Source organism: Temnothorax nylanderi, unplaced genomic scaffold (assembly GCF_030848795.1).
Source record: "Temnothorax nylanderi isolate EJ_2023f unplaced genomic scaffold, tnyl_v1.0 TNYL_tig0271_pilon, whole genome shotgun sequence".
Taxonomy (NCBI): Eukaryota; Metazoa; Arthropoda; class Insecta; order Hymenoptera; family Formicidae; genus Temnothorax; species Temnothorax nylanderi.
This window is the reverse complement of record NW_027249333.1, coordinates 1-258,171: the sequence shown is the minus strand read 5'-3', so window position 1 is coordinate 258,171 and position 258,171 is coordinate 1. Positions and strand designations below refer to the sequence as shown.

At 35.2% G+C, this 258,171-nt stretch overlaps 25 protein-coding genes, 3 long non-coding RNA genes and 2 pseudogenes across 52 annotated transcripts; 17 read left to right on the top strand and 13 right to left on the bottom strand.

Moving 5' to 3' along the window:
* The first annotated feature begins 2,453 nt into the window (after nt 1-2,453).
* On the top strand, nt 2,454-5,995 carry LOC139780333 (uncharacterized). The gene is made up of 2 exons (XM_071718957.1): nt 2,454-2,781; nt 2,946-5,995. Exons 1-2 carry the CDS (start codon nt 2,454-2,456, stop codon nt 5,993-5,995), a joined length of 3,378 nt encoding a protein of 1,125 aa, XP_071575058.1.
* A 331-nt stretch (nt 5,996-6,326) lies between these two features.
* On the top strand, nt 6,327-7,223 carry LOC139780332 (uncharacterized). Its single transcript, XM_071718956.1, has one exon. It carries the CDS (start codon nt 6,327-6,329, stop codon nt 7,221-7,223), a length of 897 nt encoding a protein of 298 aa, XP_071575057.1.
* A 12,771-nt stretch (nt 7,224-19,994) lies between these two features.
* Nucleotides 19,995-23,024, bottom strand: LOC139780314 (uncharacterized). The gene is made up of 4 exons (XM_071718930.1): nt 22,467-23,024; nt 21,174-21,562; nt 20,841-21,081; nt 19,995-20,693 (listed from the first exon to the last, which is right to left on the bottom strand). Exons 1-4 carry the CDS (start codon nt 22,774-22,776, stop codon nt 20,518-20,520), a joined length of 1,116 nt encoding a protein of 371 aa, XP_071575031.1. The 5' UTR covers nt 22,777-23,024; the 3' UTR covers nt 19,995-20,517.
* A 79-nt stretch (nt 23,025-23,103) lies between these two features.
* LOC139780315 (uncharacterized) lies at nt 23,104-23,711 on the top strand. The gene is made up of 3 exons (XR_011720205.1): nt 23,104-23,257; nt 23,354-23,526; nt 23,610-23,711. It is a non-coding gene; the product is annotated as an uncharacterized lncRNA (long non-coding RNA).
* A 15,621-nt stretch (nt 23,712-39,332) lies between these two features.
* On the bottom strand, nt 39,333-41,789 carry LOC139780318 (putative nuclease HARBI1; annotated as a pseudogene).
* A 14,184-nt stretch (nt 41,790-55,973) lies between these two features.
* On the bottom strand, nt 55,974-64,369 carry LOC139780311 (uncharacterized). The gene is made up of 2 exons (XM_071718922.1): nt 57,746-64,369; nt 55,974-57,401 (listed from the first exon to the last, which is right to left on the bottom strand). The coding sequence occupies exon 1, from the start codon at nt 59,469-59,471 to the stop codon at nt 57,759-57,761; it is 1,713 nt and encodes a 570-aa protein (XP_071575023.1). The 5' UTR covers nt 59,472-64,369; the 3' UTR covers nt 55,974-57,401; nt 57,746-57,758.
* Nucleotides 64,370-72,283: 7,914 nt separating this feature from the next.
* Nucleotides 72,284-79,064, top strand: LOC139780331 (uncharacterized). The gene is made up of 4 exons (XM_071718955.1): nt 72,284-72,338; nt 72,430-72,632; nt 78,217-78,409; nt 78,515-79,064. The coding sequence occupies exons 1-4, from the start codon at nt 72,284-72,286 to the stop codon at nt 78,967-78,969; spliced, it is 906 nt and encodes a 301-aa protein (XP_071575056.1). The 3' UTR covers nt 78,970-79,064.
* A 2,397-nt stretch (nt 79,065-81,461) lies between these two features.
* On the top strand, nt 81,462-85,185 carry LOC139780330 (uncharacterized). The gene is made up of 3 exons (XM_071718953.1): nt 81,462-81,729; nt 83,948-84,102; nt 84,220-85,185. Exons 1-3 carry the CDS (start codon nt 81,462-81,464, stop codon nt 84,553-84,555), a joined length of 759 nt encoding a protein of 252 aa, XP_071575054.1. The 3' UTR covers nt 84,556-85,185.
* Nucleotides 85,186-86,782: 1,597 nt separating this feature from the next.
* LOC139780313 (uncharacterized) lies at nt 86,783-120,954 on the bottom strand. 3 transcript variants are annotated; one of them, XM_071718929.1, is made up of 8 exons: nt 120,878-120,954; nt 120,390-120,624; nt 119,324-119,435; nt 118,775-118,945; nt 118,292-118,332; nt 88,395-88,477; nt 87,581-87,741; nt 86,783-87,323 (listed from the first exon to the last, which is right to left on the bottom strand). In XM_071718929.1, the coding sequence occupies exons 4-7, from the start codon at nt 118,848-118,850 to the stop codon at nt 87,633-87,635; spliced, it is 309 nt and encodes a 102-aa protein (XP_071575030.1). In that variant the 5' UTR covers nt 118,851-118,945; nt 119,324-119,435; nt 120,390-120,624; nt 120,878-120,954; the 3' UTR covers nt 86,783-87,323; nt 87,581-87,632. The 3 variants fall into 3 exon arrangements, 1 of the variants encoding a protein (XP_071575030.1); XR_011720203.1 differs by having other exon boundaries at nt 86,787-87,323; nt 88,395-91,263; XR_011720204.1 differs by lacking the exons at nt 118,292-118,332; nt 118,775-118,945; nt 119,324-119,435; nt 120,390-120,624; nt 120,878-120,954 and adding an exon at nt 91,192-92,881 and having other exon boundaries at nt 86,789-87,323; nt 88,395-91,131.
* On the top strand, nt 120,011-134,019 carry LOC139780312 (probable oligoribonuclease). 5 transcript variants are annotated; one of them, XM_071718924.1, is made up of 5 exons: nt 120,011-120,081; nt 132,414-132,489; nt 132,593-132,754; nt 132,862-133,082; nt 133,239-134,019. In XM_071718924.1, the coding sequence occupies exons 1-5, from the start codon at nt 120,026-120,028 to the stop codon at nt 133,363-133,365; spliced, it is 642 nt and encodes a 213-aa protein (XP_071575025.1). In that variant the 5' UTR covers nt 120,011-120,025; the 3' UTR covers nt 133,366-134,019. The 5 variants fall into 5 exon arrangements, with proteins under 5 accessions (XP_071575025.1, XP_071575024.1, XP_071575026.1 ...); XM_071718923.1 differs by lacking the exon at nt 120,011-120,081 and adding an exon at nt 131,436-132,017; XM_071718925.1 differs by lacking the exon at nt 120,011-120,081 and adding an exon at nt 131,878-132,012.
* LOC139780309 (uncharacterized) lies at nt 125,163-127,346 on the top strand. 5 transcript variants are annotated; one of them, XM_071718921.1, is made up of 6 exons: nt 125,163-125,373; nt 125,477-125,568; nt 125,826-126,008; nt 126,177-126,243; nt 126,361-126,464; nt 126,551-127,346. In XM_071718921.1, exons 3-6 carry the CDS (start codon nt 125,844-125,846, stop codon nt 127,241-127,243), a joined length of 1,029 nt encoding a protein of 342 aa, XP_071575022.1. In that variant the 5' UTR covers nt 125,163-125,373; nt 125,477-125,568; nt 125,826-125,843; the 3' UTR covers nt 127,244-127,346. The 5 variants fall into 5 exon arrangements, with proteins under 5 accessions (XP_071575022.1, XP_071575021.1, XP_071575020.1 ...); XM_071718920.1 differs by having other exon boundaries at nt 126,177-126,464; XM_071718919.1 differs by having other exon boundaries at nt 125,826-126,243.
* On the bottom strand, nt 127,250-129,730 carry LOC139780308 (uncharacterized). Of its 2 annotated transcripts, XM_071718914.1 has the most exons (6): nt 129,447-129,721; nt 129,183-129,333; nt 128,776-129,102; nt 128,465-128,660; nt 127,829-128,352; nt 127,250-127,759 (listed from the first exon to the last, which is right to left on the bottom strand). In XM_071718914.1, exons 1-6 carry the CDS (start codon nt 129,453-129,455, stop codon nt 127,560-127,562), a joined length of 1,407 nt encoding a protein of 468 aa, XP_071575015.1. In that variant the 5' UTR covers nt 129,456-129,721; the 3' UTR covers nt 127,250-127,559. The 2 variants fall into 2 exon arrangements, with proteins under 2 accessions (XP_071575015.1, XP_071575016.1); XM_071718915.1 differs by lacking the exon at nt 127,250-127,759 and having other exon boundaries at nt 128,148-128,176; nt 129,447-129,730.
* A 1,461-nt stretch (nt 134,020-135,480) lies between the features above and the next one.
* On the bottom strand, nt 135,481-138,379 carry LOC139780316 (uncharacterized). 2 transcript variants are annotated; one of them, XM_071718931.1, is made up of 4 exons: nt 137,968-138,377; nt 137,522-137,575; nt 136,255-136,558; nt 135,481-135,870 (listed from the first exon to the last, which is right to left on the bottom strand). In XM_071718931.1, the coding sequence occupies exons 1-4, from the start codon at nt 138,009-138,011 to the stop codon at nt 135,700-135,702; spliced, it is 573 nt and encodes a 190-aa protein (XP_071575032.1). In that variant the 5' UTR covers nt 138,012-138,377; the 3' UTR covers nt 135,481-135,699. The 2 variants fall into 2 exon arrangements, with proteins under 2 accessions (XP_071575032.1, XP_071575033.1); XM_071718932.1 differs by lacking the exon at nt 137,522-137,575 and having other exon boundaries at nt 137,968-138,379.
* A 2,242-nt stretch (nt 138,380-140,621) lies between these two features.
* On the top strand, nt 140,622-146,398 carry LOC139780320 (kinesin-like protein Klp61F). 2 transcript variants are annotated; one of them, XM_071718937.1, is made up of 16 exons: nt 140,622-141,203; nt 141,587-141,734; nt 141,829-141,978; nt 142,332-142,492; nt 142,559-142,708; nt 142,804-143,040; nt 143,182-143,557; nt 143,631-143,902; nt 144,002-144,141; nt 144,200-144,318; nt 144,389-144,742; nt 144,844-145,071; nt 145,234-145,413; nt 145,497-145,716; nt 145,948-146,075; nt 146,182-146,398. In XM_071718937.1, exons 1-16 carry the CDS (start codon nt 141,139-141,141, stop codon nt 146,236-146,238), a joined length of 2,985 nt encoding a protein of 994 aa, XP_071575038.1. In that variant the 5' UTR covers nt 140,622-141,138; the 3' UTR covers nt 146,239-146,398. The 2 variants fall into 2 exon arrangements, with proteins under 2 accessions (XP_071575038.1, XP_071575039.1); XM_071718938.1 differs by lacking the exon at nt 140,622-141,203 and adding an exon at nt 141,372-141,434.
* A 369-nt stretch (nt 146,399-146,767) lies between these two features.
* Cdc23 (cell division cycle protein 23) lies at nt 146,768-149,330 on the bottom strand. Its single transcript, XM_071718939.1, has 7 exons — nt 149,068-149,330; nt 148,323-148,984; nt 147,959-148,138; nt 147,696-147,860; nt 147,376-147,622; nt 147,042-147,306; nt 146,768-146,979 (listed from the first exon to the last, which is right to left on the bottom strand). The coding sequence occupies exons 1-7, from the start codon at nt 149,166-149,168 to the stop codon at nt 146,869-146,871; spliced, it is 1,731 nt and encodes a 576-aa protein (XP_071575040.1). The 5' UTR covers nt 149,169-149,330; the 3' UTR covers nt 146,768-146,868.
* Nucleotides 149,331-149,438: 108 nt separating this feature from the next.
* Sergef (secretion regulating guanine nucleotide exchange factor) lies at nt 149,439-152,563 on the top strand. Of its 2 annotated transcripts, none has more exons than XM_071718943.1 (5): nt 149,439-149,798; nt 150,592-151,162; nt 151,504-151,755; nt 151,844-152,008; nt 152,306-152,563. In XM_071718943.1, the coding sequence occupies exons 1-5, from the start codon at nt 149,730-149,732 to the stop codon at nt 152,473-152,475; spliced, it is 1,227 nt and encodes a 408-aa protein (XP_071575044.1). In that variant the 5' UTR covers nt 149,439-149,729; the 3' UTR covers nt 152,476-152,563. The 2 variants fall into 2 exon arrangements, with proteins under 2 accessions (XP_071575044.1, XP_071575043.1); XM_071718942.1 differs by having other exon boundaries at nt 151,829-152,008.
* A 112-nt stretch (nt 152,564-152,675) lies between these two features.
* Nucleotides 152,676-156,159, top strand: Fam92 (CBY1 interacting BAR domain containing protein Fam92). Its single transcript, XM_071718950.1, has 9 exons — nt 152,676-153,254; nt 153,370-153,471; nt 153,600-153,728; nt 154,110-154,290; nt 154,532-154,756; nt 154,874-154,906; nt 155,039-155,200; nt 155,270-155,374; nt 155,443-156,159. Exons 1-9 carry the CDS (start codon nt 153,223-153,225, stop codon nt 155,581-155,583), a joined length of 1,110 nt encoding a protein of 369 aa, XP_071575051.1. The 5' UTR covers nt 152,676-153,222; the 3' UTR covers nt 155,584-156,159.
* On the bottom strand, nt 154,918-157,421 carry LOC139780326 (uncharacterized). Of its 3 annotated transcripts, XM_071718948.1 has the most exons (4): nt 156,952-157,306; nt 156,792-156,858; nt 155,992-156,066; nt 154,918-155,785 (listed from the first exon to the last, which is right to left on the bottom strand). In XM_071718948.1, the coding sequence occupies exons 1-4, from the start codon at nt 157,048-157,050 to the stop codon at nt 155,736-155,738; spliced, it is 291 nt and encodes a 96-aa protein (XP_071575049.1). In that variant the 5' UTR covers nt 157,051-157,306; the 3' UTR covers nt 154,918-155,735. The 3 variants fall into 3 exon arrangements, with proteins under 3 accessions (XP_071575049.1, XP_071575050.1, XP_071575048.1); XM_071718949.1 differs by lacking the exon at nt 154,918-155,785 and having other exon boundaries at nt 155,825-156,066; nt 156,952-157,304; XM_071718947.1 differs by lacking the exon at nt 154,918-155,785 and having other exon boundaries at nt 155,825-156,066; nt 156,792-157,421.
* A 1,581-nt stretch (nt 157,422-159,002) lies between these two features.
* LOC139780324 (lysosomal phospholipase A and acyltransferase) lies at nt 159,003-162,151 on the top strand. 2 transcript variants are annotated; one of them, XM_071718944.1, is made up of 7 exons: nt 159,003-159,339; nt 159,564-159,706; nt 159,787-160,021; nt 160,143-160,370; nt 160,561-160,732; nt 160,814-160,936; nt 161,040-162,151. In XM_071718944.1, exons 1-7 carry the CDS (start codon nt 159,234-159,236, stop codon nt 161,257-161,259), a joined length of 1,227 nt encoding a protein of 408 aa, XP_071575045.1. In that variant the 5' UTR covers nt 159,003-159,233; the 3' UTR covers nt 161,260-162,151. The 2 variants fall into 2 exon arrangements, with proteins under 2 accessions (XP_071575045.1, XP_071575046.1); XM_071718945.1 differs by having other exon boundaries at nt 159,435-159,706.
* LOC139780322 (TBC1 domain family member 20) lies at nt 161,475-165,313 on the bottom strand. The gene is made up of 5 exons (XM_071718940.1): nt 164,542-165,313; nt 164,080-164,323; nt 163,770-163,973; nt 163,328-163,547; nt 161,475-163,258 (listed from the first exon to the last, which is right to left on the bottom strand). Exons 1-5 carry the CDS (start codon nt 164,960-164,962, stop codon nt 162,953-162,955), a joined length of 1,395 nt encoding a protein of 464 aa, XP_071575041.1. The 5' UTR covers nt 164,963-165,313; the 3' UTR covers nt 161,475-162,952.
* Nucleotides 165,314-165,794: 481 nt separating this feature from the next.
* On the top strand, nt 165,795-167,928 carry LOC139780325 (translocon-associated protein subunit gamma). Its single transcript, XM_071718946.1, has 4 exons — nt 165,795-166,016; nt 166,630-166,757; nt 167,348-167,439; nt 167,614-167,928. Exons 1-4 carry the CDS (start codon nt 165,887-165,889, stop codon nt 167,810-167,812), a joined length of 549 nt encoding a protein of 182 aa, XP_071575047.1. The 5' UTR covers nt 165,795-165,886; the 3' UTR covers nt 167,813-167,928.
* Nucleotides 167,929-170,888: 2,960 nt separating this feature from the next.
* Bgm (acyl-CoA synthetase bubblegum family member 1) lies at nt 170,889-199,121 on the top strand. Its single transcript, XM_071718951.1, has 13 exons — nt 170,889-171,045; nt 187,339-187,406; nt 191,242-191,293; nt 194,116-194,323; nt 194,570-194,704; nt 194,870-195,065; nt 195,148-195,249; nt 195,347-195,493; nt 196,057-196,532; nt 196,645-196,859; nt 197,433-197,584; nt 197,668-197,793; nt 197,924-199,121. The coding sequence occupies exons 2-13, from the start codon at nt 187,344-187,346 to the stop codon at nt 198,116-198,118; spliced, it is 2,067 nt and encodes a 688-aa protein (XP_071575052.1). The 5' UTR covers nt 170,889-171,045; nt 187,339-187,343; the 3' UTR covers nt 198,119-199,121.
* Nucleotides 199,122-199,621: 500 nt separating this feature from the next.
* Endos (endosulfine alpha) lies at nt 199,622-201,683 on the bottom strand. The gene is made up of 3 exons (XM_071718952.1): nt 201,308-201,683; nt 200,677-200,796; nt 199,622-200,567 (listed from the first exon to the last, which is right to left on the bottom strand). Exons 1-3 carry the CDS (start codon nt 201,347-201,349, stop codon nt 200,394-200,396), a joined length of 336 nt encoding a protein of 111 aa, XP_071575053.1. The 5' UTR covers nt 201,350-201,683; the 3' UTR covers nt 199,622-200,393.
* A 1,357-nt stretch (nt 201,684-203,040) lies between these two features.
* On the bottom strand, nt 203,041-217,467 carry LOC139780303 (uncharacterized). 3 transcript variants are annotated; one of them, XM_071718911.1, is made up of 4 exons: nt 217,331-217,396; nt 205,900-205,954; nt 204,481-204,639; nt 203,041-204,399 (listed from the first exon to the last, which is right to left on the bottom strand). In XM_071718911.1, the coding sequence occupies exon 4, from the start codon at nt 204,286-204,288 to the stop codon at nt 203,395-203,397; it is 894 nt and encodes a 297-aa protein (XP_071575012.1). In that variant the 5' UTR covers nt 204,289-204,399; nt 204,481-204,639; nt 205,900-205,954; nt 217,331-217,396; the 3' UTR covers nt 203,041-203,394. The 3 variants fall into 3 exon arrangements, with proteins under 3 accessions (XP_071575012.1, XP_071575011.1, XP_071575010.1); XM_071718910.1 differs by lacking the exon at nt 205,900-205,954 and having other exon boundaries at nt 217,331-217,467; XM_071718909.1 differs by lacking the exons at nt 203,041-204,399; nt 217,331-217,396 and having other exon boundaries at nt 204,588-204,639; nt 205,900-207,749.
* Nucleotides 213,665-217,829, bottom strand: LOC139780302 (uncharacterized). 3 transcript variants are annotated; one of them, XM_071718907.1, is made up of 4 exons: nt 216,543-217,829; nt 215,812-216,341; nt 214,073-215,626; nt 213,665-213,866 (listed from the first exon to the last, which is right to left on the bottom strand). In XM_071718907.1, the coding sequence occupies exons 1-4, from the start codon at nt 217,616-217,618 to the stop codon at nt 213,811-213,813; spliced, it is 3,216 nt and encodes a 1,071-aa protein (XP_071575008.1). In that variant the 5' UTR covers nt 217,619-217,829; the 3' UTR covers nt 213,665-213,810. The 3 variants fall into 3 exon arrangements, with proteins under 3 accessions (XP_071575008.1, XP_071575006.1, XP_071575009.1); XM_071718905.1 differs by having other exon boundaries at nt 215,812-217,829; XM_071718908.1 differs by lacking the exon at nt 213,665-213,866 and having other exon boundaries at nt 214,302-214,467; nt 214,589-215,626; nt 215,812-217,829.
* Nucleotides 217,830-227,041: 9,212 nt separating this feature from the next.
* LOC139780317 (leukotriene A-4 hydrolase-like) lies at nt 227,042-231,151 on the top strand. 3 transcript variants are annotated; one of them, XM_071718934.1, is made up of 11 exons: nt 227,042-227,200; nt 227,665-227,777; nt 227,849-227,997; nt 228,084-228,195; nt 228,263-228,331; nt 228,616-228,901; nt 229,052-229,395; nt 229,535-229,801; nt 229,891-230,201; nt 230,425-230,696; nt 230,856-231,151. In XM_071718934.1, exons 1-10 carry the CDS (start codon nt 227,152-227,154, stop codon nt 230,651-230,653), a joined length of 1,929 nt encoding a protein of 642 aa, XP_071575035.1. In that variant the 5' UTR covers nt 227,042-227,151; the 3' UTR covers nt 230,654-230,696; nt 230,856-231,151. The 3 variants fall into 3 exon arrangements, with proteins under 3 accessions (XP_071575035.1, XP_071575037.1, XP_071575034.1); XM_071718936.1 differs by having other exon boundaries at nt 230,853-231,151; XM_071718933.1 differs by having other exon boundaries at nt 230,847-231,151.
* Nucleotides 231,152-236,535: 5,384 nt separating this feature from the next.
* Nucleotides 236,536-238,060, top strand: LOC139780305 (uncharacterized). The gene is made up of 3 exons (XR_011720201.1): nt 236,536-236,696; nt 236,918-237,020; nt 237,102-238,060. It is a non-coding gene; the product is annotated as an uncharacterized lncRNA (long non-coding RNA).
* A 129-nt stretch (nt 238,061-238,189) lies between these two features.
* Nucleotides 238,190-240,415, top strand: LOC139780306 (uncharacterized). The gene is made up of 2 exons (XR_011720202.1): nt 238,190-238,813; nt 239,039-240,415. It is a non-coding gene; the product is annotated as an uncharacterized lncRNA (long non-coding RNA).
* Nucleotides 240,416-240,423: 8 nt separating this feature from the next.
* On the bottom strand, nt 240,424-245,043 carry LOC139780304 (uncharacterized). Of its 2 annotated transcripts, XM_071718912.1 has the most exons (7): nt 244,817-245,043; nt 244,185-244,430; nt 243,998-244,093; nt 243,779-243,913; nt 243,404-243,601; nt 243,099-243,215; nt 240,424-242,822 (listed from the first exon to the last, which is right to left on the bottom strand). In XM_071718912.1, exons 2-7 carry the CDS (start codon nt 244,426-244,428, stop codon nt 241,534-241,536), a joined length of 2,079 nt encoding a protein of 692 aa, XP_071575013.1. In that variant the 5' UTR covers nt 244,429-244,430; nt 244,817-245,043; the 3' UTR covers nt 240,424-241,533. The 2 variants fall into 2 exon arrangements, with proteins under 2 accessions (XP_071575013.1, XP_071575014.1); XM_071718913.1 differs by lacking the exon at nt 240,424-242,822 and having other exon boundaries at nt 242,861-243,215.
* A 2,544-nt stretch (nt 245,044-247,587) lies between these two features.
* On the top strand, nt 247,588-251,890 carry LOC139780319 (uncharacterized; annotated as a pseudogene).
* The last annotated feature ends 6,281 nt before the right edge of the window (nt 251,891-258,171 follow it).

Here is a 258,171-nt window from a genome sequence, read left to right as displayed (position 1 = left end):
GAAGAAAGATATGTATCTTAAATATTAAATCAATAAAGGGAAAGAGGCAATATGAGCCGGCGCGGTAAATAGGGCGCAATGTATTGACGATTAAGAAATATATATACAACTTGCGCCCTATTTACCGCGCCGGCTCATATTGCCTCTTTCCCTTTAATTGATTTAATCACGAGAGCCTTATAAGTTTAACTTAAATATTAATTTCTTTTTTATTTTATTATGATATTATATTATTGATTATTGTTTTTTATGAAAAAGAAGGATATTCACACATTATAAGAAAGAGAAAAGAGAGAGAGAGAGAGTTTTCGATTTTTGTTTAAAACAACACATATATTGCGCAATATATATATTGAAAAAAAATGTACGTTACCTGTCTTTCTATTTCTTAAAAAAAAGAAGGATATTCACACATTATAAGAAAGAGAAAAGAGAGAGAGAGAGAGTTTTTTCGATTTTGGTTTAAAAAAATGAAAATGTACGTAATTGCCCTAATTTTCGCAAATTTTGTTTCATTTCTCATGAAAAAGAAAGATATTCGCACATTATAAGAAAGAAATAAAGAGAATAGAATTAGAAATATTGCTATTATAAATTTTATTGCAACACGTATATTACGCAATATATACATTGAAAAAAATGTACGTGACCTGTCTTTCCATTTCTTAAGAAAAAGAAGGATATTCACATATTAATTTTCTTTTTATTTCATTTACGTGACCTGTCTCTTTGTTTTATTTTCTTTTTATTTCAATAATTGACTTTCTGTCTTTCCGTTTCTTAAGAAAAAGAAGGATATTTGCACATCATAAGAAAGAGAGAGAGAGAGAGAAAGAGAGAGAGAAGAGAAGGGAAGAGAGAGAGAGAAGGGAGAGAGAGAGAGGAGAGAAGAGAGAGAGAGAGGAGAGAGAGAGAGAGAGAGAGAGAGAGAGAGAGAGAGAGAGAGAGAAGACAAAGAAGAAAGGTATGTATCTTAAATATTAATTTTCTTTTTATTTCATTATGATATTATACTATTGATTATCGTTTTTTATGAAAAAGAAGGATATTCACACATTATAAGAAAGAGAAAAAAGAGAGAGAGAGAGTTTTCGATTTTTGTTTAAAACAATACATATATTGCGTAATATATACATTGAAAAAAAATGTACGTTACCTGTTTTTTCATTTCTTAAGAAAAAGAAAGATATTCACACATTATAAGAAAAAGAAAAGAGAGAGAGAGAGAGAGAGAGAGAGAGAGTTTTCGATTTTGGTTTAAAAAAATGAAAATGTACGTAATTGCTCTAATTTTCGCAAATTTTGTTTCATTTCTCATGAAAAAGAAGGATATTCGCATATTATAAAAAAGAAATAAAGAGAATAGAATTAGAAATATTGCTATTATAAATTTTATTGCAATACGTATATTACGCAATATATACATTGAAAAAAAATGTACGTTACCTGTCTTTCCATTTCTTAAGAAAAAGAAAGAGAGAGTTGCTCTAATTTTCGCATATTTTGTTTCGTTTCTCATGAAAAAGAAGGATATTCGTACATTATAAGAAAGAAATAAAGAGAATAGAATTAGAAATATTGCTATTATAAATTTTATTGCAACACATATCTTAAGGAAAAGAAGGATATTCACACATTATAAGAAAGAGAAGAGAGAGAGAAAGAGAGAGAGAGAGTTTTTGATTTTTGTTTAAAAAAATGTATGTAATTGCCTTAATTTTCGCAAATTTTGAGATATCAGGTTGAATTTAGAGACAAAAAAAAGGTATATTTATTTCATTATACCTTATTGACTTTCTGTCTTTCTGTTTCTTAAGAAAAAGAAAGATATTTGCACATTATAAGAAAGAATAAAACATTATTTTATTCTGTTCTGAATATATTTCTCGAGATTTATTTTAAATAAATCATAAATTATTATCTGCATTATTTTAAACAGTGAAATTTGATATATATATCTACATATATATATAAATTAATTTGTTAATTTCTATTCTTTTAATTATTATGTTTCAATATACTATATTTAATTCATTAACTTACTTGAATTGTTGTTATAGCTTAACATAATATTTACATTTCTTAAATTATTATGTTTTAATAATTGTTATTTGTTTAATTTAGATAGAGACAGAAAGAGAGAGAGAGAGAGAGAGAGAGAGAGAGAGAGAGAGAGAGAGAGAGAGAGAGAGAGAGAGAGAAAGAAAGAGAGAGGGAGAAAGAGAAAGAGAGAGAAGGAGAAAACTGTAAAGTATCTTTTACGTTAATTTCGTATTTGCAGTTAATCAGGTAATTAGTTAGTTTCTAATTAGGTTTAGATTTATTGACCCTTTTTCTGCCGTTAAATATAGTTTATAACTAAATTTAAGGAAAAATAATTTAATTTTTGAGAGCGCTTTGTCACTTTTTATTAAGTCGGGATGGCAATTGATTTTTTAAATGTTAATGGGGAGATGGTACCTCACACTATTGTCCCCATTATAGGGGATGGAGCCTGCCTTTTCCGGGCCCTCTCCTATCTTATGTATAACACACAGTTAATGGCGAGGGATGTGCGTGAAATAATCGTGAGTCATGTGGTGGATAACTGGGAGGAATTTTCAATTATGTCTCACGACAGCTTGGGGAACAATTACAATAGCTCCAGCGAGTATCTCGATGAAATGTCGAAACTTTTTACTTATGGTGGTTTATGCGAGTTGGTGGCGGCTGGGCAACTTTTCGGGTTTGTTTTTGAGGTTTACCGTAATGGTGAGCTCTATGAGAGTTTCGGTGAGGAAGGTAACCCTGTTAGGAGAATACGTTTCACACAAGATATTTCTAAGGGACATTTTGATGCGTACGAGCAAAGTGAAACTGAAGAAGAAAACAATAAATCGTCCTTCTCTCAGCCTGACTCCAACTCAGATTTCGCAAAGCCTACATTTATACCAGTTCCTAATAAGGCTCATGGAAAACGTCGTACGAGATATACCAATGCGAAAAGGAGAAAGCAACTAAAAAATGCGTCAAGAAATATGTACAGAATAATCCTGAGGTGAATAGGGCAGCGGTGGCGAGGTACCAACAAAAAAATCCTGAGGTGATCAGAAGAGCGGTGGCGAGGTATCAACAAAAAAATCCTGAGGTGAACAGAAGAGCGGTGGCTAAGTACCAACAAAAAAATCCTGAGGTGCACAGAGGGGCAGAGTCTCGATATGAACAAAGTAATCCTGGAAGAAGAGTAGAAAGGCGAGTACTTCCGTGGATGGTTAAAGCTCACTCAGGTATGGCATATGATCCAGATGTGGCTTATGAGACAGAGAGCATTATAGCATTGGGAACTATGAGTCACAAGTGTAAATATTGCAATGCTCTTAAATGGAAGGAAGAGTCCCCTGGCATGTGTTGCAACAATGGAAAGGTGCAGCTTGCATCCTTAGAACCTCTGCCCGAGCCTCTATATAGTTTGGTAATGGGCAGACACCCAGAGCACGTTCACTTTATGAACAATATTAGAAAGTACAATGGCTGCTTTAGTATGACATCATTTGGCGGTAAGCAGGTTCTACAAGATGGCTTTATACCGACCTTTAAAGTTCAGGGGCAGGTATATCACTTGGTAGGAAGTCTGCTGCCATTACCTGAACAGGAAGCTCAATTTCTTCAAATTTATTTTGTGGGAGAGGATGATAGAGAAGTGCGTTTAAGATGCAGCAATTTTTCAGATGTCAAACAGGTATTAGTCAAAGAATTACAGAGAATGCTACATGACGTCAACAGCTACATAAAGGACCTGAAAACCACTTTAGATAAGGTATCTCCAAATTGCAAAAAGTTTGAAGTTGTTATTCATGCAGACAGAAAACCAGATGACGCTCATAGAGGTCGCTTTAACGCACCAATAGTAAATGAGGTAGCTCTGGTGATTGTGGGTCAGCAATTCGACAAACGAGACATCGTGCTGCAGAGCCACGATAACAAACTGCGACGCATCAGCGAGGTCCACCGGTCGTATGACGCCTTGCAGTACCCGCTCATGTTTTGCCGTGGCGAGGATGGATACTCGATTGCCATTCCTCAGCGAGACCCTCAGACCAAGTTGCAACTTAAAAATTTAGTTTCCGCAGCGAGTTTCTACTCATATCGAATTATGATTAGGGAAGGGGAAGTCAACCACTTGGTGTATTTCCGTTCGCTTTTTAGTCAGTTTCTGGTTGACATGTATGCCAAAATAGAGACAGAAAGGTTGAATTATATTAGAAATAACCAGGCGCAGCTTAGGGCAGAAAGCTACATTCACCTGAGGGATGCCGTGGGAAGGCAGGATGCTGACGTTTCTCAGCTGGGTAAAATGGTGGTGCTTCCGTCATCTTTTACTGGAGGACCTCGCTATATGTATGAGCGGACACAAGACGCAATGACATACGTCCGCTACCACGGTCGTCCTGATCTGTTTATCACTTTTACCTGTAATCCAAAGTGGAAGGATATAACAGATGCATTATTGCCTGGGCAAAAAACTCACGATCGACACGACATTATAGCTAGAGTATTTCAGCTTAAGGTTAAAAAAATGATGGCTCTATTGAATAAGAGTAGTCTGTTTGGAAAAGTGTGTTGCTACATGTACTCTGTGGAGTGGCAAAAGCGAGGTCTGCCTCACATACATATATTGCTGTGGTTAGAGCAGCGTATCTTCTCGGATATGATCGACAAAGTCATCTGTGCGGAAATACCTGATCCTTTAAAAGATTCTCTTCTACACAATATTGTTAAAGCCAATATGATTCATGGTCCATGCGGGGGCTTAAACTACAATTCGCCTTGCATGAAAGAAGGCAGGTGCAGCAAGAGGTATCCGCGAATATTTAAAAATGATACTCAGACAGGAGGTGATGGATATCCACAGTATCGGAGAAGGTCTCCAGCTGATGGTGGCTACACCGTAGAAATCAATGGAATAGAACTGGACAATCGTTGGGTGGTGCCGTACAACCCTGTATTGTTACGTATTTTCAATGCTCATATCAATGTGGAATTATGCAATTCTGTAAAGTCTATTAAGTACATTTGCAAGTACGTGAACAAGGGAAGTGACCAGGCGGTTTTTGCCTTGGAGAGTGAGAAGAATGAGGTGAAGATGTACGAGAATGGGCGGTACATAAGTAGTTCAGAGGCGGTTTGGAGAATTTTGGCGTTCCCAATACATGAGAGGTACCCCTCTGTCTTCCATCTCAATGTTCACCTTGAAAATGGTCAGCGTGTGTACTTCAATTCTATAAACTTAATTGAGAGGATAAATAATCCACCTCAGACAACACTATTGGCTTTTTTTGAACTTTGCAAAACTGACGAATTTGCAAAAACTCTCTTGTATTATGAGGTTCCTTCATACTATGTGTGGAAAAATAATGAGTTCGAGAGAAGAAAGAGGGGGAAGGATGTGGATGGCTGGTTAGGAATAAAGAAGGACCACGTATTGGGAAGAGTGTATACCATTCATCCAAACAATACTGAGTGTTATTATCTGCGTTTATTGCTACATGAGATTCGAGGTCCAATGTCTTTTTTAGATCTGAGGACTGTGAATGGTGTCCTCTGTCCCACATTCCAGTCTACATGCAAAGCATTAGGTTTATTGGAAGATGACAAGCAATGGGACAATACCTTAGAGGAAGCTGTATTATGTGATTCATCTTTAAAGCTGAGGGAGCTTTTTACAGTGATGTTGGCATTCTGCCAACTTTCTGAACCTCTGAGTCTTTGGGAAAAGTATAAAGACAGCTTCTCAGAGGATATTATGCGACAGGTAGAGAGAGAGTTGAAAGGTAGTGCGCAGAACATGATAGATGAGGTGTATAATAGATGCTTGGTAATGATTGAGGACGCAGTGATGGCTTTGGGAGGACAGGAGTTGGAACAGTATGGTCTGCCTCAGCCAAAAAGATTTGGAGGGGTATTGGGGAACAGAGACTATTTGAGGGAGACAAACTATGATGTAACGAGGGTATAACGAGGGAATAACGAGGGTATAACGAGGGAATAACGAGGGTTTATTGACAGATGAGCAATTTGTTGTCTATCGGCATGTTCTTAGTAGCGTAGAGTCAGGAGATGGTCAGGTATTTTTCTTAGATGCTCCAGGTGGTACTGGGAAAACCTTTCTTATCAATTTACTTCTGGCGAGGGTAAGGAGAGAACGTGGAATTGCCTTGGCTGTTGCATCGTCAGGTATCGCTGCTACGTTGTTGGAGGGAGGGAGGACCGCTCATGCTGCTTTTAAGCTTCCTCTGAATTTAATTCAAACAGAAACACCATTGTGTAATATTTCAAAACAAAGTAACATGGCTAAAGTACTACGCGATTGTAAGCTCATTGTTTGGGATGAAAGCACTATGGCACATAAGGGGGGTTTTGAGGCATTGAGTACAACCCTCAAAGATATTAGGGGTAACGATGGAGTAATGGGGGGAGTGACCGTGCTGCTTGCTGGAGATTTTAGACAGACTTTGCCGGTAGTACCAAGAGGAACTCGAGCAGACGAAGTCAAGGCGTGTGTAAAGAAATCACATTTGTGGTCCCTTATTAAGAAAATCTCTATCAGGAAGAACATGAGGGTACACTTAAAAGGTGATGTTTTTGCAGGGCAATTTTCAAAAATATTATTAAAAATTGGAGATGGAGAGTATTCTGAGATTGAAGGAAAGGTGATTATTCCTGCAAGTTTAGGTTTAGTAGTAAAAACCCTAGAGAGCCTTATTAATAAGATATACCCTGATATTGCGAATATCAAAGAGAAATCTATGGATTGGCTGAGCGAGCGTGCCATTCTGACCCCTAGGAATGATAAAGCTGGTGTCATTAATGACATTCTTCTTAAATCATTTGAAGAAGGAGAAATGAATTACAGATCTGTGGACTCGGTGGTAGATACAGATGACGCGGTTAACTACCCAGTAGAGTTTCTTAACACAATGAATCCTCCTGGCTTACCAGCCCATAAACTTTTCCTTAAAGTGGGAGCACCAGTGATGTTGTTGAGAAATTTGAATCCGCCAAAACTTTGCAATGGCACAAGGCTTCAAGTGAAGGCTCTATACAGAAATGTTATCGAGGCCACAGTATTTACCGGCTGTGCACGGGGAGAGACGGTATTTATACCACGCATACCATTAATATCATCAGAGTATCTTTTTGAGTTCAAGAGGTTGCAGTTCCCATCAAAGTTTGTTTTGCGATGACTATCAACAAGTCTCAGGGGCAGTCGTTAAAAGTAGCAGGAATTGATTTAAGTGAGGACTGTTTCTCACATGGGCAGTTCTATGTGGCATGTTCGAGAGTGAGCTCACCAAACAGTCTTGTGATACTAGCGCCTGAGGGGAGAACCACTAATGTGGTATACAAAGAAGTTTTAAAATAGAAAAAAAAGTCGTAGATATTTTTGGAGAATTTTAAAAAGAAAGTCATAATGTATTTAAAGTAATTAAATACGGGAACAAAGCACGGATTTCTTTACAGTGGAATAGGCCTACTGGGGAAACCACTAAAAAAAAACGCATTTACAATAGTACCTCAAGGGTGATGCGGAAATCTATTGGCGTTAAATGTAAATATACGCTATTACCTATTTGTGTGTCTTATTACATATGTCCTCCGGGGCGAAGCCCGGGTAACCAGCTAGTTAAAATATAAATAAGTGAATTTGTACGATTTCATATGCTGAAGAAAATGTATTTTTTATATATATAAAAGAATTGACTTAGACACTTGTCGAAATAACTGTATTATAGTTTACGTAAATTATAGTTTGACGCGAAATAATTTCATGAATAATAATAAAATAAAAAAATAAGAAAATAAGGTATATAAATAGTATATTGCACTATCACATTGTATTATGTATTGCATTATCGTGGGTGTACACACCCGTCTGCAATCGAGCACAGAAATCGAGAAAAATGAGGTCGGCGGCATAATTGCGTATTATTATCAAAATTATAAACAGGCATTTCAATTAAACACGTTTTTGTGCGAGTACAACGCCCATCCGTTGGAACAAAAAAAACCAAGTAATAGTATCATTAATTTCAAATTCAACAATAAATAAAATCCAAGTGGTACGTAAAAAATAAAAAAACCTAAGTAATAGTATCTTTAATGTAAGGATCAACTCGATGGGATGTCAGGATAATAGAATTAAAAGTGCTTATTTTTAAACAGTTTATTTTAGTTTCGTTACACACGATTCGATACGGTAGGCACCGCAGCGCGCAACCGGAGACGGTCTACCTCACTCTTTCGCGGTTCACGATCGTCTGTCCGCGCATTACAATCGGAGCAACGAGCTCCGTGTTCGGCTCTGATCACACCTGTCCGGCGTGATGTCTCCTCCCGACATTTCCGTAGGTCTGCCAGCTACGGTGCCAACGTGACTAATCTTAACGGGTTTCTTACAGTTCGGCCCTTCTGACACGTCATTCGTCCCGAATGAGGCGTGTTAACAAAAATTAGTACTCTTTGGCTGAAACGTCAAAAATAAAAATTATTTCGATTAAGCGATATTATTTCTTAACTCACTACACGTCCTTACAAACTAATAAATCGATTTATTTAGATCCTATATTATTCGTCGCTCTCGGGTGTAAACGTCACAGGTTTCACCCACGGTTTGAGGCAATCGGGCGACAGTATATTGTCGTACGGTCTCGACGATAAATTGAAACCTGGTACGTCTTGTACCACGTATCTATTTTTATTTAACGCTCTCGCAATCATGTATGGTCCCTTATAATTAAGTTTACAATTCTCGGTTGGTTTCACTTGTGTATCCAACGAAGCTGTCGCTTCTTCCGCAATTTCGTAATTCTCGTCCCTTTTGTCGGGATCAAAATGTATTTTTGCAATCGAATTTATTAATTCAACTATCGCTGCATCAACCTGGTTCCGTTGATCGTAGCCTAATAACAATTTTAACGGTGACATTTTAATAGCTACGTGTATTGTATTGTTTATAACATATTGAGCTGTACCTAGATGAGATTTCCAATCGTGTGGTTCTTTTGCCGTTTTTTTTTTTTTTTTTTCAACGACGTTTTCATCTTATCATGGTATGCTCTTATATAACGTTATTAATCATATCGCCCGGTACGGCGAATCGAGGGCGATTATCGTCTTTTTTATAAACTAAATCGTCTATCAGCTCAAATTTATCATTATCTTCGAACTCGAGGTTTTCCGCTATTTCCTTCAATCTATGATCGCGCAGCTGTTTGAATTCTAATTCGCGCTCTAGCGGTAAAGCCTCTACCAGGCCAACGTGCCTGCTGAGTGCATCTACATGTATCATTTGTTTGCCCGCGCGATGAGCGACCTTAAACTTATACCCCTGCAATCTCAAGGTCCATCTAGCTATCTTCGGGTTTAAGTTCGCTTTATTAAGGGGGTCGTCTACTTTGTCGGGTAAAAAAATCGAAATCAAGTCTCCGTGATTTCCAGGAGAAAGAGGAAGGTGTATTATATGGTCCAGGCATTGCCGAATAATCGTAAGTAAAGTTATTTTCGTATAATACGTTCTCAAACTTTTAAACGCGTTTTTCTCAAAACAGTATTTTTCAAAACGGTACCCATGATATCCCAAAAAGTTTTCAACCGATTTCGCTGAAATTTTGCACACATCTCCTGTATACGCCTAGTTTTCGTCAGAACTAGAATAATTAACATATGTTATATAGTTTTTTTTATTTTTAAATTTAAGTGTCAAAAAATATACCGAAAAATGAAACTTTTTTTCAAAACGTTGGCAAAAATTGAAATTTCAATATTTTTATTTGGTTCTAGTTCACACAATAGCCACACATCCACAGATTAAGAGGGTTTTTTTTTTTTAGGATGAACTGGAGATCCGGAATCGTGGGTACTGTTCAACAACTTTTTTTACGCAGCTGTCGTCGGGGCGCTCTACAGCGGATTCTTGGCCATATATCAACTTGGAAAAATTTCTAAATACTCTTCAAATATCAATAAATATGATGTACAAGTTTCAACAAAGTGTATTCTTATGATTCCTTACAAAAAATTCTCAAAAAAAGACCAAAAAAACAGCCTCTTGACTAGACGACCCCCTTAACCGCGTGCACTAAGGCGTTACAATCGGTCACGAACCGACGGCAAATTCCAACCCGTATAGATATATATGGAACCTTTCCATGGCTTTGACAATCGCTAACATTTCCAACTAGTAACTATGATACCGCATCTCCGCTTAATTGGTCGCTTGACTATAATAGGCGATTGGCGCGCAAGCACCCGTTCGCTGCTTTTGTAAAAGCATAGCTGCTAGCCCCAGCGTGCTCGCGTCGGTATGCAGTTGTGTTTCCGTGGACGGATTATACAAAGCTAACACAGGATATGGGGAGGTACTGCGTTTTATAATCCCTCTCTTTAACAGATCGTCTGTTATGTTTCTTATTTGTTTTCGCTCGGCCCACGCGAAACGCCTCGGAGCATAGGCGTAGGTTGAGTGGTCTTTCAGTGCCACTTTTACTCTATAGCCGTCGTCTGATACTGGAACAACTTTACTTTCTATATTCTTTAACGATTTTAATTCAAGTTTTACCTCATTATCGAAATTTATGTCTAGGTTATCGATTATTTCATCTATTTTACTAGAAGTGCTGCAAACCGCGTCTCATGGCCCGAATAGTTTAAGCACTTCTTGTCGTTCTCCTGTTGAAGGGGAATACCATACGGATAATTTGTGTTTTCCTAAAAGATCGCGTCCTATCGCCAAGTCAACATGCCGAGAACTTTCTCTGATCACGTGAAGTTCGACGTCTAAGTCAATATCCGGGTATTGTTCCAATATCAGGTTCGACCTTGCTATACCCAAAATCTGTATCGGCGTATTATTGAGAGCCTTATACTCGATTGTTGTCTTAACTAACGGCCCTGAAGAGCCTTCGAGAAATTTCTTATATACATTCTCGCGGACAAAGGAAATTGAGCTACCCGTATCTATTATTGCGGATAGTTTACATCTATTCGAATTGAGCGAAATAACCGAAAACGGTTGTTCGAAATAATTAATTCGTCTACCTGAATCGCTATCGACTAACGCTACCGTGGTTGAGTCCTCCTCTTCGAGTTCCTCCTGCACGGCTGATACTGCTACGGCCGCCGGCGTCCCTCTCGAGTGTGGCCTGTCGTCTCTCTTGAATTTCGGGCACTCGTAACTCTTATGCCCCTTGGCTTGGCACCTGAAGCACGTGATTCCTTCTCTGCCCGGCTCCGTATCCTTATCCTTGGCTTTGTCCTTGTCGTTGTCCCTTCGGGGCATTTTACTTCCCTCTCTCGTCTGCTTCTGGACTTCCGTCTCACCTGAGGCACTAATAATATTCTGCATTAGTTGCAGGAATAAATCGACGTCTTCCGTGCCCAGCGCGGCCGCCGTTCTCGCAGAGAGCGGCTCCCTATGCCGCTAATAATTAAATGTACTTGTTCCTTCTCCGTTAAATCGAGCCCGTACATTTGGGCGAGCTTGTCTGCTGCATACTCTAGAAAGGTTTCCTTCCAATGGTTCCACCTACGTGCTTCAATTTTCTGTATGGCCACGTGGAATAAAACTCTGCGACGAAATCTCTTCAATATGGCTTCTCTGAAGCCCGTCCACGACTCCAGCATCTCTCCTGAGCCTATCTCGAACCACTTCCTTGCTCCTTTTGTCAGCTTACTGGTGGCCGCCAAGTATTTTACGCCTTCTGGTGCCAAGTGTATTTCAGCTACCTTCTCTATTCGTCGAAGCCATACTTCGACGTTGTCTGTCTCCGCTCCCGAAAACTCTGGAATCTGCGTCGCTAACAGATTCACCGCATGTGCTGACGAAACCGAGGCCAACGGTAACAACTGACTTCCCTCTCTGAAGGCACTGGTGTTCCGCTCGTCCGCTAGTTCGTCCGGTCGATTCACTCCGTTTCTCTGGCCATCGACAACCGCAGCCGTCAATTGCTCCAGTAGTTGTTGCTGCTATTGCAACTGTGCCACGAGGTGCGCACACCATGGCGGCATCTCTTCGTTGTCTCTTCGCCCAACCGGCGCAATTTCTTTCCGAATTGCTCCGGGCCCCATAGGTGTACCCTTGCTCTTCACCGGGGGTGTGTTCTTACCTAGCTGCTCGCTTGTGTATGTTTTTTCTCCATGTACTCCATAATGAGTTCGATGTAGCGAGCGTGCGTGATTTCTTCGGCAGTGGTTATGCCGAGCCGCCTCGCTTCTTCTTTGATTTGCACTAACGTTAAACCTTCCAGCCGCTGTCGATCCATGCTTCTCTGGGCTCTCGTTCGCACCATGCACTCACGATCAAACATACGCCACGTAAGTGGCCCTCTTTGAGAGTAACGCGAGCTGAATCCCACTTCTGAGTTGTAAGGATCAACTCGATGGGATGTCAGGATAATAGAATTAAATGTGCTTATTTTTATACAGTTTATTTTAGTTTCGTTACACACGATTCGATACGGTAGGCACCGCAGCGCGCAACCGGAGACGGTCTACCTCACTCTTTCGCGGTTCACGATCGTCTGTCCGCGCATTACAATCGGAGCAACGAGCTCCGTGTTCGGCTCTGATCACACCTGTCCGGCGTGATGTCTCCTCCCGACATTTCCGCAAGTCTGCCAGCTACGGTGCCAACGTGACTAATCTTAACGGGTTTCTTACACAACGTTCTACGTAATCGTTATAAAACGTAGTGGCGACCGTAATTTACGTACGAGTGAGTACATTTTTATAAATTTATCATGGCACAGACCCGATGTCCGGTCACAACGTAACGCACAAACAATTTTGTCTGTAGTCCAAACACGAAATCCGTGATGTGAGCAGCGTTGTCTGCACTCTCGGTCCTCCGGTAAACTTTTGAACGGTGGAAAAATTTCTTCCAGATTATATATGTTTCTGGAAAGTAGTTGACTCAAGTAACAAGTCTTTTCTACGCCTCTGCAGTAGATGTAGCGTACTTGTCGCGTAATTTCCCACAGATGTAACGTGAAACATTTAAGATTGGTTTCACCATCGAACCACTCGATATCATGATAATTTCGCGAAAGCCAGTTATTCTCACGTCTAGTCGTTTCGGGTAGATCGTCATATGGATAGGGTGGCGACATAATCCAGTGTCCGGCGATCGCTGCATTAATCGCGACAACTGCGACTTCTTTCGGAATACACTTTCCGTTGACATCACGGAAACCTTGTATATCGATGACCAAATCCATAGTTCAAAATGCACTCTTAATTTTTTTCAAGCGAAGCGTCGACGTTCGTGTCTCGAATGAAACTGATAGCGTTTTCTACTGGAAAAACTAGTGCAACACTGGTGCACACTGAGTGCAATTTTATTGTTCCACTGTGAAAATCAGTTCACATATTTTCAGCGTTTAATGTTCTGCTGGCAAAATTGGTGCAAAAAAATTGCACTGAGTGCAACTTTTGCTCCACCATCTTTCGAGACGGTGGAAAGAGCCAGTGCAAATTGAAATAGAGGTTATGTTCGTGCTTTATGTGTATTTATATGGTATGATATACAATATTATATTACATTATTTTAATAAACTCTATAACAATAAAATTGTTTTTAGTTTTAAACCTAATATATATAATAGCTGTGCAGTGCATGATATTAACATTTAAACGTTTAAAAATCTTGAAATGTTTAAAAACATAAATAAATAAAATGTTATTATAAAATAAGCAATTTAAGTTCGTATAATTATTATGTGTGTTTTTACTCTCAGGTAAAATTATAAAATAAATAATGCCAGTAAAATAGGTGTCTTATTAGAATTATTGTCTACAAGTAGTAGCAGCGAGGAGGATGAGAATAAAATTTTGCTGTCGCATATACGCAATTCTATTCCAAAAATAAGAAATTATATTAAAAATGTAATTAATGAAATGTCTGACAAACAGGTAAGTTGAAACTCCGCATATTTTTCATAAAAAAAATTGAATTCTATTATTTTTCAAGTTTAAGGAAAGATTTCGTTTAAATCGAACTACAGTTTACGAAATTATTAATGATTATGAGCAATCTCAGCCATACCTAACTGATAATACACACGGAGGTAGTACTCCTATATCAGCTGAAACTCAAATGGGATTTTTGTTGAAATCTATTGAAGAAATAAAGAGCTGCAATCCGACTATAAACAATTAAAAATAAACTACAATGAGCTTTTTGAAAAATACACGAAAGCGATTAGTCATACTAACCCAGCACAAAAAATAAAGTACGTGGTAAAGTTAAAGAATAAAGTAATAAAACTACAAGAGAAGTTAAACGTCATCCGCAAAATGTTGCAAAAACAAAAAAAATTGCAATAATCAACGCGTTAGTACCCTGCTAAAAATGTCCGATTGAAACCGATTGAAAAAAGTTCAATCCGAAAAAATTTATTGAAGTTATCTTTATATAATATTTATACATCATCAAATAGTCATGATACGTGTATAAGTAGCAGACAGGATAATTCGGGCATGCTAGATGGTATTACCTTTCGTCCCGAAGGTAAGCTTATTCATGTGCAGTTTTACACTGTAAAAAGCAAGAATGTTACTTTTTCTTGGTTAGATTCAACTTTTACTTAGCTTTTAAATAATTTTATCCAACTAAAAAATGATTATGTTAATTATGATATAAGAAGTTTCGTTGTCTATACTAATAAGGAATATCTCACAAAGGACAATAAATTAAACAAAAATAGAAATGCTAAACCTTCTGCCTTTGGAGATTTATCTTATCTTGAATTTGATAACTTTGATAAGTTTGATAAAACAGATCCTAAAGTGCTAGACTTCCCTTATGTTGTCGCAGGTAATTGTTTTAAATTTTTACAAAAAACGATAGATAGCCTTTCTAAACAAAAAGTTTTTGAAAATTATGATGAGCTTAATATAAAATCCTTTTTAGCTACACTAACTTTTGCAATTGGACAAAATAAAGAAAAACTAGCTGAAATTCTTCGAAGTCAAGAAGACAATAGTGAATTGAATCCTGATATATTACACGAGATAGCATTATCTAGAAAGTCCTCTAGGAGAATGTATTACACTAGGAAGGATGAAAATGCTTCTTAAAGATACAAAGAACGGCAAATTTAGTTATCAGGAAATTCGAGAGGAAAAGAGCACTGAAAAAGACCAATTCGTTCAAGCAGTTTCTTATAGTAAAGTCACGTGTGGTTTTAAAAAATTAAGAAGATTTTTAGCTACAAAGGAAGAAGATCATATGTTTGATGTTTTGTATAAAGGTGGAGTTATACGTAATGTGTCCAGTATTTTGAGTAAAGCAGGAGCTAATGCTAAAACAACTTTTGAAGGCTTATATAACCTTTGGTTTGATGATGAAGGAAAGAAAACAAAGTATTTAGAAGCTCTAGAAAAAAAGGAGTAGATCTAGTGCGTATGTCCAGTATTTTGAACGGAGCAGGAGCTAATGCTAAAACAGCTTTTGAAGGCTTATATAACCTTTGGTTTGATGATAAAGGAAAGAAAACAAAGTATTTAGAAGCTCTAGAAAAAAAAGGAGTAGATCAAGTTCGTATGTCCAGTATTTTGAACGGAGCAGGAGCTAATGCTAAAACAACTTTTGGAGGCTTATATAACCTTTGGTTTGATGATGAAGGAAAGAAAACAAAGTATTTAGAAGCTCTAGAAAAAAAGGAGTAGATCTAGTTCGTATGTCCAGTATTTTGAGTGGAGCAGGAGCTAAGGCTAAAACAGCTTTTGAAGGCTGTTCCGTAATTTCATCCGTCGCGATCGCGGATCAATATCGCACACGCAGCGCTATCTCTTAGCCGCCCTCGGAGCGAGATGACTTCGCGCCGCACCCCTGTCACCCTCAAACCGTGAGGGCTCTCTCGCGACACAGTATCGATCTCGTCACGCCTGAATCGCGTGATCCCGAAGAAAACCGATTGGCTGACGCGAGTGTCGTATGCCCGAGGATTCCCGAAACGGGACCGCGAGAGTTCCGGTCTCTTCAGTAGTAGTAGTAGATCAAACGACGACGTTACACGCGGTAGCATATTCTCCGCTGTGCACACGTTACATATCGCGCGGTTGTGCACCCAGATACTCGTCTTCTCGTTTCACGCGGCCTTACAACCCGTCGTGCATACGCTACTCAAGTCGCGCCTCCGTGCGCCCGCAAGATCATCGACACGCTTGGTCGGTGGATAATTTGAGGCTCAGTGCGCGTATCTCATCGCGTTACTCTGCGCTCGCTCAAACATCGCCTCTCTGCGAACATTGTAAACCTCAGTGCGCGTTACTGGTGCATCTTATGCACACGCGTATACGCTGCTCCAGCAGTTGGAGTACGCTCATAGATCACCGTAGCAGTTCGCTACCAGCAGACATTCAAAGTTATCACGTGATTCGTTGCTCGCGCGCCTACCGGCATCACGTGTACACCGCGCGTAATTTTCACCATACAGGTGACTACACAATACATTGACTAACGCGCCCGTTGTAAAGGCGCTTTCAAATAAAACTTGTATTGTACTGACTGACTATTAAAGATTTGTGTCTGTCTCCACGAAACTCAAGTGTCTTATTCTAACTGCACGTCGGATCCCTGTCGGGGTCGAACTCGGCATCTTTCGCTAATTGGCGAACCGGAGCAGGGATCGGCAAAAATTCTGTTTTTAGTAATGATATCGGCGGTTATTTTTAATTAATTAAAAATAAAAAATTTGAATGTTTTTAATTTTAATTAACACAAAATTGGTAATTAATAAAAAACTAAACTCTAAATTTAAAATAATTATTAATTGATTGAAAATATAATACTCTGTCTGAAAAATTAATAAATAATCAGAAATATATTGCTCATAATTTAAAAATTGGCAATTATATAAAATAAATTGTCAATTTTTTTAAAAATTACTCATTTAGAAAAAAATATTTTTAATTTTTTGAAAAATTAGTAGTTTTTAAAAAGTAAATTATTTGAACAATTAGTATTTATTAATTTTGTAAAGTATCCGTTTTTAGGAGTATGTTAATTGCAGTAGAAAAGAAACGATGACGTTAACTATACTAAATTATCTTTTTCATACTGAAAATTCGTGTTTTTGGGGAAAATTTGCAATTACTAGATAAACTATAAACGTGCTTTGCACGCTCCACTCAACCCCTTCCCCCCAATATAACAATTATAATTTAATCATAATAATAATTATAAACAAATAATTGTGAATTTTGATTCTATGTGTCCATATACGTATTTTTCTTATTTATTCAGATATTTCTTGATATAAGTAATTTTTAACGTTTCTAATTTGACGTTGGTTACCTAGAAAAACTTAATAACTGAATCAAATAATCTCACTCTAGATAAAGCAACATATATAATTTTGGTTGATTAAACACATCTTTTCTTCAATCACACTAACTTTATCAAACATTTAAGCTCGAGAATTATTGTTTTTTTTTTTTCACAAAATTATATTTTTTAATATAAATAAAGTTTAATTGTTTATTATCGACTTTCTTTGAATGTTTTTTCTGTTTTTGTATTGCTTCTTTTAAAAATTTCATATATACAAAAAAGGTTAAAATATAAATTTTTAAAAATTCGCAAAATTTGAGTCCGCCATATTGGATTTATTTTTTGGAATTTTTAAAATTTGTTACAATATGCAAAATCTACACCAACAATACCACGTATATACAAAAAGGTCTAAAAAAATATTGATAATAAAGTACTTTTGAATCGGGGGATCACTTTTCGGGGGATTACATTGGATTTTTTTATAAGGGATTACATTAATAAAAGATTTTCAATTTTCCACCGAGATGACTGGAAAGTACAAGTAGCGCTAGTAAAGGCCCGGGCACATAAAAAAAACTTAAGCAGTAAGCAAATCAGCCAATTATAGTCAAGAACTTAAGACATAACGTAAGCGGTGGCGAATCAGTATCGTTGATTTCCTTACTGCTTATGTCTTACTGCTTAAGTTTTTCTATGTGCCCGCCCTTATGGAAATGTGCCCTTCATTGCCATTAAAAAATGCCATTGAATTCCCATTGTTCCAGACGCAATGGAAATAAAGGCATTTTTGCCAAAGATAAAAAGTTCCACACAAAATCCCATTGGTATTGCCGTTGGTATTGCCATTGGCATTGCCATTGGTATTGCCATTGGTATTGCCATTAGTATTACCATTGGTATTGCCATTGGTATTGCCACTGGTTTTGCCGTTGGTATTGCCATTGGTATTGCCATTGGTATTAACACTGGCAATACCAATGGGATTTTGTGTGGAAATTTTTATCTTTGGCAAAAATGCCTTCATTTCCATTGCGTCTGGAACAATGGGAATTCAATGGCATTTTAATAAATGGTAATATTTTGTCTTTAATATTACCATTACCGAACTGACTCGTCACCATAACCTCATCCTACCACGTTCTCTAAACACTTCTATACTACTTTTCTCTACTTGCATTTTACTATCTCCCTTCATTCTCATCGCATCCCCTACTTACACCCTATCTTTCCATTATCCCTACTTGCCACATACTAATCTTTAAACCCAGAAACAAAGCTAAAATCGCACAACGCACTTTCACCGCTACCATTCACACACGCGCCATCTAGCATATACCAAGTCCTATTTTGTCTTTAATATAAATGCCTTCATTTCCCATTGCCTTTGGTTCAACAGACAGTCTATTATAATAGCTTAATAAAGCATATGATCTTTCATTGAAATATTTAAGCGTATTTAGAAAGTGGACTTACAAGGGAACGGTCGGGGGTGTCCGAGACCGATTTGGATGCGCTTTGGATATGTTGTTGAGCATCAAAAAATATTAGACTCGTATTTTTTTTTTGCGGCTTATCTCGACGTTTATTAGTCGAAAAAACCCGATTTAGAACCTACCCGATTTGGATGCGCTTTGAATATGTTGTTGAGCATCAAAAAACATTAGACACGTGTTTTTTTTTGCGGCGTATCTCGACGTTTAGGGGTTGAAACAACCCCTCGAAAATAACGGATTTTATAGTTTTTAGCGAATATCTTCGAAAATATAAGGCGTATGAAAAAAAGTTTGGTACAAAAGGTTTATGGCTTTTTGTGCTCTTTACAATGGCGTAATCAGATTTTTCAAATTTGTCACATTTTTTAATTTAACCCCACCCCCACCTATTATTTTTGCCAAATATAACAATTTTTCCAACGCAAATTTAAGAGCGTCAAATGCCAAATACATCCATGTGTATTTTTATTATGATACCATTATTCGATTTTTGGCAAGACGAGATGATATGTGGTATAGACGTCGCGCTGTAGGTAGGTGTTGCGTTATTTCTGTTCAAGTTGCGCCGTACGCTTAAAAATTTGCGTACCAAATTTGTTTAATGTTCCTTCATTTATATAGAAAGTTTAAGCTCGATTCCTCGAGTTGGAGCATTTACAAAATTTTAAAACTTATAAAATAAAATAAAAAGTCTAAGACACTCTATAAATATTATAAGCTTAAATGTTTTGTTTTCTGACATCAGATTTAAAAAATTTTTTTCTTATTTTTTAATTCGGGTCAAAATTTTGAATTTCAAAAATTTATAACAAAATTTTGGCTGGTATAGAAATCTAAAAAATTCTGAGTTTAGTTGAGCAAATACAATAACAAAAAATCATGGGACAATTAAATTGGAACTGGTCAGGGTCAAAACGTTTGCCGAGTTGGCAATATATAATGCCTCATATATGTAAGGAACTGAATGTTTATTGCGATCTGGATCCAATATTGTAATACTGTCATGGTATCCACATTATATGTAAGCTCGTCGTTTAAAAAAAAATATATATATATGTATTATTGATCTTTTTGATAACAGAATTATAAGAATTCTATAGTATATTGTTAGTTACATATAAGACTATTTTTTATACGCACGCGAAACTTGTCATAAATAGTTCGTATATATATATATATATATATATATATATACGATATATATATATATGTTCGTCATGTGCGAAATTATGTAATAAAATCGTATAACAAGAAGTAACGAACTGTTTATGACAAGTTTCGCGTGCGTATAAAAAATAGTCTTATATGTAACTAACAATACTATAGAATTTTTATAATTCTGTTATCAAAAATCAATAAAATCACAGGAAAATAAAATAAAATCAAAACAACTGATTATAAACAAAATAAACACTAAATAAAAACATATATATATATATATATATATATATATACGAACTATTTATGGCAAGTTTCGCGTGCGTATAAAAAATAGTCTTGTATGTAACTAACAATACTATAGAATTTTTATAATTCTGTTATCAAAGATCAATAAAATCACAGGAAAATAAAATAAAATCAAAATAACTGATTATAAACAAGATAAACACTTAAAAAAACAAAATAATAAAATCAAAATCAAAATGTAAAGAAAAACTCAAGTTCCGATGATGCTGCGGATCGATTCAGAATAACATGTCCCGCTGATCATTACTGTGCTTGATCCTGATCTAGTATGTGCTTCATGATGGACTTTCCAGTATTTGGTTCTCCGGATTTCTTGAATCCGAAGCCGTTCAGTTTTTTAGCTTCATATTTCAATTTGCCTTTCATCGCATTTTTTATCTCCGTCTCTGTTGACCCTTGAATCTGCTGCTGTACGTAATCTGTAAAAATATTGGCATTTTGTAATACAAACCTGACAATTAATTATGTCATCAGAATCAGTTATTTTTTATTTGATTTCTATATACATACAAAATAAATGTCTAATATATAAAAACAGAATATATGTATATAGAATCATGGATTACCAATGATGGCTCGGGTTTTCAACGGATCGAGTTGCTTCTTCTCTCGAACCTCGCCGCATTTGTTCCGACTTTTGAGCATATTTGCAATTTTGCCTGTAAGAGACGATTCAGCCATCTCCGATGGTGAGAATATTACAGTCATCAAGTCTGTTGTTAACTTTGAAACTTTTGACGGGTGGCAGTTTTGCAACGCCTTTTTCGAGACGAGTACCCCGCCAAAGCTGATGCATTCCACTTGTTCCTAATATAATAGAATACAATTAAAAACTGCTAATGTAAAAGTGGAGGATGATATCCAAATAAAATATTTTATAACATAAGTATAAAGGTTACGTTTAGCTGAAGTGATTGCTGCAGGATTGGATTAGTCACATTCTCAATTGCGACTTCGGTTTTGATTACCATATCTGAAAGAGCTATGGCATTTTCCGTCTCTGTTGCATCAATGGTACTATCACTGACGATCTCCATAGGGTCAAGAAGCTGTTCAGCAATAATTTTTATGTTTTCTTTATTGTCAGCTTCTGTTCCATCGACTTCCATACTCGAATTATCTATATGAAGCGAGGATTTTGATCCTTTCTCAATCAATGAATTGTTATTTTTTAGTCCAGCACTCGAAGGTTTAGAGGTTACAGTGTCAAGATGCTCTGCGAGTTCTTTCTTGGCAGTTCGTATCATAATTAATATATTACGTGTCTCCTTCGACATTCCAATAATATCTGAAACAAATCCAGTTATGTGGTTAATATAATGCAACTACATCTGCATGTTTGTGATATTTACAAATGTAGTATATCGACTGATCTCTTTCGCAAGGTCGTATCTCGATTTTACGCAATTTAATTTTTTGAAGATTATCTGCTTATTACTGTTAAGATACGAGGAAATTTTGACAACTATAATTCATTTTTAGTTAATGTTTACACCATTGAACGTACAATGCATGCTGCTGGTAACATAAATTTATTTAATGATAAAAGTACACGTTGAGCGCGATATGCACACCGGTCGCGCGTACCACAACGACGGGCAATTGTCAATTATAACAATCGTTTGTGTCGTTTATGCGTTTCGGACGTCAACCTTTCTCAGAGGCACTCCACGTTTCCTTATAATGTACATGTAATAAAATAAAATAAATAGATAAGAGTTGATGACGGGGCGAACTCAGAGCGGATCGATCTACTAGTTTGGCGGATTGTTAGAGCGACTTCGGACAACGAAAGCGTCAACAAGGCAAGGGACGACATGCGCCAGAAGGACAAAGCGAGTAAGCAGCGATCGTTAGATTCAAAATCACAGGGCAAGACGACACTGTCAACAACCACACAGGAGCGACAGTGTTACCTGTGCGAAGGACAACATCTCATTTATTCGTGTAAACAATTTCTGGGCTTATCCGTTGAGGATAGAATCCGGGAAGTCAAGCGATTGAAACTTTGTCTCAGTAAACTATTTCAAGATACGATGTAGACACTTGGCTTCCAGGTTGCCAGAATAAGCGTTTAAGCAGAAAAACGGAAATTGCATAAAATCGAGATACGCAACCTCGCGAAAGAGATCAGTCGATATAATACAAGCAATGAATCAATGAATAAATAAGATATATATATGTATACTTACGGGGCGAAGTAGCATTCATCTCGAGCAGCTGCCTATTTTGCTTCTGCAGAAATTTATTGTGCTTCTGCAACTTCGCAATCTCTTGTTTGAAGTCAACATCACTTTTATTAGTCGTCGAATCCAATGGAAACGATGAAGAATGCGATGAGTGTGATGTCGACGCTTGCACGTGGCACAACAGCTCTTGTTGAGCCTTCTCCAAGGATTCGAGTTTTTTCCTTTTCAGATCAATTTGTTTCTCTCCTTTTTTCACTGGTTTTTCTTCTTTTTTAAGATTCCTCTTACTGTTCAACGTTCGTCGTGGTGCCATAATTTCAATCACGATTTTATATATATTGTTAGTAACACTCGTATTCTAGGATGATCGTCGTTCTCGCTATTACTCTGCAGCACTCGCGTTCACGTTTGTTCACGTTCTATAGGGAACACACTTGACGCTTATTATTCCGAACGCAGCTCGTGTGTATATACATACATATATAAACGCGTGGTACAAAGTTCGGCGCTCGAGAGCCGCGTCGCGTACGCGCACACCATCAGACTTCGCGTGTTTATTTAAATTCGCTACATAACGAATTTTGCAGTGCAGATAAAAATTATGAATTCGGGAAAACGGTATCGAAAATATTTATTCGAAGATGGTGCTCCTGTTCCAAAGAGAACAATCGGAAGACGTCGAAATGATGAGATGGCGAGAACTGATAATAATGAACGATCGAACGAGAGCAATGTTGATGATATAAGAATCGACGAGAATACAACTGCGAATTCACCAGCTGCATCGCTATCAGGTTATTAATTATTTCCAGCGAAAAATACTTATAATCTCGAACTTTATATATTTGTATCTAGAACGAATTATTTCATTACGAACATATGTCATCTAGATGTACGAATTTCTAAGAATGAGCAAAGTGATGTTTCAACCGATGAATTATTCACCCTTCACTCAAGCTCTGCATCTTCGACAGAAGATGTAGACGTAACAGTTGAAGAAGTATTCTTACATCAAATAGATAATGATACCAATCAAGCTAACGATATTAATCCTGAAAATCTGGTACGTCATGCGACATATGAGAGTCTTTATTAAATGCAAATGTAACAAACAAATGCGAATAATATCAAATATTTTTTTTCTAGAGAGATGAAACACCAATATATGAGGGAGCACGTATTAACCGAGCTGAAAGTGAAGCTCTCATTATGGCATTTATCCTAAATCAATCTCTTTCAGAAAAGGGACTTGAGCAACTTTTGCAGCTATTAAATTGTCACATGCCCATTACGATATATAACTCGAAATTTAAGTTTCTGCAAAACTTTCCCGTGATCCCTGCAAGAAAACACTTCTTCTGTAAAGACTGCGAAGTTAATGTTGACTTTGGGAACAGTAATGAAGTACTATGTACATGTAAGACCAATAATGTTAAGAAAGAATTAATTGCTGATAACAAATATTTCTTAACGCTACCGATAAAAGAAAAATTAAAAGATCTCCTGAATAATCCAGAACTAAATGCTCAGTTGAAAGTGACAAAAAACAACACGAGCGATGTAACGTCAGGACGATTGTATCGTAAACTAGAGGAAAATGGTATCATTAACGGACACGATATTACCCTCCAGTTTAATACGGATGGTGTCAAGGTATTTAAATCCACAAACTCATCGATGTGGCCTTTGTTTGTGTCGATAAACGAGCTTCCCCTTCAAACTCGGCGTGATAACACTATTTTGGCAGGACTTTTTATTGGCAATGGCTCACCAAGGATGGATGTATTTTTAAAACCATTTATAGCCGAGTTAAAGGAATTACACAGTTCGGGTCTCGTTATAAAATCACCGAATGGAAACGACGTAATAGTCCGTGTTCACGCTATAGTTTCTCCTGTCGACTCCGTTGCAAGGTGTAAATTAACATATTCTTCGCAATTCAACGGCGAATATGGGTGTCTGTGGTGTCTAAATACAGGTTATCGCATTCCCAAAGGCAAGGGACACTGTCGAGTTTACATGCCTTTCTTGGGAGTTCCAAGAACGGAAGAGCAAGTAATGAAAGATGCTGAAACTGCGATTGTGACGAAAAAATCAGTTCATGGTATTAAAGGTTTCTCGCCGTTAATAGAAATACCGATTTTCGATATTGTCAAATCTTTTACGCCCGATTATATGCACGCTGGTCTCCTGGGTGTTGTCCCGATGTTTTTCGAATTGCTCTTTAATCCTGCTTATTCTAAAGAACCTTGGTCTTTAAGTAGATCTTTACAGGTACTTTCAAAGAAGCTAGAAAAAATAAAACCTGTTTCAGAAGTAACGAGACTTCCTTCTTCGCTACATACACGCGGTTTGTTCAAAGCCTCCGAATGGGGGTACATCCTATTATACTATTCCATCTTTAGCAAAGTGATGGAAAAGAAATATCTGGAACACTGGTTTTTACTTGTATATGGTTTCCGAAAACTCTTACAAAATAAGATAACGGAATCGGATATATGTAAAGCACAGGATTGCTTGAACAAATTCGTAAAAGGTATAGGACCATTGTACAGCGTTGAGCATTTGTCATTTAATACTCACTTGCTATTGCATATGGCAGACAGCGTACGCGATTGGGGAGCTCTATGGGCTACTTCCACATTTCCGTTCGAACATTGCAACGGAATTTTAACAAGGTATTTTAATGGCACTCGATCGGTTCTTCTCCAAATTTACTTTTCATATGAGCGTACAAACATTTTAACCAAATTGAGTAAACATGTTTTTACAGAAAACTCATGTCAACCAGCTTATCAGTTATTTTATAATCTTCTGGAAAACCGAAAAACTGTTAAAAACGTTCTCCAAAAGGGCGCTTTAACCCTCCTCGGTAGAGGAAATCAAGAGAATGTAAACAATTATGACAGAAATGCAATATAATTAACACTACCCGAATTAGATCATAATAATTTTAATTTATTTAGTTACAACCGCTTCATCTTTCAAGGGACTTTTTATTGCGGCCAGGCCTGCAAAAAAATAATAAGACGAGACAATTCAGTAGTTCAACTGATAGATGATCGATACATGGAGATTAATAGAGTCTTGAACGTAAAAACAAATAACAACGGCAGCTATTTTTTAATGTATGGAAATGAGTTAGTGGTAAGTAATGAGTTCGAAATCGCGGATGAAGCATTAGGCATATCTTCGTCCGATTTTATACAGACGATCAAAAGAGGAGGTATAATGTATTATTTAATCGATAGTATTAAGCAAAAATGTTTGCGAATGACGGTAGATGATATAATGTATGTTACACCATTTGTAAATAGCTTTGAGCAAGACTAATAAATATTTTAGTACATATATGTGTTTTGCTGAATATATATATTGAAAACCTTCCGATATTGTATACATGCATACATATATGTACATATATATTCACCGATATACATATTATTCATGTTTTCAATCAAGCAGAATATATGGAATTTCTTGTGGAAATGCGGAATATTGTATATCTCATATATAGAGTGGCAGCGGCGTGTAAGTGAAATATATATACTATATGTGTGTATTGGATGACAATTTATATGGCCATCAGGTTTAAAATGTGAAAGACAATAAATGCCACATAATATATTGTCTTACGCATGTTTACCATTGACGAATTTCCATTACAATTCACACTGAACAACATTGGCTGAAGGCAGAAAAATGCCATACAAATTTTATCCTTTATGAGTCATTGGCAGTTTCCATTACGCCTGTATGGAAAAGGTTGTCATTCGAATCTTGCCATTGCGTTTCCATTCATCTTATTGCCACTCAAGATTTTCCATTAACTTTTCCATATAATTCGCATTGCAAGTTCCATACACAAGTTTTAACCTTCATAAGCCATTAGCAGTTTCCATTACGCCTGTATGGAAAAAGTTGTCATTCGAATCTTGCCACTGCGTTTCCATTCATTTTATTACCACTCAAGATTTTCCATTAACTTTTCCATATAATTCGCATTGCAACTGTAGGGCAACCATACATTCCCACTGACCGCCATTGAGCACTCAACCCAGTGAGAAACGATACATCGGATCGACGTCGATTCGATATCGATTCTATCAGATCTCATCGATGCGGTTCTGCAGTTTGTTGAACATCGATAGTTTCAAATATTTCGAGGTTATTTCGATGTTATGATAACTTTGCAAACAATCTGTTTTGGTAGCATGTAGCAATATAATATAATACTTTCTTTCAAGATTTTCAATGTTTTTCATGTTTGTCCATTATCAACGATTCGATATCGGTTCGATATCGATTCGACTTATGAGATGAAAAGAACTAAATTGTTTCCTGAATCGAAGAAAACTGAAAATTATTGTGTTTTAAATTATACATTAACCAAGTATGCGGTCTAATATTTATATTTATATATATATTTATATATAATTCATATAAATTTATATAAATTATATATACATATAGGGGAGACCGGGGCCTAACCGTCGCCGGGGTTGAACCGTCAAATCAAATATCTCGGAACCTGTATATTGTGCGAACTCGCTATTAACATTGTAAACGCTGCTTATGGTACCCATGTGACCAACGGAGTTTCGGCAGGTTATCTACCGTGTTATGATTTTTACGAGGGCAAACGTGTTTTCGGAAGGTGAAAGTGAAATTTTCTGCGCGTGGAAATTTTGTAATATCTGCAATAATATTTGCTCTCCAAATCTCAAAGTACGTGATTATAAAGAGTAATGCATGCTGAACACGAATCCAGTGTAGTTTTTTCATTATCGTTGATTTCTAATATTTCGTGGGCGATCAAACCTGAAACTTGTGCTTGGGGCTTATCCGTCAGTAAGCACCCGGGGTTTATCCGTCAGTCTCGTCACTGTGGCGCGCCGGGCGCACGACTTCGGCTCACGGCGATTTCAGGTTAAGTTTCCCTCGAGCGTGATTCTGTCTTCCCTTGCACGTGCGTCAGTTTGTATAGGAGGGAAATGGTACGCACGTATCGTCGCAAAACGGGTGTTTTGGCCGACCGAAAAGATGGCGGACCGTTGTTTTCGAGATCGCTCGCGCTCACGGCACGTCGGCAAGGTACGGCGAGGCACGGCACGGCTCTGAGATCCCGCGATTTCCGCGCGAGAGTTGACATGCTGCGCGCGCGGTAGATCGTCCCGACTCCCGGCCGCGGTAAATCGTCGTTGTTGGTCGTTGTGTTAGTGACAGTCGCGCGTGCGACCGCATCGTCTAGCGTTCGCCGCATCGTCTCGGCGTCATTGTCGCCGCCGTTGTAGTGGTGGTGGTGTCGGTGGTGGTCGTCGTCGTCGTCGTCGTCGTCGTCGTCGTGGTAGTGGTGGTGGTGGTGGTGGTGGTGGTGGTGGTCGTGGCCGTCGTCGTCGTCGTCGTCCTTGCTCCGTACAAAGCGACGTAAATCACAGAATCCCTGGGTCCTGACGGAGCGATTCCGACGACGTGTCGTCGTCGGCGCGTCGAGGAATCGGCGCGAGGACGCCGTCGATTCCCGTCGACAAGGAGCAACTCAAGAAGGCAGTTCTTGCGGTGAAAAAAGATAAAATAAAAAATGCCACACAAACAGAACCGCAGCCTTCGACGAGCAGTGGGCGTAAATCGAAATCAAGGAAGCAGCAGCGGTTGGATTCTGACGAAGATTTGGATAATACGTGCTGCGTGTGCTCAAAGAAGTTGACAATAAACAGAGCATATGGGAAACAGTGCATTGCGTGCGAGCGTAGGGCACACAACACATGCGTGCGCTTGTCAGGATCTGTATTCACGTGCCTAAAATGTTTTATGGAATAGGTAAAACAATTATTTTTTAATAAATTTTTATATTTTTCTCTTAAAAAACAATTATTAAAATGTATCCTATCATTTTTCAGGATTAGATGTATATATTGAAAATGCAGTGTGACGGATAAACCCCGGGGGGGTGATGGTTAAACTCCGGCATTTTTGAGATTTCAATTTTTCCACCGTTGTCGTTTTTGCTCTATACCGGTTAAACAAAGCGACGTAGATAAAAATTTCCTATATAAATTTTGTAGCTAAAGGTTCACTCTTTACAGTGGTATACCACATTTAACTAAAATTATTTATTTTCTTGTTAAAAATCGGCACCAAAAAAAAACTGACGGTTAGGCCCCGGTCTCCCCTATATATATATATATATATATATATATATATATATATATATAATGTCCATTTTAGAAAAGAATTATATACATTTATATATATATGTTGTTATATATATATATATATATATATATATATATATATATATATATATATATATATAACATATATACAGGGTGTCACTGAATGTTTGGTACTTTTCTCATATTTAGATAGAGCGAGCCAAACTGAGTCGAAAAGTCATGTACCATTTTGCAATTTTCGCAATAGTTGATGAGTTATTAATGATTAAAAATCGCCGTATTAGCCCGGCCCACCGCCAAATCCAAGCGCGCGGCGAGATGCGGCCGCCCCGCGGTCGGCGCGCGGGCAGTTGTTTTCTACAAGCGGCGATGATTACGCACGAGCGGCGAGTAACGCCGGGCCCCCGTCCTGAGCGATGATAGTTTCTCGCCTTTTTTAAATAGAAATAAAATTTTCTAACAACATAGAAAAATTTTTTGTGCGTACGTATGTACATACGTGTGTACATGCATACACACAGGAACATATCAATTGTACTGTTTAAAAAAGCGATTACTCAATTTACTTTTTTTCTTTTAGTAAGTAACGGTTGTCTTTAAGAAAGAATATTTTCTTGATGATAGTCTTAAAATGTACAAATTTTAGAAAGAGTCTTTATCATGTACTCGAAAGAAGAATTTATACTCCTTCAAAGAACATAATAAAATTTTATCAAAGAAAAGTCAAAATAATAAATAAAGTAATATGAGGACCCTCGAGATTAAAATAGGAGAAGTCAAGGCTATGAGGGTCAGACGCAGATCACAGTGCGTAATATCAGAAATAACTGATTTATTCGTCGTTTTGATACATTACATCGATCCGTACGTTTCGGCTCAGTTTTGAGCCATCTTCAGCGGCAGTTACAGAAATTAAGTTACACGTTCTCCGTACCGTATTGTGAGTTTACCGATTCAAAGTATCAGAAACATAGACCAATTGATCCATATCTGTAAATTTGTTCAATTAATGTTGAGATATTAAAAAGATCCCTTAGGAAACTCACCATTCGGTCTGAAAAACGTTAATCTCGAGGGTCCTCATATTACTTTATTTATTATTTTGACTTTTCTTTGATAAAATTTGTTATTATGTTCTTTGAAGGAGTATAAATTCTTCTTTCGAGTACATGATAAAGACTCTTTCTAAAATTTGTACATTTTAAGACTGTCATCAAGAAAATATTCTTTCTTAAAGACAACCGTTACTTACTAAAAGAAAAAAAGTAAAATTGAGTAATCGCTTTTTTAAGCAGTACAATCGATATGTTCCTGTGTGTATGCATGTACACACGTATGTACATACGTACGCACAAAAAATTTTTCTATGTTGTTAGAAAATTTTATTTCTGTTTAAAAAAGGCGAGAAACTATCATCGCTCAGGACGGGGGCCCGGCGTTATGCGCCGCTCGTGCGTCGCGTCGTGTCATCATCGCAGCTTGTAGTAAACAACTGCCCGCGCGCCGACCGCGGGGCGGCCGCATCTCACCGCGCGCTTGGATTTGGCGGTGGGCGGGCCAATACGGCGATTTTTAATCATTAATAACTCATCAACTATCGCGAAAATTGCAAAATGGTACATGACTTTTCGACTCAGTTTGGCTCGCTCTATCTAAATATGAGAAAAGTACCAAACATTCAGTGACACCCTGTATATATATATATATAGGTATACCACATATATATATATATATGTGGTATACCCCTATATATATATATACAGGGTGTCCCATTTTAACTTGGACAGCAAAATATCTCAAAAACTAAGCTCCACATACAAAAATGTTTCAGACAAAAGTTGCATGGTTTCAAGGGGGACATAAGATGGTACCATTGGTTTGACCTTGGATGGTCGTTTAAAGCTCACATAAACGACACCTTGAATTTCTTAAATGGAAACCCCTATTTTTCAATGCATATTCTTGTAGCTAATCTCGAGAGCTTTTCAAAACACTATAATAAAGTATTTTTTCGTTAAGAACTTTTGGAATTATGAGGCTTGAAAGTTCTAGTATTTTGACATAAAATACAAAATATCTTGTAAAACATTAAGTTTTCGGTAATATTACCTTAATACTTTTATGCACAGAATAATGAGACGAATCAATTGGTATGAAAAAAAGACATAGTTGCTTTTAAGAAAAAGTATGCAGATGCGTGTTGCAAATTACATATTTTTTCTTAAAGGAACTGTGCCTTTTTTTCATACCAATTGATTCGTCTCATTATTCTGTGCATAAAAGTATTAAGGTAACATTACCGAAAACTTAATGTTTTACAAGATATTTTGTATTTTATGTCAAAATACTAGAACTTTCAAGCCTCATAATTCCAAAAGTTTTTAATGAAAAAATACTTTATTATAGTGTTTTGAAAAGCTCTCGAGATTAGCTACAAGAATATGCATTGAAAAATAGGGGTTTCCATTTAAGAAATTAAAGGTGTCGTTTACGTGAGCTTTAAACGACCATCCAAGGTCAAACCAATGGTACCATCTTATGTCCCCCTTGAGACCATACAACTTTTGTCTGAAACATTTTTGTATGTGGAGCTTAGTTTTTGAGATATTTTGCTGTCCAAGTTAAAATGGGACACCCTGTATATATAGGGGTATATATATATATATAGGAGTATACCACATTTAACTAAAATTATTTATTTTCTTGTTAAAAATCGGCACCAAAAAAAAACTGACGGTTAGGCCCCGGTCTCCCCTATATACAGGGTGTAACAAAAAGGTCGGGACCCTGGATTATCTCGGAAAGTTGATGTTTTCGGAAGAAATGTTTTATACAAAAGTTGTAGGATACCAAGTTACCCATCATGAGGTGATATTGGTTTGACCTTGAAAGATCTTTGGAAAGTCACATAAACGACACCTTTAATTTCTTAAATGGAAACCCCTATTTTTCAATGCATATTCTTGTAGCTAATCTCGAGAGCTTTTCAAAACACTATAATAAAGTATTTTTTCGTTAAGAACTTTTGGAATTATGAGGCTTGAAAGTTCTAGTATTTTGACATAAATTACAAAATATCTTGTAAAACATTAAGTTTTCGGTAATGTTACCTTAATACTTTTATGCACAGAATAATGAGACGAATCAATTGGTATGAAAAAAGGCACAGTTCCTTTAAGAAAAAATATGTAATTTGCAACACGCATCTGCATACTTTTTCTTAAAAGCAACTATGTCTTTTTTTCATACCAATTGATTCGTCTCATTATTCTGTGCATAAAAGTATTAAGGTAACATTACCGAAAACTTAATGTTTTACAAGATATTTTGTAATTTATGTCAAAATACTAGAACTTTCAAGCCTCATAATTCCAAAAGTTCTTAACGAAAAAATACTTTATTATAGTGTTTTGTAAAGTTCTCGACGTCGGCTACAAGAATTTACAATAAAAAATAGGGGTACCCATTTAAAAAACTCAATGTAACTTTGATGTGACTTTCCAAAGATCTTTCAAGGTCAAACCAATATCACCTCATGATGGGTAACTTGGTATCCTACAACTTTTGTATAAAACATTTCTTCCGAAAACATCAACTTTCCGAGATAATCCAGGGTCCCGACCTTTTTGTTACACCCTGTATATATATATATATATATATATATAACAATAATTTTAGTTAAATGTGGTATACCCCTATATATATATATATATATAACAACATATATATATAAATGTATATAAAATGGACATAATATGATATATATATATCATATAATGTCCATTTTAGAAAAGGATTATATACATTTATATATACGTTGTTATATGAAAAATTTGTTGCCGGGGATTACGTTTTTCAATGAGAAAAACGAGTTATGGTAACGATAAGTTACTTTTTTTAGTGAGAAGAATGAGTTGTTATTATATTATTAATTAATTATAAATTTATTTAAAAAATATTATAAACATTTAAAATATATTATTATAACATATTCTTAAAATATATTGGGACAACTTCGCCGAATAATTAAGAATCATGCATGATGTACGCAATCAAATCGATGTTGAAACGATGTCGAATCGATGTCGATTTGAACTCTTTGACATCAATTTGACATAGTTTCGACATCGATTCGATTACTATTTCCCACTAGTTAGAGACGGAGCACGCGCTCTGAATATGTTTCGAGTGCAATTTCATGTGAGAAGGCATTTTCATGTCGTGAGTATGGTTAATACACACATCAAGACTGTCATTATTCTATTATTCTGTCAATAGGCCTATTTGTAATGAGCCGGCACTGGTTTCTGACATTCACCCGACATTAAGAAAAAATTATATTTGTATATCCGATTTGAAATTTTATTACTTTTTTTAAACTGAATTTGTTTCTTAAGAATTTTTGAAAAATTATATATTTGTGCTGGTTATGACACATGTAGACTATATATAACACTTACATCAAATTAAGAAGTAGTCTACCACGTAAGACGGTTGGTTCACGATCCAGAGGTCCCGAGTTCGAATCCCATTAAGGTAGGTGTGTTTTTCAAGTACGAGAAAATATTTATAATCATAGGTTGCATCTTAAGAAACAAAGGCCGTAGCCGGATAAGAAGGGTCAATGTGCCCCCACACGGATCATGCTCATTTTTTTTTGCTTTGATTGCTGTCAGTGTCACTTACAATTTAGTCAAATATTAGCCCTTAATATTGAACCGTTTTGCTGTAAAAAATAAAAATAAAAATTTCGAAAATAATTCATATCTTTTGATCGGCTTAACCGATTTTGATGAAATTTTAATATGTTGTAGATATCATTGAGACACATTTGTGGAAAATTCGGGAAAGGTTTCTGATGACAGAAACATTGATAAAAAAAATAAATAAATGTTCTTGATTTTTTTTAGTCTCGATATCTTTCTTGTACAATTACGAAAAAATTTTTCTAGAATCTTGGAGTAGTTTCCTATCGGACATAATTTTTTGGAAGCGATAAAATGGGTAGGCGGTACTTTTAAAAAATAAAATTTTTTTATTTATTTTTTTTAAATATGATATGCTTTTGGTACGATCGCCATATATTTTATGTAGAATTTTGGGATAGTATTCTACAACAAGTAATTTTTTCGAACCAATAAAATAGGTAGGCGGAAGTTAAAAAAAAAAATATTGTTTTTTATTTTTCTAAATTATGATATGCTCTTCGTACCATTGCCATATTTTTTTTGTTAACTTTTGAGACGGTATTCTATAACAAGTAATTTTTTCGAACCAATAAAATAGGTAGAAGGTACTTTAAAAAACAAAATATTTTTTTTCAAAATTATTATAGTTTTTTGGTACCATCGCCATATTTTTGTTTAGAATTTGGAATGGAATCCTACAACAAGTAATTTTCCGGAATCAATTAAATAAATAGATGCAGGTACTAAAAAAATAATAAAATAAAGTAAAATGAAATAATTATGAAAGGATAAACTATAATCGTATTAAATCAAATGTTTATTAATGAAGTACACATACACATTCGTTCACATAATCACTCTCATACTATTATTTACACTATTTATAGTTATATTTATATGGATGGACTAATCTTCAGCATTATCTTCATTGATAATAGGCGTGATGCCGTCTGTTTTAAATATATTTAAATATAAAAAAATATTTAAATATATTTAAAACAGACGGCATCACGCTTACTATCAATGAAGATAGTGATGAAGATTAGTCCATCCATATGACTATAAATAGTGTAAATAATAGTATGAGAGTGATTATGTGAACGAATGTGTATGTGTACGTCATTATTTTTAGTGTATGTGTACGTGTATGTGTATGTGTACTTCATTAAAATAAACATTTGATTTAATACGATTATAGTTTATCCTTTCATAATTATTTCAATTTACTTTATTTTATTATTTTTTTAGTACCTGCATCTATTTATTTAATCGATTCCGGAAAATTACTTGTTGTAGGATTCCATTCCAAGATTCTAAACAAAAATATGGCTATGGTACGAAAAAACTATGATAATTTTGAAAAAAAATATTTTGTTTTTTAAAGTACCTTCTACCCATTTTATTAGTTCGAAAAAATTACTTGTTATAAAATACCGTCTCAAAAGTTTACAAAAAAATATGGCAATGGTACGAAGAGCATATCATAATTTAGAAAATAAAAAACAATATTTTATTTTTTTTAACTTCCGCCTATTTTATTGGTTCGAAAAAATTACTTGTTGTAGAATACTATTCCAAAATTCTACATAAAATATATGGCGATCGTACCAAAAGCATATCATATTTAAAAAAAATAAATAAGAATATTTTATTTTTTAAAAGTACCGCCTACCCATTTTATCGCTTCCAAAAAATTATGTCCGATAGGAAACTACTCCAAGATTCTAGAAAAATTTTTTCGTAATTGTACAAGAAAGATATCGGACTAAAAAAAATCAAGAACATTTATTTATTTTTTTTTATCATTGTTTCTGTCATCAAAAACCTTTCCCGAATTTTCCACAAATGTGTCTCAATGATATCTACAACATATTAAAATTTTATCAAAATCGGTTAAGCCGATCAAAAGATATGAATTATTTTCGAAATTTTTACTTTTATTTTTTACAGCAAAACGGTTCAATATTAAGGGCTAATATTTGACTAAATTGTAAGTGACACTGATAGCAATCAAAGCAAAAAAAATGAGCATGATCCGTGTGGGGGCACATTGACCCTTCTTATCCGGCTACGGCCTTTAGTTAAAAAGTAGTAATAAAATTTCAAAATAAATATAATTTTTTTTTATGTCGGGTAAATTTCCTCATTAGAGTTCAAATTGACATCAATTCGACATTGTTTCGACATTGATTCGATTGCTATATTTTTCATAAATATCAAATAATTCTTCAAACAAAGAGGTTGGAATCCCTCCGTTTGCAGACTCTATTATGACAACAAAAAACGTTATAAAAGCGCTCTAGTCGCTCTAGTTATCATACGAAATATATCGATTTTTCAAAGATTTCGATGTCGATGAATGCTCGAAACTGTGACCACCTGAATATCGAAATTGATGTGAAGATCGATTTTATGTTGATATCGAGATTTCGATATCTAATCGACGTCGATCCGATGTATCGTTTCTCACTGGGAAGGGCACATTTTGATAAGGGCGGGCCTTTATGCTACGCTTATGCTAAGCTATGCATTTCGTATGCCATGGCTCTAATGCTAGCCACACACACTTTTCATAAAACGTTAACACGTTAACAGGTTTTGACCAATCGCGTATATCCGTCCCCTTCGTCTTGCCCAGTATCTCTGATTGTAATATTGTCAGTTACCTCATGTTCATACTTGTTTTTTCCAAGACAACTTGTTTCAGAGTCAAGGATAAAAAACTATTTTTATTTAATTGTTAATTTTCTGAAAAATTAAAAAATATTTTTTTTAATTACTAATTTTTTGGAAAATTAAAAAATATTTGTTTTTTATTATTGTTTTTTAGAAAATTAGAAATTATTTTTATTCAATTATTTATTTTTGAAAAATTAGTTATAATTCTCGATTTATTATTAAATTTCCTAAGAATTAAAAAATAATGTTAAACATTAATAATTTTTGTAGAAATAATCTTTTTTTGAAATTATTTACAAATTGTTAGGTAAATAAAAATAAGTTTAAAAAAATTTTTATTTTTTTTGGCACTTAATATTGTATTTTGGCTTATTAATAATTGCTTTGACATTTAAAAAATAAATAAAAAAATATTTTTTTTGCCGATCACTGAACCGGAGTTACGCCCGGAAACCATAATTCGCCAACAAAGGCTTATATAACCTTTGGTTTAAGAATGAAGAAGGAATAAACTATTTACAAGTTCTAAAAGACAATAAAGTAGACATAGCTAATATGTCCAGTATTTTGAACGGAGCAGGAGCTAATGCTAAAACAGCTTTTGAAGGCTTATATAACCTTTGGTTTAAGAATGAAGAAGGAATAAACTATTTACAAGTTCTAAAAGACAATAAAGTAGACATAGCTAATATGTCCAGTATTTTGAACGGAACAGGAGCTAAGACTAAAGATACTTTTCTAGAATTCTATAATCTTGGCTTAGTAAGAGAAAACTTGTAGATCATTTCTATAGAGCAGAATTTAGATCACATAATTTATCTGGTATAAGTGAGGCAGGAGTTAATTTTAGGCAGGCTTTTCTGGAATTGCATAATATCCTTTTTGATGAGAAAAAAGAAAAAAACAGCTTTTAATTGACTTTCTTCAGGAATGTTTTGAACCAAAGAACTTATCCAATGCGTTATGCTGTTCTGGAACTCGTGCTGCTTCTCTTTTAAAAAAATTCCACGAATCTTGTTTTAAAGGAAACGAAAAAACGGACTGCTTAAATGACTTCCTTGAAAAAGGTTTTAAACCGGCTAATTTATGTAATATATTGAGTGGAAGAGCACATTGCTTAGATCAACTTCATGATTTTTGTTTTGGTGATAAGACAAAAAAGCAATTGGATCATTTATTAGATGAAAAAAAAGTGGTTTTTCTATTAGTCGGTTATGTAGCATATTACATGGAGCAGGAGCTAAAATTTATTCTGCTTTAAAAGATTTTCATGATCTCTGTTTCGATAACACAGGAACCCAACAAAAATATTTAAGTGATTTCTATAAAAAAAAGGTTTTTCTCAGAATCATTTAACCATGGTGGAAGTATACAAGGTGAAGCAATCCAGTGGATGCGCAGTCGTTCAAAAGTAGAGGGAAGCAGTTAACCAATCAGAAGTGCCCCAATCACACAGAATTCAATATGGCAGATACAGATTGTGATTATAAGCAGTGAATGATAGTGATAGATGAATAGTACATTGCGCAAATTCAAAATGCCAAGCTACTTTGTCAAAAATTGCAAAAAATCAGACGAATGTCCTTTTTATGAAAAAAGTAAAATTTTACTTATTTCCTAAGGATCCTGAGTTAAGAATAAAGTGATTGGAGCCTTGCCAGAAAGATAAAGATTGTAAGATGAAATGTGGTATGTAATGAAATTACAGTTTTAATCTGTACTATATCTCGTTACGTAAATGTTGTAATGCTATATTTTTGATATAAATTACTTTTAGAAAGAGTATGTGAAGTACATTTTTCATCGGATTGTTTTAAGGAACAAATGACGAAAGGAATTGTGCGAAAACTAAAACGTAAACTGAAGGCAGGATCTGTACCAACAGAATTGCTTCAGTTGCCGAAAGAAAGGCAGAAAAGAATGTATACAAATGAAACCAATAACACTGACAATACAGGACCTCCAGAGAAATCAGTTCGGTAAGAATGAAAAATCTCTCAGGGCGGAGTCCGATCTGATAAGCTCCCATCCATAATGTATCCAAAAAATAAGTGAACATTATAGATATAATACATTTATAGATATAGATATATAATATTCTTTTATTTTATAGATGCATTACAGATTCTAGGTTTAAATGGAATATCCTTATACATCTTGGTATGACTTTAAAGAAAATTAAGTTATTTCTACTTTTTGTGACGTGACATTGTCGCGTCCACCGCCCAGACGGTAGCTCGGCCGAGGGAAAGGTCGGGGATGGCGCCTCGACACGAGTAGGGGAGGGTCAATCGCGCTAATTATATTTTAAGTTAGATTTCATAGGAACAATAGGTGGTGCCGTAGCGTGGGATCGACGATGAAGGAGAGATGTAACGACTAATGTCGCAGCGAGGGACGGATGAGCACATGGGGAACGCTAGACGGAGTGGTTGGCCGACGGGCGAGCCACCAGGGCCCACCACCGAGGAAGCGCATTGGAATGTCTCGCACGGCACGATCCTGACCCCGCCGCAGCACAACCGAGGGTCCACCACCGCGACTGCAGCGCGGGTGGACGACCCAGACATTTCCTCCGACGGTACCGAGAGGCCGAGCGGCACAGCCATGGCCTGTATGCCTATTCTCTAACTTTCTAACGACGATGTCGCTATCGTTATGTAGCGACGATTGTCGCTTGCGCAGACGACACTGTAACGATAAAGCTATTCTGTAACTTAGGCTAACGATACCGTATCGATACAAAATGCGGTACCGACGTCGTTACCGAAACGAGTATACTCGGATTCATATAACTCTATCGCTGTAGTATCCAGCCAATAAAATCTCGTCTTTGAAACATCCTTTCTAATGAGTTTAAGAACGTTAAAATAAGTTGAGGTTAAATAACAAAGGTGCTCGATTTGACTTTCGCGTTTCTACGAATTTCTCTAAGGTGCTATGCTCAACAGTAATTTCTTACCTCAAAATTTAAAATTAAAGTTTATTTCATAGTTAAACTTTACTACATATTCCAAATATTAATACTTTCTTTATATTCGTAGAAAATACAATACAGAACGGGACAAGCAGAAAACGTAAAATATGTTACATCACTATAATTAAAGAAAAAATAATAATAATTTATGTGTATGTTTCCTATTTAAGTTTAAATTGTTATATATATATATATATATATATATATATATATATTTATTTACAGGTAGGAATGAAAGAGAATATAATATAGATTATAATGTTACCGAACAAAATGTAGTAGATAATCCATGTATGTCACAAGGTATTATATTAGCTTAAAATTAAATTCAAAAATAATCTTTCGCCAGTGATGAAATAATATAAACTTTTTATTAGTCGGCCTGACTGGCAATAATTTAATAATTATAACGACGTTTCGACCTCTATTTTGGGTCCTTATCAAGTTAATGCTGAAACAACGTAAATTGCCGGTAATATAAAATAGAAACAAAGCGGATTACAAATTCAACTTACATGGATCAATGTGCGTCAAAATTAAAGTTAAAGTAAATAAAAGTTAAAGTAAATAAAATTAAAATTAAAGTTTGTCATAGTTAAACTTGACTACATATTCCAAACATTAATACTTTCTTTATGTTTTCAAAAAATGCAACACAGAACAGGCCAAGTGAGCGTAAAAAACGTAAATATGTTACAACACTATAATTAAAGAAAAAGAAATAATAAATTATGTGTGTTTTCTATTTAAATCATATCTGGATCGACTATCTGAAAAAATATTTGAATTATCTAATAATATAATATTACAGAGATAGTAATACATACATACGTGTGTGCGTGTGCGTGTGCGTGTGCGTGTGCGTGTGCGTGTGCGTGTGCGTGTGCGTGTGCGTGTGCGTGTGCGTGTGCGTGTGCGTGTGCGTGTGCGTGTGCGTGTGCGTGTGCGTGTGCGTGTGCGTGTGCGTGTGCGTGTGCGTGTGCGTGTGCGTGTGCGTGTGCGTGTGTGTGTGTGTGTGTGTGTGTGTTTAATATTATGTATATTGTTTATATAGTTTGCATAACTCTAAATTAATAAATGAGACAAGTATAAAACTTTTGATGATTATTATATTTACTGCTTGAACATTCAAGGAATGATTGCCATGATGATTGACATATGATTCCTCATGAATATGCGGCGCAAGAATATTTATGTATGTACAATCGATGGTTCCAATAGCTCCAGGAAATGGCTGTGCAGCTTGTGCAAATTTATTCTGTACTGCAGCTTTTTCCTGTGCCGTCATAGGAAATTTTATCCATTGGCGTAATAAACGTATATTTATCAATCGTGCGTATCACTTTGCGTATACAACGGCTAGCAGTTGGCTGACTTACTAACTTATTCACATTGGTCTTCAGCTGGTCTTTGATAACTGCCGTGAGCAAAGAAACCAATAGCTACTAACACTTGGAGTTCTGGAGACAAGCCAGTTATACGTTGTTTTTATAAATCTTGTCTCAAAGCATTAACAATTTGCATGACTAAATCTTGAGGAAGTCTAAATTGTGCAATAAATTCATGTCGAGGAAGTTGAAATGGATTTTGAACATCGCGCATCAATCTTCTTTCTACTTTTCTTTCAAGTCTCCTAACTCTTTCTTGTAAGAGTAATACATTCCATGCTAAATATACTTCAGCCATTGTACCTTCAAAATATAGACACAAAAAGATTAATTTATCAAAATTTAAAATTAACAAAATTTTTATTAAAAACATATATGATTTATACTGCATGTAAAGATTATAAGTAAAATATAACCTAAAATTATTTTTTATTTGATTAATTTTAGATATTAAGACATTTGTAATACATATTATTTTCATACTTAATTTTGCTGTAATATTATTTCTTGCGAGCTTTCTTTAATGATATATTTTTATTATATAAAAAATACACTGTATTTACTCGTACACTTTCTATACACTTTACTCGGAGCCACTCAAAGTTATTGGTCGCTATGTCTAGTTATGTTGTCGCTATTGCTTATCGAGGGGTACGAGACCCCTCGATAATCTAACGACAAAGTTCAATATTTTATCGACAACTTTAACGACATTTATCGTTACACTGTATTACGGAATACCACTTTTCGTTATAGTGTCGTTAAGTCTGCATATCGATATCCCTAGCTAGTAAAATTGTCGTTAAGAAGTTACAGAATAGGCATACTGGCCAGCCGGGCTGGAAACGGCGATGGGCTCGCAGATATGACACCCCATTTGAATGGGCCGCGGAAAATGACGGACATCGTGAGCGGCGCCGCAAGTCAGGGCGGCACGCACGACCAATCGGTGGGGCGGAAAACTGCGAGCTTGGGGCCCGTGCGCGGGGGCCCAGCGTGGTCCCGCCGGACCGGCCACTCTTCACTGTCGAACCAGCCGCAGCCGAGGTGACATCCCCTGTAAAGTGCCCCGACGCCGCCGAGCAGCAGCGAGCAGCAAATTGTAAGATCTCCACTCCGGTACTGCCGCGATATTAAGGGCTCGATCTCAGCCACGGCCCCGTACGGTTGAATGCAAGTATCGATTAGATTACCGTGTAGATCGATCCGATTAACCTCTACGCGTGGCGACCGGCTCCCGTTTCCGCGGATGCCGATTAGACTTGTGTCCGAATACACGGTGTCCAAACAAACCGTGTCCAAATGAACCGTGTCCAAATGAACCGTGTCCAAATGAACCGTGTCCAAATGAACCGTGTCCAAATGAACCGTGTCCAAATGAACCGTGTCCAAATGAACCGTGTCCAAATGAACCGTGTCCAAATGAACCGTGTTCAAATGAACCGTGTCCAAATAAACCGTGTCCAAATGAACCGTGTCCAAATGAACCGTGTCCAAATGAACCGTGTCCAAATGAACCGTGTCCAAATGAACCGTGTCCAAATGAACCGTGTCCAAATGAACCGTGTCCAAATAAACGGTGTCCAATTGATCGTGTCCAAATGACCGTGATTAAATGAACGGTGTCCAAATAAACCGTGTCCAAATGAACGGTGTCCAAATGAACCGTGGCCAAATAAACGGTGTCCGATTGATCGTGTTCAAATGACCGTGTCCAAATGTACCGTGTCCAAGTGCATCTCTCCCAAAAGATTATATAGTCACTGGCAAAACTGGCAAAGAATTGAGTAAGAGCTGAATAAAAAATTATATTAAATATTCAATATCAAAGGAAAAAGTAACAAGCGTAAGAAACCAATAAAAGTTAACAATAAAAATACACTTACATGTTCACAAAACAACAGCGTACAACACACAGTTCTTTACACTTCAAACTTACGATCTGAAATGCTTGCTTTCCGGAATTATGACACGAGCAAATAATATTCAAATGCGTGAATTTGGTTGTTGATTTTGTTGTGCCGTAACCGGGATAGTATATTATTGTAGCGGTTAATGTGACGCACGTGTTCGTTCAAATTATGATTTGCGACTGCCCGCCCGATCTTACAATTTGTCGGAGTCGACATTCCGTGTTGCTAGTCTAGGACTCTCGAAATAGCGTTAACCTCTCGCTGTCAGTGCCTTGCGCTGGCCTTTGCATCAGCGCTTTCGGTCATCCCGGAGTTGAAATGGAAATGTTTAAGCGTACGGCGCAACTGAACAGAAATAACGCAACACCTACCTACAGCGCGACGCCTATACCACATATCATCTCGTCTTGCCAAAAATCGAATAATGGTATCATAATAAAAATACACATGGATGTATTTGGCATTTGACGCTCTTAAATTTGCGTTGGAAAAATTGTTATATTTGGCAAAAATAATAGGTGGGGGTGGGGTTAAATTAAAAAATGTGACAAATTTGAAAAATCTGATTACGCCATTGTAAAGAGCACAAAAAGCCATAAACATTTCGTACAAATTTTTTGTCGTTACGCCTTATATTTTCGAAGATATTCGCAAAAAACTATAAAATCCGTTATTTTTGAGGGGTTGTTTCAACCCCTAAACGTCGAGATACGCAGCAAAAAAAAATACGTGTCTAATATTTTTTGATGCTCAACAACATATCCAAAGCGCATCCAAATCGGGTAGGTTCCAAATCGGGTTTTTTCAACCAATAAACGTCGATACGTCGCAAAAAAAAATACGTGTCTAATGTTTTTTGATGCTCAACAACATATCCAAAGCGCATCCAAATCGGGTAGGGACACTTCCGACCGTTCCCTTGTTAGTCGGTAAAAATCCCGTTGCCTATAGAAGATTGACATTTCGCAGAAAATGGCTGGGCGATATAATTTGAGACCCTGTTTAAAGATAAAGAAGAATAAGAACAGAAATTGTGTATTCGTCGACATTAGATTCAGATATAGATCGAAAAGCAAGCGAGTATAGATGGCGACCATGCTAGCGAGCGCTACCAATTCAAATCTGATGCTTCACTGCGCGCGCGGCGCAGACCGCGTGGCAGCCCGGGCAACGCGGCCGGTAGAAAATGTATCAATGCGCATGCGGGAGCGGGCGTGTCCGTTCGTGCAGCGCAGCGAGCGATCATTCTCGTTTCGTACGTCCTCCGCGACGGATCGTGTGTTGAGTTAGCTATTGCGTCATAAAGAGTTACCGTTTCACTTGGTAAATTGCGTATAATTACGACTTATAGATTGAAGTATCAATATCTATACGACGAGGACGGTACGCCTTTAAAAGGCTGTATTACATTCAATATCGAGAATTCACCATTCTACCGAACGAGGAACAGAAAGAGAGAGAAAGAGACGGTAAACGACGACGCAGATTCCACTGGAAATTTCTGGAAAGCTCTGGCGAGATTGGTAACACGACCAATATTTCCATTCGAGAGAAGGCCCTTTCTCACTTGATCGAGGCCGTAAATCATGAGACTGTATTCACTGTCGTCGACAGTACTCAGGTAACGAGTCAATTTATTTTCTTTAACCAATGATCGTTCATGAGAGTGCGTTAGATTTCGATCTAGTGCTGAATCGACCGCATGGTCATATCACGTTTCCGATCATTGGTTCCAGATAATACGAGAGCACGACGAGAGAATCATTCATTTCTTGCAAAGACGACGAGATAAATCTTCTGGATCCATTAGACTTTGTTGAAAATACTGAGCTCAGTAATTATAATTCTAAACTATTTCTTTGGTAAAATGGCGATCGTCGATAAAGTTCCTTTAATATTCTATTTGATTTATTAAATGTAATAATAATACTTTCATTAACAACGTTATATTAATCCTTACATACTTGAGTGTAATCAAATCAATCTTTCTTTGTGTAAACAAGCGTTTCATTAATTGTTTAACACGAGTCGAGTACAAATCTGTCTTTTGCGTTTCTTTAATATTCTTACGAGCGTTTTCTTTATAACGCCGATAAGAGATAAGTTCATATAAATTCGTGCTAGCGTTTCATTAGCGATTACTTTAAGGTAAAATTAAGATATAATGATTTTGAGCGATATTTACTTATTTAAAGAACGGACTTAACGTGTCAGTGTTAATGAATAATGCTATACATTGCATATATTCTATTGTTCATTAAGATTGAGAAATAATAGTTATCATATTATTGTCTCTTGGTTATTGATCGATCAACGAGTTTTGGAAACTGAGTAGTGTTGTTTTCTAAAAGATTATATATCAGAGACCAATTGAGTTGGCACATTAAGTCTATTCGTCTTATTTCTTATATTATTTCTGTGTTCTTAATATATATTGTGTTTATTATCCATGTTTGACAATTAAGATCCTTTTCTGGATAAAAGTAAAACTATTAGCTTCCTGGAAATCAGCAGGATATCAGATTCAGATAATTCGAGATACGTATCATCTTCAATTCAGTTTTATACAACACGAAAATCATTCTCTTGAAACAAATGTTACAAATAGACAGATACGTAACAAAATATCACGGAAGGGATCTTTACAATTAATTACTTTTTCTTTGCATTATATAACAAAAAGCTTATGTTATTGTATTCTATTTATTTGAACGATATATGTTCTTTCATTGGTATATATTTCTTTGCGAATACACAGTCTCTGAACAGTCCACTATTTAGTTTCGAGTTAGTTCCCTCATCAAATCATTAGACCTGGCTTTTGCGCGAGCTGGTGCGTAAACAAACCCATATCATATTTTTTACTATTTTGTATCAAATAAAAATAAAATAATACTTAAAATACAATTTTTTATGGTTTTTTTCATCGACTTTTTTCATATTTCAACTTTGCGACTTTCTTCATTTTTATAGTCCCAAATAAATATACTTTTTGAACAGAACATAGCGATGACAATTTTTTTCCAATAGTCTAATGTGTCCTCTTTAAAACCCCGTTTGTATTTTGAAATTCGGTTGATTACAAAAAAAGATACAAATTTTTGTTTAAAAAGAGGTTTTTGCTGATTTTCTGCATTTTTCGGTCTTTAAATCGATTTTTCACTAACTAAACTTGAGTAAAATTAAATTTATCGCATACCATTCTCTTCTTTATTAAAAAACAAAGAAATTCATGTACTATTAAGGCCCTTTATCTTTGTAGGACCGGTTTTACAATAAAAAAAAAAGCGTCGATATTGACCCCAGTAATGAGTTAAAAGGTAAAAAAAAATGGCGTGTGAGTTCTAGGGTTAATGTCTCTCTCTAATGTCTGTTTGTTTATATAATTAGACACGTAACGACATTATAACTTAGCGGAACAAAAGGTTTTCCGACCTTTTTGGTTTAGCAACAAATGAGCAACATATTATTTAAATAAAATATTATTTAGAATTGATTCTGCTCACTTTGTTCCGCTAACTTATAAGACGTATCGTAATAAAATAGTTATAGCGTAAAGATAAAATTTTATAAATATACAGAAATATATCTAAAAATTAAATCTCTTGCAGCACAGACATTATGTCCAATATGCATGCAACAGTGGACCAGCTCGGGTCCACACCGGTTGTGTTCTCTACAATGTGGACAGTTATATGGGCTAAGTTGCATTCTGACATAGCTATACGACCTTAGGACTTGCCCACATTGCAGAATAAGAACGACAGTATCCAACATAAGAGAATTACACGCAAAAAAACTGCCAGCATATGATCATACTGAATACGAGGATCTGAAGAGTCGTTTCTATACTCTGACAGCTCAAAAAAATCATTTATTAACGGTAATAAAGCAATCAAATAATCGTATAAAATTATACGAACAACAAACGACTTGTATGAAGATCCAGACTGCAGAGTTTGTTAGAGATACGGAAAGGTATCGGTAACATTGAGAGATGGCTACAGCCATCTATTGCATTAATAAGTTACTCGTGCGGTTCCATAAATAAATGCTAGATGGCAGTGCGTTACCGCCTAGTAACTGTTTGCAAGCGTATGCGCTAGTAACGTTGCCAGTGTTGCCAAGTCAGTAGAATTTCCACTAGATCTAGTAGAATTGGATATGCATCTAGTAGGTAAAAATTGCATCTGATGGTTAGTAGATTTTTTAGTAATAATAATTTATTTTTAGTAGATTTTCTAGTAGAATCGTACAGCCTCCAAGGTCGGCAAATGCGGTTGCGCCGCCGTCCATTTACCGACCTGCCCCCGTCAAAACGAGATAATGCCCATATCACACTAGCGATTGGGCGATTGCGTTTACGTCTTTTGACCAATCAGAACGGAAATCGTGAATTGCAATCGCCAGCAGCTACTTTCTGATTGGTCTACTTATTGATTTACATAAGATGCTCATTGGTCCAGCGGTCAGCGGTCTTATGCTACGCTTATGCTAAGCTATGCATTTTGTGTGCGATGGCCTATAGAGGGAATATTCAAAACAAAAGAGGAGCTGAGTGGCTTCTTTTTTGTGTGAGTATCCCCTCACCTCTCTATCTCCGTTTTAAGGCCGCGCCTCGCTCTCCCGCTTCGCCCGCTCGGCGTTTAAAAGGTGTAGTATTTGTGATTTACGTTGGCGGTATTAGGTTTTGCAACGGTTTTGCTGTTTTAGGCCCGATTTATGACAGAAATGTCAGACTCGAAGCACAGAATACAATTTAGTTTTGCTAACAATAAGATAAAAGAGGGAAGCAAATGTAAGATTCCAGTGCGTACTAAACTCTGTATTAATTGTATCGTCGTCAATCTGACTGTCCTTCATCTTAGAAAAAAACGAAGATTCGAGTAAGTAAGTTAAAGTTATACGATGTTGATGCAATCGGGCGCTTATAAGTTAGGCATAAGAAATAAGTTGTATTAGCTGACGTTCTAACAGTAAATTCTTTGACAGGTTAAAGGATAAAATGCCTCCTAAACAATACGAACAAAAGTTTCGTCGTGCGTGGCTTAAAGATCCGCTTCTTAAAGATTGGCTCATTGCTGTGAAAAGTACTACAGGAACGGTTGGAAAATGCACAATGTGCAATCACATTGTATCAAATTGATATGCAAATTTGAAAAATCACCGAAGTTCAAAAAAACACAAGAAAAATAAATTGTTAATAATAGGTCCAAACCCTCAGCCAAAAATACCGTTCCAAAAGGATGCAGATTTGTTTTTGTCAAAACAGACGGAAGCTACATTTAGTCTGTTCATAGCGCAGCATACTTCCATCAACATCTGTGACCATTTAATTAATGCCTGCAAAAAATGTTTTCAAGGTAAAGCTGCAGAAAATCTACATATGCGTAGAACTAAATGTTTGGGGATCATAAAAAATATTATTGCACCGTTCTTTTTTGAAGACTTAAAAGATGACGTGGGTGATTCTAAATTCAGTCTCATAATTGATGAATCTACTGATTTAACAGTTAATAAATATTTGGGAATTATAGTCATTTACTTTAGTACTAAACATAACAAGTTTGTAATTACATATCTTGATATAGTTCCTGTTGAAAACTGCAATGCAGAAGGTTTAATTAATGCCATAAAAGAAGCTTTGACAAAATATAATTTTAATATTAAGAATTTAATAGGAATTGACACGGACAATGCATCCGTCATGGTAGGAACAAACAACGGTCTTTATGCAAAATTAAAACAAGAGGTTCCCAATTTAATTTTGATTCGCTGTGTTTGTCACTCCTTACAATTAGCAGTGTCGCATTCAGCAAAAGAATGTCTACCAAGGAATATTGAATTTCTAATTCATGAAACATACAATTTGTTTAATAAATCATCCTTAAGGCAGGATAATTACAGAAAAATTTATAACTTACTGAACGAAGGTCATGATCCGTTAAAAATTGTGCAATCTTGTCAGACTCGTTGGTTATCTATTGAATCAGCTGTTAATAGGATATATGAACAATGGCTAGAATTAAAAACACACTTTGAGATAGTTAGATTAAACGACAAATGTTACACTGCCCAATTATTATATGAAATGTATAATGATGACATAAATTTTGCATATTTGTCATTTTTAAAGCCAATTTTAAGTGAAGTTCAAAGAGTTAATAAATTGTTTGAAACTAACGATGTAAACCCTACCAAACTTTTAAAAGATTTGTTGTTTTTAATAGAATCATTAGTAAGAAAAGTCACAATACCAGGTACACGAATTGATATTTTCAAAACGAGTTTAACAGATTTTATTGATAGAAAGTGTTACTTGGGTTATATGTTCGAAAAAACTTTAAGAGAAATTAAAGAAAAAAAAGCAACAAGCACAGTAACAACTGTGCCGCAATCAACACGTAGAACTACGTCTATTAGAATAGAACATATATGGAAGAGGCATTCAACATCAAGTCTATGTCCGACATCGTGCAAGAAAGAAACGTTAATTGTGCGAGATTCATCCATTCATTTATTCATTTATTTATTTATTAAATTGCAAAAACATTTAACTTACATCGAGAGCTTTCAAAAACTATATAATAAAGTATATTTTTCTTTAATACTTTTTAAGAAGGTTTAAAAAATCGGTATCGAAAAATTAACCCCAAAAACATTTAGCTTTCATCAAAAGCTTTTCAAAACTATATAATAAAGTATATTTTTCTTTAATACTTTTCGAGAATTAATTCAAAGCTTTCCAATATTAGATTCACCCATTAATTCATTCATTTATTTATTTATTAAATCCATTCATCCATTCATCCATTCACCCATTCATCCATTTACCCATTCATCCATTTACCCATTCATCCATTCATCCATTCATCCATTTATTTATTCATTTATTTATTTATTAAATCCATTCACCCATTCATCCATTCATTCATTTATTTATTAAATCCATTCATCCATTCACCCATTCATCCATTCATCCATTCATCCATTCATTTATTCATTCATTCATTCATCCATTCATCCATTCATCCATTCATCCATTTATCCATTTATCCATTCATCCATTCATCCATTCATTCATTTATTTATTAAATCCATTCATCCATTCACCCATTCATCCATTCACCCATTCATTTATTTATTAAATCAATTCATCCATTCACCCATTCATCCATTAATCCATTCATTCATTTATTTATTAAATCCATTCATCCATTCACCCATTCATCCATTCATCCATTCATTCATTTATTTATTAAATCCATTCATCCATTCACCCATTCATCCATTCACCCATTCATCCATTCATCCATTCATTCATCCATTCATTCATTCATCCATTCATCCATTAATCCATTTATCCATTCATCCATTCATCCATTTATCCATTCATCCATTCATCCATTCATCCATTCATCCATTCATCCATTCATCCATTCATCCATTCATCCATTCATCCATTCATCCATTCATTTATTCATTCATTCATTCATCCATTCATCCATTCATCCATTTATCCATTCATCCATTTATCCATTCATCCATTCATTCATTTATTTATTAAATCCATTCATCTATTCACCCATTCATCCATTCACCCATTCATCCATTCATTCATTCATCCATTCATTTATTCATTCATTCATTCATTTATTTATTTATTTATTTATTAAATCCATTCACCCATTCATCCATTCATCCATTCACCCATTTATTAATTCATTTATTTATTTATTTATTAAATCCATTCATCCATTAATCCATTCATTCATTTATTTATTAAATCCATTCATCCATTCACCCATTCATCCATTCATCCATTCATTCATTTATTTATTAAATCCATTCATCCATTCACCCATTCATCCATTCACCCATTCATCCATTCATCCATTCATTCATCCATTCATTCATTCATCCATTCATCCATTAATCCATTCATCCATTCATCCATTTATCCATTCATCCATTCATCCATTCATCCATTCATCCATTCATCCATTCATCCATTCATCCATTCATCCATTCATCCATTCATCCATTCATCCATTCATCCATTCATCCATTCATTTATTCATTCATTCATTCATCCATTCATCCATTCATCCATTTATCCATTCATCCATTTATCCATTCATCCATTCATTCATTTATTTATTAAATCCATTCATCTATTCACCCATTCATCCATTCACCCATTCATCCATTCATTCATTCATCCATTCACCCATTCATCCATTCATTCATTTATTTATTAAATCCATTCATCCATTCACCCATTCATCCATTCATCCATTCATCCATTCATTTATTCATTCATTCATTCATCCATTCATCCATTCATCCATTCATCCATTTATCCATTCATCCATTTATCCATTCATCCATTCATTCATTTATTTATTAAATCCATTCATCTATTCACCCATTCATCCATTCACCCATTCATCCATTCATTCATTCATCCATTCATTTATTCATTCATTCATTCATTTATTTATTTATTTATTTATTAAATCCATTCATCCATTCACCCATTCATCCATTCATCCATTCATTCATTTATTTATTAAATCCATTCATCCATTCACCCATTCATCCATTCACCCATTCATCCATTCATCCATTCATTCATCCATTCATTCATTCATCCATTCATCCATTAATCCATTTATCCATTCATCCATTCATCCATTTATCCATTCATCCATTCATCCATTTATCCATTCATCCATTTATCCATTCATCCATTCATTCATTTATTTATTAAATCCATTCATCTATTCACCCATTCATCCATTCACCCATTCATCCATTCATTCATTCATCCATTCATTTATTCATTCATTCATTCATTTATTTATTTATTTATTTATTAAATCCATTCACCCATTCATCCATTCATCCATTCACCCATTTATTAATTCATTTATTTATTTATTTATTAAATCCATTCATCCATTTATTCATTCATTTATTTATTTATTAAATTGCGAAAACATTTAGCTTACATTGAGAGCTTTCAAAAACTATATAATAAAGTATATTTTCCTTTAATATTTTTCGAGAAAAAACGTTGCAAAAAAAACGTTGCAAGAAAACGTTGCAAGAAAACGTTGCATCTGTGCCTGAATTTACCCCCCCTTACTGTCGACAAAGACGTAGTTCTACGTCAAAATAATAACTTTACAACAAATAACGAGGCTATGTTAAGAGAAAGATGTATTAAATTTATAGTTATCCTAATTGAACAGTTAAGAACACGTTTGCCTGACAATATTGGCATTTTAGAGAAGATGTTGTTAAGTGTGGATCAGACTTTGCAAAGAAATAAAGAAAGATTGACAGAGTTATTAGAATATTTTGGAAAATCAAATGATTTAATTAGCAAGATTGAAACACAATATGAAAATATTAACTTCTTAAAGTGGGATAATTGTACAAACACTAAAGAGTTTTGGTGTGAAGTTAAAAATTTTAAAGATAGTGCAAATAAAAATCCATTCCTTGAGTTGGCAGACTTTGCTATAGAGCTATTAACTTTACCTCATTCAAATGCGGAAGTAGAGCGTTTATTTAGCAGTATGAATATCGTAAAAAATAAATTAAGAAATAGAATGCAACTTCCTATGCTATCGGCAATACTAACTGTAAGGGCCGGATTAAAGCGATACAACAAATGCTGTGACAGTTTTGATTTACCCATTTCAGTGGTAAAAAAAATTAAAACTATGGCTACTTATATTTCCAATGATAATACGGCTGATGAGTTAGACTTTCTTATATAAGTTTATATATATTTTTATATAGAATATTTATTATTTGTTTTGTTTCTGATAACAGTTTTTATTTTTATTTGTCTAAAAGACAAAATATAAAAAAAGTTTGTAATAACAAAGTTTATATTTTTGTTTATCTGAATAAATAAAATATAGAAAAAAGAGATAGATAGAATTTATTTACTTCAGCTTTACAAATTAGCTAGGAAGGGACTTGGTTTACAATTAAGGGGCAATTTCACCAACCACGGTTAGCTTAACCGACGGTTAAAGTTAGCAGGATTGACCAATAGAAAGCAGGGTGGATTCATTTCTATTGGTCAATCCTGCTAACTTTAACCGTCGGTTAAACTAACCGTGGTTGGTAAAATTGGCCCTAAGGCTCCTAGTCCCTGAGCCGAGAACTCCGCGTTGACGGTGGCGACGTACCGTCGCGGTAGAAATAAGAACTCTCTCCAATGGAGAATAAGCGAGAAATGTTGAGAATTGACACGTTGAGAATTCTTGCGTAGTATTTCCAAATAAAAAGATATTTGCTTAAAATAACACTACAGATCACTTCAGCACACTTCGAAAATACTTTGAGTTGAAGTTAAATCTACCCCTTTCCCTTGACAGTTAATAAACAGCCGTAAAATGAATGTGATACGAAATCTAGTCATGCGTCTGCGCACAAGCCTGCATCGTATCACATTCGTTTTACGGCTGTTTATTAACTGTCAAGGGAAAGGGGTAGATTTAACTTCAACTCGAAGTATTTTCGAAGTGTGCTGAAGTGATCTGTAGTGTTATTTTAAGCAAATATCTTTTTATTTGGAGATACGACACAAGAATTTTCAACGTGTCATTTCTCGCTTCTTTCTCACATTCCAACATGGCCGCGACGAGTACCCAGGAGCCTTAAAAGATCTTATCCACACTCATCCATCCATACCATGCGTAAACTAACTACTCTCTCTTAAGCTAACCTAACTACTTAAACCTAAAATCTATCACAGCCTTATCTTTGGTTTCTTGTACCCATTCTACAAAATTCCTTCCCCCGTTACTGATTGTCTTATCTTTACTTCTCCTTTCCAACTCCATCTCCTCTATGTCCAAACCTCCTAAATGCTGATTTATAGAGGCCGTAACCATTGATTTAAGCCGTAATCTTTAAGAAATTGACCAATCACAGTCGAATGTGAGAAGAATAATCGACTGTGATTGGTCAATTTCTTAAAGATTACGGCTTAAATCAATGGTTACGGCCTCTATAAATCAGCCTTAACTCTCCTATCCTTATATTAATATCACCACCTATTATAATACTTCCCCCCTCCTCGTCCTCCAATAACCTATTCATTTTTTCCTCCAACTCTCTCCATCCCCCCGAGTTGTACACCGAAAAAATCCTACAACTTTCTTTCTCTCCTCCTATTTCTGATACCACTACATCCCCCTCTTCCTCCTTAATTAACCTACTACCTGCTTTCCCCCAATCCCTTTTTTTGCCTATTACAAAACCTCCCTTTGCTCTCCCTCTTCTTTTTACTTTCCTAGCATAGCTACCATCCGTCCGTCCCCTATTGAATTTGAGGAGAATAATTGACTGTGATTGGTCAATTTATTAGGGCTTAGGGCTTAAAACACCTATTGTAGATGGGCTGGGACTTAGTGCCCATCTACAATAGGTGTTTTAAGCCCTAAGCCCTAAGAAATTGACCAATCACAGTCAATTATTCTTCTCAAATTCAATTGTGATTGAACAATTTCTTAAGGCTTAGGGCTTAAAACACCTATTGTAGATGGGCACTTACACATTTCTCCAAATCCTCTATTTTCTCTTTAATCTCCCTTAGGGTGCCGTCCCATGCAGGACGGAATTTCGGAAAACGGAATCTCGGAATCATTCTGATTGGTCAGCCCCATGGGGCTTGTACTGTGCCCCATGGGGCTAACCAATCAGAATGATTCCGAGATTCCGTTTTCCGAAATTCCGTCCTGCATGGGACGGCACCCTTAAGCCGTGATCAGACTACGGATTGGGATTGAGATTGGATTGAAATTTAATCAATCAGAATAAAGAAAACTAACTTCAAGTTTAGCAAACTTTGCTCTAATTGGTCAAATTTCAATCCAATCTCAATCCCAATCTGTAGTCTGATCACGGCTTTATGCCCGTATCAGACTGCGGATTGGGATTGAGATTGGATTGAAATTTGACCAATGAGACCAAAGTTTACTAAACTTGATATCAGTTTTCTCTGTTCTAATTGATTAAATTTCAATCCAATCTCAATCCCAATCCGTAGTCTGATATGGGCTTTATGCGGGGTCTACAATGCGAGTCGCAAAGTCGTGAGTCGCAAGAATTAACCAATCACAATCGAATTTGAGGAGAATAATCGACTGTGATTGGTCAATTCTTGCGACTCACGACTTTGCGACTCCCATTGTAGACCCCGCATTATACTTTCTTCCCACACCCTCTCTTTTATTTTTATATTCTCCAATATAGAAAAAAAAAGTTTATTTATTTAAAATAACCAAAATTAAATAAAAAACGATTTAATTTTCTAAAATTTAAAGTTACTTATAGCGAATTAATGTAAACTAATTGTATGTTCTTAATATCTGTTCAATCTGGTAGAATCTAGTAGAATGAGACTGGCCATCTAGCGGAGCACATAGAGTGATAGTTGGCAACGCTGAACGTTGCGCATCGAGTTCAGATCACGCTAGCGTCACGTGACAAGAAAGTGAGTGGAAGGGATGAGCAAGCTCAGACGTGCAGCGAGACGCAGCGTTGCCAGATTAGGCGGTTTACCGCCATTTAGGCTATTTAAAAAGTGCTGCGGCTATTCACATTCTAGAGTTATAGCCTAAAGCCCAAATGGGCTATTTTTAATTCTTTGTACGCGATTTTAGGCTTGTTAATCATTTCCTTCATTTTTTCATTTTGCACAAGTTTAAACAGCATAAAACGATGAGTTAAAAATTTCCGCATTAGATTACCAATGTAAATAATACCGACCGCATTTCTGGTATGAGCTTCTTCTATTTGCGACCATCAGAATGCGCTTTTGGTGGATTTTTCGGGAACTTTTATTTATATGATTGTCTACATTGTTTCCTATAGTAATGGCTCCGGCACAACAGCGCCGTTAACGATGCGCGACGCGCGATGCGCGATATCCAATGAGAGTCGAGCTTTAAGGCCGGAGAGAGAAATGAAAGACTCGGATAGGTTAATTTCCTTATGCGTAAAAGTCTGTGCTACGGCCTTTAAATAGAAAATTCAATCCTTATTGGATATTGTGCTTCGCGCGCAACGTTAATCGCGCTAGAGCCATAGCGGCCACTTTTACCTAGCTTTCAAAAATGGGTAAACACGGAAAATATCAGAAACATTATAAACCATCTTGGGAATCTTTGCCGGAATTTTCAGGTATAATATAATAACAGTTGCTATATCCATTATAATAAAACTATCATAACCTCTATCCAATTTTGTATCCATCTAATATATCCAATATTTCCATATATCCAATATCCATTTTTTCTTATTTATAATTTTCAGCCTGGTTAACGAAAAATCCAGATTTGAATGCAATTTCTCAAGAAGCATATTGTACACTTTGTAAAACGGGATTACGAGCCCATAAAACGGATCTAAAAAACCATAGGGAGACAACAAAACATCGCCGGTTTGCTGCATCTTTTGTGAATCAAAACAAGATTTCTTCATTCGGAATAGATGTAGTTGATGATACAATTAAAGCAACAGAACTCAAGTTAGCTGCTTTCATAGCTACTCATTGTGCAGTAAGGAGCATTGATCATTTAAGCGAAATAATGGTGAAACATGGAGAGAAGAGTGAAATAGGAAAAATACGTTTACATCGCACAAAATGTTCACGGCTAATTACTAATGTAATCTCTCCTGTTTTATTGACTGAACTCAAGGAAGATATCGGTGACAGACCATATTCTCTCATTATAGATGAATCCACAGACGTTTCTATTTCAAAATATATGGCGATATGCATTAGATACTTCAGTCCAAAACACAAGAATATTATTACTGATTTCTTGGGTATTATTACGATTACAGATGCATCGGCTCTAAGTTTATATGAAGAACTTACTTTTTACTTAAAAAGCATCAACCTCTCTATAAAAAATTTGATAAGCATTGGAACCGACGGAGCAAGTAATATGGTTGGAAAAAATCACTCAATATTTACTTTGTTAAGAGACAACGTTCCTTTGCCACATTTAATTTTGATTCGATGCATATGCCATTCTTTGCATCTGTGTAGCTCTAAAGCATCTGATTTTCTACCTTCAAGTTTGGAATTTTTAATACGAGAGTCACGTAATTGGTTTTCAAATAGTTCTAAAAGAATTGAGGAGTATAAAAACCTGTTTAATTTGATCAACAATAACGACAAGAAAATGTTAGCTTTAATACAACTTTCTGATACTCGATAGTTAGCTTGGGAAGGTGCAGTCATTCGTATTCTGGATCAATGGCTTGAGCTAAAGTCACACTTTAAAATGGTTGCAGCTCGAAAAGATAATAGATGTTATACAGCAAGACAATTGGCTATGATCTATGAAAAGACCCGACCAGTCAGCTATATTTAACTTTTTTAAAGTCAATTCTACATGATATCAATGAAGTAAATATTTTTTTTCAAAGCTCAAATCAGGATATCTACAAACTATATGAGGCATTGTGGACACTCATATTATCAGTGTGTAGTCGTTTTATAAAACCATTATTTATGGAAAAATTAAAAGCAACTAAAAGTGTGACATGCATTACAGAAGTATTAAATAATCAGTTGGCTTTCAAGTCATCGAAAGAGATTGATTATGGTATAGAATTTCAACGTTTAACATGCAAATGCAAATCAGAAGACTTGAATGAGGTTCAGAAGAGATGCAATGATTATCTGATCATTCTGTGCAAACAACTTGTTGATCGTATGCCAAATAATTTTTCAATACTTAAAATGTCAGCAAGATTTACACCCAGAAAAATATTGTGTACATTAACAAAGCCATCAATTAATGATCTGCCCTTAGAATTACTCGACGATGAAGCTAATTTAAGGGGGGAGTCTACTTTAGCCGAGTAAAAAATGGTGATTTTTTTTCAAGGAAACTATAAGTGATATTGGATTAATTTTTTTTGTAATATGGAAAGGCATTCTTAAAGAAGAAAAAAAAATTTTTTTTTTTTTTTCAGTTACATTAATTTTTATTATATTGACGGAAAATTTTGTAGCGCAATGTTGGTAGCGCAACGGTTAGCTGCGTACAATGTAGCAACGAGCTGAGTTATCTGAAAGCAAAAAATCACAATTTTCTTTAAAGCTTAATCAATCACGCAGAGATTGAACCTATTTGCAAATAAAAATATGAAAAATTGAAGAAGTTACAGCAATCGTAAGAAAAGTGACATTTTTTTTATCAAAAAATCGATCTTCTGTTGTTGATAAAAATGTTATAAATAAACAATAAAATGTAAACGTAGGTTCAATCCCTGGAGAAAATTGTAAGGAATCGAATCATGCTTGGCGAAAGTTATTTGAGTGATTACTTTTTGAGTTATCTTGTACGCAAAGTTGGAAAAAGTGGTTTTGAGAAAAACGCGTTTAAAGTTCTTGATGTTTTCACGATACTTACAATGAAATAATGTTCAATCCGCTATTCCGGGCCCATACAATATGCCTTCCTCTTCCTCGTATAACTCCTGTTGGGCAGTTTTCTGCATTCTGTTGGCTGTTCGAGCTTCTTTCGTGTTCTCCCAAGTACGAATTTCTGCTCTCTGCAGTCGTTTGTCATTCTGTGAATCGACGAATCCCTTGTTCTGTTGTCCGATCACAATGCCCATTGTTTCCATTATTTTTAAAATAGGGTAGTACCCTTCATTGAAGATCGCAGTAGCAAGATATGCAGAAATTTCAATTGTTTTGGCGCCGCAGTGAAGATGTTTTGGCGCCAGACGCCACAGACTTGCATTGAAACTTTCGTTTGAATTCTGCGTATATCCGCCTAAGCATCTTTCCAATAGATTATCCTTGGACAAATCTTGATAAATCGGCAACAATTGCTCTTGAACATCCTTGTGAAAAGCAGGTGGGTGTTCAAATTCATCTAGTTTCCCAGTCGCTTCTGCTACTCGCCATTTGCACCAACTTTCACACCCCGTTGGACAGTATTCGTGTTGTGGTTTTTCATCGGTTGAGCATAAGTGATAATAAGTAGCCATGATGGCCTTTTTCATCTCTTCAACCGAATCCGGATGTCTTCTTATTGCTAATCCGTAATATTTTGTCAATTTTTTTATTAGTGTGTCCGTCAGCTTTCTTTTTCCTCCGAGTTTCGCCGCTTTCTTTATATTTCTCAGGCGAGTGCCCATTCTTTTTTCGACGTGCCCAACACATTCATGTTTCTTCAATGTTATATCCTCGCCGTAGGGTTGTAAATCCATAAGGGCTTTAAAAGTTTTAGAGTCGCCATCGCCGATATAATTGCAGTATCTCACGCCAAACTGTTCTTCAGATCTGGAAAACATCTCTTTCATTGAATCCACTTCCATTTTTCCGGAAGATCCAGAATGGTTGATGGAGCACGTTTCTTTGTGATCTTCAAACCACTCGGAATATTCTACAGTGCCCTTTTTGTTCTTCCAAAAAATACAGGATTGGCAATGGCTGCTTTTTACGACGAGATCAATTATCTTTCCAGTGTTTTGTCCTATGAGCGTTGTTACACCAAATAAAGATGAAAAACCACGCTTTTTCCATGTTCCATCACCGGAAACGATCAAATTTTGCGATGGCTTTCCTTTTTGCATGTTTACTTCCATTTCTTCTTTGACGGCTTTATGGCACAATGTATGGAAGACACCTTTGGATGCAGTATAAATGTTTTCTACAGCAACATAATATACTTTACGATGGAAATTTTGGCACATATCCATGAGACCACAGAACAAATTTATGCCTTCTTTGCAGACTCCCAACAATCTCATGACAAATATTATTCTTCTATTAATTTCGAAGGCACTGTTAATAAAAGGGCCTGAATTGATCTTCCGAACACCACATGAGCAAGTAACAGCTATTTTGAATCCTAATCCGCGACTTCCCGTTTCACCAAAAGTTACATTTTTCTTGCAATCTTTACAAATTAGCATTTGAGTCAAAGCACTAAAAACAGTGAAAAATTCAATAATGCGATAGCCGTGAGTTTGACTTATAATAATGTCATCATCCGCAGTCTTCAATTTTTTAGCCGCATTACTCGTTGATGCAGTTTCCGTTTCGGCAGTAAACTGATTTCCTTGAAACGATCTTTTTCGTGGTCTTGATTGACGAAAACCGTTCTTTTTACCTTTGCGAGGCATGATTTTACTTTTATGTCCGTACCGAAATTTCGAAGCAGACTGATAAATATAAATATAAATATAAACACTATAGGGTCAAATAAAATAGTTGAAGGTCTAGCAGGTATATAGGATTATTTTGTTCCCGCAATAATAGAACCGAGAACGCTGCGAAGTCAGTATAGCATACTTCTGCTGTATCGATCCTCCGCGCGCCTCACTAAAAAGAGCTGTAGTTTCGTCAATTTTACGAGTTTGACGATAATACTTTGGGAATATATTCTTGAAACCTTATACTATTTATTTATGCGAAAAAAAATCGATTTTTTTGACCCATCAAAGTAGACTCCCCCCTTAACTATAATTGAAAGTCAGATTCGTAATATTGGATTCGTAAATTGGCGTGACTATTTTTCAGAAGAAATAATGTCTGATACCTGCAAATTTTGGTCTAATGTTTACGATTTCAAAGATGCCAGCGGACGTCAACAGTTTAAAGAGTTGGCTCAATTTGCTTTAAAAGTGCAATCTTTACCAATAAGTAATGCAGTAGTTGAGAGAGTCTTTTCAGTAATGAATTCCGTCAAAACAATACAGTTCGCAATGCTAACAGCAATTTTGAGGATTCGGATCCATTTTAACGTGACGAAGTCTTGCTGTACTACCTTCAAACCCCATCCAAAGATGTACGAATTATTCAATTCAAAAATGTACGAGACTCCAAAGGCAACTAATGTATCAATATCGGATGAAGAGCAGATACTTGAAGAAGTTTTAACACTTTTTAGTGTCGAAGAAATTCAACAAAACGAATGATAAAAAAAACATTAAGATCCAATGAACAATATAAATAAAATATTAAGAATAAGAATAAACATTGAATAAAAAAATTCTTTTTCTCTTATTTTTATTTTTATTAAAATTTAAAGTACCCGCTTTTTTCTTGTGATTTTAAATTACTTGAGTTGGCAGGAATGATGGCGGTTTTAGGCTATTCAGATTAGAGGTAAGGCTATCTATCGTTCGTTGCATCTGGTAACCCTGGCGAGACGATCCCGGCTCGTACGTTCTGTCGGAAGTTACAGTCGAGTCACGTATCGTGCATTCTGCCAAGAATAGACTTTGATCAATATCGCTGCCGAGCTTAGTTGAAAAACAATCGTCTCGTTTCGACATTTCTTGTTACTTTCCGCAAGTTACTTTAAGCTCGTGGTGTATTCTCATATCGTAAAAAGTATCGTGTTGTATTAAACGCTTGTGCGATTCGATTCTTGTATTGTATTATATTACATCGCTTTGAGTTACACACGTATTCCGCGACACGCGGTCGGTATTCCTATCAAGAGGAATATCACATAACAATTCGAAAGAAGAGAAATACGCTGTATATCCGGCCTTCAACAAAAGCTATAGATGACGATACGCATCCAGAAAAACTTGACGATCGAGAGCGGCCATTATCGAATTCGTTCCTCTCACGCAACGAGAAGGAATCGCCGCCATTATTCCTACCAGTCAAATCGCATACTGCGAATGAGGTTCCCACTCTCTGTGGATGGTTTTCCGCACATCGCAGATTAATTCTAACGAGTTTTGTGGATGTCAAAGTTCTGCATACTGCAGATTCCACATTAAGGTAAATTCTTGATTTCTTTCTTTCAATTGGTTAATTTCTGTCGTTGGATATTTATCTGACGGAAGTGATATAACATGGGTGCACACATGCTAATTCAAAGGTTCGGTTACAGGAAATAAACATATTCCTTTATGTTTGTCCTCAAAGAAGGACTTTCATTATTCATTTCTATCATTAAGAGAGAAAAAGAGATAGATTCCTATATCCGGAAGAAGATTCTGCGAAAGTAACGCTAGTATTTCGGATTGAAAGTATTAAGTTCATTAGATTAATCGTAATTGCATATTCTCGTAGATTCGATAAGCTTTACTTGCGTTAAAGACTCAAACTACGTTCAATCTATAATAATAGATTGTAAATACTGTATATAACGAACTTTACATTAATTCATTACATTCATATCATCTAATATAATTCGTCTGTTATACGATTTTTAAGAAGTTAGCTTCATAAATGAGTAATAATTCCTGCGTCAGATGAACAGTACACTCTCGTTAATTTTAAACAAAATTACTTTCATTAACGGGATTCTTGCGATGACGTTTTGTTTTTCTTGCAACTAATTATAAGTATTTTATGTGACAAATATTTTCTGCTTTCAGTAGCGTATATGGAATAATTACGTTTATTCAGTTATTGAGAGTTTCTCATTCAAACCAAAGGACATAAAATTATGTGCGGATGATGACCAACATTATCTATTGTAATTCCTTCGTGATTTTTTCATTTACAATAATTTCCACGTTGATATCTGATGTTCTATGAAATATTCAAGTTCAATTATTCCATGTTCGTTATCTTAACATGTATTTATGCTGTTTATCCTATGTATATCATTTCAATTACTTACTTAAACTTGATGTGTTTTACTCGAAGATAATCCTTTTCAGAAATTATACACAAAGAAGAGATCACTTTATTTCATTTTAATTAGTTAAACGATTCGATACATTAAACATTCTTTCATACTGTATTCCTGAATATTATATGGAATTATTTCTTGAATGGATCTCAGACTTACTTCACAGTTTAAAACAATATTTTGTTACACGAAGGGAATATCTTCTTTATAATTTTATGTATAGAATTTATACTTTGACTTATGCATTTATGTTTCTTAACCGAATGACACACTTGATTAATTTTGGAATCAGTAAATAAACTATTCTTATTACAATTCGAGTATCGTTTCTCCTTCTCTACCATCTTTAGCTCACGCACCATTCGGGGCGTGTACATTAAATGGTCCTTCGAGCCGGATAGGCAAGAATCAGTTTTAGAAAGCCGGATCGGCAAGAATCAGTTTTAGAAAGTTTTAGAGAAGAATTGAGTTTATTCGGAAGTACAGTCGTGTGGTGGGAAGGAGAATACGAGAGTAAACGGAAGATATTGTAAAGTATTGTTCATGGAACCGAGCTTTCTTTCGATTCGTTTAAGTTAAGAGATTTTCATATTCACACAAGATGAGAATCAAACACATAATTAATAGGATCGAGCAGCTTTTAGCGCTCAGCAAAGATATTGCCGACTCTTACGATAAATTAATAAAGATTAGATTAAACAACATTACAAATTCACGCATTCAGACGAGACTTTCGGATCTCAAAGAAGTCTGGAATCAGTTTTGTCTCATTCATAATGCAGTTACCATTTCAATATCGGAACTTTCAGTTGAGGAAAAAGGTGAAATTAGCAATCACGTTTATTTTACCGAAAGGATTTACGATAGAACAAAGGAGGACTATCTTGATTCAATCGAAAAATTCACTTCTCTATTAGATGGTGACAGGAGTTCCACGACTGAGATTGTTTCTACGCAATCAACGTCTCTTCCTAGTACTGGGCCCACTTATATTCAATATGCAAAGTTGCCATATATGAAAATTCCCACATTCAACGGAAATCCTGAGAAATGGCTTCCGTTTAAAAATCTTTTCGTTTCGTTAGTAAGTTCCAACCCTTCGTTATCTCCAATTGAAAAATTACAATACTTGAAAACTCACTTCACTGAGTCAGCGTTCGATTTAGTTAAGCATACAACTTTAATAAAAAATTCTGGGAGACGGAAGAAGTTTCATTTTCGAACAAGACTTTATCTAAAGACGAACAAGACTGCGAAGACCACTTTAAGGCTACACATTCTCGCGACGCAAATGGTAGATATATCTGTTGGATTACGGTCGAGCGTTGAGCGAGCGTCTTTTTTGTTCGACGCGACGTTCTTATTGTCTTTTGTTTTTTCGGGCGGCGTGATCGCCGGTTGCGACAGGATTCGCGGTAGTAGCACAACGCGCGCCGTCGAAGTAAGAGCCAAGAAATAAATGTGGCATTTTCTTATATGTATTTCACGAATTTAATTATACCCGTGCCTATTAATTGACATTTGGCGACCGTGACAGGACGGGGTTCAGTGTTTTCGCTCGTAAAATAACAGTTTCGATATTATTCGAAAAGAAATGGATAAAACGAAGAAAGTGCGAACGGCTCATCGTCGCGCGTTTACCAAAGCGCTGAATGCATGGAATGCGTTAAGAGGTGCAGGATCGGTGGCTACTCGTCAAGAAATTATAGTGGCTTTTCAACTGCTCGAAGAAAAGATGCAAGATTTGGAAGCAAGCACACAGGCCTTTATGGCTATATTGTTTGATTCGGCTGGCTCGACGGAAGAAAATATTAAAAAGGAATATGACAAAGCGGACCAGTATAAAAGACAGTTCATCGCCGCAAAGTTGCAGATAGCCGATTACGCCGATCCGAGAGAAAATCGTGTGCCATCAATGAGTGCAAACGGCGTATCAGGAGACAGAAAAAAGTCGTTCAAATTACCGAAAATCGAGTTGGCTAAATTCAGTGGAGACGTGCAGGAATGGCTACAGTGTTCTGGAGTTTATTCAAGAAAATTCATGATGACGCGAATATCGCGAATGAAGATAAATTCCAATATCTCATACAATCGATGATTCCTGACTCTCGTGCCGCCGATTTAGTGAAGAGCTATCCGCCCACGGCCGAGAATTATAGCAAGGTAATTAGCAGCCTAAAGAACCGTTTTGGACGTGATGATCTACAAATCGAAGTATATGTGCGCGAGCTTTTACAACTCGTTTTGCAAAATGCATTGAAATCCAAGGCTCTTTCCCTTACGAGTTTGTACGATAAAATTGAGTCACATTTAAGAGCGCTCGAATCTCTGGGCGTCACAACAGATAAGTGTGCGGCGATGCTATTTCCGCTTGTAGAGTCATCGCTGCCTGAAGACATTTTACGCGCGTGGCAGAGAAGTTCCGTAAACAATGCCGCGTTGCAAAGTAATGATATTGCGACGTCTCAGTGCAGGGATCGACTGACGCAACTTATCAAGTTCTTGGAAGGAGAAGTACAAAATGAACTGCGGATTTCTATGGCGGTCAAAGGCTGTGATTTAACGGCGGATAATGCAGACAGTGAGAAAAAGCGACGATCGAAGACACGCGCGAAGAATGAGGATGTTCCGACCGCGATGGGATTGCTGACGACAAAGGATAGTGCGTGTATATTTTCCAATTCCAATCACGAAAGTGCGCGTTGTGAAAATGCCAGGAAAATGAGCCTCTCTGAAAGACGAGAGCACGCAAAGAAGCAGGGCGTATGTTTTAATTGTCTGAAAGCCGGACACAATTTTAAACAGTGCCGAATTAAAGTAAACTGTAGCTGGTGTTCGATGCGACATGTGCTTTTGATGAGCCCTAAAATAGACAAAAAGGACAAGGACAGTAAGGTTGATTCTAAACCAAAAGATTCTGAGAAAACGAATAGTGATTGCAATCTGGCAAACCTCTCGAGTGATCCGGAAGTGTTAATGCAAACGTTGTGCGTGAAATTGCGGAACGGAAACAAGGAAATTATTGTTCGCGCAATTATTGATACCGGATCTCAGAAATCTTACGTCACCAAGAAAGCAGCTGAGCACCTGGATTACGAGCCAATTGCCGAGCAGACGATGACACACTCCCTTTTCGGTGGACAAAAATCGGACGCGGTGCAACATAAAAAATATCGGATTCGCTTGAGCAGTCGAAACAATAATTATCGCTGTAATTTCGTCGCGCTGGACCAAGCTGTGATTTGTGAGAGAGTACCGCTAATAAAAATCGGAGAGTGGGATCGAGAGCTGAAAAAATTCGACATCAATGTAAGTGATCGGCATAGCAAGAGAGAGTCGATTTCAGTGCTTATCGGTGCCGACGTGGCCGGCAAGTTGTACACAGGCCGTATTCACGTACTGAAAAACGGCTTAGTCGCAATAGAAACGTATCTTGATTGGACAGTTATGGGTAAGGTTCCCGAAATCGAAACAAAGGAGAATGCCGCGACGACTGCTATATCGCTGTTTGTAAACAAAGACGAGATCGCGGACATATGGTCGTTAGACGTTCTGGGAATACGTGATCCAATCGAGACGAAAACACAAAAGGAGAGAGATGTCGAGATGCAAGAAGCTTTTCTGAAAACCGTGCGAGTTAAAGAAGAGGGGCGATACGAGATACAGTTGCCGTGGTTGCTGAATCACCCTGCTTTGCCACATAATAAGGAGACGGCTATGTGTCGGTTGCAGTCTACGGTACGGAAATTGAAGGCCGAGGATTTGTATGCTGACTATGATGCAGTTTTTGGCGAATGGCTTGCCGAGGGGATCATCGAGCGTGTCCCGGTACAAGAAGAGAATGAATGGGGCTATTATCTACCTCATCGCCACGTGGTGAAGGAGGGCAGCACGACGAGAATTCGACCAGTATTCGACGCATCAGCCAAGGAGCGGACGTCGCCGTCGCTCAACGAGTGCCTACATAAGAGTCCAAATTTGATAGAATTGATCGCATCTATTCTTCTGCGCTTCAGAGAAAATAAAATCGGAGTCGTAGCGGATATTAAAAAGGCTTTTTTGCAAATCAGTATCGATAAAAAAGATCGGGATTTCTTGCGTTTCTTATGGTACAATGCGGGGGGAAATATAATTGTTTTTAGACATTGTAGAGTCGTTTTCGGAGTTTCATCGAGTCCCTTTATTTTGAGCGCGATTATCAATTTACATTTGAATAATTATGCGAAGTCTGTGAAAAGTTCTGATAACGATGTTTCGACGGAAAATATTAAAAGATTGTTAGAAAGTTTTTACGTTGACAATTCAGTAACTAGTGTAAATACGCGAGAAAGTTTGAATAGTTTCATCTCAGACGCAAAAAGACTGATGAATATAGCTGGTTTTGACCTTCGAGGGTGGGAGTACAGTGATGATAATTCCCAAGACAACCAGGCGATAGTATTAGGCGTTACTTGGGATAAAAAAGCTGACACGTTAGCAGTAAAAATACCAGATTTTACAGAGTTACGTGATTCGAAAATTACGAAAAGGAAGATTCTTTCGTCGGCGCACCGTATTTTTGATCCATTAGGTTTTGTATGTCCTGTTATGCTTTGCACACGAATTCTGTTACAGGAAACCTGGAGTGAAAATTTGACGTGGGATGATGAAGTTCCAGACGAGTTAAAAAATAAATTTTCGAAGTGGATGAAAGATTTGAAGGAGCTTAATAAGATTAAAATTACACGATGTTTTTTAGGACAAATCTCTGAGTCGGATAACGTAAGTTTGCATATATTCTGCGATGCCAGTAAAGTCGCGTATGCTACAGTTATTTTTATTCGCGTTGAAAATATTGATGGTGTGAAAGTTCACTTTGTACAAGCGAAAACGTGAGTTGCGCCTGCTAGGAAAGGCAATACGGATGCGCGAACAAGCATACCGCGTTTAGAGTTGTTAGCTGCAACAATAGGCGCTAGATTAGCGAGAAATGTATTAGACGCGCTTAATTTTAAAACGCTAAAACTTTTTTATTGGACCGATTCCTCGACCGTGTTAGCATGGATCCAAAGAGAATGTAATTGGGCTACGTTTGTGTATAACAGAGTAAAAGAGATACGTATGCTATCGGATCCCGCGTGTTGGCATCATGTTCAGGGCCGTTTGAATCCCGCAGACTTACCATCGAGAGGCTGTACGGTGAAACAGATTATGTCTGCGAGATGGTGGGAGGGACCCGTGTGGCTATATGAGGCGTCAGATAATTGGCCAATGTGTAGAGAATTGTCGTGCGATGAAGATGAAATCAGTAAAGAATTAAAGAAAACCGCGATAAACAAAAAATCTGTTTGTACTCTCATAGCGTTAGAAGGAGATGATGCGAAAGAGAACGAATTTTTCAATAAATTTTCTGATTTTGAGAAAATGATAAGAGTGTTTGCTTATGTACGACGATTTTATTGTAATTGCCGAGAAAACAAAGAGAGTCGTGTTAGGGGTGCTCTATTGTATAAAGAAGTTCAAATGTCACGTACTCTGTTATTAAAATTGATTCAAGCCGAATGTTTTACTGACGAAACGGATATACGTGTGAAACATCTCAACGCGTTCAGAGATAAAGACGATTTAATTCGATTGAATTCGAAAATTGTTCTGCGCAACGACGTTTATAGTTTTAAGTGTCCTATTGTACTTCCCGGTAAACATCGAATTGTTAATTTGATTATCAAAGAAAAGCACGAAAGCTTAAACCACGCCGGAATAGAGATTTTGATGAATGCATTGCGTGAAGAGTATTGGATCATAGGCGGTCGTAAAGTAATTCGATCGGTGATTACGAAGTGTGTAAATTGTCGCAGACATGATGCGAAGCCTCTCCAGACAATTAGATCGGGTAAAAGACGCGGCCGTATTCGAAGTTATAGGTGTAGATTTCACCGGGCCCGTTTATCTTAAAGGCGGTCAAAAATCATGGATCTGTTTGTTTACGTGTGCGGTTTTCGTTTGCAAAACGGTGACGACCATTTCGACGAGACCACCGGCGATTCATCGTTGCGCGAACGTCAAACTCACCATGTACCTCAACAACCGTTGTAAATTCAAACCGCTCCGTCCGGCAACGTTCGTCGCTCGACCGGACGAAAGCAGCGCAAAACGTATTTGGTACGAATGCCAAATCGCTACCATCGACCAAAGAATATTATACATGCTGTTCCAAATGGAGAACGAGTCGCGGACGACGACAGCGGAGAGACAAGCTACAGCGGCAGCGTCCGACAGCGACGCGGATCAACCGACGCCGCCACGTAGCTCCGGTCGCGAGAGGGACGGACCCCTTCGTCGAATCACGTCCACGTTCATTCGCGACGTAATGATAGCGGCGACGAAAAACTTACCGACGAGCACGGTGACCGCGCAAAGCGGCATAGCGGCGACCGATTACGACGTCGACCGTAAATTCAACGTCCCTCCGCAAGAGTACGGTCAATACGCGCGCCTCGTTACCCAACAACTCTCGACCTACGACTTTTTCGACACGCACGGCATCCACGTGGTACGATTTTATCTATTCATGCACGGCCTGAGACTGCCGTGCGAACACGCGGCGACAGTGCTCAACGACGTCGCTAACGTGGAACATCCACACATAGACGTGGTCCAACTACACCGAGCGGACACGCTGACCGACAACGACGGCAGGCCGTACGTCGTGCGTCTCAACGGGACGAGAGCGGAGGCGGCCGACAAACGACTACCGCCGCAATTGTGGACGCTCTTCAATAACGCCATTTTCCTCGGCGACGGCCCGAGAATAAAAAGATACCGCGTAGGATTCACCAGCAAATACGGCAACTTTTCGTGCCACGCGTCCCCCACGTGGTCGAACCACCTAGTGACGCACTGCCAGGTATACAATTCGGCGGCGATAATGGCTCTGCCCACGTATTTCGGGTCTCTGGCGGCGTATCTCGTATGTCGCGCGTACAAGGGCGACCGCAGTTTGCAAGACGCGCGACTCGGCATGAAGCAACACCTCCGCAACGTAAACTTCTACTGCGACGAATACGTCGATCGCGCGTACGCGACGCGCGTCGAAGAGGTCGTCACCATCGACGCGAAGAGGCACGACGTCGTCCGAGAAATTGACGAGTCCGGAGTCTTCGAGTAAGAGTAAGAGCCTGTAAGAGGCTTCGTGTGTGTGCGTGTGCGTGTGCGTGTGCGCGTGCGTGTGCGCGTGCGTGTGCGCGTGCGTGTGCGTGTGCGTGTGCGTGTGCGTGTGCGTGTGCGTGTGCGTGTGCGTGTGCGTGTGCGTGTGCGTGTGCGTGTGCGTGTGCGTGTGCGTGTGCGTGTGCGTGTGCGTGTGCGTGTGCGTGTGCGTGTGCGTGTGCGTGTGCGTGTGCGTGTGCGTGTGCGTGTGCGTGTGCGTGTGTGTGTGTGTGTATGTATGTATGTAAATATACATATTATCTATTCTGTCGAATATATTAATATGTTCATATATGCTTATGTCTTTAAAACTTCTATTACATTGTTGATAAAATTCAAAATAGACAATCTCTCTCCCTTTGAATTACGAGTAGTGTGTCGTTTCCTACATTAAATCTAGAGGCCAGGCTTATGCGTAAGCTTGTAAATAAACAGCTGTGTGTGTGTGGGAGTGTGTGTGTGTGTGTGTGTGTGTGTGTGTGTGTGTGTGTGTGTGTGTGTGTGTGTGTGTGTGTGTGTGTGTGTGCTGTTAAATTATAGATTTATTTCACAAAAAGGGTTTTGTAAACGTATCGATATGGGACGTATGTTATGTGATAACATGGCAAATATGGATAATTTCAATGATTTTAGAACTGTCGTGTCTTCTGAGCTGATAAATAGAGTCAAATGTTTATCATGGATAGAAGTTAATGGTACGAAATATAAACAAAATATAATTATCTGCGTGGATGACGGTACTCACAATTTTGGTCAAATTCAATTTACTTTGATTGACGATAAATATAATATACTTTATATACAAAGTTATGAATACGATACAATTTGTTGATCATTATTATCCCTATATGATTACGGTATCAAATTTATGGGGTTTTGTGCCTCAAACAAAATTAGTTGAATATGCTCCGTTAAGTATTCATCTTCCTGCGACCGGTGAAAGTTATGTTTCAAAGATACCTTAGATATTTTTGTGGCATTATTTTTTATTGTTTATCATATAATACATTTTTTATTTTAAGTGTGTGTAAAGTGTATCTCAAAGTTGATGTATTATATGCATATGTAATATACCTACCCGTATGTGTTTAAATAAATAGAGTATATGTAATACAGATTTAATTAAAGTAATATTTCTTTGTATTATCAATTATGTGAAATATATGTATATCCGCCAATTTCATTACTCATCTACAATTACGCGTCAACTTAAATTTTTTCCATCTATTGTTTCCCAATAATTGTTTCCAATGAAATGCATCTTTATTCCTATTAAACAAATATGTATACTGACAGTAATGACGTACAATTGAAAGGATTGCATAGTTATTCGTGCCAATCTTATCTACTTTCCGTTGAAATAAAAGCATACTCTTTCGCAATGGCTAGAAACATTTGATAGAAGTACAAGGTCTGTTAATTTAATTATCGGATTGGCAACATTGCTTGCTTTGCGGTTAACATTATTATGAAATGTGAATCGTTTGATGTCTCACATTATTATTTATGCGTGTACAAAAGCTGATCTTTGTCTGTGATGTCTGATTTGTGTAACGTCTTATACAGGATCTCTACAGTGCACTATATCGCAGGGAGATTCAGACGCGCAAAATTCGATAATATTTTCAAGAAAGTTCAGAAAGATAGCTATAGATGAACAAGTCTCGGAACGAGATCAATTAGTATTTTTTGTAAGAGCGATGAAAGGATTGGCAGCCGATTGGTTGAAAATTCGTGAGCCGAGTGATATCGACGAAGCGATGAATTTATTTAGAGAAAGTATTGAGGGGTACAAGCTCAGGAGGAACAAGCTAAGTTTAGGAGAAGCCTTAATTTTGGCAGATATAGACAGGCGTTAGGATCAATGTCCGAATACACGATGCAGTTAGTTACGAGAGCTAAAACCCTAGATCCACCGATGTCAGAGCAAGAATTAATATTTACGATTAAGGATCATTTTGACGAGGACGTCAGACGAGAATTGAGACCATCGGTTGTAAAAACTGTGGAACAGATTATTGAAATGTTAGAGACAATAGATTACGAAAAGTCGAGTCGTAAAAATACGCGAGACGATGCAAAGGTATCGAAACCGGAAAAACGTCGTGGCGACATCGTGTCGTTACCGACATTGCCGAGGGATAACTCGAAAGTAGGAAATAACGCGAGTAGAGGATTTCCGACAATTAGCAATTATGGGCGGATATGAGGATCGACGTGAAAAAACGCGACAGCAGTACGGGAATTATGCAAGAAGATATGAACCGATTGTACAACGACTTGTTGCGAGGGGAGGCACTACAAAGGTTAAACTCGTACGCCGAGCAACCGCCAGTGCTAGCCCAGTAACAACAAAGAGTAGAAGAGTTGGAGGAAAAGTACTGTCAATTCTCGCCGATACCACACTATTTTGTGCCAATGAACTTCTTTTTGTTTAGTGCTATAACTTTCACAATTTTTAACATTTTTACAATTTTCGAACGTCAACCTGTGGAGAATACATTTAAATTTAATACCCTTTTTGCGTTTTTCATTTCAGGCACGCCGTACAGGAGCTACTATTTACACCGTAGTCGAGCGCGCGCGCGAAGAGATGACTCTTAACTCCTACATTTCTTAATATTTTTCCATATAAAAAATACTGTAAATGCGTCTAAACATGTACTTCAATATCGTATACACCATGAACCTGATTAGCCTACCACTTTGTCACAAATAAATCCTGAAATTGACCCTCATTTTCGGCCGCCAGACAGTACTACCCCCTTAAGGCTCCTGGATGGTCACCGCGGCCATATTGAATTCTTACTATCGAGACGAGGAAAACACCCAATTTTGTCGTACATGCCATTTTCAAATAAAAAGACATTTCAATAAAACATCACTATAGATCGTTTCAGAACACTTCCGAAATTGACCGAAAACTATCCTTTTCCCTCGACAATAAACAAACAGCCATAAAACGAAGCCTAAACATACGGGAAAACAGCCGTTTAACGACTATCGAAAGGAGGTGAAAACGTTCCTTCCGCATGCAAATCTTTTACTTCTCGGTCAATTTTACGATTTTCACGAATACGTTAAACGTTAGAGCACAAGTACAGAGCGAATAATAAAGAAATAGCATGCACGACAAAATAGATTGTCAACATGTCACAAAGGACAGAATTCTCCATTGGAGAGAGTTCTTATTTCTGCCGCGACGGTACGTCGCCACCGTCAACGCAGAGTTCTCGGCTCAGGGACCAGGAGCCTTAATACATATGCAATAAAATGATATACAAAAAATATTCCAGGAAACAGCTGGCAGATCTGCAACAATTTCAAAAGAGGTTGCTGCTTCGATATTCATTGTACATTTGTACATAAGTACAAATATTGCTATAATTATCAAAACACCACGTGCAGCAGGGAGATGTGTCCATTCATCCACGTGACAAGTGTCGAGCAGGCCAGATACGAAGCTACAGGGAAAGCTACTGAGTACCTGAAGCAAGAGGTTGGCCGGACCCTCCAGAATACAAATATTTGTAAAGACTTCAAGAATGACAATTGCAATATGGAAAATTGTAATTTGCGACATGTAAATTTAAATAGGTCGTTAGAGTGTCCAATATGTTGTGAAGAGATGGAAAAAGATACTTTTGGCACATGTACCTGCGGACACATGATATGCTATACTTGTGCCTTGAAATGTATATATTACACTTATGGAGAAGAATGTGAAAACGATTCAATAACGGTTAAGTGTTATACGTGTCGATCGATCGAGGAATATAAAAAACTAATGTAAATGCTTTTGTCGTTGTATAGCTTGTGTCGTATAGCTCGTTTTTTAAGAAACTTTTGTCGTTTTATTGTTTATGTCGTTATTAAATTTAGTCGTGAACAATAAACTTTCTGGTTATTAAAATTAATTATTAAAGAGAGAAATAAATGTATTATATTTATAAATATATTGCAATAAAAAATATATTTTATTCCTAAGTACAAAAATATAAAATTTTTATTAAACATATAATATATAAATATATATTTATATATGTGTGTGTATATACATATACAACCGTTCTTATATATTTTACAAAATATAAACTAATTTTATTGTATACGAATAATTATTAGAGCAAAGATAAATACAATATTTTTTAAACTTACATAATAAAAATTTCATTTTCCATCTATAGCACAATTATATTTGAATTTGACTACAAAATATTTTCTAACAAAATTTGCTTTACAAGCTGTAATAGATAGCATGTCATCTCTAATTGAACTTACTCAAGAACATTTTATTACAACTCTAAACGAAAGTGGTCTTCAAGATAATGTTAAAGAAAAAATTAAAGATTTATTTCGATGTAGTTTTTCGTTTTTTTCAAGTGTTCACAATTCTGTAAATGGTTCTCTTCGAAATACGTACTCTAGAAATGTGTATTTGCTAAATAATTTTCATATTGTGATTCCTACACAAATTAATTTAGGATATTATAATTACAAAAAATGTTACTATCATTATATTCCAATTGTTTGAGATCGCGATAATTTCTGCCGGAAATCGCGTTTGGTTGCATGCCTGTGTTCGCACGCCTTCAGCGGAGGTCAGAAATCTCGCATTAAAGAAATCGCGTTCCTATAAATTTATCGCATGGATCCTTCCAGTATTCGCTTTCAGGAACTTTCGCTAACATTCAACCAATAATAAAGTTAAACTAACAGTACGAAATAACACAGCCACAGCTGACCGGTCACACAAACAAAGGAAAGATCCATGCCATAAACAAAGCGACTGACAAACAAGCAACGATCACTTCGGATCGTTGAAATTGAAAAGCAAAACCGTGACGTCAGCATAATGACGTAGGCCGCCAGTGGCCAAACACCCTCCCGAAATTATTGGTAATCAGACTGGAGGGAGCCTCGTTTCGGAGGTAATAAAAGACCACAGCTGCGCCGCGGAATGTCTTGTCGCTCGCTAATCGCCTAGCACACATTTTCGACCGCTTGTACACCGCATCCCGCTTTTCTCTGAGAAATTCGCTGTCGCGAAACCTCGCCGCTTTTACCGTGCTAGCTTCTGTGCGCGCTCACGGCTTCTTACTTTCGCTGAAAATACATTACGAACTCTGCTGTAAATACTTGTACATACATCCAGTGGTTTTGAGATTATAAACTTTATTGTTCTGTACTTGCTGTTACTTGCTTTTGTGGTTGTCTACTACCTCGCGCTGTCTCGCGCAACCGCGTGCTCTCGAACACCAATTTTGAAAACTATAAAAGTATTGCTACAAAATTCTGATATTGGACACTTTTGTTTAAATTCGTATAATAATTATAATAGTAATGTACTTTTTGATATAAAAGATGGCAGTGTAGTAAAAAACAATAAATTTTTTCATAATAAAAATGCACTACAAATAATATTGTATCAAGATGCATTTGAAGTATGTAATCCATTGGGTGCATCAAAAAAAAATTCAAACTTGTTGGTATATATATGGTATTAGGAAATTTGCCCGATTATCTCAGATCAAAAGTTGATAATATACAGCTTGTTATGTTATGTTATGAGAAACATATAACATTTTTTGGTTGGGAAAAAGTTATGACACTATTAATACGTAATTTACAAAGTTTAGAAAAAGAAGGAATAAATATTTCTGTTGGTAGTGAAACAATTAATTTTGTTGGCACTGTTGTTGCTATGTTGGGAGATAATTTAGGAAGTCATCAAATTGGTGGTTTTGCAGAAAATTTTAATTCAGAATATTTTTGTCGCTTTTGTCACATTACTCAAAATGAATTTAAATCAAAATATACATGTACTAATATAAATAGAAATTCAAATGATTACAATTGGTGTGTTATAAAAGCAAAAAATGGTACGAAAATTGTGAAAGGCATTAAACGTGATTCGGCTTTAAACAAACTTAATTATTTTCACGTCTGCAATCCAGGATTACCGCCCTGCATAGTACATGATCTTTTCGAAGGGATTGTTTCGTATGATCTTATGTACTGTATTAAATATTTTGTGACAGAAGGTTGGTTTACTTACCAATTTCTAAATCATCGACTACAAAAAATTAAGTTTTTAAATGGAAATGTATGTATTCCTACTATAAAAGATTCATCTAGAATTGCAGGTACTGCAAGTCAAATTAGAAGAGTATTACTAATATTTCCTTTAGCTGTCTTTGATAAATTGTCAGTCAAGAATATTGAGAATGATGTTTGGATGTTAGTATTGCATCTTCGACAAATATGTTCTTTAATATGTGCCCCTGCTCTATCTTTTGGTCAGATTGCATTATTACAGGAAAAGATAAATGATTATTTATCATTGAGAGTAAAATGTTTTCCAAATATTAAATTAAGACCGAAACATCATTATATTTCTCATTATCCCTGTTTAATTTTATCTTTTGGTCCGCTAAAACATTTATGGACCTTGAGATTTGAAAGTAAACACAGATATTTTAAGAATATTGTCAAACATTCCCAAAATTTCAAGAACTTAACGAAATTATTATCACACAAACATCAATTTTTACAAAATGAACAAAATATTAAAAATAGATACCATACTTCAGCAATAGTAGACAATGCAAAGGAATACACATATGAACGATTTAATGATCAGATTTCTTCTATTATAACAAATTATTTTCATGACAAAGAAAATGAAAATGTAAAGTACATATCCTCACAAGTTACTTTTAGAGGTATTACGTATAAAAAACATATGTATATCTGTGTAGGTAAAGATTGTTATGATTATTTCACTATATGCAAAATTAAATAAATTTTGATAAATAATTGTTATACAAACTGTTTAAAATGTAGGCAATAGAACGAGGAGAGATCATATATATGACATCTAGCGCGATTGTATTCGTATCAACTTAGTAAAGTCGAGTCGCGCGAGATGGCTATACTAGCGTCGTCATGCATGCTCCCGCTCGCTCAGCGCGGGTCGCATAGTAACGCGCGCGGTGAAGAGTGTGTGTTGCGCGTGCGCGAGTCGGATGAGAACGAGCTTACGGCTCACCAGCGAGCATTCGTTTCCGGTCCTTTGGCAAAGTAAGAGCGTTCTCGTATATGAGACGTGCCGGTAGAATAATCTAGAAAAACGAATCGTAACGTGTGGCTAAAGCTGATTGTATTCCCGTATTTCACTATCGTAGTGAGCTTGTATATTTGCGAAGTGGCGAGCAGATCATTTCTGCGAGATATAGATTTGATTGAGATACGCCACAGGACTATACCGGCCGGACGAACGACCACGCCATTATCGTTGCATGTGAACGCCAAGGAAGGGCCGCCATTACAGCATCGTAGTTCTTCACGAAGGAATAACAGCCATTGAAATACATGAGATGCTTGACGGGCCACGAACGAGAGATAGATTCTTATATGAAGAATCTATCAGGCAAGCAGAGATCTCTCCAGTAACGAGGTAACTCTTAGAGTTCTGAAAACCATAGATCTTTACCGGTTGTTGAGAATCACTTGAATTCTCAATCAGAGTGCTATGGCGGATTAATATTCCCGTCTCCTTATTTCGATCTTGGTTCCAGATTTCTGGAGAGATTACGCGAGGCTGAAGTCCTCAGAGAAAAGATCTCTCCAGTAACGAGATTTCTGGAGAGATTACGTGAGGCTGATGTCCTCAGAGAAAGATGTCTCCTATCTATCGATAGGCCTGACGTCACATTTTACGATAATCAAGTCGAATCTGAGCTCAGTAAATATTTGTCTTGGTTTATTTTACGTGCGATTGCAACCGATATATCATTATTCCTTTATTTTCTTAAAGTTCAATTACTCAATTCACGTCGATGAAACCGATCGTCATTTTGTCCAAGAGAATCTTTCTATGAAACATGTTCGCGTTATTTATATTCCATACTGCGTTACTCATATCACGATAATTCTTTTGCGTTCAAGACTATTTCACGTTAGCTTTAAGTAAAGATTCTTTCGCACGTTCACGAATTTCATAACGTCTACCGTAAATACAACCTGATTTCTTTTCGAAAGATGCAATGCTGCGGCGATTAATGATATATTATTTGTATAGATTGATACGTCTTTCCTTATCGAATAGGATATTTAATAAACAGTGACGCATAATTTGGTATATTATTTCCTTCGTATTCTCGATTATCATCTGAGTTGATTTATTTTGCAAAGGTTAGCTACCTTCAAAGCCATTGGCTATTCGAACGAGAATAAAGTTACTTTACAAAGGATAATACGACGTATCAATCTATCTCTTACATGCAATTGTTTTTCTATGAATTATGCTTATCTATTTATGTGTGATTATTCATTTTATTCTCTATGTGATTTGTTTCATACGAATGGTCTAATCTAATTATCCGAATCTATTATGATGCAAGCTATGATCTGATAAACAATTGCAATTGAAATTACATACAGTCCATGGAAACATTAGATGAATATTTCTTGTTGTAAAAGATCAAGATTTAGAATTCATTGAATGAGTTGAATATTACGAGTCGTATTTATTTATTCCAGCTGACCAAAAGGATCATTCGTCTGAGAATTATGTATATTATGTGAACTACCATTAATGTGATTTGCCATTATCTTATGTGAATTATTCCAAACAAGTTTACTGATTTACTACTTCAAAAATGCAACTTGATATGTGAATATATGATCTCTCCCTCGAATAGAAAAGTGCGTGTGTCGTTTCCTCCCCTCATTAAATCACAAGCCTAGGCTCATGCGTGAGCTTGTACAAAACACAAACATTTATTTTTTGGGCACTATAACGAAAATTATATACAATCCTGATTTTGCGTGTATGAGGAGTTTAAAATTGAAAGTGTAGATTACAATGTCGAAAAAATCTTTTTGTTTCCGTATACTTGCTTACTTATGCCACATCCTATCCTTCAAACTGACTTACATTCCATTCCTGTGTACGTCTTTAAATACGAACCCATTGATTCATAATTTTGGATCTTAAAATTCTGTAAGCATGGCATTTTTTAATACTTTAGTATTACGTATTTTAATTAATTATACACATCCTCCTTTTTACGTTGTAGATGTCTCATTTGTATAAAGTCTGGACTGCCGATAGAAAAAAGAAAATATCACTTATACTTCGTGAATCAGATAATATGCTGTCAGAGCTTATTGAAAAAAGTAACACTAAGCTTGATATTGCTGGTTCTGTTCTTGTTATGGAAAAAGACGGAACAATAGTTGATGACAATGAGGTTGTAAAATTTTGTTTTGGTGAAACTTTAATGTTGCTACAGTCCGAAGAGTCCTGGTCTGCACAAAATGAGACAGAAGAAAACTTAACACAACATTAACTGACACTGCTTCACTTACATCTAGTTTCAAGAAAGGAACACTTTTTTCATACTCGTCAAGTTTGCAATCTGCTTCATCGCCCACATTTGAAACATCTAATAATAAAATACAACTGTCTAATTTGGAAAAATTTTCAAATACCATGGGATAAGTTAGAAATGTCAGTGATTAAAGAACTGGAAAATGAAAGTCGCAGCAAAGCAATGACTGCTGTTGTAAACCGTATAGTTTCAGAAATGAGAAATATACAAGAATTCATACCAGCTAAAGCATTCAAAATAATAGCTGAACAAATTGTCAGCAAATACCCAAAAACTTTTAAAGACATGGATGAGGACGGCAAATGTTTTGAAGACGGATCTCATACATTATTTGCGAAACTTCGCGACCGAAATAATTACTTAAGGGTCGGCAGGAGACATGGTGGAGACGCCTACCGGCCGGACTGGAATTACGGATTCGTAATAACCAGATTTTAGCCAAAATACCGAAATCTTATTCAATTTAGGATATTCTTAATCAGTAAGCTCATCTGTAGAGACGTGTTGTCACAAAAAATGCGTCGCATGCGACAAACGCGTGACAAAATTTTTTGTGATAATTCTTTCGTGAATCAAGAAAGAATTGATAAGGACTCCGGAAAAGAATCATTAGAATGTGGATCGGATTTAATAGAAATTCCAGGTACGTCACACCAATTTTATGCATGCGAGGGTAAGAGAAATGTAAATAACGACACGTTGACATCATTATCTTTTATGAAAACATTTTCTCACAATCATCTGTCGATGTATGCACACAAAAATTTCAATCAGACAAAAATAGGGGTATTGTTTCCGGTACTATATTGACAGGGACCGGTCATAAGCAGCTTGAAGAACTTCTTGCTGCTGTAGATATTCCATGCATGAGTAATAAAACATATATAAAGTATCATAATGAAATGTCGGAAACCTTCGCCTCCGCCGCGGAAGAAGAAATGCGCATGGCTGGCGAAGAGGAAAAATGTTTAGCAATTAAAAGAGGAGATATCATAGACGGAATTCCGCATATACCCGTGATAACAGACGGCTCGTGGATGAAGAGATCCTACCGTACTGGTGGTTACGATTCTCCGTCCGGAGCAGCTATTATTATGGGATATTATTCTAAAAAAGTCTTATTTGTTGGTGTGTCCAATTTCTTTTGTATAAATATATCAAAATATAAAACAATTCTCCTAAAGGCTTCCATTGCTCCTGATCTGTGACCTATAACCTTCGAGAGCCTAAAAGATAATGATAGCTCCGCAGTCGATGCTGCTATTTATACTTCTTTCCCTATCCCTATCCCTTTCCCTATCCCTTTCCCTATCACATGGCTACCCCGAAAATGGCGCGTTCTAATTGGCTGCCCTTCCCCCACTTATGTTTTAAAAATTGGGGGAGCAATCAGAGCTCCACTAGTATGGAAAGTGATATAATCTTCGAAGGTTTCCGACTTAGTTTAGAAATGCATGGCCTTATTTATAGTAAATATATCGGTGACGGTGATAGTGTATTAAAAAAATTGAGAGATTTTCCACCGTGTCCAAATATTGTTGTGCAGAAGATTGAATGCACGAATCATCTTCTCCGCAATCTTTGTAATAAAATACGTGAAGCAAGTAGTACCGGTAGTAGAAATATTTCAAAATTGAAAAAGGTCGTTGAGCACAGCGTTATAAAAATTCGAAACGCTGTGGTCAAGACTGTCACCTTTCGCCGCAATCGTGAAGTTAGTTGGCAAACAAAAATTTCCGAATTAATTAAAGATTTAAATAATATACTTAGCCATGTATTTGGTGAACATAAAGATTGTGCTTCGCTTCAATATTTCTGTAATGGACAACAGAAAGAAGGCGAAGAGAATCTTGTGTTCCAATTACAACGTGCAGGTTTATTACAAAAATTAGAAAATGCTATGAAACGCATTATAGATAATGCCGATAGCTTACTTTATAAATTTACTAGTAATTCCGTTGAAAGTTGTAATGGAATTATAAGTAAATTTATTGGTGGCAAGCGCGTTTATTATGCCATGAAAGGTTCTTATCAGACACGCGTTAAAGCATCCGTAGTACAATTTAATACTTTGCGAGCCTTAACTTCTGTTTGTCATACAATAGATAAAAAACCACCCGCACAAACAAAAATAATTGAAAATAGAAATATAAACAAGAATGCCAACCAACTTCAACGAACACGTGCGGCGAAAGAATTACAACTCTCTGTTCGTACATCTAAATATTCCGCTAAAATAACAGCTGATAAAGATTATGAACCTAATGCAGAACGGCCAGATATCCAAGATAATATGTACGAACAGCTGAAACGTTATCATTTTGATATGTTATTAGAGCAACAACATAATCGTGCTGTATTGGAATGTGCTACACGGGATCAGCATGCAAACTCGGAGTAGCACAACATACGGCGAGATCTTCTCACTGCTTCAAACTTTGGAAGAGTTTTTGGCAGAAGAGAAACAACTTCGTGCCAAAATCTTGTAAAAGCAATTCTTTATCCTCCTCGATTGACTACTGCGGCTGTCGAGTGGGGTAAAGAAAAAGAGATGATGGCACGAGAGCAATTGCAGATGGAATTAGGGATAGAAATTTCTAGTTGTGGTATATTTATAGATGAAACAATCCCATATCTTGCCGCGACGCCTGACGGCATTGTCGGAGACGATACTATCGTTGAGATTAAATGTCCTTATGCGGCGCGGCATGTACATCCCATCGATGCAATGCTCAAAAATATTTAAGATATTCATAGAATATTTGATAAAACCAATGACACTCGAATGAATCAAAGACACGCGTACTATTTCCAAGTACAGGGACAACTCCACATAACGCAAAGAAAGTATTGCATTTTTTGCTGTGTGGACACCCCTTGGATTAAAGTACACGATTGTCGAGCGTGATGACAGATTTTGGGAAACAAAAATGTCACCACTGCTTAAACGATTCTACGAGGACTGCTTGGTTCCTGAAATAATAGATAGTAGAGCAGCAAGAAATATGCCTATTCGGGAACCTCAGTATGTCATCGAAGCGCAAGCGGCTAGAAAAAATGAAAGAATAAAAGTGGAAAGTGTTATCGAAAGCACTACCACTTTTGCTATTCCAGAAATGGAGCAAGATGACGATTGCATTATAACTGATTATTCAAAACGAGATCTAAATGAGGATGACATAAAAAGACAAAAAAAATGTTAGATGATGTAATAACTTCTCTCCCATTAGTGAAGAATAATATTTTGTCTATAAATAGTAAATTAAATGATAAATCGTTAGATCTATTTTTACGCATTGTAAGAAAGACTTCTTGCTTTGAAACACAAAGTGTGTTATACTCACAATACCCGCACTTAATTGAAGCTAGTCGTAGCAATAAAAGCTTACAAATTATTGGCGGAACTTGCACAGATCATTGGCGATGTATTTATTTTGATGGCACCAAACTTCATGTGTACGACAGCCTATCTGGTACTACGTATGATAAATTGGCTGCTAAAGAGAAAGAATATATTCGCCTTCGTTATCCCAAGATAACAAAATATGATATAATTTGTGAAAAAGTACAAATAATACAACCGGATTCCATTTCTTGCGGAATTTATGCTGCGGCTTTCGCTACAACTGTAGCCTTGAAAGGAAATCCTTGTAATGAAAAATATTCAACTGACGTAAAATGCATGAGACGTCATTTATTTAAAATTCTAGAAAGCAAAAAATTATTGCCTTTCCCGAATTAATATTTTTCATTATTTAACACATCTTTGTAAGCTTTTATTGCTGCCATTATGCAAAAAGAAACAACGATAAAATAAGATGGTAGAAGTTATCTGCAATCGTCATTGTATAGAACATATATAGTAACATAACAATTTCGGAGAGACGATAAAAGAATATTGGTTGCGTTCTCACGGGAATGGGCGTTGGAGGGGCCGATTCTATAATCTCAATATTTAATTTTTTTGAAATAATATTAATATTTGTTTATATTAAAATATTAATTATTAATTATTAATAATATTGTTATTTATTATTTATTATTATTATTAATTTAATTTTATACATTATATTTTAGTTTTGAAAATAGTGCATTGCAAATTAGATCGCAATTTGAACTGAGGTGATTGCGTCGCAAAGTGTTAAACTCAGATAGGTTTTGCTTTGCAATGTACTATTTTCAAAATAAATTTATAATAATAGATAAAAAGTAAATTATATGAGCTTGCATATAAAAGAACAAGAAATATTTTATAAAGTATACTTCCCATAATATGGTTGAGGTCACTTTGCGACGCGATCATAACTCAGTTTAAATTGCGATCCACTCGAATTATTAATTCGTGTTGTTTATTACTAATTAACATTCTAATATTATATAACATTGTTTTACTTTCAGTTTTAATAATTTCTTTTATTATATTGATATTAATCTATATACGTAGAGTTGTTTATTGTTACAAAGAGATTAGAGTTGACGTCTGGCAAATCACTTTAAACGAAGAGGCGTGGCTAGCGTTGAATCAACGCCATTATATTGCAGCAGGTAACGTATGTACAATGGAGGTTTTAGTGAGTAGGAATCTCACACTACCCCGAAAAACCGGGGTGCCTTTTGAAGGTTTCTTCCACTTAAAAAAAAAAGCCATCCCAGTAAACACAAGGTAACATAACATCAATGATCATCATTAATATTCATAGTTACATTTCCGGTTCGATTCGTAATGATACAGTAACATTTCGTGCATTTACGGATCGATTCGTAATGATACAGTAACATTTCTTACATTTCCAATTCGATTCGTTAATTTAATACTTGATTGTTTAATAATACTATTATAAAAAGTATTGTTACATTACCGTCTCTTATTTTTCCTATGTTGTGTATATTTACTTTTGCAATCTGCTTTATTATACATTAAGATATTACTTTTTCTTTGTATTGTAAAATTACGAACGCAAGGAAATTTACTCTATTTGTGAGGGTCCTTTTATTACCTACTATAATAGGTGTAAATTTACATAAAAATTTTTTACAGTGTGCCTAAATTCAAAATATATAATTATCGTAAAAGTTATATACATATGTTGAATTTATCTCGTTCAATTGCATTCTATGAAATGTATAACAGATGATGAACATTTCTTTACACATTTACAGATCGAAAGAGATTTTGAAAAAAAATATCCGCAATGCAGAGATAAATTGATTGTAGATTGTATCATGGGACTCGCATTTTGAAAAATTGTACAAACTTTTAAAAAAAAACTTTTTAATAGGAGATCGACTTAATGAGATTCTTATGAAATCGCAATCTTTGGGTTTAAGTAAATATTTAATTTATATCTTCTTTTGGTCTTTTTTTATATTTATTTGTTGATTGTGTTTACATGTCTTTAAATATTTAATATTAATAACTTTATAGACAGTAAAACGATTCTTCAGATTTGGATATCATTAGCTCTCTTAGCTCCTAAATCAACAAAAGTTAGTACAAAAACCGATGGTCGTAGAAGAATGTGGAAACCTACAATTTCTGAAAGCCGAGATGGCATTCTTGTGCATTGCAAGGTAAATTAGTTCGGCAATATGTATTTGTTATCTAATATTTGAATTTAAAAGCGAATTGTAATAATTGATTACTTTTTATGTTAGTAAAATGCAATTTGATGTTTTCTTTTTTTTCAGATATTTGGAGATATTGAACAGATGTGTATTAATAAACAAAATAAGATGTCCCAGATAAATCTCACAATGCAGCCTTTTGTCATTGTTGTTGGACCCGAAGTAACTACGATCGAGAAAGTATACCTGCGGATCGATAAAATTATGTACGAAATGCCATCTGTTTTGAAGGCCATTGATGTACTTTTTAAAATATTTATAACTTTCAATGCGTGCTATCCAAAAGAGTGTGAGAACTTTTGGTACTTGATTCAATGGGACGTCTATGAAATTCGTACAGCTTCAGATCAAAAAATCCCATTTGTTTGCAGTATTTTACATGATTTAAAACAAGGTTAGTTATTTTCTTCTTCTCATTTCAAAATTTTTAGAATCAATTGAATTAATTGTAATTCTCTGATATTGTACATTCTTAAAAATCTTGTAGTCTTGTAGACTTATTATTTTGTATACAATCAGTTAGCGAGACAGTTTTCAAATTGTTAATTTTTAGTTGCGTAGTAGAATAACTAGATATAAGTATATATATAATATAGTTAGATAAGATATAATTACATATAAGTAGATATAATAAAATAGATATATAGATAATATAGTTAGTTTTAAGCAATATTTGTGCGCAGTTTTTTATTTCTTAAATTTTCATCTTGAATCTGTAATCTTATTTTAATTAAACATATAAAAAATATTAAAATAAAGAAAAACAAAATTAACATGAAGATGGAACAACCAGTCAAAATGAGCTGTCAGTTTTGTTTAAGGGGATGCTGGAGCCGTCTGTATAACCGACAAAATTACCATTTTCTATGTTATCGACTATATCTGTCCTTGTATAGACAAAAATATAGACAAGAATAGCACGCTACATTGCACACACACATACGCACGATACACATCGATATCATACTTTTATATTACGCTTCCAAATCTTGATTTGGGGGGTTTATCGATGTTTTTCTTGTTGTCCAATTCAGGGGAACTTGTTTTCGCGTTCGTACTAATGGTATATCTCTTATATGAAATACATCTTGTGACGAGCTGACAGCTCGCCGCAACTCGAGACGCCATATTGGGATAAAAGTAGGATAAGGAAATCTGTACTTTCGTAATGTTTTCTCGTTTTCCATATAAAATCGGAGTTCCCCTGAATCATTAATGTATGTACTGCAATTCTGGAGAAGGATTTTTAATTCTGTCAAATTAATACGACGCTACGTTTCGACAAAAAATGCCGGTAAAACAGACGGCTCCAGCATCACCTTAAAGCAAATTTCTGAAGATACTCAAATTCAGCTAAAACATTTGAAATCTCATCATACATTCGAAGTTTCATATAATTGTATTTTCTCAAATTGTTACAGAAAATTTTACAAATTCTTTACCTTGGAAAGACATTTAACAGAATGTTCATTTCGAAATAACCAAACAAAATCAGTTTCCAATAAAATTCAAAATTCCATTCAAAGTAATACACGAACGATAGAAGACATTCATTTTGGAGAAGAGTCTACACATAGTTTCTCATTTAATAATGATAATTCTTTAAAACAGGAAGATGTATTACAATCTGAGGATATTCGGAATTATGTTTTGAAATATATCGGTACATTGTATAATAAACCTAATGTTCCTAGATTGATCGTGCAAGAAATTGTTGAGGAATTGCAAGAGATTATTCAGAATATTTCAGAACACTTTCACAATAAATTGAAAAAGGAATTACCTACCTTATAAATTTCAAAATGTTTTACAAAACTGTTTTAATATATCAGTATTAGAGGATGTTGGAACAGAACATAGAAGATTTGAGTATCTCAAGAAATCAAAATTATTTATTCAACCGGAACCGTTCGTTATTGGTGATGTATATAATGATAAGAAAAACAAGCAGAAAACAATTCTAACAATTAAGAAATGCGAAGGTCAAATTGTTCCAATGCATAAAATATTAAAATATTTACTAGAAATACCTCATTTTTACGAGAAAGTATTAAACATCATTAATACTGACAGTTCATCGTCATATACTAATAAAGTGTACACTAATATTTGCGAGGGAAGCATTTGGAAGTCAATACGAGAATATTATGGTGATCAAATAGTCATACCGTTGTTCTGGTATTATGATAATTTCAAAACTGGAAATCCTTTGGAAACAGCAGCAGGCATTCATAAAGTAGGTGCATTATATGGATCTATAGCGACTCTACCGCCTGAATATGCCTCCTCATTAGAAAACATTTTCTTAATACAATTTATTTATTCCTCTGATAGAACGCACTTTGGAAATTCCAAATGTTTCCATAAGGTCATTGAAGAAATAAAATTTTTAAGTAACACAGGAATCGTTATACGTGATACGAAGAATAATGAAACTAGAGTATATTTTATTATTATTATTTATTATTATTATTATAATCTAAAAAATATGTAGAAATATTTTTAACGCCTTAAGTATTGTCCGAAAAATAAACGTATAAAAAAAACTCAAGTGATGAGACAGTTTATATCTAAAAAATATTATTTTATTTCTTGTAAAATTTTATTTTAATTCTTTGTCTCTCTCTCTATGCCTATCTCTCAATAATTATTTTAAAATATGAAAATGCAATTAATTTAATAAATTTATTTAATTGATATTAATATTAAGAATAATTGTAACTAATATAGATACTTGATAAAATATATATTTAAAATATTTCAATAAATTGCCTATAAATTTCAAGTGACTTGATTATACGTGATTATAGTGTTCTATGCAATAAAAACATATTAGACGCATCAAATAAATGATGCGTCGACATAACGAGTTCTGTTGTGAACTCGATGCGTGTTAACGCGAAAGCATTCTCCCGTAAGCAAAATAAATCGATAAATGATAGAGGGTTCTAGGATTAATTATTTAGCCTAGTCTGATTTAGTCTATCCATTTTAGGGCAACAAATATGTGACAAGTCACATTTATCTGCATTATTACGTGGGAATAATACATAAATATACATTCTAATATATTCACAGATTCATTACCCTCTTAGAAAAAATTCATCATCACTCACCGACCAGATGCGCAACGGGCGGAGTTATTCAGCTATGTAGCTGCGATGATTCTGTAACACAAAAACGAAAGATTCATATTAAAGAGACGCTCAAAATGACCAATGTTTCAGAAAATAATTTACACACGTCTAATTCGTCTTTCAATTAGATTTATTAATATATGTATTTATTTTCTGGGAAAAATCTTTACGAGAATAAACTTTTTTTAGATGGTTTCCCTTTCTCAAATTATTTCTTACTTATCCGAGATAAATCGGCCCGAATAAATGAAAAAGCTATTAATTTTAAGATAAGAAAGAATACTCACCCCGAGGTTGCTCCGCCGGGGCCTGATGCCTCCGCCAGGCCTCCTCCTCCTCTCAGAACGGGATTGTCAGGCTTCCTTCTCCTCCTTGCCCTCCTCGCCATCCGTTGCACAGGACACTCACAGAACCACTGTCCAATATTTCACGATCGAGAGCGAAGTATCTGGCATAACACGATCGCAATACTTTATTAGTTTATTAGACATTAGATACTCCTGATATAAAACGATCGACGTACTACGGCGCACTTCCATTATTTCAATCCGACAGTTTACCGAGCTTCTTTCTCCGCTGAACGCGGCCAGGGGGTCTATTACGTATCTTTTCACGAGGTAAAAATGCGAAAAGTGAGAGAGTTCACTAGAGTATCTACGATTTCATTGGTCAAAATCTAGTAAATCTGTTCACTTTTTCGCATTTTCACCTCGTGAAAAGATACGTAATAGACCCCCAGCTTATTTACCGACGCCGCACGCCGCGCGGATACAACACAACGCGAGTCGAGTCAACGGCCGAATTGAAACAAAACGAGCGAACCGTTCGAAAATATACGCTCGACCCAAGTAGCAAAGATGACGTCTAAAGACGTCTTATTGACGTCATAGACGTCATTAAGACGTTATTAAGACGTCATTTGGCGTCACTTTGCTACTTGGGGAGACACGCTCGCGATACAGCTCGAAATATACAATGTAAAATTCCGCGAGATGCGAATGCAGTTAAACGTTAAACGGTCGACACATATATCACACATGTCATCACTACGCCTCGTTATTCTAAATCACGCGATTCGCGTACTCTGTACTCTGTACTCACATTAAATCCCACGATGATATCCGACGGGCGACGATTCTCGACCAAACGTTGGTCCAGCACTCCGATCGTCTTCTCACTCGATCCTGTGTGCGATAATAGTCCATTATTCATTGAAACACAATAAACTTATTATATTCGGCGTACATTAATCCAATATTCACCTCAGTCCGATTCCCGTACCCGCGCGAGGCGCGAGGTATGTGGTATGTGCCGCGCAATGGCCAGCGCGCTTCGGCGTGCTTCGGCCATGTTCGTGAGCAGTCGGCGCGTGACGCGACGACGAAAATCAGTCGGGATAATCCGACGATTGAGAGAATTACTTAATATTGTATCTTTCTTACCTGCGATATCATCGTGATACTCTCATCACGGAATCGTCGCCGCTCACTCGGCTGCTTGTCGGTTCGAGCATTGTCAGCGTCGGGAGTCGAAACGTGAATGTCGTGAATGATAGCGCGGCGTGGACGACCGTCTTTATTTGTAAACACCGCGTGGCGCGCTGGCGTACAATTCCGGCTTTCGCAAAAACAAAAAACGAAGCGCCCGCGTGCCAACGATCTCGCCGCTGCGCCGGCAATATTTAATTATTTACCTGACGATATCATTTAAGGCCCCGGGCATAGAAAAACTTGAGCAGTAAGGAAATCAACGGTACTCATTCGCTACCGCTTACGTTATGTCTTGACTGTGAAGGCCCGGGCACATAGAAAAACTTAAACAGTAAAACGTTAACAGTTAGCAAATCAGCCAATCACAATCAAGAACTTAAGACATAATGTAAGCAGTAGTGAATCAAAACCGTTGATTTCCTCACTGCTTACGTCTTACTGCTTAAGTTTTTCTATGTGCCCGAGCCCTGATTGGCTGATTTGTTTACTGCTAAAGTTTTTGACGTAGAACTACGTCTTTATCGACAGTAAGGAGGGGTATAAGGGGGGTATAAGGGAGGGGGTATAAGGGGGGGTATATAAGGGGGGTAGGGGGTATAAGGGGGGTATAAAGGGGGGTAAATCTAGGCACAGCCTGCAACAAATGCAACGAAAATATGTCACACTTTGAACGTTTGTATCTTCGAAACTAATAATCGTAGAATAATCAATAACATCTCATTTTAAAGCTTAAGAAGTCCCATTTATGATAAGACAAGTCGGAACCTTCCACTTCTTACCTCTTCGATGCAGTAGCGTTAGAAAGTTTAGCTAAATTTCTTGTGCTATTTTCGAATGCAACGAAAACATGTCACACTTTGAACGTTTATATCTTCAAAACTAATAATCGTAGACTAATAAATGACATCTCATTTTAAAGCTTAAGAAGTCCCATTTATGATAAAACAAGACCGAACTCTCTATTTATAACCGATTTTCTTAAAATGGAATTATTATAAGAACCTGACGTCTGTCTGTATGTCTGTCTGTCTGTCTGACCGTGAACTATTCATTCGTTAATAGACCGAATTTTAAAGAATTATGTATGAAATAGGGGTAGAATTTTCCGGAAATGACGGTGGTGGGGTTACTTTTTCGATACCGATTTTTTTTAAACCGGTTGTGCAGTTTTTTGTTATATTTTCGAAAATAATAATCGTAGAGTAATAAGGGGGGGTATATAAGGGAGGTAGGGGGGTATAAGTTTTAAACTGGTTGCGTAGTTTTCGATGCCAATGTGTTTCTTATGTTCTAAAACGTCAAAATATCGCATTAAAAAATCCAAAATTGCTAATAATAAACCGATTTTTTTCTTGCAACGTTTTGCGCGAACTACTCATTTGTTAATAAACCGAATTTTCAAGAATTTTTTTTTAGTGGTTTCCCCAGTAGGCCTATTCCACTGTAAAGAAATCCGTGCTTTGTTATATTATGACTCCAATAAACTTCGTGTCTCTCACAGACATGGTATCTCTTACAGACATGGTGTCTCCTAAAGTTATTCAAATTTTGACATTTTAACATTATATTTATTTTTTTTTCTTTCTTCTGGGGTAAATATTAAATTTTTTTTTATTTTTTTTATTTTTTTTCCTGGAATAAATCTTGTACATCCTGATCTTTTTATTCGACCCCTATTTCATACTGTCAGGACATCTTCCTTTAGACCGTCGTGAGACAGGTTAGTTTTACCCTACTGATGACCAGTCATTGCGATAGTAATCCTGCTCAGTACGAGAGGAACCGCAGGTTCGGACATTTGGTTCACGCACTCGGTCGAGCGGCCGGTGGTGCGAAGCTACCATCCGTGGGATTATGCCTGAACGCCTCTAAGGCCGTATCCTCTCTAGTCAAAGGTGGCAATGATATCTCTCATAATCCTGTTACTGTGCCTGGACAGTAGACGTAGTTCTACGTTGTTGGTTGCGGCACAGTTGTTACTGTGCCTGTTTGATTTTTTCTCATATTTTTTTCTTATGTTTATATGACTCTTCTCACCAATGACTGACTAACGAATTATAGTAAAGGAAGAACAAATTTTTTTCAGACCTGTTTCTGCTTCTCTTAGCACTTCGACTTAACAGTCGATTCAAAATCCCAACTTTGTGGGACAGCAGACACCGAATCTGATGATACAACGTCTGATGTACCAGCAACAACAGCAGGAGCCGCAATCTCAACATATGGCAATGAATTCGTCAATCCCAGGCGTGCTGAGACAAACAATGAATATTCAAATGCATGAAGAACAGTTGCAGACTCTTATCGGGAACCCACCAATAATGACCGTACAAGTGAGTTGTTTAATACTGAAAAAAAAATATATATATATAATATACTAGCTGTGTAGATATATAATGTATACATACTTGTTCATCAGCAACCTGGTCAGTATGGTGGAACAGACCATTGGCCATTGGGTCATAATCAACCCCGGCAATCTGGGAAACAAGATGATATGTTTAGACTGCTGCAACAGCTGCTGCAAAAGCAGAATCAACAGCACGAAGAGCTGCTGCAAAAGCAGAAGCAACAGCACGAAGATCTGCTGAAAAAGCAGGAGGACCATCACCTGGTACTGCGGAACAAAATAAATCAGCTGAAACAGCAGCAGAACTCGATGCAATCGGAGTTGAATTTGCATCGCTTTTATAATTCGCCGCCAAGTCCATCAAGTCGGCGCCATCGCTACAACCGGCGTGATCGTTAGTAAGGCGCAATAAGTCTCTCTGGATAGATTTTAAGCAGTGACGACAATGACGTAAATGATGCGACAAGAGACTGTTATTACGTATTCTCCCCTCGTATCCTCCAGAGCCCCCTTTACCACTCTTTCTCGCTGTACACATATATCTTTCATAGGCTACGGTCAACGTGACGCTACAAATGCTTTGGAGCGTTCTTCTTCTCTTTCTTTCTTCATTGAAAGAAAAGAGAAGAGGAATGCTTCGAAGCATTTGTAGCGTCACGTTGACCGTAGCCTATGAAAGATATATGTGTCATTACACACGGGTTACAGATTGGCCCGCGTACAAAACACACACCGAACCACATTACATGACTATTGCCAGTGTTGAATCATAGTAAAGCTCTAATAGCGAATTCGGGCGCTTGCACTAGTGCACACTGAGTGCGCTCTTGTTTATAATCTATTCTTATATTTAAAGTCGCTTAAATACACATTTAAAGACTTTTTAGCCAATAAAACAATCTGTAATATCTATATATGGATGCTGTACAAATCATTTTATAGACTAATAGACTAAGAAGTATTTAAGATGATCTGTAAATATAATTGATTAAGAACAAACCTTAGTGCGCACTCAGTGTGCACTAGTGCAAGCGCCCGAATTCGCTATAAGTATAAGTTCCTCCTCCTCCTTCTCCTCCTTTTTTATGTGCCCGGGCCTTTAATATACTATATATCTTATAGCGGTACAAAATTAACATATGCCGAATATACCGTTTCTCGTGTTTCGATAAATGGGCTTACGTAGTTCTGTTTGAGAACGGTCGACTTGTGATCAGCGAGTCCCAGGTTCGATCCCGACTCTTCGGTTCGAGCCCCATGTATGCCCTTGGTTTTTAAACAAAACAGGGTAAATCTGAAGAATAGTGGTCTCCTCACCGATTTCGTTGAACTTAGGCTTAATCGACGCGTTTTTGCACAAAACGACCGAATCTGGCAGAAAAAAGTGTCGCTCTGCCCCGCGAAGCGAGATATTAACAGTTAAAGTTGACAGGAATCAGGTTATGATTCCTGTCATACCGACGAGCTGTAGCGACTACGAACATGCCCTGCAGCCATATGCGCATGCTCAGTGGCCGCACGCGCATGCAGGCCATGCAGCAGATCACGTGACAACTGTTTGGTTAGTAAGTCAGAAGTGTAACATAATTTGAAATGATATTCTTTTGTTTTATCTTAAGTTATCGTGTCAAAATGCAGCTGCACGAGTTTTTGGCAGTGACTCACGATAAAGACAAATTAATAAATTATTTAATAGAACATAATGTGATAAGCAACGAAATATATTGTCCGAAGTGCAATAATAAATTAAAGTTAAACAGAGATAATTTCTCATTTCGTTGTCGGAAAATATTATATGAGAAAAATAAACATAAAAAATATGTGAAGAAACAATGCACATTTAGAGGAAGTGTTAGATTTGATACATGGTTCAGCAAATCTAAATTAAGCCTGGAAACAATATGCAGGATGACTGCATATTTTATTACGTTAAGACCTCCGAGACTTATGTTTATGTGCACAGAGTTACAACTTTCTCAGCACTCGGTTGTTGACTGGATTTCTTTTTGCCGAGAAGTAAGTATAATTTAATATACTTAATACAATGAATATATGTTCAATAGATATATATTTATAGAATTTGTTATGTTGATTTGTTATAATAGGTTTGCATATGTAACGATGCGCCCTTTAATAAGGCATCGTTCCCGGCCACCACCCGCCGGATGCCGTCCGACCGTCCTCCGTCGGGCGAGGACAGGGCGCGGTGCGCCCAATTTTTTAAATCTTTCGAAACGCACCGTGTGCGCGGGAAACCCGCCGCACCGGTGCCTTCCCGCACGGCGCCGACGAGCGCCGACGAGCGCCGACGAGCGCCGACGGGAGCCGATCCCCGCCGAAGACAAACGCGCGGGATCGCGCCGCTCCCACCACCACGCGGCGCGCCTGACGATCGGCCTCCCTCCTGCCGGACTCGCCGCGCCGAGCGGTATATAAGCCGGCACGCGCGGCGAGACGGCACTTCGTCTATACCACGGCAATCCGCCTGTTCCTGACGAAGCCTACCCACCATATCCTAGGGCGACGCGCTAAACGAGGTCCAGAGTGTGGGCCTCGAGTGAGTGTTCTCAAGCGTCCCCGAGCTCCAGCCCACTTGCTCCCGACGGCCACGGCCCAACGAGGTCGAGCGTGCTCGGCCTCGTCGCGAGGGTTCTCACCGCCGTGACCCCGGGACTCCGCACTCCTGCGTCATCGCGCTCCGTACTCCGGCACCGCACCGAGGGCATATGCACGCCCGCCCGCGGTAACCTACCGCGATCCGCCACTCATGTAACATACCGCGTTTCCTACCGACCGTTGTCTTGCACCGCGTCCCGCGATTATATGTAATATACCGCGTTCCGTCACTTATGTAATTGTAAGCCGCGTCCCGTCGAAATCCGCCGTGCGATATCCCGCGTTTCCTACCGACCGTTGTCGTGTATCGCGTCCCGCGATTATATGTAATATACCGCGTTCCGCCACTCATGTAATCTCTGGAATAAATCTTCCGTGTAAACTACCACTTGCTTATTGTCTCTGGGCCTGTCATCGAACTCCCGATCCAACGCACCAGTCCGCGTTCGATTAAAGTCAGGCCGTTACACATATATTGGGCCGAAAAGAACTCAACGAAACTTGGAGGGCCCAATATAATCGTCGAAATAGACGAAGCAAAAATCGGCAAAAGGAAGTACAATCGTGGCCGAATAATCGAGTGAAAGTGGATCTTCGGTGGATACGAACGTGGCACAAAAAAAATTTTTATTGTGCCAGTGCAAGACCGCACGGAAAAAACTCTGCTTGAGCTGATCAAGAAGTGGATTCTACCTGGGACGACGATAATGTCGGATTGTTGGAAGTCGTACAACTGTTTAAACAGTGAAGGCTTCCAACATCTAACAGTAAATCACTCGATGAATTTCGTCGACCCAGATACCGGTAATTACATTGCAAATATATAAAGAGCAACATATGCATTCGAAATACACAACACTAAACTTAGCATTACTCATTTCTATTTGTTTGTCTATTCAGGAGCCCACACTCAGCACATTGAACGTGTTTGGAGAGAAGTAAGGGCTAATATCCCACGGTATGGAACGCGTTCTTCGCATTTAGTGGGATATTTAGCTGAATATCTCTTCAAACGCGTTCATGCTTATGAAGATCGCTTAAGCAGTTTTTTCCGTGCAATTGCAGAATTGTATCCACCGAAGACTGTGGACGATGAAGCAGATGTCTCGGAGGCTACATAATTACAAGTTTAAGTTAGATCTGCTAAACCATGTATTAAATCTAACACTTCCTTTAAATGTGCATTGTTTCTTCACATATTTGTTACGTTTATTTTTCTCATATAATACTTTTCGACAACGAAATGAGAAATTATTTCTGTTTAATTTTAATTTATCATTGCACTTTGGATAATGTATTTTGTTACTTATCACATTATGTTCTATTAAATAATTTATTAATTTTTCTATCATAAATTATGTTAATATTATTGCATCCCTACTCGTCAATATATCCTATATAATATATCAAAGTATATGCGTGGGCGGATGGGCTTCGCCTCCCTGGACCCCCCCCCCCCCCCCCATGATCGGTGTGAGTGAACCTAGAAGTGTGAGCGGGGGGGGGCTTGGCCTCCTCACTGATTTTAGGACACGCCTTCGGCGTATAGATTAGTGACGCGCTTTAAAAGTATTTAAGTGTTTAAAGCACGTCACTAACCTAAGCAGGGCACACATGTGCCCTGGAATTTTTTTGGAATTGTATGTAAAACACGAAGACCGGTTTTGTTAACAAGCCGACCTATATCCTCGCTTACGCCTTTAATGTACGGTAAGACAATGCATCTCGCTGCATCAAACGTACTATCACCCGTATCATCGCTTTGTACGATTGTCCGATTTATGATAGGCTCATCTCGTCTACTTAGAATCGATCCTATTGGTTATTCCAACAACCAATAATATTTTAACAATCTGTCACGACTTCTTTGTTTTTGGGTCAAACGCGCCAGTCGGTCGATCGCTTCCGTGCGAACATGTCACGTTCGGCTACAGTTAACTTGTATATATCTTATCACTCGACACACAAGACATGTAAGAAGTTTATTAATTTATTATTTATTATTTATTATTTATTATTTTTTATTTATTATTTTTAATTCTTTTATCATTGTACTTCTATCATTATACAACTGACTACGTTACATTTTATTTTTGGACACACAAGTTATGTAACGAGTTTTAACGTTTATTTTATTTTTGCATTTTACTTTTTATTACTACTAACATGCACTATTTTTAGCTTTATGATTTTCCTGGAACAACTTCATATTACGGATGTCTTGTGATGTTTTACGACGAGTCTTTTAGATGATTTAGGTATGACTAATTTATTTAAGTCTTGTAATTTGGTAATTTGTTACTCGCTTAAATTGCGTTTCGTTATTACAGTCACTTGATAAGGGCCCAAACCAAGGGCCGAAACGTCGTGCGAAATTTGATGTACGAAACTTTGCCAGTTATGTCGAGAAACTGAAATATATTTATTTATCACTGGCGAACTACGAAAGCTGTTTATTTTTATAATTAATATTATAGTAACTAAATATTTGATCAAATTTGAGCAAATTTGATCAAAATTTATGTATTTACCTAGAGACTTTGTCACTTATTAACATTGTAATTACGTACTAATTCATATTTACTTTAGGAGAGAATGCTAGTAATAGTGTGAATACGAATGAAGATTCCGGACTGGATAAAAGTGAAGTGTTGATTGAGATTGTAGATCCAGCGCCTTGTATACCTGATTTAGATATGGATGTACATATTAGCGATTTAGAAATAGTTTTATTACTAGAAGAAAATAAAAACAGTTTAACACTGGAGACAGAAAGTTTAGGTACAGCGGAGGCTCACATAAATACTTCAAAGATTTGTGATTCAACATGTATGATTGATGTAGAGCCTTCTGAAAATTTTGGTCAATGTAACTTGTTTGAAGGTTTGTAAACTATTATTATATAAAATATTTTATACAAATTAAAGTTAATTTCATTATATTTATATATTTTTCAGTTGATGCAAATGTTGATGCAAACGTTGATGCAAATGTTGATGTAAATGTTGATGCAAACGTTGATGCAAACGTTGGTGCAAATGTTGAAAATAAAACACAAAATGATAAAGAAGTGTTTCAAAGATTCGAGGAGAGCTCAAATTGTAATAAACAAGTTTTAAATACTGGTGCAATTGAAGGTAATATAAACAATTATTTATTTTAAAAAATAGTGTATAAAATAAATTTAATTTTTTAAAATATTGATTACAGAGTTCAAGAATGGCGATGAAGAAAATAAAATTGAATATGGAGATCTAAGTATAAAAAGAGTGACAAAGATTTTTGAAAAGTCAAATAAAAATGTTTTACGAAACACTGTTCTTAAGGTGGTTCATGCATTTAAGTCATATGTACTTAGCCCGGAAAATGTGATATGAAATGAAAGGTTAACGTTCCTCGAGTGTGTCTGTAAAATTTCAGATTTTTTAACCGATTGGTTCCGGAGATATATGTCCGTAAACTTTGCCAATTTAACGCGGTGGGGGGACCCCTTATCCGAAAAACGAGACTAAAGCGCTTATGCTGCAAAAATTGCAATACTTCAAAAATAGATTAACGAACCAAAAACTGACGAAACGATGCAATAAACATTTTGCAAGATACTGACGAAAGCCCGAGTTCATTGACCGAACCATATAATAATAAAACGTAATTTTCGATTGACTAAATCGACAACACGGAACTGATGGCTGGGCTCGAGCGGCACTAGCGGCAGCTTGGCAACGTCGCACGTGTCAGCTGATGAGTATAGCGCACGGAGAAATAGATTCTATCAATTTTTCGTTTCGTCTCGAAACGTCCCTTACGTCGAGGCTGCTCGCTCCAGCTCATATTTCACACTTGTATCGCTTGTACGTACAGGTTATGTAGATCGCGACGACGAAGACTGCTGACTCAGCTGACCGCAACGTTGCCGCGCTGCTGTTGTACATATATTCACAGGGCTCACAACTCTAGTAAAAGATGTGACTTTCGTCTCAATATTTTATTACGTAGAGGTCGTATAGCATTAAAGATGTCATAAATAATAAATCTAATTATATGCTAATTTTTACGGACAAAAATCACACTTATTTATCACTAATAAGAATAGTTGCCTATTTGACTTGCAAGTACTGCATGAACCACCTTAAAGAGATTCAAAACCGAGTGAGTGATAAAACTCAAGGTATGTATAAAAGACTAACTTTCCAATATTTTTTAAATACTTAAATAATGTTATTTTTAATAACAACACTTTTTACAGATATTGATACGGAATGCAATAAAGATGGAGAAAGAAAAAACGTCCCATCGCCTTTCAAAAGAGCTCTGATTTGGCCTGAAGAGATTAAAAGAAAAAAGAAAACAAAGTCAACTAAAAAGATCTCTACCGTATTGACGTCAGAAGAGTGGCAACAACATCATTTGGAAATACAAGAGGAAAAATTAAGAAAACAGAGAAATAGAAAATAGAAAAAAGTGTAGAGAAGAAGCAAAGAAAAGAAAAGCTGAAGAAAAGGAAGCTAAAAGAGCTGCAGCTGAAGAAAAGAAAAAACTGAATGAAGAGATAAAAAAATTGATGGCGAAGAAGAAAACATTTCAAAAGAAAACTAATACTAATAAAACATTGTAATTGTTTTGTAATGAATGTCTTAATCAAAGTTTCTGCCGTAACCAAAATGTGTTGTGTTGAACTGTTAAAGTTTTAAATAAGTTTAATCTAATTATTAAATTAGTGATAAAAGTAAATTATTTAATATATTGTAAAACTCTTTTTTAATTAATAATAAATAAATTTACTTATTTAAAACAATAATAATAAAAATAAATCATTTATTAGACTGTAAAAAAACTTCTTTTAAGACTTTATTTTCTAACCTAACCTCTTAAGATTAAGCATTTCTTTATTCAATATTTTTATATTTTTAACTTTTCTACAGTTTTTTATTAACTTATTTATTATTTTATTCTTGCTTTTACTCTGCAAAATAAAATTCCTTTTATTAAAATTATTTTAATACACTTAAAAAGTCATGGTCAGTTACTAGGACCTCATAATTTGGACGCTGGGACAATCGCATTTTGGCTGGTCATGTATTGGTACATCGATGTCTACTACATTTTTATTTAATTTAAATAAAATACCGCAAAAAATATCACTTTTTTTACTCGTTTAAGCAGAAAATAGTTATAACTTCCTAAATAAAAAAGTTTTTTGTAGCTTAAAATTAATTTTATGTATTAGATTTAAGATTTATTTTCTTCGTATCCTTAAGTGGCCCGTTATTGGTACTTTTACCTTAAATATAACGCAACGAGTATTGCATTTTTGCCACAGAGACACCAAAAAGCATCAAAATAGACCCCCAATCGCAAAAACCAGATCTTTCAGATCATGTGTTTGAGCAACTTTGGCAAAATCATTTGAAACAGACACCCAAAAATGGAAAACGGACAACGTCTTGCGCAACAACCGTAAAAAATATTTTGTATCCCCTGTGCATTGATACTGCAGCCATGAAATATGGTCACGATCGAGAAGAAGTACCGATGAGGAAAGAGTTAGCCGTAAAACTAAAAAAACATATATATATATATATATATATATATATAATATATATTTATTAACTTCAGCTACATAGCCAAGAAGTGGACTTGGTTTACAAATAACCTTAATCATTCATCCTGCCATTCATACACTACTATCATAACTTACAACTAACTATTGCACATTCCCATAGAGCACAAAATGTTTTTAAAATATTTTTTAAATATTTTTTAGGAAGATTAAAATAATTCAAAAAATATTTTTTGAATGTTTCTATGTCCGCCAGATCATGTCAGAAAAATATTTTCAAAAATATTTTTATAAGATTGCAAATAAATATATTTAATAATATTTGTAAACTCTTTTAGAAATATTACTTCAAAAAATAAAATATGTTTAACCCAATAAGTAATAATTGTGTTTCATGTTTGAAAGATTTTTTTAATATCTGTAAAGTATAGGTACATCTTTTTTTTTATATATTTGAAAAATATACATATCTATCTTGTGAATGTCATGATTTTGCTTCGCCAAAGACCTGCTTATATTAGCCCTCAACTGAAATTTACTTACGAGTTAGTCTTACCATTATGCGCCGCCTAGCAGCGTCGTTCCAAACTAGCACGGAAAGATGCGCTATCATGCATCTTTTAATTAAGAATATTTCATAATATTTCAAAAATATTTGAAAAAAGATTTTAGAACCAATAATAGATTTAAAATATTTTTAAATATTTTGGAACAAGATTATAAAACAATAAATATGTTGATTTAAATTAATATTTCAAAAATATATTTCAAATATTTAAGAAAATATTTCCTGGGTGATAAAGAAGAACATTTTTATAAATATTTTTAAAAGATTCTCAAAATATTCTTAAAAATGTTATCACAAAAGGTTTTTTAACTTTTTTAAAATATTCCTAAAACCATTTTAAAATATTTCTTGCAATATTTTTATAGAAATATTCAAAAATATTTTTTGAAAACATTTTGTGCTGTATGGGTTGTTACACATTGACCTTCATGTATTATTCCAACCTTCTTTTTCGCTCTTCTTTCTCTAACTTTGACCGTTCTCTATATAATCTTAACAATATCTTCTCTTTGATGATGTCCATATCATCATTCCAAAGCCTCTCTAATCTTTCTTTATTATTCTTACCTAATTCTATAAACCAATTTTTTATCGCTTCGCATTCCGACACATAATGATTCGTGTTATCCCTACCTTGTTTACAAAACATACAAATACCGCTTTCCTCTTTTAACCAATACATATAACTAAAAAAACATATAAAATCTTACGGATTATTTATTGCGATCGCGCATCACTTTGCACGGTACACCCGAAATTAAGGAGGGTGGTTAGTAAAATCAATTTGATAAGAATTAGTTCAAATTTACGGAGAATATTCGTCTATGGGAATCTGTCGTCCATGCCAAAGTTGAAGACAATCATCTGCATGGTTGTCGAGTAATTAATTATTGAAGTTATACTCTTGTCTCTCTCTTATACACGGGCGACACAGCAGAAATGTTACGTAACCTGTAATGTAACTCTCGAAAGCATATTAAAAATGATAAGAACTTAGTGAAAATAGGTGCAAATAACTCTTTACATATTTAGGAAGAACTTTCTCGAAGACTGAAATGATTCGTCTTTATAGTTATCAAGAAATTGTAAAAATAAAACAGGACCACATTTATTATTTCCACATTTCAATGTGGATAATAACGTATTTGGGTTTTAATTGTACAAACAACTCTTTTTAAACCTTAAGAAACAGCAATTAAATGCATTCCACATATTTATTTGCTAAAATTCGTTTATTTCACGCGACGAAAATCTAACCTATATGCTTTTCCCCTGCCGCGCGCCCCTTCCCCGCACAGAGAACAAACCAACCTCCTTAAAGCCCCTTGCACAATGCCAGGCAACAGGCAATAGGAACAGGAAATAACCAAAAAATCGTTAATTACAACCTAAAAAATTCGAATGCTATGATTGGTTGGCAACAGGCAATAGGCACAGAATTACCAACGTGACGGAAACTCTGTGTCTATTGCCTGTGCCACTGTTTATTCTGCATTTATACATGATTTCTGATTTCTATATATTCCCTGTTCCTATTGCCTGTTGCCTGGCATTGTGCAAGGGGCTTAACACGCAACGCGATAAACCGGCTACAATTCGTTTATCAGCTAAATCAGTTAAATTCTTTAAAAAGCCAGCGTTTTTTTAAAAGGCCAAAAAAGGTTCGTGTTTTTTAAGATCGCGTAGAAAACGTCGACGTTCTTTTTTTTTACGCGTAAAAAACTGTTTAGTTAAAACTTTTTTTTTTTTTTTAATAGTTCTAGAATAATAATTTAAAATGTTTTGTTATTAATAATTAACTTAGCTACTTCATATTGATTAATTATAATTCAATCGATTAATCGATTATAATATGAACGCTTCTGAGATAAAGCCTGCGTTCGTTTTCTTCCACTGGGAACATATACTATATTAAAATCTATAATATACGTAACGTACCCTATATATTTTTAGTATAGTACATGCTCCCAGTGGGAGAAATTGGGAGAAAACGAACGCAGGGAAAGTATCCTGCGCCTTGTTTACACGCGAAATTGAATTCAAGGTAATTTAAATAAAGGTCAAAAAAATATAACATGAGTAGAGTGTTGCATTTTTGCCGTATGGATACCAAAAAGCATCAAAATAGTGAATGTAAATAGATAAGCTTTGTGGAAAACTAATATGCCATGCTAAAACTATTTTCCTAAAACGCTTCTACCACGAGTGCATTCTTCTGGAAATCTTGGATAGTCGCCATAATAAGCACATGCTAATAAGGAATCCGAGATATATTATATATTATATATTATATATTATATATTATATATTATATATTATATATTATATATTATATATTATTATTATATATTATATATTATATATTATACATTATATGTTATATGTCACATATTATATATTATATGTTATAGAAGCAAAAAAAACAGATAAAAAAATTAATAGTTAAAAAGATGTTCGGCAAAATACAGTAGACAGCGAAAATGTCATCAATGGCAAAAAAGGAATGTCTAACATTTCGCTGACGGAAGCAGCAGTTACTACTGTTCAAAATATAGAGCAGGATGATTGCGTTATTGTTAGTTATTGTTAGTTATACAGACAAGCGAGATATAACTGAAAACGATAACGCAAGTCATAGAAAAATTCCAGCTAAATTATTGCTTCTAATCTAGAGGTTGAAAACAATGTCTTGCCGAGAATTGGTACCAGAAAGATGATTCCACGCGTGTGAAAAGAAGGAAGTCAAATAAGAAATCAACACCGAAAATCAAAAGTGTTGAGAAAGTACAAATTCCGATGAAGCAACCACCAAAACGTGAAGCAGCGGTGCAAGCATCGAAACATTTAAGAGAAAAAGGAGAATCGGAATCTGAGGAAGATGACAACATAAATACCAAGAATGCTGAGTTCATTAAATCTGTGCAAAGAAAGCAACTTTGTATGGATTATAGATAGCAAACCAAATAATAAATGAATCGTTAGATCGATTTTTTACGCGTTATAAAAGAAATTTTTCATTTTAAAACTTAAAGTGTGCAATATTTAGAGTCATTAGATTCGAGCGCGATAAAGGAAAAATAATTATTCAATCATCAATATTAATTAATTCAGTGAATTTTTTATTTTATCCACCACAATGGAACTATTAGATAAACAATTTCACTCCATCACAAAAGATTGATAAAATTGCAGATCGCATCCCTTCATCCACAGCACCAAAAAAAAAGAAGGATGGAATGATGCATTGTTAGAAAAATTGAGCTTACCTATTAGAAATATATGTACAAACAGTACATATATAGAGGGGTAAAAACCACAGTGGTGTAAGTCAAATTTTTTAAAATATTTTCTCGTGTGCATAGATGCAATTTATATATTGTACAGATTGCATCTATGCACACGAGAAAATATTTTAAAAAATTTGACTTACACCACTGTAATTTTTACCCCTCCATATATAGATGTACATTTTATATTGTAAATATATGTACAAACAGTATATATGTACAACAGTACTATACATATGGGTATATGTATAGTAAAAGTTTGTATATTTTTTATTATTCACTTTCGGTCAAATAAAAATATCTATAACACCGAGAGCATATGTTCATATACATATAATGCGCATGTACATACCCAGATAGCCAAACCTGAGCAGCAGATTCCAAGCAGAGTCTGCATTAAATTTTTGGTATCAGAAAGGCAACAAATTGCACGCGGAAACTGCTCTATCAGACGATGTTGTCAAACTGTAGCCAGAAATGCGACAGAGCCTGCTGACAGGCAATGTGAGCAGATTAGCAGCAGAAACCGCGCAGAGCCTGCACACATACTTGGCAGCAGATTGACAACAAAGATCGAGCAGAGCCTGCGCGCATGACTTAATTAAGAAAGATGCATGGTAGCGCATCTTTCCGTGATAGTTTGCAACGACGCCACTAAGCGGCGCATAATGGTAAGACTAACTCGTAAGTAAATTTCAGTTGAGGGCTAATATAAGCAGGGTTCCTGCGAAGCAAAATTATAACATTCGCGAGACATATCTTTGTCAGCAATACAACGCAAGGCTCAACCAAAATTGCTGCAATGATATAGATATGCAAAATAATATTTTCCAAAGTAAGATGTAAAGTATATTGTGTGTAATGTATATTTTTAAAATATTAAAAAAATCTTTCAAACGTGAAACAATTATTGCTGATTGGGTTAAACATATTTTATTTTTCGAAGCAATATTTCTGATAAAAAAATTTTACAAATATTATTGTATATATTTATTTGCAATCTTTTAAAAATATTTTCGAAAATATTTTTCTGACATAATCTGGCGAACATAGAAAGATTTAAAAAATATTTTTGTGAATTATTTTAATCTATACCTAAAAAATATTTAAAAAATATTTAAAAAATATATTTTGTGCTGTATGGGTATGGACAAAGTCTGCTCGATTTTTGCTGCCAATCTGTTCTCAGGTCGAGCGCGCAGGCTCTGCTCGGTTTTTGCTGCCAATCTGTTGCCAAGTTATGTATGCAGGCTCTGCGCGGTTTCTGTTGGCAATCTGCTTACATTGCCTGTCAGCCAGGCTCTGTCGACAGAACACGAACTTAATGCGGACACAGATAGCTATGGTTTTGGTGTGGGATTTTGATCAAATTTGCTGCCAATCTGCGCGCATTCTGCTAACATTTTGCTATCTGGGTATGTTCATGTACAGGGTGTGTCCCTACAAAGACACTCTGTTCTGTTTCGCCGATTTAAACGAAAGTTTATCGCATACGGCGTGATCCATTTCAAATATCCTAAGAAACGTAAAATTACGTTTCGCTCGAAAATATCTGAACATATCGTCGAGGCAAAACGTTTCTACTCCGTCTGATCGCGCAATTGTGTTACTTATTCAAGTGTAACGAGTTATTCCACCATGTGGCAAATTCGAATGACTGTACAGCAATAAAAAATAAAAAGTAGAAGCGATGATATACGGTAAATTTTTTTTTCATCTTTTTATTTTATCTGAATAAAATCTTAATAAAACGTGTTTCGCAAATTATGCTTATACAATATTTGAGAATTTAAATGCGGAGAAGCGCTCTACAGCGATAAAAAAATACAAAAAAAACAAAGAAAAAATGCTGGATGATATTTTGCAGGTATCTTTGGTTCGTACTATGCACCAAAATAAAGTACTCAAAAAAATTTAGTCAAGCATTAAATTTTGCAATTAATGACTATTCACCAAATTATGCCTATGCAATATTCGAAAATTTAAATTCATGGGAGAAAATGCGTTCAGCAGCAATCAAAGGGTATAAAAACTTACACGGCAATATCTTTTGGAAAGTTCTTAGCGATTACGGCTTAAATCAACGGTTACGACCAGCATAAATCAGCCTTAACAACAAATTAAATTTTTATTTAATTAGCAAATTGCTAATTAATCACAAAAAACTAACTACGTAAAAATTAATATTTAAGGAGGTTCAGTGGCTACAAAAAAATGCAGCCAGTTTCATGAAATATGTTGTTCTGGAATGCAAAATAGAATTATGTGAATTTTTTGGGAATTTTTCACCGTCCCGTTTTGAAAAAAATCTACTCCAAAAATTGTACTTTTTAAATTCAAAAAATTCACATAATTCTATTTTGCATTCCAGAACAACATATTAAAATTTCATGAAACTGGCTGTATTTTTAACATAGGTTCTTATGGGAAATGACATATAATTGCATACCTTCAGAATGAAATAAGTGCAAGAACAAGTAAAACGTGTGCAAGTAGAAACTTGCACATTGCTTCCTCATAGTTTTAAAGTGTGCAAGTGAAAACTTGTCTTCGCTCACAAAGCTCCTCTATGAGGAAGCTTGTATTTTATTCAATGTATAATTATTAGTATTTATTTGTTTTGGCTTCCTCATAGAGGAAGCTTTGTGAGCGAACTTGACTGTTTTTTTTAACAGAAATTTTAAAGAATTATTGATTAATTAACCAAATTTTTTTAAAAATGTCCGTGGTTGCTCTAACTTCTGCAAATATTGAGATATCGGGCTGTTTTTTTTTTAATCGATAAAGTATCGTTTAAAGAAGGTTGGTATTGAATTTGGCAATTTGGCCCTGAAAATTTTTTTAGAAAAATTAAAAATATTTTTTTTAAAAAAGAACCCCTTTATCGATCATCGCCAAATTCAATATCAACCCTCCTTGAACGATACTCTATCAATTAAAAAAAAATTAAGCCCAATATCTCAATATTTGCGCAAGTTAGAACCACAGACATTTTTTAAAAAAGTAAAAATTTTTTTTAAAAAGAACCCCTTTACCGATCATCGCCAAATTCAATACCAACCTTCCTTGAATGATACTCTATCGATTAAAAAAAAAACAGCCCGATATCTCAATATTTGCGGAAGTTAGAGCAATCACGGACATTTCTAAAAAAATTCAAAATTTTTTTTAAAAAAACCCCCTTTACCGATCATCGCCAAATTCAATACCAACCTTCCTTGAATGATACTCTATCGATTAAAAAAAAAAACAGCCCGATATCTCAATATTTGCGGAAATTAGAGCAACCACGGACATTTCTAAAAAAATTCAAAATTTTTTTAAAAAAGAACCCCTTTACCGATTATCGCCAAATTCAATACCAACCTTCCTTGAATGATACTCTATCGATTAAAAAAAAAACAGCCCGATATCTCAATATTTGCGGAAGTTAGAGTAACCACGGACATTAAATCTACACATACACACACACACAGACATTTTTTTAAGGCGATATTTCGACGTTTTACAACGATCTGAACATATTGGCAGAAAAAACTCAAAAACCAATCTCTTCGTTGGTTTCTTCTACCCCTATTTCATATATAATTTTTTTAAATTTGGTTGACTTAAACCCAACTTAAATGCAATCGAAGGTTCATATACGAAATTCACGAAAACAAAGCTTCCTCTATGAGGAAGCAAAATGATGGTAATCTAGGTGGGATAGATTCTATCCCGCTGTGCCGCAAAGGGTTAAGTTAATGTTTTTTTATGTTTTTTGGGTTGTAGAACAAGAATCTGTAAATAGTTTTTTCGTAAGTCGATGCAAAGTTATTAACAATTTATTTGTTTAAATTGCCCTAGCGATCAAACTATACATCCTATAAAAAAATGAACTAGAGAAAATTTGTTCCTCTTTTCACGATGAACAAAATGGCGTTTAAATTTTTCCAAAATCTTCATTATTGACGGAAATATGTCAATTTTTAGGTAATTACTGCCTACGCGTCGCGGAGTACCCTTCACCGATCATTGCCAAATTCAACACCAACCTACCTTTAATGATACTTGCGATCTATCCATAAAAAAAATTAAGCTCGATATCTCAAAATTTGTAGAAATTAGAGCAATCTTGTAGATTCTTTTAGATAGAAATCGGTAACCCCTTTATTATTAACAATTTTTATTAATTCTATTATATTCTTCAGTTTTTTTACCCCTATTTTATATATAATTCGTTAAGATTTGGTTGATTAGTTCTGGAGTTATAGAAATTTCGGTAAACTTAGTTATTTTTTTTAACAGAAATCGGTATAGAAAAGACTGAAAAATATTCTAAAAATTAGAGGCTTTTGATCGCGTATAAAGCTGGGTCTAATCAACCAAATCTTAAAGAATTATATATAAAATAGGGGTAAAAAAAATATTTTTTTAAGGCAGAAATCAGTAACTCTTTCACCAATTTTCGCGAAATTCAAAACAACCTTCCTTTAATGATACGTTCTATATATAAGATTACATATATAACTTGTACACTTTTTGGCAAAAATCGGTAACCCCTTCACCGATCATTGCCAAATTCAACACCAACCTACCTTTAATGATACTTGCGATCTATCCATAAAAAAAATTAAGCTCGATATCTCAAAATTTGTGGAAATTAGAGCAATCTTGTAGATTCTTTTAGATAGAAATCGGTAACCCCTTTATTATTAACAATTTTTATTAATTCTATTATATTCTTCAGTTTTTTTACCCCTATTTTATATATAATTCTTTAAAATTTGGTTAATCAATTCTTAAGTTATAGAAATTTTAGTAAGTTTGGCTGTTTTTTTAACAGAAATCGGTAACCCCTTTATTATTAACAAAATTTATTAATTCTATTATATTCTTCAGTCTTTTCTACCCCTATTTCATATATAATTCGTTAAGATTTGGTTAATTAGTTCTGGAGTTATAGAAATTTCGGTAAACTTAGTTATTTTTTTTAACAGAAATCGGTAACCCCTTTCACGAGAGTTGCTTTCCTTCTTACATCGTTGATCGTTTTTCTCATGATCGATTTGATGATATTTGTTAAACATACAATATTAAGCATAGTCGATTATAAAAGCACAAAGTGGCAACTTTAAGAGGAAATTTTGCAAAGTTGATTTTCTGGATTTATATCTTCTACGGCTTTTATAAACTTTTCCATTTAGATTTCTTGTTAATTAGATCGTAGTTAATATCTGCCTTTCCTGCGAGAATAAATTCTATTTCGCGCGGTAGCACGAGGGCGAAAGCTGGCGAGCTCTCACCGTCTATTAACGTCGCCCCCGACGATGGGGGTTTCTCGCTTGGCCGAGCGTGCAGATACAAACGTTTGTTTTGCAAAACATCTTAGTCGCGGGAGCAGTGGTACGGCACGAACCACAAAAGAGAAAGAGAGAGAGAGAGAGAGGTGGTTTGGGCCCCGCGGAATGAGGGAGACGAAAGGGAGTAGGTGAGAGGGGCTCCGCAGGGAGGGGCTGAAGAACCAGGGTAACCAAACAGGGTATAAGTCACGGACACCCCGTGGTGTACCATCCGGTAACTCGACACCGTCGTTTGTACTCCGTTGTGGTAGGAGTGCCTGGCAGCGGCAGCACAGCCGTACAAGAACACACGTATGAATACGTACGACAATGGCAATGGTTAACAATTTTTATTAATTCTATTATATTCTTTAGTCTTTTCTACCCCTATTTCATATATAATTCGTTAAGATTTGATTGATCAGTTCTGGAGTTATAGAAATGTCTGTAAATTTGGCACAGACATACATACACACATACCGACATTTTTTTAATGCAATATTTCGACGTTTTAAAACACTCTGAACATATTGACATTAAAAACTCAAAAAACAATCTTTTCTTTGGTTTCTTCTACCCCTATTTTATATATAATTCTTTTAAATTTGGTTGATTAGAGCCAACTTTATACGCAATCAAAGGTTCATATACGAATTTACGAAAACAAAGCTTCCTCTATGAGGAAGCAAAAAATGCAAATGATAAAAAAAAAATATGCACATGTAACTTAATAATTTACAAATAAATGAGCGAAAGAAAGGGGAAGGTTACCGCACATTTCGTAGAAAAATTAATTATTAAAGCATAAATTGCTTGATTTTTCGTCTGCTAGACTGCCACGGTCGTGAACGACGTGAACAGCAGCACGCACTATACACGCGGCGACCAATCAGAGCAATCCCCTTCACTCCCACTACTTCAAACGCTAGTGCGCTGTTACCAGAACACCCGCGTCCCACTACTCCCCCCGATGAAGCCATCGAACCTCCTTAAACAAAAATGAATAACTCATCGCTCAGTTAGAAGTCTTCATAACAGACTGAATACATGTCTTCATAACACTTTTTACGATAGCAAAAATGTGTCGCGCTCTCAGGATTGCTTATCGCGTTTACAATTTGATGACAAAAATACGCGTCAAAAACTCTCTGATAGAGAGTAGAATTTGTCCACTGTTGAGAGTGAAAGTAATCTGGATCCTTAAGCCTTATTCTAGAGGAACCCTTGAGATGATCAAAAATGATAAAACCATTGAGATAAATCATGAAAAAAAATCCTTCATCTAATTGCTGTGCAAGTAGTTCCTCAAACAATGGCGCTATAAAAAAAGCAAACCCGTCTAACATGGGTACGAAGAAAAATATCGTTGAGATTTACTCCGATAATGATAAAGATGCATCAAGAAAAATTCGAACACGACGTATCAAAACATTTGAAGACAAAACTTTGTCTACGAAAGCAGTGGGCACTCCCACTGCAGGGTCAAGCAAGACAGCTTCGGATGGAAACAAATCTAAAAATGCCAAACAAGGCATATTGGCAGATGTCAAAAACAAATTACCTAATGACCATGAAGCAGAAAAACCAAGGCGGAGTCCACGTTTGATGAAAAAAGACAACTGCAAACAATCTACAAGTCGAGACAAGACTTCATCTGGAAAGGATCAGGAGACTGCCCAAAGTTGCTCAAAAGTTGCTGAAGTGAAAAAGAGGAGCCATTATAAAAACTATCCTCCAGAAAATTTTTTAAAAGCAGTCAATGACGTAAAGACGGGTGTACTCAGTGTGTCGGAGGCATCGAGAAAATATTCGGTGCCTGCTTCATCGATTTACAGACACACACAATAAGGATGCGTTCAGAAAGTCATAAATCATCGCCGCTTAAAAATCATCTCACATTGTCTGTTTCCGTTGTCTTTCTTAAGACTTTAGTTTGTCAATCTTATGTTCTCTGAACTTAGTTTAGTGAGTGGATTTCACTTCTCTTCGCCGGTTAGTCTCAAGATTTATTAATCAAACGACCATCGCTGGACATTACACATTTGATCAATTATGACCTTTTTTGTGAAAATTTTCATAACGAAAGATGTCTGGTGTGATAGTGATGGCCGTTTTATATTAGATCACTTGAGAAGGATCCAAACCTGATTATATAGTGTTAGTACAGTCATTTGGTTGTAAAAGAAGAGGTTACCTGGAAAGTTTTCCGGGAGTTTTGAAAATTGGTAATTTTATATATTTCGATGTGCTCTTTCCGAATTTCAACTTTGCCACCTCGTATCTTTGCCGCTCGCGCCGCCGTATTGGAAAAATGGCGCCTAAAAGCAGTTTTTTGACAATATCTCCTTCCGACTCATTCCACGATAAAAACATTTATATACAAAATAAAACTAGAGAAAATTTCCTACAATTTATGTTATAACCTTTTTTTCGTAAAATTAATAGTTTTGGCATACGAGCGCCGCAAAGTGTAGTTCAACACGCGTTTTGGCCTAAAAACTCATTTCCACACCACCTTGAGGTAGAGTAAGCGGCGCGTTTTTTTTACCGTGGTATCCCCAGTAGGCCTAGTCCACATGCAATTCACTATTCTAAAATTTAGCGCATTCTTCTTCGCTTCGCTGTTCTTGATGGACCAGGTGTTGCGAGTTCATCGTCATTAGTACTGATCGAAACGTCACAGACCGAAATTTCTTCCACATCATCCGCGATGGGATTATCAGTTTCATCGCAATCCTCTTCGTTCTCGATTTTATCATACGTTTGCTCGAAAATAGTCTCCGTTTCTTCCTCTTCGTCGCTATCTTGTGATGGAACTTGCGAGTTATCACAGGTACCACTACAATTCGTGCATATAACGGAGCACTTTAACCCAGCCTTTCTGCATCCACAGGCTTTCTGACATCTTTTTTTGCATTTGCAAGAAATAAGTTTTAACAAGCTTTCCAGAGCTGGGGGCTCGAGTGTGGTGACAGGAATTAGCCCGTTCCAAATCATTAACATGCTCGAGACGCTCAACAATCGCTCGACCCCAATCATCATTACGAGCTCGAGCAAGTTCTGAAATACTGTTTCTCATCGATAATCGCAAATGCAAAAAAAGATGTCAGAAAGCCTGTGGATGCAGAAAGGCTGGGTTAAAGTGCTCCGTTATATGCACGAATTGTAGTGGTACTTGTGATAACTCGCAAGTTCCATCACAAGATAGCGACGAAGAGGAAGAAACGGAGACTATTTTCGAGCAAACGTATGATGAAATCGAGAACGAAGAGGATTGCGATGAAACTGAAAATCCCATTGCGGATGATGTGGAAGAAATTTCGGTCTGTGACGTTTCGATCAGTACTAATGACGATGAACTCGCAACACCTGGTCCATCAAGAACAGCGAAGCGAAAAAGAATGCGCTAAATTTTAGAATAGTGAATTGCATGTGGATTAGGCCTACTGGCGATACCACGGTAAAAAAAAACGCGCCGCTTACTCTACCTAAGGTGGTGTGGAAATGAGTTTTTAGGCCAAAACGCGTGTTGAACTACACTTTGCGGCGCTCGTACGCCAAAACTATTAATTTTACGAAAAAAAAGGTTATTACATAAATTGTAGGAAATTTTCTCTAGTTTTATTTTGTATATAAATGTTTTTATCGTGGAATGAGTCGGAAAGGAGATATTGTCAAAAAACTGCTTTTAGGCGCCATTTTTCCAATACGGCGCGGCGGCGCGAGCGGCAAAGATACGAGGTGGCAAAGTTGAAATTCGGAAAGAGCACATCAAAATATATAAAATTATCCATTTTCAAAACTCCCGGAAAACTTTCCAGGTAAAACTATCAAATGACTGTACTATATTATGGTTATAATATTCGAGCACAATATAGCACAAACCTAGCACAATTCAGCACAACCGTGAAAATATGTTAATTCTAAAAGTGGGGGGCTAACTTCTAATAGGTTCGAATACGTGCCACGAGACTGACGGCAGGCACGTAGCGGTCAGCATCGCGGCCCGATGCTTACATCGAGATTGCTATGTTCGATCCTTAACAACCATTAACATTGAATATATTATAGTTGAATAAAATATTTAAAATCCGATTAATGTGTTTAAAATTTCTTTACACGAAGCGATATTAAAAATATAATTGACAAACTTAAGTTTCCAAATTATTTATAATAATAATAATTAGAGGAAAGTCCCCTATTATGAGATAGGATCCTAATATAAGATGGCGGAGTTTTTTCATGGCGGGATCAACAGATGGGGCCTATAAAGGGCCTTTTAGCTTAACATATCTCATATTAGGATCCTGTCTCATAATAGGGGACTTTCCTCTATATACATTTAATTTAAGTTTTACACATTTATATATTAAATTTAATAGTTTTTATACTTTAAATAATTAAATATTAACATTTTACGGAAAAATGTTTAGAGAAATCTGTAGGTATTTCTTTTAAAATATATTTTTGATAATTTTCAGCTGCAAGTTCCAAAAAAAAAATAACGAAAATGTCTTAAACAAGGATTCAATAAACGAGGAAGAAGAAAAAGTTAACGTACCAATATCGATTTTGAAATCAATATTATCTGAAATAAAGTAAATATTATTTATTTATTTCAATATGTTAAAATCCCAGTAAAAATAGACTAGTAAAATGATGTCAATATAACTTCAAAATTTGGAAATCTAAAAAGTAGTAGCACAGATGTCATATAGTGATTATTTAAATATGCCTCTTTAATACTTAAACTACAACTTTTAATACGTATATATTAAAAGAAATTGATTCAAATGTTTATAATATCAAAATAGACTCACATTTAAATGATCATTATAATCGAAAAAAGAAAAATTTTGGATTGGATAGTATATAGTTATTAAACCAGATTATAAGCCGCCGTGTAATCGCAGTCAATATTGCTCTGAATGGTCACTGTCTTAAAAACTTAAGATTTTAGTTTTCCTAATATATATTTCTCACAAATAGTTGGAATGTTCGCACGGGAATGGCCGCGCCGAAACATCACGTACCCGAAAAACGTGTATAATTCCTAAATTGTAATTTTTCACGGTTTTGCACGCATGTGAAGCGCGCAACTTGATATAACTCGCGAGCTCACGAAGCTCGCTTGTTGTACCGAACTTGCTAGTATTGTAATAAACTTAGCTAATATAATATATTTCGATGACGTAAAATGGAGTAAGAAAACTCTTTCGTGCTAAACGTCTTTTGAACGTCTTTTTTTAACCCTTAAATGCCACCCGGGGTCCAGCGGACCCCAGACCCTTTAGAATGATATATTTTCAAATGTTCCTGCCAAATATGGAGCTCATATTTATCTATTTATTATTTTTTATTTTTTTTATTTTGGAGCCAACATTTTAACTGTTGGCGATCTTAATTTTTTATACTATGTTGAAATTGAAATTTTAACAATATAAGCATTTTATTCTCTTTTCTAAGCCTTGAACAACATTGAAAATAATTTTCATAACTAAATATCAAAAAATCAATAAGTAAGGAGACATTTTTCATGCTGGGGTCTTTTAGACCCCATGTGTCATTTACGAGATTCTTGAGAGGTGTGGCATTTAAGGGTTAAGAGTCTTATTTTCTTTTATTTCAGAGTATTAGGGTCAAAGCACATATGACAGTCGTAGTCGTGGACGTAAGTAACGCACAAGCTTTGGCGTATCCTGATCTGTCAGATCGGGGACTACGACTGTCGTATATCGCTATGCCATGTTATGTGCTTTGGCCCTTACTTCAAATAAACCCCAAAACTGGACATAAGCGGAAGGAAAGTAAAAAAAGAAACGCACTGTCCTATGATAGTTCCGTGATGAAGTTGACTAATGCTGTGGAGGCTTTTAAAGACGATTGAGATTTTCGACAAAACGATTAAAAAATGTATAACAAAATAATCAGTTTATTACCAAATATATAAAGCAAATATATATTACCAAAAATTTATAGTAATTTAGTTTAAAAAAATAAAAGTGTTCTGGCTATATATATATATGTGCAAATAATCGGAGTTTATTTTTTATATTGAATCCACACCTTTTGTTTAGAAAAGGAATCAGAAGAGGTCAAATTGGGCACCTATGTGAACCTGACACCCGACTTTTAAAAAATTAATTTTTTTACGGAAAACGTTAGCTTTTCGTTTGTAGTTGTTTGTAGTAACAAAAATTTCGTTTGTAGTTCAATACATTAAAAATTATAAACATTTAAAAAATGACTCGCACCCCACTTTGAGATATCTCAAATCCGCTTGCGCCATCTTCTTCAGAATCGTTTATAGTTGTTTGTAGTGCTTTTCTTTTCGTTTGTAGTTGAACCGTTTAAAAGTTACAATTTAAAAAAATAATAAAAACCTAACTTTGCCAATTTTGGAGATACCTCAAATCCGCTTGCGCCATCTTCTTCAGAATCGTTTGTAGTTGTTTGTAGTGTTTTTCTTTTCGTTTGTAGTTGAACCGTTTAAAAATTACAATTTAAAAAAATAAAAAAACCTAACTTTGCCTATTTTGGAGATATCTCAAATCCGCTTGCGCCATCTTCTTCAGAATCGTTTGTAGTTGTTTGTAGTGTTTTTCTTTTCGTTTGTAGTTGAACCGTTTAAAAATTACAATTTAAAAAAATAAAAAAACCTAACTTTGCCTATTTTGGAGATATCTCAAATCCGCTTGCGCCATCTTCTTCAGAATCGTTTGTAGTTGTTTGTAGTGCTTTTCTTTTCGTTTGTAGTTGAACCGTTTAAAAGTTACAACAATTTAAAAAAATAACGGCAAATTAAACGTGCAGCTATAAACGAAACGAAAACCATTACAAACAACTACAAACGATTCTACATCGAGTCGCGCAATCAGTTTTAAAATAACTCCAAAATAGGGGAAGTTACACTTTTTGTTTATTGCAAAAATATCAAATTTAGAACGGTGCAAATATAAACAAAAAAGAAAACACTACAAACAACTACAAACGATTCTGAAGAAGATAGCGCAAGCGGATTTGAGATATCTCAAAAATTGGCAAAGTTACACTTTTTGTTTATTGCAAATATATAATAACTTTTGAACGGTGCAACTACAAACGAAAAGAAAAGCACTACAAACAACTACAAACAATTCTGAAGAAGATGGCGCAAGCGGATTTGAGATATCTCAAAAATTGGCAAAGTTACACTTTTTGTTTATTGCAAAAATATAATAACTTTTGAACTGTGCAACTACAAACGAAAAGAAAAGCACTACAAACAACTACAAACGATTCTGAAGAAGATGGCGCAAGCGGATTTAAGATATCTCAAAAATTGGCAAAGTTAGGTTTTTTTTATTTTTTTAATTTGTTGTAACTTTTAAACGGTTCAACTACAAACGAAAAGAAAAGCACTACAAACAACTACAAACGATTCTGAAGAAGATGGCTCAAGCGGATTTGAGATATCTCCAAAATAGGCGAAGTTAGGTTTTTTTATTTTTTTAAATTGTAATTTTTAAACGGTTCAACTACAAACGAAAAGAAAAACACTAAAAACAACTACAAACGATTCTGAAGAAGATGGCGCAAGCGGATTTGAGGTATCTCCAAAATTGGCAAAGTTAGGTTTTTATTATTTTTTTAAATTGTTGTGTAACTTTTAAACGGTTCAACTACAAACGAAAAGAAAAGCACTACAAACAACTACAAACAATTCTGAAGATGGCGCAAGCGGATTTGAGATATCTCAAAGTGGGGTGCGAGTCATTTTTTAAATGTTTATAATTTTTAATGTATTGAACTACAAACGAAATTTTTGTTACTACAAACAACTACAAACGAAATGCTAACGTTTTCCGTAAAAAAAATTAATTTTTTAAAAGTCGGGTGCCAGGTTCATATAGGTAAATTGGGCAAGCAACTTTAAAATGGTATATCTATTTTTAATATATATAATATATATATATATATATTATCTAATGATCGTTAAACGATAAGCGATTTTCTTTTTTATGTGTAGATTTTCAATGTTTTTAACGTATAAAAAGTGTGTGCAAAATAAATTTGGTGTACTCGTGTACGTAAAGATTCAATATATTTTTATTTTCATAACTGAAAAATAATGAATGTATTTATTAGGAGTATAAAAAAGTTCTCGGCTTTAGATTTCATGAAATCGAAACTACATTTTAAATTTTAGTTATTCTCCCGCTCTTTTGCGGTTTGAAAGTGCTGACATATAGCTTTTCAAAATGCCACACAGTTTGGCATTTGTTGCATATAACCTTACAAATCGGTGGTGTTTACAATGGCAATAACAAAAGAGCATATTCGATTTTCCATCCACTTTGCGTTTTATTTGAAGAAAAACGCTGCTGAAGCCACTAAAATGATTTGTGCTGCATATGGTGAGAATGTCGTAACACATTCTACGTGTAAAAGATGGTATCAACAATTTCGCGAAGGAAATTTCGATCTTGAAGACCATTCGCGTGCTGGACGCCCTCCCCAATTTGAAACGGACGAACTGTAAGCTTTACTCGATCAAAACACCGAACAAACTGAAAAGGAGCTTGCACAGCAGCTCTTTCTGTACGTTTTCAAATAAAAATTGAATTTTGTGAAAAAAAGCCGAGAACTTTTTTATACTCCTAATATTAAATAATTATATTTAATAAATACATTATTTTTCAGTTATAAAAATAAATAGTATATTGTGCACCTAGGAGAAAAAGTTACGTTTTTCAGACAAGTGTGTGTGTAACCTTCGGCTCGGGCGGCAATCACTGCACGAGTCTCAAAAAAGCTCTCTCTCGTGGTACACATACGATATTTTTCACAATACCTTTACGGAAATGTTCGAATTTTGATGCCTGTAGAGCGAGGCGACAGTGGCCAATTTCACGCCAGAGCGGCTTACTTTCTCTCCCTAGGGAGGAAAAGTATAAAGTCCTGGTGTGAAATTGCGGGCATCACTTTCGTCCCGCTCTACAGGCATCAAACATTTCCGTAAAAGTATTGTAAACAAAATATTTTTATTTAATATTCAATATTTTTAACAATATATTAAAATATTGTTAAAAATATTGAATATTTAAAAAATCTGTATTAAAATAAGTACAAAAATGTAGGAAGTTTTTATGCAGATTGCAGATACCGTAAATAAAATTTCAAATAAGATATTAAAAATTAAAAAAGTGGTATTTCGAAAATAAAAGTAACGAGCATTAATATTACTATGCGCATCTGTTTGAAAAATCAGATACCTGTAAAGCAATTTTAACTTTAAGTATATGTAAATTAAGAAACAGGTCTCGGAATTCTCAGAATCAAGATCATACAATTAATGCACTGTATGACACTTTCGTGACACTTGTTTCTATGATATTTCTACAGATTTGTCCCGTAATAACCACTCTGTATATTGATAATAATATTCCAACATAGTAAAATTACAACATTTATGTACTTGAAATTTATTTAGTCTTGAGATAATTCTCAGGTCAATGTTCATGAAAATTAGAAAACCTATTTCTTAATTTAAATATGCTTAAAGATCAAAATTCATTTACAGGTATATGAATTTGCAAACAGATGAGCATAGTAATATTACTGCTCGATACTTTTATTTTCGAAATACCACTCCTTCAAATTTCAACTTCGTATTTGAAATTTCATATACGGTATATGCATAAAAACTTCCTACATTTTTATATTAATTTTAATAGATTTTTTTTACAGTGTTGCTGTATGTTCACTATCACTAACGTGATGATGCGAACAAGTTGAACTAATATATACCTATACTTGGAACTTACCAGTCGATGCGCAACAGCGGAGTTACTAACACTGCATTGATCTGAAACATAAATATTTTTACATTAAACCAGTGCCAGATAATCGATACTTAAAGTAAATAATTATCGCGCCCGTTAAATTCTTAAAACTGAGTACATTTTACCACACATAGCTGATTTTAAAATACTAATTCAAGAAACGATCGCGGCCGCTGCAAGCGGCAGCATATTTCAGCATTAACATCGTTCGTATAATTAATCCGCGAAAAATTGTGCAAGTAATATTACAACCGTGTGAATATCGCGACGTTCGCGACGTAATATCTCTTCTCGCATATGCCGGAGATCGAACTCCGGCGAAATTGTGCCGGATTTAAACCTCGAACGGAATTGTAAGAGTAATGATTCGAGTATAACGTAATCAACCACGTCGCGCGCTTCAGAAAGTGGCAGAATCCACCACAGGACAGCAAAATAATAAACAAATAACAATCAAGTACTCACCCCACGGTTGCTTCGGCGTCACCTGATGCTCCCCAGGCCTCCTCCTCCTCTCCGTGGTCCTCCTCCGATGTCGCATCTCCGTTGGCGCACTCACTCACGACGCGGCGACGTTTACGAGCAAAAATCCAGCTGACAACTACAGTATTTGCTGCACCGATACCAGCAGCTCCACTGCAACACAAAAGATAATTGTAATTTTATTCCAATTTTAATATCTAAAGAACATGTCTACAACAGTACAAATTTCTTAAATATTTTGATTATAAAAATGTATGTAAAGCCATAAAAAATATCTAAAATACAGTGTCATACAAAACGCATACATTTATATCATTCATATGATACAATCAAAGATGTATCAGTGTTAGCCTCATGTAATCTGAGAAAAAGTACAACCAAAAATCTATAATATATCTAATTATATGCTCAAATTATATGCATACAAAGGATGGTATTGAAAAAATATGTAAAAGTCTTCTGCTTGCATAATACAAAATATATGTATTGTGTTTGTATTGTGTAGATTAAATCTGAAGTAATAAAATATACCGGTAGGTTGTATTCCAAGTCTTTCCATGCTTCTGCTTATCTGTCCAACCGCTGCACCATCACCTGTTATCCGTAATCTGAACCGGCGATTCGTGTAATATTCGAGATTTATCTTCATTTTGCATATAATAGAAAATAGAAAATATCTTATTAATTATTTCGAAATTATTTAATTTTCAGATCGAATTAATTTCTAAATTGAGCAAGACATAATTATATTAACTTCTTAATGGTGATCTGCTTGATGTTAGCAAACACCAATAAGTAAAACATTATTCTTCGCATATTTTTCCCGATTTATCGTTAATCAACTTCAGTCGGATTTCCGGCAGATGCAAAAGGAAAGTAACGTGTGTGGCGCAGAAACAGCAAGAAACGTTAGTTACGCTCTATGTGCGTCAAATCAATTTCAGAGATATTTCAATGTAAAGGAGGAAGAATAATAGCATGGGGGTGAACTAAATTTATATCCCTGCATCCAATTTCTACAACGGTATATAGTCTGCAAGCCGTAGTAGACTTCGGCCCGTATTCTCAGTTCACTTTTATCGATAAATGCGCGCATTTGTTTCTAAGATTCTACAGTACATGTAACGTAAACTATATGTTAAATGCGCGCATTTATGATAAAAGTGAGCTGAGAGTACGGGCCTTCGGCTATTGTTTATTGCTTCGTACGCTACGCTTTGATGTCATCATAGCATGCGGCGAGACAGCAACCGCGACAGTGCAACTCATTTACGTGGAATCGAATTATCGTAAGTTACTACAAATCCCCGTTTACACGGAGGAATTTATCGTAAGTTACTACATATCCCCGTTTACGCGGAGGAATTATCGTACGTTACTACAGAAGTAACGCTCGCGTATAAATATTTGTCCCGTCACCTGAAAAAAACGACCGCGACGAGCGTCTTCCAGGAAAACGGCGCCGACGGGAAACATGGCGGATGTATATCGCGCTCGCGGATACCGCGAGCTTCTCGACGGGACGACATCGACATGGCGATCGCATTCGCGAGCGCAATTACTCGCGTCAAACAAATATGAAGCGTTGCGTACTTACAGGAGAGGCGAGGCATGATACTCGGATGCCTTCGATGTAAAATTGTCTCGAACGCCGGCCTCGATCGCGGGTCGATATTCCAGGCTCCGCAAGCGTCGCGTACACCATGCTGGACGACGATTAACCCGCATTTTTCGCGATAAGCGGCCATGTCGGCTATTCTGATTGCGAGATCGTCGAACGTACTCGCGTTACACCACATAGTGACATTACACACATCACGCTCGCTCGCGACCTTCTTCTTCTTCTTCTTCTTATATTTGCATTGGCTCCTGCCTCTAGTACGAGGACAATATGGCCAGCATTTACCCCTGTTTGCGTAAAAGTCTGAATGACTGTTAGCGTGGCAAAGTCTAAATGGAAATCACTAAAAAACTGAGTGAGAATCAATGCAGACAGTATCAGTCGCAATACTTAAAAAATTTTCGTTCCGGACAAAACACGTCCGAACAGGTCCGCGCACGTTGAGCGAATTGCTCGCTCGCGACCGAATACGATTACGATCACGATCGAAGCTGATCGAAGGTCAGAAGGATCCACGCCGCGTGCCGCGTCGCGACGTCGCGGCCGTATCGCGTGGTATCGCGCGTGTCCTGATGGGAACTGTCCCCCACCCCCACCCCAGCCACCCCTTACATTCCTTCGCGCGGCCGGGCGCGGGCCGGGCCGCGTGCGGGGCGCGGCGTACTTGCCGAAATTACTACGCGCGCGATAACGAAAACACGCGATTGGCCCAAATAATGGGATGATCCTCGAGCGTTTGAATTCCAAGAAAAGCTCCTTGGCAACGAACGCAACGGCAAATAGGAAAGAAATACAGCGATTTCCGCGAATCTATGGCTGGATTCGGGGAGCGCGCTATTAGCGCTATTTGCTTATTCTATCCTTGTTTTACACCTGATGAGCGATAAAGATAAGAATGACCGCTGTTACACGTCGGGTTTAATAACATCGGTAGTTCTTAGGCTGGCAAATCACAGCTATTCCCTTCTTCTGAAGAATGAGTGTGATTGGCTAGTCTAAGAACTACCGATGTTATTAAACCCGATTAAGGGGATGCTGGAGCCGCAGGCGAACTCGATCAGCGTCGATAAAGAAGTGCTCACCGACTATATCTGTCCTTGTATAGACAAAGATATAGACAAGGATAGCACGCTACATTGCACGCATACATACGCACGATATACACATCGAAATTATACTTTTATATTACGCTTCCAAATCTTGATTTGGGGGGTTTATCGATGTTTTTATTGTTGTACAATTCAGGGAACTTGTTTTCGCGTTCGTACCAATGGTATATCTCTTATATGAAATACATCTTGTGACGAGCTGACAGCTCGCCGCAACTCGAGACGCCATATTGGGATAAAAGTAGATAAGGAAATCTGTACTTCCGTAATTTTTTCTCGTTTTCTATATAAAATCGGAGTTCCCCTGAATCATTAATGTATGTACTGCAATTCTGGAGAAGGATTTTTAATTCTGTCAAATATTAACGACGCTACGTTTCGACAAAAAAATGCCGGTAAAACAGACGGCTCCAGCATCACCTTAACGGCGCCGTGTAACAGCGGTCAATGATGCAATAGCGTAAAGCCCCTTGCACAATGCCAGGCAACAGGCAATAGGAACAGGAAATAACCAAAAAATCGTTAATTACAACCTAAAAAATTCGAATGCTATGATTGGTTGGCAACAGGCAATAGGCACAGAATTTCCAACGTGACGGAAACTCTGTGCCTATTGCCTGTGTCACTGTTTATTCTGCATTTATACATGATTTCTGATTTCTATTCCCTGTTCCTATTGCCTGTTGCCTGGCATTGTGCAAGGGGCTTTAATAGCGCGTTCCCCGAACGCAGCCTATATGTATATACGATTTCTTAGGCCGGTATTCATAGTCGGTTCTTATTTTAAGACCGTCTTAAGTAATGTCTTAAGATGCTAATACGGCTTTCCCATACAGCATGGAATATGCAAAAAATGTGCTATAAACAATCTATAAATATTTTAATATTCCACGGGTTATTCAGAATATTCTGTAGAAGTTCTATAAATATTCCATGAAATTTTGTCTATTTGGAATATCCATAGAATATTCTACAAATATTCTAATAAATGTAGTACATTTAAAAAATGCATAGAATGTTCTATAAATATTTTGACAAATATAGAATATTTGGAATATTTACAGAACATTTTGTTAATATTCTTAAACATTTATAGCATGTGCTATGAATATTCTGAGAAACTTTTCTAGAATTGCTATGAATATTTCGATAATAATCTATGAACATTGCGATGAACATGAAATATTCAGAATATTAATAGAATATTTTTTACATATTAGTAGAATATTTTTAAAATAATCTATAAACATTTTAGGAAAAATATTGAAAACATTCTAACTATTCTAGGAATATTTAAAGAATATTTTGGAACATTATATAAATATTCTGGAAAACATTAATAAAAACTTTTTAGAAATTTTTCTGCAATATTTATAAAATATTTCGTGAGATTTTCTTGAAGTATCTACAATATGTTATGCATATTTCAAGAATATTTTATGAATATTCTGCAAACGTTTTGCGCATATTCAACCCTAGAACCTCCATAACGATCGAGATAATAAGAAAACAAATATGATAAGTATCTGTCAACCGTAGAAATCAACATTAATACAAATTTTTTGGAATAAATATAATTATTTCACTGGAGTATATATCTGCACAAGCAGGTATGTATCTATACAGGTAGAAAGTTGCCACTGGTCTCCCGTAAAATTTGATAAAAAATTTAGTATCTACGTTAATCGTCGTGATTACTGTAAGCGATTTACCACAGTCTCCCCTCTAACTTCGGACCTACCCATACAGCACAAAATGTTTTTAAAAAATATTTCTGAATATTTCTATAAAAATATTACAAGAAATATATTAAAATGGTTTTAGGAATATTTTAAAAAAGTTAAAAAACCTTTTGTGATAACATTTTTTAGAATATTTTAAGAATCTTTGAAAAATATTTATAAAAATGTCCTTTTTTATCACCCAGACAATATTTTCTTAAATATTTGAAATATATTTTTAAAATATTAATTTAAATCTATATATTTATTGTTTTATAATCTCGTTCCAAAATATTTAAAAATATTTTAAATTTATTATTGGTTCCATAATCTTTTTTTAAATAGTTTTAAAATATTATGAAATATTCTTAATTAAAAGATGCATAGTAGTGCATCTTTCCGTGCTAGTTTGGAACGACGCCGCTAGGCGGCGCATGATGGTAAGACTAACTCGTAAGTAAATTTCAGTTGAGGGCTAATATAAGCAGGTCTCTGGCGAAACAAGAGTATGACATTCGCAAGATATGTATATTTTTCAAATATCAAGATGTACCTATATTATTTTACAGATATTTAAAAAATCTTTCAAACATGAAACACACAATTATTGCTGATTGGGTTAAACATATTTTATTTTTTGAAGTAATATTTCTAAAAGATTTTACAAAGATTTTATAAATATTCTCGAATAATCTACAAATGTTTGTAAATATTCCCAAATATATTAAGAAAAATGTCTGTATTCCAAGATTGTTTTAATAAATTCACAAATATTCACAAATATCCTATAATTGTTTTATAAATGTATACAGAATATGCGATACCCCATTTTTAATGTTCCTAAAATAATCTATAAATGTTCAATAAATATATTTTGCATATATAAAAAAATTATGGATTATGCGGAAATATTTATAAAACATTTGTAGATTATTCGAAAATATTTACAGAAATTTCTAAGGACATTCAAAGCGGGACATTACACGTTCTTTGCACATTTATAGATCATTCATAGAAAATTCATGAATATTCTAAAGAATATTTATAGAACATTCATGGAATATTTCATGCTGTATGGGTTGTGATTGGTTAATGACATCTTAAGATTGTACTTAAGACGATCTTAAATATAAGAACCGACTATGAATACCGGCCTTAAGCCTTGTGTACACGATACTAGAAATCGGTCCGAGTTTCGGTTTAAGCCAATCAACTTGCAGCTCTTACAGAAAAGCAGCAGTTTCATTGGCTTAAACCGAAACTCGGACCGATTTCTAGTATCGTGTACACAAGGCTTTAGAGATTTTATACAGATTTCATAGAGAATAATGAGACCATCTAAATGTTCGACGCTTGTTATAGAAAACTGTAATAAATTCACAAAGACTAGATTTGACTAAAATTTTGTATTCAAAAGGAAAACACGTATTTATCGCTTATCGTATATTTTTACATTGTTTCATGGGTCCATATTAGCCGCGGTATTACCACATTGCATATGAGACGATAATTCCTCTTTCAATAATATTTCGATCTGAGGAAGAAACGAATCTAAATGAAGAATAGTAATGCGAGCTTTCGCGCAGTCGACTCTTTGCTCGCTTGATTTTTCATAATATAAAGATTTTTATATTATATATAAAAAATTTTTCGCAAGAGGCGCGGAATATAAAGATTTGTATATTATATATAAAAATTTTTATATTATAAAGAAACAAGCGAGCAAAGAGCCGACTGCGCGAAGGCTCGCATTACTATTCTTCATTTTGAATCGTTTCTTCCTCAGATCGAAATATTATTATTGAGAGAGGGATTATCGTCTCGCGCAATATGCTAATATGGATCCGCGAAACAACGCGAAAGATATGCGATAATAGCGCATTCATCGAAATACAAGAAACGGATTATACATATATTCGACGTACGTTAAGGGTGCAGTCCCATGCACAGCGAAAAATCGGAAACGACAAAAAGGGAACCGCAAAATGGAAATAGAGCATGCGCAGCTGCACAGCGCGTCGTCTGCTTATTCCGTTACTTTTTTTCAACTTCAGGCGTCCCATGCACGCTAAAAAATAGGAAAATTGAAGAAAAATCAGATCTTGTTAAAATCGGAAATGCTATTTAAAGGTAAAAAGTAATAAAATGTATTATTTATATAAAGAAAATAATTATTATTAAACATTTGTATAACAACTACACTCGAAATTACTAATTTTTCGGTTCTATGAAGAAAAATTGGTTAAAGAAAGAGGTTAGAGTACCATTCCTTGTTGAAAAAGCTGCTCCATGGGACGCTAGAAATCGAAAAATAAAAACGGAAAGGTACGCAAAATTATATTGATTGAAAATTTAAGTTAAAAAAAATTTTTATTTATTCTATAAATATTCTGTAATAATAGTGTCAATTAAGGCTGATTTATAGAGGCCGTAACCGTTGATTTAAGCCGTAATCTTTAAGAAATTGACCAATCACAGTCGAATGTGAGAAGAACAATCGACTGTGATTGGTCAATTTCTTAAAGATTACGGCTTAAATCAACGGTTACGGCCTCTATAAATCAGCCTTTACCATTGTTTAGGTACGTGAATAATTCATAATGAGATCAAAAGTTTATTTGATGCTAATACTGCAAAAATGCAGACAGTTGCAACAAATGCCACAAACACCTTGGCAATCTGAAATAAATTATGAACAAATTAACAAGATGTACTGCCTTTATCTTTTACTAAAAAGAAAAGAACTTGTTAAACGAAGATTCTGGGTAAGACCCATATTTACAGAAGAAATGAGATTATTACAAGGGTTTAGCGATAACTTAATTATTGAAATGATGCATCGTGATGAAGAAAAATATTTTGATTTTTTCCGTATGCATTTGCAAAGTTTAAATGAATTATTTACTCTTATTGAACCACACATTACAAAACAGACTGTGGTGAGGACTCCCATACCATCTAGAACTCGTTTTGAAATCTGCATTCGCTATTTAGCTACAGGTGATAGCTTTCAGTCTCTTAGTTATGCTTTTCGAGTAGCACCAAATACAATATCTAAAATTATATCAGAAACTTGTCAAGTTATTTGGGATGTTCTGGCTGAAATAGTTTTTCCAGAACCAACAGAACAGTTGTGGTATCAGAAAGCATGTGATTATGAAGATTTGTGGGACTTTCCTAATTGCATTGGGTCTATAGACGGTAAACACGTTGTCTTACAGGTATTTATGAATTTAAAAATGACCAACTATACATATACTGTATAACAAATTATTATGAAAAAAATAAACAAAAATTTTATTTACAGGCACCATATAAGAGTGGTTCTACCTATTATAATTATAAAGGTCAACACAGTATTGTATTGCTTGCCATAACAGATGCAAATGGATTATTTACTGTAGTAGACATAGGAGCAGAAGGAAGACGTAGTGATGGAGGAATTTTTATGCACAGCGATCTTGGTATCAGTCTAAACAATAATGAAGTCAGTTTGCCTCCATCAAGACAATTAGAAGAAAATGGTCCAAATTTACCTTATGTGCTAGTTGGAGATGAAGCATTCGCTCTTACTAACTACATGATGAGACCATATTCTAGAAGAAATGATTTAGATCTTTCTGAAAAAGTGTACAACTACAGACATTGTAGAGCCAGAAGAAGTGTTGAATGTTCTTTTGGAGTGTTAGCAGCACGGTGGAGAGTTTATCGTAAACCCATGGAAACCTCAGTTACTACTTCTGTTAAAGTTGTTCAAGCAACAGTATGCTTGCATAATTTTCTAATGGCTAAAGATATAACTCGATCATTTCAAGAGAGGCAATATTCGCAACTTCTTCCAGCAGAAAGAGATGCACCTGCACATGCACTTCATGATCTGCATGTTCAATATGTAAATATAAATAATGCTACTGGGATAAGAGATGCATTTAAGCAATATTTTAATACAACTGGTGTTATTGAACAACAATGGGAGAGAGCATTGCAAAATAATTTTTAAGCTTAATTTATACAAAGAACAGTTTATTTAAATTTTTTAATAATTGTAACATGAATAAATTGTACATTATAACAAATACATGTTTGTCATACTTAAGTTTAAATATGTGCTTATTACATAATAAAGTGCATTTTAATATAATATTCAATAACCATATATGTATTTGTAACATTAAACTTAAATTAGTTTGTAATAAAACGAAAAATCTTATAGTTATAGCTTTCTATTTATTTAGCCTATCTCCACTTAGTTTGGCATTTAATTTTGGCATTAAATTATTTATTAATAATATTGCTGATGGTTTAAAATAAAGGAATTAGGCATCAATATCTTGTAAATCTTTTTCTTGTTGTAAGCGAGTCAAAAAATCTATTTCTACTCTTGCTCTAGCTTTATAAGAAAGTCGTCTCATTCCAGCAGCTAACCTCATTGCAAAACTATCTATTTCATCCATCTTTTTGGGCTCTGTTTTTATATGTTTCATTATTTCCTTTTCTACATCGGCAGTTCTTTTCTCTGTTAATAAACAATGTTTTATTACAAATAATACAAGTTTAGAGTATGTTACAAAATAAAGGTACTTACTATTGGAACTACTTGATTGCCCTTGTGAAGGTAGATTTTGAGTACGATTATTTGAAGATGATGGAAATAATGTTCTACAAGCACTTTGTACCTCTCGTTGTATTAATACATTGTCTGCAGGCCTTTGTTGAAACACACGTTGTAATTGGGATTGTGCTCCTGTACAAGATTTTTCACTCGGAGAGAATTGCATTTGAGTAATACCATGTGGTGTTGACGTATTCGATCGTGCTTGTGATGAAACAGTGGAGATTATAGATCGAGATGGAGATGGAGAAACTTCTGGCATGATTGCAGACTGTGATATTGGAGAAACACACGACCGCCTGCTATCGTTACTGGAAGATCCTGAAGCAACAGTATTTATTGTATCTGAGATATTACTTAATGCTGAAATTGGTCGAACAAATCTCTCTTTAGAAATACTGTCGTGAACAAGTGTCTGTTGTGAATTGAATTCCATATTTTCTTTATTTGATGTACTGTTTGCATTCTTTCTCTTTAACTTCAATGATGATATTGTTCTAAAAAACAAAAAGTTTAAAAAGATATTGTTTAAACTCATATTTAAAATAAAATGTTTTGGAATAAATGTTACATGTACGCGTGCGTGTGTAGATATATACATATACGTACGACTTGTATGTTAAAGGTTCATTCAAAAAACTCATTGTCTCATAGTATCTAAAAGATGACTTTAAATCATCATTAGCTGCAGCTCCACTTCTTTCAAAAGCTGCCTTCTCTTTCATTAGTTTATTTCGAGCTTTACAATAACATCCTCTTAGATATGCCCAGCGCCTAGAAGCATTTACAGGTGTAAAATCACCTCCTGGAAAATAAGAAAATATATTTTAAAATATCTGTATTTTATGTTTTAATATGATACATCTTAATACATAAAATAATACATATATTTTAAAATACACTATCTCCAAAACTATTACTTATTAATTTCCATAAATCAGCTTTTACTTTCTTTGCTCTCTGCTTGGCAGGAAGTCTTGAGTCATAAAGCGCAGGCTTAAGTTGCACCTGGCCAATCAGACTTTCATCGTACTTGCCAGAAGCAAAAGGACCGTATACTTCCACAGCTTTACCAAGCTTTTTTCCTGATGGATCATTTTTCATCATATCATCATAATCATCATATTTATTATCAGAAAATTCACCATTTTCCACATCATCTGCTTCATTTAATTCATTTCCATCAAGTTCTTTATTTATGCATTTACTGGAACTGTCATTTCCTACTGATATTTCTTGTTTATTAACTGCAAACAATGTGATAATCATTATAAAATGTTTGGGGTACAAATACAGCGTTACACTATTTACAACAAACAATATTTACCTATTACTAACATTCCAGTCTTATCCATACAAAATTCATGCAATTCACTGTCATATATTTCTTGGTAACAACTGTGTTTTAATAAATTGTTCAAAAAACCATTCATAATATATCCACAATAGCCACATTTTATCGGATTATTCACTATTTGCTAAAAGAAAAATTTAAATATTACTTTCTTATTAAATAAACACGTTCGTATTAAAATTATCTATATTATACAATTTTTCATTAATACAGACAAATATTCTTAAAATTACTTACTTCTGACATTTTTAATCGCTATCAATTTGCTCGCTCGTACTTTTAGCTTATGCCTTCTTTTTTTAGGTTTAACGTGCATGGACCTGCATTTAGGTATATTGCACTCTTGTTCTTTATTCTTTTCAAAACGATGTGAATCTTTTAGCTTGTGCGCAGCGTCTAAGGTTATGTTTACAATCTGACGTAGATCACGTAGATACAAGATTGTAATTCTGCACAGTATGCACGCGCGTCCATTCCCCTTTTGTCGTTTCCGATTTTTCGCTGTGCATGGGACTGCATCCTAATTCTGTATCGCTAGGTATTGCCGGCGCGCGGCGGCGAGAGGCGACACCGTTGGCACGCGGGCGCTCGACTTTGTTTTTCGTACACCGCGCCGCGCGGTGTTTATAAAAACGGTCGCCGCACCGCGCCGCTCGCGCCCGCGCTAGAGTTGGTCAAGGTAGAGTAAAGGCTGATTTATAGAGGCCGTAACCGTTGATTTAAGCCGTAATCTTTAAGAAATTGACCAATCACAGTCGATTGTTCTTCTCACATTCGACTGTGATTGGTCAATTTCTTAAAGATTACGACTTAAATCAACGGTTACGGCCTCTATAAATCAGCCTTAATGCTGGGTCTACAATGGGAGTCGCAAAGTCGTGAGTCGCAAGAATTGACCAATCACAGTCGATTATTCTCCTCAAATTCGATTGTGATTGGTCAATTCTTGCGACTCACGACTTTGCGACTCGCATTGTAGACCTAGCATTAGGCCCCATCACAGTCGATTATTCTCCTCAAATTCGATTGTGATTGGTCAATTCTTGCGACTCACGACTTTGCGACTCGCATTGTAGACCTAGCATTAGGCCCCGGACACACACTTTTTCGTAACAGTAACAGTAGAGTTTCGACCAATCGCGTTGCTCGAATCGAGTAACGCAATTGGTCGAAATCCTACTGTTACGTTCTACGGAAAGTGTGTGTGGCCAGCTTTAAGCCAATATCGGCCGAATGTTTCGAAGACGCCATTTCCCGATCAAACCACGTGACCAACTTGATACGCGGAATTTTCAAATTGCTGAAACTTCAGTTTGTATATTAAGGCTGCGTTCCGATATTCACTGTCAATACCGAAAATCTATAGTGTAGGTTAGTTACGTAAACTATAGATTTTCAGTACTTGCACTTTATTTTAAATAGTATTATTAAGATTTAAAACATATCAGTAGTATTTATTTCAAGTTAGAATATTATATAATTGCTGAATACTTTATATATTATTAATTGATATGACAACAACCTGTCAAATGTTTTGAAAAACTGGAAGCGCTAATCGGGAAATGGCGGAGCCAATCAGCGAAAGGAACACTAGTTGGCTTAACTCTTCCTTGACCAACTCCAGCCCGCGCCCGCGGTCGCGCGCTATCACTGGGCGCGTTCAGGGTAGCGATCATGTAACTTTTTCTTTAGAGCGGAAACGTGAAAAGTGAAAAGTTAAGGCTGATTTATAGAGGCCGTAACCGTTGATTTAAGCCGTAATTTTTAAGAAATTGACCAATCACAGTCGAATGTGAGAAGAATAATCGACTGTGATTGGTCAATTTCTTAAAGATTACGGATCAACGGTTACGGCCTCTATAAATCAGCCTTTTCATGTAACTATCTCTTTCTATTGGTGTTGAATAGAAAGAGATAAACTTTTCACTTTTCACGTTCCGTCCTAGGGGAAAAGATACATGATCGATCCCCAGCAGACCAAGCTACTGAGTAGCAGTCGAACGTGATTGGCTCTTACTTTTAGAACCAACCAATCAACGCAGAGTGTTGATAAGACGAACTCAACAGTTGTGTCTGCTGAACACGGCCAATCTCGTAGTGTCAATTTCAATGTTTTATTGTCATTGAAGGTATAATTATTTTCACCAAGAACAAAGAATCGTCATTAAGGCCCAGTTCAACAGTGGCCAGTTAGCTTAACTAGTAGTTAACTCTCACTCTCCTTCTCTTTCTAACCTTTGAGGCCGTATGATTTACCGACATTATCGTTTTCACATAAATCTTTTAATTGGCTTTATAGAATTGCAAAAATCTTTTACAGAATTAAAGTACGCACAAAAATCTAGGCTAGCAAACGCGATTTTATATAAAAAACACCAAAAAATTAAAAATGTTACTTATTTGGGCACATACAGCTGTCACCTGACGACAATATTTGGTTAAAACAAAAATTCTGCAGTTTATACATACATAATGTTTGTCTCCTATCCTTAGGAAAACATGTAGGAATAATATCGTGCAAGTAGAAGTAAGATTCAATGCGTACAATAAAAGAAAAATGTGAATTTTATTTTAGTACTGCAAATACGGATGCAGAATGACAAGAAGAGCAGCAACAGTAGTTGCCGGATCTTGCGAAAGATGGCGAGCAATCGAAAAAAGGACAGATGTCATTTCGTTAGACAAAGACAGATATAGGGAAAACAAAATTAGAAAGGTTGACATTATCGACATCGAGGAAGTTCGCTTGTCACTGCAGGATCCCCTTAACGTCTATTTTTCTCCCGACTGCTGCCAACCTTCGGTTGTGTACTATCATATTTGATAAGATTTATATTTTAGTTACCATAATATTTTATAAATGTTTCCAGAAGAACACGTGTTTAAAGTTTATCACGTATAATTGGAGGTTATCTCGAAAGTTAAATCGTCAGAAAATTCCCATTTTTGTTGCTTTATTGATTTCTCATTTTATCAACTATTTGCATTGTTGTAATTTACTATATAAATCAACATGACACATGTCCGAGAAGCGTGTAAAATCTTACTTTGACATGCGTGATATAAAAATAAGTTAGTGTTCGATTTTATCGTCGCACGAAATTGAACGTAATGACGAATATTAATCTTTTTAAATATTGTTTATAATAACTAACATTTTTGTTTTTTATTTTACTTTTATTTATGTTTAAATTATATTTGCAGATTGTTAGATGATATATTATTAACAGACAAGATGACATCCAAAAATACTAATTATATTGTTTGGATGGACTTAGAGGTATTGAAATCTTACAAATGATACCTACACCTAATGATTATAATGAGGAGTAATCAAAAATTAATTTAGAAACATAAATTAATTGCATATTATATTTTTATAGATGACTGGACTTGAGGTAGATAAACACCATATACTAGAAATTGCCTGTATTGTAACAGATAAAAAATTAAAAATTGTTAGTGAGGAATTGAATATTGTGATACATCAACCAGACACAATATTAGAAAATATGAATGAATGGTGTAAGGAAAATCACACAAAGGTAAAGCTTTTAACTTACATGGATGATACAGATATTCTTGAACTTTTTAGCCTTTGCAAATTGGTATATTTTGAGTTTTGTAACTTCATTACTAATATATATTTCAGACAGGATTAATTGAGAACTCTCGCTCAAGTACAGTATCATTGGAAGAAGCTGAGAAGACAGTACTCGACCTTTTAAAAAAATACATTCCCCAAGGTTCATGTCCATTAGCTGGAAATTCAGTGTATATAGATCGTTTATTTCTGCACAAATATATGCCATTAGTTAACAATTACTTGCACTACAGGATTATCGATGTTAGTACAATCAAGGAAATTGCTAGGTAATAACCGATTTCTTATATTTTTATATGAACAAATAGAGATGCTGACGCAATGTAAACAATTAATAATAATAAGACTCTATCCTGCAATTAATATTTAAGGTAATTTTGATAAAACAATATGATAATGTGTGAGTAAATCTTCATAATTTTTAGAAGGTGGAATCCAAATGTATATAATTCAGCGCCGAAAAAGAAACTAAATCATAGGGCTCTGGATGATATAAAAGAGAGCATTAATGAATTGAGACATTACAAAAACCACTTTTTTAAGATGTCATAATTTAATAAACATATTTAATTTCTTAGATTTAATATTTATATATAAGGTAATTTTATCACGTAAATATTAATTAGTATTTTTATATTTAAAAAATTTTATGACGTATTTATGCAGAAGGCCGTCTAAGATAAAAAGAGCTTAAAAGAGCTCAATGCAATTTAATTTGTAAAGATTTGTGAATCACGAACGAATGTATGAATATTCAATATGGATTAAGAATTATTTTTTATTAAACATAGTAAAAACATAATGAAATATAATATAAATTATATATTTTTACACCGTCTGCATAAGTTTATACTTTCATATCCATTTTTACTAATGTGGATTTTTTCTAGTTTTAAGAATTAGAAAAAGATACTTGTAAGTTAAACCGTAAGTTAAGCCTGGTCATAACAAGAGCCTATTTTTCTTCAAAATCCTATGAGAGAGAAATATATGCTATCTCATTCTGCAGTGACGCTGTAACTTGTAACGTGTCGAAAATCATCAAGTTTTATAGAATTTGTTTCTGACGAACAAATAACAATGGTTGGATGCACGGCAGTTTACTGCAATAATTCATCAATAAAACGACAAATTTGTAACGTTGAGCCCAATGGGTAGGAAATGATAATGTACTTTATTGTAATAAAATTATGATATATATGGAAATTATTTGGATAAAGTTCCGAAAAGCCCATACCTCCGATCGTTCTGAAATTTTGTATACTATTATATTTTGATATGCTAATTATGAATATGTCAATGAAAATTGGCGCAGTCATTTTCTAGGTAAAAATAAAAAAAGAAATTTTTTGCATATTTTTTAATTATCTAAATAAATATACATTTTAGAACAAAAAGTTTCAAATAAAAATTGTATATCTTGTAGATTAGTGACGCGCTATCTCGTTTTTTCTTACATTATATTTTTCTCGGTAAGATTTATTCAAGTTTTCTGAATAATAGAAAACAAAGTAATTTCTTGTTATTTCGTTTTTTCTTACATTATATTTTTCTCGTTAAGATTTATTCAAGTATTTCTAAATAATATGAAACAAACCTAGGAGTGTAGGCGGGGGGGCTTCGCCCCCCCCCCCCCCGCACCCCCCCCCATGCACCTGGCGGTGTGGGTTGGGTTGATGGGTGGGCAGGGGGGGGGGCTTCGCCCCCCCCCCGCACCACCACCCCCATGGACACGCCTTCGGCGTGCCCGTTTAGGAAATGTATTTCGCTTTAAGCGTGAGCGGGGGGGGCTTCGCCCCCCCCTGCACCCCCCCGTGCCTTAATAACTTTTTGTTATCTCGTTTTTTCTTACATTATATTTTTCTCGTTAAGTACTGCTTTTACAGTAATAGCGTATAGAATATAAAAGTTGCGTTTTTAAGAGATATACAATTTTTATTTGAAACTTTTTGTTCTAAAATGTATATTTATTTAGATAATTAAAAAATATGCAAAAAATTTCTTTTTTAATTTTTACCTACAAAATGACCTTTGCGCCAATTTTCATTGACATATTCATAATTAGCATATCAAAATATAATAGTATACAAAATTTCAGAACGATCAGAGGTATGGGCTTTTCGGAACTACAGCCAATTATTTATTATTCATATGGAATTGACCATATTTATATAAAAAAAATTTGTTCTCTTTTCTGTGGATTCTTTTTTACATGTATATGTAAATTATTTTGATAATATTTAGAGTTAAATAATAATAGAAATTAAATTTTAAAAATTTTTTGAAATGCTAATTTACTATGTTTTACAAAAATAGAAATTTCCAAAAACTGGCGTGAATTAAATAAAAACGGCGGACCAATCATAGTGCTATATGTCGATGATAAAAAATGTCGTAAGATATTAATTATATAGCACTCGCGATATTATATGGATATTCTATATACAATGAGCTGGAAATTATGGTTTAACCAGAAAGGGGATAATTGTACAATCATGGACAGAAATATTGTTCCTCTTTTGTGATAAATTTCGGAATGCATTCGTCTTGTCCAATAAAAGAATTCTCCCATTGGAAAATAAATTATAAAATTAAACAAACATATTCCAAAACTTATAACCTTTCTATCCACGGAGATGTACATGAAAAAATAAATATATTTATACATTGCATATTAAACTTTATTTATTAAAAGAATAGTTTTTAAACAAAGTATCTCTAATTTTTGGAAAAAAATACAATCAGTAAAAATAAAAATACATATAAACTACTCTAATTTTTGAAGATAAAAAAATTTTGTACACCGTACAAAAATAGAGGTATATATAAAGTACTTTTAAACTTTAACATTTGTAAAATATAACTGTATTAACATATGTTAATGTGTTAGTACATATCTCTATCTCTATAACACAATCTGTCATTTTCACATATTTCTTCGTCACATTTACATGACGGATCACAGCTGTTGGAATTCTTCACGCAACCACACATTCGTGAGGAGCAATTCCCTTTACAGCTACAACCAGTGGCTTTCCAGTTTTGAACTGGCCTTGCCTGTGAAATAATCAGTTCTTAATATTATTAAAAAACTCTTATTATTCCATAATAGTTAATCCATAATAAAATTTGTTCATAGGTTTAGAATTATAAGCAAATATTTTAAAAATGTAAAGAAAGGAACTATTTACAGATATGACTAAGACTGGGTTTGTTTTGGCGCTTTTAGCGCTGAAAGTATCGTTTTATCTTCATTTGATATTCGATGTGCAACGAAGATAGAATGATGCTTACAGCGCTGAAAGCATCAAGACGAACCCAGCCTAATTGCAACACAATTTATTCTTCTCTTGATCATATTCTGGTTTCTGTAAAATATCAATAAATTTCTTTTCAGGTTACTATACATAAAAACATCATACATTCAAATGATAATATTACCTGATTTTGACACATTTTATTGTCACATTTACATGACAGACCACATTTGTTGCTGTTCTTCACGCAACCACAAATCTGTGAGGAGCAACTCCACACAGATTTACAGCTACAACCAGACTTTCCAAATATAGCTGATATTGCTTTTGGAGTGCGGTGAAGGGGCTTCTGACCGTATACAACATGGTCAGGTTTTTTAGATCTTTCCACGTCTTTTCTCAGATCAATCACTTGCTTCTCCAACTTGGCAACTTTATCTTTAAGACTATCAACGTTTTCGGTCTGCTTACCAATGTTTTTTGAGCCGCTAGAAAGTTAGATTTCTCGTGTTATAATCATTATCACACAATGGAGAATAATATAAAAAATATATGTAAATATTGAGTATAAGCCAGCCCCCTCTCTGCCGATTTCTTTGTAATTTTCAAATGTTGTGTATTTTGAATTGTAAAAAAGATTCTAAGAAGGAAAATCATCACTTATGATCCATTTATTTTTAATTAATACTTAAAAATATCACGATGTGTCGGTAAGTAAGAAAATAATAATTTGCGGATATATATTTTGTTTCTTTTACTTTCATTTTTACATAATTATATATTATTTTAAAATTATAATCTTTGTTAAAGCAGAGAATAGTAGAAAGCATAAATACAAAGTATTTCAAAAGCGAAATATATATCTATATTAATTATAATTTATTTTATAATTTTATTTATAATATAAATAAAAAAAATTAATATATAAAAAAAATAATTAATATTTATTACATACAATATAACAATCATAGGTGATTATGTAATTATAATTATATTATGCATCTGTAACTATTATTCCACCGACTAAGTATGTGTTTACTGGAATAATATAATTAAAGATAATATGATAATTATAATTACAACATAATCACCTATGATTGTTACATTGTATGTAATAAATATTAATTGTGTGTATCAAATTGTATTAAAAATGTTTCTTTTAATCAAATGCACGCGCGAGCAATACAGCGTGACTGACCATTTTTACGCGTTCGCGGTTCTGCATTTGAACCTTTTATCGACCGTGACTGTAAGTAGGTCGGTAACCCACCTAAAGATAGCGCGCTCATCTACACCGCTCTGCACCGAGAACGGAACTCATTCCTGCTCCCCATTGTACATATATCAATATAATTATTGTAATACAACAACGATAACTATTATAACTATAATAACTTCTTAACAGAACCAAAATAGACATGCGATTTCAGGTGAACTCGTTTCTCGCTTACCTGGGCAAAAATATATTTAGGGTATTTAGGCGTCTCAATTTATGGTGCCCTACCCTGTACATATATCAATATAATTATTGTAATACAACAACGATAACTATTATAACTATAATAACTTCTTAACAGAACCAAAATAGACATGCGATTTCAGTAGCCCTATTCTGTAACTCTAACGACAGTATCGATATCGTTATATCGTCGTTGCGCAGCTTTTTTTCCATATAGTATACCTGCGCAACGACAACATAACGATACCGACACTGTCGTTAAGAGTTACAGAATAGGGGTACAGTAGTGCGATTCTGTAACTCGTTATGAGGTATCGACTATCGTTGCGCAGATATTTTATATGGTAAAAAAGCTGCGCAATTGTCGTTATAGCTCATAACGACGGCATAACGAGTTACAGAATTGCACTACAGGTGAACTCGTCGTTTCTCGCTTACCTGGGCAAATCTGTAGACTCTAGAGACGGTCCCGTTCTTTTCATTTTTCCTTTTTCTTGAGACACTCCGCATTAATTGACGGTCTAAAGACCAATTCAGACTTCTTCTTCTTCTTTGTGATATGATCTTTGAGCAGTAGTAGCAGTACTGCTCTTATATGGCCAGGACGAACCAATTGTCGTACGAGCCGTAAAGCGTGTCTTATTTCAGTTGCACTGACGCAATGAATTTAATTGGACTCACAATGCAGACACAGTCGCAATACTTAAAAAAAAAAAATTTCCTTCCGGACAAAACACGTCCGAACTGGTCCGTGCCCGTTGCGGCTCTGACTAATTCAGAGTATTCAGACCGATTGATCACAATTGATACGATACCCGATTATCGCATGGCGGTGGTTCTTTCCCAACTATACTAGTCAAAATTAGGCTTGATCAATAAAGTTCAATAGACGATGAACCCTTTTATATATAAATTCAAGAACAGATTTTTAAACACTATTGCTTCTCTTAGAATGTTAAAAACCGATAAAATAAAAAAAAGTTACAGAAAATGAAATAGTATTTTGACGTTGGCACATGACCGCGCGCACGAAGCTCCTTGAGCTCGAAGAATAATCGAGTGTGATTGGTCTATTTTCTTACGGCCTTACGATTATGACTAACTTTGTTACGTGCAATGGCCTTAACCGAGCTAATCTAATAAAATTTTTTTTGGATTTATCATACTCTGATATCGTACGGTCAGTGTCGTCGAAATTTAAACATGCACTTTTTTAAAAATTCAATTACTTTTGCTCAATTTTTTGTTTTAAGTCTTATTTTAGATTTTTTGCTATATTGACAAATATACATGTCCAAGTATTAGGGCCGGTCTACAATGGGTGTTGTAAGTCATAAGTCGTAAGAATTGACCAATCACAGTTTATTATTCTCTTTGCGGTCGAAGAATAATGAACTGTGATTGGCCAATTCTTACGACTTACGACTTACAACATCCATTGTAGACCGGCCCTTACTGTTACGAAAAAGTGTGTGTCCGGGCCCTTATTCTCCTTGAGGTCAAAGAATAATGAACTGTGATTGTCCAATTCTTACGACTTACGACTTACAACTTCCATTGTAGACCGGCCCTTATGCCCGGTCTACAATGGGTGTTGTAAGTCGTGAGTCGTAAGAATTGACCAATCACAGTCCATTATTCTCCTTGCGGTCGAAGAATAATGAACTGTGATAGGCCAATTCTTACGACTTACAACTTACAACATCCATTGTAGACCAGGCCTAAAGCCTTGTGTACACGATACTAGAAATCGGTCCGAGTTTCGGTTTAAGCCAATCAACTTGCAGCTCTTACAGAAAAGCAGCAGTTTCATTGGCCTTGTGTACACGATACTAGAAATCGGTCCGAGTTTCGGTTTAAGCCAATGAAACTGCTGCTTTTCTGTAAGAGCTGCAAGTTGATTGGCTTAAACCGAAACTCGGACCGATTTCTAGTATCGTGTACACAAGGCTTAAGCAGGGCACCATCGACATATAGTATGGACTACGTGATCCCTATATGAAAGCCTTCAAAAAGTGTCCGGTGGAGTTGACCTTTACCTCGTTCTCTCTTTGTCTGTACGCTTTAGTTTTTCTATTTCAGCGCCCATAAGTCCCAGTCTACAATAGGTGTTTTAAGCCCTAAGGGCCGATATCACAGTCTCCGATTAACGTGATTCTCCGATTAAACTTACTCTGCATCTCTTTCTAATGCTGGGTCTACAATGCGAGTCGCAAAGTCGTGAGTCGCAAGAATTGACCAATCACAGTCGATTATTCTCCTCAAATTCGACTGTGATTGGTCAATTCTTGCGACTCACGACTTTGCGACTCGCATTGTAGACCCAGCATAACTGTCCCCCTAGAAAGAGACGAAGAGTGAGTTTAATCGGAGGATCACGTTAATCGGAGATTGTGATATCGGCCCTAAGCCCTAAGAAATTGACCAATCACAGTCAATTATTCTCCTCAAATTCAACTGTGATTGAACAATTTCTTAAAGCCGTGATCAGACTACGGGTTGGGATCGAGATTGGATTGAAATTTAATCAATCAGAATAAAGGAAACTAACTTCAGGTTTAGTGAACTTTGCTCTAATTGGTCAAATTTCAATCCAATCTCAATCCCAATCCGTAGTCTGATCACGGCTTAAGGCTTAGGGCTTAAAACATCTATTGTAGACTGAGACTAAACGCAATGTTAAATACACCCAGTAGCAAAGTGATGTCAAATGACGTATTAATTCCGTTTTATGACGTTCTCTAACGTCATTAAAGACGTCTTTAGACGTCATCTTGCTCTGGGCAGTCAACTTATAATTATTATTTAAGCGATCATATCTCGGAAACTACGGTAATTAAATCGAACCCAAATTTAACACACATACGTATTAATATCTAAATATAATTTTACTGCATGTTTAAAGAAAATCTGGATTTTCATCATTTTTGACCCAACTACCTTAACCAATCAACTTGCTGCGTTTCTGTAAGAGCAGAATTTTCGCATACGTTAGGTGCGATTTCACGATGACGCTCGACGCTGGATTCGAGCGTCAAACAGCGCCAAAAAGCTAAACTGTAGTTTACATGGCACCGTTAATCGGGTTTTATAACATCGGTAGTTCTTAGGCCGGTCAATCACAGCTATTCCATTCTTCTGAAGAATGATTACGATTGGTCTTCCTGACAACTACCGATGTTATAAAACCCGATTAACGGTGTCATGTAAACACAGTCTATGTTTAGCTTTGACACTCGACGCTCGAATTCAGCCAATCCAGTGGTTAGGTTATATTTCGCGTCCCTCTGAATCTATCACGTGACCAGATTTGACGCTCGAATCCAGCGTCGAGCGTCATCGTGAAATCGCACCTTTTCTCTCGCAAATTCAAGAATCGAGCCCTAGGGGAAAAGATACATGATCCGATTCCCTGTGATTGGCTGCCATTGAAAAAATGCGGTTTTCCCCACGCCATCACCTAGCGGCGATCGCGTGAAGCATCTCAATTTAAATTCTTCAACGGATACTGTGGCTGACTTCTCGCGTCTGGCGTTTACAAACAGTAAATAAACGCGAAATAAAACGTGTTGTCGTAGCGAGAGATAATTACGCAAGAAATTATCCAAGATGAATGATACTCGCAATGCGAAGAAGGATAAGAATCAGCATATACAAGTTTTCGTGCGCGTCAGGTAGGTGACAATTATTTGTGATGCTGTGACGTATTATTGTTGAGGAAACTGAAACTTAGGCTGCGGTCCACTTGACGCTACAAATGCTTTGAAGCATTTCTCTTCTCTTTTCTTTCAATGAAGAAAGAAGGAGAAGAAGAACGCTCCGAAGCATTTGTAGCGTCAAGTGGACCGCAGCCTTAGTGCATAACGAGAGGCGCATTAAATTCTACCCTGAAAGATTTCGAAAAAGTACTTTTGTCTCTTGTTTGACAATCATAATTTTTTTATTAAATAAAAATTAAGCAACTAATACGTACATACATTTTTGGTATTTTTTATTTGCCTTTATATGTTAATATAGGCCTATTATCCTTATGAAGTGATTTCCTTTTCTTTAATAGACCAATAAATCAAAGTGAGAAAGTCGGAAAATCTATCTCGGTATTGGAATTGCCATCTAACAAAGAAGTGGTGGTCCACGAAAGATCACAAGGCAATCATTCAAAGAAATTCACATTTGACAAAGTATTTGGACCTTCTTCGAAACAGGTAGAGATATAACGTTTCTTTATTTTGTATAAAAAATGAAATTTTCTATCTTGAATGTTTCAAGGAATCCTTAAAAAATGGTTGTAATTTGTAGATAGATGTGTATAATGCAGTTGTTAGCCCATTGCTCGAGGAAGTATTGGCAGGATATAATTGTACGGTTTTTGCTTATGGCCAAACTGGAACTGGAAAGACATTTACTATGGAAGGTGTTAGCAATGATCCAACATTACACTGGTTAAGTGTGAGTTATGTTATCCAAAATGATGTTAATTATTGCATTAAATGATAGACGTATAAAATGTCAATATGTATAGCCCTAACATCATATCTATTTTTTTATATTTATTAATATAAGGAAAACTAGAACTTTCTGCTTATAGAATCAAGACAATGCTTGAAATTGTAATAAAATGGAGTAATTTGTACCAAAAAAATAAATTTATAATTTTACTATATATATAAATATAACTTGACTAGACTGTTTTGATATTTGTATCAAATATCCAAATAGTCAACTTTAGTATGCCACAATTTTCAAATATAATAGTATCAATTAAGCTTGTACAAATTAGATTTGTTTTTATATATATATAGGATACTACAGCTGGAATTATACCGCGTGCATTAAGTCATTTGTTTGATGAATTACGTTTGTTGGAAGCACAAGAATATACAGTACGAGTTAGCTTTCTCGAGTTATATAACGAAGAACTGTTTGACTTGCTATCGCCTAGTGATGATGCATCTAAAATAAGGTAATATTACTCATTTTTGCTAAGAAATATGAAAAATAGATTATATTAGTATGATGATTATTTTAGGCTTTATGAGGATGCTACAAGAAAAGGTTCAGTGATCATTCATGGATTAGAGGAAGTAACTGTACATAATAAAAATGAAGTTTACAAGATCCTAGAAAAGGGATCAGAGAAAAGACAAACGGCTGCAACTTTAATGAATGCTCACTCGAGGTTGTTATCTTAAATTGGATACATAATGTATTATTTATTTTTTTAAATACTAAATTTTATACTATTTATATATTTTTTATACTATATACTTTCAGCCGTTCCCATACAGTGTTTTCCATCACTATTCATATAAAAGAAAATACTGTGGATGGAGAAGAACTTTTAAAAACTGGAAAATTAAACTTGGTAGATTTAGCTGGGAGTGAAAATGTTGGAAGATCTGGTGCGGTTGATAGGAGAGCACGAGAAGCAGGAAATATCAATCAATCATTATTGACTCTTGGTCGAGTTATAACATCGCTTGTTGAGAGAGCACCTCACATTCCATATCGGTAATACAAATTTACATACTGATATAATTTTATAGATACAAATATATAGAGATTAAAAGATCAATATTAAAATTTGATAATTATTTATTTGTAATAAAATTAATCCAATCTATTCTTTTTCGTGTGTTTTACATTGGCCAGGGAATCAAAATTAACAAGACTCTTGCAAGAGTCATTAGGTGGACGTACGAAAACGTCAATCATTGCAACAGTGTCTCCAGCGAGCATAAATGTTGAGGAAACCTTATCAACATTAGATTATGCTCATCGTGCCAAAAATATCACAAATCGTCCTGAAATTAATCAGAAACTGTCTAAAAAGGCACTACTTAAAGAGTACACGGAAGAAATTGAGAGACTTAGGAGAGACTTGTTGGCAGCACGTGAACGAAATGGTGTATATTTGGCGCACGAGAATTATAACGAGATGCAAACATTAATTGAAAATCAGACAAAGGAAATTGAAGAAAAAATAACTCACATTAAAGTCCTTAAAGAAACTATGGAGACTAAGGAGGTAAATAGATAATAATTAATGTATTCTTTGTTTCAATAATTAATATTAATATTGTTATTATAATTCTGTTTAGCAAATATTTAATGATTTACAAACAAAGCATATGGAACAAACTAATTATCTACACGAAACTAAGGAACAATTAGAAACCACCGCACATGCTTTGAAATCAACTACAGCACTTTTACAAATGACAGAACGTGAGAAAGAAGAAAAAAGTTACTTAGTAGAAAAACACGTATCTACAGAAAAACAACTTTTGTCGCAAGCACAAAAACTCTTGGATGTAGCTGATTCAGCAACAGTTGATGTAAATAAGCTTCATGATAAAATTTCTCATAAGAGGTAATTACGTCATATTATTTATTATATTGTTAACAGTAGATATTTTATAATGCAGATAGCATTAGTATAGTTATTTTAAAATACATGTAACATCCACAGACAATTGGAACAAGAAAATGAACATATCAGTCATCAGTTCCGAAGTAACATTGCAAAACAGTTTCAAGATGTGGAAAATAATGTTGCTGTTTATACACGGGAATTCATAGGGTTTTGCACCTCTATGAAAGATAGCATCGGCAAGTACAAATTATTAATATGCATCTGACAAATATGTTAATTATATTATCTTTACAGGCTCACAAATGGAACTGTTTAAAAAGGATATTGATTCGATAATCGGCCATATGTCAAATGACATTGTTAATAAACAAAAATTAGCAATAGATGAATTTACAAAGAACATAAATAATTCAGTAAGTAATTGATGCATTATGTAAAAACTATAATATAATAAAATGTATATGACGAATTTTTCTGTTACAGTACAAACACTATCACCAGTACCTGGACACAGAAATGGCATATTCATCTAACACGACTCAGAATGAACGTAAATTTTTAAATGATGAGTCCCTAAAACTGACATCGAAAATTAATGATTTGATAGAAGTTAATAACATGGAAATTGTAGAGAACTTACATCGTTTAAATGATGACGTATCTCAGAAGTTTGATAAAGTATTGGCATATACAAATGAATCGATAAAACAACTATGTAACTACAGGTTGCAAGAACGTGATAATTTGTATAAAAATATAGATGAGATAAAACAGAATGTACAAGCTATTCGTGAAGGTGATGGTAAAATTATGGAGGAGCAAGAAAGATTTAAAAAGGTATTATCTGATGATATTTTATTAATAACATTTTGGTTTATTGTTTGATTAATATTTTTAATAATTTTACTCACAAATTATATATTGTTCTTATTTTACAGTCATTTGAAGATCTATGGCTACAATTTAACAAGTTAAATGAAAATGTGACCGACAATTATTCGACCGCATGCGCCACCTTAAATCGTGTTAATGAGGTTTGCGACAGTACGACTAATGATATTTTCAATAACTACCACAAGGCTGTTGAGAGAAATAAGACTCTACAGCAGAGAATTCAAGGCGACGTGGATATAATAAAAAACGATGTTACATCTAGCATGGAAGAGGTAACATCTAACTTTCTATTAATTTTTAAATTATTAAGTACCCAGATAAAAACGTATGATGAAATATCATTATTTATATCTGGGTGCTTTGAAAAATAAAAGTAATAAACAAGATAATGTGATATACCTACTAATGATAAGCATCTTTTATTCTGTTATCAGAATTGGACGTTAGCAGAGCAGGTTGCAGTACATAGCCGTAATTTGACTGATGAAATTCAAACTGACTTAAATAGTCATTGCGATGTATTAATGCAGAAAAAATTACATGTCGAAGATAACATAAAACAAATGGAACAAAAGTTCAAGGAAGATAATTCTTCTTCTGTTGGATCTGTCAAAGTAAATCTATCTTATGTAGCATTAAAATTATTGTTTTGCAAAATGTACATAGATAATATATCTAATCTTTTTTTTTTATATAGAATATCTATAATACACTAGTTCAAGGAAGTCGTGATCATCAAAAGCTTGCGGAAGAATTAAGAAAGAAAAATCTACAAGCATCCAAAGAACTGAACGATAAGCTTACAAGTGAAAGTGAAAATTCGTCTGTTTGTCATGACAAGACAATTACGGATCTGCATTCAATACAGGAAAAAGTTGGGAAATTCCTTGAAGATTTACGGCACGACACGCCAACAGGTAAATCTCCGGTTTTTATGTAATATTGTATTTATTAGCGTTTTTTTAATTTTAGGTGAACTAAAGTCATTTAATAAAACAAGAAATTTCGTCGGCCTAACTGGCAGTAAAGTTAAATAGTTTAAAAACTATTTAACTTTACTGCCAGTTAGGCCGACGAAATTTCTTGTTTTATTATTTGATCACTGGCGAAGAATTATTTTATTAAAGTCATTTAACTTTTCTTTTCAGGTTTAACGCCGGCAAGAAAAGAATATCAATATCCACGACGTCTTGTTGCAACTTCGCCACATGAACGAATCATTCAGAGATTCAGAGAAACAAGAAATTACCTCAACCTCAACAATTCTGATAATGAAGTAAATATAGACATGATTTAGAAATCCCATTGTTTCTAAAGAATAAATTATGAAAAAATTACTAGGAACATATAAATATTATTAAATATATAATATATGTTTACAGGAAACGGTATTGGTCAATAATAACTCGCCGAAGAAGAAATGTCCGAATGCAAATTAAATACTTCAACTGGTAATCAGTTGCATTTTATACTTATACAATAAAAATTAGTTAATTATGTACATTAGGTTTAATAACAGATAAGGAATTTTTTGATACAATGATACAATGTAATTAACGGCATAAATAACGGTATAAATAAATAATTGACAGAAAATGATTCACAAATCTATTGCATTATACATTATATAAAAAAGTATTAAGTAAAAAGTATTAAGACACTTTATTTCGATTTCATATTAATATATATATATTAAGTATTAATATGCGAATTGACTGCATAAATAATTCTTATAATAAGCATAAATAGACATGGGCATTTGGATTAAATTGGAATTGAATTTAATAGCTATTTTATGATTCTTTTCTTATTTGGATTAAAAATCGAGATTTTGTGAATTGTTTTTATCATATATATGTTCATATGCTATTTAATAATTAATCTTATTGTTAGATGCACTTAAAACATGAAATTCTCGAGAAATTTTAACATTGCAATCTTTAGGAAAAAAGAATAATTTACTAAATATACAATACAAAAGAATTATTGAATATTTTATGTGTATACTTATATACAGAATTACAAATATTAAAATTATATATACTATAAGTAGAAAATATCTATTTTGTTTATGGCGTAGGTGTGAATGAGAGATTCATCGGTGATAGTTGACTTCCAGGTGTTGCATCCGTTCGCGCTCTTTGCTCAATTACAGGGTCCGTTTCGTTCATATCATCCACCTAGAAAAATTACGAAATTGAATTGCTTTAATGTTTAATTACTATAAAATGATTTTACTTACCACCATAGAAGTTTCTTCTACTTTAGTTCTTTTTTCAGCAATAGTTCTTAACAACACTTTTGCTTCCTCCTTTGTTTCATCAAACTGAAGGCATTTTTGTGCGTAATGATTAGCTTGATCCAATTGTTCCTTCTTTAAGTGATACTGTGTGAGATATTTATATGCATGACTAAGCTCTGTTCTGTCGACACTTCGAAATTCATCCATTACAAAATCTGTATAAGCTGCCGCTGCATGATCGTGTTCTCCTAATTTCTCATACAGCCTGTGACAAGACGAGAAATTATACATATATATTATTTTTGTCATACAGCACTACATGTTGGATACGTACGTTGCTAATTTTAAGAGTGCCATTCCTTCTATGTCACCCACGTTGCATGCTTTGTAATAGCATTTAAGTGCGTCCTGAATTTTATCTTGCTTCTCGTATGCTTCGCCCAAAGCTAGAACCATCCTACTGTCATGGGGCCTTAATAACTGAGCTTGTTTATAATAATAGAGTCCATAAAAAGGCATTTTCAAAATTTCGTACGTCTGACCCAAGCCGTACCATGCTCTGTAGTCTCGTCTATTCACCTCTGGCAAGTTGAAAAATATAAATTAAAAATACATGTTATACCGATGCAAGCAGAAAGTGTTCAAAGAACTTACCAATCGCCTGCCTATAACTGTGGATAGCACCATTGGTATTCTTCATTTCCATAAATTCATGACCTAACAATGTCCAGGCTGACAAATATTGCGGATTCATCTTTAACGCTCTATGAAAGTACATCACTGCCTTTTGATGATCAGCTCTTAAACTGTAATAATTTCCTAAAAGACATACCGTTTTTTTATCTCTTAAAGTATGTTCTCCTTAAATGCAACGTTGTTATACTTATGTCTTTCAAAGGGATGCAATTAATACTCACCAACTATACAACAAGTCTCCAATCTATATTTATCTATCTCGGTAGCTCTGTGCGCCAGATCTGCCAGTTCAACTTTCATTTCTTTCACATAAAGTAGATTACTATATGTATCCATGTTATCAAGGCAATAAGGATCTTCATCTATTATTCTTTTGAAAGTTTCTATTGCATTATCAACATCTAAAATAAACCATATTTCCATGATATATGATATTCATAGACATATATGTTAATAATTATGAACGATATGATAGATTTAACCGAATCCTAAAATAATTCATATAATCAAGAGAACATTGATTTTCTAAATTTTTCAGCAAAGCTTGTATATTATCCATTCTAAATGCTGAATTTGCTCACTTGCCTCTTCTATAATGCACTGCAATTGCAGTTTGAGCTAAAACGTAACCATTCTTCTGAAAGCCCATCGATTGCAGTTGGCAGTATAACGCTAGGCCTTCATCTATGAGCTGCAGTTCTAAGTACATATGCGCCATGAAGAAATACCTCATCCAATGATTAGGCAGGCACAAACTATCTAGTTTCTCCCTGTCCGTGATTAATGCAGCCAGCTCTAACCACGCACCCCAATGCATAGGCTCCTTATGTATAGATTCCACTAAAACATCTATCGCATCTTTAGTGAGTTGCAGCTTCTTCAGCGTCACGCCGAAAAGATACAATCCGTAGCCATCCAGCTTCGACGCTTGGTGATCCGCCTTTAGATCGGTGCAAAGATACTTCAGAGTCTCGTTCTTCAGAGGATCCGGCGGCACGTCCGTCATATCGTCTATCTTCTTCTTCTCCCCTGACAGATAGCGCGAATACAAATGTAGAAATCTGATCTTAAGACTTATACAGTCCATCGTGAAATACGCCGCTCTGTCGTACTCCTTTAGATCGAAGTACGTTTTAGCCAGGGTATAGATATCCTCCGCTTCGCCGATCACCGGTACCTTCATGTCCGCTGTTAAATCGTGTGGATCTATGTCTACATTCTTCAACGAATAATTTAATTCCGCTAACCTACAACAAACATGAATATAAAATCCGAAAATCGTATGCGTAAAGAGACCGCGATACGTTTATTTGAGCAGAAATTCACATACCATTTGGTGGTGTGCAGCAAACCGCGCTGAGAGCATTCGTGTATCGCGTGCAGAAGATCCGACTTAACCTCCTTAAGATTGAACTTCACGGATTCCTGCATCCTGCTCGTCTTGTTTTTCCTATATTACGTCGCTTATGAAAATAACAGCGTTTAACATAACGCTACACACAGCCAGGAGTAAATTTTTCTTTTTCAGTGCGATTCGTTCGTATAATATACCGGCATACTCCGTTTACTTCAGCGTGCCGAACAAAAATCAGACAAAAAATATTCGGTGCACGATGCACGTGGTCTGTTTTCTGTTGCTGCACTGCTGAACTAGTGCACACTGGTGCAGTGAGTTGCGTACTAAAGGCTGCCGCGCATGAAATTATCTAAACGCGTAAATAAAACGTAAATATATTAGGCGATAAAATAGCGTACTTTCTGTTGAATAACAAAATAACGTTATTTGGTAAAATATATATCGGATATTTTATCCGGCCCGGAATCTTGCACAATGCTTTCGAATCTGCAGATTTTTATACATACTTGCCTTTTCCTAACCTCACATTAGTGTGAGATCGTCTTTAATGTGTCTAATCGATGTAGTATATACGTAAATGTAGACCATGTAGACATGTGGAACGGTGCGAAGAAATCCGCTCTGAATCATCGAGAATGAAAATACTTAATAAAGAATCTGAATATAATTCGGATATAATGCCTACGTATCGTCTGGTTTCGTGGGTAAGAAGATCATAAATAAAATATTCAACCTTGTCATTTGTTGTTTAACAAGACTATCCATCGTATGTTATACGTGCACGCATGCATGCAGCGAATATAAACGGCAAAGGTGAATTTTTTTTTCTAACAAAAATTTATTTTATTGTTAAAATCATAAATCAGATGACGAAGCCGGTAAATTTGATATTTTAGGATAATTATAGAGGAATTATTCTCGGAAAATATCGTTTGAGATTATCCTAATAAAAGTTAAATGTATTCAAAATTTGTGATTTGCATCAATTTCCTTCAAGTTTTTCCTCAAGACGTCCAGATATTGCTACTTGTCCATCCATAAAATGTCAGTTGTCCTTGTAGGCAACAAAGCAAAAACTTTACGTCTTTTGAAGTCTTTTGACTCCAGTTGCAGACTCGCCGCTCGGGTAATCTCAAATCGTAGTAGATCTATCTTTGTTTTTTTTTATTGATCAAAAGGTTTGAATAAGCTTTTGATTCTTTCTACAAAGCGCTACATATGTGTAGTAAGTATATAAACAGCATGCTGAGAGAAAATCTAAAAGTTTGATTTAAAACTTTGAATTGTATTATTTTTGTTCTAAAAACAATATTAGGAAAATATATGTATAACTCTATAATCCAAAATAAAAGTTTTTTTGAGAATAAGATTGAAAAATGAAAGTAAAGTTGCTTAATCAACATGTATTTTTCGTTTTCAATCCTTTGAATGCGACTGAAATATAAATCTATAGCAACCTATAAACAATTTGAAAAGTCTAATAAATATATTTTGCAGGGTGCAAATTCCCATGGTCAATTAGGACAAGGTTTATTGTCCGAGCAATTTGTTCTACCGCAAGAAGTTGATTTATCTGGATGTTTCCTGAAGCCGGAAGCTATAAGGAAAATTGTCGGTGGTGCTGGACACACGCTGGTTTTGGATGCGGATGGTCGCGTTTATTCCTGTGGATTGAACAACAAAGGACAAGCTGGAATCACTAAAATCGAGAAGGGAAACGTTCTAACGTTTCAGATGATACGTGCTCTCGAACACGAAATAGTAATTGACGTCTGCTGTGGATGGGATAGTTCCGTGGCGTTAACGAGAAACGGCGAGTTATACGTATGGGGTTCCAATCGCTATGGCCAATTGAGTTTGGATCCTTCGGTCTTTCCCTCAATATCTCATCCCCACAAAATCTCGATCGGCGAAAAAATAAAGAACGTTTCGATGGGTTTGCGACACACCGCCATAGTGATGGAGAATCGTGAGCTCTATGTTTGTGGATCAAATAATAGAGGACAATTGGGTTTAATTAATCCAGAAACCATGGAGCCGTATCCTCTTCTTGGTGCATTCACCAAAGGTATATAACAAATCGTTGTATTTTGGACAATTTTTATCCTGTAAAAATAAGTGAGTTAAAGAATTCTAAGGAATTAATAAGGACATTGAATTTACTCGAGTATCTTTTCAAAATCTTTTAACATATTTTTAACTATTATTATTTCATTATTTATGTATTTATATATATTTTTACTATTTATCTATCACTCTTATACGTTTATTGATTTTGTACTTATTTACATCATTTATTAATTTATTTCATTACTTTTAACTTAAATAGTTGACAGCTATTCTGTTGAAGATACACTGTATAGTAAGAAAAAGAAAATGTCTCCACTTAATTAAAACGCAGGTGAACAGTTGCAGAATGGACGATGCAGGGAAACGTGGAAAATGTTGCCTGCGGTCAGTATCACACCGTCGTCATAACAAAAAGGCAAACGTACAATACATATGTCTTTGGTGACAACAAGCATGGACAGTTGGGATTCTTTCCTAAGACATCTTCTGAAACACGAATATTGCAACCTATATGTATTCCACTCTCAGGCATACAACACGATGTACAAGTTCAAATTCATGCAGGTTGGAGTCACATAAATATCTTGAGCAGTAAGTAAACTAAATTCACTTTACGTTTTTGCTACTATACAATCGAATTGTTTACATGTGTATCAAAGTGTAGTATATATAATTTCAGACGGTACTGTTTTTTCATGGGGAAGAAATGATTATGGTCAATTGGGCCGTTCTTCGTCGAAACCACAAAATGGAATTTCTACAGAAGAGAGACTTCAATGTGTTGAGCACATTCCGAAAATCGTTCAACTTTCAGTTGGATCAGAGCATAATGTTGCCTTAACCGGTAAATTATTAGATTCGATAAACATCTAAACAGATGTATAAATACATTTATAAAGAAATTAAAAAATACGTCAAATAATTACAATTTTATAAAATTGGGAATGCATATTTTTTATTTTTAATTATCACCAATTTTTATTCTTATTTTCTTTTTTGTTAAACAAGGGTGGACAAGTTTCTTTAAACTTAAAAAATATCTTAAAACAAAACGAGTAAATATTTAAAAAATACTTTAGTATACACGTGCATAGCACATTTTAGTATTTTAGTATTTAATAATGATAATTTAATTTTACAGATGATGGAGTAGTGTTGTGCTGGGGTTGGAATGAGCATGGAAATTGCGGTAACGGAAAAACAGAAAATGTTCTGCGGCCAGAGGTTCTCCCGATTTCATCTGATTCCATTGCCGTTCTTGTGGGAGCTGGTGCAGGACATTCATTTGCTGTGATAAAAGACACTAGCTAGCTGCGAATTAAAAATATATTGTTGCAAATTTGTTATTTATTAAATATTAATTGTAATCGTGTACCAATGAAGTATTTTTATAAATATAGCTTGACGTGTTGTCTGTCAAAATTTCTTATCTTATTGCAATACTATAAGACAAAGTCGGCGGAGAGAAGTAAAATCAATACCATGTTTACGTCCTACACTTGATATAAAATAGACATGATTTAATTAATAAGTTAAAATTTTAAGTACTTACAAGTTAATTATAAGTATTTAATTTATAAAGTGTTTTATTTCTCTAATACAAAGATTACATACAAATGCACAAAATTTATAGCGATATGCTTAATCTAATTTTGTTGTAATATAAACAAAACAGGAGAGTCGGGAAACGTCCAAATCTTTGTGGAGAAAATATAAAATATGAATGTGTATCGCAGTCGCAGAACAGAAAGCGAACAGAGGACAGAAAACATATCGGATCAAACTTGAATCATCCCTCGTGTAATCAACCCTCTACGTAGTTAGCCTGAAGGGAGTATAGAAAATGCACGTAGCAGGACGTAGCTTCACCTGCGGCAATTCACCTGCCAGGCTAGTAGGCAACTGTCAGCGATAGCGTGCGGGTGCGTGCGGGAAAGGGAACGACTGAAATTGTTTTTCGCTTCGCGAGATATTACCGCGGCAGAATAATCTGTGATACAAAACAGTTCGTCGAATATTTTTTTAAATAACAGAACATTTTGATAGGGAGAGAGAGAGATGCTTCGAGCGCGCTCTCAAAGCAGCTTGTAGTAAGTTAAGCAAAGCCGCAAACATATATGGTTTTTTTTTAATTTTGCACCGCTATTTGACAGATCGGTAAACGAACCGTTAAATTAAAATAAAAAACTATATTTCGTTTGTTAGCGAGCAGGAAGCGAAGTTCGTACAGGATCGCATAACGGGCGTGGAGAAACACTTCGCCGAGCTGTGCACGATATTCGCGGCGTTCGCCAGAAAAGCTGCCAGGTGCTCCTCCGCTACGACTGATAAACCATATCGATTATTTTTCCTTAGTGACACGCTCCTATTCCCTGTTGTTTTGACGACGATGTGCCCCGTACCGTTCGCTATTCACTAGCTTAACTTTTTTTCAGATTGCGCGATAAGGGCGACGAGTTGGCTAAAATAATACAAACTTATGCGGATTCGGAAATCATAAATCGATCACTGAGCGCCGGGCTCGCAAATTTTTCCGCAACGTTATCGGTCATCGGCGATTATAGGTAAAACCGGCTCTCTGTTTCACAAATAATTATATTTTCTTCGTAATGCATATAAAAAGAGAACAATTTTAATTTATTTTTTATTATCTATAAATAATTATTACATTTTTTGCTATTGGTATGTGTAACTAAAGAAATAAAAAAATATGTTGCCATTTTTATTCACATTAAAATTAAAGAAAAACGTTTATCATCTTATGTTAAACAATCATGGCTTTTTATTCCTCACCGAATGCAAAAGATAAAAGAAAGTTGATTAAAAGTCTCTTAGAAATCTATCGTCTTATGATTTGCCTTCCTTTTCAGTTGCATTGTATGGTTTTCTTATTACATTATTTCGATTTACATTTCCATTTTTTAAATTATCAATCTGCTTTACAGAGATGCGGAAGTACAAAGATTGGATTCCAAAGTAATTGTACCTCTCTCGCAGTACGCAACGATTTGCAAGCATGCCCGCGATGATGTAAAAAATACCTTCGCAGCACGCGACAGAGAACTCACGAGACGAAGACACTTGGATAAAGTTCGAGAAAGAAATCCCAGGAATCGTCAAATGATAGTATCCTTATGACTAAAGATTCATTTTTCTTCAGTGACAATTAATTTTATCAATAACAATTTATTAACTATAATTTAACTGATTCTATGCCTTTCGTAAAACAACAAGACAAAAAAATAATTAAATTATAATTAAGATCAATATAAATATTGGTAAAATCACGTCGAAGTGTATAAATTAGTTTGTCGTTGTATTTCATCATCTTGTATTACAAAAATCTTTAACCGAAAAAGAATATTAGTCACAAGCCGAATCGGAGCTGACAAAAGCGTCCATCGAAGTATCCCGCGTAGTGAAAGGACTCGAGGAACAGATCGACTCATTCGAACGACGAAAGTTGCACGATTTGAAGTCCATACTTTTAGATTTTGTCACCATCGAATTGAGCTTTCATACAAAGGCTCTTGAGCTTTTGACCAAGGCATATCAAGATGTTGCAGCTGTTGACGAAATTAAAGATATTGAGGTGAGAAGATCTAATTTCAATTCTCTTTTACATCCTGCCTCTGTGTTAAAGTTAAGAGAAGAATTATGAAATTTATAAAACATACGTAGTCAACATTGTTTATCCTTTGACGTGCAGGACTATCAAAGCGCGAGAGGAGAGATAAATGGGGTAAACGTTGCTTCAAACTGATATTTGTTTTATTACGATTCAATGAGACTTGACACTTCAATATTAACTTTATTATGCTGACACAATATTTTTTTATCATTATCTCAAATAAAGCATCATTTCGGTATCTAGGAATTTCGAGAGACCATGCGAGTTCCCGATTCCGTCGCAAGATTAGACACGGTGGGCAGAACTTCGTTTCGACAAGCTTACTCGTTAACGAACTTAGCCACTCGATTCGCATCCTCGCCCATGGCGTCGCAGAAATTAGCTAATCGAGGAACCGAATCTGCGGTAAGTGCAAAATGAGAATATACGTCGCTCCGCAGTTCTATTCTTGGATCTTAACGTGGCAAATTGTAGGATTCCATACGGACCGCGTTCACAAATTCTTCCGAGTCGGTTCAAGTCGAAGAATATCCAGACAGTACAGAGGAAACGGAATCGGAGTCAATTCGAGAGAAGCCAGTGAGAACTAGGCAAAAATCTATGTAATTTTAATCACCCTTTTTAATCTTGCCTTTCTGTCTTTTTAGAAAAGAGTGTCGAAACATGCTGGATACAAAGTAAAGAAACGCTTCATTCTCAAACCCGTCCCAGCAATTCCCACGTGTCAGAAGTCTTTAATGTCGTCTATAATATACCGTATACCTTACAGACTGAATCAGACAAAGTAAATATTTGCTTAATCTTGAAGAATGCTTATTTGTACTCTTTTTTTTGTATCGGTTCAAGCGTCCGCATAGATACGCAATTGTTTTGAATAAGATAAGAAAAGGGAAACTTCTCCAAGATAAAGACAGTACGAAGAAATAACGTAAACCGCATTTCACTGAAGTTGCCTAATCGTTATATCCGTAGTTGTAGCGTCTCGGTTATCTGTAACGAGAGAATCCTTTAAAATAATATCAAAATACGTTTCTAAAAAAGTGTAAGTTTATTTTCTGTATTGTAACAAAAGGATGGTTCTCACTATCGGTATACATTTCTTTTTTTTTCCATGACAAGAAGTACGGCTATATTTTATATAAGTCATTACTTATAGATCAGTGCACTGAGAAAAGGATAAGCTTATTTATCACCACCTTCGACTCCCGCCTGCGTCATTAGGTCCGCGATATTCTTTTCCAGGTCGTCTATTCTGTTGCCCATTTCATCTAGTATTTCTTATTAAGGATCTTGTAACGATATTAATATTACAAATAAATATATATTAGCTTGTGTAACATCCAATAAAATTAAGCAAAGCATAACATGCATACAATTAAAAAATAAACATAGCTTAGGATTGGACGTTTACATATAAATAACACATGCATTTAATCTGTTGACATAACTTTGTTTGAATAAAAACACAAACCAATAAAATGCTAGAAGTGCACACAGACACATTTTCCTCCGAGTTATTGAGAAACCAATAAAAACATAGTCTTATACGAAACTAAACAGACAAAAAGCAGCTACTGTTTATTACTCGCATTCAGAAAAAGAAATGTACTGTTCAGCAATAACGTTAACAGAAAAAACCGATACATACTAATACAGACATTCAGTTTACATTAGGGGTCCCCAATCTTTTTTGTCAAGAGGGCCATATTAAAATTTTTGTAATAACTGGGGGCCGAATAAATTTAACTTTTGAAAATCGTATAAAAACAAAATACCTTAGTTTTAAAATTCTTTTTACTACAATGTCGAAATTTCTTGGCAGATAGAACTTCACAGAGGGAAAGGGGGGTTGGGATCAAGTACACAGACCAGTTGGGGACCCCTATAAGTTTCACGATACTCCAAAATAAAGTGTATTCACAGAGATTTCTTCAAATGTCGCTTCAGCAGCACACATACAGCATCGCTTTTAGGTTATGCGGGTGAAAAAGGATATTTCTTCCTATGATCTGGTCGGACATGGTTTGAAACTTGTCCTGCATGTTCTGCAGCAGCGTTTGCACCTGCAAAGGAGTCAACGTAGCGTCAGGGTCGCGTCGCGACGGAACGTCCCCGGATGCGTCATCGTCATCCCGTGCGTAAATACGCGGACTCACGTATTGCGTCAGCTCCTGCATGTTCTTCGGGTCGGCGCTGTTGCCCATCCCGTAGCTGTCGACGTCCTCGCCCTTGTGGTCCTGCTTGATGTCAGCCATCCTCTCGACGCTTCGCCCGGCGAGGATATAGGAACGAGGGTTAAGAGCTCGGTTCGTCCGGCTCGCGCACCACGCAATGGATAAATTGGATCTTGGATTTGGATCCTCCCAGGAGCGGGCGCATGCGACGACGCGACGTCGCCGTACCTAGTGTACCTACTCGTCGCGTGCTCTCGCTACGGTGATAATCGGTGCTAAGCACCGTCAATCGATCCAACAACCCTCGATTCCCCCGACGACGACGAGAAATTGAATTTTATTCAAATATATGCTTCTCTTCTATTCTATCGCATGATTCTATCACGACTTTGTGCCTCGATCAATTTAGGCGAAGGAGCGAGAATCGAGGTAAAAAAGAAAGTCAAAATTGACGCCAACACGTGGAATATATGCGGTATACATATACCCAGACAGATAAAGATGCTTTAAGACGTCTTGTGTCCCGATTTTGGACATATGTGCTGTCTGGAATAGATAGATTTACGGTAAAAGGAGAAGTCAAATATTGTTTTAAAAAAAACCGACACAAGAGGATAGCAAATACATATAAGTTATGCGAGAAGATACAGTTCAAAACAAGACACGAGGTTTTCGCAATTCGAAACGTCAGAACATCACACGATTGAATGAATCATATATTTTGTTATGTTTTGTGCTCGGACTTGTTTTTATCTGTTTTTTATCTTCGAGTCGATCCTGACCGATTGACACTTGCGAAATCGACAATAGAAACAGCTCAATATAATCTGTCTATAAAACAAAGAAATATCTGCTTTTGCTTCATCTACATTCTTAAATTGCAATTTTTGCTTAAGAAAATAATGAACATATCGCAACACGGCGTTTAGCGTTGATAAATTATGTATTATTGTATTAAAATGAACTACAAACGTTTCGGTCTGTTACAACTAAGACCATCTTCAGCGTACTTACAAAATTATATTCAAAACATACCTAATAAACAATTAGTTAATCAAGTTCGCATAATATAAACAATTTTATAAAAGAAGGGCTAGCGAACAAAGCTCGTTCTTAATGCTTAAAATTATATATTACAATTCAAATTCAAAACAAACGTTTCGACCCTAAACAATTTACAATTTACAATTTATAATTTATAATTTTCGGTTAATTATTTAAACTTTGTTATTAAACGACCAATTTTGTAAATTTTTTTCACACTGATGATGAAGGCCACATTTAGGGCCGAAACGTTTGTTTTGAATTTGAATTGTAAAATATATAATTTTAAGCATTACAACGAGCTTTGTTCGCTAGCCCTTCCTTTATGAAATATCTAATAAAATTGAATTAAGAAACGCATAATAAATCTAAGTATTAAAAGCTCAGACGATTAACAAATCAATTATCAACGCTATATAACACCGTGCGGCTCTATGCTCATTATTTTCTTAATCGATTTGTTAATCGTCTGAGCCTTTTAATACTGCAATTTTCGCGTTTCGTTTAGCGCAAAACGGACCCATTACTACGTTTACGCGAGCGTTAATTACTTCTGTAGTAACTTACGATAATTCCTCCGCGTAAAACGGGGTTTTGTAGTAATTATTTACGATAATACTCTGCGTAAATGAGTGAATTATCGTAAGTTATTACAGACATAATTAACACTCGCATAAACATAGTAAATGTATATATAGATTAAGTTTAATCTTGATTTTACTTATATTATTTTTTATCCTTTTCTAGTTTCTAAAAATTAGAAAAAGATAAAAGGTAAGTTAAACTGAGATTAAAGTTAATTTGCATTAATCGATCGACAATGTAAATCGACCCGCTTGACAACATGTTTTTACAAATATGATAATGTCGCTTGCGAAAACGTGCCAGTAAACGACAAACGACACGTAATGACGTAATCTCGTCCGCCGCTCCGATTGGCCCGTCACCGATCGCGAGTGTCCCCTACTTCCGGCGCATGTGCGACGGCGAGCGGGCGAGACGACGTCAGCTGATCACCACAATTGATACATAAACAACGCGGTGGGTGACGAGCACTAAATTGCCATTTCGTTCGACACAATTCGTCAGATCAGGGAGAGGACACTCGAGAGGAGGATTGAGTTTAGCTCCGCGAGGTGTTTGACTCCCCGGGATACACGTGTCTCTTTGTCCGCGAGAATCCGCCTGCCGCTTTAAAATCCGCGTAGCCGCGACGAAAAATGCGCCTGGCGGCTCTCCTGAGCGCGACAATCCTTCTCTCGCTCTCCGCACGCTCGGCGAGCCCCTGGCGCGTCAAAACGAAACAATTATCGCCCGTTATTTTAGGTAAGTCACTTGAAAGCCCTTTAATTTTTAATCGCCCTTAAAAAACGTGCTCGCTCGCCAAAAATGATCCTGACTCTTTCTCTCTTGCACTTTAGGGGTCTAAAACGGCTCTGAAGAGTGCCCGCTTTGTATGATTCTCTTATCGTAGTGTCATAGAACTGTCGGAGATATCGACTTATCGAGACGTTGACCGCGTCTACTCACGAAGAAAAATGATATTCCAGTTCCAGGTGATGGCGGCAGCCAAGTCGAGGCAAAGATTAACAAGTCGTCGGTGGTGCATTATATCTGCGAGAAAGTATCCAACGATTATTTTAGTTTGTGGCTGAACATGGAACTGCTTGTACCTGTCGTGATAGACTGCTTTGTACGATCGTCGCTCCATCATATGTGGGTTCACCTTTTCTGACTGATAACTTGAAAGTACATTTTTGTATCTTATTGCAGATCGATAATCTCAAATTGAATTATGACAATGTGACGAGAACTACTAGTAATCAGCCCGGAGTAGATATAAGGATACCAGGATGGGGCGATCCGTTGGTGGTCGAGTATATAGATCCCAGTAGGGCCTCGCCGGGCTCGTACTTCAAGGATATTGGAAATATGCTCGTGAACGATTTGGGATATGTCAGGAATCTATCGCTGCGTGGGGCGCCTTACGATTTCAGGAAAGGGCCCAGTATGTAAAAAGAACGATATTAATAAGTTAGTTTGGACGGGCATTACGCGCTGGCATTTAGCAATGTGTATTATATTCGATTATACTACAAATTTACCGAGATAAAGACCTTGAACTCCAGGTGAGAATGAAGAATTCTTCGCCAAGCTGAAGGATCTTGTCGAGGAAACGTATACAATGAATAATAACGCGCCAGTGACGTTACTGGCTCACAGTATGGGCGGACCTATGACTTTTATAATGTTACAACGTCAGAGTCAGAAATGGAAGGATAAATACATAAATTCCCTGATCACACTTAGTGCCGTGTGGGCAGGATCTGTCAAGGCGATCAAAGTGTTTGCTATTGGTGAATATATTAATCTTGTCTGCAAGACTGTACCTGTGCCTGCGCTCATCAATAATCATTATTGAACGCATTACTGATATTATTGTCAGATAACTTGAGTTAAAAATAGTATAATACGATAATTTTCCATCTATTATCTTATTTTACAAAATATAATGCTTTACATATTTTAAACTTGTGTATAATACAGGAGATGACTTGGGCGCATATTTTCTTCGTGAAAGTGTACTAAGAGACGAACAAATAACGAGTCCAAGTCTGGGATGGTTGTTACCCTCGAAACTATTTTGGAAAGACACTGAGATTTTGATACAATCGGATCAGAAAAATTACACATTGAATAATTTACAAGAATATTTTATGTACGGCGGATTATCCAGATAATTATTATAGCTCTTGCATTTTTCGTTCGCGAATATTTTCAGAAATATTTTCGTTTACAGAGACATAGACGTTTCCAACGCTTGGGAGTTCAGAAAAGACAATGAGAAATACCAATTGGATTTTACAGCTCCAGGTGTTGAAGTACATTGTTTATACGGCAGCAAAGTGAACACTGTAGAAAAGTTTGTATATCTGTTATTTTAGTTTAGTGTATAAAAAGTTTAAATAATTATATTTAAATTCATGATGAGAGACCGTTTAAAATTTGGATTAATTTTTCTTCAGGTTGTATTATAAGCCGGGTACAAGTGTAAATGGTTATCCTCAACTAATATTTGGGGATGGCGACGGGACTGTGAACATAAGGAGTTTGGAAGCGTGTACACATTGGCAGAAGTCACAGAAACAAAAAATTTATAATCAAGGTTTTCCTGGAGTAGATCACACTGAAATCTTGAGAAATCCCGACATTTTAGCATATGTTAAGACAGTTTTAAAAGTGTAACGTGGCTTTTATTTAGTGATGCGAAAGGATATAACAGATTAGCTAACATTATTAAATTCTTTTAACATTTTTTTACTTGATAATCTTGATCTATAGATTAAGACCCAAGATACAGTATAAAATGATTTTAACAAGGTTGCGAAATAAGGTTTTATCAATTTAATGACGTAATCTCATCTATATTTTCAATAATTTATCAAAAATATACGACAGTGTAATTGAAAATATATTTTTATTAACTACATTGTTCATTAAAATATATCATTACATAACATACCAGCAAATATCAATTGGGAATATTATAAAGTGGTGCAGTTACAAAAAAAAAAAAACATTTTTCTAAATGTCAATACTTCCACTCATTAACTGGCTATGCTCTCACATTCTATAAATATAATACTTCATCTCCTCTTTATGTGTATGTATTCAGTATATATTATCAATTTTTTTTACGTTGTATGATCTCACATGAAACAAAGAGTGATCGAGTTAACATGACTAGCGATATATAGTAATAATATCCTATATATAAAGTGTTTCTATATTGTATAGTAACATATTTTTTTAGTGGCTGATACAGCACAATTACAATAACAATGAAATCCGAGTTTCATGGTTTACTAGTCACAAATCCATTGTATTATAAATATATACCAATGTGTTTTATATTTACATTGATTTATAATTGCAATGAACACTTACGATAATATATATATGTATAGAATAATATTTAAGACTAAAGAAATTTTATGTAAAAAGCATTCCCTCAAGAAATGTCACAACAAACATGTCAAATGTTCTAAGTTTCTGTTTACAACTTCCAAATTTTCTTGATAATGTCCAGCTCTAACTTGTACCTCTTTTGGTATAAATAAATCTGTAAATATATAGACTTATAATATAAGCTTATTTATCGGAGCACATTGAAAGTTTCTACAAAAATTACGTATACAAAATGGTGAAAAATAAATATCCTACATAAAATGTAATGCATTAATATTTAATGCCATCAAACCTGATGAACTAGACAATGCATAATTAAATATACAATTCTAAGATAAAACTATGTATAAACTATTATGAAGAAAAAACTCATTATCAAAGATGATAATAAATGAATGTTGCTAAAAAATAAAATTGTTTTTATTATTGATCATAATGATTAACTACTATAATTTTTCTTGGCAAATGTATATATAATTACAAATAGATAAAATTTCTTCTAATCACAGATTGTAACATAATTATAATCAATATACATATCATGCACAAAACTTTTCTAAACGTTTTACTAGATATCTCATTTAGGTTCAAACTTTTAGCAATTCTGAACATTTGAAATTGTTGCTGTCCTCTAAATTTTCATATATTTGTGATTCTTTTTTAACATATATTAAAAAGTTCAGGTCAACCTCTAGAACACAGCATAAAGGCAGCGTAGGAATGCACAAGATTCTGACTCATGTGTCCTAGAACAGATTTACTCAAATATTGATAACCAAACCTTTCAATTATTCCTAGCAACACATTACTCCTTGCTCCTTAATTTCTTTGGTGCTTGCTTTTATACAATCTTACTACTTCGAAATCTTTGTTCCAAATCTCAGCGATATATCAAAGAAGTGGAGGGTCTCTATTTTAGAAAATATGTAAAAAAATTTGAATTTTTTACAACAAATAATATCTCTTAATGTCAGTTAAGCCCTGTCGAAGATCGTATGAAAGCATATATTCCCAAAGCTAAAATGGTCACAACGGTGATGGTTTTGTAACTTCTAATGCGATAAGATATCCTTGGCGTTGACTGGACAATTTTTAATTTTCGTTGTCTTTCTCTCTCTTGACGGCTCGCTTCTGCTTTTGCCTTCCATTCTTGCTCTTTAATTTTTCTCTTATGATCATAATCCCTGACATCGTTACTGATAGACTCAGGAGGATATTGTCGATATAGGTTCTTTGCTTCTACCATAAGGGTTTCAAATGGCAAGTCGTCGGGCAACTGAAAACGTAAACTTACATTAAATAATTCTATTCTTCTTTCAGAGTCAATTATTTTCTCGGTACTCACCGTACATAACACCTTATGTGTGTGCCCCATGTCAGGTGTGGTACTGAAAATTTCTGTAGCTCTATGTGCAACTATTACTGTACTTAAATAGAGAGGCATGAGCGGGGGACTACCCAGGAAAAAATCAAACAATCTATGTAACAATTTTCGATTTTCCGCATACTTGTGCGCATACCACGTTGTGTACTCAGCCAAGGCAAAGTGTGGAAACAGTTCTACACTAGAGCAAAAGGAATTCTGCTATTAGTAATGAGATTATTGTAGTATCAGCAAATATATAAAATAAGAATGTAATCGAAACAAAAAAATAATGTAGAAAAAAAAATCTCAAGATAATTTACATGTGGAATACCATTAATTTCATATAGAATAGAAATATTTATTTAAAATAAATTTAAAATAATGAAAAAATCTAAGACATTATGTTCTAATAAGAACTAACTTTTCTAAGTGTTCCAAAAGAGTAGGGTGTACTCTCTCCAGCAACGCAAATATAAAGAATAACTCTTGATTCACTTTTTCCATAGTCTTTTCCATGAATCTTTCCAGGAATTCTAGCGAGATACTTTCAAGCACGTGTAAGCCCGCTTGTAATCCCATCACAAGTAACACAGTCGCCGCTACATCATTGTATCCCTGGTAGTAACTAAGTACGCATTATTTTATATTGTATTGCGACAAGACACGAGTTATATGTACGTAAATTTATCACAAAAATGCAATAAGCATTATTAACGCTTAAATATACTAACTTCAAATGGGAATGTCTATGAAGTACCCAGCACATAAGCTGAGTTAACTGCTCCTGGAAACTTTCCGTCTCCTTTTCCGTCGCGCTCTGCGAGATATGACTGCCGCTACGCGCCACATCCTTCAATATCTGCTGGTAAATCTCGTTTGGTATATAAGTATGTACAGTTTCTAGTCCGTCAACAGGCGTGGGCTCCGGTTGCGCCAGTCGCAAAAGCTTCGGCCACAGTACCCTTCGTACATCATCTACAGATCATCCTCATGATTTCAAGACTTAGTCACAGAGAACAGGATTATTCTCAAAAAGGAACCAATTTTTGCACAAGTGACATTAGCGAGATAGCATCTGTATCGGAAAACCACATCGACAAAATGTCGACTGGAAAAACCGTAAAATTCTCTGAGCGAGATTATGTCCTAAGGTTCCTTGTTGATCATAATGTACCGTCACCTGGGCAAAGTACCGTTAACGAAGCCCTCGCTACTGCAGCCGAGTAGTCTTAGCTCTCCTAACGTGAGATCCGGATTGGCGACGCTGCCGCGGATGACGCTCATCTTCATCCTCTCGCGGCTCGTCAGGGCGTCCGTAGTCGCGCCGCGATCGTCCTCGTGAGCCAGCACGCCGTTCCGCTGCTTGCCCGCGGTCGCGGCCACGTCGGCGGGGTCCGGTATCCGCGGCACGGCGCCGCCGTGCCACGCTCTCGTGGAGTCGGGCAGGATCACGAGGGGCACGCGATCGCTCGTCGCCGAGCCGTCCGTCGTCTTGGCCGACGACTCGGGCACGTTCCGCCTGCGAAGCTTGTTGTGGTTATGGTTCTCGGTTGGCGTCGACGTCGACGTCGCGGGCTGCGCGGCCAGCGGCACCTCCTCGTTCTCGCCCTCCATTATTTCGCTCGGTTGCCGCCGGACGGGTTTCTACGCCAGACACGCCCGAACGCGCGTCATAACACTGATAATTTAGTTCGGGACTCCCGGAAACTCGTCGAGCTCAACAGATCGCCCCCGATGAGCTGTCAGGAATGACCAGGAATGACAGCAAATGGCACACACCTGACACACCGACCACACCGTGTTCACGCTACACCAGAGACGCCAGCCAGCTGAGCCAGCCGCGAATCCGCCGCTGTCATCCAGTGAAGTTAGCTGCGATACCGACGAGGCGCTCGGCTATTAAAAAAAACTCACGTGATTGGAAAAATTCGAACGTAATATTTGTAATGTTAATAATTAATTAATATATTTTACGATTTATTATGTCCTGACGTTTTATAGATATTTACACATTCTACGACACATATTCGATTTGTATTTAAAACTGTAGTTGGTATTTACGATCACTCTTCAATTATCCTTTTTATTTGTGTCTACCTTGAGTGAGACAAATGCTAAAAATATATGATGAAAATAAATACGATAAATCAGGTGTCTCCGTTTCAACCTTACGTCCCGATTTTGGACATGGTACTATTTGGGCTCCGAATTAGAAAAGTGTCATGATTTTAAAAAAATCACTCGAACGAAATCAGTAAATTAATCGGTAAATTAGATTTCTGACATATGATTGATCACGAAGTTCGGCGAAGTTTTGCGACGGATCACTTACAGGTGGCAGGACTCGCGCCTCGCGCCTCGATCGATATCAGCGAAGAATGACGACGAAGGACACGTCACCACACGTCTCCACACCGACGCTTTTTACGCATGCGCGGCCATTTGTTTCCGACCGTCTCCGTCCGTCCGTCCGTCAAGTCAAGTCGCGATCCTCGTGGCCGAACGGTCGTCCGGTTGTCTTTGTGGCTGTTATCGAAAATGTCAGGAAAGTCCAAGGCATTTACCAAAGAGGAGGAGCTGCTGCTGCAGGACTTCTCCAGGAACGTGTCGACGAAATCCTCGGCACTGTTCTACGGCAATGCTTTCATCGTTTCGGCGATACCGATCTGTGAGTGCGGACACTTGTCAAGCTCGACAAGACAAGAGATAACACCTTTCATCAGTTTTCTCTGTTACTTTATGCAATTAAATTCCTGCCGTATAAAATTTCACGTTGTCCGATTTATCGTCTGATGTAAAATGCAGCTGGAAGATTGAAAATGGACAGTTATGCCTTAGAACTTTGCGAACGTTGTACTTACAGCAGACGATTCTATAATTAATATATTTTTGTATGATATTGAATACGAAGCTTGTTATATGATGTTCGAATAAGTTATCTAATATAATAAAAACACACAGTCGATATAGAAAGATTTTTCTCTATAATAATTTCAGCAGAACAATGTTTCCATATAGAAAGCAACAGATCCGTGTACTTTTAAATATGTTTATGTTTTTAGATTTAAATGACCATTTAAACCAGAATATTAAAATTAGAATTTGTTTTCACTCATCGATATGCATTTATGTGTACAATTTCTTAGTCTAATTTTAATAACAGATATAATTTAATGTCCAGTGTATCTTTGTTTATTTAGATTTGATATTTAATATTTATTGCAAAGTAAATTATATGAAATCCTTACCTTTTATTAACTATATTGTGTTTTTTTTATTAGGGTTGTTTTGGAGAATACATTTGATCGATCTATACTCCAACTTGATCTCTTTCGTACTGGTTACGTTGGCGAGCACATATGCCCTTGCCTTGGCGTATAAAAACACAAAGTTCATCCTCAAACACAAGGTACGTTGTACACATATCTAGGATAGGGGTTCCCAACCTACAGTCAGACCCAGCCTCCCTGAAGTTTGATTAGGCTTGTCAAGAAATTTCGATATTATATAATATAAAAGTATTTTAAAATATAAAAATTTTGTTTTTATATGATTTTCTAAAATAAAACTTATTCTCGACTCTCTGCGGGTCTATTACGTATCTTTTCACGAGGTAAAAATGCGAAAAGTTAACAGATTTACTAGATTTCGACTAATGAAATCGTAGATACTCTAGTGAACTCTCACTTTTCGGATTTTCACCTCGTGAAAAGATACGTAATAGGCCCCCTGGTCATTACAAAAATTTTAATATGGCCTTAATAGAAAAGGTTGGGAAACCCTAATCCAGGATATCAATATTTTTCTGCTAAATCATGATAGAAGTACTTATAAAAATAAATAAATCATTTTTTATATAATTCGTAAAACAGTAAAGGACTTTAACTTTTGATTTTTGCTCCAAATTTGTTGAAAACTTGATGAATATAATCCTGATGTATGTATAACAAGAATATAATATTGTAATATTATAATATTTTGTATGTGTGTATGTTACAGATTGCTGTAAAAAGAGAAGATGCTGTAACTAAGGAAATAAGCCGCAAACTTGCGGAAGATAAGAAGATGAGCAAGAAAGAAAAGGACGAAAGGTAATATTTTGTATTTTTCTAAAACTCAAATGGCTGATCGATCAATTGTGCCTTGAATGCTGTACGGCATCTCCTAAATCCTAAGTGATCGTTTTGGCATAATTGATCATTATTATAAAAGTATATCCCATACCTTCTGCGAAATATTAATTTATGTTATGTTCAAATATCTAGGATCTTATGGAAGAAGAATGAAGTGGCGGATTATGAAGCAACAACATTCTCCATTTTCTACAATAACGCCCTTTTCCTGGCATTCGTCATCGTATCTTCGTTTTACGTTTTAAAAACATTCACGCCTGCAGTAAACTATATACTCTCCGTAGGCGCCACCAGCGCATTCCTGGCATTATTCTCAACGGGATCCCAATAATATACGAGCCCATGTACTCTGTTAACTAATTTCATAAGAGACCTCCATCTGTTCGATTTGTCTTTTGATATGGAACAATATCATAGGTAATAAACACATTTCTATTTATAATAAAATTATTTGCTACGAATTATTTGCTATCCCCAGACATTGACTAACATTTCTAAACTGTAAATGATATAAAAATTATTTGTTAAGTAAGTAAAACCATCCCTTATTGTAACCTTATGCAGGTACGTATACAAGAATTATAGTATGGAAGAATCACATCGACAAGACAATTATAATATAAAAAAATTACATTACCGACAAGTTATTGTTATAATTATTATGTAGATAATTATATTATCGTTATTATAATATCTAAACTATAATATCTAAAAAGTCACTAAGTGTGTGAAGTATCTGACTTGCTATTCTCTTAAAAAATTTTTTGTGAAATTTTTCAGCAACAATTATCATTGCTTATGGAATATATTATAAATTATTAAGTTGATGAATCATTAATCATCGACAGTGCTTGTCAACCGTTAATGTTCACGGTTGATAACCATGGCCATTATCATTATTATTAATATTATTTTGCATTTGCCACCAGTAAAGAAACTGTTGCAACTGCATGCTTTTATTTGTACGAAAAAAATGAAGATTTAAATTTTGATCCTGTGTGATGTGCCATGCTTGATCTCATTTTAATGTGTGATAACTTGATGCAATAATTTATATTTTTGTGTATCTATATAATATTTGTAAAAAGATATAAAATAGAACGCGCACGTAAAAGAACATATCAGCACATATAATTAACGTCACTCATAGAAAATCACTAGTAGAAGAATATATGATTTCCCAGGAAAAAATTTTTCATATGTATGTTTTTTCTCTTATATAATCTTCTTTCGTATATAAGAAAAATAATTGAATATATATCGTACATTAGAAGAATAATTAAAAAATAATTAGAAAAAAACTTTTTGCATTATTTTTCACACAAAGTAAAATTGCGATTAAATAATAGAATAAATATTCTATATACCCTATATATATTATTATCTTCTATATTCTACATATATATTATAATCATATTTTATATAGATACGATTATTATATTCATATATGATTATATACATTGACAATTTTTCATCATTTCCTCAAATTTCACAGACAGCATGCATATCTAAAAGACATCATAAAAACACTTTAAAAACGTCTTTACGATGACACGCATGTTGTCTGGGTTAACTTTTTTGTAAAAAAAAGTAATGCAAAAAGTCATTTTCCTAATTATTTTTTAATCCTTTTTATTTTTCTTGTATATATACGAACAGAAATTATAAAAAAAGAAAACCCCTTTCTCTCTCTCTCTCTCTTTCTCTTTCTCTCTCTCTCACTCGCCTCAAAATAATTAAAATATTTTCATATAGGTATGTTTTCTTCATCTGGTATCCATTAAAAAAAATTTGTCTTTCTATTTTCGCCAATAAACAAGTTCTGTAAGTATATGCTTTTTATATATTATATAACACACAAGAAGTACTTTCCGAATGCTAGTGCCTAATTTATTTGTTTATAATTTTAAAAATATTCCAATTTTTTTCTCAGAAACCGTATATTTTCACAGTTCGATAAATAAAGATTGATAATTACATAAATAAATTAGAATTTGAGACGATACTGCGACACACGCACTATTTCATTAATCTTTTTCGGTAGATAGGTATTCGATTATTACATATTTCATATCCAGAATGATGTTAACAAATGAAATTAAATGGATAATTTTTTGCATCTTTTGTAAATAATAATGGAATCGAACGATTTAAGATATTCCTTTCATGACACCAAAGTCTTAAGAATTAACTGATTTTTTGGTACGAGAAAGTTAAAATGCATATCTTTACGCTAGAAAAAAATTAAACCACATTACCGAACATATAAAGAAGAATTATGACTTTGAAAATTCGATATTTATATGTGACGTTATCGAAAAAGTCTATTTTCCACATTTTAATGTAATAATTTGTTTATCAAATATCTTAAGATATTAAATATTAACTGCGCTACATATTCGCTAAACTCTATACTTTCGATAGTGCCGATAAAAATACAGAGTCACCGAATATTTAAACAAAATATTTATGTTAAAAGTTGACTTGAAATGTGGTTTATAGATGAATATTTTTAATGGCGACTTTCAAGGAATTATTTGGCAACGCTGCAAGCTGTGCGCTCATGTCACACTTCAGTTCATCACGTACCTTACCTTATTGAATCTTTTCTTTGTAGAATTGATAATATTTTGAGTGCGCTGCTTCACTTTTATTTTCACAAATTGTCCCTTATTTTTGCCCACATTACTCCTCACTTTATGTTTCTTATCACTCATTATTATTATAAAATCTCTCTTTGATAAAAAGAAAATGTCACAATATTCTTTGATTAATGAAATTGACACTTACATTGACACTTTTGTTATCAACTTTACATTTTACAATCGGCGCCCTGAAAAGCGCAGCGTTGCCATATTGTTCTGACAGTAAAATTTACCGAAAAATGAAAAATTTCTAAATACACATAATATTTTCACTTTTTTCTTATAATTAAACATAATAATCAATTATAACTTGATTTTATATAAGTTTAATGCAATATACAAGAGTTTGCTGAGGCCCTGCTTAAGCGCCTACAAAATACGCTCCTCCGTGAAAGAAATACCTTAAATTAAAAAATTCAAATCTTATTTTAACTCGCAATGTTTTATACGGTCCATGGTCCGCATAAAACCAGTTGAGCTATAAAAATTGTTAATTGAGCTGTGAAAATTTAATAACGTAAAATTGAGAAACATGCGCATTACGTAAGGAATGCGTAAGAATTCAAAAATTAACGGAAGTGTATTAATATTTCTCGTAAGCCTCATGCAACTTAATTTTATCTTAACAATAACTCATAAATTTCCATAATGTGCTGTTGAACGGGCTAATTTTAATTTTTTTATTCGATCTTAAATCGATGCGAAAAACTAAAGACGTATTTTGTGTTAATAGTGCATTAGACGTCGGCTTATGTATAGCGTGATCGACATAGGTGGACTGAGTTCTTGAAAAGTCTGAAAGTCAGTATTGCAAGAGCTGTCGCACGGTTCGGATGAGTGACCCAGCTCACAGTTCAGAAACATAAATCGAACACGCGGGAATTATTGGTTTAGGGAATTGGGAAGCAAGAAAGACCAGGTGAGTGGCAAATGAAAATGGGGATATTTGGAGTCGTTGAGGGAAATTGCGATGTAAACTATTTGATAAAATAATTTAAATTAAAAAATTCATAATTAGGTAAAAATACAAAAAGTATAAAAGATCTTTTATTCCATATTGCTTTTCGCACGTAACATAAACACTTTTAAATTTTCTTTTTATAATAAAATTTATTACAATAAGGAAATAATTTAGCTGATTTTTATTTTTTTTTTATAAGGGAGATATAGTAGTACAGTTAATTTGAAAATTTTATTAGGAAACTAATGGAGAGTATCTTGTATTTAATATTCCATACAAAATTATTTCTCTTTCGGGAATAAGGAATTTGTATTTATTATTACAAGTTTTGCGAAGAAAATAGATGATTGACTTGAAAACAGTTGACCATCTATTTTCGAATAGGTAATTTTTAAGGGTTTATTATTATTTTTAAGAATCGTTTTAAGCTGGGTATTGTCATTATTCAACAGATATAATCAAAAATATCAAATTGCTACATGCAGAAAACACCGAATGTGGTCGAATTCTGGTGTTTTTAGTGCAACCGAAAAAAAAGAACAAACAACTTAAGAACACAAACACGAATGTCCGAACGTTCGTGTTCGCTGTTCATTCGCTAATATACCCAGCTTTATGTGCAAATTAATTTCTTTTATGTACCTATATATTATATTTACAGTTTCATTCCTTTAACGACAAAAATTATGAGCACAAGAAAAAAAAACGTTAGAATTCTCGAGGTATAATATTATCAATTGTTCGAAAAATGAGCTTCATAATTTTACTGCATTATTTGCATTAAATGCATTTTACATTTTACCTTGTACAAATGATAAAAAGGTTTATTAATATTCTCATTAAAATATTATTAATATTCTCTTCAAAATATATTTTTTTCATAAATTTGAATTGATAAACATTATTGATAATGGATTTAGCACCAATTTTAAATTCTCATCGAAATAACTACATATTTTAGTGCCGTTAGAACGTGCATTACTCAGATCAAGCATTTCTGTCAATCTTGCGTTTATTTTTATGGCGCATGGAGAAAAATAAACAAGAAAAATATGATAAATTATTCGCATTTACGTGCCGATAAAAATGGATTTAATAATTTGCCATGAATAATCTATACATAAACCACGTACACGTATATGATGCAAGACTGAAACTGCATCTAATCGACGGATATCCATGACGTCTATCCTACAGTTATATCGCATTTTGCGATACGCAGTAGAAATGAGCGAAGCATTTATACTTTTTATTTTATAACGGTTATCGATAAGTAATCGGTTGAAGCATGAGTTCGATATTCTTAAAGAGATTCTAGAAATTTTCCGTTCAATGTAGTTAATTAGCATATATGGTCATACGACAATCGAAATTAGCTCAATAACTGGTATTAAGGGTAATCGGTAACCAGTTCTAAATTCTAACGATTATTTCTCAATTAACGTATATATCATAATATCATTCTGTTCAGTTAGCTTTGCATTTCGTTTAACATGTAATCTGTATATCGTTTAATCCACATATTTTTTTCCTTATCCAATCTAATTTAAATTTAATTAGCAACGTTATCGCGGTAAATAATATTAAATATGGAATTATTAAATATTAAAAGTGGAAGTTTTTTGCATTAATAAAATCTTCTTGAGATATTTTCGTGTCTAAAATTTATTCTTTAATTTTATCATGTGTACATGCCTCAACATACATGATACTTGTATCTCTAACTTCTATAGTGATAAAATATGAAACAACTTTGAACATAGTGTCAATAAATGACTTATCTGTCCGTATTGATAATTTATAAAATGAAAACACGAAGAAATAACTGTTGAGTCCATTTCTAGTGTCCTGCACAAATGATTAATTTAGAATCGGCCTCTGATTATCGAAAATGAAAATTGACCGCAGTTTTTCTAAATTTTATACAAATATTTAACATGCAATATATTAAATATTGTTGCATAACTGTAATTAAATAACAATTTGATCTGTTTGAAATAAAATCAAATTAAAATGGGTTTTATTATCAAAAATTTTAGTACAAAAGATATAATTAATATTTTAATAAATATTTTTAAAAATGCCATTTTAGTTGATAAATCTGGATATAAAAAAAGAAGACGTACAAAATAACGAAAATTTTCTGTGTCTTTTCATGATCTTTCTTAATACGTTCCTATGTACTTGTATTCTTTTCGAGGAAACGTCATATTTCTTCGCATTAATGTTTCACAACATGCTATAACCATCGTCATTCCAGATTGTATATAGCAATTAACTTAAAGCTTTTAAGTAACATTGACCGGTTGCGATCGATATAACTAGATGACAGTATAAATTGCCATTAGCATTTCGGACCTATATACTGCAATCGACATATTTTAATGCTAGTAAAATACTCCGATTACCTATCTTGATATTTCAAATGTAATCAAATCCGAAGGATATTTCGAATATTAGAAAACTGAAAGTTATCCAGATAATAATTAAAACATTCGAAGTGCTCTTCCGATAATAAGATAAAATAATATTTCGCGTCATAAGATGAAACCTTTCCGTTTTATTCGCATTGACTTTTTCTTATTTTGGAGAGAATTATTGAATTTTATATTATTCGAACACAAGGTCATTCTGAAGTTAACAAAGTATTATATTAATAATACATCACCAATCCGAAGCTTATAAACAAGTTTTTTTACTGTCATCACCTTATTGACAGCTTATCGATTGAATGCCAAAAGTACTCGGCAACAACGCATTGTATTATTTTTATCATTTTATGACTCATTTATCAGAACATACGTATTGATCTCCCAATTTTATTCGAAAAATATTCACAATAATACGTTGTCAATCGCCAGTGCACATCGATCTCATACGCGAGAAGTGTTAATATAAATAGATCTTCTTCTTCTTCTGTAGCATTATAGTCCTTTGTGGACCAAAGTTTGCGCGACTATTCCTTGCCTGCAGTCTTCTGCAATTCTTTTCCAGTTGACAACTTTATCTTTCTATAAGGGTCGTCACCACGGAATCCACCCACCTTTCCCGGGGTCTTCCTCTTCTTCTGGAGCCGTACAAGTTGAAAGATTTTCATAACTACTCTGTCTTCCGACATTCGGATCAAGTATCCCAACCATCTTATCCTTTGTGATCTGACATAGTAGACTATGGTTTTGCTATTTGTAATATGTATTTCCAGTCCGGCATTGTGTAGGATTCTGTAGCTCCGACGAAAATGTTTATTAAATATGTTTATTAAAAGTTTATAAGAAGCTTGCTTAAGTGTTGAGTAAATGTTTCATTTGAGCTTTAAAACATTTATTAAATTGTTTATGAGATGTTCACGATTACACGTTTGATAGGCGTTCGGAAAGTGTTGTATGGTGTTTCCGGAATGTTGCAGTTTAGGCAGCAGTTCACAGCGCTGCCTAAAACACCTCGTGAATATTTGCAACACTTCAAAAACACGAACGCCTATTCTTAAATCTTAATTAAAGTCATCTAAAATAAATCTTAAATGTAAGAAGCAAGATTTGTCATAAAAAATACATACATTTTATGTCTTATGTTTATTTAATTATTATCTTCAAAAATAAAGATACCATACTAAAATAAGATTACATTGACGTTATATCAATCTAAAAGTGTGCCACACTTTACTATCAAAGTGGACTCCACACGAAACAACGGATAATTCAAGTTGTGCAGTTCCGTGATTTATATGTATCGTTCTTATACCATATCGTTCGTCATATTTTAAATACGAGAAACGGATTCCATCGGATGTCATTTATGATTTAGAATTTTAAATGATTTAGCGTTTTTGTCGTAATGCTTGAAAGGTGTTTTATTTGCGTTTGAGGATGTTTTTATTGAAAGAGATTTCCATGTTGTGGAGATGTTTATTAATTGTTTATGAACAGAACGTTTCAGAGATGTTGTAAGATTGTTTTAATGCACGCTGAAATCAATGTTACGTGACTGTTTTCAAAGCGTTTCTTATGAAGTGTTTAAGTGGCGTTTAATGACATATAGTCTCAAACGTTTCCATTAGAGTTTTCTAAGTATTTATAAAATATTTGTCAGCAAAGGGTTTGCCAGATGTTTGCAATGTGCTTCCAAACAGTCCATCAATAAAATTCTTCATAAATAGTGTAACCATTGATACAACTCTTCATAAACAAATATAAACACAATCTCTTACTAACAATTTTCGCCAAGGAGAACCCGTCGTTGTGTTTCTAATTGGTTCGTATATTTTTCTCAGAACCTTCCTATTGTCAGAGGTAGCTGTAGCTGTCGATATTCTTTCGCTTTCAAGGGTCTCAGGCCTACAATAAAAAATCGGTCTTATCGGTGTTTTGTAGATTCTATTTTTAGACCATTTTTTTGGAAAGTAATTTGAATTTCAAGAGCTTTTCATATAGGCATGACATAATAGCACTTTGGCGCTGCCTGAATCTATTGTGGCAGTTGTGTACGAGAAGACCATCCGAAGGTATAACTGAGTTACTTGCAAGAAACGTATTTCTATCCAGGAATATGCGGAGTAACCTGCAACGTTAAAAGGAGTTGAGAGCACTAGCCAAGAAGCGGGGATCAGGAGAAAGAAGAGAGTTTCTGATAGCAAAAACTTCTGAGTATATCTTGTAAAACTTTAATTTTTCTTAAATTAATACTTTTATGCACAGAATAATGAGATGAATCAATTGGTATGAAAAAAAGACATAGTTGCTTTTAAGAAAAAGTATGCAGATGCATGTTGCAAATTACATATTTTTTCTTAAAGGAACTATGTCTTTTTTCATACCAATTGATTCGTCTCATTATTCTGTGCATAAAAGTATTAAGGTAACATTACCGAAAACTTAAGGATGTTCTATAGGTACAGTCCCAACCAAAAGTATGCAGGAAATATTAAAAACTCTGATATTAATTCTCCAGGGATCCAAAGACAAAAAAATGTATATAAATAGTTACGGAACATCTAATAGAATGTAAAAAACGTAGATTTAGTGACTGTAAATAACTGTTACTACTATTTTTATCAAAAAAAATTTCAAAAAAAAATTGTAAATCGTTTCAAATTTTGTTGCTATATTTTTGTTTGTTGATGATCTGCTTGTGTGTAAAATATTATTATATTGGTTACATTTTTTAATGTTTACACTTTTCTCTGTAAAACCCTTTGTAAAACGGATATTCAAGAATTGATAACTTTTTATCTAAATTGTGAATCGATCTGAAATTTGACCCCGAACTTTGAAAGAGTACACAGAATATGATATTAAATTTTCATCAACTTCGTTACATTTTGCCTAACTATATAAAACATCCTTAATGTTTTACAAGATATTTTGTATTTTATGTCAAAATACTAGAACTTTCAAGCCTAATAATTCCTTTCCTTAATGAAAAAATACTTTATTATAGTGTTTTGAAAAGCTCTCGAGATTAGCTACAAGAATATGCATTGAAAAATAGGGGTTTCCATTTAAGAAATTGAAGGTGACCTTCACGTGATCTTCAAACGCCTATCCAAGGTCAAACTAATGACACCATCTTATGTGCCCCTCGAAACCGTACAACTTTTGTCTGAAACATTTTTGCTGAAAATTCTTCGTTGAAGAATTATCGAGGTGCGTTTTTTAAAATTGGACACCCTGTATACATATGAGAAGGAATTTCACTTCTTAAGCCTTGTGTCCACGATACTAGGGGCCAATATCACAGTCTCCGATTAACGTGATCCTCCGATTAAACTCACTCTGCATCTCTTTCTAACTGTCCTCCTAGAAAGAGACGAAGAGTGAGTTTAATCGGAGGATCACGTTAATCGGAGACTGTGATATCGGCCCTAGAAATCGCTCCGAGATCTTCGACGGAGAAAGAATTGACCAATCATATTTAAAGAATTCGGCAATTGACAATGGCGATTGGTTAATTCTCGATTTCTAGCATCGGGGATACAAGGCTTTAGAATCGTTATTAAGCCGCAACTCTAAGACGTTCTAAATTCTCCCCCTCCCCTCCGCCCCAAGGTTCTTTTGTGAGTATTCGTTGAGCATTCCTGCTCCCTGTTGACTTGATGGCATTGTGACTTCTCCGTTATTACTATCTATCTAGTAGCTAGAAGCAGATCCTGGCCTCCTCTAATTGAGTAAGTTTTTCAATGTCTCATTTCATTCGTCTGAAGTTATTGCCTCCACCTCTCTCACAATCAGTCTCTGTCTCAGCTTCAATTTAATCGAAAAGTGATCCGAATCACAATTAGCCTCACGACAGCTTCTAACGTCTAATATTGAGATTGCATGCCTCCTATTCACAAATAATCTATTTGATTAATTTCTCTTCCTCCTGGTTTGTTTATGAATTTCATTATGTTAAAAGGGGACACTGCTGATCTATATATATATATATCTAGGCAGGGGGCAAATTCACGGACCCGCAGTCCGTTTCCACATGTATAAGTGAGTGCATACCTGTCATTTTGTTTATAAAAGAGTCTTTCCCGAATCTTAGCATTGTCTCCTAATATTAATGTTATTTCATGCCTGCTGACTCTGCCGCAAACGATCAAAATCGTCGTAAAATTTGTCCTTCTCTTTCTCCTCGTTGTCCTTTGTGGGTACGTACAGATATCACGGTTATACTTTGAAATCTATCCCTGAGTCTCAGTCTACAGAGCCTATCGTTAATCATTCAGATTCAAAGAGCAGGATGCTTTTCCTTATTCCTTCCTCGACATAGAATCCTGTGGATCCCTGAGACCTGATTTTTTGACCACCATAGTGTATATTTACCACGGAATTTTCTTCCTTAATTCTCCTTGTCCCTTACGCATCTAATCTCCTGGTAACACACTCAGCACTACTTCGCGTTATCTCTTCCGTCACTTCAGTCATTTCTTTCGAGATCGGGGATGTTACCTGATCTCAATTTCAGGGAGGGGGGGGGATATCATCGTCACGTGAAGGTTAACAATAAGCATAAGAAATTGAGAACGAGATGTGCGGAATGTCACATCCGTAGATCAGTCATTGAATTATACCTCGCCCTCCTTTTGATGCCAATATAAATAAATTGTTTGAGATCACGAGTGCATCGTAGCGTGCATCGGTCTCGTCAAATGAAAGGGCACAATGCGCGTGCCTTCTCTGTATTATAAGTTCATCGTTTCAATAAAAATCCTAATCCGAATTATGTAAGTTCTGAATACTTTGCATTATAACGTGGGCTTCTCTAAAGGCATTTCGCAATCGATACCTCAAGACGTTTCCAAAACGCTGTTTTCATGTCCTTGCGCGATGGAGAAACCCACGCTATAAACAGTCACCGGTGTGACAAACAACAACATTGCTAACGGCCGGTTAGCAATGTTTCGTCTCGCGTCGACGCGATGCGGTGACGTAGGCAGCCGATTGCCAATCAGGTGCGACTCAATGCGTGTCATAGCCCTTTGCCGCCAATCACAAGGGAAAATCGGAGGTCACCGACAACGCTTCGAAACAATTGGTTATTGCGAGAAGAAGCTCCCGTATAAAAGAGCTTGCTTCGTCGCGCACCGGGCTCTTTGTCGAAAGTCAATCGCACAGAATCTCCGCTCGCTAAACCGCTTAACTACGCTAGTTAACACCGCTGTGTACACCGCTTTGAGTTCGCTCTTCGCTATCGCGCTTCGCGAACACGCTTTCACCACCGCTGCATGCCGTACTAACATCTGTGCGCGCGTTTACGGCTTCTTGCTTTGCTAAAAGTAAAGGAACACTGTATCCATTGTATATATTGAGACTTTATTGTAATATACTTATTTTATTGGACTTATACGTATTTGACTTGTGTGAACCGCTTTCCTCGTGGTCGTCTTCCTCGCGCCAGCAATCGCGCATCCGCGCACTCTCGCACATAAATTAATAAATAAAGTATTAATTATATAAATGTATTATTATTAATATTATTTATTACATATAGAATAAACGCATTATATTTTAAATAATAAATTATTGCGTTAACTAAGTAAAAGAGATGAGCGTAAGTTGTGTTTATCATAATTTGAAATGAATGTTCGAAGTATGCACTTATCAGTATATGTTACAAACATGTTTTGAAGTAATGAAGTTTCAAGGTATATTCTCAATATCAGTGATCAACAACTTGGTAGTATGTTACTGTTGAACCAATGGAAAACATAGGAAGAGTGCGTGATAAAATTTTGCAAGTCATAATATGGTGCTGCTTGCATAAGCAGCTTTAGTCTTATCATCTGCGAGTTGCAAACTCAATATTAAAACATGCAGTTGCGACATGTGAGGCGGATACTGAGCGTTTCCTTTAACTTTTCATAAACTATATTTATGAATGATTACTCATATAACGTTTTCTGATATAATGTTTTTGTATCTAGATTTATTCTGGAAAGCATTGCCATACACACATCCCATATGTTCCACATATGGCATTATAGTGCGATATATAACGATAATTGAAATTTTATTACAAAACATACATCCTAATAAGTGAATATATAATGAATGAATACATGTTATTGTAAATTATAATGACATTTATAATATGTGATAACCTTCGATGACCTGACATTAACTTTATGGTATTATGATATCACAGTTATTATATAACTAATTCCCTTAACTTCTCGGATCATAATAACCTGAAGATGAAAGATTTTCTTTCTTCGTCAGTTTTTGGTATCATATTTTGCAAAAAGACAGAGAGAAAGTATTTTACAAGTACAACGTGATAAAAAAGTTCAGTATAAAATTAGATTCGATAGAAGCTGCTTGAACCTATATATGACTTATATATTTTTCTGTCGATCCGCTGTTCGCGATTTACTCTTCATCTTCAATGTTTTATATTTTTAATTTAGTTCTTATTTCTACGTCCATTCTTTCTTTTTACGTTTTACATTAACCTACTCTTAATTATATTGTTTTGTTATATCATATCTCAATTGTAATATATTATAATTTTTCTTTTCTTAAATTACACGCCCAGCAAACTGCCTGCAATATAACAACAGATTGGCAGCAGATTTGATATCGCAACAAATCATCTGTGTCTGCATTAAATTCGTGTTTTGCCGGCAGAACCTGCTGATTAGGCTGTTTTACTATAGATTTTCAGTACTGGCAGTGAATATCGGAACGCAGCCATAATCTGATAGCAAATTATCAGCAGAAAGCGAGCAGAATCGTTATTTCATCTGTTATTTCGTAGACATTTAATGGAATACATTATTTAAATAGTTATAACATACGCACTGGCGGGGGGGAGGGGGTAAAAACCCCCTTCCAAATAAAAAATTAATTTAAAAAAATCTAGAAAAAAATCCATTAAACATTAAAGCAGAATCAGAAGTTCACGTTCTCGTCGTTGATCCCGGAGTAAAAGCTCTCTAAGCGCGATACTAAGAAAAATATGAAACCAAATAATTTTGCCAAAATCCCCCCCCCCCCCCATTATCGACGTCAGAATCCGCTAGTGGATATATTATATATGTATGATATGGCATAGGAAAAAGGAATGGAAAATAATTTGCTTATAGAGCTATTTAAGGGTACAGAAGAGTGTGATGGGTCCAGTAGGGCTACGGACATAGGAAAGTATTAGCTAGGAAATAGGTGGTCCGTCATTAGTTAAGATTGTGTATGTTTATGTAAATAAATGAATGGAATGATTTTATAGTAAAACTGAGTACTGTTAGATAAGAGAAATGTGCAGATAAAAAGATTTTAAGGAAAAGAATGATTAATATATGTATGAAGAAAAATAAGGGAAATAGTTTTATAATATTAAGGAGGTCGGCGCGTTTGCTATATAGTATAATTTTGTTTTCTTGATTAAACAGTGTAAAGCTAGTCTCAGAAATGATTCATAAATAACATGTTATCATTGGGATAGAAAAAGTGTAAAAATCGCAATTTTATCCCATTTTTATACTTGATATTGTTTAAATAAATCATTTGAAAATAGAAAAAAATCCGTTTTAGAAAATTAAAAAGCCGCGATTGCAATTCTCGATGTCACAGAAGTGTAACATAAAAATTTCATTTTTACCGCATATAGAAGCAGATATACATAATATGATATTTACATATAGAGAGTATATAGTAATTTTTGTAACTTTTAAAGCGAATATCTCACAACGGTGAAAGTCAATGCAATTTTTTCTACATATTGTTGATATAATTAACTTTCGTATTATCTATACATATATATATAGACTTGTATTATACTTCATCAAATGCGCCAACCTCCTTAAAGTAAAGATAGAGATAAGATAATAAAAGATAAGATATGTGAAGAGAGAGGCGCAAGAATTTAGTTATATATTATAGAGTATGAGTAATAGTAAAAAAGAGGTATAATTATTTAAAAATATAAGATTAGTTTTGAGTTTAGCGCGCAGTAAGTATGGAAGGTACGTATGAGTGAGTTAAAGGGAAATAATAGGTTTCGGAGTATAAGGTTTTTATGTAGGAATTTTGTGGGAAAACAGGTTTGTGTGCAGGTAAACGAATTTGGAGATTTAGGATATAAGTTTTGTAAGTGTTGGAACATCGAGGATGTCATTTTTAGAGACCAGCAAAGGTACATTTATTTTTTGGTAGTTATTTTTGTGTTTAAAATATGAAATTAAGAAATATAGAAAAGTATGGAATGAAAGAGGAAGGAATTAAATTAATGCCAAAGATAAAGATATGACAGGTTATGTTTTAAGTAGCTTTTTGTAATTGTAAGAAATAGGTTAGAAAGGTATGGGTGGATGAGTATGGATTTTTATTTTGTAAATCAAGTCCCTTCATGGCAATTGTAAGCTTAAAGTAATAAATTCTATTTTACATAGATATATTTATGATATACATTATGAGAGAGATATATGTATATTTAAATGAAAATTTAAAGGAAAATTTTGTTCAATTTACAGATTCTGTTATGTTATTTCTGCTGACATTTTATCGATAAAATTTGCAACAGACACTTTCAAAATCTGTTCTCGACAGATGTGGTTAAATTAAATGATTATATTTATATAATCCGAACTACTCAGTCCGCCCGGCCGAGTCTGAAGGCGGAGTTGATTATATTTAATAAGCAGAATCAAAGATAAAGAAGAAGTCTGTGTATCAGAACCAATAATAAAAAAAAACCAAAATCTAATTATGTTATATATTAAAAGGCTTTATTTACGAGAAATGTATGTCGCAAACTTCTAAAAATTTTTCATGTGTAATATAATATTCATATATTTCTTTATGAAGAGTATTTGATACAGTAAAATATTAAAATCTTTTTGATAAAAATTAATGCGTAATGGCCGATATGTAGCACAATTGTCGAGAATTTTTAATGGATATTTTCCTTATTGTTTCCTTACGTCTTTGTTATTCCATGACTTTTTGAAAACCTCATAATTCATCCTTTATATAGATATAGATATATGATTTTCCATATAAGATTTTATTAAAAACATCCATGATTTTTTAACGGATAAAAAATATCATAGTTTCAATAAATATTTTAATAATGTTTACAGTTTAGATCTTATAAATATGTATTTAAATGATATTAATGATATAGATTTAAATCAGTTTTAAATACCGCATTTGTGCTGACGATGTTATCACTCGCATTTGAACATTATCATTTAAACAATTTCTTGTTGCAGTTATTACAGATTCGAGTTATAAAGTATATGTATACCAAGCGTAATTGAATGTATTGCGTTATTCTTATGCAGTTATATAACGATATGATATCCGGTTTTCGAATCTCGTGATGAATAAAAAACCGGTATTCAAATTCAATGAGATTAAATACTATACAATGCATCTATAACGCTATTAATGATAATATATGTAATTTGTAATTAATATAATCCTCCCAATGTGGAGTAAAAAAGATAAACTCTGACTTGTGCAGCCAGAGAGTTCAGCAATAGAACACAGACCCATTATTTCTGTGTATTACACATATTTTTTCCAACCTTAATAAACTGACAATTCAATCGCCGCTCAGTTTACTAAGATTGGAAAAAATATGTGTAATACACAGAAATATTATTAGACTACCAAGATCTAAGCTCAGACCGTAAATGACTTATTCTAATTTGATTGTATATATTTATATATACATATATTAGACATATTTTATATACAATTATATGAAAAATTTTTTTCCCGGGGAGGATATAAACAACAGAAAAAACTTATATTCGTAATTTATTTGTATAAAAAGAATTATATAAATTATTTTGTTATAAAACGTTACTCTTCTGTTTAATATCTCTTTTATGGTTTTTTCTTTTCTTTTCTTTTTTTTAATTTAATACATATGAGTGACAACGTATTATTGTTTCTCAATCTGTTCGGATAATTGCCATCTTAATATATGTGAATTATAAACTTCTCTTTTCTAATGTAAAACATGATAATTCAACAATCCTCCGTGCGAAAATATATGTGGTTTGTTTTTCTATTTATTGAATTAAGGAATAAATCATACACGAAAAATACTACAAGATATGTAACTTAGTTTATATCGCAAATATGAACGTATATCATCGATCGCACGATTTTTATGCGATTTAAAAGCATATTTTTATAATTGCTTTTTGCACGATATCCGCAGTTTCTTCTTTCCAAGCTCCGCCCAATCTTCTGCTCTTCTAAAAGAAACATTGATTTCTTGAAGGGGCGGGGATGCACTGGTGCACATCGCATGTAAAATTGTGATGTGACATTAATCCTTACAGGCAGCCCAACAATTAAGCGCAATTTGCAAGTTTACATAACACGTCTTCCACAAATGCTAATATCTCGCGGATGTACTTTGAACGTTCATTTATAAAAAAAAGGAACGATCGTACGATCGTGTGTCATTTGTCAACAATAGTTTTAAAGACCTTTCCTGTATTATCAAATGTGAAGAAAAATATTCCAATATTTGCAAATTAATAGAGAGATAACATATTGAAGTTATAAAAAGGCAATTTATATCCGGAAACGTTCGATATTTTTTTTATTTATATGAAATCAAGATTGAGTAGTAACTAATTAGTTAGAAGTGAAAAAATTTAAAAAGTTAATAACTTTTAACTTACAAAGTTAATTTAAAATAAGTTAATTTTTAACTTTAACTAGTTATTTTTAAAACACATAAACTTAAGCTTATTAACTTTTTTCCTAAATTAAAAATGTTTTTCATCTCTAAACGCTAATATTTTTTTCTATCATTATTTTTAACATATAATTCTACAATATATGTAATTCTGCACAAGTATTATCGGTATTTTATAATTATTGATAGTTTGTTTTATATACAGGGTATCTCTAAAGTCTGACTTAACCTGGATCTCGGAAATGGTTTTAGATATGGAAAAATGTTTCAGATAAAAGTTGTAAGATTTTAAGAGGGACAGATGATAAAAATATGGACTTGACCCAGACCATACTTTTATAGAATCGAATAATAATATTAATTTTTACATTTTGCAATATTGCAAAATTAAATACGTCTACAAAGTACAATCAAATTTAAAATAATTTTTTTTACAAAAATCGATTTCTCTCATTATTCTGCGTATAAAAGTATCAAGGTAAAGTCATCAGAAAGTGAATACTTTACGAGATATTTCATATTTTACATTAAAAGTATTATGACAAAATTTAAAATATCTCAGAAAATTCTTAATGAAAGAGAGCTTCGTTATAGTGTTTTGAAAACATCTCGACAAGCGCTACAAGAATACACAATAAAAATTGGGGGGTTCCATTTAAGAAAACATCGATCACATTGACCTGGCCTTGAAAAGGTCACTCTCAAGATCAAGTTCATATTTTCACATTGACCTAGCCTTGAAAAGGTCACTCAAGATCAAGTCTATATTTTCATCATCTATCCCCCTAAATATCCTACAACTGTTATCTGAAACATTTTTCCATCTCTAAAGCCGTTTCCGAGATCCAGGGGACTGAGTCAGACCTTAGAGATACCCTGTATAATTGTCAAAGAGCGTGCAGACATGGCCAGCACAAAGTGAAGTGCAAGGTTGTATTTTTTTGTCAATTAAAATTTTTTTTATGATAATCATTAATACCGATGTAAAAATCATTATGTTTATCTATATGTAATTTTTACAACTATTATTAGTTTTTCATAATCATTATATAAAAAATGTATTGTATAAAAAACAAATTTCTTTGTTATTTTATATATAAGTTTAATTTACAAATAAAATATTAAATTTATTTGATAATCCATATTGTAATTGTTTTGTTATTTAGAATAATCAAATTTTAAAAAATTACGATATTCTAATTTAATATAAATAATGTTTTTAAAAATTAACTATTAATTTAACTTAAGTCAATTTAATCTTAACGCAATTTTTAACTGAGTTAGTTTTTTGTTCATGCAACTCTTTTATCGTAACTAAATTAATTTTATAAGCCATTAACTTTAAATTAATTTGGTTTTAAAAAAATTTACTTACTCAATCCTGTATAAAACTGTACGAGAGATCGTGCCCATTATTTGGGCAATTTTCAGCCTTATTCACTTATTAATTAAATAACCGCGCACACTCATCAATGTGCTTGCATAAAAAATCAACGCTTTAAACATCGAATTTGATTATTCATTATGCTATTTTGCACTTTGGAATCGGCCGATGACGCCTATATACGTTTGACGCTTGTGAACTTTGGCACGCAGGTGTGCAAACAATTTTTTTTCTCGTATTACCAATTCCAATTGTACACCATTCATTATTAGTAAAAATATTCTTCTCAGCTTCAATATCTGTTTACTTTAATTATTGGACTATCGTGTTAATCAACTCGTACTTATAATTGATTCTTTTTACGTAGATCGACTATGATGCCGATCAAGGACACTTTCGACACAATTTCGTCTCTTTACAATCTGCGAACCGAGATTCTTATTCGAGATTCCTAATAAGGACTTAGGCTTTCACTTTCTGATATTTCGATCTGATATATCGATGTTATTTTCATCTTATGTAATCGCGTAAAAAAGGTGATCTCTCTACGTAATAAATCATATTCAGTCAAACTGCACAATCAAATTCGTGATATTATATTTTCTCTATTTTATGTTTTGGATATGTTGAATTTTATATACCTATTTACACATATATATTAATGCCTCTTTCAATGTGTTGCTTATTCGCTATGCACCATGAATTATTTCTATAACGTTACATATTTGATTTTAAAGTAATCGAATAAAGATAATGTCATATAAATTCTAATTTTTTACATCTCCATTTATTATGAAATTCCAACTGTTGAAAAACATTAACATAAAAATTAAAACTCTTCTTTTATAAAAATTATACCATTTTAACATAACATATAATTCTTTTGCATAAATTTTTGCAATAACAAGAATTTAAAAAATAATTTTCGCACTGTTTTTTTAATAAAAAGTAAAGTTTGAGAAAATAAAAAAACTTATTTACGTATAACCATATATAAATGTAATAATTATATATAAAATATGATTGTATATGATTATATATATATAGAAAATTGTATAATGTAATCTTGATTTTACTTGAAAAAAACAATGCAAAAGTTATTTTTCTAAATATTATTCAGTTATTCTTCTTATTATTTTTCCTATAGTTATACGGATAGAGATTATATAAGAGAAAAAAAAACATATATAGATATATTTTATAGATAATTATATATATTTATATTTTTTTTGGTGAAAAATTTTTTACCAAAGAATTATTTGTAAAACTTTGAAATTTAATAATATGCTCATAAGTAAATACAAGATTGAAATTATTGAATTTCCATATTAATTGGGCATGCAGTTGTCTGTTGTCTTTTTATTTACCATTTCTATTTGCGTGTTTTTTTTTCAATAGTGTAACGACTGATCGTTTGCATATGAAGAAGTATGTGGTGATTACGCTTTTTGTCATTTATTGTCACATATTTAACTCATTTTACATGAGACAAGCACGTTTGTATTAAAAAGGAATCGTTTTTTTATAATACTAACGATATATTATTCATTACTAAAATGTCTTTGACAAATCTATAAGTTAAAAAAAGGGCATAAATAAATTAGAGCCGACTTGCTAAAAAAAAAAATTAGATGTTATATAAAAGTGTGAGCTAAAAGAAACTTCGTTCTACTATAAACTTATAGTAAACGCTTTTTTATCACTGTTCTTTTTATATATTGCAGATAGAATGTCCGTATCTCAGGTCATACAGTCGTATGGAGTCATAAATGGACTTGCACGAGATGATAAGGTACGATATTTATTTAAAAAGAAAAACGTACGATTCAGTTGCCGTTCATACATTTTTTTCTTTACGCAAATAAACGAATAGTAACTCTGACAGATTTATCGGACTTTGCAACTATAATATCCTCATTGTTTGGTTCAGTTAAGATTCCATCCATCATATTTTATGCGTTCATTAATTTCACCAGGCGCTGATACCGCGTAAACGATAACTTCGCTAGGGAAGTAAGTATTAATCGTCATTTTTCTGATTATAAAATATCATTTTTATTTTGTCATATACAGGGTGTCCGGTAATTACCGCGTCGCTTCTCGTGAGCAGGTAGAGCGGGTTATTAATATAAACTGAATAGAAAATTTTTTTATTCTGTTTTGTTTCTCAAATAATCAATGGGAAATTAATTAATATAAAGATCCGCGAATCAGTGTGTGTCCATGTGACTCGATAAGAGGCAGCCCAGCGTTTACGGTTGCTAGACGTGCAGCGAGGCATTAGGACGAGCACTCTGTAAGGCTCTCCGCACAAGAATATTTGTAACACGTCATGTTACATTAAGTGCTGATTATATTTATATTTAGACCCACACGTAAATTTGGACTTAGGTCACCGCACAAGGAAACACGTAATGTAAAAAAAGTGTGTTACGTTACATTTTTATTTGTTCGTTAATTGACCTGAGGCTAAATTTATGTACTCAAGTCTGTATGCATCACACGCTTAGAACATATATATTTTGAAGGGGAATGAAGGATCGAGCCTGTGTTCAAGTTGAGTGCGAGAGAGAACGACGTTTTTTAAGGAAAGAGAAAGATAGATTGAGTGCGTTCCGGCAAGACACCGCTACTGAAGCGCTACAGCTTTTTCAAGCTTTTTTGCTATATATATTTTGTAGCGCTATTACTACGTTTACGCGAGCGTTACTTCTGTAGTAACTTACGATAATTCCTTCGCGTAAACGGGATTTTCCTTCGCGTAAACGGGATTTTGTAGTAACTTACGATAATTTACTCCGCGTAAATGAGTGAATTATCGTAAGTTACTACAGAAGTAACGCTCGCGTAAACGTATTCAGGTAGCAGAGTGACGTCAAATGTATTAATTCCGTCTTAATGACGTTAGAGGACGTCATTAAGACGTCTTTACAAGTCATCTTCCTACCTGGATAGTAATAGTTAGCGTTACTGATTATTGGCTATCTGTGTAGCGCTACGGTAGCGCTTCAGTAGCGGTGTCTTGCCGGAATGGACTCATTAGTAATAACCTTTCGTCCGCAATGCGCAAGAGCGGGTAGTGCGGTGAGCGGGACGTCATCTCTACGCTTGCATATTGCGAGCAAAGGTTATCAATCTAGCTTTCTCTCTCGCACCCAACTTGGATACAGATCTTTTATTCCATGGGAAGCATAGGTCTTTCCTCTTCCAGGTATATATGTTTTAAGATTACATTCACGTAACAGTTGTTTTTCTCCCAATGCTCTTCGCCGTGCGAATCTTCATTAATTAATTATTAATTAATTTCTCATTAATTATTGAGAAACTTTCAAAACAGTAAAGGACTTTTTTATTAAGTTTAACCCGCTCTACCTGCCTACGAGAGGTAACACAGTAATTATCGGACACTCTGTATATAATCCATAAGTCTAATATATCAGACGGCACAGAATCTTTCCAGTACAGAATTTTATCTTGTAGACTTCGTGTGATTGCATAATTAGACTCGGAAATTATATTACAAGCACGCACGCGATAATAATAAGTTTTACTATCTAATTTAAAAGATTATATAAGTTTTTCGTAGCAGATTCTGACACGGGATTTGTATGTGCGTCAGTAAAAATATAAAAATGTAGCTTGCTTTTGATTTGTTACATTGGGAACTTTCAGCAACCGTTACAAGTCGACACAAGCATCGTTCTATCTTTCTTTTTTGGTAATGAGTAACAAAGATAAAACGATACTTGTGTCGCTTGCTGGAAAGCTCCCTGTAATAACATATTGCAAATCGTAGATATATTGTAGATGTATGGAATGCTACAGTTCGAACAAGATTCAAAATTACAATACATTATAATACGTAATTATGAAATTATGTGTTGGATTATTCATTAGGAAATTCCGGTTTTCTATAGAATCTTATGCACTAGCAATGTCATCCATCATAAAAATAATGTTTATATCGGTTAAAAAATCGAATGTAGATTAATTTTTTTAACGATTACCGAGATAAGCATATTATTCAAGGTTGTATCATAATAAATTTCAAGATTACATTTACATGTTGTTTACATATTATTTACGTTACGTTTACGCAAACCTTTTTCATGTAGGCCATTTAAGCAAATTATTATAAACTGACTAATTAATTAATTAATTTTTTAAATTGTATTTTTTACACACACACACACACAGACAGTCTTAAAAAAATAAAAAATAGTTTTAGATTTAAATAAGCTAAATTAGATGCATTTCAGTTATAATTTTAATTTATTTATTAATTAACTATACGGTGATATAAAAGATACATGATACTAATATAGAAATATTATTGTTTACGCTGATCTGATCTGTTAATTTTTCGTGGAATGTTAAAAATTATGCCCAAATTAAATAATAGTGACTAAAAATAAAATTGCAAACAAAATATATTTCCGACATTTCTGACGAAATACGAATGTTTGATGATCCATGGATTATTCATTGTTTGATTGAGTTTGACACGCTAAACATAATATAGTTACATACAAAGCATTACAAGCATACATTGTATACATGTAGATGTAAATAGGGGAGACCGGGGCTCGTTGGCACTGTTTTCACAATTTCGGCATTTGAGTTTTTAAACAACTAATTATCATGATTAAACAGTACTAATATGATAGAGAGAACCTTTCTCTACATTTTTATGGCAGGAACGTTCCTGTATACTGTATAGTTTCTTTGTAATAAGTGAAATACGAACATGCTGCATTGTAGCCAACTTGCCCCGATAGTAGGGTAAGTTGGCTATGCGACAAAAGTCCATGTTAAATTAATGAAAACGTAATAGAAACACAAAACGGGTAACAAATATGTACTTCTTGATAAAGATTGTATATTTTAAAGTTATATTTTGTAATAATCGAATAGCAAAATGCTGTTGCAGAAAAACAATTGTAAACTATTTTAGATGTAGCTTTCTTCAACATAAAAATATTAATATAAATATATATCTAGCTTCTATCAGCATTGTAGGTAGCAAATCACATACATAGGTCTCACGCGCGCGGCAACAAGTCAAGCTAAGCGTGCCTTGATATGAGCCAACATACCCCATCCCTACGTTTGATTTCAGTCATTTTATTACAATAAATTACGGTTGTTCCTCAAAATAACATGTCGTATAGTAACAGAAACGTTTCTTTTAACTAATGATACGTCACTTTGATTTACTTCTCAAGCTGAAGAACATTAATACGATATTTTGAAACGCTCGAAAATTTACTTGCCACCTCTTGACTTAGACTTTTCTCTTTTTCTATTGTAAATATTGTAATACTTGTTTGATTTAAATAAAACTTTAGGAAAAGTACCTATGTCATAAAAGAGATATTTTGTGATAACTTTTCCATTGTTTTTTTCGCTATAAATACATAAAAGGAACGCATTGCCAACTCTTGCCTCTTGTGCCAACGAGCCCCGGTCTCCCCTACACAATCCTGATATTATTTGCCACCTTTGATAACCATCATTAACATATACGAGGTAGACAATGTCATTTTAAATTCACTTAAAATTGGTGTCATTTTTAGCCTTTTAACACCTAAAGCATGTATACACAAATGAATATTAATTTGTTGCAGGAAATGAATCAATCGACGAGATATGCATCGGCTAGTGAAACTGGTCTTAATGGTAATTCTCTGTCAATATATTCACAAAACTTTTTTTCACTTTTTTTTAATCTATCGATCTCACCTTTGGCAATCGTCCACACATTAGCGCATTATTGTTATCGTTACTTAGCTCGCTTACAAACAACAAGACAATTATTTTTAAGTTAAATTTTACCTATGAGCTCAGCATTATTATACGTTTTTTTTTCTTCTTTTCTATTAATAGCCCTGGAGGTAAAGGCCAAAATTGGACATGATTTTATTAAACTTGGAAAGCCATTTTTTCTCTTATTTTAGTGCTGAAAATGACGAAATGCAGAGTCTGGCTGCGGCCTCTTCCGGGACGGCGGGCGCCGGGACGCCGTCGATCTTGTCGATAAAAATGAACACATCGGAATGATTTTGTTAAAGCTGAGACTTTTTATGTACAATGTTTAGTTAATAAATAACAATATTCACAGAGTCTGGCAGCTGTCAGCCGGGACGGCATGAGTCTGGCGACCCTCTGAACATGTAATGAAAAGTGATCCTCTCAGGAATCATTTTATTAAACCTGAAATTTGACGTGGTGGTCAATTATACAGTTTGAAAATGAAAAAAAAAGTTGTATATATTTGATTCTCTCGGGTGATAGTTTTTTTTAGTCTGGCAAAGCCTTTGTCCCGCAAAGCGGCTGCCAGACGACTTTTTTTTTCATTTTCAAACTGTATAATTGACCACCACGTCAAATTTCAGGTTTAATAAAATGATTCCTGAGAGGATCACTTTTCATTACACGTTCAGAGGGTCGCCAGACTCATGCCGTCCCGGCTGACAGCTGCCAGACTCTGTGAATATTGTTATTTATTAACTAAACATTGTACATAAAAAGTCTCAGCTTTAACAAAATCATTCCGATGTGTTCATTTTTATCGACAAGATCGACGGCGTCCCGACGCCACAGTGGGGCCGATTCCCGAAAGCTGGCCAAAAGTCGAAAAATGAAGTTTTAATTTATGGGATTTGAAGTACATAGATGTATAGAGTAATGTTCAAAGAATATGTAACGGCCCTTTATAAGGGCTAATTAAGTATACATGGCAGGTATAAGCCAGTACAAAAAGGACCTTCGCACGAGTAACAGCTCGAGCGTCCGAGCTCATGTTCAAGCGTCATATTCAAAAATTCGTAGAAAATCGTAAAGTTGATCTTTTTTAATTCTACAAAATGGATGTTTTAAATGGAAAAATGTAGTTTATTATCGTATTTGTCAAAAATTATAACAAATAAATATAAATTAACAGTAACGCAATGTTTGAAGTGTAAAATAATGAAAATTTGTGTGCAATCGTTTCAGAAAAATAGAGAAAAGTTAAAAGTCCCACGGATTCCCGCAGTAAAACAAATTTTAAATTAAAGTTTATATTATTATGTAACAAAATTTGTAAAAATTAGCTGCTACTAGCTGCTACTTTGTTTTTAATGTACATTTGTATTTAAAACCTTCCAAATTCGCATAAACTTATTAACGCCTATGCTTAAACCACTAACAACATAGTAAAACTAATAATTGAAAATAGAACATGACCTTTAACTATGTAAATTGGAATACAACAATTGTTTAAACAATAATTGTTTAAACAAATTACTGCAAAATAAATTTTTTATAAATCTGACAGCGGCAATAGATTCAACGGGAAAAATAATAGAATGTTAAAAAAGTGTGTGTGTGTGTGTGTGTGTGTGTGTGTGTGTGCGCGCGCGCGCGCGCGTTCGTTGAAGTAGTAGCTGTTGTGTTAAATACAATATATAAATTCAAAAAGAATGTTAAACGGTGTAGTCCAGCCCGGGCACGGTGACCGTGGAATGTCCTAGAAAAATTCCGAAATGATGACGTAGAAAAAGAGAAAGTTTCTAAGATAGAACAAAAACGATGGAAGATCTTTTCTTGCGCTTGCTAGCGTCATCAGATCCGTATATATCAAGTTTAAGGAAATTGCCACAAAAGAAATTAAAATCCTTATATCCGGAAACAGTTGAATTGCTTACTTCACCATCACTTTATGCGTCCAGTGCTGATTCTATCTCTTCTTTTTCGATATCATCAGATTCTTCAGGTTTAGATACAGATAATTCAACTGATGATGAAAACTAATTTGTATGTAAATTTTATGTAAATATTAGGTACTTGTATGTAACTATTTGTATGGAAATATTAGATTAATATTTTTGTAAACACAAATTTATTTTTTACATTCGGCTTTGTATTGTACTTCTTAATTTATTTGTCACAAGTTTTTTCATAAAATAAATAAAAATTATGGATTTTAGAAATTTTGTATTCGTCATTTTACATCTGCCATTCATTTTGTTTCCAGATTCGTTATTTGCGACCCCGAAAACCTATAAATTCCACGTTTCACATAAATTAAATAAAAATAACGGTTTATAGATATGCTTTTTAGTATTTCGTAGCCGCCATTTTTTTTTAATTTTGACTTGAAATTCGTTATCAGCGACCCCAAAACCCCTATATACCAAGTTTCAAGTAAATATCTTAATTTTTCGACTTTTGGCCAGCTTTTCGGGAATCGGCCCCACTGTGCGACGCCCGCCGCGCGCCGTCTCGGAAGGCCGCAGCCAGACTCTGGATTTCGTCATTTTCAGCACTAAAATAAGAGAAAAAATGGCTTTTCAAGTTTAATAAAATTACTGACCGATTTTGGCCTCTACCTCCCGGGCTATAAGCAATCATTAAGCAATCACTTTTCGCAAATTATATTTTTACGTAAAACATAAATATTAATTTATAACTGACCAATAATAATTCATGTTATATATAAACTATTTGAATATTTATAGGACCGGATCAGGTACTACCTACGGATGAGGATGTCACGTGTAACGCCGACGGCAGAGTTCGAATAAAGTTAGACAGCAATGGACCGAATTCATACACACCCGTATCAATCCCTGGAGTTTTCACCAAAACAGCAAAGCTCTATCCTGATCATATCGCGTTGGTGTCTAAACTCGATGTCAACGGCCAAAGAACCATGTATACCTTCCAGTATGTATTTAAAAAATTACAAGATTTTTTGTTTTCTTTATTATCGTAACAAGTGTAATGTAGGTAACTGGCAAAACCTTTTATTTCTCTCACTTATGGTTTTTGCGAAGTACAAAAATCGTTTTCGTATAAGCTCTTTCTTCTCGATCTGATTTGCAGATAGATTCGATGAGTCCAGCAACTACATTTATCACGATAAATTGATACGATCAACCTTGTACAACTTTGTATTAATTTGTATTACAGAGAATACGAGTCTACCGTAAGAGTCGTCGCAAAAGCGTTTCTGAAGCTAGGTCTGGAGCGGCATCACAGTGTCTGCATAATAGGATTCAATAGTCCGGAATGGTTCATTGCCGATCTCGCGGCTATATACGCCGGGTAAAAGATCCGAACTGTTTTATGTCTAAATGAGCGTCGCGTTATAATTTACACATGCTATTATACATATTGCTTATACGATAATGACAAACGATATGTTTTTAACAATGTGTACTTTTACTTTTCCAATTTTTAGATAATAAATAGATCATCATTCTTTTTTAGTGGACTCGCTACAGGAATTTATACCACAAATTCTCCAGAGGCGTGCCAATATTGCGCTGAGCACAGTCGGGCCAATATAATAGTCGTTGAAGATAACAAACAATTGCAGAAAATCTTGCAAATAAGACACAACTTGCCCCATTTGAAAGCAATTGTTCAATACAACGGCGTATCCACCGAAAATGATGTTTTGAGCGTAAATTAACTGCTATATATTACTCGTCTAATATTTCTTTTTATTTAATATACACGACTTATTATTATTTATTGCTTCTCAGTGGGACGATTTATTGAACATAGGTAAGAAGGAATCAGAGGATAAATTATTATCTGTGTTAAAGACGATTGGGGCAAACGAATGTTGCGTTTTAGTGTACACGGTACGTTGAATTTGATTTAATGAATCATAATTCATTAAATCGCGACTGCCTTGATATTTAATATATATTTTCTTAATTTGCAATATCATCTTTACAGTCAGGAACAGTCGGAAATCCAAAAGCTGTAATGTTAAGCCATGATAATATATTGTACGACTTACGGATGTTAATAATGATATTACAAGTGAGAGAAAAGTCAGAATTTATAGTTAGCTATTTGCCATTATCTCACGTTGCAGCACAGGTGAGATTTTTCGAATAATACATTTCATGTATCTGTACTTTAGAGATAAAGAATCGTATTTCCATTATTATAAATTCAGAGAAAACAAGGTTTAAAGTTTTAAATAGGGAAATGATATATATATTTTTTAATATAAACCAAAAGTAGCGCCTTGGTTTATTAAGTCTTAAAGTAACTTAACTGACATGTTTAATAGTACAACTGCCAATAACACGCTGTACCTGGTTTAAAAATTAGGCACTATAAAAATTTTCAATGCGACTTTTTTTAAATATTGTATCTCAAAAATTAGTAATAATATAGACTTGAGACGCTTTATCATCATACAATTTAAACTCCTGTTATATTGAAAAATGTATTAATTCCATTTTGACAAAAACTGGAGATACGATTCTTTACCTCTAAACTCTAAAGTACAGATATGTACAGATATGTATGTACCTTAAATAAAAATATTTTAATGACATTACAATTAATGTCAATTTGCACGTATATAAATTGCATCTAAATATTTTTTACAATAATTGAAAAAATTAATTTATAATAGTTTTTATTAATTCTAGCTAATTGATATCATGGCAAACATTACGTTAGCGACCACAGTATACTTTGCGGATCCGGGTGCGTTAAAGGGTACATTAATAAATACATTACTTGTAGCGCAACCGACTATTTTCCTAGGGGTGCCCAGAGTGTGGGAAAAGATATACGAGAAGATGCAAGAGAAAGCGCGCAGTAACGGCGCAATAAAAACCTGGATTGCTAAATGGGCAAAAGCGCAAGGTCTTCATTATTACACGAATAAGATGAATGGCGTAGATTATAAACATTGGGGCTACGTCTTTGCGAAATGGCTTGTTTTCGACAAAGTAAAGGCAGCATTGGGTTTGAATAGATGTCGAGTATTCGCTACCGCAGCAGCTCCTATAAATGTTGACATTAAACGATATTTCCTGAGCTTAGACATCCCTCTATTAGAGGCGTATGGAATGTCTGAGTGTAGCGGGGCTCATACAATAATCAGTCCTAAAGAATATAGGTAAATTATATCTTTATGCTTTTATTCTTTGTATTGAATTTACAGTAAAGATATTTACTTTTAAAATACGTTGTTTATAATAAATAAATGTTATTGTCATTCTCATTTGTAGCATGGAAGGTGTAGGAAGACCTTTGACTGGAGTGTATACAAAATTAGACAATATAGATGAACATGGTGAGGGAGAAGTTTGTATGGGTGGACGACATGTATTCATGGGTTACTTAAATGAGCCGGAGAAAACCGCAGAAGCCAAAGATAAAAACGGCTGGTTACATAGCGGTGATCTCGGCAAATTCAATTCGAACGGGATTTTGTCTATAACTGGTAAACATTTATTTTATGCCTATTAAGGACGTTCTCCGGTCCTTATACTAGAGAAAATCGATTTTCTTAGGATTTTCTTGAAACTGTGAATATACGTTAATTTAGGTGTGCTTTATGCGTGGTATAAATTTCAGTACCTCTTCCGGTATAAAAAATAAAGATACTGAGCCTCAAAGTTTCAAAAAAAAATTTAATTTTAATTTTTTTTTAGTTTTGGCATTTTTTCCTTATAGAACTCGACGAGAAGAGCAACTTTGGTCCTCTTGGCCAACCTCGTATCTCTTACCGTTTGGCCTGAAAAACCTTTTCATTAGTAAAAGTTGAAACTTTGAGGCTCAGTATCTTTATTTTTTATACCGGAAGAGGTACTGAAATTTATACCACGCATAAAGCACACCTAAATTAACGTATATTCACAGTTTCAAGAAAATCCTAAGAAAATCGATTTTCTCTAGTATAAGGACCGGAGAACGTCCTTAACAATCGTCATTATGTGACAATACTTGTAAAAAATAATCACATGTGTGTGTTATGTCAGCGAATATGATATATATATTTTTTACGTATTCGCAGGTAGAATAAAAGAACTTATAATCACAAGTGGAGGGGAAAATGTAGCACCATACAATATAGAGCAGATGATATTAACGGAATTACCGTATTTAAGTAACGCCATAGTGATCGGAGATAAAAGGAAATATTTAACGGTCCTTGTCACGCTTAAGGTACATTGTGAAAGGACAAGAATACAGATGCAAATTTAAATCTCTAAATATCCAAGTTATTATTATTATTATTATTTTTTCAGAGTAATATGAATGAAGAGACTGGTGAGCCGTTAGATACGCTGAATTCAGAAGTGTTAAAATGGGCGAAGTCTCTTGGTAGCAGTGCCAAAACAGTTACAGAAGTTATAAGCTCTCGTGATTCAGCCGTAAGTCAGATATATTAAAAGAATTATTTTAAATTGTGTAAATAGTAATTATTTTGCTTTGTTTGGTCTGGATCTTCAAATACTACAAAATGCTATACATATATCACAAAATGTTTTCTTGTTTTTTTAGATATACGAGGAAATCGAGGAGGCAATCAAGAGAGCAAATACGCAAGCTATAAGTAATGCTCAAAAAGTACAGAAATTCGAAATTCTTCCTCATGACTTTTCGATTCCCACCGGTGAATTAGGACCCACGTTAAAGCTCAAGAAGAACGTAGTTCAGAAGATGTATGCTGATTTGATAGATAAGATGTATGAATGAGACTACCGTGTATTGCTGTCATGATAAGGGGCATTGTTATAGAATTTTTATACCAGTTTTATATTAATGCACTGAAAAAAAAATCTAATTGGACGTCTAGTGGAAGATGAACGAACCAAATTCTTCCAATTAATGCAACTAGAATTCTAGTTATGCAACCAGAATTCTTATTAATTCAACCAGATTCTGGTAGATTTAACCAGTATTTTCTGGTGGAAAATAAACGAACGGATTTTTTTTCAGTGTGTCCGCGGACATGCCAAACATCTAATATTTTATAAGCAAGATGTATTTGTAATATTCAGGTATGGGTAAAGTTCAGAAAATAAACTATACTCCGTCCAACGAGAGATCATGGTTCATTCTGCGCATAGGCGAGCAAAGTGGGGGTAAAGTCCTTAGAGCGTGGCGTACCGTATACGTAAATAGATGTTCTGTGGGTAGAGACCTGCGCGAAACGGATGAGTTTTCGTACGATCCAACCATCTCTCGTTGGACGGAGTATACATTGAATCTATAGGTCCACAGTAAGAGTTTCTTACTGTGGATCTTGGATAAATCTTACTTATATACAATAGATATATTATATAAGTATTTTTGAAATGTATATGAGGGAATAACATTTGGTATCAGGGCACACAATGATCGCAACATACATATGTACAATAATTAAGTTAGTAATTCATACATTCTATTGTTATTATCAATATACTTCAAATTTGTAATTATATTTAAATAAAATATGACATAGATTATATCTTTTTCTTAAATGTTACGAAGAACATATATTTCAAAAATTATAACGTCATTAAAAATCTGTATTTCATGATACACACACATACATGCGCGCACGCGCGCGATATTCACAAGAAAAAGATATAATCTATCTTAATAGAAATATATATAGAATATGTTGATGAAAATTCAGCAGTCTAAAAACAAAATTATATTTTCTATCTACCAAGGTAAAATCCTTTTTGCACAATAAAAATATTTTTCCCAATTTGTATTAACCCTTAAATGCCACACCTCTCAAGAATCTCGTAAATGACACATGGGGTCTAAAAGACCCCAGCATGAAAAATGTCTTCTTACTTATTGATTTTTTGATATTTAGTTATGAAAATTATTTTCAATGTTGTTCAAGGCTTAGAAAAGAGAATAAAATGCTTATATTGTTAAAATTTCAATTTCAACATAGTATAAAAAATTAAGATCGCCAACAGTTAAAATGTTGGCTCCAAAATCAAAAAAATCAAAAATAAATAAATATAGGTATGAGCTCCATATTTGGCGGGAACATTTGAAAATATATCATTCTAAAGGGTCTGGGGTCCGCTGGACCCCGGGTGGCATTTAAGGGTTAAACTTTTAAATTTTGATATCAATTAAAATAAAGAATGTTTAATACATTTTTTAGTTATACAACATCATTGTAACAAGAAATGATGTAATCTTTGTAATGGGAAGGTAAGAATAAATAAAAAAAAAGAAAACAGAAAAGATTTTATAATTGCAATATATTACTAAATGTAGTTTACAATAAGCAAAACTGTAGTTACGTTTAAAATTATGTTCATACTACAGATTTTTACAGTAAATACGGCTTCTCATAAGAAAATAGTCTTACTAAAAGCGCATCACAGCAGCTTTGGAAATGCAGATCTGTATATCTTCTTATTCTCAATCTTATCATGCACAAGTGGATTATACTCAAATTATATATCACCAAGATAAGTTTTCCTGTTATTAGATATTTATTATTATTCATTTACTTATCTCACATTCTCAATATAAATTTTTACATATGTGCATCTAAAATGTATATTTATTGCTGGCTAACAATACAACCTGAATACTAGTGCAACTTTTTTTATCTTTAATTCTTTACTGCAAATCAGAATAAAATTAATTTCCAAAATAAGAATATCTGAATGGCAGGCAATTAAGAAGAATGTGATGTTTAATTATTACTTTCATATGTTATAAAACTTATATAGCATTGTGGCACATACGTGTAGAACACTATTTGTAACAATATTACTGATGCTGTTTTGAGAATGAATAGCTAAAAATTAGTTGGTTTCCTACAGATACAGAAGAATTTTATGGTACTGTAAAATGTTTCGTGGAAGATCCTCAAAATGTTTTCAAACATAAAATTATATGTATAAGCCACCAATCAATCATGATCGTACCATGTTACTTCGACATCCAAACATAAGACTAATTAATAAAATATATTTTGAGAAGTAGTAGAATAAGCAGATAGATCTTATGATGTTGTTGTCGATGTATTAAATTTTTGTTGGATAATAGATGTTTTTCGCTGTGGTACTGTTTCTGGTGTCGGTATAGCATCTCCCGTTGGCAGAACACCAGCTGGCTTTGGCTTAGCTGTAGACTTTTGCTTTGCCATTTGATAATCCCCAGAATCAAAATATTTTTGCTGAAAACATCGAAATTGTTAACTGTTTCAAGAAACTAAAAGATTAAAAAAAAAAAGAAATACACAGCTGTCTTTACAGAACTCTGTACAATCAAAAATTGACATTTACCCCCTTGGCTAGCCTTTTCTGCAGAAATGCGGAATGACCGCCGAATGGTCGACCAGCTGCATTTGGAAATTTTGCTTTCAACTTTGCTTCCTCCATTTTTTCTATGTCACTCGACGACAGCTATAACAAAATCTTCTGTGAAGATCTGTTTATATACACATAACACTGTGTCGGCGTATATACAAACAGTTTCATGCAAATGAAATTTTTATAAAATATTCTTTCTACTTATGAATTTTCAAAATCTCTTCTATTAAAATTCACATAAATGTATGTCACATATCTGTTCTATTGTCACACAAACATTTATGCTTAGAATTTATCGTAAGAGTAAGCTACAAATAGATGTAATCTTCAAATGTTTGTGTACAGCAATGCAGTGCCAGATAGAATGCTATTTCAGCACAATTAACAAATTATAAATTAAATATCACAATATCACAATTTTCCAATGACAAAACAAAATATTGTTGCTCTCTGTGATGATGTCCCGATAACTCATCGAGAGGACCCTCGCCGTTTCTTAACGCGCTCGTTTTGTACGTAATTAATATAAATACATAATTAATTAATTAATTCTACAACTTGGATCATCGTCTCAATCGTCCGACTGTTAAATCTAGCGACTTGCCTCCGCAGTTGGGCTCTGCTCGTTCGTCTGATCGTCGCTCATCTTCGCAGGTTTTTCAAACGCCTCTCGTCGTAGCGACCGTTCGCCTCCCGACTAGTTATCCTCTGTATACTAATTTCGACACTTGACGCATATAACATACATAAGCTAAGTGAGCGGCGCAATAACGTGCAGCGCCTCTCAATCGTGCCCTTCGCCGCAGGCGAGCAGTGGACTGGATAGACGGTAAACGCGTGCACCGGTGGAGAGACCGACAATTGTCAACGAGAGAGTTGTTTTCATACGCGTACGGACGGCGAGAACGAGAACAGCGACTGAGCGACGGCGTCACATGCGGGGCCATATGTTCCCGGGTGACCGTTACCGACGTCCGCACGGCGGGTTTCCATTGCGCGATTCGATCCGATTGCCATTGGACGATCAATTCAACCGGCAGAAATCGTTTCGAGTTTCGAATAGAGTTCGCTCTAATCAGAGGCCGGTATTCATAATCGGTTCTTATTTCAAGACCGTCTTAAGTAATGTCTTGGGGCCGGTCTACAAATGGATGTTGTAAGTCGTAAAGGTGAAATTTCATGGGCAGTGAAAAGCAGCAGCAGATCGTACTGATTGGCTACAAAATAGAGAAGTCCTCGAGTTTCTAGAACTTCTCTATTTTATAGCCAATCAGTACGATCTGCTGCTGCTTTTCACTGCCCATGAAATTTCACCTTAAGTCGTAAGAATTGGCCAATCACAGTTCATTATTCTTCGACCGCAAGGAGAATAATGGACTGTGATTGGTCAATTCTTACGACTTACGACTTACAACACCCATTGTAGACCGACCCTTAAGATGCTAATACGGCTCTGTGATTGGTTTATAACACCTTAAGATTATCCTTAAGACGGTCTTAAGGCTGATTTATGATGGCCGTAAGTGCCCATCTACAATAGGTGTTTTAAGCCCTAAGCCCTAAGAAATTGACCAATCACAGTCAATTATTCTCCTCAAATTCAATTGTGATTGAACAATTTCTTAAGGCTTAGGGCTTAAAACACTTATGCTGGGTCTACAATGCGAGTCGCAAAGTCGTGAGTCGCAAGAATTGACCAATCACAGTCGAATTTGAGAAAAATAATCGACTGTGATTGGTCAATTCTTGCGACTCACGACTTTGCGACTCGCATTGTAGACCCAGCATTATTGTAGATGGGCACTTATACACTACGTTTACGCGAGCGTTACTTCTGTAGTAACTTACGATAATTCCGTCGCGTAAACGGGATTTTTTTTCGCGTAAACGGGATTTTGTAGTAACTTACGATAATTTATTCCGCGTAAACGAATGAATTATCGTAAGTTACTACAGAAGTAACGCTCGCGTAAACGTAGTATTAGTCCCGGTCGATGTTCTCTTCGGCGTAAATCGAGCCGTAAACGTAGGGTAAATGTACCAATACCTGGACACGTATCTATGTTTGGACATTTTTATCATTTTAGTCCTTAAATAAGTTATAACGCGAATTAAAATCAAAGAATCAAAGACACAAATATTTTTTTGTATTATATTTTTATCTTTGATTTTAATTCGTGTTATACTCATGAATTTAAAAATTAAAATGATAAAGGTGTCCAGACATAAGTCTTAAGTGTCTCGGCATTGGTACATTTACCTCAGTCATAGTTGGAAAAATATGGGATCGCGAGAGTTGAGTATGAACCCGGGCCCGTGGAATATATACATATATAATCCTCTTTTCTCTATTTATTAAAAAGATTTATAAAAATTATATACATTTCTATTGTCCAACGTCACATTGATCATCATTTACTACGTTTACGCGAACGTTACTTCTGTAGTAACTTACGATAATTCACTCGTTTACGCGGAGTAAATTATCGTAAGTTACTACAAAATCCCGTTTACGCGAAGGAAAATCCTGTTTACGCGAAGGAATTATCGTAAGTTACTACAGAAGTAAAGCTCGCGTAAACGTAGTAATTGACTACTTATAAAATAATAATGTTGGCAAAAAGGAATTGAATCGATATGAACCAACTAGTACAGAAAAATGGGCAAGATACATTTTTCTGTACGAGATTTCTATTCGAGATATTCATCCGAGTTGCCTGTGTCCACGATTCGAGTTTTTCGGTGTTCATAGTTGTATTGCAGGGTCTCTACATCTAAGATGCCACTTTCAAACTTAATGTTCTCAACCGTTCTTTCCAGGGTCCTCACTGATGGAAAGATGGGTAGATAATTCACAAAATCAGAATAACCCGTAGTACCCCACTTTCTTTTGAACACAAGGGCATCTCTGATAGTTTCTAGACTCCACTTAAGGCCACGATTGGACTGTCTTCCCAGAGACGCAATCTGGTCAGCATGTAATCTCGATGTTATGCCGAAAGTGACCTTTGCTTTGCTTTGCTCTGAGCGCCACAGTCTAAGCCTACATTTGTCATAATTAGACTTAAGAATATATAATTTTTTTCTCGTCTTTTGAGTTATGGTACTCAAAAGCTTGTTGTCACGTTGTAAGGCTTCTATTTCTTTCTTTTGTTTCTTCAGCTCATCTTGTAATTCTTGAATTGTTAAACTTGCGGTAGGTGGAGATATATGAACCGATTCAGAGGTAACACAGATGTTGTCCGAAGTAGATAACGGGTCGACATCTTCACTATTACAGTCTAAAATGACAGATGCAGAAGAGAGTTCATGACTAGTTTCTTTTGAAGAGTTCATAACATAGAGGTCATGAGAAAGGCAAGAAACAAAGGCGAGATCTTGGTTTACATCCTGGTGTGGCACACTTTCCACTGCAATTTTGCTTGTTCTAGCTTTCACTTGGCTTCCTGCAGCTTGAATGGATTTTGACAGCTTAGGCTGATCTGAGGCATAGCTGTGGTCATCAGGTAAGCGGTTCACTTGTGTGATGAGATCTTGAAAGGGGTAATGCCGACTTGTGTCGACAGCATACTTATGGTCATACATTGTAAGGGAAACGTTTTTGCTATTTTCTACAGGCACAGGTACTGCAGAATGCCGTAGCACCCTGGACCTATCTTCACGCACTGTTTCCCACTGTGATGCATCAAAGTGATTCTGAAATTGTGACAAAATTAATCAATGCATCTTCGTAGATACGATACATATATGAGAGGCAATAAAAATACTTCATCTTACCTCACAAATGCAACTGGAGGTTCTATGCTGCCAGAATTTCCGTCCAGTCCGCGACACCCAAACAAAACGTCTCTCGGGATCTTTAGGAAAACGAAAAAGTTTCTTCCCGTCTCTCTTGAACTCTGCAGCCCTTCATTTTGCACGTACGGACTATTTCAGCTGCATGTCAAAAAATAAAACAGTGGTATAATGTACAATATTTATACGAATTAAAGGACTATAGGATTCCAATGTAAATAACCAAAGTAATATATAGGGGAGACCGAGGCGGGTTGTCACACTTTTCAAATACTGATTTTTTAAAAAATGTTAGCAATATTTTATAATATTGTATAGTACTTTATAATGTAGCTACATCCTTTAGGTATAAGAAAAAAAATATTAGACTCATATATATTTATACACAAAAAAGTTATTTAATTCTAAGCAAGATCGTGAAAATGTGACGACTTACCCCATACCCAGGGTTGGTTGTCACACGACTCTGGGTTGGTTGTCACATATCTTTTATATAGAGGAAACGACAAATAGTTTCTATTTTAATGTTTTATTAGAGTTAGTGACAATTTTTTATAAGTTTAACTTAATAATCGCATAATATATCGCAGCATAAATTAAACAATCATTAAAATTAATAGTTTTCATAAACTTGTAATAATTTACACAAACTTAAAGTAAATCACAATTCTATTATATAGAGATAAAAAAATAATAATTCTCATAAACATTGAGTAAATAAAAAAATAATTCTCATAAACTTTGTAATACTAACTCTGATAAATTTTGAGTAAATAAAATAATAATTCTCTTTTTAAAAAAAATTCTCTTGAACTTTGTAATAACTTGGAGCTATAGGAGCTCATGCAGACTCACAGTTGTGGCATATATAATGCAATACATCAGAAACAATTTTTCATGAGACCATCCTTTACATTGAATACACTGGACCCATTTCTCTTTAGGCAAACTATTAGAATAAGATTCCAAACAAACTAAACAGAAACATTCTTTTTCTTTAAGAACTATTGTTTTTTTTTTGCAACCTTTCTAGCATAATTAGTTTTTGTCTGTTTATTTTCTTCAAATAGTCTTTTTCTACTTTTCCCTTTATTTCTACTCTCCTTACTTTTCATTTTTTCGAGTTCCAGTTTCCTCTTTACTGATGTATCAGTAAGAATTGCTGTTACTCGATTTTTCCGTAAACTAGCTTTAGGAAAAGAGCGGAGATCTTCAGAGCTTAATATTTCAAAGCCTTTGTCTGATTTTTTAGAAAACGATTGGGAGACATGGCACTCTGAAGAACTGGTTGCTTCTACGTTTATTGTATGTTCTGTCATGGCTTGCTGTTCATCATTATTTTTGCAAATAATTACATTATTACACTAATATAATATTATTAAATTAATGTTTTATACTTACTTATTTTCTTCAGGAGGTGGCCTATCAGTAATGAAACTTGGTGCGAAATCCAGATCTGAGAAAATGTCTTTATTGTAAGGAAATATGCCAGTACATTTAAAGCCTGCTTGAATATTTGTTGGTGTCATGGCAAGAGGGTAGGCAACAGCAACAATTTCAGGAATATTGTAGATATTCATCGTACGGCTAGGGTTGTTTAATATCCAAGCATCACAAGCAGAGTTGACATATTTTTTAAAGGGTCCAAATACTGTCCTATCCAGAGGTTGTAACTTGTGTGAACAATGTGGTGGAAAGGATAACATCACAATTCCATTTTCTTTTGCGTACTTTAAACTATCAATACTGAGATGTGAACTATGGTTGTCCAACACCAATAGAACTGGTTTTTCAATCGAGCATCTTGCATGAGCATGGAAATGTTTCAAAAATTGCTGAAAGTCGTCTTCTTGCATCCAAGCTGATCTGTTTGCAGTGCCACTTGATTCAGGTGGAGCAGATGCAATAAAATAATCTTTAAAATGTACACGAGGAAACACAAAAAAGGGTGGTATATGATTTCCTATTGCAGATATAGCACAAGCCATAGTAACTAAAGTTCCACGTTCAGCCGAAACAATGCTTCCAACTTGCTTATGGCCTTTCCGTGCAACAACTCTATCGGGCACTTGCACAGTTGTTATACCAGTTTCGTCCATATTCCAAATATCTTGAGGTTGAAAATGATGACGAGACATTACCTTTTCCAAATTTCCGAAAAATAATTCAACATTAGTTCTGTTGAAACTTGTCACTCTTGCTTCAATTGTGGCTTCTGGTTTTCGTATGGAAATGTTACTGTTACGTTTTAATAGTGCGCTGAACCAATCTTCTCCTGCTATTTTATTTTTCATCCAGGATGCAGGCATCTCAATTGAATTATTGCAAGCTAGATTATAAGCCAAAGTTCTGATTTCCTTGGGAGAGAGACCAAAATAAATATCCGAAGCACGTAAAATGTAATTTACCAATTCTTGTTCTTGAGACTTAGTAAAAATCTGTCTAGCTTTAGAATAACCCACAGAAATCGTTGGAGTAGCAATATTTTCACATACATAGTCTTCCTCTGGAATCTTCTTGCAATAACGAGCTAATGTACGATAGTTGATATCGAACTCTAAAGCAGCTTGGGGGGTTTTGGATTTTCCCTCGGTTGAGGGAGGATAAGTGCTTTCTTGTCGATGACAACCTAGCACAAACAATGTAGACCATTCCTGACAAGGATTTTGGAACAAGTGCAAATACAAGCACACTATATGATTTTACCTGTTCCTTTAAGGAATTCAAAAACAAAATAGAACAAATTCCAATTACTATTCTTAATCATGCTATACACATCAATTTCCGCAAGGTAACCCACGGCTCTAAGGTTCTCGTCCAACTTGATCCTGAGATCATCGTACTTATGACACTGATGGATTACGTGCATCAGGTCCTCACACTCATGTCCACATTCACATCGTTGTGTATCGATATAATCCTTCCTGAAGAGTGAAGATCCAAGGTTGTAGTGATCCGCTCTGATCCTGTTAATGAGAGTAACGTAATATCTTGGGGCGTTGATTTTGCTGAACCAAGGCTTGCGGGCCTCCTCGTCATAGAATTTTGAAAAGTAAAATTTGCCCTTGAAGGCAGAGTCTCGCTTAACAGAGGTCTGAGAAGCCTGCCAAGTTTCCTCCCTTGCCAAAGCCATAAGGTCCCCAGTCGGGACCATGATGCTCTCATCTGGGGGTTCATGAGCAGCTTCCTTAGCTAAACCATCGGCCAGCTCATTCCCAGCGATGCCGACATGAGCGGGAATCCACACAAGCACAACTGTTGCGGGGTGAAATCACACGAAAAGCCAAAAAAGACACCGCGTGTATAAAGAAACTTTATTGATAATCACACGGGTAAAAGTACGCAGTGAGACGTGACAATGCGCACAGAGGACTCGCGGACACACAGAGTGAAGGCGGAGAAGAAGAACATAACAGAAGCGGTTTTCGCGTTACCAACTTAGGTTGTGAGAGGGTCAGTTGGCCGCACTTTTAGTAATAAACGAAATAAACTAAATAGTATCTGACCAATAAGGGCTTAATAAAGAAAATGTGAGAGTCCATACATACATACATATGAAAATAGGGTATTTATCGTAACACCCCCACTACTTGAACGTTTTCGTGACGGCGGTAACTAACTTGGATCTAAACATATTAAATTTTTCGCTACATAAGGGCTTTGTAAACACGTCTGCGTATTGACTATCCGATTTTACATATTTTGTGTCAATTTCGTTGTCAGCTATCTTTTCACATATGAATTGATGACGTACGTCAATGTGTTTCGACCTGCGATGAAATTCAGGATTTCTTGATAGCTTTATCGCGCTTTGATTGTCAACATATAGAGTGGTAGGTTTCACACATCGACGTCCGACATCTGATAACAGTTTTCGAAGCCAGACTGCTTCTTTCGTTGCTTCGCTCGCTGCGATAAATTCAGCTTCGGTCGTACTTAGGCTTACAGATGTCTGCCGCTTGGACGACCACGTTATGGGTGTCCCATTCAACATGAAGAGATATCCCGAAGTTGAGCGTCTGGTGTCGGGATCGCCAGCGTAGTCCGCATCAGAGAAACCGATTAGCTCACAATTTCTATTATTCGCAAAAAAAATGCCGTATTCTTTGGTACCCCTAAGGTATCGGAGGATACGTTTTACGGCGTTCCAATGCGTATGACTATAGTTATTGAAATATCGACTTACTACGCTAACTGCAAAGGCTATGTCGGGCCTCGAGATCATAGACAAAATAAGAGCGAACCCACCGCTTCGCGATAAGGCACGTTACAATTTTGATCGCCAGTAGGGTTCTCTAATCGCGTATGTGGATCGAAGGGCGTGTTGACGGGGTTCGCTTCTGTCATATTAAACTTCTGTAGAATTTTGTTTACGTAACTCGTCTGACATAAGAAAATTCCGTCGTTGACACGTTGTATTTCCATTCCGACAAAACGACTTGAATTACCGACGGTAATCTTAAAGTTCTTTTGTCTGTAAAGTAGAGACGTTAGTCGCTGTAAGGTCTCCGCACGCCGCGCGAATATGAGACCATCATCAACGTAAAGCGCTAGGTACACTTTGTCTCCGTCGTAACTTGCTACGTATACGCACTTATCGGAAGAGCATTGAGAGAAACCGAGATTTTTGATAAAAGAATCAAATTTTTCGTTCCAACAGCGTCCGGATTGTTTCAAACCGTAAATCGCTTTATTTAGTTTTAAGACAAAATTTTTATTCTCTACTTTCAGCCCTTCCGGAATCTGCATGAAAATAGTTTCTCCCAAATCGCTGTTTAGATAAGCCGTGCTTACATCAAATTGGGCTGATTTTAGATTTTCATTTGCCGCAATCGCTAACAAAAGTCGAACTGATTCGTACTTAACGACGGGCGAAAAAACTTCGTTATAATCTACACCGGCCTGTTGTGAGAAACCTTGAGCGCAAAGGCGTGCTTTATATTGTATTGAATTATCGTTAGAGGAATCTTTTATTTTGAATACCCATTTGTGACCTACGGGTTTACGGTCTTTCGGGAGCGGTACGATCTCCCACGTTCGGTTATCTTCGTGGGCTTGAAGCTCTTTTTGTATCGCTTCTGTCCATTCGACCGAGTTTTTTACCGTTGATGGCTTCCTTGTAACTAGAAGGAGTGTCGCATGACGCGATGTATGCCGTATAACGTTCCGGTTCGCGTAGGTTTCCGCGGGCTCGCAAATCGTAATGTTCTGAACGCGTTCGCCTTTGGTCCTGTTCGTCGAGAGAACGAGTTTCGTCGTCCGAGGGTGTGCTAGATGCATCGACAAAAGTATCCGAACCCGAAGACTCGATGGAGCCATCTAAATTAATGTCTCCATTTCCGGCGTTTTTGTTATCGGAATCAAACGAAATCCAAACTCCTTTATCTTTCACGTTATCGGTCGTGTTCTCATTAAAAATAACGTTTCTGGAAACGGTGATGCGTTTGGTTCGTACGTCAAGCAGTCTATAATTGTCTGAATCTTTTTCATAACCGACGAGTATTTTCTTTTGGGATTTGGGGTCCCATTTTTTGCGCGAGACATCGGGAACATGCATGTAAGCGTCGCAACCGAACGTTTTAATATGGGATAAGTTTGGTTCTTCCCTGTATATACTTCGAAAGGCGTTCTCCCGTCCGGACGTAGGGGTACGGTTCTGTTCAATATATAGGTAGCTGCATTGACAGCTTCGCCCCAGAGATACTTCGGTAAATTGCGCGCCAATAACATAGTGCGTGCACTTTCTACAATTGTGCGCATCTCGCGTTCCGCGCGACCGTTTTGTTCGGGCGTGTGAGGAGCTGACGTGAGCAGTTTAATACCTTGATGTTTTAGTAGATCGCGAACATTCGAATTAACGAATTCTGTGCCGTTGTCGGCCCTTAGAATTTTAACATCTTTCCCGAATTGATTTTTAGTTAGGGCAAGAAATTCCTTTAATCTATCGAAAACGTCGTTTTTATGTTTAAGAAAATATACGGTTCTAAAACCTGAACTTTCGTCCTTAAACAATAGAAAAAATCTAGCTCCGCTTATCGATGACGTTTGCATCGGGCCACATAAGTCTGTATGGATAACATCACCGGGCTTGACTTCACTTTTTGCTTTAGTTGACGAAAAAGGGAATCTGGATTGTTTGCCTAATGGGCAATCTTCACAGAAAAAAGGCTTTTTATTCGATAAATTTATTCCAGAAACCGATTCGTTTGCTATCATTTTAGTGAGTGAGTTCGAGCTTACGTGACCCAGACGTTTATGCCATGTTTCTAAGGAGGCTGTAGAAGACGCGTAATGAGCCGTTATTTTCGTTTTCGGTTCGAACAACAGACGTATTAGTTTGTTTGATTGTTTGATACCGTGCGCTACAATTGTTTTATCTTTCGAGAGTATATCTGCGCGATCGCCGTTTAAAGTAATAGAGAAACCGTTTGACGTGCAAATGCCGGTCGAAAATAAATTTTTCTTTAAGGTTGGAACGTACGCGACGTTGTTTATTTCGCCCGTCTAACCATTTATTACCGACCAGTCTGGAAATTGGTATTGTTCCATGACCTACAACTTTCAGAATTGTGTTATCACCTAGACAAACATATTCGCTATCTGTCGGTATTAATTTCGCGAACCAATCTTTCTGGCAGCAGAGATGCCGAGATGCGCCGCTGTCGAGAAGCCAAACACACTCTTCATTGAGGTTAAAAATCGCGGTCACTCTATTATCGACTGTGTATGCAGGAATTTCGCTATTCGTTTCGTTCGCGTCTTGAACAACAAAAGCCGTGAAGTTAGCCGAATCGTCGTTTTTCGGATCGCTCTTTTTTTCGGAATCATCACTCTTTTTGGTTGCTTTCGACGCTCTTTTTCTCGCGTAACAATATTTCGCGATATGTCCGGACTTACTACAAAACTGCAGGTGATGTCTTTCGTACGCTTCGAAGATCCGTTTTCATGAGATGGACGATGGCTCCATTTCTTCTTCGTAATGCTTGATGCCGCCAGAGCGGTGCTCACTTCGTCCATCGACGACATCCGGGCTTCTTCTCGTAGCAATCTCTCGCGCAGGCGTTGTAGCGTTTGTCCCGCTGCATCTACGCTGTCCCACGCTGAGATGAAAGCGTTATATTTGCTGGGGAGAGTGCCAAGTATCTTCGCCATTATCATGATGTCCGACACGTTCTCGTCAATGTCTTTGAGTTGATTTGCCATATTTTCGACCTTGGCGATATGTTGAGCAACAGAGTCGTTAGGGGCCATCCGGTATTCATGGAATTTTGTCGTGAGCGACAGTTTATTAGATGCACTTTTTTGCTCATGAATGGTGGAAAGTTTTGTCCACATTTCCGCTGCGGTAGTGCATGTGATAAGGTATTCGAGCTGCGAGTATTCCATTGAAGATGACAAAATAAACATTGCTTTGGCATTCTTCTTTATCCATGCGTTCCTGGGATCACCGGCTGCTTCAGGTTTCGTTTCGGTACCTTCGACGATGTCCAAAAGGTCGTGCGCAACGAGAATGGCTCTCACTTGGAATTTCCAAAGTTGGAAGTTTTGTCCGTCGAATCTCACAAGATTTCTCAAGTCCGCGTTCTCGCTCATTTTTGCGTTGGAGAATTATCCGAGAAAAAAAAAAAAATGGCTGCGGTTTTCGTGGACGAGACGAGGCACGTTAAAAGTTCGAAACACTTTTTAATCGTGTAAGAGATGTCGTGCGTGCGTGCCTGGGCCCATAACCTGTTGCGGGGTGAAATCACACGAAAAGCCAAAAAAGACACCGCGTGTATAAAGAAACTTTATTGATAATCACACGGGTAAAAGTACGCAGTGAGACGTGACAATGCGCACAGAGGACTCGCGGACACACAGAGTGAAGGCGGAGAAGAAGAACATAACAGAAGCGGTTTTCGCGTTACCAACTTAGGTTGTGAGAGGGTCAGTTGGCCGCACTTTTAGTAATAAACGAAATAAACTAAAATAGTATCTGACCAATAAGGGCTTAATAAAGAAAATGTGAGAGTCCATACATACATACATATGAAAATAGGGTATTTATCGTAACAAATATCTCTCATATTGTACTCCCTTTCAAGTGAGTAAATGAGCAGTCTAGTTTCCACCTCGTATTTACTTTTATGAACTGAAATGAGGTTGTTTTGAACAGCGGAAAGAGCCGATTTGCAATCCGACATGATAACAACATGGTTATTTCTTGTGTCTCGTGATATCTTCATGAGATTCAGGGCCGCATTGATGGCAAAAATCTCTGCAGTAAACGACGAACAAATGTTAGACATACTAATCTTATAGGCAGTGTCCCACCCTTCTATAGCGATACTTGCACCCGTAGAACGCCAGTCGGGGTTATGTGAGCCATCCGTAAACACAATTTCCGCCTCATTGTTCAATTGGTATTTTTTAATGATGTCTTCTATCATAGAAGCATCAGAATATTCCTCATTTTCCTTCCTCAAAAGACCAACGGAAAAGTCGACCACAGGGACGAAATCATGCGCCTCGAACTCCCCCCGAAAAATCTCATGGATTCCTGGGGGGCCAATAAGCGCTCTGACGGGAGCACATTTCCTCCACACTCTAGACATCAGCGACATAACATAGGTAGGTTGACGATATCGTACCCACAGCTCAGCGTCATGGGCCCTCTGGATTCTCTCGCAAACGCCATCCAAATTGTGAGCCATGGCCTTATAAATGTAGTTCCTGGCGAGCATCTCCGCACGGTCCGTCAACAGTCTGACCTTGGCCTCAGCCACGATGACGTTGTTTGGTGTGCTGTTGCGGTATCCTAGGGCAGTCCTAATGCCCTTATATTGCGTCCTTTCCAACTTGAGAACCGAGTTGGCATCCCTGGGGTGATAAACGAAACTGCCGTAATCTGTAATCGAACGAACCAAGCTCTTGTACAACATTAACGCCGTATTGACCTCTAAACCTTTAGAGATTCTACACAGATATCGAATGACAGCGTTCGCTTTATCAACCTTACTACGAACTTCCTGGATCTGATGTGAGAACCTTAAACCATTATCCATCCAAATTCCCAGAAATTTCGATTCCCGGCTGTAGAACACTTCACATCCCTGGATCACCATACTTTGTCTTTCATTAAAAAGGCCATATTTGTTAAATTCCACAATGACAGTTTTTTGTGGTTCCAATTCGAGACCAATAGAACGAAGTCTTTCAGCAACCAAATTCACCGCTAGCTGGAGCAGCTCCCGATTACGCCGTCTGTTAGGACCACGTATATAAAGGCCGATGTCGTCAGCGAACTCGCACGATTCCACCCCCTCAGGTAAGTCAGTGCATATTCTCCCCGTGTAGAGAGAGTATAGGGCAGGACTGAGAACGGCGCCCTGCGGGAGTCCCATATAAACTAGACGTTCTATGAATTCTTGAGAATTAACAATAAAACGAACAAGTCTCCGGTATAGCCATTTACGAATAAATCTGACTATGCCCGCGGGACAATTAAGCGCAACAAGAGTCTTAATCAAAGTGCGGAACTCGACATTATCGTAAGCTCCCGAAACGTCGAGGAACGCAGCCAGCGTGTACTCACCCGAAGATATAGAGGTACGAATATCTGACACAATCTTAACTAGATTGTCTGCGCACGACTTCCCCCTGCGGAAACCATTCTGTGATGGATTGAACTTGTGAGCGCTCTCCGCCCACCATATGAGGCGCTCATTGATCATGCGTTCACACAATTTGCCGACACAAGACGATAAAGATATGGGGCGGACCTTCTCTTTTCCAGGCTTATCAATAAAAACCACCTGGTAACGGTGCCAGTCCTCAGGAAGGGAGTCCGAGAGCCAAATACAATTGAAGAGCCTCAACAAACACTCAAGGGCTGAGTCCGGCAATTCCTGGATCATTTTATATTCGATTCCATCCAGCCCCGGGGCAGAGTTTTTCTTTATCATTTTAATGGCTCTATCCAATTCCGATCTACGAAACAACGAACTCAGGGAGTCATCCGGGTAATTAATATTCAACACCGGATCTGATCCCACAAAAGGTGGGGCCAGCTTGTCAACAGACTTCCTTATTTCATCCTCTCTGTTCTTACCACTCCAGCTATTCCATCGAACATTGTTTCTGGCGTTTTTTAAAATCCTGATGGTATTCCAAACGTAGGACAGACTAGTGAAACGGTTGATTCCAGCGCAGAACTCCTCAAAGCATGCCTTTTTTTTTGCGGCGATCGTTCTTCTAACCAGAGCGCACGCTCGTTTGTAGCTATCCCATGTGCTGAGAGATTTACAGCGTTTAAAAGTGGAGAACGTCTTTTTCCTATCTTGGATGACCTTGTCACAATCAACATCCCACCATCTATGTTGAACTTTATGCTTCTTCTCCTTGGCATCAGGAAAACCCGCCATCTTGCGTCTGCCGGAAGCGCGGTCGATTGACGTTCTAAGAATATCGATGAACCGCCCATAATATAAATCGACGTCCTCGGAAAAGTGATCAATAAACGGGAGGAGATCCCTCTTAATAGTTTCATCAACAAACTTGTAATACGAAGTCCAATTCGTCTTCTTTGACGTGATTCTATTGGTAATCTTTCTATAGGGCTGAGGATCGCTGTCCACAGTAAAAGAAATGGGATAGTGATCACTATCCCAAGCGTCATCCTGTTGTTCGTACTCGACATTATCTATAACACCAGCCGTACCAAAGGCTAAATCGATGTTAGAGTCACGCTGTCCTCTCTGGCCAACCCTTGACTTAGTGTCTGAATTGATGCAAAAGAAGCCTCTGTCCAGCAATGTATCATGTAAAGCCTCGCCACTGGGCGTGGTAAGGTCACAATTCCAAGTAGAGTTGTGGGCATTAAAGTCGCCCAGAATAATCGAGTCCAGAGTATCAGGGACCTGGTCCACAACCACGCTAATATCTGCGTCAGTGAGCTCTCCTCGTGGGTGCCTGTACACCGCCATAATGTTACAATTATTGTTCAAGTTTTTGGTCCTGATGCCAACAGTATCGTAGCCGTAAGGAATATCATCCGACAAAGGAATAACATCAAAATCGATGGACCTCCGTACCGAGATCGAAGCACCACCACTGTTCAACACATTCCCACTCTGAACCGTCTTGAAGCCTGGAAAGTATATACGTTTATCATCAGTTCGTCGAGTCTCGGTCAATACCACAATGTCATACTCCATAACACGTTTGGACAATTCATTGGCACTGGTTCCATAACCTCGACAGTTCCAAAGTAATAGTCTGAATGTTATGTCGAGGGGAGGAAGAACCTCCCTTCAGAATACTCAGACCGATTACCTAACTCACGAAGAAAATCCGTTTCCAAAATCCTGTCCAACGAAGTCCCACCTCTACTACTCCATCTCTCCATCAACTCCTTCAATAATTTCAGAAGAGGCAATAATTCCATCATTCCGCTTGCGATATCCTGCGGCACCTGTGTTACATGATTGACTGGAGGAGGATCCCCCGTTGATTGTGCGGAGATAGCGTTCGACCAGGCCGCTCCATTTCTGGCCGACGCGAACATGATACCTTGTTTCTCCTTATTAATATCACTAGCTCTAAGATTAAACTGTTTATAATAATCCTGACTAGATTTGGAAGAGGGTGCCCGCCTCTTTTCAGAGTCCCCGAAGCGTCTATTATAATCAGGGCGAAGCACGGACGCCTCGGTGCGTCGATTGCCCTGATTCTCACCACTAACACAAGCCGTCTCCGTATAAGAAGCTCTCCTCGGGGAAGGCAATCTCGGCCAAGATCCCTCACTCGTTCGGGCATCCGCAGGGGGGGCAACGCAATCACCTCCCTCTACAAAACGTCTAGCACTGAAAAAAGATATATTTTTATGAGCCATAATTATATTAATTTGTTTGTTTTTTTCAAAAACGGGGCAGTTTCTAAAAGTCGATTTGTGAGAGCCGCCACAGTTGCGACACTTGACAGGCTTCTCGCATTGGCCGTGCGACTTGTCACCACATACTATACAGAACGACTCACTTTTGCAAGAAATTTTTGTGTGACCAAACCTGAAACAGTTGAAACACTGCCTGGTCTGCGGTACGAATGGCCTGACTTTCAAACCCACATTGTTGGTAAATATCTTCAAATCTCTAATACCGGTTCCCTTGAAGGTAACGATAATATTGTCCGTTTCCGATAAAGTGGTTTTCTTCTCAATACTATCCCATTTGCGTCGATACATACGCTCCAGGCCGATAATACCCGATCTATCCTGTATTACCGACCAAAGATCTTTGATGGAAGAAGGCCAATCCGCGATGACTCCCTTACTAATCATGGATCGTTGTTCCATAAACGCTTTCAATTTGCTCGGGATTTTTTCTATTGCTTCTAGGGCCAGATTGGCCTCGAGATAATCTGTAAATTCCGCTTCCGCTGAATAATGATTCAACATCTCCAGGGAGGAGGGGCAAATGCGGATGTTCGTTAAAAGCATCCATATTTTAATCAAGTTTTTCCCCTTTCTTGCGGACGTCTGATCGGGGGGTAATTTAATTGTAATCTTCGCTTTGCCTATAAAGCTGCTGTCGAATCTGGTAATTATCGGGCGAAGTTGTTGTTGTGAGCATTTCCTCAGATTACCCTCGTGAACAGAGTATGATTCTCTGTCCTCACCAATAACATTAGGCACGGACGGATCACGTGAACGGGCGTCTCGAACTTTCTCCTTATTACTAGAGTCTATATGCTTGGATACTAAGTCGTCAATATTCTTAGAACTATTAACCGCAACAGCTTTGTTTATAAAAAATTCGCCTGAGCGGGTGTCAGAGTTAATTACTACGTTACTTACCTCAGTATCCATCACATCATCTGATTGCCCTTGGTTTAAGGGTGAGTCCATTCCTGCATTGGTCGTCTCGTCCCTCTGTCCATCTGGCAATGGAATTCCTCGTCGGCTCACATCCTGTCCCACGGCGTCCACCGTTGACTCTCCTTCCATGATTTTTTGAAAGGCCGAGTCGAGAACTTGTTCCGTTACTTCGACTCTCATTCGTTTAAGCGGATTAGCCGGAATCTCATTTCCGGGAGCACGTGAGTTACCTGCAGGCTTCGACAAAGGATCCGAAGGATCCGCCATATAACACTTTCTCAAAACTACAAGAAAAATTTACGGCTCCCCCTCCGAAAGGGGAGCGCAAAGACTACAAACAAAAAGCGGCCTTAAAGCAGCGAGCAATCTAGCACAGGAGACGTAAGCGGTTAGAATCACAGCTACGGAAAAGGATAGGATCTACGTTCAACTCGGGACAGGAGCGGAAACACGTCCGATCACCGTGGCTACTCGTACCGAACTCGTCATATATTAAATGAATATAATAGGTTATTAACCTATGTAAACACTCACGTAAACGTAGTATAAACAGTAAATAAGTAACAGTAATATATAGAATAAGATAATTATTAGGATAATTACATAAAACAATTACCTTGAATTAATCGTCGCGTCGCGTAAAGAGTCACGGTCGGTCTCGCTCCGCGCGTACTACCGTGTCTCTCGAGAATAGGTTAACTGATGAACTGACTGATGACAGCGCGCTAAACGCACTGTCTGCACTGCACTGCACTGCGATACTAACGCCGTTAGCCGCCAGTGTCGAAAAAGTGAAAGTGACATTTCTCTGTTATATATATGTTATATTAAGATGAGAGCGGTCGACGTAGAAGAAAGTATCTTAAAATAAAATTTTCACATTTGGACTTTGCGTCGCAATATCTCCGCTCGTAGGGCACGTAGCGGAATATTTATAACAAACCCCCCCCCTAATTCGACCCCAAGCTATCGATCAAGCCTACTTAGAACTTGATCCGTTCACTCGTTATCGAGATCTCAACATCTCGTATACTCGCAACCCGTCGCGTCGCGTAAAAGAGTCACGGTCGGTCTCGCTCCGCGTATACTTGGCGCGAGACACTGCCGTGTCTCTTGATTTAAGAAACGGTTCGAATACTGGAGGATCCTCCTAACGTATACTCTAGACGATTTAAGAGCACGCATCCCCACTCGTAAGGCACGTATTCAGTAGCTTCATGGGGCAACAAATTCGTCAAATTTGGTATTAAGCATTTTAGTGAGCCAGAATTCTTTAATTTTTGAATCTATAATACAATTCAGAAGATAATAAAGTAAGAATGCAAGAAGAATGTGTGTGTGTGTGTGTGTGTGTTTGTTTGTTGGGAATACAATGCAAAATGTTGTCACCCGGTAACATTATTTATTAATCCATTTCTTTTATTAAACTAACGTTAACACCTTACCACAATGTTTAGGTCATCTAGTCCTTCCCTGTCGAGAAAAGACTTCATATCTTCATGAATCGGTAGTTTGCTTTTAATTTTCCTGCTAATAAAAATGCTGAAACTCTTATTCAGCCACAGATGCTCATAATTGGAACATGTAACTAAATTTCCTGCCCAGCTCTGTGAGATATTTCGAGCGAGTGAACTGATACAAGACTGATCTCCGCCAAGTAGAGTCGGCGAAACAAATGTCACGCATGGACATTCTATTTCGAAGTGGGCGATACTTGGTGGAAGCACGCATATGTCATATCTCTCTAGAAATATTTTAGATGTAATAATAAGAAATAATAACAATGAATAAAGAAGAGAGAATTGATAATACATAAAGGTAAAAAATTCATTATATGCATAAATTTAAATAAACCAATATCTACAGTTGATGATTACCCAAAAAATAAGGTCCGCACACACTTTCGGCAATCTTCAACATTCTTTTTATCGTAATAATTTCCGAACGAAACGTATCGAAACTTTGTCTAATAATTTTGCTTTCGGCGAATATTGTATATGTTCTTGCATTAAGTGCATCAAGTGGTTTTTTCTTTAGTGAGCCTACAGCAATAATCACCGCATAAGATGGTACCAGATTTGTTTGATGGAATTCGTATATGTTTAGTTCCCCACTCTCGTATACATTTTTCAAAATTGCGGACATTAAAACTGTAAAGTTTTTTGGTACTGAAATCTAAAAATAAAATACAAAAATAGATAATCATTAAAAATTAAATTGATACTTTATTTTAATTTAATTAAAACAGCTTATAAGAAATTAAATTTTATAAAAATATGAATATTTATGTTTGAACGTATTTCATTTCTTCGCAAATTTTATTACTGTTTTAAATAATATCAATAACAATCAATGGTATATCAGTGTTTTCATGAATAAGTACGGAACATACAAATACTACCTGTGCTTAAATTCTTACCATAGCAGTGTATGTAGATTTGACAGACGGTGTATCCTGACAGGGAAACCATGCTCTAGCATACGTTAGCTGAAAAAATAGACACTTTTATATAATCTATGTTAATGTAGAAAAACGCCTTTGTTTTATAGCCAGTTTACCTTGTTGTGAAACAGTAGAAAGGGATGTTCACCATCGGCAGTTTGCTCAGGCGTTAGCCAATATAATGAAGGGGAGTTTGAACTTGTTTTATATTCAATTTGAATTGTACATCTGAAAGCATTATACTATCATGTGTACATCAATTACTTTCAACTATAATTTTTAATATCTGTGTATTGAATATTTTTTTAATATATGTATTGTTTGAAATTTACAGTTTTGTTTTATATTTACCGATTACTATAAATTTCTACACTTTGTAGTAATTGAATAGCAAATTTACTTCCATGTGCGCCACAATATCCAATTTTATATTTTAAAGGAGTTCCAGTAGTAAAATTTGTGACACTTGATATAGTTAATCTGTAGCTATCTAGAATCTAATTGCGTCATATTACATATTAATCCAAACCTTAAACTCGCTCAATATAAATGAAAATGTCTACTCACTATTTCGTAACTTGAAGGTTCCCTTTCTATAGTCAAAATCGCTTTTCCCTCAATAACTCTTCCGTCAAAATTTACATATTCAATTCTAAACGAGTATCGATTACACGTGCGAATTCTAATGATTAAATAGAGAGATATATGGAAAATAAATATATTTAAATAATAAATAAGAGTGAATAAATAATAGGCATAAGTACGAGACAAGACATAACATGTTGTAATTAAAATTATTAATTAGCAGTAATATCGTTTTTATAATGAAAGTAATTTTTTGAGAGTTTTGTACAAAATTTACAAATATAACAGAAAAAATATTTCTTAAATATGAGTTAAAGAAGATAAAATGTTTCAATTTTATAATAGACATGATATACCTAATAACTCAATTTTGAAAATTGTGAATTGCATTTTGAATTACTAATCTGAAAATACGTGTAACAGTTGCGTCGATCAAACATAACTGTTTTCTTCAAGTAAAAACTTTAATAATATAAATTTTAAATGTCTAATATCATTTATATTGTAGTTAGTTAAATAATACCTGGTCTCGCATAAGAGTGCGTATCTGCAGATGACAAAGCTATTGAAAAATATTTCAATAATCTTCTCAAGCAAAAGCTTCGACTTATACGAATCTGCTAACGATTACCTTTATTGTCCATAAGAGCACAGTATCGCTTCTTCTCTTCCCCTACCTCATTTTTCTCATGTTTCACAACATAGTCTGTTTATTAGAATGTTAAATAAACAACGCAGCTGTGAACTCCAAATATCGCATATGTTACGTCCTGCGAACTCCACGACTTCCCTTTTTCGCTTAAATTCCTCTGCGCTCCGGATAGCCGTTAAGATTAGGATAAGGTAAACTAAGCACGGACGGTTGTCGATCGACGAGTGAGCCTTGATCCTTGCACATTCCTTTTCCTTTTTTTTTATGGGTGAAGTATCTGTTTGCCTAGGCGCTTGAACGCGGCCTTCCAGATGACGAGTTAGTGACGGACGGGGCATACGTGACAGGATTTTCATCGGCTTTGTCAGGCCTAAAACTGAAAGAATGTAAACCTGGCGACTCGACGCGCCAAATGGGCCTTAATGGGTTGATGAAGATCTTTATTGCATCAAGCGAGCTTTCAAAATGCACGTACGATGTTTCCGACAAGCGGAAACAAAGCCTGAGACGTGTCCGTAAATACACGTGGCGGAGTTTTTTGCTTGCATTTAAGATTGAGAGGTGTGAATCGTCCGTCAACACAAAAACAGGGCCGCAAGATGGGAGGGAGACCCTAATAAAGGAGAGACCTAACCGAGAGACAAGTGAGTCACTGGAGGAAGCGATGGGTTGCACCCCCAATAAGACAGTGGGGGCCTTACGAGAAGACTCGCCAATGAACAGTCGGAAAAATCGACAACCGTCTCTAGCTTTCTAGGATAGGTGAAAGTTTGGGAATCCACCTCTCGGGTGGGAACATCCCGCCAACGAGAGATCCTTTAAGCGGGAATTGGAGGCATCTCTCCAGCCCGGAGTCCCCCAAATGAAGGCCTGACACATCCCACACGAAATTCATCCCTTCCATCCCTTTAACTTTCCTGTATGAACCCCGACATTGGAGCACTCAGCTCATTTATTTTTCTTCATCTTCATCTACGCACTTGGAGGCATTTCCGATCCGGCACGAGACAGTTCAGTCCTGAGTCCGTATACTCATTCTAGTTTCGTTTTCTTTTATATTGAAAACAATTTCCTGTTGTTCGCCACCCTAAAGAATCGCGAGTAAATTCTGTGCGCGCTAAGTGCCACCATCCATCCTACCGACCCGGCGAGACCTGCGGTCAGCACCAGCCCCGACAGAGATACATATACACCTGTTTCATCAAAAAGTAAGTCCTGTACACACACACACGTATATATATCGGCTCCCCTTCGTTTATATATTCACGGGTTAGGGAAGTCTCTCAGTTATAACCTTCAACCATTTTTAACCCTATTACTTCCGAATTAGCCGATTTATCGGTAGATCCGCCATAGTCTTTCTCTATTACTTTGAGTTAGCTGACTCGTCGGTGGACCGAGGTATATTCCTTTGAGTTAGCTGACCCGTCGGTGGACCGAGGTATATTCCTTTGAGTTAGCTGACCCGTCGGCGGACCGAGGTATATTGCTTTGAGTTAGCTGACCGGTCGGTGGACCAAGGTATGTTGCTTTGAGTTAGCTGACTCGTCGGTGGACCGAGGTATATTGCTTTGAGTTAGCTGACCCGTCGGTGGACCGAGGTATATTGCTTTGAGTTAGCTGACTCGTCGGTAGACTCGAGGCACTCCTTGGATCTCCAAAACCTGAGGTGACTTCCCCGCAGTTGGCGGATATTAATAATTAACAATCCGCTAACTTGTAGTGGATTCGGCCGGTCCCACCCATGAGAAGTCGCGAAACGCCGCGAGACACGAAAGACGTCGTCAACATAAGCGGGCGCGAAAGGAGGTCGAAACCCAAGAATCGGAATTTCCCCAGGAACAAGATAACCCCGGTCCTCCGCATCTCGCCATTCCACCGCCTCCACCAGCGTTTACGGAGGAGCCCTGTTGTTCATCACGGGAGAATCCCCCCGTTGCCCCACCCCGTCGCGTTGTCCTACCCTCTCGCCTTGTTCCCGCACCTTATCGGCCTGTTTGTCGGGTGGCCCCGTTTCGCGTGGTCCCCGTCAACCCCGATCCCGCCACCTTGCTTGAACCTCCCGATTCCCCCTCCTCTTCCCGAGGACCATCCCCGACTCCGTCGACCGCCTCGACCCTTGACACCCACGAGGAAATGGTCGGTCCCGAAATAGTCACCCTAGATTAACAATCACCCTTTTTTTATCCATAAATTCTTGTCCCTCTGTTTTCACTCCCCAAACTTTTCTTTATATTTAGTTCTTAATATCGACTTAAACTAGTTTCAAGTACTCATATACACCACACGCACACCTAATCAAATCATTATGCTATTCAATGCCGAACTCGATGTAATAATAGCGAGCAGGATGTCCACTTCCAAATAGATTCCCCCTCAAAAGGTCCTGCCCGATCGCCCCCGCACTTTTGTGATACCCGCGAACAATGCGCACACTAACTCTTCATTATATACATATACACATTTTACACTAACACCTAGTTTATAATTATTTTTTTTTTTATACTAAATAACATTTTTTTTATGTCAAATAAATATAAATACTTATGTTAAAGATATCTCCATTCATTCTTTAATTTAAGACCTCAACCACCACCCATCTCCCACTCGAAATCGCACGAGGTCCGATCCTAAGTTAAAGGGATTAAATTCCTTGATTTAAAAGAGGACCGACGATCGCACCGCTCACGGAAGGCGTCCTAGGGTCCCTACGGACGCTGACCCTTCCTGAGTCATAAAAGTGCGTTCGGCTCGCGCCACGCGCCTCAGAGCGCGTACCTGCGAGCAGTATTCTTAAGCGTCTAGTTGCGTCCTTCCTTACCCCGACCCCTCTGGTTAGCCTTTCATTCGCTTCCCAGATTTTCCTATCCTAATCCCGGGGTTGGACGTAACACATAAATGTGATTCGATATAATGTTTGATAAACTCAAACACCACATTAAACGGAATTCTCTTTTTTTTTTTAATTACACTTTCTAGGCTCCGTTTCTTTTTATTTCTGCGTTTCAAACTCTAAGTTGAAACAGAATATTAGAGAGATTCACTGCGAGATAATTACGCTGGTGAGCAACTTATATATATGTATATAATAAATGGAGAAACAACAGTGAAAAAAATGTAGTTGGAAGTAGTTTGAAACGCCGCAATAAGAAATTTACAAAATTATTAAACGCATGTGATATACACAGCAACGAGTACAAGAAAAAATGGTATTTTCTGAGACAAATTATGCGATATAATATTTATATGTATAATTAATATTATTTTTTGTAGGATAGAATGTTCACTTATCACAGATTGAATAATTATGAGCTAGTTGCTATTGTAATTTGATAAGATGTATGATTATTTAGAAAAAATTGTATTTAATCTTTGCTGCGTGTATCTATCTGCGCGAAATCGCTTGTAATACAAATCTGATTGAAGTGTTATTGTACTATTGTAAAATAAATGATATGCAAATTATTTAAATGTGCACAAAATTTTGATTATGACGTTTTCCACATACAAATTAATGTAAAATTAATTAGAATTAAAAGCCTTGCGATCCAAGCCTAGTTCTTTGACGGCTTTATGTTAGTTTCTGTATATATATATACTATATATATACATATAATTTTTCCAACAAACTGCGCGCCGATTAATGTCGGACTTTAAAACACAGTTATTGTTAGAATTAAAAACCCTTCCCTCCCCGGAATTAAATACAGTTTTTAGATAATTAAATCGAGTCGATTTAATTCCGGGGAGGGAAGGGTTTTTAATTCTAACAATAACTGTGTTTTAAAGTCCGACATTAATCGGCGCGCAGTTTGTTGGAAAAATTATATGTATATATATAGTATATATATATATACAGAAACTAACATAAAGCCGTCAAAGAACTAGGCTTGGATCGCAAGGCTTTTAATTCTAATTGATTGTATATTGTCGATCCTATTTCTCTTATTATTATTTATTCACGTCGCCTGAGAAAGACGTTCCAAACTATTATCACCGGTTATTGCGATAAACATTACCACATGCCTCGGTGGTCGAATTGGTACGACGCCCTACACGGAATGAGGGAGGTTCCAGGTTCGAACCCTGGCTGAGGTAATTTTTTTCGCAATAAAATTCTTTACAGTTTTTAGATAATTAAATCGAGTCGATTTAATTCCGGGGAGGGAAGGGTTTTTAATTCTAACAATAACTGTGTTTTAAAGTCCGACATTAATCGGCGCGCAGTTTGTTGGAAAAATTATATGTATATATATAGTATATATATATACAGAAACTAACATAAAGCCGTCAAAGAACTAGGCTTGGATCGCAAGGCTTTTAATTCTAATTGATTGTATATTGTCGATCCTATTTCTCTTATTATTATTTATTCACGTCGCCTGAGAAAGACGTTCCAAACTATTATCACCGGTTATTGCGATAAACATTACCACATGCCTCGGTGGTCGAATTGGTACGACGCCCTACACGGAATGAGGGAGGTTCCAGGTTCGAACCCTGGCTGAGGTAATTTTTTTCGCAATAAAATTCTTTACAGTTTTTAGATAATTAAATCGAGTCGATTTAATTCCGGGGAGGGAAGGGTTTTTAATTCTAACAATAACTGTGTTTTAAAGTCCGACATTAATCGGCGCGCAGTTTGTTGGAAAAATTATATGTATATATATAGTATATATATATACAGAAACTAACATAAAGCCGTCAAAGAACTAGGCTTGGATCGCAAGGCTTTTAATTCTAATTGATTGTATATTGTCGATCCTATTTCTCTTATTATTATTAATGTAAAATTCTTTGAATGTATTCATTCTTTCCATATATTCCTTTATATACATTAATATATTACTCCTTAGCATTGTTTTAAGTCAAGATTTTTTAATTGATTTATTTTTTATGCTTCTTTTCGCCTCAACGTACGAAATATTTTATAGTTGCGAAGAAAGTTATTTTTGAAAAAATTATTTGTCATATTTTATTTGATTATAGAATACATCGCAAAGCGAATAATTTTACATCGCAGATTTTTTTTATCAATTCAAATCTAGCGAACGACAATCATTAATAGAATCATCAGAATCCATAAGCAATAATGTCATACCTGTTGCGAAAGTTATAGACAATGAAAATTGATTCTGTAGCGTTAATTATATAGTAAACGGGAATGTCTTTATGGAAAGTATAAATTCTTTTTGCGGATATTGCACGCATCCAATACTTCTATGTATGGTTTTCAATTAAAATAAATTTTATGTGTTTAAATTTTACGACATATCTCAACATATAATTTTCCGATCAATTTCAGATTATGTGTTTATTTGGATGACTGCAGGATTGAATGTGAGCAACGGAGAACTGTAACATATCAATCGTTTATTAGTACATAATTAACTTGTGATCCATGGAATAGAATATTCGACAATTACTTAAAATTACGTTAAATATTTTGTGTCGGCTATATGTGTGCGCATATCTAGTGAAGCATAATTTTTAGAGCAGGATAAAAACACATGGTTTTTAGTCGCCTTATAACCCTCTTCACGAAAACGAACTTGACGAAGTGGTATTGACGTAGAGGTCCATTATCCAGAAGATTGAAAATTTAACACAAGAACTAATTATACTCGTCGCATTAAGCGCACGGACAGGAGAAATACTTTCTTAATCATCAATTCTTTCACTGTCTATCTATTTAGAATAAAGCAAGATTGCATCTGAGTATTAAAAAATGAAGAAACCAAGTCTGTGACAGTTTGATTTATTGAATTTACCTAATTCGGATATGTTTTTGCGCGAGGAAGCACAGTCACTTTGACAGAGGGACGTGCGAAGAGAAGGGGCGAAAAAGGCCCCGGGCACCGGCGGCAAAGTCCGTTACCAATCAAACTTTTATTCAACTGCGGAAGAGGGCGCAAAATTTGCGCTATACCCCGGGTGCAGTTTTCTTTTCGTACGGCTCTGCTTTGACGTCGGACATTTAGTAAACAGAATATGCCAAACACAAAGGAAAACGGGTAGGAGTTAAGAGTAATACTGTGCCTTTGTGCGACCAGTTCAGACATAAAGATCTATTACCGCAAGTCATTTGGAAAGGAAAGGCTGTAACGTATCTGTCCTAAAATGGATTTTTCAAGATCTACTACAAATCCACATTCTTTTGCGGAACCAGGTATTTAATTATTTAATTGTCTACATAAACATAATATATCAAACTTCAAGTTTATTTATTTATTTTCTTCTTAAAGAAATAGAATAAGGAATATTTGCGGAAATTATTAAGATGTTTGAAAGACGAAACTGTTACACACATATTATATATAATACTTAGCTCTTTAGAAATTTATAATTTTTAAAAGTATTAGATTATTCGTTCACTGCAGTTTTAATTAACAGATAGCATTCTACGCATTTTCTTGAATACATAAAATATATTGCCCTTACAATTAGCATAAAAATCTGAAAATTGTGTGCATTTTACAAATAATATCGTACACGCTATTACCATAATGATTCTCATTTCAACTGTGTTATTATTATTACTTTTTGTCATGTACTTATTTATTATATCTATATATATATATCATTACTCATTACTCATGTTTTTTTTTATTTCTGTATTTTTTTAATTATAAGAATTGGCACGTGTAAAAAATACCAATTTAGAATTGATTGTGGATTTTGATAACAAAGTTCTCAAAGGAAAAGCGATTTTAACGATAAAAAGGAAATCTTCGGCTAGTGAAATAGTAAGTAAATGTTTTCCTTCGTATCAAACAATAATTTTGTCTGTTATTAATATGTAATATCGAATAATTAGATTTTAGATAACCTCGAACTTATTATATCAGATGTCACAAACGTGCTTGATGGAAAGCCTTTACGTCATCGCATTGTAAAATGTTCTGCCTTTGGAAGTTTATTTTGCGTAGAGTTACCAGCTGTTGATATTTACACTTTTAACCCTGAGTAAGTATAAAATATTTTTCGAAAAGTATAATTACTAACGATTATTAATTTAAGGATTTAATACACCCGTAATGCGATACTTTTAGATGTAAAATTCAGATTGAATACAAAACAACTGAAAACTCTCCTGCATTACATTGGTTAACACCTGCACAAACTGCCGATGGTAAACATCACTTTCTACTGTCTCACAACAAGGTAAACTGGCTAAACAAAGACGTTTTTCTATATTAACATAGATTATGTAAAAATGTCTATTTTTCAGCTAATATATGCTAGAGCATGGTTTCCCTGCCAGGATACACCGTCTGTCAAATCTACGTACACCGCTAAGGTAAGAATTTTGTCACAGTAGTATTTGTATGCATTCCGTACTTATTCATTTATATGAAACGACATACAATTGATTCATATTATTGACATTATTGATAAAAGTGGTAAAAATTTGCAATAAAATATAATTCGTCAAAAAGTGATTAAGTATAGAAAACACTTGAATAATTTTAAATATTAAAACTTATTTTCTTAAAAATTAAATTTTTTTATACACTTTTAGTTGAATTTAAATAAAATATCAATTTAATTCATAATCATTGTCTATTAAATTTTATTTCTTAGATTTCGGTACCAAAAAATTATAGAGTTCTAATGTCCGCAATTTTGAATAACGAATACAAGAGTGGAGAACTGAACGTATATGAATTCCATCAAATGAATCCGGTACCATCACATGCGGTGATTATTGCTGTGGGCTCACTAGAGGAAAGAAAACTTAATGCAAAATCAAATATATTCGCCGAGAGCGAATTTATTCGCGAAAGTATCGATACGTTTGAGACAAATTTTAGTAAGATTGAAAGAATGTTGGAGATTGCCGAAAGTGTGTGTGGATCTTATTTTTGGGGTAAAATATATTATAACTAAACTTGTTGACCTTGGTTTATTTAAATTTCTACATGCAATTAATGAATTTTATTATTGAGCATTATAATTTCTCTTTTTTTGCATATTGTTATTATTTTTTGCTATTACATGTAAAACGATGTCTCTATAGATAGATACGATATATGTGTGCTTCCACGAAGTATCGCCCATTTCGAAATAGAATGTCCATGCGTGACATTTATTCCACCGACTCTACTTTATGGAGATTTTACTTGTGTCGGTTTATTTGCTCGCAACATCTCACAGAGCTGGGCAGGAAATTTAGTTACATGTTGCAATTATGAGAATTTGTGGTTAAATAAGAGTTTCAACATTTTTATAAGTAGAAAAATTGAAAGCAAACTATTAACAGAGATATTATTTTCTGAGAATCCCAAGGCAGATCTAACAAAGATTAATCATGACATAAAGAATTTTCTCCAATGCGAGGAACTAGATGACCTGCAAGATATGGTATGGTATATAAACATTGATTAGATCAAAGAAATAAAGTAATAAATAATGTTACTAAAGAACAAGATTTTATATTATACACACAACAAACACACATTCTTGCATTTTTACTGTATTAGCTTCTAAAATTGTATTATAGGTTCTAGAATTAGAGGAATCTGGCTCGCTGAAGTGCTTAAAACCCAATTTGACGAATTTGTTGCCCTATGAAGCTACTGAATACGTGCCTTATGAGTGGGGATGCGTGCTCTTAACTCATCTAGAGTACATGTTAGAATTAGAAAAATCTTCGGTATTCGAACCATTTCTTAAATCTTATTTTCTCAAATTTGCATTTAAAAGTATAAATACTCAAGATTGGATAAAGTACTTGTATCTATATTTTTCTGACAAGAAAGAAAAGAAGGTAATATGTCTTTTATACGTACAAACTACACTTTCACTAATATTCATATTTTTAGCTTTTAAAAATAATCACTTTACTGTTGTTTTCAGATATTATATGATCTTACATTGGACAAGTGGCTCTACGATATTGTTTCTCTACTTATGGTCCCACTGTTCTCATCCGCATCGGGAAAGACTGAATGGGAAGCAAAATGTTTCGACTTAGCGGAAGGATGGGTTAAATGGAATTGTAAAACCGATAGAATACCTCCTATGTTAATAGATGAAAGGCACCCTTGTGACGCTGAGAAAATAATATTTTTAAGCAGCCTACATTTTTCTTATAAAAGTTTGACCATACACAAACTGAGATTAATTTCATATCGTTACGCTTTTGATTGCCAAAATGCTAAAATACGGTAAATATCTTTTACAGAAATTCAATACTGTAAATGATTATTTGGCTAGTGATTAATTACTTATTTTCAGTATTAAAAGCAATGTTAACAGTGCTTTTAATGCTCAGAATAAGTAATTAATCACTAGTCAAATAATCACTTACAGTATTAAATTTTTGTAAACGACGCACATCTTAATTCAGATTAACAAACTATTACTTAACGTAAAACGCATATATCGCAGATGTCTTTGGCTGCTATTGTGCATTAAAGTTCGATGGATTGGAAAAGTGGGATCAGCTTTGTACTTTGCCAGTCAAAATTATTCGCCAGATTATGTATGTCGTATATTTCAATATTTGTACGAGTGGATTGAAATGCGTCCAGTAGCGATCAAAACATACATGAAAAATAAAGAGAAGATGTTGTGTGAAACCCAAAAGGAATTGGCCATTATTTTACATTTAAATTGATAATTATCTGGTTAATAATTAACTTAATTTTCTTCTTTACAAGGTGAGTCATCAGTAACTGTAATATAAAATAATTCATTTATTATATGGAAATAAACGCTTGAGAAATGTTAAATTCTTTATGAAACAAATATAGTGAAAACTAATTCCTTAGCACACATTTTATATAAGATAACATCGTTGAAATTTAAAGTGTCAGCAGTTGCAGAGCCAATGATTGGAGGTAGTCCGGTTCGCTGTGAAGCACGATGATAATTCCCGTTAAATCATCAAAAATCGTATAAATTTGTGAAAATAAAAAAATTTTTTTGTATACAGAATATCATGCATGTAATTAATTGTAGTAATGTAATTTTTTGTATGTAATATAAATAATATATCTGCATAAGTGTCTCACTCTCCTTACAAAATGGACTATGCGTATTATTGAAATCAACTCTTGACAAGAAGTTTAAATCTTGGATTTATGTAAATAAATTCTCATTGTTATTTTCTTGATTTGTTGCGTTATCATAACTTTCACTTTGTCTATTTGATTAAAAAAATTATTAAATAGGGTAAAAGAATTATTACTTCATATTTTGAATTTGAAAGAAATTTATAATGTATATTACTAATGTTAAATATTTTTAGTTTTTAATTTGTAATACAGGATCAATTTTCATTGTCTATCATTTTCGCGATACCTATGACGTTATCGCTTATGGATTCTGATATCCATCGCTGATGATCCTATTAACGATTGTCGTTTGCTAGATTTGAATTGCTATATAATAAATTGCAAAATTATTCGCATTCCAGCGAATTTGTGCGCTAAAATTGAATAAATTATTAAATATCTAATGCTCAAAAGAATAACAAATTAATTAATGATAATGAGCATTGATTCGCAACGAGGTGTTAGCATTGTAAAATTTGTATTTGTGATAAAATAGTCTACAGACGTTTCGGTTTGTTACTAAACCATTCTCAGTGTAGAGTTACAAAACCGAAAAAAATTAAGATATAATACGCATAATTATAATTACAAAAAAGTCAAAGAAATTAAGACATACAGTACCTATGTATAAATATAACTACAAAAAAAAAGAAAGATTAAAAACAATTACTAATTAAAACTATAATCACACTATAATGTTGTAACAAATATTTTCTAATGCTTATATACTGTTTTAGTTTACAAATAAATGGTGTTACATATTAAAAATTTTAAGTCACACATAAGCCGATTTCCATTTGGCGATCTGATATGTGATACCGATATACATGATGTCAACCTGTTGATAAACGTCGAGACAAACGTAAATTTTAAACAGCACATACAATATCATTATCCACATTAACAATCACATAAACGCCATAAATTTTTACTCAGTAAATTTGAATATAACTGAAACATTGATTAATTAGTCCCTAAACAGAGATATATCCAGAGTTATCGCTCATATATTGAGGAATTGTAAATAGTATATCTATCTCTTATTTTACAGAATACTCATCATATATGCAGTTATAAGGTACATGTCAATAGTATTTCAATACCTTCAAGATTCTTACAATTGTGACTACCTCCAAATTATTTTAATATTTTTACAAATATAATTGTTTTCGGCGTTTTCATTGTTTCTAAATTTTTGAAATTTCTATATTTGCAAAGTTAAAGTATTTAAACATTGTATATTTCAAGATGATAAAAATAATTCTCTCTCTCTCTCTTTTCTAATTAATAAAAAATCATTACACAACCTTTATCGAAACTTACAGAAATCTCAACAATGTTATATATATCCTTGTTCTTATTTTTACTATTTTTATTTTTATTTCTTATTGTCTGCTTTGTTCGCTCTTTGTGCGTAAATATCGGTTATTTTCTTCCCTGGGCGACGCAAAGGAAGCACATCTCAAGTTGACAATAATGCAATCAATTAAGGCTCGCTTGGAGGGCAGGCTTGGAGGGCAGACTCTTTCTTTATTTCTCTGTACAACTTGCGGGCAACGTCTCGTATTAGTAGTTAGAATGTTAGAGGCGACGCGACAGTAAGATTAGAAGTGATAGCCACATCGGTTCGGAGAAAGATCATAGCCGATGGATCGTCGATTAGCGACGCCTGAAATTCCGAGAAATCCACGAAATCTCACGATCGCGTTTGAAATAGTTCGTCTAAACGATGCGTGACTCGACACAAAGCGGAATAAGTATACTATACGTGTGCGAGTTATAAATACACACATGTATGTGAACAATAAGAAACATTGGCATTACATTTTGATATCCCGGCAGATTTATATCGTTCTAACTTCTAACCGTCTTGTTAGGTATTTTATTTACACGTGTGTTGACACTAACATAAGTACTTATTATAATACATATACCTGCTTTGTCAGTTCTCGGAGATTTCCCAGGACGTTCAGATCGTTTTCTCTTTACATCATCGTATTAAATATTCTACCAAACCCACATCGAGGTAAGAAATATAAATGTGTTGCATTATAAAAATTTAGAAACTTTACTATGGACAAAAAAGTAATATATAATAGGAAAGCACGTTCTCTCCTACTCAAGAATTATTGAAATATAGTAATCAAAAAGCAAATGCAAGTTGTGATGTCATAATATAATATAAATAAAATATATACAAAAAATCTTGATCTACAATAATAAAACATTCTATTACTTGAAACATAAAATTCGTGGAAATGATCTATGATGATTAACATGATCAACATTAGAATGATATAGACGTAATAGCATATATAGATGTTAGACATATATAGATGTTATAAGCAATGTTATTGCAAATACTTCAATTATTATTATTCGCTGCAACTATTTCTTTACAAGTAAATTCTGCAATTCTTCGTTCTTTTCTATGTCTGATTTTAAAAAATGCAATATTATAACACAACATAAATGTTGAAAATAAAATTTATATGTAAACAATGTCATAATAAAATGTTATTAAACTATTAACACAATTATACTATCACATTATGTGTTTTTATGAAATAAAAATTGCAAAACTCTGCGATGCGTTTTAAGTAACAATTCGTATCTTTTATTCCACATAAAATTTTTTCTACAGAATCCTGTGACGAAAATTTTGGCATGAAACTTTTAATACTATTACTATATAGCCCAATATTTCTTTGTTCGGCAACATTAGCTATCGATGAGAATTCCGGAAATAACGATAGATCGACAGATGGAGGTGGTTTACCAGATCTAATTAAGCCTTTTTATATGCCTGTTGCATCTCATGCGCTTATTCGGTCAGACGTTTCAATTAATTACTAATAACTATGATGCGAATTTGACAGCAAAAGCCAAAATCAGTTCCCAGACAGCACACAATATTTATGATAAATATTCATAAATATTTTTTACTAAATATTTTTTTGAAATATTATATAAATATTTTATACATATTTCATATATATGAAGAAAAAATCTCATAAAAACTTTATTCAATATATTATTAAAATATAGAATAAATATTTTATATAATATTTATGGTAATTAAAAATAAATATTTGTAGTAATATTTTGTAAATATTTATCAAATTTTTGCTGGGAATGCCACCTCTTTCATAGAGTGTAAATTACTATAGCGCGCACCCGGCTGTATATATGATCGAAAGAGGTATAAGAAACATATATATTACTTATTATGTGTGTATTTTTATGAAATTTTTTTAATATCGGTATAAATAATTTTACTTAATTTGAGCATGATATGCCCGTGTATAATTCAGCAAGTAAAGATTGTTAGGACGATTCGTTTTCAAATACGTGACAGCGCGGACATATCATCTGCGTGCGTGATGCAGTGTCGCACGAAATATATGCGCGCGCAACTCAATTGGTCGACGGTGTATCGATTAAGGTGGTTCATGCAGTACTTGCAAGTCAAATAGGCAACTATTCTTATTAGTGATAAATAAGTGTGATTTTTGTCCGTAAAAATTAGCATATAATTAGATTTATTATTTATGACATCTTTAATGCTATACGACCTCTACGTAATAAAATATTGAGACGAAAGTCACATCTTTTACTAGAGTTGTGAGCCCTGTGAATATATGTACAACAGCAGCGCGGCAACGTTGCGGTCAGCTGAGTCAGCAGTCTTCGTCGTCGCGATCTACATAACCTGTACGTACAAGCGATACAAGTGTGAAATATGAGCTGGAGCGAGCAGCCTCGACGTAAGGGACGTTTCGAGACGAAACGAAAAATTGATAGAATCTATTTCTCCGAGCGCTATACTCATCAGCTGACACGTGCGACGTTGCCAAGCTGCCGCTAGTGCCGCTCGAGCCCAGCCATCAGTTCCGTGTTGTCGATTTAGTCAATCGAAAATTACGTTTTATTATTATATGGTTCGGTCAATGAACTCGGGCTTTCGTCAGTATCTTGCAAAATGTTTATTGCATCGTTTCGTCAGTTTTTGGTTCGTTCATCTATTTTTGAAGTATTGCAATTTTTGCAGCATAAGCGCTTTAGTCTCGTTTTTCGGATAAGGGGTCCCCCCACCGCGTTAAATTGGCAAAGTTTACGGACATATATCTCCGGAACCAATCGGTTAAAAAATCTGAAATTTTACAGACACACTCGAGGAACGTTAACCTTTCATTTCATATCACATTTTCCGGGCTAAGTACATATGACTTAAATGCATGAACCACCTTAAGGCCCGTGGCAGCCGCCCCTGCGTCGTTGTTGCGCGGCACGTCCTTCTATCATTTTCTACGACCTTCGACCATTGTTCGCCAAGTCATCTTGTCTGTGATCGTCTTGGATCGTCTGTGATCGTGCGGCCGGCAGTTCAAAGTCCTGCGTAATATTATAATTAAGTCATGTATGTAGTATTAAAAGTCGCGTATATATATAGTTATAGTCTCGCGTTGTAGTTCGTAAAAATTTTATCGGCCAGTGTCGTTATATATAAAGCTACGTGTGGCTTTCCATAGCCTTTACAGGGAATCAAGTGTTAAGAAATACAGCAGGTGATACAGGTACGTGTACGTTAATTAGCTTTGAGTGCGTTCCCCTTAACGCTAACAGCGCTCATCATATATAAGGATCATTCGTCCTTGATGGTTAACATTTGACAAACAAGGATGAAATGATTCTAAGAGTCTTGTGAGTGTTAAGTGTAACGCAGCCTTTATGTCTCGTTGTCCCCGGTTATCCTTTTTCATTCTATCCTCATTTCGTGCACACCACGTGAGGTCTGACTATTTCGGCCAATACTCTCGTACTCTCGTCGTTGCCGTATTTGTTGCCGTGGCTATCACTTTTTCCAAATCGCTAACTTAGCGACGCTAAGGGCTCATGCACAATGCCAGATAAAGGAACAAGGAATTATAGCCAATTTCTTCACCGTCAGATAATTCTATCCTTCGGTTAACCTTACTCTTCATTTCTTTCTAACCTGCCCCCTTAGAAAGAGATGAAGAGTGAGGTTAACCGAAGGATAGAGTTATCCAACGGTGAAGAAATTGGCCCTTAAACATAGTAATAGTCGCATCTTTTTTCAAGACGCAGCTTCTCTCTTTTTTCAAGACACGGAATTCTCTTTATGTTTAATTCCTTGTTCCTTTTCCTCTCATTGTGCATGAGCCCTAAAGGCCAAAGCACATAACAGGCGTAGCAAATGTACTTGCTTATATTGCTTATTGCAATTACTATTATTGCTACGTCATGTTATGTGCTTTGACCTGAAAGCTGCTTTGCAATGTTTATGCTTGTTGTAATATTCATAGATTAATATATACTTTTGGCTCTGGCCAAATTTAAAAGCATACGAATCACGTAACAATATATTAAATTAAATTTTGAGAATTATTATTAATTGTATTTATAACTGTAAATTTGTTTCAGGTTGAATTTTGAAGCAAAAAGGAGGTCCGGATGTGCGGTCTCACGTGTTTAATATATTAAACAGTACAATCAGCAATTTCGTTGCAACACAGTATAGCTATAAGGGTCAAAAAAAGAAAAAAAGATTTCTGGATCTAATGTTCAACACCTGTATATATAGTAAGTAATTGTTAATAACATATATATTTTTAAGATTATAAACAAATTTTTTACACTTTATGTTTTTATTTTATTTAATATTTTGAATTTACTTTTTTGAATTTAAATTTACGTAGTAATTAAATGTGAAATTTACTACGTAAATTTTGATTTACTACTGGAAAACACATCTATCTTTCAATCTTACAGACTCACGTAAATACTTATGTATTTTTTTACAGAAGCTGCACAAATGCACACACCTTCAGCGACAGATAATAATGTGAGAACCGCTATAGCTGCTTGGCTTGATAATTCATCATCTCGTTTAAAAAATGAGCATAAGTAAGTAGAAGAAACATTTTTTTAAAACAAGTTTTTTATGTTACAAATGTAAGATAAATAATTAAAAATTATTTGTTTCAGTAAACGTGCTAAAGAACCTAACCTTAGAATGACTTTTGAAGATAATTCTGACGAAAATTAAGATTGATGGAAGGAGATAAATCGAAGAGGAGAAGGAAGAAAAAAAATAGATATTGTACTCATTGTTGTCCGCAGTCTGTAATTAGGCTAAATAGTACTTTCCATGGGAAATGGCCCATTTTATAAACAAACGCGGCCCGACGCCGTGTGACGAAATATTACCGAACGATAATTAACATATTGTTGCATCCAAACCGGCCGACTGTGTGTGGTATAGCAGGAGAATTTAACCGCGCAATTAACGAATTTGCCGAGAGTAATGCGAGTGCCGACATTGCTCTTTTCATAGAGAGTGGTGAGCTGAAAAATAATATCCTGGGTTACCTTACTTCGTGCGTATTTTTATAAAATAACATTGTGCCGAATGAAATATTTGAAAAGTTTACATTGTTTGCGACATTTTTTTATGATAATATCAATCGAGATATTAATACTCATGCATCTGTTGCATCAACTTTTTTTTACAACATGTAACGAGACTATATTTTATACTTGCAGATTTTAACGGCACAATTAATTACATTCCGTTTTCTATTTTTATATGTATTAAGTGTATTATCGCGTTATCTAAATTCTTCATATTTAAATTCTTTCTCGAACTTTGTTAAGACTCATGATAGATGTGATTCCTTTACGATCTTGAATTCTAAATGATCGTTTTAATTGTGTAGGCTTTATGAAAGACTAATCTTTCTTAATATAGAACTAAAAGTGTATTTGTGTTATTTATTATAGCAACACTATTATTGAGATTAACAAAGCACGAGAAAGTAAAAGACAAAATTGTCAAAATGCACGTTGTCTAAAATACATAGCAAAGCGTTTTTTTTAATATTACATAGAATATATATATATTCATTTAAAAATTTTGTGCAATAAAAAGTGCAATGAAAAAGAAAGACATTTTTGTTAATATATATCATTAGACTCGTGAAAATGTCAATAAATTAATTAAAAGACGGCGATACGAGTCAAGCGCGGTACGTGGTGCGCAACTAGAGAAATAATAGTTACAGAAGTAACTATTATGTAATTCGTTACTTCTGTAACTATTATTTCTCTAGTTGCGCACCACGTACCGCGCTTGACTCGTATCGCCGTCTTTTAATTAATTTATTGATATTTTTGTTACCTTTCCAAAAACCTTTCCTAAACATTTCGTGAAGAAAGTAACAATATTTTACAAAATATTTATCATAATGATTTAATAAATATTTAATAATATGTACCATAATATTTATGATAAACATTTTTATAATATTTATAATAAATATTTATCATCTGTTCAATCGAAGACTACAAAAATATTTATGAAATATTTTGATAAATATTTATAAAATATTCAAATAAATCTTATAAATATTTTGTAAATATTTTATAAATATTGTGTGCTGTTTGGGAATGATACATGACATTCCTTTTCAGTTTCATCCAATCCACCATCACTTTTCAGTTCTTTCAGTTATTTGTTAGACATTCTATATATATCGCATCAGTTTTCCATGATGTAAATTTTAAAACTAACATACTAATTACAGATAAGTAACAAAATAATTCTGCTTTAAATAAATAAATTTTTAGAAGGTTATTCCGCAACGTGGCCAATTGATCTTTCTAAGCATCCACTCATTGATGATGAATTATATAATAAGGTAAATTACATGTATCCAGTACATATTCACCCCTAATTGAATATATTTATATCTACATATATACATTCGTGCTCTCGCGTGCACGTGCGCGGGTGTATTATTCCTTTTTAATTATGACCGATAAATATAAGAGACAATGTAAAACTGTAATTTGATGACTCATTATTATTTATTAATGCACAATGTATGTGTATGCTCTTAATTGTTCTATTAATTTTATTTTAGATAACAAATTGTACAATACGTGATGTACTAGATCTAATAGTCCTTGGAGAAATTACGATTTGTAAACGCAAAATCGAAATACGCTATTGTGAAATAAAGCGACACGTGAATCGCTTTTCGAATTTTTATGTGTGAAACTTTATTTATCTGGAATTTTTATTAATAATTTAAAATTTAAACATAATGTTTAATGAATGTTAAATAATTTATCAGACCAATGTAATGTGGAATCAATGTTATGTATATAATGTATACTTCTATATTAATAATATATATATATTAATATTTATTATAAATTTTAGTCAAGGGCGGCAGTGTGGTCTAGTGGTAGAGCGCCAGACTCGTAATCTGAGAAACCACACTGAGAAAAAGATTTCTTTGGACCAAATAAGGCTCATTAACAGATAATAAATGGCATGGTTGGATACGGCGAATCGAATCAATTTGTTGAATCAATGCAATCGTTAGTTTGTGATAATAGTGAATATTTCTTAGTAGTTAAAGAATATAATTTTGGCACAAAAGTATATTTTGTTACATTGATACTGGCGATGCGCCGCGTAGCGGGCGCGAGCCGAACTCTCTCGCCGCGTGAGAGTGCGCCGTCGTGAGACAGGTTAGTTTTACACTACTGATGACCAGTCATTGCGATAGTAATCCTGCTCAGTACGAGAGGAACCGCAGGTTCGGACATTTGGTTCACGCACTCGGTCGAGCGGCCGGTGGTTCGAAGCTACCATCCGTGGGATTAAGGTGCGATTTCACGATGACGCTCGACGCTGGATTCGAGCGTCAAATCTGGTCACGTGATAGATTCAGAGGGACGCGAAATATAACCTAACCACTGGATTGGCTGAATTCGAGCGTCGAGTGTCAAAGCTAAACACAGTTTAGCTTTTTGGCGCTGTTTGACGCTCGAATCCAGCGTCGAGCGTCATCGTGAAATCGCACCTTTATGCCTGAACGCCTCTAAGGTACGCCGAGCACCGAGCACGAACAGGGGCTCCAATCGTCTGTGATAATAAGCTGAAGCAAAATTGTGGGTAATTGTGCGCGCCATCTACCACTTAGGGAGGAACTAAACTCGTATATATATGTCATATTAAACCTATATATAGCTCATTCTCTATATGTTTCAATAGACCTGTTCTTTTCAGCTGAACTGCTGCACTAGTTCAGAGTTTATCTTTTTTACCCCACATTGGAAGGAAAAAGATAAACTTTGAACTAATGCAGCAGTTCAGCTGAAAAGAACAGGCCTATATATTATTATGTTCTACTATATTATTTATGTATTGATGATTTTCGGAGAGATTAAATCTAAATAGTATGTATAACTTAAAGGAAGATAATAAATTAAAAATATTATAAAACAGATAGCATAATTTATAGTTAATAATATATTTATTATATATATTAATTATGTGTCAAAATACAATAAAACATTGAACTTACGCGTAAATAAACATAATATATGCCTTATATAATATTCTACATTTCTCATTTTTTAGTAACACAATAAGAAAATAAACAATTGTAAAATAAAAGTAATTCAATTATATATTATAATTCGGTATGTTACTCATCATGCTTTTTAGAGATTATTTTACTATGTTTCTTGAAATAATTATATGCTAGAGAATGTAGTTCACTTGCTTGTGCCGTTGGAGTCTCTGTTCCATTTAAAATGTTATTCATTATTTTAATATTTTTTCGGATATGTACTATTATATATTTATTCATCACATATTCCTCAATATGCTTTTGTTCGCAACATATATCAGAATTAATACTTATGATTAGTTCCTTAATATTTGTTTTTATATATTTGGTTAGCTTAGTAATGTAACAATATTTATTAAAAAAATAATTTGTTATGGCAATTATTTTTTTTATATATTCTATTACAGCCTCTTGGTTGCTTATTAATAAGGCACAACAAATATCACAAAATCTTACTGCAGACAAGATATTCTCAACAATATTTTTAAAATTTTCTGTTATATTATTGAGTAATTCTTCCATTACATTTTGTGGAATATAAATATTGTTATTAATCTCGTCCAACTCGTTATAAAGAGGTATCGTTAAAAAATGTATTAAGTTTTCCATGTTAGTATTTTCACAATTACTGCCAGATGATGTATATTGCGTGCAAGAATTTATTAATAAAGTTCTGTAATAAGTAGAAAAATTAGAGCAAGTTGGAATAATATTTCTTCCTCCATGTTGTCTAATTTGGCAGAAAAAATTCTCTAAAGGATCTTGATTAAATTCACGTGTGGCAAAACTATTGAAACCTAATTCTCTTAAATAACTTCTTAATAACTTAAACCCACGTAAAGTATGTTGGAAATTGTTTAGGACATCGGGTCTTTCTTTATCATGTTTTTTTGTTTTTATAAAAGACATGTTTTGTAAAAATCTTATTCCAGCATTCCATATATCTTCTTGTGTGCAATTATCAGCTGCAGTAGAAGTCATAGTCTCCTCATTTATACTTCGATCACGCATTCTAATGCCTCCATTAAGGCTATCAAAAAGATCATTAAAAATTTTAAAAAATAAGCTGTATCTGTACCATCACGAGGCATTTTCCATGTCTTACATCTACTTTCTAATTCTTGCTCACTATATAACAACATTACTTTAAAATATGTGTTTGAGAAAACTTGTGTGCAGTAAAGTACTCTCATTTTTCTTATTTTTTCTGGTATGACATGAGAATCCTTAATTTTGTCTAAGAATCCATCAAGTCCTCTGCTCTTATCAATAAAATAAGTTTGTATCACGTTTGACCATTTAGCAACTTTTGTAACATTATCCTCTAACATATATTTACAGTCTTTCGTTAACAAATTATTGCGAATGCATTTCATTAAATGCGGGGGATCATATAATGGTATTACTTTAATGCCTTTTATATTTATTATATTATCATGTTTTTCCATTTCCGTTGGTGCATTTCTTTTACTATCAAAAATCATAGTTTTGATCGCTTTAACGTTTGTACTACCCTGATCACAGACTGAAGCTATTATTTCTAAACCTATTTCATGGCATCGTTTTATTATATCTTTATACATGCACGCAATATCCTGCCATGAAGATGTGCTTTTACAAAATGTATATAGAAGGGGTTGTTTCCATGGTCTTTGTCCATATATACCTTTTAACATCCATACTGTGACATGATCCGCAATATTAATGTTTCGATCAAAACCTGTATCAACAACCCCTTCTATAATATCAGTCGATGCATTATAATATAAGCCTGCGCTTAATTTCATCTCGTCAAATAAGAGTACACAATATTTTTCTCGGTAGTCTTTAAATTTGGAGACTCTTTCTTTTAAATTTTCAAATACACATTCTGATATGCCGCTACTTATAGATACATTTTTGATTACTTTTCTTAACGTTTCGATACTAGGTAAGCAGAAAATATTGACTAGAAATCTATATAATTTTGGACTTCTCTTTGCTAATGTCAGCGCAAAGGCTTTATCTTTAATTGAATAACGCCGATTATACTTATCTGTTTTGAAATTATTAATATTGGATAAAAAGAATGTTTGCATCGGATCTGGCATTTCCTCAATTGTTGTAATAAAATTACTTTTGCCTAACTTCTTCACCTCTTTCAACCGCTGGTATAAGGAAACTCTTCTCTTTCTCTGTTGCCTTGAAATTTTCATTAAGTGTACTATTTGATTGTATACATGTTTGTCGCGCACAGATAACTGTGACTGTCGGGTCACGTGGAAAAGGTGTAATATGGAATCTAGAAATAATTAAGATAAATAAAATTTAGACAAACAATTCAGATAAGACAATATATTTTTTGTATGTAATATGTTATATCTTCAGACATGTCATATGTCATAGCTTCATAATATAAAGAATATGAATTACAACTTCATGATTAAGAATATAAATAATTGAGAATATAAATGATTGAGAACATAACATGATTAAAAATATAAGTCACATTTTCATGATTAGTATAAATCACATCTCCATGGTTGAGAATATAAATCAATTTTATTACGTTTACTACCTTTCTTCTTTTCCTTAGTTGATAATTTGCGTTTCAATTTGCGCTGTGGAACTAATGATGTTGAACAATTTGGTTGTTCGGTGTCTGTGATATTTGAATACTCAATAGACGCTGTATCTAAAAGTAATTCAAAATAAATTATAAATACAGTACATTTATAGAAATATAAATACAAAACAGGTTATAAATAACTACAGTATATACTCAGTTTTAAATAATATATTGAAAAAAAAATATATATATATATATATATATATATATAGAAAACTTGATATCAAAATGATTAAATATTAGTCATATTGTACCTGTTTGTTTTATCTGTCCTATCTCATCAGCATCAAACTGTTCATCTGTAACTTGCGAAGTTGTTTGTTTTATTTGTGCTATTTTATTAGGATCAGATTCCAAATTAATAGTAACTGACAAATCAGCAGGATGAAATGATGTTGAACAATTTGGTTGTTCGGTGTCTGTGATATTCGAATACTCAATAGACGCTGTATCTAAAAGTAATTCAAAATAGATTATAAATACAGTACATTTATAGAAATATAAATACAAAACAGGTTATAAATAACTACAGTATATACTCAGTTTTAAATAATATATTAAAAAAAAATATATATATATATATATAGAAAACTTGATATCAAAATGTTTAAATATTAGTCATATTGTACCTGTTTGTTCTATCTGTCCTATCTCATCAGCATCAAACTGTTCATCTGTAACTTGCGAAGTTGTTTGTTTTATTTGTGCTATTTTATTAGGATCAGATTCCAAATTAATAATAACTGACAAATCAGCAGAATAATCTGTAAAAATATGTTCACAGTTTCATAAGATATAAAAAACGCGTTCCTTTCATTATGTAATATTCTATATATTAATTATGTCACCTATTAATGTTTTTGTAACATTTGTTGCTGTAACTGGCAAATCTATATTTTTTCTTTGACTTTCATTAGGATTGTATATTGATGTATCAATGGAATCTGTATATAAAAAAAAATATATATATATATGTATATGTATATAAAATTTATTCAAATAAGTTAATTAAAATATATTTTAATATGTATATACCAGGTAAATTCAGTGTTGGAATGGCCATATTACTAAGCCTTTTGCTAAATTTGAAGCGTTGTTCAAAATGGGCATCACAGACAACTTTTTCTCTCAATTGTTTATGAGATAATTGCAATAAGTTTCTGTTGCCACATGCACTTATCCATTGTCTACATCGTTCTAATAATTTTGGAAAATGGTACTTTTTTTCAATGTTAAAAGTACAACCTTCTACTTCACATTTTTTATATGACGTAGTCATTCCTATCAAAAAAGTAAATAATTATAGAATATAAAAAATATAAAATATAAGTTAAATTAAAGCAATTACTTTGCAATTTTTATTTAATTTCTTTTCAGACTTGTATGAGTAAGGATCTAGAAGAACTTTGGATAGCTGCATATGGGTTATGCAGCTATCAAAATTTATCTGCCCCGGAATTCTGTAACTCCTTAACGACAGTTTCGGTATCGTTGCGCAGGTATTATTAGAAGTACAAATTAGTACGGTCCGTTTTCAAAAAATGGCTCTGGCTGTTATGAATGTTTACAGAATCCCGGGGCTGGGTTGGTCCTTAGATTTATTTGGTAAACGGTATCATTACGTTATCATTGCATACTTTACGCAGGTATAATTATTCTCAACTTACTGTAACCATCACGTGCTGTAACCCAAATCTGCAATATACCACAATATACGACTGATTGCCACCGATACAGCTCTCACCGACACCAACCGACATTCACCGATACAGACACTGCCGAAACAGCTCTCACCGATATGAATTATACATGTATTTGTGGCATCTAGTAACGCCATCTACCACTTAGGAAGGAACTTTTTGAGGATTCGGTCGACCGTATTACGCTTGAAGCCCCTAAGGTACGCCGAGCACCGAGCACGAAACAAAAGCAAGATTTCTTATCTATTAAGAAATATAGAGTTGGCTCAACAAATCGCATTCAACATGTCAACTATATCGCCGAGTTGACACAAATATGAATGATTAGCAATACCAACAAAACATTCATTTATATTAAATATAATTCGTTTGCTTGAAATAAATATTTTAGAAAAGTGTCAACCAAATATATTTAATTGACATAAAGAAACCTTTTTCTCAGTGCAGGTTCGAGTCCACTAGAGCCATGTAAACATGGAATGTTTTTCCGAAGCTGCGCCCCTCCGTGCAAGATAGGCTCTTGTGCGGAGCAAACTGGGCTCCGTCTTTCGGAAAGAGACGTTAAGCCGTTGGTCCAAAAGGGTTAAAGTGAGAGGAGAAAGGGTAGTAGTGTAAAGGTTTGGGTAACGTTCCTTATAAAAACGACTTGCAAACCCTGCGGGGATAAGCAATAAAGATAGTTTATGAGTTTTTATTATAAATTTTAGTCTGTTTAATATGTATACCTATGTTCACATAGGGCCAATTCCTTTTAGCGACACAAGTCGACACAAACATCGTTCTATCCTTCTTGGCATTCAATGAATAACAAAGACAGAACGACACTTGTGTCGACTTGTGTCACTAAAAGGAATTGGCCCATAAATGTTCATAATAAACAATACTCATGAGTATTTTTTAAAAAGGTATAAAGTAATAAGATAATAGATTAACATAAAAAGAACATAATAGCGACTGAAAAAAGATTACAATTTGCAATGTACAATTGCAGTATTATTTTTAATGCGATTATAAAATATAATAAAATCATAATTCAGAAACAAAGAGCTGATTATGTTCCTAAGAAATTATGATAAAAGAATAAAAATATAAATTATAATTTCTAATAATTTTTGCCAAAAATCTTTTTGACAGAAATAACTAATATCTTGTTATACATTGTGAAATAATATCTATTAACTAGTAAATGTTAACGACTTTGTATGTTACATCCCAGACACGCATGTTATTTAAAATACTTATTGTTATATATCGAATAATGTTATTGTACTTTTGGATTATTTCTAAAAAACAAAATCGCAATTGTATATACCTATATCTAACATTAACAGCATAGGATATCGTATGTTAAGTATATAGCTAATTGTCACAAAGCGTCATTTTTGATTAGGCGCACAATTTTAATATATGTATATTAGGGTGATTCAAAAAAACCTTCTTTTTGTATTTTTCGCGATACACCCCAAAATATCAAAGCTTACCTAAAAAAAGAATTTTCCTCAAAAGGGGAGCAAAATCGAACAAGTTTTAGAGGTCGCTACCAGCGATTTTTAATATTTTCGATTAAAAAATCGGTTTTTTTTTCAAATATTCAAAATTGCATAACTTTTCGAGTTTTAATGATAGAGGCATGAAATTTTCAGAGAATCTTCGTCAATTTATGTAGTTTATAAATATTGAGTTAAAAAATTTATTTTCGGAAACAATTTTTTTACGTTTCTTTTGTTTATAATAAAAAAATAATTGTCTATAACTAATAGGCGCCAGCGATCTGGGATTTGGTTTTGATTTTAAATTACATCTGGGTAATCCAAAAACACATTTCAATAATCAAATGCTTGAACATCGGTGAATTTGTTGCTAAAAATTTGTTTAAACAACAAATTCAAAAAACCACGTTACCCGTAATGTAGAAATAATGCATGTTATAATCTTTATAAATTTTTTATATATATATATATATATATAAGCTGATTTGCCAGAAATAAATATGTACCTCAAGACAGTTTATGCAGTGGTTGAAACACATAATTTATATTTTTATAATCAAATAAATGCATATTACTTTTATATTAATATTCATTTTTTCTCAATATTTGTCAACAAAATTCTGTTTTTATCTTTACGGTTTTTCGGTTACTATTATCGTCTATATTTATCTTCTCTCTTTTTATATATTAAAACTGATAGAAAGTTTTGCGTTTTATTATAGAATTATTTTCTAACAGATAATCTAAAGATATATCACCTGAAATGAAAGTTGGCATGGCATTTTTAAAACTGCTATTAATTGACGATCCAATATATTTCAATTCCGCAAGAAGGCATTTTTTTGAAAAAATTCAAACAATCGATTACGCGCACTGAAGTTGATTTCCATATGACGAAAAGATATGTAGTACCGATATATTATGTTTGTAACCGATACACATTATGGCTGTATTTCGATATTCACAGCAAGTACTGAAAATCTGTAGTTTTTACGTCACATATATTATAGATTATGCCCAGTTGTCTCGTCCGGATGGAATAATTATGTAGTCGTGCTCCTGCACGCTTCCAGACAACAGCATTCAAAGAATTGCCCCAAAATAAAAAGCGCGCGCGTGCTCCTCAGCGCCCCCCGCACGGTTCGCGCCACCAGGCGCTGCGCGCGCCTTCGTTCTTCTTCATTGTGTTCTGTTCGTTTGTCTAGACAACACGCACTTTTCCGTTTCTCAGGATTTTCTTCGTTTAGGATGCCGAAACATAGAGACAGGAAAGATAGCTCTCGCTCGAGACGCTCGAAAGGAAACAAAGCTCATCGTAAGCATCGCTCGCGTGTCTATTCGCCCCGTGAGACGATCTCGAGATCTCTCGCAACGTAGAGGAAGGTCACGTAGCTATTCTGCGGACACCAGGGGGACATCGAGGGATTCATCCGTTCAAGGCTCTCTTTCCAGGGACAGCTGCTTTCATATTCTTGAGCAGGTCCGTAAGCTTATCGTCGACCGAGCTGACGTGCCTAACCTCCAAGATCCCGCTCCCGAGGTTAGGTCGCACACAACGGCTATTGCGCCCGTAAACGAGGTATTATCGGTCTCTCAGACCATACCTCCTGCCTCAGAGCAATTAGCAAGCACTGAAGAACAGACGGTCGCACAAAACCGACCGGGGCGTTGTACCAGGTATGTCCTCTTGTTGACCCACACTCTCTTCATTTATAGTGTGGCAAAGAGTGGGCATAACCGACTGTTTTCTTCTGCTTTGCTTTTCTCTGTCTAGTGGCACCAGCGCCCACTAATGTTGGCGACGCTATCTCTACAACTCCTGGCAATGTATCTTTTGCGGATCCTCCTTCCGCGGTCATTCCGGATGTTCAGGACACGGAGGTCTTGTCAGAGTCAGATACCCTAGCCAGAGATTTATTTGGAGGAGATCAGGCACCGTCCACCTCGTCGGCCTGGAACCCGATTATCCTGAATTCGATTCAGACTAAAGCCCGCGTCGGCCTAAAGGATGATATACGTACTAGCCTTCTTGCCAAATATGAAGCAAAGGCGGACCTCGCGGCATTGGCTCCACCAAAACTCAACAAGGAATTACGCTCTGCCTTAACTCCGTCAGTTCTCAAACGTGACGAATATCAATCACTCTCACAGGCTCAAGTAGGTGCCTGTCTCAACGCACTCGGTTCCGGCATGTCAATCCTACTAAAGCCGGAAATTCTGCACGAGCTTAAGGACGACGCTCGATCGGCCCTATCATTTTTCTCAGAGGGCATACATTTACTATCAGACCATCACTTTCGCCTTTCTCTAGCTAGAAGAGCGTTCACCAAGCCTTCTTTTAATATCATAGGGAAAAATGCCGCGGAAACGGCACCCATTGACGAATTCTTGTTTGGTCAAAATTTCGCGGAGACCCTTAAAGCAGCACAGGCATGTGAAAAAGCAGGGCGCGACGTTTCTAAATCATCAGCTCTGGTGGGCAAGAAGACTTTGCAACCTGTCCGTCAGCAGGCGCCGCAGCGCCGTTTTCAGCCTCCTACGCCTAAATCGCAGCCTCCGGGAAACCGGAAAGCTCCTGTTCGTCCATCAACGGCTCGCCAAACAGGAGCCCCTTACTCCAGGAGCCGTCACCATCGCTCCCGCTCTCATTCTCACTCTCGGTCCCGGCCACGATACCATCGATAGATACTGTAAGTACCGCCGGGCGCCTCCGCAACTTTTCGTCACAATGGGCGGATATTACTACCGACCAAGTAGTATTGGAGGCTGTACAGGGCTACCGCATCCCTTTTACTCTTTTACCTCCACCGAGAGCAACTTTGAAAGAGATGGAATTCTCGCAGGCCAATGCTAAATTCTGTGATTTAGAAATTCAACGCCTTCAGCATAAAGGAGCCATTGAAGCGGTCGCACCCTGCGCAGAACAATTTTTATCCCCGTTCTTTCTTATAGATAAATCATCAGGTGGCAAGCGATTTATACTAAACCTACGTGAATTAAATACGTATATCGATCCGCCACATTTTAAGTTGGAAGATTGGCGGACAGTTATTCGCCTCATGCTACCGAGATCGCTAATGGCTACGTTAGATCTGGAAGACGCTTACCTGCTGGTTCCAATAGACAAAAATCACAGAAAATACTTGCGTTTCCAGTGGCGCGGAGTAACTTACGAATTTACCGCATTACCATTTGGCCTTTCGACAGCCCCATATATATTCACCAAAATCCTTCGACCTGTCATATCTTACCTTCGCGAGAGAGGTTTCCAATCTATCGTTTACCTGGATGATTTTCTTTTGCTCGGCTCATCCATAGAGGAATGCCGAGCCAATGTTACCACGACTATTAACCTCCTGCTGTCATTAGGCTTCAGGATAAATTATTCCAAGTCCTGTTTAGAGCCATCGTATACCCGGAAATTCTTAGGATTTATTTTTAATTCTACCGAGCAATCAATTTCGATTCCTCCTCACCGTCGGGAGAAATTATTACAAGTAACAAAAAATATGGCTCACAAATCAAGATGTTCTATTAAAGAACTCGCTAGCCTGATCGGATCGCTCATTTCGGTATGCCCAGCGGTTCAATATGGACTCCTATATACGAAATATTTGGAACGAGAAAAATTCTTGGCTCTCAATAAGAGCAACGATAATTATTTAGCAACTATGGAGATTCCATCATATCTCCAATCAGATTTTGCATGGTGGATCAAAATATTCTCAAATCCCAATCAATCTAATCAGATTCGTTCGGGCAGATTTATCAGAGAAATTTTTTCAGATGCCTCTTTGAACGGTTGGGGAGCCTCGTGCGGCGAGCTGCGTACACACGGCTGGTGGTCGGCAGACGATAGAGCTCTTCACATTAACGCACTCGAACTTAAAGCAGCCTTTTACGCCCTACGCTGCTTCGCAGCGGACCTCTGCGATTGTGACATCCTGCTTCGTATTGACAACACAACCGCTTTAGCCTACGTCAATAAGTTTGGTTCTATCCAATTTCCACATCTTACCGAAATTTCAAGACAAATTTGGCGGTGGTGCGAGGATCGAAATATCTTCATTTTTGCCTCGTATATCTCCTCTATTGAGAACTCCATCGCCGACGCTGAATCTCGAATCGCAGACCCCGATACCGAGTGGTCCCTGTCCAACTATAATTTTCAGCGAGTGGCCAGAACCTTTGGTCCATTCGACGTAGACCTCTTCGCGTCTCTACTCAATACCAAGTGCGATTCCTACGTTTCATGGTTCCCAGATCCAGGATCTTTAGCAGTAGATGCGTTCACCCTCTCATGGGAGGGACTGAATTTTTATGCTTTTCCACCCTTTATTTTGTTACCACGCGTATTGAGAAAGATAGTGAACGAGGGCGCAAAGGGAACTTTGGTGGTGCCCTGGTGGCCCTCTCAAGCATGGTTTCCGTTGTTCCAACGTCTCTTAATATCGAAACCATTAATTCTTCCCCCCAGTTATACTCTGCTTTCTTCACCTTTCAGGAACCATCATCCAGCGTGGAAAACTCTTTCCCTGGTGGCCGGGAAGTTATCAGGGAATCTTTCAGGGCCCGTCTAATACCATCAGTAGCTATACCAACAATGCTAGCTTCTTTATCAGAAGCAACGATCAAGCAATACTCTCGCCCTCTTCACCTTTGGTGGAACTTCTGTCACCGCCGTCAGCTATCTTTATACTCTCCCACGGTCCCTCAGATGCTAGAATTTCTAGCTCAAGAACTCAACCCTACCGGCTCTTATTCGAGCCTAAATACGATGAGGTCGGCTATCTCGCTAATTTCTCAGAACGAAATCGGTCAACATCCGGCGGTTAAACGCTTTTGCAAAGGCGTTGCAGCACGCAATCCGCCGCAACCTCGTTATGACTACGTCTGGGATCCGGCTCCGGTAATCGTGAAATTAGCTTCTATTTATCCATACGATTCATGTTCTATGAATGTCATTACCAAGAAACTAATTCTGCTTCTTGCTCTCGCCACGGGCCAGCGCGCACAAACACTCGCTTCCATTAGAATATCTCAGATCTCGATTAATGACAAAATGATAATACGGATTCCTGACCGAATCAAAACCTCAGCACCGAACCGCGCTCAACCCCTTTTCTATTTTTCGCGTTTCCAGGATCGCGAGAATCTCTGTATCGTTCGCCTAACGGAATATTACATAGATAAAACCAAAGAGCTACGACCATCGGGATGCGATTTCCTTTTTATTTCTCTTACTAAACCATATAAAGCTATTACGGCTCAACGGTAAGCCGTTGGATTCGACAGAGCTTAGACAATTGCGGAATAAATACTAATATTTTCTCAGCTCACAGTACCCGTCACGCGTCAACGTCTAAAGCTGCAAAAAAGGGAGTTTCGCTCGACCTGATTAAGCGTGCGGCAGGCTGGACCGGTGAGTCCCGCGTTTTCGCAAATTTTTACAATAGGCCTATCATTAATCCAGAGGATTTCAGTAACGCGGTTCTTTTACCATAAAGGTCTAAAGTATATCCTCTTACGCATATTCCAAGGATAAGGTCAATAGTAAAAAAAAAAAAAAAAAAACAGTTTCTTACGGTATCTTAATGTAATTGCTTTATATAACTATACATTGCCCATCTTATGTCATCAACACTAGTTTGTGATTAATATTATTTTTATAATACAGTATTTGGATAACAAATCGCGATTCTTTTTTGAACAGCTACATAATTATTCCATCCGGACGAGACAACTGGGCATAATTGTTAGATTGAACGAACTTACCTGTGAAGTTCGATCCTAATTATGCCCTGTGTCTCGTCCGGATGGCCGCCCACCCTTGCCATTTTTCTCCCCTCCCTAATATATCGCGATTTGTCTTCTTTAAACTTATGAAGAACGAAGGCGCGCGCAGCGCCTGGTGGCGCGAACCGTGCGGGGGGCGCTGAGGAGCACGCGCGCGCTTTTTATTTTGGGGCAATTCTTTGAATGCTGTTGTCTGGAAGCGTGCAGGAGCACGACTACATAATTATTCCATCCGGACGAGACACAGGGCATAATTAGGATCGAACTTCACAGGTAAGTTCGTTCAATCTAACAATTAAGCTCCACCGAGGAACTGTTCGATTTGAAAGATTAACTAATCGCAATTTAATCGTAAATTCTGCAAAAGTGCGGTAAAGATCGACGATCGATTAATATTGCAGCTTGATCCTTTCACCCCCATTGGGACATAATGTCTCGTTGTGCAAAATTTCTTTTTAGGTAGTACACCTCGTAATAACCTTATACATTCCATTGTGGCCGAATTTAAAATCCAAGTTTATCCACAAAAATAATAGCAAACGTTAAAGTATTTTTCGCAAATATATTTTTTAAGAAGATCTCATTTTATGTTAAATCTACATGCGTGTTCTACGTAAAAAAAAAATAAAAGTAAAGTTTATTTCAAGGAGAAGCCATTTTTTTCTAAAAAAAACTGAAATACGCGAAACATCAATACGTTTTACATCTGCACGTAAGCATGTAAAAAATATAATTCTCGCATTATACTCGTGGAAGAAGATAAAAATACAATTTTTATAATATTGTAACAGTTGCGTTATTTTTACAATACTGTAATATTCTTCCCTGAACTTCACGTGCGATCAAGCCTTCGCTATAGATCAGCTTCGTACAATGACAAGTTTGAAGTGACTGAGTGACAAAAGAAATCTCTCAATCTCAACACGATGTTTCTCTCATGAAGCCTGTAAAGCTGTTTCTTTGTTCCCGGAAAAAAAACATTGAATTCGCTAAATATGTGAATTTTAGATATGTTACTATGTTACATAAAAAAAATAATAATAAAATGTATTAAAAAATCTGCCATTAAATAAATTCTTCTAAGATAAGAACAGTTTTTTCTATACTCTTAAAAAATTGCTATTTGTTAAGAAAACGTTTCGGGGTGAGTTTAGATTTTTTTCCTCAATTTGCAATAAATCGATCGTGATAAATTGTCCGACAAGTATCGTGATGAAGACATGCGATAATAATTTTCCGAAAAGCTATACATGCTGCATATACATGCAATTATCGATGATACATTAAAACAAAATCATTTCGTATATAAAGAAATGATTCGCTGATGATGGGATAACGATAGCGTCCTATTTCGTAAAATCGGACGAAAAGATGTTTCAATCCAAGAAAGAGAAAGAGAGAGAGAGAGAGATGAATGGCCACCATTATGGTGACGGTATACAAACCGCTATTGTGTTCGAAGGGACGCAATTACAATTGTTTGTTACGCTGCCGTGCCGCGGGATAAATTATATTCATCATTGTGTCGAGTATATTTAATCCGGTTATTTTTCGGATTCGTTATATTATTTCAAACGAGGGGGAGGTGAATAAAGCGGATAAAAATAAGAGGACAATGAGCTTTATTAATAATCTCGCTGCGCCACCAAACACGTGCCCGTATTTTCTTTACGCTTATTACGCTCTTCGTAATTGCGACAAGATTCCCCAATCGATTTGAAATTTCGTAAACTTAATGCGAAGAATTATCGCCTTAAAAAGAAATATATTTGTAATTTGTATATACATTATATATTGCATATCATACATTTATATGTGTTTCTAATATTATTTACTACTTTTTACAATATTGCGTAACAAGATCTTTTTTTAATCGACAGCAATCTCGCAAAATCGGATTTTTCGAACGCGGGAAAAGTCGTCAGCTTAAAATAAAAAATATACATATATAAACTTGTAAATATAAACATACCCACACGGAGCAAAACATCCATTAGATGTCCATTAGACATCCATCATGGAGATTCAAAACCTCTAATGGACGTCCATGTAACATCCACAGAACTTCCACTAATACTCGAAATGTCCGCTTGTAGTACCTCCATTAGATCTCCATTAGACGTATTGATAGATCTCTTTTAGACGTCATATAGATCAACCATAGATGTTTCATGGAGCTTCGATGGATAATTAAAATATGTTAACTAAACGTTTTATAAATTCTTTATGGATATACGCCTTGTTTATAAAGCTTACAACAAATTAGATAATTATTTATAAGTGTATCCAACAAATTATCAAAAATTGCTTTGAAGACCCCTGCTATGTGATACCAGAGGTATCACTTCAGATGATCTGCAGCAAAGAATTATCGCAGTCAGGCCTCTCACAGGCTCGCCTCTTAATATACTAGCGCGTGATGTTTTTTTATTACGAGAAAGTACTCGCGCATGGTAGCCGCGTCGCGGCAGTGCGGGTTACTAACGCTCGCGGTTATATGTTTATAAAAGACGTCTAATGGACGTCCATATTATATCCATCCATTAATAGAGGCAAATTAGACCAAAAAAGTGCGTTATCTCGGAACCGGTTAAAACTACTCGGATTTGAACGTTTTTTTTTAAATGTAGGTAATTAAAAACACTACAATGTTTATCGGTTAAAAATTGACGCTTTTTTTTATAATTAAAATAAACCTGAAAATTTATTAAATAAACAATTAGCGTCAATTTTTAACCCATAAACATTGTAGTGTTTTTAATTACCTAACATTAAAAAAAAAACGTTCAAATCCGAGTAGTTTTAACCGGTTCCGAGATAAAAACCTCGTCCACTGGACGTCCATGCTAAATGTTATATGGATGGATATAATATGGACGTCCATTAGACGTCCATTTGACATCCACCATAGAGGTAGATGTCTGGTGGAGCTATGGATGTTCTTTGGACGTCCATTGGAGGTTGTGTTCTGTGTGGGAGTACATCAAAAAAGTATTTGCATACCCAGTTTTCTTACAATAACTTTATTCGAAGGAATAATACATAATTACAAATTGTGTCCATAAGTAACTTATCACATATACTGTACGTTATTGTAAGAAAACTGGGTGTGCAGATACTTTTTTGATCCACCGTATACAGCTGTATTACGCACATTCGTAAGATAGCAAAATGGACTAGCATAGCTCAAGACTTGGGATATTTGGAATTTCCCAAATTGTGTTGGAGCTATCGACGGAACATTTAGTTGTACAGTGTTTCAAGAATACAGGCTCTACTTTTTTATAATTATAAAGGAACATTTAGTATAGTACTTCTCGCAGCCTGTGATGCGCAATATAGATTTACATATGTAAGCATTGGATCAGCCGGAAAAGAGAGCGATGGTGGTATTTTTCAATCATCAGATTTTGGAAAGATATAATTTGCACAAAAATTACCTGTGCCTCCCCAACTGTTCTCATGTATCAATACTAGAGTTTCTTTCGTATTTGTCGGAGACGCAGCATTCCCATTATTGGAAAATTTAATGCGGCCTTATCCCGGTGTTAATTTAACACCAGATCAAATAATTTTTAATTATAGAGAAAGCAGAGCTCGAATGTGTATTGAAAATACGTTTGGAGTAATGACGTCAAGATTTCGTATTTTCAGAAAACCAATATTGCATCTCTTAAAACTGTACAAAGTATTGTACAATGTTTTATTGTTTTGCACAATTGGCTTCGGGACAGTGAGCTTCATCTTGCCCCGACAAAGAAGATTCTTCCACCATGTTTTGTTGACAGAGAAGATCGAAGTGGAAATTTACAAATTGGACAATGGCGTGAAGAAAATGAATTTCTCGGACTACGAAACCTTAATCCAAACGTAGCCAGGAATTCAACGCAAGTGGCCAAAGAGTTCGGGAAATTTATAAAAATTATTTTATGGCGAAGGCAGTGTCCACTGGCAGTGGGATAAATTACCAGAACACCAAAGAACTGGTATTTGCAACAAGCAAATAATTAAGGTATGTTTACAATAATATAAAGTGTACAATAAACTGAGTCAATAAACTGAGTAAATAATATTTTATTTTAACATTGAACATTTAACTATTTTATTTTAACATTGTAATATTAATATAACTTAATTAATATATAAACAATGTAAAATAATAACTTTAATTATGTCTTCATTTTCTAAAATTTCTTCAAATGCGCTTAAAACTTTTTGCCTCATATATAACCGCGATGATAAACTAAAATTTTGTACATTGCGAGCAATTGATAAATAAAAATATTCTTCAGCAGAATGTCTCGATTTAATAAGATCTTGAAGTCGGTTTTTTTTTATATATCTAATATAACTTCTCCACCGGATCACACTCATGATTAGCTAAATTTGGAATTAAATATTTTTAATTATATATATATTATATATATTATACTATATTATAATTATATATTATATATATATATATATATAATATATATATAATTTCTAAATATATTTTATATAAATAACCTTTTGTTTTTTAAATAAATGAAGTAGATGTAGAAGATTTTTCTATAAAGAGTGAAGGGTGCTTAAGGGGACTTTGTCGTGGTGTGACATCTCTTTCACGAGAATTTGAAGAACAAGGTTGTGAAGATGGGCCTTCAATATTTGATTTTAATAGCTCTTCAGCTGTACATATAGGGTGCGTTCAGCCGATACTCCGCTCGCCTAGCAATCGGGAGCAGTCGCTCGTTTTCGCTCGTTTCCTCTCCTTTGACCCAATGGATTAAAAGGAGAGGAAACGAGCGAAAACGAGCGACTGCTCACGATTGCTAGGCTAGCGGAGTATCGGCTGAACGCAGCCATTGAGACTTGTATTTTATTAAACTGTTAGTGATTGTTATATTAATATTAAATGTAACGTTTTAATTTTGGTTTTGTTTTAATTATTTTTATTGTTCAGATTATTATGTTATAAAATATTATATTATAAAAATTTTTACTTTGACTTGGATTTCGATTATTTGGGACATCAATAAGGTTAATAATTGCGAATTTTCTTGTGATGCAAATGATTCATTATGACTCGTTTCTTTTATCGGTGAGACAGACTTTCTTATATTGCTTTCGGTTTCATGTGACATATTCGTTATTGTTCTAATAGAAAAAAATGAATTAAATTACAAATTATATATTATATGATGTAGTAAAGATACTCAATTATTATTGTTTCTCAATGATTTCATTATTAAAGATAATTAATAATATAAAAAATAATATGCTTACGGCCGCGGTTGCGACACTTGTTTTAAAATGCCATGCTCTCCCATAAGGGCCAAGTGAGATTTGTACAAATCAGCAGACCATGTTTTTTAAATGTGTTTTTAATATTTATTTTTATTAATATACTTTATACAATCCATTGTAAAAAATAATTTATTTAATGTTTATTAAATATTTATTTCACATTGATTATTTATTTGAAGTAATATTTAGAAAAAAATATTTATTAAACGTTTATTTAACGTTTATTTAATATTTCTTTTACATTAATATTTATTTGCAATAATGATTTAAAAAAAAATTATTCGATATTAATTTAATATTATTTTACATTACTTATTCATTTGCAATAATAATTTTAAAAAACATTATTTATATTTAGTCAACATTAATTTAATAATTATTTTACATTACTCATTTATTTGCAATAATGATTTGAAAAAACTTTATTTAATATTTATTCGACATTAATTTAATATTTATTTTACATTACTTATTACTTGCAATAATGATTTGAAAAAACCTTTACTTAATATTTATTCGACATTAATTTAATATTTATTTACATTACTCATTTATTTGCAATAATGATTTAAAAAAATATTATTTAATATTTCGACATTATTTTTAATTCTTCGAGTGGGTGTCGCCACCCAAACAAAAATTCAGGCCCGATATTTTTAAGATAGGCTTTAATAAATCATGCCCCTCCACTTAGGATCCCTATGTTTGAGTCCTTCTCTCGAAGATGCGTACAGAAAGGCTTTAAGC

Bases quoted from the DNA above. Each gene is read 5' to 3' on its own strand.
- LOC139780309 (XM_071718916.1), top strand. From the start codon at position 125,844: ATGAGATCAAAAGTTTATTTGATGCTAATACTGCAAAAATGCAGACAG. The intron at 126,465-126,550 runs GTATTTATGAAT...TTTTATTTACAG, and splicing joins GTAAACACGTTGTCTTACAG to GCACCATATAAGAGTGGTTC.
- Endos (XM_071718952.1), bottom strand. From the start codon at position 201,349: ATGAGCGACGATCAGACGAACGAGCAGAGCCCAACTGCGGAG. The intron at 200,797-201,307 runs GCAAGTCGCTAG...ATTTTGTTATAG, and splicing joins AGCAGAGCCCAACTGCGGAG to CTGTCGTCGAGTGACATAGA. The intron at 200,568-200,676 runs GTAAATGTCAAT...CGATGTTTTCAG, and splicing joins AGAAAAGGCTAGCCAAGGGG to CAAAAATATTTTGATTCTGG.
- LOC139780316 (XM_071718931.1), bottom strand. From the start codon at position 138,011: ATGAAAAGAACGGGACCGTCTCTAGAGTCTACAGATTTGCCCAG. The intron at 137,576-137,967 runs GTAAGCGAGAAA...ATATATGTACAG, and splicing joins GAGTCTACAGATTTGCCCAG to GGTAGGGCACCATAAATTGA. The intron at 136,559-137,521 runs GTAAGCGAGAAA...CTAACTTTCTAG, and splicing joins CTAAATATATTTTTGCCCAG to CGGCTCAAAAAACATTGGTA.
- LOC139780332 (XM_071718956.1), top strand. From the start codon at position 6,327: ATGGCTAAAGTACTACGCGATTGTAAGCTCATTGTTTGGGATGAAAGC.
- LOC139780325 (XM_071718946.1), top strand. From the start codon at position 165,887: ATGTCAGGAAAGTCCAAGGCATTTACCAAAGAGGAGGAGCTGCTGCTG. The intron at 166,017-166,629 runs GTGAGTGCGGAC...TTTTTTTATTAG, and splicing joins CGTTTCGGCGATACCGATCT to GGTTGTTTTGGAGAATACAT. The intron at 167,440-167,613 runs GTAATATTTTGT...TCAAATATCTAG, and splicing joins AAGAAAGAAAAGGACGAAAG to GATCTTATGGAAGAAGAATG.
- LOC139780304 (XM_071718912.1), bottom strand. From the start codon at position 244,428: ATGACTACGTCATATAAAAAATGTGAAGTAGAAGGTTGTACTTTTAAC. The intron at 244,094-244,184 runs GTATATACATAT...TTTTATATACAG, and splicing joins TCCAACACTGAATTTACCTG to ATTCCATTGATACATCAATA. The intron at 242,823-243,098 runs GTAGTAAACGTA...AATTATTTCTAG, and splicing joins AACTAAGGAAAAGAAGAAAG to ATTCCATATTACACCTTTTC.
- Sergef (XM_071718942.1), top strand. From the start codon at position 149,730: ATGAAAATACTTAATAAAGAATCTGAATATAATTCGGATATAATGCCT. The intron at 149,799-150,591 runs GTAAGAAGATCA...TATATTTTGCAG, and splicing joins CGTATCGTCTGGTTTCGTGG to GGTGCAAATTCCCATGGTCA. The intron at 151,756-151,828 runs GTAAGTAAACTA...ATCAAAGTGTAG, and splicing joins TCACATAAATATCTTGAGCA to TATATATAATTTCAGACGGT.
- Cdc23 (XM_071718939.1), bottom strand. From the start codon at position 149,168: ATGCAGGAATCCGTGAAGTTCAATCTTAAGGAGGTTAAGTCGGATCTT. The intron at 148,139-148,322 runs GCAAGTGAGCAA...GGTTTATTTTAG, and splicing joins TGCAGTGCATTATAGAAGAG to ATGTTGATAATGCAATAGAA. The intron at 147,623-147,695 runs GTAAGTTCTTTG...TCAACTTGCCAG, and splicing joins CAGTTATAGGCAGGCGATTG to AGGTGAATAGACGAGACTAC.
- LOC139780313 (XM_071718929.1), bottom strand. From the start codon at position 118,850: ATGCGACATCGGAGGAGGACCACGGAGAGGAGGAGGAGGCCTGGGGAG. The intron at 118,333-118,774 runs GTGAGTACTTGA...TTTATGTTTCAG, and splicing joins GACGCCGAAGCAACCGTGGG to ATCAATGCAGTGTTAGTAAC. The intron at 88,478-118,291 runs GTAAGTTCCAAG...TATCGCACACAG, and splicing joins CCGCTGTTGCGCATCGACTG to GATCGAGTGAGAAGACGATC.
- LOC139780333 (XM_071718957.1), top strand. From the start codon at position 2,454: ATGGTACCTCACACTATTGTCCCCATTATAGGGGATGGAGCCTGCCTT. The intron at 2,782-2,945 runs GTAACCCTGTTA...GTTCCTAATAAG, and splicing joins TGAGAGTTTCGGTGAGGAAG to GCTCATGGAAAACGTCGTAC.
- Bgm (XM_071718951.1), top strand. From the start codon at position 187,344: ATGTCCGTATCTCAGGTCATACAGTCGTATGGAGTCATAAATGGACTT. The intron at 195,494-196,056 runs GTGAGATTTTTC...TATTAATTCTAG, and splicing joins TATCTCACGTTGCAGCACAG to CTAATTGATATCATGGCAAA. The intron at 196,860-197,432 runs GTAAACATTTAT...ACGTATTCGCAG, and splicing joins CGGGATTTTGTCTATAACTG to GTAGAATAAAAGAACTTATA.
- LOC139780314 (XM_071718930.1), bottom strand. From the start codon at position 22,776: ATGGCACCACGACGAACGTTGAACAGTAAGAGGAATCTTAAAAAAGAA. The intron at 21,082-21,173 runs GTAACCTTTATA...CTATTATATTAG, and splicing joins AGCAATCACTTCAGCTAAAC to GAACAAGTGGAATGCATCAG. The intron at 20,694-20,840 runs GTAATCCATGAT...ATATTTTTACAG, and splicing joins GAAAACCCGAGCCATCATTG to ATTACGTACAGCAGCAGATT.
- LOC139780331 (XM_071718955.1), top strand. From the start codon at position 72,284: ATGTCACAAAGGACAGAATTCTCCATTGGAGAGAGTTCTTATTTCTGC. The intron at 72,633-78,216 runs GTTGGCCGGACC...TTTACGTTGTAG, and splicing joins CTGAGTACCTGAAGCAAGAG to ATGTCTCATTTGTATAAAGT. The intron at 78,410-78,514 runs GTGAAACTTTAA...ACTTACATCTAG, and splicing joins GGTTGTAAAATTTTGTTTTG to TTTCAAGAAAGGAACACTTT.
- LOC139780317 (XM_071718934.1), top strand. From the start codon at position 227,152: ATGGATTTTTCAAGATCTACTACAAATCCACATTCTTTTGCGGAACCA. The intron at 227,201-227,664 runs GTATTTAATTAT...TTTAATTATAAG, and splicing joins ACATTCTTTTGCGGAACCAG to AATTGGCACGTGTAAAAAAT. The intron at 229,396-229,534 runs GTATGGTATATA...ATTGTATTATAG, and splicing joins TAGATGACCTGCAAGATATG to GTTCTAGAATTAGAGGAATC.
- LOC139780302 (XM_071718905.1), bottom strand. From the start codon at position 217,618: ATGGCGGATCCTTCGGATCCTTTGTCGAAGCCTGCAGGTAACTCACGT. The intron at 215,627-215,811 runs GTAATCGGTCTG...TATACTTTCCAG, and splicing joins GGATTTTCTTCGTGAGTTAG to GCTTCAAGACGGTTCAGAGT. The intron at 213,867-214,072 runs GTGAGTACACGC...GGACTCCCGCAG, and splicing joins TCGTACCTCTATATCTTCGG to GGCGCCGTTCTCAGTCCTGC.
- LOC139780308 (XM_071718914.1), bottom strand. The intron at 128,661-128,775 runs GTAATAGTTTTG...CTTATTTTCCAG, and splicing joins TGATTTATGGAAATTAATAA to GAGGTGATTTTACACCTGTA. The intron at 128,353-128,464 runs GTACGTATATGT...TTTGTTTTTTAG, and splicing joins GAACCTTTAACATACAAGTC to AACAATATCATCATTGAAGT.
- LOC139780311 (XM_071718922.1), bottom strand. From the start codon at position 59,471: ATGCCTCGCAAAGGTAAAAAGAACGGTTTTCGTCAATCAAGACCACGA.
- LOC139780324 (XM_071718944.1), top strand. From the start codon at position 159,234: ATGCGCCTGGCGGCTCTCCTGAGCGCGACAATCCTTCTCTCGCTCTCC. The intron at 160,733-160,813 runs GTACGGCGGATT...TTTCGTTTACAG, and splicing joins AATTTACAAGAATATTTTAT to AGACATAGACGTTTCCAACG. The intron at 160,937-161,039 runs GTTTGTATATCT...ATTTTTCTTCAG, and splicing joins AAAGTGAACACTGTAGAAAA to GTTGTATTATAAGCCGGGTA.
- LOC139780322 (XM_071718940.1), bottom strand. From the start codon at position 164,962: ATGGAGGGCGAGAACGAGGAGGTGCCGCTGGCCGCGCAGCCCGCGACG. The intron at 163,548-163,769 runs GTTAGTTCTTAT...CTTTTGCTCTAG, and splicing joins CTTTTGGAACACTTAGAAAA to TGTAGAACTGTTTCCACACT. The intron at 163,259-163,327 runs GTGAGTACCGAG...TTACGTTTTCAG, and splicing joins CACATAAGGTGTTATGTACG to TTGCCCGACGACTTGCCATT.
- LOC139780303 (XM_071718909.1), bottom strand. From the start codon at position 206,807: ATGCCTGCATCCTGGATGAAAAATAAAATAGCAGGAGAAGATTGGTTC.
- LOC139780312 (XM_071718923.1), top strand. From the start codon at position 131,806: ATGACAAGAAGAGCAGCAACAGTAGTTGCCGGATCTTGCGAAAGATGG. The intron at 132,018-132,413 runs GTACTATCATAT...TTATATTTGCAG, and splicing joins TGCTGCCAACCTTCGGTTGT to ATTGTTAGATGATATATTAT. The intron at 133,083-133,238 runs GTAATAACCGAT...CATAATTTTTAG, and splicing joins ACAATCAAGGAAATTGCTAG to AAGGTGGAATCCAAATGTAT.
- LOC139780320 (XM_071718937.1), top strand. From the start codon at position 141,139: ATGAATGATACTCGCAATGCGAAGAAGGATAAGAATCAGCATATACAA. The intron at 141,204-141,586 runs GTAGGTGACAAT...TTTCTTTAATAG, and splicing joins CAAGTTTTCGTGCGCGTCAG to ACCAATAAATCAAAGTGAGA. The intron at 141,735-141,828 runs GTAGAGATATAA...TGTAATTTGTAG, and splicing joins TTGGACCTTCTTCGAAACAG to ATAGATGTGTATAATGCAGT.
- Fam92 (XM_071718950.1), top strand. From the start codon at position 153,223: ATGCTTCGAGCGCGCTCTCAAAGCAGCTTGTA. The intron at 154,907-155,038 runs GTAAACGTTGCT...TTCGGTATCTAG, and splicing joins CGAGAGGAGAGATAAATGGG to GAATTTCGAGAGACCATGCG. The intron at 155,375-155,442 runs GTGAGAACTAGG...CTGTCTTTTTAG, and splicing joins AGTCAATTCGAGAGAAGCCA to AAAAGAGTGTCGAAACATGC.
- LOC139780326 (XM_071718947.1), bottom strand. From the start codon at position 157,050: ATGGCTGACATCAAGCAGGACCACAAGGGCGAGGACGTCGACAGCTAC. The intron at 156,067-156,791 runs ATATCCTTTTTC...AATAAGAAATAC, and splicing joins CGACCAGATCATAGGAAGAA to TAGATGAAATGGGCAACAGA.
- LOC139780330 (XM_071718953.1), top strand. From the start codon at position 81,462: ATGTCACCACTGCTTAAACGATTCTACGAGGACTGCTTGGTTCCTGAA. The intron at 81,730-83,947 runs GTTAGATGATGT...TTAATATTAATA, and splicing joins CATAAAAAGACAAAAAAAAT to ACTTTATAGACAGTAAAACG. The intron at 84,103-84,219 runs GTAAATTAGTTC...CTTTTTTTTCAG, and splicing joins GCATTCTTGTGCATTGCAAG to ATATTTGGAGATATTGAACA.